This window comes from Parasteatoda tepidariorum, chromosome 3, assembly GCF_982258835.1.
Source record: "Parasteatoda tepidariorum strain Cologne lab strain chromosome 3, Ptep-v5.0, whole genome shotgun sequence".
NCBI lineage: Eukaryota > Metazoa > Arthropoda > Arachnida > Araneae > Theridiidae > Parasteatoda > Parasteatoda tepidariorum.
This window is the reverse complement of record NC_141757.1, coordinates 33,928,970-34,194,272: the sequence shown is the minus strand read 5'-3', so window position 1 is coordinate 34,194,272 and position 265,303 is coordinate 33,928,970. Positions and strand designations below refer to the sequence as shown.

Genomic DNA, 265,303 nt, shown 5'->3' with positions numbered 1-265,303 from the left:
TCAGCCTGGGTCTACCTCTTTTCCTGTTCGTTAGGGGTTTGTGTAATAGGATTTTCTTTAAATTTGAGTCATCATTCCTTCTGAAAATGTGAGCTGCCCAGTTCATTCGATTTATTTTAATGAATTTCACAATATCTGGCTCTCTGTAGATTTTATACAGTTCAGTATTATATCGTCTTCTCCAGGAATTATTTATTTTTATCCCACCAAGGATGGCCCTCAAAACTTTTCTCTCAAAAATGGCAATTTTATTTTCACCAGCTAGAGTTAGGTTCCAGGTCTCAGAGCCATAGGTAAGTATTGGCCTAATTAATGTTTTATAGAGTAAAAGTTTTGTATTTTTTGATAAAAGAGATGATTTGAAAAAACGTTTTAAACCATAAAAAGCCTTATTTGAACAAATTAGACGACTCCGAATCTCATTGTCTATGTTATTGTCGGCAGTAACAATTGAACCAAGATAAGTAAAATTCTGAACAGTCTGAAACCTGTGGGAACCAATCTCCAGATAGGATTCACTAGAATTTAATTTAGCAAGTACAGGCATGTATTTGGTCTTATCGGTATTGATGATTAGTCCCATATCCCTAGCAGCAAGCTCCAAAGAAAGGAAAGCTTCTTTTAATGCAGGAACAGTTCGTGCAATGATGTCTAAATCATCCGCATACGCCAATATTTGAATAGATTTTGAAAATATGTTGCCTCTGATATTGATTTCAGCATCTCTTATAACTTTTTCTAGAGCAACATTAAAAAGAAGACAGGATAAGGAGTCTCCCTGTCTGACTCCATTGTTTACTTTAATTTCTTCAGATAAAGATCCCAAAAGTTTGACTCTGCATACGGTGTTTGACATGCTTGCTTCTACAAGTCTAATTAGTTTTGGTGGTACTTGAAATTCAACCAGGGCTTCATACAAGCGATTTCTATTAATACTGTCAAAGGCTTCTTTGAAATCAATAAAGAGATGATGTGTGGTAATACCAAATTCCCTGGTCTTCTCTAAAATTTGTCTAAGTGCAAATATTTGATCTTTAGTAGATTTTCCCTTGCGAAAACCACATTGGTAGTTTCCAATTTGAGGGTCTATATATTGTATAAGTCTCTCAAATAAAATGTTTGACAAGATTTTGTAGGTAGTAGAAAGCAAACTTATACCTCTGTAGTTAGAACAAACCATGGTATCACCTTTTTTATATATTGGGCACATAATGGCAGTGTTCCAGTCAGAAGGTAAAATTTCAGCATTCCAAATATCAGTAATAAGATTATAAATTAGTTTTAAAAATACTGGACCATGACATTTTAACAGCTCAGCTGCTATCCTGTCGTGCCCAGTTGCTTTGTTGTTTTTTAACTTTTTAATAGCAATATCAATCTCGCCCAGTTCAGGTGGAGGTATATCTTCATTATTCTGATTTTCAAAAACGCTCCCAGAGCAATAGGATTGATCATGTTTACTGAACATTTCTTGGAAATGTTCACTCCATCTGCTGAGTACAGCCTGTTTGTCTGTCAGAATCAAACCATCTTTACTTTTGCAGAGGTTAGATGTTTGTTTAAAGTCCATTTGACTTCTATTAATTCGTCTGTAGAAAGCTCGGCTTTCATTTATTGTCTTCAGGGACTCAATACCTCTTAGGTTTTCCTCTTCAAAAGCTTTTTTCTTGCTCTTATGGATTCGCTTTTCCTCTCTCCTTAATCGTCTATATTCATCAGCATTAAATCTTGTATTCTTTTGAATCATTTTCTTATAAGCAATGTTTTTAGTATTGGATGCTGCAGCACACTCATCATCAAACCAATCTTTATTTGAATTCTTTTCCTTCTTACCAATAATGTTGTCAGCAGCATTACAAATTTTTTCCTTCAACTGTAGCCATTTTGACTCAACAGAATCATTCTCCCAGTGCATGTTAGTGAGAGCAGCTTCAACATCATTGATATATTTCGTTTTTATATCATTTACTTTAAGTTTATCACAGTTGAACTCCTTCAGAACTGTACCTTTTTTATTTTTAACCACGGATATTCTTTCTCGCACTTTGCAATTACCAAAAAATGATCTGAATCAACATTGGCACCTCTGTAAGTCCGAACATCTAATAAATTAGAATAATGTCTAGCTTCAATAAGTACATGATCTATCTGATTAGCAAATGATCCATCTGGTGCTCTCCAAGTAGCTTTGTGAATCTTTTTATGGGGAAAGCAAGTACTCCCAATGATCAAATTATGGGAGGCGGCAAAATCAATTAACTTTAAGCCATTATCATTCGTAATATCATGCAGACTGTGTCGACCTATAACTGAATGAAATTCAGATTCCTTTCCCACCTTAGCATTAAGATCTCCAATAATTAGTTTTCTATCATGCCGTGGACAGTCATTAAAAATCTTGTCTAGTTCCTCATAAAAGGTTTCTTTTTCATCATCTGACTTGTCTTCAGTGGGTGCATGAGCACAAATTATACTATAGTGGAAAAACTGTCCTCTGATCCTAATCGCACAGAGTCTAGGAGAAACAGCAATGAAGTTCATAACCAGATGCTTAATACGTTTATTAACAATGAACCCTGTTCCTTCCTTGTGATGATCAGGGTGACAGCTAAAAAAGACCGTGTGGTTTCTCTTATTAATCACTCCATTTCCAGTCCATCTAATCTCTTGAATTGCAGTTAGATCAATCTTGTATTCATCATATATTGTAAAAAGTGAATTCTGAATCATGAAATTAGGTAAATAAATAAAACGATTTTTTCAGGGATTTAATATAGATAATTGCACTTTTCTAAAAGGAATAAAAAACATTTTTTCTTTACTTCATGAAACCAATTTAGGCAACATTTAAACTCACATTAAAGGTGGCAACTTTCCAAACTAGTTATCAATAATAAAAGTATACAATAATAAAAGTATACAATAATACAGATGTATATACAGTTACCGTTTACAAAATTTTAATTACGGCGATTTTAATGTGTACATACAAATTAGTTCTATATGGGTATATAATATTAATAAAATTATGCATGAATTTGCTATTAAATACAAAAAAGTAAAAGTACTCAACAAAAAATTATAAACACAGGAATTTTATACTTTGTTGTAACATAAAAAATTCATAATTATAACTCGGTATCAATGTTCGAGTTTTTGGTTATATACTAGCTAATATACATCTCTTAGCCCTGATGGCTTCCGTAGCATCCTTTTTTTCTTTCTTTTTTTTTGAACAACTAAAAATATTTGCTCAGAGCATTTCAGAATTTAGTTCATGTTCCTTTGGCATTCCATGAGAAAAAAGATAATGTTTCAAAATAGCTTGTTGATAAAGGAAAAGACTAGATTTCTTAATTTTTATTTCTTGTTTCTAGTTTTTATCAAATAAAATTTTTTTTAATTATTTTAGAATAGTTTAAGGAATTCATAAAAAAAATTCATGGATTAGTTGTAAACAATATTTTATAACTATAAAAACTTATACTATAAAACGATACGATAAAAACTTATTTTAAACAGATTATTAAGAAAAATCTCAAAAACCATAATTTTTATTACTCAACTGTAAGACAGTAATACTGACTATGAAATCGTAACAATTACAGATGAATCATATTAGTTGATACCTCTATGAACAACTAATATAAATTTGTATGATTTTATATGAAGTTTGTTGTTACCATCAATATCATCCAGATCAGTACAACCCAAATACCGAAGAGCATCCCTGTAGTATTGAGCATGCTGGCCATTAATTTGATGATAATTACTACTCAGCTGATAAAATCTGCCATGCACTGATGTTATTCCATCCATCTCATCAATCATTACTTGTGTCTCTTCAATTATTTTCTGAAATATAACATTTGTTTTATTTATAATTTATTTAAAACTTAACAGTTGTCATTACAAATATGTTTTATTATAACTCACTTTAACTCCATCTAAATCTCCCTTTTCTAATTTTAGCAAACCCAAAATAATATTGCACAAGATGACAGCTTCATTATTACCTTTAACCTTTAAAAAAAACATACAGATTAATACCCATTTCTATAGTTTAGAAGGAAAGAAAATTTGAGCCAGCTATTAAATTTTAGCTAACTATTTAGCTACATTACCTTTTCCTTGGTCTTTGTCATGAATTCAATCTTCTTATCATAATCTACAAAATAAAAAATTATAAAATAATTTTAATACCACCATAAATATTAACACTGACAGGGTTTCTGCTAATGAATTATAGTGCATCAAATATGCCAGAAATCATTGATGGGATGCAAAAAAAAGTTACAATGTGTCCTCTGGGACATAAACACAGAAAAAAATACAGACGGCAGATTTAAGTAGGCAAAAATAAACTTCAAAAAGAAAAATATAGAAAATTAAAAATTTTTGCTTTTAGAAGAAGAAAAAATCTCATGAAGAAATAAATACTAATGACAGAAACAGAAGATATGGGGATAAATTTAAATCAATCCAAGTGATTTAAATTCAAACTAACGTCACTGAAAAATATAAATGTGAGATTTATATTATTTTAAAAAATACATGCTTTTAGTAATAAAAAAAAACTCAAAAATTTAAATGTCATATGACTTAAGGACCCATAGTTTTCAAAGTCTAGCAGAAACACTGAACTATTTGTGGAGTAGAGTATATCCTGAATCTTACCATCTATCTGCTTTATCACAAACTTCAAAATCTCAACAAGAGACAATGGATTTATTCTGTAAGAAAAGGAAAAAAAAATTTAAATTATCTTATGACATCATAGCATGTACAATTTAATGGAACAGTGTAATGTTTAAATTAAATCAATTGGCTTAGCATTGTAATATGTAGAGTTTCTTACACAGTCAAAATAAATATTTCACAAACATTTATCCGTTTCTGAATGTGAAAATATGTTACCTTTTTCTTGGTATATTTTATCAACAAGTAATAATTATTATTAATATTGGCATATTTTATCAACCTGTTATCAACATGTAATTTATTGCTATGTTTTATCAACACGTAATGTAAAACCAGTGTTTAATTTGAATGTTAAAATTTTAAAAAAAAAAATTCTATTTTTCAACATTTTTTCTAGTACAGTACAGAACCCGTTATCCGGAAATCAGAAAACCGGAAAACCAAAAACCGGAACAAAATTCGATAAGTTTTCCCGCCATTTTCAAAAAAAAAAAAATTTTTCTCATAAGATTTTAGGATTTTTCTGTCTTTTTTTAAAGATATTTACCTTACCATCATTTTGGAAATAATTATTAGTGTATTACTTAATCGTTTTTTCTTCTTTTTAAGATTATTTCCAATTTTTTTTTTTTTTAGTTGGGTTTAACAATAAAAAAAACGGCTTTTTGTAGCGATTCAGAAAACCGGAAAAATCAGTTATCAGGAATACCGATGGTCCCGATCGTTCCGGATAATCGGTTCCCTACTGTACTTCCAATGAAGTATATAATTTTTTAATTAGGTTGCCCACACAGAAGGTATTTTATCATAAGATTCAAGATTATTACAACATTTTTATCAACACACTTTTTATTTGTATTGTCATTATCTGGAAATCGAATTTCAACCACTCTTAGCTAGCTAGAACATTCTAACTCCTACACCAGAACTTTGTCTAATAATTATACAAGTTCCAATCATGTCCTACAGGGTTCGTTGATTTAAACTAACTTGGTTTAAATCAAATTATTTTAAAAAATCTAATTATTCAATTTGAATTTATGAAGCATTTTAATTTGGAATTATTTATATTTTTTATTGATTTTCATCATTTTAAAATTACTACAAATAAATTGTGTTAATTGCAATTAAGAAAATTACATTAGCACTTGGTGTGTAATAAATTACAGTACTTTTAAAATGATATTTTTAAAATTTTATAATTTTTTGGGATTTTTCAGAATGCAAATACATAAAAAAAAATAAAGCAGTTATTTTATACATACGTGCTTTTGTCAGTAAAAAGTGGTAACCGAACACGAAATTTATTTAAAAAAAACATGATGGCAATAAAATCCTTCCTAATTTTAAACTGCCACAGGAAAAATACCCCAAAAAAGTTGCTTAAGTAGCATAAAATTTTTAAAAAAGTAGCAAAAAAAGTAGCCTGTAAGCAAAAAAAAAGTCGCAAAGAAGTAGTATAATAAAAATTTACATTAGGTAATAATACAATAGGTAGGCATGAATAAGTAACAAGCCTGAAAAAGATAGATATGAATAAACAAAAATCAAATAAACAAATTATCTACACTATTTATTAAATACAAATACAATTTTTAAAAAATAATATACAATTTATGCTTTTGGCTTTTTATTGAAGAAAGATTCTATTAAATTAGATTTTCTCTTGTTGACAACCCTATTTAGCCTATTTTCTTCTTGCTCACACTCTCTCTCTTTTTCTTTCAATTTGAGACTACCTTCTATCATACCCGGTGCTATCCAAATGCTCTCAATATTTTTATCATCAATTGCCAGTTTCAACCTCTTATTTGCCTCTTTAAAAAGTTCATCAGCTGATTTTCCAATTTCCTTTCGTTCTCGGTTGACTATCTTTGCTTTCTCTTCCAATTTTTTGACTGACCCTTTTAAATTTAACAAATTTTCTTCCTGCTTTTTCTTTTCTTTAAGATTTTCTTCATTTTCTCTTTCTACTCTCAGCTCTTCTTCTTTCTTCTTTTTCTGATCATCAAGATAAAGTTGATACGATTTACGAGCACCATAAGCGAAGTTTAAAAGTTCTTTAGTTATTGGAATTTCTGAAACCTTAGAATGAAGTTTAATGGAATCTCTGATAAGTAATCGGTCATTCAGAACTCGCTCTGACATTGAAGATTTATCTTCAGATAAAATTCTACGGGACACTGAAAATCCTCTCTCTACCTCACTGTTTCCATGAGATAGCGATAAACAAACTTTAATAAGTTTACTTAAAGATGGATATTTTAAGTGCCCCAAATCTGTTTTTTTATATATGATATTCTGCCAAAAATGATCAATTCTTATATTACAACTGAGAGAACTAAAGTCACTTTCTGTTTGTAAGATCCTCCACTCATCTTTCACATCAACTTCCTTTACATCAATAAATGCAAAGCTTCTTGCGATTTTGCCTATAGCAGAGACACTTTTTTCAAGAGCTATGCGCCCAATAGACAAACAACGTAAATCTGTCAGCAAACTGTCTCTTTTAGAAATATTATTCCATATATAGTTATAAGAACACATATAATGCCTTTGAATCTTTCGATATACATCTAATTTGTCATTTTCACGCAACTTATTGATTTCTTTTCTTGTCAATTCATCACAATCCAAGGAAGTTTCCTTTCTTAAATTCTCAATAGCAATAGTTCCATTTATTTCTACATTAGGTTTACAAATACGACCGGAAATCTTCTTTAACAAAATTTTAATTTCAGTATCCAATACATGTATTAACGGTTCAGACTTCTGAAAATTTTCCAAAAAAGAACCATATAATTTTGAACTTTCTACGATTAAATTTAACTCAGCTTTTATGTCCGCAATTCTTATTGCTTTCATTATTCTTTTGTATTTTTCAGTTTGAGTGATTCTCTTCTCCTTCTCGGGTAGATATACAGAAAAATATTCAACTACTGCCAACCACTGTTCAAGAAATCTCTCAGTTGCTGGTCCAAGAGTCAACCAACGGTTCGAAACATGCTTTAGAAATTTTAAGCGTGAAACATCTTTTTTTACTTGAATTTTTTCATAGTCCTCCCATCTAGATGGGAATTTTTTGAAGAAATTATATATGTCGGTCAATAACTCACTGGCACAATCTCCATATTCCTCTAATCCTTTTAAAAAGGCATTATGTATTAGATGTATGCTACAAGTACCAATGTCAACCAATCCATGCTTTCTTTCATCGATTAGTTTGTCATTTAATAGTCGCCAAACTTTTTTATTTACACGAGGTCCATCAGAACCCAACATCAATAATCTATTAAGCGGCAAATTTGCATTGTTGAGGACATTCTCCAATTCCCTCACAATGTCATCAGCTGCAGCATGGCCTATAAAAACTGTTTGCAAATGTCGGCACACAACTTCTTTACATTGTTCAGACCAATACATAATTTGAAACTGAAGTTCCTTCTTTCCTGCATTATTCGTAGTTTCATCAAACAACAGGGTGAAGAAAGATTTGTCGATATCAATGCTAAGTTGTTTTTTAAAATATGGACCTAGCGCTTCTGTTATCAAATAACTCAGCTTTGTTCTTCCCAATTGGAAAGTCTCAGCAATCGAACCAGGAAACATTGCACTGAATATGTCTTTCAAATCATCAGATGTACCTGCAGCCATATTGCACTGAATAGACTTCATAGCCCATATGAGCTTTGCTTTTGTTATTGCTTCCCGATCAGAAACTAGTTCAAGATTAGGCTGTTCATTGCTCAAAATACTTTCGCTTATTTTTTCAGAGTTCACTTTAAATTTACATTGAGTAGGATCAAGTTTCGTTGAAGCATTAACTTTGTGGACCTCTCTCTTCACATGCTGTGTAATTGCTGCAAATCCTTTTCCCTCACAACCGATTTTTTTCTCACAAACGTTGCAAAATGCTTCTCTATCGTTTAATTTCTTACACCAAGCAGATATTACATATCCTAAATCATCTGTTTTTTGGAACCATGCTGAAAGCACTTTGTATTTTTTTGGCATTGCTAGAATGAACAAAAAATAAAGTTTGTAAGATTCTTGGAATTACATACCTATACTAATAATACAATACTTAGAATAACCTATACTAACAATAAAATAAAGAACTTTACTGCGCTATATTATTTTTTTCTTAATTACAGCTAGAAAACATGGTTTGAAGGTTGGCACAGAAGGAAAAAAAATGATAGAATTATGAAGAGGAAACTAATAAATAATCACACGCAGTAAAACACTTCTTTTAAAACGCGGAACAGTTGTTGAGTTATGAATTATAAACGATGTTTCTCAAAGGCATTACATTTGTTCATGTCACAATTTTATTTTTATTTATATTTTAATTGTTCTTCTGGGACCTTCAGCTGAAAATGATGCACATTCACTTTAATCGAGATTGATACAGAGTTTATATTGGAAATACAGGAATTGATTCTGATAATCTATTTGAAGTTTTCCTATCTTTCTTTTTTTTACAGTATTCATTCTTTAAAATTAGTAAAAAAAAATTAAGCCGATATATATATATATATATATATATTTTTCCTTTTTACAAAAATGAGGTCCATCAATGAAGAATTTAAAGTAACTATTCTGAAAACAAATTCATTGAGACAATAACAGCGAGTACGGGAGATGTTTCTCCCGTACTCGCTGTTAGACCCCCCCCTCCGTGCACCTTCTCCTTCCATTATATACAAAGAAAGCGTATTTCGTTTGGTGAAGAATGACTGTATTTTTCTATAGCAAAATGTAAATACTGCTAAAAAACATAATAAAATTTAATATCATGATCAGGACTGAACGAGGTAAGAAATTTTAGATCGTAATACATCGTCTGTAAGACATCGCGATTTAACATATGTTCAAAAATTATCTATCATAAATCTGTAAATGCATCAAAAATAAATAAAAGGAATCAATCTATTACAATGGAAAATGTTAATTCTAGAAAAATGATTCTATAACATCAATAGCATTGCTTAATTTTTAAAATTGAAATAATAAAGATGTCTTAAAGTAAAAACAAACCCAAGCTTTATATATATTTTTTTTTAAATTACAAATGATTTAAGATTTATTGGTTTAAAAATAATAATAAAACTGTAACAAAATATTCTTCATACATGCATTAAAAATTAAAAGGAAGAAAACCGAAAGTAAAAAACATACCAAAGAAATGTTCCCTTTAGTAAAACATTTTTTAATTCATTTGAAGAAAAAAATTGTGCTTTTGAAACATTGTTACACCTTCTATAATTTAAAATTATAAAGTTATATTAACTAATGGTCAAATTCTATACTTAATAAATGTAAAAATAAATTTAAGTTTTTTTATTCATTTATTATTATTTTCTTTTTTTGAAAATAAAATCGTCTAGAGATCTATTTGTTTAAAAATGACACTGACTATCTAACAAATTATGAAACAAACAAGTATTGAAAGAATTTTTAAGAAAAATAAAAATACTCTAAGTACCATTGTTAAATTATTAAACAGAGTCAAAACGTTTCGTAACTTTCCATTTAATCCAAAAAAAATATATTTATTTTAACTAGAAACCAAATTTTATTTTTTTAAAAAAATAAAGCAAAATTTGTTTAAATTTTATTTAAAAAAAAATAAAGCAAAATTTTTAAATTTTTTTTAAAAAAAAAAGCAAATGAAATAAATGTAGACCTTGTTTTAATTTTTTTATAATTAGAAACGACTAAAGATTTATTGGTTTATTAATCACATTAATATACTTACGCGCATTAAATAAATTAGAAAAAAAAAACAAATTTTTTATAATACAAAATACCCCGATTGAATTACATCGTTTAAAAATGAAAAAACATAATTAAAAAAATTTTTTATTCATATTTTCCTTTCATAAGTAGATTGAGTTCAGAACGAAAATTTAAGACAACAGCGATTGCGCAAGGATCGCAGCAGGTTTTGTAATTGAAAGAAATCGTTGAATCCCGACAGACCAAAAAAATAAATAAATGAAGTTAACGAAATAATGCACAACGAAACGATAGCTAAATAGCAAAAATGCACAACGATCGCAAAATAACTAAGTCCCGCTGAAAATAATCTTCAAGAAACGTACAATCCCAAAGACAAAAATGGAGCATAAAATTCAATTTGTCATTCAACATCAACATAACGAAACTAACATCGCCTTTGTAGCTTGACGCTATCAACATCTCCGCAGTTAGACGAAATCAAAATTGTCTTCGTCAGCGCGGTGACAGTGTTAGCGTAGGCAAGAATCCTCGTTAAACTGCGAACGTTGTCTTATACCGCCGCCTTAAATCAGATTTCTGATGCATCGCCGAAAACGAAAGTCACTATCTGTTGCTTAAATCAAATTTCTGATGCATCGCCTAAAACTAAAGTCATTATAACGGCCTGCCGATTTATGTGCTAAATCGATATTTCGCGATACATCAATTTATTGCCCAGTCCTAATCATGATTACATTAGGTTGCAAAAAAAATATATATATATATATCATGGAAATTATTAAAACAAAAACTAAACCGCCTTTCTCCAAGGACTGTGGATGGAGCACCAATGAAATATTTTACTCGCAAGATCGTTTTCACCTAGATGCAAACGCTAAAAATTTTATCTTAAATTCGGGGATATTTCTTCAAAAATAATTTAAATTTGTTTAAGCGAAAAATAAAAAGTTAATTAAGTCATTTAAAAATTGTACGATTTCTTTTAGAAAAAGCGCTTTAAAGATGCCGCAGCAAAAATTTTAAACTGTAGGAAATTGTTAAAACTCAAATTTAGATATGTCAAATAAATTAAACTTTTGTTGATTTATGAAACAAATGAAACACATAAAAGTAGTTTGATTAGGATTTAGCTGCATATTACATTTCAGTTTAATATAATGGAAATTATTTAAAAAAATATCGATAAATCGTTAAAACATAAAATTTAATTAATAAGTAACACTGATAATAATTAATGAAAAATTATTTTAAAACATAATTTTTAAAGTAGATTATGTTTACTGCAAAATGTTTCAATTAGAATACACACACCCCCTAAACACATCGATCGTATTCCCTTTTTAACCGAACCAATTTTTGAATAATTTGAACGGCATCATTGAAAATAATTAATTAAACATAAAAATAATAATAAATTAAAATGTACTTACCAAATAAAATGAATTAGCTTCCTCTGCAAAAATATTTTCCAGATGACCATACGTTAGCTAGCCTGACAATGATAAAGAATCTAGGAAAAGATGGCACACTGGCACGTGCGAAATTCGATATGCATCTAGTAAAAGCTGTAAAACTTCTAAGCAATCTCCAGTTACAAGGGTCAGGTCACTCACAAATTACTTCGAATAGGGGTGTGGTATTTTCCGTCTTTCTGTCTAAAGCAGGATGAGTTGATGGATGATGTTGTATATTGAATGAATGCAGTAAAGAAAGAGGGGAGGGGGATTCGCGGAACGGAGAGAGAAAATGTGAAGCATGGAGGGATCATGAAAACACCTGTTGCAATTGGCGAGATCGCTAGAAATATTGGGGGGGAAAAGAAATTATCCATTTTGGAAAAAAAAAGCAACCGCAAGAAGAAAAAGTCTCCAAAAAAGTATCAGTTGTCAAAAAAAGTCGCTTATTAGCCTCTTTTTAGTTAAAAAAGTCGCTAAAGTCGCCTATTGTCAAAAAAAGTAGCAAAAAGTCGCCTTTAAGTCTCCTTGTGGCAGCCCTGCCCTGTTACATTATAAAGAACCACATTTTATTTTAAAATTACAAATATATTTCTAAATTTTAAAGTATAATTACTACGTTAAAACAAACTCATCAAAATTTGGCATGAAAAAAACTATTTAAAAGATATATACAAATTACCTTTTCTTATAATATGATATCTTTAATGATACATTTTCAATATTATTTATTTAAAATATACCATTTCTATAACATTTTTAATAAATTTGAATCGTACATTGTATATAGCTATAAAAAAATTAATAAAGCAATATAGTTTGGAATACAATATCATGATTTGTTGAAATGTTTCAATAATAATTATGTTTATAAAATTTAACTATAAACTAAATTTCTTTGAATATCTTTAGAAACATTTAAAAAAAATTAATTGAAGTTTAATTTATCAAATTTAAAAAATCACTGAACCTGTTTACAAACTGATACAATAAAAATTTATTGATCAGTATCCCCAAATTAACTATAATAAACTTTTAAACGAAAGATTTGTTTTAAAACAAATCAATTAAGAGTCACTTATCAAGATGATTTAAGTGATCATATCCCTTAAATCACTAATCTCAAAAGTAAAAGCAGAATTCACAGAGGAACTAAAACAATACATAAATGAAACAAAACCAAATTGAATGATAGATAAAAACACTTATTTTAGCATTTAAAATATATAAATATAAAACAATTTACTTACTTATTTTCAAAATCAGCAATGAAATTTTCATATAACTGTAAAATGAAAAATATGCTTTCAATTCAATTTGCTTAAAAAATAATATTAATTGCACATATATAAAACTCATTCAAATTTCAGCAAAGAGTTTTCTTACACTCTAATTTTTACCAGGGCATCTGATTTCTCTCCAATTACCTCTATGCCAAATCACATTTAACCACCTCTTTTCTGTTCACTTTAGGAGAAATAATCCAAAGAACGCCAATCTCATTTTGAAAAATTTAGTCATCACACTACATTGTTAATCCTTTTTCTTGTTTTATTTCCCAAGCCACTGGCTTTCATTTACACATAATAATCAGCTTTTCATTTATTACTTTATCAAACCACTCAATATTAAACATTTTTTAGAGACACATACTTATATCACACCGTTGAAATTCAATATTTATGTCAAAACTTTGTGTTATATGTAATCAAGTGATCACTTCGAGAAAATAAAATTCAAATAATTAAAAGCTCATTAATTAATTTCGATTTAATAGTATTAATATATTTTCTAAAATGAAATATTTATACTTTAACAGTCATTATTATATCTTATTACTTAAAATATTTAAAAGAAAAATCAGTGCAGATGTTAATGTATTATTGCACTTTCACTTAAAATAGTGACTTAATGTTGAATTTCATACTAAAATATCAAAGTTAAAATAAATTAAACTAGTTTAATGGCAAATACTTCAAAATATTTACAGTTGCATTAATCATTTAAATCTAGCATACCTCCACTAAAGCAGTCCCTTCTAGTAATTCTGGATATTTTACAAGATCTAAGAGTTTCAATGTTATTTGATGCCATAACCTAGGAAAGAAAAATAGCAGTATAATTTAAAAGTTCTATATACAAGAAACAAAGTGCTTTGGAAATAAAAATTGATATTTGATAAGAATTATAAATTAAGATACACTAAATATATATTAAGTGTATATTTATATATATATTAATTTTTTCATATAGGACACTAATTGGGAAGATTTTTGTATCGTGCTTTGCGGCAAAATAATGGCCAAGTCTTGGCAACTTCCAGACAGCAGCCCACGAGAAACTAAAAAAAAAATTATCACAGAAAAGGACAAACATTCGTAGTCACCACCAAGCAAACCTCTACATGTTTTCTTTTTTAATTAAAAATTTAATATCCATTTGGCACCTAGGCGATTATAATTGGCACAATAGATTCCGGTACAGAAATATCTGACATTAATTTGTTCTTGAAATTAAATAGGCATACCAGGATGGAATTTCATAGCTACTTTTTGGTTAGCACGGTTTTTTACACTTTTAATTTCTATGTTTTTAAAACAATATAAAATAGATGTTCTTAAAAAAAATGAATTAGAACCATTTTTCCTATGAATATATCTTTCATGGTTTTTTTTATGACGGTAGTAGCAGAGTCTTCAGTTTTCTCATTAATAGACTGATCATAAAGACTTTGTCACAACTTGTAATTTTAATGCAACATTGTCATAATTTGGGAAATTTTCTGTATCAGACTCTGCTTTGAAATAATGTTCACATTTTGGCAAAAACTGATCAGTGGCATACAACATAAAAACTTATCAGTGGCGTACAACAAACTAAATTTTATATATATATATCACAGAATAGGACAAACGCAATAACTAAAATATTCAACAAGCCGCTAAAAATTGTATTATTAAATACTCCAAGCACAACAGTCAGAACTTTTCTTTTGATGTTTGGGTGAATTCAATTGGTGGGAGGCATTGCCTTATTAGTATCTGATCATGCCAACTTAAAACATCATATAATATTATCTTTTCTTACTTGGAAAATATATGCATGCTGGCTATAATGAAAAATACATATATTAAAAATATAAATATTGATAACTATTTACATGATACCGGTGGCGTAGTTTTAGGAAGGGTTTGGGGGACAAAACCCATTCCCAAATTAAAGATTACTTGATTCATGAACTATTGTGTGGTATACTGTAAGTAAGATGTAAAAAAGTTTTTTTCATTTGTAATTTAAACGTTTAGAATATATATATTAGAATGAGATAACAGATAACTCCCTCGAACGTACATTAAAACTGCGCCACTGCATAATAGGATGAAAGCATGTTTATACATCATGGCTATTAATAACTTATCAAGGCTGCCCATTGTGCAATTTTATTTATTATTATTAGAGTAATTTCCAATTTCTATTAGCGGTTTTCATTCTTACTGGGATAGATACCAGAACAGAAATCTTCCAAGTTGGCATGAAGTTACTAACAAGGAAATATCACCATTTATTCTTTAATATAACTCCAGCTCCGTTATTAATAAATAATTCAATCCCATTACAAGTCATAAATTTAATATTACTCTTGACAAAAATCATAGTTCTCCATTATTACAAAGAAAATGCATATCCTTAATTTAAAACTGAATTACTCCTATAAAAAGCATAGATTCAGCATTATTAAAACAGGTAATCCACTGCTGTAAATTTAAACCAACCTTTAAAGAAAAAGAAACAACAGGTGATTTAAAATTATTTCGAATCACGATGGTACATTTTTTTAAACAAAAAACTATTAAGATAACAAGATGGCATTAAAACAAAAGTAATTTCTTTAACAATTAAAAAATATATCTGTCTACTTTTTGTTGTAATATTCTTCCATCAGTGCCCATTCTTCAGCTCTTTCTGGAGTGCTCTTAGTTTGTTGAGCTGTTAAATATGCATTGACATCCCTCATGTTGGTAATTTGTTATAGCTGTTTAATGATTTTGAAGTTCACTTGTGTTTGCAAATAAATCCAATGACTCAAAAGTTTTCGCTTAGAGTTTTTTACTGTTGCCACAAATCCCCAAATAATATATTTTTAAGTAAAAGTTGTAGTAATTTCTTGAGGGCGTTGCTTAGAAGCCGCTGCTTATTAAACTAGATAAAAATCTATTGGGTAAAATTATCATCGTTAACATCGTTATTGCTTAATCATTCCTCATGTCCACTAAATTTGCAGATGCTCCATTTACAGAGAAAAAAGGTTTTTACATTTTAGCGGCATGGAGGGTTCGAATTCCTTTCAACTCTTTGTAAAAAGGAATATAAATTTTCAATGAATGTATAAACGAAATGAATAAAATAAATGAATAAAATTTGTATAAATACTTTCAGTGAATGTATAAAAGAAACAAACAGAAAATGAATAAATAATACTAATGATGCAACGAAAATTATTAAATATGTAGCTTGCACGTATGGTAAATTTAATTTTGAGATTCAAGAGTATGATGTGCTCCAAAAATTGTTAAATTTTTGTTGTATTTAATATTACTATTTCTTAAAAAATTCTTTACTCAATTGTTAAATATTTGTTTGGTTGGTAGTGAAATGCTATTAGCTGTTGACTCTATTTAAATACTAATAAAAAGTTTCATTTCTTTATGCAGAGCATGATCAGTCTGTATAACTTTTTTTTCCTCGTTTTTGTAAATCTTAAGCGGATATATTTAAATTTTGATCTTTTTTTGTTTCTTTGCTTAAATATAAATTTGCTATATTTAATGAGTTTACTTTTTTACTTCTTTTTTTCATCATTTTTAATAGAAATTCAAAAAATATTAGATTCAAATTAAGGAGCTTCCAAATTTCCCGTTACGATCGAAATATAGTTTACAACCAGTCCACCCTAACTTCATTAAGCAACCAAACTAATTTTGAAATTTTTATTTCCTCTTTCTTCCCTAGTGACTAGACAAATTTCGAACACTTTATTGTTATTTCGCTTGAATATTAATTTACGACATAAATTGGGTTTACTTTTTTACTTTAATTTTAAAAAATTTCTAAAAAAGTATATTAGACGTAGTTTAAGGGGCTCCCAGAATTTCTCGTTACGACAGAAGTATATTTTTTTATGGTTTACGCAAACTGTACAAGGATTCTTAATATAATATTAATTTATAAATTCCAAAAACAAATTTATTTAGCTTTATCATTAAGTTATTAACAAATTAATGACTTTAATTAGTTAATTAAAATTTATGCATAAAATTCAATGTATGATTTGTCAGTTTCTTGGGATATAAAATTTGTTGAACAATTTTTTATCAAAATATATGTTATTAGTGCGAGCGTGTATGTGAGACATCGATGCGCAATTTTTTTCTTACAACGTTTTTGCGTTATAGGAAAATACTTTTTTTATAAATATATTTTTTAAAATTTATTTTTTCAATTGTTAGGAAATACAAATACGATTGATTGAAATTATTTGAATTTTAAAAATTGTATTAAAGTGAAATTCTTTATCATTTTTGTTAATATTTTTAACTCTTCGACAGTCTTTCTCACTACCAAATTCCCCCATTAATCACAGAATAAATAATGATAAAGAGTGTAATGGAGAAAATAAAATTTCATCTTCAGAGCATGAAAGATAATATTCAATTTGTCAACTATATAAAATTTTGTTTGAAAATTTTGAAAAAGCTTTATTTTTATAAAGAATTCCAATTTAATACATTTCAAACAAGTTAAAGGAGCGCTTTCAAATCATCTCTATTCGTATCAAGGTGACAGATCAAAGATTTGATCTGTCAGGATTCATCAGGGATGGAATAGATTAAAGTTCAAATTGGAATGAAATAGATAGTTCAAATTGAAATGAAAGTATAACATAATGATTGTTTGACTGCTTTACTACATAATTCTAAAAAGCAAAAAAAGAAGAGAAAAAAAAATCATATTTTGAGTAATGCAAATTTCCATGAGAAAATATAAATAAATATTAGAGCTATCATTATTCGAGTCCACCTTAAATATGCGAATAGTATGGTTCTACATGGTAGTTGAACAAAACAAAAAATTTAATAACTCAACATATGGTTAATGTAAATGAAAATTATAGCCTTACGAACAGAAAAGAAAAATAATTAATTTAGTAGAAAAAACAATCATCAAGAGTTTTTGTGTCCATACAACTAGAACAAGAAAAAAGTTATTTATAGAAATAAGGGATTCACAAAATATACTTATAGTCAATATATGTAAAGAACTCCCCTCGCCATTTGTCTATAGCAGTGGTGGTACCTATGGTTAAGAGTTATATCTATTTTAAGTTATATTATTTAAGAGTTATATCTATTTGTAGTCAGATTAAAATTTATGACATATTTTCACTCGGGTTGACGAGAGAAACAGAATTGGGAGAGAGAGAAGCCCCCTCCCTCTTTGAAATGTGCTTTTTTTTACACAGCAGTAGTACAAGTGTACTACTATAGTAGTGTACTACTAGTACAAGTGTAGGATAATGTGGGGCGTGGAGTAATCGACAATGTCAACCTTCATCTATGTAATGGTACCCCACCATAGAATAGAGTTAACATGTCTTATATACTAGTGAATTGGAATTATATTTTTGTAGTGGTAGATACACTGCAGTATTCTCCCACCAGAATTATATCTGTGATAGAATTCGCTGAATTGACCACTAGTTGATTCATTGCTGTTTTGTGAGAAGTCGGGAGAGCTGTATTAAGATTACAGTACTTTTGCTGATCGTGAGAGCTGTGTTAAGTTCATGGTAATGGTTGCTCCTGTGTTGCCATTAGCATTCGAGTGTATACAGGCTGACGTTGTGTGTGATTGAGACGAGACTGAGTAATAACAGTGCGAGGAGGTGGATAATGTCGCAGTCACAAGCAGCAAGTTAACTGTTCAATGTGGACCATCCATCGAAGTAGGCATATTCACATCATGTCCGGGTCACCAATATGGGGCGTGGAGTAATCGGCAATGTAAACCTTCATCTATGAAAAGGTACCCCACCATAGAATCGAGTTAACATGTCTATTACATATTTTGTAGCGGAAGATACACTACACAAGTTCTTTCTATAGACAAACTATACTTTGTTCACCGCAACCCATTACGTAGAACACGTCTTTTCATTCAAATCCCGTGTAAAATTCAGCTGCCACCCGCCGGATAAATCTTGGCGTAAAAAAAGCTTTTGCGCTCTCCAATTCCAGATGCCTTCGCAGATTTGTAGGGTTAACGTGATAGAACAGCAGTGGCTCTCAAGATATTTCCATTTCGTCATGCTTTTAAATTAAATCATCATTTTAGGATTTATCAATTCTTGAAATGGCAACATAACTTGTTTTAGACCACCCTTCCTGTTGCCGACAATGGTCTGTCAATGTTTATAAATTACATTTTAAGTAGAAATTAAAGCTTATTATTTATTCATTTATAAATTGTAAACAAATATGGATAGCCAAGGTCGACAAGTGATCATATGTGATAATGGAACTGGGGTGAGTAACATTCTTTTTTCGATTTCAATTTGACCAGCTATCTGTCAGACGATCCACTTTAAATCCATTTAAATTTAGATAATTTTTCATTAAATGTTGTCGCAAGAATTTCACTTAGTATGCTTGATTATATCACATATCGCTATTTAATTAAGTCGTAATTGTAGTGATGAAAGAAAATCCTTGCTATAAATTATTACTTCTGTATGTTAGTAACTTTTCAAAACTGGTCCTAAAGTTGATAGTTCTTATTTAGTTCGTCAAGTGTGGTTATGCCGGTTCTAATTTCCCTGCTTTCACATTTCCATCTCTTGTTGGCCGGCCGATTATTCGAGCTGCTCACAAAATTGGAGACATAGAAGTAAAAGTAAGTTATATTATAAATTATTTTTTTAGTTTCTGAAACTATTGTTTTTATAAACATGTTAACTCATAATAATAATGAAATGTATATGGTAAAAAATTATCTATTGTCTTACCTTGCATGCTGTGTTGGATAAAAGTAACAAAAATCTTTATTATTCTGTTTTTTAACTTTTATTTGAAATAAATAAATAAAATAACTGTTTCCTATATTTCATGAAAAGGTAAAGGTTTCTGCATTGGGTTTTAGTCCAAAATGAACATCAAATTGTGGTTATTTCCGGACAGTCGAACGCAAGAGAAACTAGTTCAAAAAATATTTCAAAATGGTTCTAACTTGAAGGGTACAATTCATAGCTTGAAGCTTACTTGTATGAGCATAATTCGTAATACTTTACCCAATCCGAAATAACCTGAATGAGTTCTTTCATAATTGTATAATAAAAATAACAAATAAGTTTTAAAAAAACTTTGTCGATAAATAGTTTTCTAAATAATACATCCGAATATTTGGCAAAAGGACCGAATAATCGGTACATCACTAGTATTAAGCTTAATTTCCATGATTCGAATAAAAATTACTGCAATATGAAGTGTGAATAATCTTTTAATTATTTTGTAAAATTTTTAATTATTAAAACAAATATTTGTGTAGTCATATGCCTTTTACATTATACTCATTTGCAACATAAGCAAAAAAAAAAAAAAAAATACTATTTACTGTCACAGTATTTGTATTAACTACCTATCATGGCTTATAAATACTTTTCCCCTATAGTATTATTACTACATATTTTTCTTGTGATCAGTACTGTTTTAAAATTCAGTAAACTCCTTATTGTTTTCTGTTGAATAGCCGTTTCTTTTATTTAAGATTTTAAAATAATAGGCTTATAAACATATTTTAAAATAATACATCAGTAATAAAGATGTATGTATAACTACATAAATATTCAAATGTATTTATTAGCCTATTATTACTGACATCATAATAAAATGAATAATAAAAATTTATTAAATAAATGTAAGAAAATTAAAATTTAACTTGTTAAATGAGAAAACAAAATCTGTCCCCTTCGTCAGGCAAATGCAAGCCAATACATACCATCTCCCTTCCCACATACAGCGAACCACTTTTAAATATAATTCCTTGTGAATAAAACCTGAAACAAAGACAGTAGGTTGAATTTTTTTTCTAAAAAAAATAATCTTGTTTTTTCCACTTACTTATTTCATATATATATTTATTCGTGTACATACTATTTCAAGTTAAAAATCCCTTTAGCACCTTGTCAATTTTAGTTCGTGCGGATAAATTCTGATAAAGAAATATCCTTATAAGAAGATACAGAGGGACTATTTCCATATTGGTGCTTGTTTATATATATATAAAAAAAAAAAATCGAAGTGGTCTGCTCTGAAATTTCTACAGCTTGTACCTTTGAAGTCAGTCTCCTTCTCTGAGTTTTTTTTAGTTTTTTTCATATGTATGCCACTACCTTGTTATTGTTGGCTTATGGTAACTTTTTTATATGTCATTACTAATACAGAAGTCGTTCTAACACAACTGAATTTTTACTTGTATTCAATCATGCGAAGAAAGTATTTAACTGTTTTATGATATGCTTTTTTACTTTTAATGCGGCTTGAAGGATGCTCCAACTGATGCTCGTGTGAGTTATATTTAATGCTTATTTTTGAAAGCTCAATTTTTAAAATTGTGTTGTTATTATGCATGTGAATTTTAAAATTGCACTTAAAAGTATGTTATTTCAAATAAAAATAAAAAAATATGAAAGAATCTTACAAATTCAACCTTAAAATCTAAGGGAATTAAATTTTATTTGAAAAGTAAGTGTTAAGTATGACAGATTGTGATTTTAGATTATCTACATTTTATAATTAAATCAACTAGATTTCTAATCTTACATTACATATATTGACTAATGTCAAAATGAGTTTTCTGATCAATATGAGCCTCATCTTATGGTTGTACAGTACAAAACCCGTTATCCGGAAATCAGAAAACCGGAAAACCAAAAAACCGGAACGAAATTCGATAAATTTTCCCGCCATTTTTTAAAAAAAAATCTTTTTCCTCATAAGATTTTAGGATTTTTCGTTCTTTTTTGAAAGATGTTTACCTTACCATTATTTTGGAAATAATCATTAGTGTATTACTCTATCGTTTTTTCTTCTTTTTAAGATTATTTCCAAAAAAAATTTTTTTTTTTAGTTGGGTTTAACAATAAAAAAACGGCTTTTTGTAGCGATTTTGGAAAACGGAAAAAATCAGTTATCCGGAATAGCGATGGTCCTGACTGTTCTGGATAATCGGTTCCCTACTGTAATATTATACTTGCAACATTTTTATCTTAGCAATAGGGTAAAAACTATTATCACTGTTTTAAGTTGAACAAGATTTTTTTAGAATAAAGTAGCTGCAAAATGAATTAAGTCTTGGAATTTTATAATCTAGATATGTAAGGAAACTTAACTGAAATATCCATTAAGTGAGAAAATGAATAAATTTATATTAGAAGTATCTAAAAAAAATTTTTTAAAAATTTTCAATATGTTCTTGTAATAATTTTTTAAAATGCTTATTCTTAAATCTATTAACTAGTGTGTTTTGTTACATATTGTATGTCCCTGTGGCAGAATTTTTTCGAGCTATCTGCGTCAAAACTCTCTAGCACTGATATCTTTCCGCAAGATACTTTTAATAATAGCAAACATATATGCTACGAATTTAAAATACAAAAAGCGCTGTGTTTACGAGATAAAAAAATTATTTTTTTAAAAATTGAACAAGTAATAATTTTTTTATTCTAATATTATAGGTGATATTCTCGCATTTTGTTGGCGGGGGAGAGCACACTAGTTATTTATTTCCTTGCATTTTGTAAACAATCATCATAATAAAAAAATAATTAAAAATCATGAAACCCGCGTAGCCGAAAAAAAGATTGAAAACGAAATCACTCGAGGCGGACTCCTCAAAAAAGGGTTACTCAAATACGTGTTTCGTTTCGAGATTAGGTTGTTGTAATAAATAATATTGTATAAAAAATATCGGATTTAAAAACTATGGAGAAATCAATAGCAATACCTGTCAAAAATTAGATAGAATCATTGCCTTAAAAGTAAATACCCAAATACACGATTCGAATTTTCCATATTCTTTGAAACATATCAGGATATTTAAAAACCTCATAAAAGTCAATATTAATAACTGTCAAAAGTTCAATTGAAACATTACATCGATTTACGATACTATCAACGTAAATTGAGCGCGTAAAAAAGTGATTTATCTAAATGCATGATTCAAATTTTACGTGTATTTCTGTAGAAAAGAAAACTAAAATTTTTTACTTTTCAAAAGAAAAATCTTTCTGCAGGAGCCCTGTAACGTTCTGCGATAACGGCGCTGTGTCATTGCAATTCTGCCACGGAGCTGTATGTATGTTTAAGAGTAAGGCATAAAAGAAAAATTAATTCTAAAATTTATGCCACCAGTTACAATAATTAGGGAAAAAAAAATTCTGAGCATTTGCAGCTACCTTGTAAAACTAATATAATAAAATAAAAACTAAAAAGAAGAAACTTCTTTTTTTCATTTGAAAAAATATTTTTATGAAAGGAAATTATAATGTAATATAAATATAAAAGAAACCATACAAAGAGAAGATCATAGGGAAATCATGTATCATTTATATGTACCCAATTTGAACAATCACCATTAAGCTGGCTCTTCTTGATATAGGATCAGATGTTGAATTAATAAACCTACATCTTCTTAATCTTTGGGAAAAAAGCAAAAGTTAACAGTTAGAAACGATAAATAATGAATGCGAAACATGAAAAATAATTACTAATCCTGTGTTTGAAAAAGCTAAATTTACCCAACAATAATTTTACTTTATTTTAATGTATCTATATTATTTTTTTTCTTCTTCAAAAAAAGGATTTAATGGTTGGTGATGAAGCTAGTAAATTACGATCAATGTTGGAAGTTGCCTACCCTATGGAGAATGGTATAGTTAGGAATTGGGAAGACATGTGCCATGTTTGGGATTACACATTTGGTCCCAACCAAATGAACATAGATCCTAAAAACTGCAAAGTCTTATTAACTGAACCACCTATGAATCCACTCAAGAACAGAGAGAAAATGATTGAGGTAACATTTTCTTTATCTTATCTATGTTTTTTTCTCTCTCTTTAAATTCTAATTATTTATATTTTAAAAAAACAACAGAATTCAGAAACAACACAATGCCTAATGATTTATGTCTCATATTTATTCTCAAGTAAGATAGAAAATCTAGAAGTAAAATCTATAAACATGTTAATTTATTATAATTAGATAAAGAAGATTTATTTTTATTTATTAAACGATAAAGTAGATGTTAAAGTAGGGACTTTTCTGTATTTAAAAAGGAGTAATATGAAAATTATGACTTTTTCAATTATACTTATATTTTTGTATAATAATATTCAGATAACTGAGTTCCTACTCTTTGTAAATGATAATAATTATAGATATTAAAAATAGTGAACTAAAATACTCTTTTTTAAACAATAAAATATACAATGCTTGATTTATTTAAATTTTTTGACAGTTCTCACAACAATAAAGACATTTCACTGAATTTCCTTTTAAATGTCCCGCAAAACATGCACATCTTCTTTACATGATATTGTTTACACATATTTAATTCTTTCTTTGAGAGTGTTTATATATCTGTTTGCAGTTAGCTCTGCTGGTTTAATTGTTTTAGGTACATTATTTATAAATTTTTTTGTGACACGCCTGCAACATGGAGCTTTTTGCATAATAGCAAAGTGTAATTGCTAGATCTAGATTTCTTCTTTGTCGTCAACTCTTGATTTAAAGGTAACACATTTATTTCAGATATATCTGAAATTTTAATTGAACAGTATGAAAGTGTGTTACTGTGATTCCTAAAAGTGAGGAATTTCTGCATAATATTGCAAAATAGCGTTGGGGTCGCTGTGTCTCCTGCTGTTATTCTAGGTATAAGTTTCAATTATTGCATTCTTGTAAGGCTGAATTTTAAATGATTAAATAAGAATCGAAATAGAATCATTGTATGAAAATTTCACTGTTTTAAGTTAAGTAATTTTGAAATTATTGTTATAAATTCTATTTTATAGTACTGGCAGAATGCATTGGTATAACATTTGATTATCTGAATTAATACACATTTTTACTTCATTTATTAGTTTCTCTTTGTTTTATAAAAAAAAGTTTCCCTGCACTAATTGACTGGCATATTTGTCTGACATAGCTTTAAGCAAATGTTTATTAATTTATGCTACCAAATGACCTACATTCCAAACTTTTTAAATGCCTTATACAATTAGCACAATTGTAAATTTAATCAATATATATAACTTTTATTTCTATAGTTATGAAACCAAAACTCACAATAGAAAAAAAAAAGTTTTTTTTATTAGATGTCTTATTCTTATTTCTTAATGAGTTGGATTGTTTAACTTTTAAGTTTTGATTACATAAATTAGCATTGAGAATCCCCCCCCCCCAAAAAAAAAATAAATAAATTTAAAAACCATTTTTCATTGAGCAAAGGAAAAGACTTAAATTTTGGATTCAAGAATACAAGTGGCAGTACTTAAGTTTTTAGAAAGTAATATATGAAATAATTTCTTAATGAAAGTATATGTTTTATTGCTTCTCAGAATATTCTCCTGTGGCATAGATACATTTTTTCATTCAAATAAATCGATTTTTAAAACATTTATGCCACTCTGAACGTGGCACAGCAGAAACATGGCATTTGTAAGCTTCAACTGCCTCTTCCAGGTTGTTAAAATGTTGACCACGCATTTATTTTTTATAAACGGAAATAAAAAGAAGTAATTTGGTACCAAGTCTGGTGAGTGCGGACAATGAATCATCAATTTGATTTTTTGTGTGCTTCAAATAATCCATAGTTAGACAAGCTTTGTGTGAGCTTGCGTTGTCTTGGTGCAAAATGATGCGGTGTTTTGAATTGTTTTTTCTTACCTCTGTAACTACTTCTGGTAAGCAAATTGTAGTATACCAAAGAGCATTGATTGCTCTACTATCCTCCAAAGGAAGGGTTGCAATATGACCTGATTTACCGAAGAAAGAAGCAATAATTTTTTTGGTAGCTGTCCTAGAACGAACAACTTTTCTTGGCTTAGGGTCACCTGGAAACACCGAAGCACTGGTTTGCTGTTTTGTTTCTGGTTCACCGGAATAAATCTAGCTTTTGTCACAGGGTTTGATATTGTACACACATTTTGAGGCACTTGGGTTGAATTTTTTTTAGATTTTCGTGGTACCATTTCACACGAGCTGCCTTTTGAGCTTGAGATAAATTGTGGTGATCCATCGCGAGTGCATCTTTTTCACCTTTAAGTGATTATGTAAAATTGAATGTACACAGGTTCTTAAAATTTCTAAAGATGTTTCTATTTCATTATATGTTATATACGACTCTTTTGAACTGAGATACTTACGATCGCAGGAGAATTCTTTAAATCAGTTGTAAATTGTTGCCTTAGATGGTGCTTCACTACCAAATGTAAATTTCTTTCTACCTCTACACTGTTTCTGTGTCAAACCCTGTTGAAAGTCATAAAGAATCATGGCTCTGAAATCCTTTTAACATAACTCCATAATTACTTAACACTTATGTTTTTTGAAAAATCTCAGTAAATAGAATTTTACAGCTTTTGATGTTCTATAAATATAGACGATCACATAAATGAATTTTGATAAAAATCTAAGCTGAAAGTAGCTGTATTTTTGTTGCCAGATTTTAAAAACTTAAGTGCTTGCCCTTGTAAGAAAATAAAAATTTAGTAAATTACGTAAAATAGCTATGCTTGATACTGTTTATATCATTTTATAAATTGACCCCATGTTTTTAATTAAGAAATAACACATTTTTGGTATGCCGGGTGTATAAGCCAAAACAAAAAACCAAATATAAAAATTAAAATATTAAGTCTATACAATTTTCACATTCGCGCGCAGGTCGTCGGGCTACCGAAGCGGGGGTGCCATCCCCTCCGCAGAGGATCAAAATTGTGATGGCATGTCTTCGGATCATCCTCCGGGATGTTTCCCAGACCGTCGCCAATAGCCCATTGTGCAGCTCTAGTGCGACGTAAATTAACAACAACAACAATTTTCACAAATTAAAAATATTTCACATTATTTTCTCTTGACATTTGCTTTCAAATAAAGATGTATTTGAAAATGCTGTGAGGGGAACAGTTTATCAGGATAAATTTGTAACTGTGTTTAAAAAGTTTTCACTGAGTTATATTTTTTGAAACACTAGAAATTGTCTTTTGTTCCTGTTTCTTTTCTGAACATTATTTAGAGTATTGTTTCTAAAAAAACTTCATTTGTTAAGAAAGTATGATTGGAAAAAAATGCAAAATTAATTCAAAGTTACTTATCTTTGCTTAGTAAATTTTAAACAACATTAAAAAAACTTGTCTACCCAATATTCCTTTGTAGACTGAGTGTACCATAAAAGAATTTTTTATGTCTAAAAATTTGGGGCATGAAAACTATTATTGTAGGCAGATGTCCTAAACTTATATTTTATATAGTCTTTTAAATTATATCTGTGTTTGTAAAATAATGGTTTAAGTATACAAAGAATATTTTAATTATGTTTCCTGGTTATAGTATATAAGAAATTTATATTTACACAAACTATGAAAAATGTTTAAAAAAAAACTTTGATTCTAATGTATTTATTTCATTTAAAAATTCTCTTGACTGTTAACTTGTTTTTGCCCCAAATTAAATTGCATAAATTTCTTCATAACTTTAATTTTGAAATTCGTCATTGGATTAATTATTTCCATTTAATTACAGGTCATGTTTGAAAAATATGAGTTTGCAGGAACTTATATTGCAATACAAGCTGTTTTGGCTCTATATGCTCAGGGTATGCATTTTATGATATTTTAATTATTAAGGTTGCAAGTTTGTCATGTTGTAAATTTCCATAAATAATCAGCTTAGTTTCTAAAACTTGTGTAATTTTTGAATTATTAGATGCCAAAATTGTTTCAAATTTGATAGAGTGGCTCTATATTTGAAGTTGAATAAGTTCAGTGCTTACAAAGCAACTTTTTAAATCTAAGACAAGATGATTTCCCAAATTTCAAAGTAGCTGTTCAATCTTTTTCAGTACCAAAAAATAGCATGGACCAGGGTTCCCACGGTCCTTGAGAGTCCTTGAAAGTCCTTGAATTTTTTATTGCTAAATTTAGGTCCTTGAAAGTGCTTGAAAAACGTCTTAGGTCCTTGAAAAACTTGATAGGTCCTTGAATTTGTCCAATACTGCCGGCGGCCCTTTTTATAAAACACCCGCGGATCTTTCTCGTTCTTTCTGTTTTGTTCCCGAGCTTTCTCATGTGGTTTTTAACGCCACCGTTTCTAACCGGGCCTAGCGTCTTGGTGTCTGCCAAGCGCGCTGAGCACAGCAGACAATCAATGCGTTCGGGGCGAGACTCCACTTCATCTTCTGTTGCATATGCTTAGATCTTTTTTCTTATCGAAACTGGAATACTCTCGAATTTCGTAACAACATGTACCTTGTAGTTTTCAATAAATTTGCCGTTTTACCATCTGCACTTGTCCTTACGTTTGCGTCATTTCAAAACTTTATTGTAAAGCGTATTGGCAAAGGCACGGCTTCGTATTTGTGTTATGTAGTTTAGACTAGTTATGCTTGGGAAGTGCTATTTTAATCCTCAATGGATGGATAATCAAGCTTATAAAGAATGGATTTTATCGATGCCCGAAGAGAAGTTCAGAGCCAAGTGCCGATTATGCATGAAGGAGATCGATATCGCGAAAATGGAAGAATCTGCTCTGAAATCACACATCAAAGAAAGGTAAACGTAAAAGCAGTCTCATGCCCTGAGTTCTCTTTTTCCAAAGACATCAACATCTAATTCATCTGGTGTAAATACTCCTTCAACATCGTGCGCCCCATGTGAAACAGAAACTTTAGTGGCCGAGGTAACATTGTCTTACTTATCTGGTCAAAAGGAATGTGCTTGATGCTGAAATTCTCTGGAGTCTGAAGTGCATCACTAGTAATTATTCATGCAACTCCCGTGAAGGGATTAGTAAATTGTTCTCCAAAATGTTTGCTGATAGCTGTATAGCGAGACAATTTTTTTGTAGTGCCACAAAGTGAGCCTATTTGGGCTCCTTTGGATTGGCACTATACTTCAAAGGGATTCTTATAAATGAGCTGAAGAATGTTGATTGCTACACTGTACTCTTTGATGAGACGTTAAGTCAATCTCTACAATCTAAGCAGATGGGCATTATGGTAAGGAATTGATAATAAAGTTTGCACTAAGTATCTTACCTCCCAATTTATGGGTCATGGAACTGCAGAAAATATTTTGTCCTCTTTTTACAAATGCATGGATGATGGTTAAAAGCTCTCTAAAATACTTCAATTATCCATGGATGGACCCTATGTCAATTGGAAATTCTATTAGAAGCTTCAGTGTGAATTAAAAGAGAAATATTCCCACCAGGTCATATTCATTGGCAGTTGTGGATTACACATAACGAATAATGCTTTTAAACATGGTGAAAATGGGATATGTTCCTTCTAATTTTTATTTTCAGAAAGAATTGTTGCTGCATAACATTTAGAGAAGGTTGTGTAAATTATGGATGAATAATTTCAGAAACGATGTTTAATAGAGGAGAGGAGGTGGTTATGGAATAGTCATGGAATATGGAATACTTAAGATTTAGCTCTGTCTTTCATGCAGCCTTCACATGGAAATACACAGGATTAAAGGATTTCACCATTAACACCTCATTACCATTAGTTATAGATTGTGCTGAAAATGATTTTGTGAATTAATATGTATAACCAGTAGGGTTGTTTTTAAAAAAATATAAATTTTAGTCCATAATACATATACTCTCTTCTATCTATATAGGCAAAGCATTTAGGTATTATATTTGAAATTAATTATTGCCACAACAAGCATTGTTGCTTCTAGTAAAATAAAAGAGAATAATTTTTAAAATTGGTCTTAGATTAAGGTCCTTGAAAATTTTGTTGAGGTCCTTGAAAAGTCCTGGAAAGTCCTTGAATTTCAATCTCATCATAGAGTGGGAACCCTGATGGACTGATTGTTTTTGAAGTAAAAAAATATGTTACTCATGAACAAAAAAAAACATAAATGACAATAATTTAACAATGTGCACTATACTAATTTAAAATTCTTCAATTGCACAAAAAATTTATAGTTAAAAAAGTTTTTTAGCTCTTATACAGTAGGAAGACCGGAATGTTGTGGACCTGGCTATCCCGAGCGACCGATATTCCCAGGTTTTTTGAATCAATAAAAAATAATTCAATGTGGTTTAACTGTATTAGTAATTTGATATTGAATTTTTAAAAATAGCTATATTTTAGCCGGTTAGGTATTCTAATTAAAAATCTATAATTTCATTTCACTCTTTTTACTTTATTAGGTCTATATAGTAAAGCATAGTAATGCATTTTTCTTATAATTTCCCTGCTGATATTTCCTCCTCTTAAATTGGAAGAAAAGAAGCTGTTCATTTCATCTGATTTTCAAAACTAGAGTAAAATGAAATATTCCATTCTACTCTGCATTCTGGCATAGATAGATTGAAGGCAAATTTCTTTGCTTTGCACAACGGCATTTTCCCCACAATTGCATCATTCCACATTCCATTTGACTTTCAGCTATTGAGAATTGGATGGACAGGAGTTTTCTACTGGGCAAAGAGTGTTGTTTTACAACCATTCAGTTGGCAAACTCGCTTTTTCATACATTGTTGATTTCAGGTGACGTCTCACAGAATTTTAAGCATCAACATGTCTTGTTAAATTGTGGTTTAGTTCGATCACCTCTATTCCGGTAATCTTATTATTTTTTTTTAACAAAAAATAAATTAAATACTTACCTAATAAAATTTAAACTCTAATAATAAATTCAGCAATATTTGTACAAACTTCCTCAGAATTAAGTGACAATGCGTGATTGAGAGGGTTGAAGCTAGTTACAAGACTTAACAATATGCATGGGGAAAGTTTTTTTTAAATTGTATTCACTTCATTTTATCTAAGTTTGCCACTTCTTTGCATTTGATGATGGGAAGTAAAATAATCTCCCAACCTTTCTATCTATTTAACTTCAAGGATGATCAGTGAACTGAAGGTAGTAGAGCAATAAAAATAAATAAAGTGCTATACATTACAATGTCAGTCATTTTAGTTCAATATCGCAAGAAAGGCAAGCGAAACTTTATTCCGGTTTTTTGAAAACCAGATAAAAGGTTTTATGCTGAACAGCAAACTTAATTCTTCTTTATTGTTGAATAAAACATAGCCGTTTTCGTATTATAATAAAAAATTTGCATTTCCACTTCATATTTTTCTTTTTATTATCTTTACATTGTAATGTATAGCACTTTATTTATTTTTATTGCTCTACTACCTTCAGTTCACTGACAAGCAGGTGTAATCCATTTCCTCCTTGTAAATCAAAGAGGAAACGAAATTTGCATGCTGCTCCTTTAAGTTCGATTGATGGCGGCTTATTGAAAACCACTGATTTTTTCTCATGCACAGGGAAACGAAGAATTTTTCTCTTTCCCATCCATACTGGATCTGAATATCTTCAAGGTTAAAGAAGAAAAAAGTTTTTCTCCAAAACCCGGGAAGAAAAAGTCCATCCACATTTCCCTTGACTTAACTTCAAGAATGACTGTAATTTCTTCTCTTTGCCTTAATCCTCTAATTTAAAATGCTGGAAAAAAAAGCTCAAAATATTTCCTGGTTTTTTGAATATCAGATAAAAGGTTCTGTACTGTATATGCTTTTATTTTATTATTTCTGTCATATCTATGTTTTGCTTTACAGTGCATATGTTGTATACTCATTTGTGAATTTTTCTTTCCACAAAAATTTCAAAACTTTTTGCAACTCTTTCCTGAATTTCGATCCTTTTTTTCCCACCTTAAACTTGCAACTCTATTTATTGATAATCAATAACTTGGTGGGAATTTTTAACTGCTCTTGTGTGAAAATATTTAATTTTTAATTGAAATGTTTGTATTAAGGTCTTTTCACTGGAGTTGTGGTAGATTCAGGTGATGGTGTGACTCACATTTGCCCAGTTTATGAGGGTTTTGCACTCTCCCACTTGACTCGGAGGTTAGACATTGCTGGCAGAGACATCACCCGATATCTCATCAAGGTATACTTCTTTTTATACTTTATTGAGAACCCCCGTGGCAGAAACACGGCGACACAGCGACATTGTCGCAGAAAGCGACTGAGTTCTTGCAGAAAGATTTTTTTTATTTGGGAAATAAAAATTTTGGTTTGCCTCAAGCAAAAGTTCTCAAAATAAATTCTGCAGAAACAGAAGCTGTTTTACCAACAAAAAAAAACATTTTCTTCAGAAACAAAAAATTTCTGCAGAAGCAATAATGGTTCTGCAGAATTTTTTTCTTACAGAATTCTTTTAAATATTTTTTTTCTAGCGTACCTCGGAAGGGGAAAGCGCTCGTAATTCTCCGTTAATCTCCAACACAAACAGTTACTGGATAAAAAGGGGATAATTTTTTTCCCCTTTATTAAGCTATTTTTGGAAATTTGCCAACTTCGGCCTCTATCGCTGGCGCAGTAATTTGCTTTGTGTTTTTTTATGAGAACAGAGCATTTTATATTTTTTGCACTTATGTGGAAAATTTCATGGGTAAAAAGATTCTTTTTTTAAAAAAATCATGTCTAGCGAAAAGATTATTTGTTGCAATTGTGAAGCCACAATAGTTAAAACAAATTTGAAAACTGATGTATCAAGGCGGCATTCCGAAAAAGAAATAAGATGGAAGTCGACAACATCTAAAAATGCCTATATGCTTTGAATTAAATCGTCGATAAAAAAAAAAAACACGCAATCTAACGATAAATGAAATAAAGCCTGAAAGATATCTCACTATCTACGATTTTTTAGCATGCGAATGAAAACCAGATTGGTGAAAAATATTTACCGGTCAGTTTCAAACAGGTTTCCATACGCATGCGAAAAAAATTGCACCCAATGAATATGGCTCTAATACCGATGTTTCAGTACTGATAAAGACTATTTCGTTTCGAGATGTTGAATAGACTTGAGCATATTGAGTTGGAAACTGCCTCTGCATACTTCGTGTGGAATCAGTGCTATATATTTACACAATACAATCCGAAATCACAAGCGCTGTGTGTTTTTTTCGTTCTGAACTTAATCTGATCACGAAAAAAGTTTTATTTACCTCCTTTTTCTTAAAAAAAAATCTTTCAATAAGTCAGTACAATATTAATCGAATCTAATTAATTAGATAAAATTAATTAGATGTAGAAAAAATTGAAACAAACATTGCTTTAATTTTTTTGCTTTTAGAATTCAGTTATAGTCAATACTATTTTATTATTTTGATTACTCAACTTCAATATTAATTTTTTCACCTGATTTGTTTCTGTACCTGATATAACTACTATAGTGAAACATTAAATCATACTGTTTTAAACTGATACTTCAATTTCAGTTATCTTGTTTTATAAATTTAATCTTTTTGTCCATTCTTAGCTATTTCTATAAGTTCTATCTTATTACAGGTTCTGGGTAATCTTTATTTATGCTCTAGTAAGCATTTTTGTCTGCAGATCTATACATTTATAACTTTTCGTTATTATCGAAGATTATGCTAATTTATACTTAAACAATTTAAACTTATTAAGAAATGTAAACTTATATTATGAAATTAAGAAAAAAAATCTACAGTTTTATTCTATGCATGTAGACTTATGTTATAAACACGAATTTCATCTATTATTATAAATTCATTACACATACATTTATAACGATAAAAATATCTTGCAGAAAGATATTGGTTCTAATTAGGTTTGTCGCAGAAAGTCAGAAAAAATTCTGCCACAGGGTTGAGAACAACATATGTTCATAGATTTCTCATCTCTTCTTAAATCTCTCTTAACAGCTGCTGTTACTCCGAGGCTACGCTTTCAACCACTCTGCTGACTTTGAGACTGTTAGAATGATCAAAGAGAAGCTCTGTTACATAGGTTATAACATAGAGCAAGAACAAAAGTTGGCTTTAGAAACTACATTCTTAGTGGAGCCCTATACAGTAAGATTCCCTTTATTAAAAATAGTTACAGAAAAGTTTATAATTAAATGCATTTTCTATCTTTTTAAAAATGTATTTATGTTTGACTTCATTAATAGAATGTAAATGAATGTTAAAATAAGGAAAATATACTGCTCACAATGTAGCACCTGTATACATCAATTAATGATAAATCAGACATGTCACTTTTCCTAGCATTCGCAAAATTCCTTTTTTTCTTCCATCTGATTTCCATCATGAACTTAAAAATTCTGAATTTGCAAAATATGTTATGCTGGCATAAGGACCTTTCCAATTGAAATATCTATTCTATTTGATATGTTATTTTTGAATTTTATATGACACTTGAATATTATTGTATAAAAATAAAAGAAATGAATTTTTGTAAGGGTTAACTGAGCGTCATATATTTATTTACTAACTTTAGAAGATGAAATCAGATCTTATATGATGGAGATAAATTGTTTACAAAATTTGTGTTTTTCTCTTTATACAGTTTATTTAAAGTAATTTTTATCCGATTAACAGTTCAATTTACACATAAATTTTTAAAAATGGATAACTGAAGGACCATTCACAAATTGATTTTTTTTTATAAAACAGGTTTAGTTGTATTCAAAACTCGTGAAGCACTTAAACAAAAAATACAATTTTTAAAAGAATATTAAATCTTCAGATTGACTGTATTAAATTATTTCAATTGCCATATTATTATACCAATTATATGTTTATACCAATTATTGTATCTACCGGTCATGAAAGTCACGAATTTGCTAAAGAATTTTGAAAGTTCAAAAAAATCAAAATTTATATTAATAGCATTTAAATTTATAAATAAAAATTTAAGATGGAAGCGTTTAAAGTTAATGCATGAAATTCTAAATTTGCACATTGTAATAACATTGTATTAAAAACATGAACATTTGATAAGCTATGTGGAAATGTATGAAAAAGCGATAACTACTGAAAATGGCGTGAATGCTCAATGGAATCTGCAAACAAAGCTTCTCAAGTAGTGATAACTCTTATTTGAAATTTGTGTGCCACATTAAAAATATTGGAATTTAAGAAAATCATGTGGAAAGGAAAGCTTAAAAAAATTTATTACGAGGAATAAAACAATCAACAAATATAGATTTATGGGAATCAAGCATCATAGCAAATCAAGCGTGTCAAAAAGAAATGTACTAAATGCAAATTTTGTATGTTGAAATAACGTCAAAATTTTAAAAAGCGTGTGGAAATGGTCAAAATGCAATTGAAAATGACATGTATTTACAACCGAACTTTGTACATCAATGACTACTTATTGCTACTACACTGGTTATCATAAATTAAGGAAAAATTACAAAAATAGCAATAACTCATTAAAAAATAAGCCATCATTGCGAACTCTGTATGCCGAAAACTGTAAAATCAAATTTGAAATTTGTGTGTTGTACTAAAAGCATCGGAAATTCAAAAATACACAGATAGCTTCCGAAAACGATCGGAATTGGTCGATTACATTAACCAGGGCTGATTGTGCTCCAGGAAAATTCCGGATTTTTCGCTAACCGTGATCCGGAAGTTTCCGGAGATCGAAGGTTTAAACGTTTAAAAAAATCATTGATCACAAAAGTTTCCGGAAATCAAATTTTCTAAGTTGGAACTTGAAAACACAGTTTATTTTATTTGTTTTTAAGGGAGAGCCTGATACTTTATAAGCTTATATTCAAGATTAATATTCATTTTTTATCAGTAAATAGTTATTATAAAAAACTCATGATAGAAAGACATATTTGTAAATTTCAATTACTTCTCCAGGTCATCATAAGTATGTGTAAATGGTATAGGTATGTGTAAAATTTTAAATATATTTTAAGCAAACTAAGAAATATTGAGAAAAAGGAAAAAACCTTGTTTAAATTTTTTTCTAATTTTTCGATTTAAACTTTTTTTTTTTTACTCAAGAAATTTTCCGGAATTTTGACTTGGGCTCACAATCATCCCTGATTAACAGGCACTCAAAAAATAAGCGATTCTTGCAAGTTTTATTTAATAAATAATAATTTTTTTTCTCCAAGTTCTGTAATATAAAGTTTTTTCTTTTTCTTTAGCTGCCTGATGGAAGAGTCATCAAATTAGGGGGTGAAAGATTTGAAGCCCCCGAAGCATTGTTTCAACCACATCTCATCAATGTGGAAGGACAGGGCATTGCCGAACTAGTCTTTAACACAATACAGGCAGGAGATATTGACATAAGGCCCGAGTTATACAAGCACATAGTCTTGTCAGGTGGATCGACCATGTATCCAGGTTTACCCAGTCGATTGGAAAGAGAAATTAAACAGCTCTACCTGGAGAGGGTTTTAAAAGGAGAAACGGAGAAACTTGCCGTAAGTATTTTTCAAAAAGCTAATTTAAAAATTGCCCCTTGCAACCTCTGTCCCTGGAAAAATGTACGACTTAACTCTTTGTAAGAGGAATGGGCTCAAGGTTATGCCATTTTCAGTCTCCACACTTTTCCTCTCTCTGTTATGATTTTGATGAATCTTGCTGTTTCCCAAGAGCATTACATTTAGATAAGAAGTTGTAGTTTAATGGCATGGGAAAAGAGGAAGAATCACCAAAACCATGGTGACGAAGATGTGGAGTAAGTAATTTTTTATTTAATTGGCATCCCTCATAATTCAAACGAATTTGTCCCAATTAAAAAAACCTGCCTTTTAGTAATAATCTAAATATCAAGAAATTTTTTTTAGCTATTCCCTTATATAATCAAAAATTTAAAAAAAAAAAGAATTCTAATCTTAAGTTGGCCATCCTTCAGGAAAAAAAAAGAGGCTTCAACAAAGAAAGAAAAGCAGTACAGCTTCCATTCAATATCATTGTGAAAAGTAAATTTTTACACTTCACTAGTTGCATTGTAATCCATCTTTTTTAAGAGTTTTTACTTAAAAAAATTTTTTTCCAAAAGGTTATTTTTCTACAATAGGCTCTAAAGAACTTTTCGTCAGGGAACCTTTTATTCTAGACACTGCTCTAAGTGCTTGTTAAAGAAAATGGATACATCGAAAAGTGCCTTTTCGTTATGCTAAAATGTGCAGGTTCATCTTAAAATGTAACAACTGAGCAAGGAGCTTTGAACTTATTTTCTTTTAAATTGAAGACATAAATAATCAATACAGGGCAAGGTTCCGAACTTGGGGGTTGTATATTACAGGCGTAACCTTTCTTCATATTCGGAACTTCAAATGATGAATGGTTGTAAAAAGAACTGTCAACTTCAAATATCTTTTCAAACAAGACTAATTTTAATATAAATGTTGTAAGTTATTTGGTCAAATGCAAACTTATTTGGATTTGTTTATACTTAAAATGAACAATTTTCATAAGGGAAGTTTAAAAAATGAAATCAAATGCTATGTCTATTTTCTTAAATAGCTATGTAAATGTTGATTTTCTTAAAGATGTGTCCATTTTTTTAAACTTGCATTTTGAGTTAAGCCCAGACTTAAAAAGCTCACCAATATTTTGCTCTTTGTATTCATTTTAATCTTATGATCTCATTTAATCATTTGTGAATCCCTCTCTTTGCAGAAATTTAAAATACGTATTGAAGATCCTCCCAGAAGAAAAGACATGGTTTTTATTGGTGGCTCAGTTCTTGCTGATGTAATGAAAGACAAAGATACTTTCTGGCTATCCAGAGAAGAATATCTAGAAAAAGGACTGAAAGTTCTTGAAAAATTAGGAGCCAAGACAACTTAAAACTTTATCATTGTGTTAATTTTTTTACAATCAAAAAAACATCATTATTTGCATTAATTTTTGGGACCATTGAATTTTATTTCCAAGTTAAAAAGCTGCTGCTTTTTGCTCAATTGGAACTTCTTTTTTTTACATTTGAGTTACTACCCTCTTGAGATTTATGTGCTTATCGGAAATGTGTAGAAAGTTAACTTGTTGATTACCCTATGTTGATTTTTTATTAATATGATGTATGATTTAAAAATTATTTATACTGTACATTTCTGATACTTAATCATTTTCTCAGAAAATAATTATATATAGTTAAATAAAATAGAAATTTACTTATACTTCCCTCTTATTATTTCACATTTTACACTGTAGAAAAAGTTTAGATTTAAGTCAAATCTCATTACGGTGATCTGTCTGCGGACCCAGAAATAAGTTCACTATAAACAATAGTCATATTCATTTTAAAAAAAAAAAAAAATGAATGACAATAGTATTGTTGGAAATAGTGTTTACAATATTGCATTATTTTTTTACAAATTAATTAAATTAATAAACGCTAAAAAGAAATAATTACCTTGTACATTCTATGGTAGAAATTGATTTTGAGATTGATTCGATTTTGAGTGGAGTTCACAATTTTTTATATCAATAAGAAGGGGGAGGGGGAATTCAATTTCATGAAGAATACAGTATTTTTTAGTCCTCATTTTTTGCAGGAAAAAAAATTTAAGATCAATTTTTCTTAAATAAGTTACTGAAACTTCTTGTTCTTCTTCAACAAGGACAAATATGTTACTAAACAACTTGTTCTCCTTAGTTCAAAAAACTTAGTGCAAGAATAGTATTTAGCACTGTGGAAAGAAGAAATACCTACTGCAATTTTAAAATTTGAGTAATAAACAGAAAAGAAACTGAAATTAGAGTCTACTCCAAGTTATTATTCTCTACAAATAAAATGTTTGTTAAATGGGAGTACAGAGGAGACCACTAAAAAAGTTCACTGTAACAAAGTGTCCCAGGTTCATTATAAATTGCAAGTTCAACGGTATTAAGAAAATGCTTTTTAATTTAACTAATTCATTTGCTTTTGATAAATATATCCATTAGCTCCATCTCTTCTTTCTGTCCTCATACTGACTGGTTATAAGCTATTAAAAAAGTTTTTTCTCTAGTTCTTTTTTACAAATCTTTTTCTAAATACATAAGGAAGAAAAGCTAATCCATTCATTGCTCCTGCAGGAATGTTGCACCATTTAATAATTAAAACTATTTCAGTAAAAATATACCTTGAGTTATTTAAAGTATTCAAGCTACTTTTAAATCATTGTAGGCATTAAACCATTGACATTGTAGCAGATTTAAAAATTACTAATTTATTCCTAATTAGAAGTCAAAAATCTTTTTAAAAAATTGAGGAGGATGTTGAAGGGGGGAAAGAAAAAAAAAAGCTCTGAGTTAAATTCTTATATATATATTTTTTGAAGCATTGATATTTACACAAAGCAATAACAAAGGCAATTTTAATAAATAGAAATATTTATTTTTTGAAAAAAGTAAATACAAAATTTCTCATAAAACTGTAATTCAAAACTATGTACATTTTATAATATTTATAAACTAATTTTTCCTTTTAAGTTGAGTCTTTTTACGCCTATTGAGGGCTTCAGCTTTTTTCTTTTTTATTTCCTCTGGTGTACACTTTGGTTGTGATAGCATACCTGAAAAGAACATGTATAATTATGCATGGAATACATACATATACAACATGTTTGGACATGATTGCTTTAATGCTCTAGAGTGCATTTAGTGTTTAAATCCCCATACAATTCATGTACTGGGCAAAATTTGACGAATGTGCTCCGCAAAGTATGTGGTTTTAATATATATATTTGTCAACTGTAACAAATACAAAACAACTTATTTTTAATAAGAAGCAGCATTTATTCACAAATGTAATGAATAAGATAGCCATTCTAATGTTCTAAAAATTGTATACAGCAATGCTAACTTGTTGTACATACAAGCTTTGCTATTTAATTCACTACCAATTTATTCAAACTTTTGCAGAAAGCAGAGCAGTTTACATCCCTGTGTATATTAATTCCAAATGCCAAATTTTTCTCTATAACACATTCTAAATAGTTCTGCACACTATTTTTCTCATTCTGTCAAGTATAACACATGTTATAAGGATCTAAATATCTACGGTATTTTGTGTGAATCATTTAAATTGCTTGCAAGAAGAATTATAATATTGATTGCCAATAATTAAAGTATTGAAGTGGAAACAAGAGAAATATTTTAAAACCCTGGCTAAGTAAAAGCAAAAGAAAGATTAACTTTTTCAAAAATATGACATAGAGGAAGACAACCCACAAAATATATTTGAAAAAGGTCTGAAACAAGTAGGAGTGTTCCCTAAAATGGTAAAGTGGAGATATCTACCTGTAATAGGCTGTAGTGCTCCAAAAGAAGAATAGGTATATATTAACTGAAATATGCATTCGGTTTCCATTCTATTTGAGAAATAAAATTACTCGACTTTTTTAGGTTTTTAGAAAGCCAAAAAAAACAACAAAATTGTAGATTACATTTTTGTTCTACAAAGCAGTGCTCCATCAGAAAAATACCATTCAGACCTGCAAACTCTTAGGCTATTCTGGCCAATCTCTAGCTCTCATTTTCACAGCCTTTTTTTCCCTAATAAGTGCATCACTGATTCAAAATATTAGAATAATTTAACAAAATCTACATTAAAAAAGTCTTTATTTGTTTGTTCTTTTACTTACTTACAGAAAAGAAGTCTTTTTAAATTAATTTTCTGCCATAAATTTTAAATTATAATAGACTACTCGTAGAATTATATATATAAAAAATATTATTGGGTGTCTACTGGTCATGAAAATCGTAACAGTCATAGATGTATATATAAGCTTTTGAGAGATGTATATACTAAAGTGTAAGCTTATGAACTAATACCAGAGTACCAAATTGAGATCATGTCTGCGTTATCATTGGCTAATGGAGTCTGAAAGACTGATCTCATATATGATATTGTAGGCCGTGAAGGGAGAATTACATGATCACATACATGTGATCATGATTTTGAACAGGTTAGTTGAGTCACACGAGTAAAAAAAGTCATCTTTATATCATCTTAATTCTGATCAAATTAATTTATAACTTAATTTTTAAAATACACTAGTACCAGTCTTGTGAATAGTATTTTTTAACTGCAAGCAAGTTATATTTAAGAATTTTAAAACAAATTACTAAAAACAGAGTAATTCTGTTAATATATTAAAGAACTAATTGTTAGAATTATAACACTGGTTATCATAAATTAAGGAAAAATAGCAATAACTCATTCAAAAATAAGCCTATCACAATGGAATTTGAATATGTTGTCAAATAAGAGTCGCTGTGTAAAACTAATAAGTAAATTAGTCGTGCTACAGAGGAATGCAATGTCTGTTGCAATGGGCATAAAATTGTATGTTTAATTGCAGGCCTGCAAATTTTGCTATGTTTCTGGAATTAGAAATATGAGATAGCCAATTTGTAACAATGACCTCCAGGCATCATTCTAACGAAAAACTGCGATGGAGATCTATTGGAAGACTTAGAGGCAGGGCAAAGCCATAAAGAAGTGGTCAAATGGCTAAATGTGAGACTTTCTGCAGTTCGTAAACTTTAGTAACAATTTCTAACAAGTCCGCCATTCAGAAACTTCAAACAAGGAAGGTCATATGTTACGAAGAGCGCTGATGACCGGTGCCTGAAGGAAAAACAACTCTGAGTCAGCACATATCATCTTTTAGTGCATAGAAGGCTTTATAAACGTGATCTGTTCACTAAGCAATTAGCCATTGGCGTGCCACTCTCATCATGCCTTAGAAGGGAACATTTGAAGTGAGTGCAGCAATGTGTCCTCAGGACAGCTGGCCATTGGACGACTATTCTCTTCACATAAGAGTCCAGGTTTAGCCCCCAAAGAGATAGTAGGCATTGTTTGATTTGAAAAGAATATAAAAGCCAATATCATCCATCAAATGTACATAAAACAGATGCATGCCAGGGGGTAGTGTCTGTATGTAGGGTGGGGTTATTTTGGTGGAAGCACAGACCTCCATGCTTTTCAACATCGAACCGCATATGCTCATGAGTATAAAGATGGCATCCTTGATATTTATATCTGTCCTTATGCTGCTCCAATAGGGGATTATTTTGTGTTATAGGTCAATAATGCTCACATCATAGATAATTATCTTCAGCACATGGAATAACCAGCTCAATCACCTGACTTGAATTCTATTGAGTATGTTTGGGATGCTTTAGGAAGATGTGTGGCTGCTCTTAATCTCCTCCTCAGACCCTTGCCATGCTTGCAACTGCTTTGCAAGAACAATGGCTTGTACTTTCAACGGAACTGGCTCCAACAGACCACATACTTGAAAGCATCACACATCACTGTATGTGTTGTATTGCTGCTTGAGGTGAACTTATTCCATACTGGAGGTACTTTTTCTATTCAAAACCGACACATCTGATTTATTAATTTCATACATATGCTAATTCCTGTGACACCATAAATGTCTAGTTAATACTTTTTATGTTATTTTATACATTATTATGTGCACTGTAATGTGTGCCAGTTTCATTAAATTCTATGTATAACTTTTTGAATCATGGCGATTTTTGTTTCTTCCCTTAATTTATGATAACCAGTGAATAAATTTTAAGATCGGATCCTTTTTAAGCTGGAAGCAGAATTTTCCAGACATCAGATACAGTAATTCCTAACTTTTTTTTTTGGCAAAACATTAAATTCTAAGACAAATTCAGGTTTCCATGATACTGTGGGACACCTGTCATTTAATTCATTTAGCAGATATACCACAGGAGTCTTAAAAAAAAAAAAAAGCTGAACTGAAGTAATATAGAACTTTAAAAACAAGATTCCTAAATTACAAAGTAAATTATAATAAAATCTGTAATTTTACAGAATTATTATATAAAATAAGGTATAAATTAAAATAAAAATATTTTTTAATAAATTATATTCAGTAGTTTCACTTCAAATTATATGACTCTTCAGCTGTATCAAAATGTCAACTTTTTAACCTCTCAATTGAAATTCTTTCTCACAAAGAGAATCTCAATATTCAATGAAGATTCAATATATATATGTTTATAAATTTGATTAACATTTTTTAATTGGAATTTAATCTTATTAATTACAATATTTCACCAATTTTAATAAGGTGTACAAAGAAATCATTTCAAATCTTCATGACAATTAATCTTCATCATACAAGATTTGTTTTCATCTTCTAAAAACCATAATTAAGTATATGATCACCAATTCTTACTCATAAAATTTATAAGAAGAAATTTGTTTCGTTAAATTTTCTTTAAAATGTAATTTATAAGTCTGAAACAAATTATTTGTTAAAATAGACGAGATATTTTAATCCTTTTTGTGAATAGTTCCCCACTCCAACATATTAAACTTTTGCAATTTTAGTATTGTTAATTAAGTCTTTTGATGAAAACTGAATAAAAAAAAAGCAGAATTCTGCGGAATAAGGTCATATCTTTTTAAGAATTCAAAAAGAAATCCACTAAGGATGCTTCATTCACTTAATTAGATCCAGCGTAAAAGGGATATAGTTTTAGAAACATTTGAATCTTATCACTTAAGGTACAAATTTTTTAAGAATGCAAATTAATCGTTAAAAGCAAATAAACTATGAAATAAACAACATTGAACTTACTTTCTACTTCGTCTAATCTAGATAAAACCTCAGGTTGGCAAAGTAGGGATTCTTCCTCAAAATTATTATCTTCAAAACTATTATATAATTCGTTATTTGGACAATTTGCAGCAAATTCAATTTCTTCCAAAAATGAATTTCTTTCAGTCTTAGTTTTTACAACACGGATGTTTCTGATTTCATCTGATGCTGCGACTTTCGTATTTACCACTGAATGTCCATTACCATTGATATTGTGGTTAAATTCTACCTCTTTGGTGTTGGTCTCTCCGCTCAAGACATTATCTGGCACTAAACTTAGATCATCATCTTCTAGAAGAAATCCATTGTCCCATTCATTGTCACCGTCCCAATCGATATTGCTCAGATGTAAGAGGATGTCAGCATGCTCTTCACAAGAATGTTTCCTCAATTCTATTTCTGAAGTTTGAGAATTATTTTTTGAAATGGATGGATTAGGTACGGTTTCAGGAATGGTAGATAGTACATCCCCTGTTCGAGTTGTAGTGGGAATAGCATTGACTTTATCAAGTTCTTGAGTGGCTTTAACTATAAAACTATTGTCAGCATCGCCCCACAACTCTTCAGATGAATCGTCAGATTTACCACCCTCAAGAAAGGAATTCTTAAAACTTGTATTTTGCTCCAGCAAAGAAACATCACCATTTTTGTTTTTTTCTAGAGGAGACCTAAAAATAAGGTTAATAATAATATCATTATGAATTTTTTCGAAAAAATTAATTATTATAAAACCTTAATTACAACAATAACTGTAATAACTCATTGAATAAAACTGAATTTGTAACACAAGATTAATAAAAATATTTTCAAACAAAAATCTTACTTTAAATGTGATGGTGAATTGTCGCTCTTCAAATCTAAATGGGAAGAAGAAAAAAAGGAAATGAATTAAAAGTCCATTTAGAAGAAATAATATTAATTCAGATAGATAGAAAGAAAGTTTTGTGATAATATTTAAACTTACACCAATTTTTAATCAAAAAATATTGACTCAATGCTCATTAAATAATGTTCTTAAAATGAATTCATTTGATAAAAATTTTCAGGAAATGAATGAATAAAAAAAAGTAGCTAAAAAAATTGATTGTTTTTTACTAATGTTAAAAGTTTAAAACAATTTAATGGTTTTTATTAATTAATGGTATTACTTTTAAGAATTTTTTTTTATTTTTGAATTCAGAGTGCACACAGCTCATTTAAATTACTTGACAACAATTGCTTCAGGAAAAATTATAGTTACTTAAAAAAATTTACTTTGTATAGATTCTATAAATTTCTTAAACTTTTCAACTCCACGTTTAGAACGCTTTTTTACATCATTCTTTTGGTTTCTAAAAATAAAAAGAAACTCAGGTTAGTGCTCAATAAACAAACAACAATATAATTAGTGAATTATACTCTTTAAGATAAGTAATAATAAAATTTAATAAATATATAAATGAAATAAATAAAAGTTCTTATATATGTTTTATTTACAATTAATGTCTTTTCAAATTGCCACCCAGAATTTCAACAGTTCTAGATTTCTTTTCACAAAATGTGGGTAACTATTTAAAATATCAATCCATCTATTAATATTTATATTAATCATATTTTATCTTTTGCTAAACAAAACAAAGAATTTAAAAACAAGAAGAGTTATTACAACTCTTCTTGTTTTTAATCTACTAGCATGCTATTTTTTTCTGCGCTGCTGAATAATGCATCCTCTGTACAATATTTGGTATATTTGATGCATTAGCGTATGAGCAAAATCACCGTCTATAAAGGCTGTTTTTCAAAGGCTCTGTCGTCGTATGAAATGATGCTTTTTATGCAAAGAATATGCTGTTTTCATAACTGCTGTGAGTTTGCAACAGTTACTCATGACTTTTAAGTTAATTTTAGAATAACTAAAGCCAGCACTGTCTATGCTTATTCTGAAAATGGCACAAAACATCCCTGTAAAGAAAAGCCACAGTTTTGCAAAAACGAAAAGCATAGACTTTGAAATAAAAGTGTGATATAATTTTCTCGTATTTAAAAACTTATTCCAATGCTACATTATCAGGGCTGAAAGAAATTCTCAAAAATTGTGAATAAGGCAGTGATTTTAATTTTCATCTAGGTAAAAAATAGTGCATAATTGGCAATTTCTAAAAAAGTATAATAACTTTTAAAATATTTAAGTTATTTGTATACTCTAAAGCTCAGATAATTCTTAATGGCAAGATGATATATACAGTATAAAATCATTGCTTTGATTTTAGAGTATTTAAACAGTGGCTTTTTTATTTTCCTAGGTGACAGACCTTCGATAAACCATGTTAATTAAATATTAAAACGTGTACCAAATTAAGATGAAAGCAATCTGCAAAAGTTAAATATAGTGGAAAAAACTGATTGAGTAATAGGCATAAGTTTCATTGACATATGATCCTTGATTATTTGAAAATTTATATTCTGAAAACATTTGTTAACAAAAGTCTATTACAAATTATTTTTTTTTCTCTTACTTTTATTTGTGTATAATATAATACAGAAACAAAATATACATTCCTAAACTTCATCATGACCATTACATGTTTTCAGTAATGCTTTGTCTCTATAAAATAACCGTTATTAATTTCCCATTCCCAATCTTACAAATTTTTTGACCGAAATTAAAACAAGATATCAAAAGTCAAGTAAGAAAGCAATTAAATACTGGTTATCCTTCACAAACACAGAACTTATTGAAAAAAACATTTCTCTGTATGCTAATAATATTTGAGCAAGCTCAAAGACCCTATTTAATTATGTTAAATAGATAATTGCAACCTCCTCTAATTGTTGCTTTAATTATAACTTTTACTGAAGGTAATCCAATATATGGATTAAATTCAAATAAAAAGTGTGACTTTGCATAAAACAAAACTTACGTTTTATTTAACTTTATAAACTTATATTTCTGTAGGAATCATTCATATGTTTTCCTTTTGTGTTTAAAACTGTTGACATCTGGAATCTTCGTATTTTGTATCTGTAATCTTCGTTTCGTATATATCAATTTCTGTATTTTGCTTTTTAAGAAAATTTTAAGAATAAGGGGATTTTATTGTCTTACATTGAAATCCCCTGCATTGTTTATACCAATTTTCTCTCCCTGTCAAATCTCTTTCTCCCATTAAGTATTCACGTAATATATGAACAGCCTTTAACAAAAATTGTTTTTATTTTACGTTGTAATTTTCAAAAAAATTTAACTTTATGCTAAAACCTTTTTAAACTTTATTAGTTGCAAAGAATTATTTTGCAAAAATTTTACACACAGTGCTATGGGAAAAATTATAACAATGATGTTATATGCACAAACGAAAGGCGTAGAGAAAAAATGGTAGAGAAACACTGAACTAGATGACAATTTAGTTTCCTACATTCAATGCAAAACATTAAAACTGTAATAGATTATTTATATTTTTATAGTACAAATCTTTGGTAAAATAAAAAATACAGCTCATCACCACTTAACTAAAAAAAAAATATTTTTGAGTACTTTATTTCTTTTATAGCCTGTTCTGCAGGTTGTTTAGACATCCAATTTTCAAGAAGTTTGGCGTAACTGCTTGATTTTGAATCACACTCAACAGCCTAGAATAAGAAGGAATAAGATGTGACAATAAATTTTTATAATATTTTATAATTAGGAACAAAATTGTGAAATTTATGTAGTGACCACTAAATATAATAAAATTAGGGAGCATTCTTAAAAAAAATACTTCATTTTAAACAATTTTTAATTGTCAGAAAAATGACACCAAATCGAATAGATTGTAAATAGTATACACTATATACACAACAAAATAATAAGGATCAAAAACTAATTTCAGTTATTGGAGAAATTAACTTTTTACTATAAAATTTTATTATTATTAAATGCTTTAGACAGGGTTCTTGCTCAATTATTTAAAAAAAAAAATTAGGACTTTTTTAGCACTTTTTAGGACTAAGAAAAAAAAAATAGCACTTGATGCAAAGTAAAAATAACATACTTAATCTATACATGATATTAAAAATATACAAATAAAGTGTTTCATGATTCATGAAGTAAAAATTACATAATTAATCTATACATGATGCAAATTGCAGCTTAATTTTGTCACAATCTTTTTCCTCAATTTTCTTTTTTTTGACTTAAGTAATTTAATATGTTTCTCATTTTTAGAACACACTTGCTTTTGTTTTCTGACATTAATTTTGGATTGATGCAAGCAACATTTCTTACAACAGAATAGTTTATTGGACATTACTTTAGTAATGTTTCTAACATTTTGGTGATAAACTTTCTGCAATCTTTCTTTATATTCATAGGATCCCTGTCAGAAATAACTTTTGAGGCCAATAGCTGCTTTAAAATTTGGTCACCTTTAAAATCTACACTGATTTTTGTCAGAAAGACGTAATTCTTTTCATCACAAAAATTAAAATGGCACAGTTTTTTCAGAGAATTTAAGTTTTCTATAGATTCTGGCTTCAGAATGTTATATAATTGCACACTATGTAATACCAAATCCTGGATATCAGCAACAAAAAATGGTAAAAGTGGCCAATCTGCTTGATAAAGTTTCAAAAATGGTGAAACTAGCTCCGACGCATTTAAGAAAAAGTTCAGCTTAACAAGAATTAATTTGTCTTTTATTGCTTCTTGTAAAGTTAAAAAGGATTTACATTTCACTTTTCTAAACTTGCCAACATTTTTCACATAAGATTTCAGATCATCCCAAAGCAATATTGCTCCTTCAGCTGCAGGTGCATTTTCCAGCCAACGGTGGTTACAAAATTTTAGTGGTAATTTGTTCTCAGTTGATTGATTAATAAAATCTTCTTTTCTTGTGGGTGAATCTTTGAAAAGATAGAAGATTGAGCTCAGGATGGAACCAATGAGCCATTCTGTTTCAGATTCACCTTTGTAGAATGCATTATTTAAAATATGAAGCCCACAACTTCCTATTGCATTGCATTGCATTGAACACCATGTTCTTTTAACAAATCTTCTTGAATATTATTATAAAACTTCCATTTGACAGCAGGACCGTCCATAGAAATCTGCAATAATTTCTTCAGGTCTACATTTTTGACTGATGCATAAAAGCAGGCTAAAAGGTCATCTGCTGTAGAATGGCCCAGAAAAGCTGATGTTAAGTATCGCGTCTCTACAATGTTCTTATCTGGGTTCCAAAAGTGGATATGTATATCCAACTGCTTCTGCTGTGTCACTTTGTTCAAAGACTCATCAAAAAGTTATGTATAAAACTTGGCATTATCAATGCACTTCAGAAGTAGCATGCTAAAATGAGGTGCAAGTCCAAAATGACAGAAATATGCACACTTAGATTCACTGCAGGTGAAATGACGTGCTAATGAACTGTCTGGAAACATTGTACTAAATAATTTTCCAGTGTCTTTGGAAGAATTGTAGGAGTAGTAGCTTTCTACAACTTTTAAAGCCCATAAAATCTCAGAAGAAAGAACTTCTTTCCCCAAAGCCCAAGAATCTTCTTAAAAGATGGAGGCAGCAGGACAGCTGAAGGCAACAGAATTTAAGGATTTAGGGAAACCGATTTAAGGAATCAGATCACTCAAAAAAAATTTCAAAATGCCAAAATAAAAAACATTTAGCACTTTTTTAGCAGTCAGAAGAAATTTTAGCACTTTTTAGGCCCTAAAAAAGCTGGGGAAAAATTTTAGCACTTTTTTAGGACATTTTAGGACAGCAAGAACCCTGTTAGAGTTTCCCCTACAAACTCCCTTTGATAATAGTTGCTTTAGCAGCCTTACATATAAAAAATAGTAGCCTAAATAGTCAACTAAGAGAAATAATTAAGATGCTATTTTAATCCATGTAGTTGCATTTTTAATAATAATTAATATAATAAAAAAAATCTTATACACTTGTACAATACCTTAAAACTTAGCAAGATCAGCTAGATTAGGCCATTTACTAATTCAACTGCTATTTCAAAAACAAAACAATATTTTTTGCTTTGCTTAAAAATATCACAAATAAAAATAAAAAGGAAATTACATATAGAATCATTTCGAAAATAAGCTTAATCAATTCGTTTTGTTTCCGAAAACCAGAAAGCCACTATAAATTAAATATTTTATTAAAAATAAATAGTAGTTATTTCTTAAAGAAGTTTAATAGCTATCACTAAACAAATATATTGGTTACTTTTAGTCTTTTCCTCACCCACTTCGAGAAGAAATCTCAATCTTGATTAAAACATAGGAAATCTTAGTAGTAAAAAATTGTATATAGGGGGCATATTTTTTGAATGCTTCTTGCATTCAAATAATTATAAAGTCTTATTTTCACAAATAAAGAATCAACATAAATCTTTATTGACTTATTTTATGAAAGTTGGATGCTTATATATCAAAGCTTTTGAATAAAACTCAATAATGTAAACCAAATTATTTTTAGAAATAAAAACAAATATTTTAACAATATTGCTAATATAGCTCTAGATTCTTCACAAATTTGGATTATCTTTGTGTAAAAAAAATAAAAATAAATAGGAAATTTTTTTTTTCGTTGTCAGAATGAACACCAAATGTATGTAAAAAATATATTTTGAATTATAAGTAGATCAGATATAAAATTTATTCTTTTTGCTGATTAATGCTTTGAAATTGAATGAGTATGCGTAAAATTCATGTAATTATTTCTTAAACGTGTGATCACAAACCATAACGTTTGATTTTAAAATTGAGTGAATAAGAGTCGCAATATTGAATTCTTAAAACATATAAATATGAGTTGGAATAAATCAAGTGAAAACTAATCACAATGCTTGTTTTTGAAACCGTATGAAAATTAATTCCGACATTTGATTCTTGAGTCATGTGAAACAATTAAACTCGATGGTACATTTTAAAATGGTATGAATGTGAATTGCAATGCATGATGTTTATTTCACAAGCAAACAAATCACAATGCGTTATTTGTAGAAAAAATTTGGTCGATGTAATACTCAATCAACCAGATGCAATTCAAAGCGTGTTAAGATATGCAAATGATAATTCACAGGGAATAAAAGCAAATTTGAAGCATTAAATTTTACCCATAAACTATAAAAATAAATCCCTCTATTAATAAAACAATGTATAGTTAAGTATTGAGGATAATAAAGCTAACATAACAAATTCAAAGATTGATGGCACATTGTAGTACAGTACAGAGCCCGTTATCCGGAAATCAGAAAACCGGAAAACCAAAAAACCGGAACGATATTCGATAAATTTTCCTGCCATTTTCAAAAAAAAATTTTTTTTCCTCATAAGATTTTAGGATTTTTTTTTATATTTTGAAAGATGGTTAGCTTACCATCGTTTAGGAAGGAATCATTAGTGTATTACTTCATCGTTTTTTCTTCTTTTTCAGATTATTTCCAATTTTTTTTTTTTTTTTTTAATTGGGTTTAACAATAAAAAAACGGCTTTTTGTAGCGATTCAGAAAACCGGAAAAATCAGTTATCCGGAATAGCGATGGTCCCGATCGTTCCGGATAATCGGTTCCCTACTGTACATAGTGTAAAAATGAAACCATTGTACAAAAACAACAATTATTATTCCTAAGAGAAGAACAATCATATTGCGGCAACTCTGAGAGAAATATACTTTTTCCCCCTCATACTTCAATACGAACAAGGCTGAGCCTATTAACTGTTTTGGTTTAATGTTTATGTTTGCTTCATTAGTAAGGTAATCTACAAAGCAAGGAAAGAAGTTCAACCAGTGCTATTACGTATTATGCAACAAACTATGCTTTGTGTATTTATGAGGAAGGGAAAACCTCTTCCCGTGATTTGGAACCAATTTTCGTTTACGTTCAGAATAAAGAAGTGGCTTTTATAAGGAAAGTTTTTAAGTTTTGGCTTTAAGTATGGTTAACAGTTAACTTAGCTACATCACAAAGGGAAAATATTTCACTAATTGCTTCTTTGAAAGTTGACATTACTCATGCGGTTTCCTGAATAAAAGCATAAAAAATGGAAATGCTAGATCTTTTTTTCACAATATTTTATACACATATTTTTTATATATTAGTTATTTTTTCAATTCTTAAAATAACTCTTGAATTGTTTAGAATTAAAATCACAAACTTACAAACAAAAATGCTAAAATTAAGGTTTATCTATTTCAAGTCTTTTTATTTTAAATCAAAATTTATAAAAAAAATTTCGTTATTTTTGCAAAACATTTCTAAAAATCTAGTTAATAAAAGTTTAAAAAAAATTTAGTTCTAAAACAATTTTCATGCAAAATTTTTTTTGATCAAAAAAATAAGTTAAGAGATGTTTTAGATTAATTAGACTGATTTTTTAAAATATTTTTTTTTCAGCAATACCAGCTACATTTTTATTGAAAGTTGATTATATTAATAATTACACATTACTCCACATTATGCAAGCATTGCTAAAAGAAATTAAATGCCATATGATGCTTAAAATCAATGCATGCTTAAGCAATGGTATAATAAAACACACATCTTAAAAACTAAACAAACCTCTTACCTGAGTTTGATTTAAATTCTCTAATAATTCCTGCACAGTAATTTTTAAATCTCTCCTCCTAGATCCTGTAAAATATTGATTTCAGATCAAAATCTAAAGAAACTTGAATAATTTAAAATAATAATAAATAAAACCATTAATTCAAAAAAAGGAAGAATTTTTTAGCAGTTTGAAAATATGCACTGAATTGGACAAAATAACATCATTATACAATGGTCTGCAAAGAGACAGCACTTTGTAGACAAGTCTTCATTTTGATTAGACAAAAATATCATAAATTAACAAAAGATTCTTTAAAAAAAAAAAGAGAAAGAAAAAAAAAAAGAATTTTTCTTATTTTTGTACAATAATAACTTTAACAAAAAAATGCAATTATTATTGTTAAGTGTTCCCTTTTTCCTATTCAGATTTTTATTTTCTAATGATTTTTAGGCCATTTTGATATTTTAAATACACATTAAAAAAATTACATTTAAATACAAATGTATAGGAAGAAAGATACTTTGATTATGTGAACCATGTGCACTACTTTTCCAAGTTGTCACCAACACAAATATTAAAAAAAAATAAATAAATAAATAAAAAAAAAAAAAACTCATTGCAAATTTTTTTTAATAATTTTATGCAATAAATTACACTTATGACTAAAGACAAAAATAAATAAATAATAAATTTTGACTTTTAAAATTTCAAATTATATTTTGAGTTATTAAATTTTAAAATTTTGATGTTTCTAATATAATTCTGAAAGAGTACCAAAATATTTGTATTTTTTCTGATTTTTTGACAGCTACAAAATCTTGTATTCTGCTTTCATTAAAAAAGATGGATGATTATTTTAAAGAAGAGTGGGGACAGATGTTATAATGCATATCAACTAATATTGGGAATTCTTCCCATGGGTTCTTCGACATTCTGTCTGCTTTCTTCTTCCTATTAATACTCTCTCTCCTTGCATAAGTGAAGTTTATGTGACATCAGACAATACTTTTCTAAACTATAATATTTTTAATCATTTTGAAAGAATTATTTTTTAATTAAAATCTTTGCGATTTGAATGTTTCAACTTATTCAAAAATTTCTTTCGTGTTGAATTTGATAATTTAAACATATTTACTACCATGGAAAAAGTTAATTTAAATTTTTAAAATTTTAAATTTGAACTATTAATTTTTATTCTAAACTTATGTAGTTTTTTATTTTATTCCGTAACTTTTACCAATGAACAATACATCTGACTTATCTTAAATTCTAAATTACTTTGAAACTCTTAAATTGTAGAGTTATTATTTTTTTTACTAACAACTATCAAACTTCTAAAATATCTTGATATTTTGCTGATTAATCGGTATTCTGCCCTAGATTGTGAATCGATCTGAAATTAAATGAATAAGCAGTGTGAATCCAGGATTGGCAAGCAATAGCGAGCAGGAGTGTAGTTTAAAATATAATTAATATTAAGAAAATATATATATAAGTATAAAAGCTAGGGTACTAAAAAAATATAAGAGATAAGGTGAGTAAAAAAAGCTAGGATAGTAGCAGCAAAGTCCAAGACAACAAAAGCAAACAAAACCAGAGTAAGCAGTTTTGGGAGTTTGCGAGCAAGGAGTAGTCCTCCCATATTTCTTATAAAAACAGAGTTCTTGGCTTACTCATGAACGTTTTCCTTCTGCATTGCATTTTATAGTTCATTACTAATTTATCCTGATTCTACCTAATTTAGATGTAGTAAAAAATAGAGTTTCAGTTTAGCTAGTTTATAACTCTTAAAATAGAGTGCAAAATACAGTTTCCAGGCACATAATTAAAGCCTCCTGTTCTTTGGGAGACCTCAACAATTTACCCTCCAGCAGGAGGCCCCTTTTCAGTACCTACTCAGCCGAGGGCAACCAGAAAAAGCCAGGCCTGCCACAATCCGAAGCATCAGATTGTTTGCAACTGTAATTTCAAGGTTGATTGATGAGAGTAAAAAAACTTGATAATAAATATTAATTAAAAAGGATAATTTAGAACATTTATTGCGAATACTGCATTGCTGAAAAGAAGCACATAGCGTTGATTTTGTAAATAAATGCATTTTTCTTCTCGTGACATTTTTTTGCCTTTGTGCCCACTTTTGTATGCTTAACCACCTTTCCAAAGTTGTCCCCTGATTGTAGGACAACCCTATAAGATGAGTTTCTCCTTTTAAAGGTTGAAGGAAAATCAAACCTGGAAATCTATTACAAAAGATTTAGGGTCTCTTTTTCCAGACAAGGCAGCCACAACATACCTTTAGTTAGTTTAGGGGAAGTGAAGTCCCAGACAACATCAGGGTGACCATCTTGCGAACAGGGAATCGATGAAGAAGGTGAATTCAACAATCTTGGAGAATCTTGCCGAAGACGTTGAAGTCGAGGAGAGCGATGGGGATTAGGGGTTGAAGTTGCTACTGTATGCACATCTAGAATGTAAAAATTTTTTATAAATTTATAAATAAAATATAGATATTTAGTCATTTTCAATTTTTTTTACTAAAGCAATATACATGAAACAATATTAAGCATTTATAGGTCAAGGAACATTACAAATGACGACAACCCAAGTTTGGAAGAATGTTGTGGAAGTTAAAAATGTTGTTCTTAATAAAAAGGGAGAGCTTAGACAGTAAAACATTTATAAAAATAACACAAAGAATAGCATAAATAAAACATATAACATGATGGTATGAAAAGTTTGTTTTAAAATTTCAATTGCTTTTCTGTCTTTTTCTAATATATACTAAGGAATAGTCTCTCACATTTTCTATCAGATATCATGATCTTTGACACTAACCACTCTTAAATTTATTGTTCCTCAGATGGTACTATAGACTTTGAGGCACAACCAATAACAGAACTGATGACACTGATCAGCATGTTCGTGCCCCTAAGACTAAAAGTGCAAAGGTACCAGAACAATCAAAGTTCCAACAGAAAAATATATGTTTGGACAAAACTATTTTCAATTACGTTATATGTGTCCATAAGCAAATATGTCTGGATTATGTAATACAGTCAGAAAAATTTTAAGTTCAAGTTGTAAAGAAATTAGTATATTCTCAGTGATTCACTTCGAAAACTTGAAGTTCTTAGGAACCAGAACTTCAAGGTCTTTTTTTACTAAAAGCAGTCCCTATTTAAAATATAAATTCTTTACCTTTTTATTAACTCACAATTATTCTATTTATTGATAGACAAAACAAAAAAATTCAAAACAAGAATGAATAATCAAGGCTTTAAATGGGAATGATCAAGCACCTGCATCAGGAAAATGGAACGATGTAATATGATACGCAGATTATTCTACATAACTCCTTCAACCACTAATCTATATTATATAAAACGCTAATACGTACGTATGTATGTATCAATAAAACCGATGATATTTCTTTTCTCGCGCTGGCAACAGTTTTAATTTTTAATTGATTGGATTCGGCGCGCAAGAGCACGTAGTGAGCAACCAGATAGCAATAACCAGAGTGAGCATTATCAGGTTGTTCAATTCAGATTCATGCACTAAAAACATGACAATATTTAATGTAACTCAATTAGGAATTAATTAATTAATTAATTGAAGTGAGAATGCTTTAAAAGGCCGCTGTTGAATTGATATTTTTCTACTGGGAGCTACCTAAACGTCTAAAAAACGTTTCAGTGTTTGTATTGAATGCATTGAATTTTTTTATATTTCGCGTTTATTTATACATTGAATTTTCACGCTTTAAAATGCAGAATATTAGTGAAGCAATATTTGATAATTTATTTTGCTAATATGTTTCTTATTTAGCTAATGTTTTGATTTTTTCACCATGTACAATCTAAATAGCTAATATACTTTTTTAAAAGCCAATAAGAACATTGGTAGAATTCTTCTACATAAGTACAATACTATGTCTTTGATGATAAAATACTATGTCTTTGATGATAATATATTATGTCTTTGTGCTAGAACATTGTGTTCATTGGCGAGCGAGCGCAGCGAGCTATGGTTCACGGCGTGAACCACATAGGACTGCGTAGCAATTCTCGGGGGTTGGCGAGCGTTAGCGAGAAGGGGGCGGAGCCTCCTAGTAAATAATAAAAAGAATTTGTTTATACATAGATATTTAAAATTTGGTTATAGTTTTGGTTACATATTTGCACAGAAGAATTATGAATAGTAATTTTTTTGTGTCCCTTTTTAAATTTTAAGCATATTTGACATGCTATAGCTCATAAAGCAAAAACCGTGTATGCTAAAAATTATTTTTATTTCATTATGTTAGCATTTATTAATAATTTGAGGGGAGATTTCCTTATTGTTATCTGTGGCAGAATTATCGACAAATCTTGGCAACTTCCGGGCAGTGGCCCGGAAGTTGCCAAGATACTACGGAGATACATCACAGAAAGGATCCAATTCGAAAGGCATAAAACATAGTCACCCCCGGGCGAGCATTTACATGTTTTTTCTTTTTTTAAATTTAGCAAGTTTAAAAATCTGTTTGGCACTTTGAGGATTGTAGTTGGCGCATTAAATCACTATCCTTAGTGTGCAAAGTAAGAATTATTTTTATATCCATCATATAAAATAATGCTATTGATTTAACTAATGAGAGCTATTTGTTTACTTTTTAAAATGCTTGCAGTAATTATGAAAAGTCTAATTGCAGAACACTTACAATTAACAAAAATCTGGTTACTTGCCTGTTTAGGTATAATTTTGCTCCTAGTACTGTGCCCTGAGCAGTAATGGTCCTTTAAAAAATATATATAGCAGGTTTTAAAATTTATATTAAAGACGGCTATATATTTCCATACCTGGTATCGAGATTTCCGCACTGCGATCTATGGCAGAATAATCACCAAGTCTTAGCAACTGCTGGCCAGCTGCCAGAGAGAGAGAGAGAGAGAGAGAGAGTAAAAAAAATCACAAAAAGGGACGAGCTTGAACTCATAGCCACCCCCGAGGAAACATCTATTTGCTTTTTCTAAAAAATTTTATAGTTTTAAATCGATTTAGCATCTTAGCAATTGTATTTGGTGTGGCAGATCACGATACGAAAATATTCCATACATTTTACTGGCAGTTCATAATATGCCAAAAAAAAAAAAAAAACATCCTTTCTGTATTTCACAGACTTAACATTTGCAATGCAAAAAATGGTTCTCAACAAATTATGTAATTCAAAACGTAGTATTCTGTTTTGGTATGTGACTGTATCAGAACACAAAAATTGATTCCAAAATATCCAAATCTCTCACCAAAAAATAAGCATCTTTTAAGTACTTGTTAAGAACTCAAAAAATATTTTTAAGTACTATATACATTAACAAAATATAAAATAATTTTTAAAGAATTTACGTGATTATGATAAAATAACTAGTTTCTGACAAAAAAACTCTTGTCTTGATTGAAAATGAAGCCAGAAATTGAGAATATCTCGGAAAAATGCAGCAGAGCTGCCAGGTCAGTAGACGCACATATGCAGACTCCCAAGTATTTCATCAAACATGTAAAATGATTAGTATTTTCATAAGCTATGGACCGACGGTAAACCGAAATAAATAGTAGTTGAATGAATTGTAAAAAGCACGCTTTTGCATAATACGTGGCGATAATCGACATGGTAAAGAAAAAAATGGCATTTTCGAAAAGGAAAATTAAGCACTGTCTAAAGACACTCAATGAAAAAAGCACCTTTAAGGGCTTTGAAAATCGAAAATAAGCACCTTTAAGCACTTTTTAAAAACGCTACGCACCATGATAAGACATTGGAAAGCATTTTATTAGTTTACCATAATAAATACAAACATTTTGAATTTAAATATGCAATAGGACTCAAAGCAAATTTATGAAGGGAATATTTCTGTATCGGCATCTATTTACGCCTACTACCTTTCGCAATGTGAAAAAATTTTTAAATAGCAGTTTCTTCTCATAAAGTAAAATTAAAAACCTTAAGATAGAAGAAAACTATAAATTATTTAAGCAACTTGAATCTTCTCACCCAATCCTTGATCTCTCCTGGAGGTTTTCCGTCTAGTTCTCAAAGGTGTACTGGTGTGTTTAACTTTAGTTCCCACAGGACTGATATTAGCATTATCTAAAGCTTCGCATGTATTGGACATTGTCTAAGTCTTCACAAAATAAAAAATATGATAATAAATTAAAAAATAAATTATCTAGGTTTAAAAGTTAATTTGTAGAGATCAATAAAGAACATTTGCGTACATGAAAGGAAGAATTTACATAAGTTTTTAATTGAATATTATTTATTATGAATTATACATTTGTTAGTAAACATAAAGCATTTAAATTTGCAAGACAGCTGACGATTATTACGCGCGGTCACAGACTAGACTTATAGATAAACTTATTTAATAAAATATATTTTTTGTGTCATGAAATAATTATAAGACTAGTTTCAAATATGTTCAGAAACATATACTGACGAAATGCATCGAAAAAGTATTTTTATTTAAAAATGTATTTCTAAAAGGATGAAACTTTAAATCATAGGCAGCTGTAATCATTGGCTTAATATGTATAATATTTTAAATGTGACTCGAGTTTACGTTCGATAAGTAAGAAAATAAAGTAATTTCTTCATATCAAAATCTGTTCAGTTTCAACAGAATAAACAGAATGACGGGATAAAATTGTGTAATATGATGATCAAAATCGTCTGTTTGTTTTTATTATGATCTTAAAATCATCTTAAAATTAAAACAACACTTAATGTCACATGTCATTTTGTGCAAAATCACTATTCCATCAGTGTAGTTTTTTTTTTTTTAAATCTTCAGCTAAATATTAATATCACTAAATTTTGCAGTAAAAGTTCAAGGACTGAAATTGTGACATTGCCTGTTTAAATCAGAGCAAAAATAATTATAACTGCCATTTAATTACTTTTATGTAACGTTTTTAGTTATGAATTCAATTTATTTTGAAAAACAATGTTATAGTCATTTATAAAATTTATGGCACTGATTGTCAGTAATCTGTATGTTTATCAGGAAACATCTGATTTTAATCGGTAATTATCCATCGATTTCTAATATTGCATTAAAATATTTTTAAACAAAATTTAGGTTTTGTACTGAATGAAATTTTTTTACATCTATGCTGTAAAGATGAAAATAAATTCATTAATAACTTTATAATAGCATTTAAATCAGTTAATATAATTGTTTTGTATTTAACTAATAGCAATATTTTTAAGTGGCTTTTGGTTACTATTTATTACAAAAAAAAACTGAGATTATTCTAGAAAATGATTTTGCATGATTGCTTTTTTTTTTCTTAACAATTTACCTTTGTTTATGAATTACAATATTTTCATACTCACATAAAAGAAAATTCTTTTACAACAGAAAATGGATTCCATCTAAAGTTTTTGTGAATTGCAATGGTGTTATTGAAGTTTTGTCTCAAAATGAAAGAAAGAGAGATTTTAACTTGTCAAGTGATTGGGATGTTCAAGCACCAAATGACACTGTCTGGAATAAAGTGCCCACTCTACCATTTCAAAGATCTGTTCGAGAGACATTTTTTATTTGCAAAAAGAAAGGAAAAGAAGCCCCAATATGGTTTCTCGCTAATTCAGAGCACGATAGGTAAATAATCTTTTATATCTGTTGTAAATATTGCTTAAGATAGGTCATGGCATGTACTTTTCTGCTATCACAGATCTTAGCAAAATTTATCAGTTGATTGTTCGTATTTCTTTATTAGCTCACTTTTCATTGATATTAAGAACCATAGTGGTTCATCATCATCACTTGGACCAAGTTATTTCCTTTATTCTGTTTAGTATATATTATTCTACAAAACCATTAAATTAAGAATCAAAAATAGTTACTTGTAATGATGGCAATTTTTTGTTTGTTTTGTTTTGTTATTTAATGATAGCTATATTGAATACAACCCAATTGGGGGGTAATGGATATACCCCAATTGGGTTGTCCATTGGTTTACTCTCCAATTGATGTGAATTATGGGTAACGGGTGATAACGAGAATCTGGTGGTGGTCTTACATGTTGGAAAACTTGACTTTGTGTTTTCTATAGCCGATAAGCACCAAAAAATATGAATTTAAGAAGCCTGATTTTTTTAAATCATTGATTTGAGTTAAATATTGGATTTGAAAAGTCAAAATAATGACCTGATCAGAATAGACAAATAAATAAATCTGAAATTTTAAATCTCACATTTGATATGATTTTTGGACATGCATGTGTCATAAATCTATGTGGTTTTTCGGTGGTGATTTTTATAGATTTCCACATGATTTAAAAATCCAAATATTTTGAATTAAAGCTAAAGTATATTCCCTCAATTTTTTTTGTTTTAATCTAAATCATTTTAAATCCTATACATTTTCTTTAATTAATGTATTAAATTTGCATTTATATTACTCAATAAAATATTTTTTTTTCGTTTTATAAGCATTAAAGTTTTTTTTAATTTTTACTAATAGAATTTATTTTAAAATTATCTTTTGTATTATATATGAGATTATAAGAAATTATTATTTGTCGATCCTGTGTTTTTAAATCCAAAAAAGCATATATCTTGTATATAAATCGAACCCAAAACTCACAGTTGTTAAAAGCAAATGTCTAACTAACTGCGTATAAAATTCATGTTCGTTTCATATAAATTAAATACAAAAAATAATTTTTTGATAATATTTAAAACAATTATTGAAATGTTTTTTTCAGCTCAAAATATATTTTTTTGAAACATAAGTTAAGCAAAATAATATGAAATGCTAAGAACATGAGTAAATACTTGTTTTTTCACACTTAATGAGTTTTGTTTGGTTCTTTGATTCTAAATCATTTTTTATATTCCATCTGCTTAAAGCATTAACACTACTCTGTAAATAATTTTGTTATTTTACTTATATTTGTTGTTTTTGTTACCAATGTATCATTCGACTTTTTAAATTTCACAGTTCAAACTTAGCACAATATCAATGGAAGGATACACCAGCCTTAATTGTTCATCATTTACTTTACAAATATGAGTATTTAATAAATAAAAACAATTTTGAATGACATTGATTTGTTTTAATATTATTTAAAAGTTGTTTATTATGAAAATGGGCAAGAATGTGAATTAAATTGTATGTGTAATTTGTATTGAAAATTATTTTTTAATTATAGAAATCACTGGTTTACGACTCTAGCTCCATTTGTAAGTATCTTTTTTCTTTCTTTTTTATTTTTATATGTATTTGCAATGGAATGAATTATTTTTCAAAATGTTTGATATTTTTATTCTTGATAAGAGTTAGACAAATTTGTCAAGTTTTATGTTTTCCGTAGTAAATGAAAGCAAAAAAAAATTATCAAAACCTTATACCCACTCTGATATTTAAAAATAATTTCTTAAGATATTGTCATAATTAAAAATTTAACAAAAAAGAGCAAATAAAAATGGATTTACACCAATAAACAATATTTTAGCAAAAGTTATGGTTGTCATTTGTTCTTGTGCAATAAAATCCAATTTACCATATGACTGCTAGCTAAAATAGTTCATCATACAATAAATTGGCATACAGTTTATTTAAAAAAACATGCATTTTTGTAATTAATTATTTAGCTTATATGTAATTAATTTGTAGATAAATGATTGTTAAGGTACTCAACATTCTTGATAATGATTTTTAGGAGGGGGGAAAGTGTTATAATATTTTTGTATTTTTTATTTCCAATGCAGCAGAAGGATGAACACTGGTCTTTCATCACTAGAGAGAAAATACACAAATGGAACTAACATAAAAAAGCAAAGTATAAACAAATAAAAGTGATTAACTAAAGAGAAATAGAAGGGAGAAATTTAAGTTGTGAAATTAGTTAAAAGTATCCTAATAATGAGAGTAGATAAATGGCGTTCAGAACCGGGCCGAAAAGGAGGTGGTCTACACTCATTTTCTAGTCACCCCAACATAGGCCAGAAAAACTGTGGACGATCTTAGTCAATAAAGGTGAGTGTGGGGGAAATCGTACATGGCCATCATAAGAAAAGCACTGGCTGCTCAGTATCTGGTATGGTCCAAAAGATTAAGGATAGTTTACGGTCTAAGTTAAGGATAGTTTAAGGTCTGCACTCATTTTCTAGTCACCCCAACATAGGCCAGAAAAACTGTTGACGATCTTAAGTCAATAAAGGTGAGTGTGGGGGAAATTGTACATGGCCATCATTAGAAAAGCAGTGGCTGCTCAGTATCTGGTATAGTCCAAAAGATTAAGGATAGTTTTACGCCAAAATTTTCCTTCAATATTTGCTTCATCTTAAATGTATGCAAATGTCTTGAAATGGGTAAAATGATTCTTGAAGCCACAGATCCATAGCTAAATGGAAGAAAAGCAAGCAGATCAAAAAGAAAATGTAAAAAATAATAATTACAATAAAAGTTACAAACACACAACAGTCATAAAGAAAGCATATTATTTGCAATATGTATGATAAATTACGAATAATGGTATATTTGTGATAATTAAATTTGCTTATGCATTTCTTTATTAGGATAATAAATTTTCCAAGTAGTAAATAAGTAAGTAGTAGTAGTAAGATAATAAATTTTCCAATTTTTTTTATTTTTTTGTTCATTAGTAAGTTAAATTTTTATTTCTTCCTTCATCAGGTAGTGAATTAAATTTTGTTCATGCCTTTCTTCATCAGGTATTAAATTAAATTTGGATTCTAACTACGTAATTAAGTAAAGCATAAATTTTCTGAAGGACATAGTTTTTATTCTGCAATAAGGAGTCTTTAGAAGTGTTAATAAATGTTTCTGCAATTTTATTTTTTGCGGGAAATTTACTTCATGTGTCATTTTATTTTTTAGACTCAAAAGCGACCTTTGCCCTACGGAGATTATGACAATTGGACCTATCCTGATCAATATGAATCTGAGTCGAATCGCTTGACATCATTTCAAAGAAAATCACTGACTCCCCAGCATCGGTCAGGGTCTTACACTGTACAGGAGACTGTAAGGAAGAGTCCCAAACTACAAGATGTAGCCTTATCTCCTCCATGCAGGTCAGGGTTTTATTCTGTTCAAGAGTCCCAGAAAAAGAGTTCTAAGCAGCATGATGTAGATTCTGTCTCACACGTGCTTCAATCTGAATCTGTGCCCATAAAATCTGATCAAAATGACAGCATATGCTGCCACTGGTGTGGTGGTGCTTTATCATGCTTTTTCAGTATCTTTGGTGTATGCTTACAGCAATGCTGCTTAAGTGTATCATCTGTGGTTAATTGAATATTCAGTTCCGAATGTTGTGATTGTGTTAATGTGAAGGACCGAAATCAAGAGAATGTTGACTTTCACCGGTGAATGTCAACAATCACATTGTCGCTTTGGTGAATGTCTAAATATATTTGTTATATCTGATTTTATATTAATTTATTCGTTGATATTATTATATTCATTCGATATTTCAATATTTACTGAGGATAGATTGGAAGAAAATCAGTGTTACACCAGTTAAACGCATGCTACCAATTAAATGCTAAACATCGGTTAAATGCATGTTGGGCTGTGACCTTAAAAAATATTGATATAGGACATACCGGGCAAATGTATACCAGGCAGTGGCACTGAACTGGACCTAGTATGTATTTAGGACATTTATCAAAGCGAGTATGTGATTGTCAACATTCACCGATGGAAGTCAGCAACCACCAATTTTGGTCATTCATAGTAACAATTGCATAACGTAAAGTTATGTGTCTTTTTATATCTACAAGATAGGGTTATTAATTTACAATCTAATGACTCCTTAAAATGTTGTGTATATTACCTTCCCTTTTTATGTGTTTCAAAATAACCTCAACCTGCCATAATTCATTTGATATCCGTACTTTGGTCTGAAAGTTCTAGAAACAACTCTTAAATCCTTAATCAGAATGCTTTTAATTCTGACCCTGGTAGCAGAAACTCTGCAGCAAATTTTAATGGAAAAGTAAGTTTAAACAGAACAAAAGAAACATGAATGCAATACAGGACTTCATCAGGGGACACTCTGCATACATTTATGAGGGTACTTTTCTGCGAATTACTATTACTGTTTAACAAAACCAAATTGCTATTTGTGCCCTGAAACCCCATTGGGGGAAAAAATCTGAAATATAGAAAATATAAAATCAGATTAACATGAAATGTTATACAATTTATAAACTGAAAATAAATAAAGTATTCAGAAAAAAAATCGTTAAAAACTCGCCAAGGAACAAAATATTATTCTCAAGCCTTTTTTTTTTGTTTGATGTCTCAAATACATGTGTGTGTTTGACTTGTGTCTGTTTTTGTCTTTGGAGATGAATTATCAAATTTGCATTTATATAAATATCATTGCCAGCAGAGAACGGAATAATAAAGAAATCTGAACTGCCAGATTAAAAACATTTTAGAACCAACCAAAATGTAGTCACTCTGTGTTGCTATCTACTAAACAGATTTAATTTGGAAAACATAAGAAAATATATTAGGAGATAAAAACCATTCTTCACCATGAAGTTTCTTTGTTCTGTTTCAGTTTACTCTTCTATTACAATTTAAATATAATTTGCTGATATTTTTATTAAGTTATTTGAAGACTAATTTTTATTTTATGCTGCTTTAGTGCTTTCCCACTTCTGACTTTATTTTACAGTTTTTTTTCTGGTGCATCTGCAAATCGATTTTTTATTTAGGAATATGTTTAAAAGATATTAAGAACTTATGACCTAAAAGCAGTATCAATTGAGGACTTAATTTGCGTGATAAACTTGTGCATTCAAAGTACAGGAATGCATTAAGGCAGGTTACTTTGAAATTTATTAAATAGGTTTGTAATTTACATATTTTAAGGAGTTATTTTATTCATCCTGAAACACAACATGCATCCTAGTTAATGTTCCTAATATTTTTATACATAATTCATATTTTTGTTAATGAATTTTTTTCTTAGCCAAAGAAGATATGTATACTGTAAAAAAATTAAAATATTAAGATGTAACATATACAACTAAAGCTTTTATATTATACATTTGAATTTCTTTCTTTTTTTAATCAGATGGTTTTTTAAAACAATCATCAAATATTGTGAATAGTTATTAGATTCATAACTAAATATCAAGATAAAAAAATATTTTTTCTAACAATATTTAAATTTGTTTAAAATGCAGAATCATATATTTGTATGGTAAAGAAATTAAAATCTGTTGAAAGTTAAATGTTTAAATAAATTTAGCTTGCATTGCCATTGATATACATTCAACATTACATAACTTTAATACTGCCACTACGTGCCTATAGCCAAAGTGCCTAATGTTTCTAAATTATATAAAGTTTGAAGGAAATGTCATTCTAAATTATTTTTCATCCTTCTATAAATAATGTCACTTGAAAAACTTATTTTTACGATAAGAAATATATTTTTACGTGTTAATTTTATACAAATGAAACCTTTATACTAAATTTTTAGATTATGAAGTTTTTATTAAGATTTTTTTTTTATAAGACTATGATACTTAAAAGATTTTTTAATAAGATTCTACAACAGTTACTACTGATGAGAAAGTTTTAATGTATATTTAAATAGTTATCTAATTGATAAAAATTAGAGAAACAAAATGAAGCCTATGTATGATGAACACTTGCAGTCCATGATTCTAAAAATCAATTCATTCAGGGTTGAGTCAGTGTGGGTGTTTATCAAATTTTATACCACTTATACTGTTGTAATTCATTAAAATGTACATAGTTTATAATTTAACTTATCAACTTACAACTTAATTAAACAAGTAACTACTAAGCTAGTATCCTATATATCATAAGAAATTAGTTTAATTTTCAAAACAGTATTTTAATATCAAACTTATAAAATGAAGGGGAAAAAAAACAGAAACAAATATGCATATTTTATTACTATTGTATGTCTGTTATTTATATTAGGCCTTTGGAAATAAAAAAAAATCTGTTATTTATTATAATTAAGTTTTTTTTTCTTCAATATGCAATTAGAAAACTTAACATTTAAGTTAAACGCATTAACTTAAACATTTTAAGTTTAATTTTCTTACTTTCTAAGCTTATTTCTTTTTAAGTTAATTCTTTAGTTCTAAGTTAATTATTCTTAAGTTAATTCATTTTTTCTAGTTTACTGTTTCTTTTTAGTGATATGTAATGTTTATATATTTTTTATCCATTGAGCATTTGATATGAAGTTATTTTTTATGCTATATTTTATTTCAAACTATAAACTAAATCTTTCTAACCAGTGTTGCAGTGCTAAAAAAAAATTTTTTTTTTAACCAAAATACTGTGTGATGGAATGTTAAATTATCAAAGATAAATTTCGATCAACCATTATCAAATTATCTAAAGTGATTGAAGTTTTTCCTTATTTCATTTTATTATAGCCTCTCAAATCTTCCTCATCACTAAAATCAAAATTTTCCAATCAAAAATCCCCCAATTAAAATAATTCTAATTCCTTTTACAAAAGATTTGTAACTTTTAATCATTTAAACTCATACAGATGTATTAATGATATGCCTTTAAATTAAGCCCCTTAGGAGTTTGCTTTCTTATGAAATATACGGGTTACATAGCCTCATTATCTAAAACTTTTTGTTTAATGCTTGGTGTATTTATGGCCCTACCCTGTGAATTTATGGCCCCTGAATAATGTCTTGATGGTAGATTGCCATTCTACCATCTAATTCTCTTGAATGTTAATAGCAAAAAAAATTTATAAATATGTAAAAAAAAAAATTGTAACTAATGATAATAGCATGTTATATTTACGCTGTTTTGCAATTTTGATAGTCACATTAGATTTTAGTGCTTTCAATTTAGTATTTTTATGTGATTTTAATAACAATGTGTGATATTACCAAAAATTTATTTATTGTATCTGCTTTTTAAGGAATGTTTACTTAATTTTAGTATTTATTAAAAGTTCGTTCTGTCTACTTCTTTTCATGTTATATGTTGCTATATTGTAATTTCTTTATTATTATTTTTTGATCTCTATATACAATTATAACAATATAATAGTACAGTAACCTTTTTGAGAAACTTTTAATCTGAATTGTCTTTCAATGATCTCATCTGCTAAAAGGCTAATTTATAAACAATGGGATAAAATATAGATTAATCTCTCCCTTTAATTCTGACAAAAAATTTGCATTTTTGTAGGGGTAGGGGTTAAACAGTACTGATTATTAAACAAAAAAATCAACGTGTTTGTCAAAAATGTTAATAATCGTAATTACAGGAAATAAATATAAACAATGTATAAAACCATATAATTTAATTAAATAGATTTTAGAAATGTAATTACAAAATATTCTGAATTATATTTTACTTCAGTTAGCTTTTAATTACGACATTTGTTATCAATTTGTTTATATGAAAAATGTCAGCATGATATCACAACCCCTGTAATCAGTGAACAATAAACAAATGAAATAAAGAAAACCGAAATATGAAGTTAAACGTATTTAATGCAAATTCACAAAAGATTTAATCCCAATCTTCAAGACCATCAAAAGAAAAAATAGAACTGTCATAGAAAATAATGTCTAAACTCACATTATTAAGAGCGTCAATACTAATTGGAAGCTATCTTTGCTTCCCGAAAAATGAAAGCAAACTACGCAACCTCACGCTATACCAGCGTTATCTCATCCTCTTGAATAATTTGAATAACGGAAAACCTTTTTCTTCTATTTATTCACCTGCCCTCTTTCTACCTGTTTTGTATGTGTAGGGACCGATGGTGTACGGTGTTGGTTCTCGTTAAACTGTTCTACCGTAAAGTGCTCGACTTCGCGTGCTGATCGATGGACGGGGATGGGGGGTGCCATCCCCTCTGCAGAGGAGCAAAATTGTGATGGCATGTCTTTGGATCACCCTCAGGGTTGTTTCCCAGACCATCGCCACTAGCCCACTGGTGCAGCTTTAAAGTGCAACATAAATGAACCACCACAACAAAATCTACCTGTTTTGTCTTTGTTTTCCTAAAGAGGCAATTTCGCTATGACACAATTCTGATAAAAATGATCTATTTAATTTATCATAGTGCAGTTGCTACCAACTGATTCAATTCTTTCAGTCATAGTTAGCCTTGATTTGTAAGTCTACTTCTAGTTTGCATTAAAATGGCAAATTCCTTTATTGACTTAAATTTATATTTTAAGTACATAATGCTCTATACTTTTACATAAATTGTTGTGGAATTTTGTAATGTGTATCTCAATACTGTGCACGTCATTTATTACATGTACGCATATTGAACAATGTATTGTATATCTTACATTTATTTCTTCTTAATAGATTGTTTTCGAGCTTTGAATGTAGTATTTTTATGCTTTTAGGATGAGATTTTCTTAGTATTTATTATTTACAATTTTAGTTTGTCTTTTTTTTATATTTTCTTTTTGCGCTAGTCATTGTTTCCTATTTTTCAAAAGAAGAAAAAATTTGTGTCTGTTTTTACTGTTTACATTTGCTAGTGTGGCTTAACCATCACACAGGGTGCTCAGCGAGTGCAACCCAACTTTTATGATTCGGTCCTTTATTATTTTTTTTTGTTGATAATTTGTAATAATTTTAAAATTATGGCAGAAATACTGGCTTAAACATTAATGTTTTTGTTATTATTATTATCATTATTGTGTACATTAACTTTATTTATTTATTTTTTTGTTGATAATTTGTAGTAATTTTAAAATTATGGCAGAATTACTGGCTTAAACATTAATGTTTTTATTATTATTATTATCATTATTATGTGACGTTAAGCCAATTTTTTTATTGGTTCGAAGAGAGTTTTGTTCATCAATCATCAAAACTCATGTGTAAAAATCTCTGTTTTTATTTAATTACAACCTTAAAAACTTTTATTTACCAAATGGCACCCAACCAAACATATAGGGGTGTAAAAAAAAACTAGCAACTTTGTAAGAGAAACAATCTAAAATTTACTTAATATTGTTTTTTAACAGCCTTAATTATAATAGTAAAAGCATGGATTTATTTTGCCATACTCTTGTTGGATGTTGCAATGAAAAATTCTGATGATAAGAGTACTAACAGATTCTTTTTCTTCATTGCTATTTTTTTTAAAAATACAAACGTTTAAAAAAAAGTTTTTTTTAATTTTTTTCGTATTTTTAATATTTATACTCCTTTTATGGAACATTATTGATCTTAGAAATGAGTATTAAGGATTCTGCTTAAATAATTATCTAAAGTTGTTTAAATAAATCTTTTCTGATTCTATAACTTAGATTTTGTAAAATCTTGTAAAGAATCGTAAGAGGCCCTAGTTTTGTATTCTTTCTATAAAGAGCCCCTAAATTTAAGGAAACGATTGCCTTCGTTATTATTTCATCTGTAAGATAAAATCGAAAACAAAAGTTTCGAAAATCAATATTAAAAGTAACTTTTTTTTGTTGAAAAATTGTCGTTTTTATAATTACAGTAAAGTCCCAATTATCCGAGTTAATGGAGACCACAACAAACTCGGTTAACTGAAAAACTCGGTTAAAGCGAAGAGTATAAAAACGGAAAGAAAAAGAGAAGGTATAAATGTAATATATTTAAGAAATACAAAATGTATACGAGTATACCACATGCAATTCATATTATAATTAAAAAGCTTACTTAAAAACATTTAAAAAGCATACTTTACGAGAATTAAATAAATTTTACTTAAAAAAAGTCCTTAATCGCGTTTCGTTCTACGTAACTTTGGCACTTTTCTGTAGTAATGTTTCGCCTTTTTTAGGGATAACAGTAAGGCTGGTGTCGCCTCTTTTTGTTGTTCTATATATTCAATAGTACATTCGATAGCTTTTAGTCCATCTGTATGAGAGATTTTTATATGTTGATTTTAATAATCACGCTCTTCATCATCTTCGCTAGATTCATTATCATTATTGACGATATTTCATCAGACCAAGTTGTTGGATTTTGTTTTTCTGAGTGTTTGGAAGATAAAATTCAGATTTATTTTTCAGCAGTTTTTTTAAAAATAAATAGAACAAAAAAAATTATTGAAATATTTGATAGCTCGGTTAAAGCGGAAACTCGGATAACCGGGTCTCGGATAATTGGGACTCTACTGTATTTAAAAAAGTATTTTTTTCAAATGTCATTGCCGTGAATCTTTAATCTTATTACGGGTCTTATAAAGGAAGTCAGTTTCAAGCCTTGACTGATGATCCTGTACACATGTGGGGTGAAATTTGGCAATAATGGTGGTATTTGTCTTTTCTTTTTTTAACTTATGCCATAAAGGGTATAATTTCATACATGAAGAATTTATTTTATTTTATTCATTTTGTAATCTTGTGTTTCTTAATGCCCATTTATAATATCTGATCTCTTTACCAAGCTTGTTACTTATATGCATTTATTTTTTTTTGTTTTATTTCATTGCATGAATAATGTATTACTCAAATTTTATCTTGTGGTAACTATAAATAAACTTAAGAGGCCTCTCGTCCTCATTTAACTGTCGAAAAGGTGGAGACAAATTCTAAATATGCTTTTAATCATCTTTATTTCATATTCACTAATAAACTGATTTAAAATATTTACTCTGTTCTGCAATATATTTCAATCCGAAAAATACAAGGGGGTCCCCCAATCAGAACCTGAGATATAAAGATATAAATACAAAATATCTAATAATATAAATAAAGAATAAAAAGATATAAAACCTTTTATGTTCTTTATTCATTTATTCGAACAAAATTGTACCAATACAGATCTGTAATCATCAGTTTTTGAATGGTCGTTAAATACTATACATTTGACTTTTTACTAGATTCTTGATAATCTTTGTTTTTTTGCAATCGGCGTTAAATGTGTTTTTTTTTTCAGCATAATCCAAATCGTTTTCGTTTAAACTGTAATAAAATTAAATTTTGAAAAAAGAAAAAGAAAAAAAAAGGAGTGTTGTTTTAAATGGCTTTACATCGCATCATTTTATTGCTTTAAAGTTTTGAGATGTCCTAAATAGAATCACGCGCTTTTTCCTAATCTAATAAAGCGGCTCCTTTCTTTTCTAACTTTTATTTAAAGATATTGAGGTATCAATATATCATCAAAAGTTTGATAAGCTCAAAACAAATATAAAGAAAGCGCGAAGCAATAATTTAACCTAAAATCAAAGATTGCAAGGATAGAAGCCTCTTAAGTACAGTAATCCCTTCGATCTTTTTAAAGTCTTCTGAAAAAAGAGAAGAAAAAAAAACGAAAAAAGATCACTAAATATTCTTCACAATTCAAGAAAAACATTAGTTTTTTTAAAAAAACTAATTTTGTACAGCTTTTTTAAATATTTTTACTTAATTTATAAAAATTTCAGAAACCAAAGAAAATTATCATAACATCTGTGCACCCATGATAATTTATGTCGAAAAATTATTCTGAACCGAATTAAGTTGTGTGTTTTTTTTCCTCATTATTAATAAATAATCTATGTATTTATGTCTAATAAAGTTTTTTTTTAAATTTTCCTGAATTGTTTTTTTCTTTTCTTACTAAGTCATGTTTTGGGAATACATCGTAAAATATCCTTCTGAGACAAAAATGTATTGGGCAACATTTGGTACAATTTTATTGCTTAACAAATAAGATTTTATGATTTTTTTTCTATCTGTATGCCTTTACAAAACGATTGTCTGTGTAAAAAATTCTCGGGATTTGTTCTAATTGGTAGAAGGTTTTAATTAAAATGAAAAAATATTAGAAAGGTAAGAAATTTGATCCAACAGTTTTATGGCATATAAATAAACTTACTACTTGAGTGTCTAGTGGAGTGTTTCATGACAGGATAAGAAAAAAAAAATACTTCCTGAAATATGCAAAATTTGCTTAAAACAAAAATTTATCATTTTTATGTAATTATTAAAAATAACTATAAGTTTTACAGAAAAAAATATCAAATTTTTTCTAAGCTATGGTATTTATTCTATTTAAAAATCGCATTTTCTTTTATTATCCGAATTTTGTGTCTCAGGAGGATGCAAGAACACAAAGCCTATTCGCCCTATCAATCGAAATTAAATTTCAGATATCCTCATTTTTAGGTTGGTGAGCTCTTGAAGTGATGTCTTAAAATTAAGTTTTCATGGTTGCAATAAACAAATTTTAAAAAAAATATTCTTGTAGCAACACCACCTCTTTTTTCTACGAAAAGTGATCCTTACATTAAGAAACTAGAATTACAATGATATTTTTAACGTAAAAAACGGAGGTACTAAGCTACAAAGAGGATTTTACGGACTTTCAATGTGTGGGCAGCTCAGCTCTACTTAACGCTCTGATAAGAACGAGAAGAGTAAGGAAATTAGTTATTTTTATGTGCTGCACCTTCATTTTCTTCATCTCTGTTTAGCGACGTTCATTCCTGGTGCTCAAATTTCTTTCTAACTCTATTTTATTTTATTTTATAATGATAATTATATTTCTAAAATATAAGTTTCTAATCATTTGTGGATTTTAAAATTAATTTATCGTAACCGTAACTGTGAGCTCTTAATTATTTTAAATTATCACACTTTTCAAATAAGCTAAAATTGAGCCGGGAGCTCAGAGGATAGAGCGTTCGCCTTCCAACGAGGTGAACTGGGTTCAAATCCCAGCGATGACTGGTCAATACGAATTTCGCATCCGACTCGCATCAATCACAGTGCTGATGTAAAATATTCTCAGCGGTAGACGGATCATTTGTTGGAGTCCCCTTGCCGTCAGGCTAACCGTGGGAGGTTTTCGTGGTTTTCCTCTCTATGTGACGCAAATGCGCGTTAGTTCCATCAAAAAGTCCTCCACGAAGGCAAATTTCTCGCAATACTTGCTCCATCAGTTCCCTTGTCTTCTGGATGGGGTTCAAAATTACAAGGCAACGGAGTTAAACGTTGGTAGTCGTAAACCGATAATTGGGTCGGTTGTTCAACGACGGTTATAAAATAAATAAGTAAAAAAACTTGCGTCAATTTAGTTAAATAAGTATAGTCAAGCATATAGACTTCTATTCCATATCTAGGGGAAGTTCTTTTAAGAATACCCTGTAAATATAGGTTGTTAATGATATTTTTATTGTTTTAGATGGAAGAGAAACACTCGTCATTCTATCTCTTGAATTGGAACTTGAATTAAATTTCCGTTGATCAATCTATTTTCATTAATCTCAATTTTATGAAGAAAATTTTTTTTCAAATTAGCCGTGTCAGTGTTTAACTGTAACTTTCCAATTAAGTTTTGAATGAAAATTCATTTATTTGCCCAAAAATTAGTGGGTCGAAGAAAAATGCTATTTTTAGAAATCAAAAAATCATGAAATTTTCACCGTAGCATATTAAACAACTGTTACAATAGTCCAGACAATAAAGTATTTTAGCTGGGAAAATTAGTGGGAGATTTTTATTTATTTATTATTTTTTTCTTTATATGCTAAGTTTTTGGGAGTGCTGAACACGAATCCGTATTTTGCTTCCAAAGTTTTTCCCCCAAAAAAACATTTTTCTGGAAAAATCCAGTTTTTTATTCAATTTTTTTTCGCTGTTTAAGACAGCAAATTTCTGAATGCATTTTTAAAAACTCGAGAAAATTTCCTACCAATGCTGTGCCAACAATGTGTTCGTAGGTAAAATTATCATTAAATTCTGTGTATGGGAATGATGACTACTCCCGCAAAGGCACTAGAGGAGAATAATTTATGGAGGTTTGAAATTAATAAGAAATTCAGGTGTGTGATCTAATATTAAATAAAAAATTGTACCCCACAAGTGGTAGAACTCCCTATACCTCCAATAACCATAAACCTTCCCCAAAATCATAATTTTTGGTGAATCTCCCTTTACTTATTTTATTTATTTATTTACCCATCTTTCCAAACTTTTTATCTCATTTCAACTTCTAACAACACTCATGTGAGCTTTACCACTCCCTCAACAATTTACTCTGAGCTCCTGAGAAAAGGGTTGGCCCTTTTACACCCTTCCAGCTTCCGAATAACCACAGTGTTCCTAAAACCATAATTTTTTAAGTATCTCTTTTTCAATTTGTACATAAATCATGCATAGAATGTGAGTTTTTTTCTCAATTGTATACTTGTTGTAAGCAACAAAAATGGCCTTTCCCGAGTCTCATCCCTTAAAATCAAACATTCTAATAAGGGCATCTCTCATTTAATATTTAATGATCCTTTTAGTTTTTAAGCAAGCGAAATTTAGAATATAAATCTTTACATTTTGATGTGAATGGAAAGTTTATGTGAAGAAAAAAAGTGGAAACAAAATAAAAAACAGTTTAGTTAAGCATATTTAGTTCAAAGTCGACCCTTTTCCAATAATTATATTTAAAGCTTCCTTTATGGTGTGGACACATTCAGAAGTTTCAAAAGTTTTATTTTTTTTTAAAAAATAGCATAATTCACGGATTCTAACGGAAAATAAAAATTATACTCTTTGAATCACTATATTAAAGTTAAACGTTAAGTTAAAGTTTTAACGTTGCTAATCAATGGAACTGTAAACCGTTTGATTTCGTGAATTGTATGACAAGTTTATAATTTTAAGTAGTTTTTTATTTTTACTATTTGCCTTTCTTACTCCTTTCCATACTATTATAAGCAAAAAAAAAATAAATGAATAAAAAAAAAGACCTTAACGAAAAGAAGAGAGAGACAGAAGAATTATTTCATTTGACCATTGATTTCACAGGCCGGGATAGCCTAGTTGGCAGGGCACTTGACTCATGTTTGAGAGAATGGGAGTTCGAATCCATCCGGCCGAAGACTCCCCCACGTAGTAAATGGTGACTGGTGCACATTAAATCTGTCGGATTACAAAGTCCTCCATGTTCCCTTAACAAATCAATACCTTTGGAGGTACTGAGTTGGAGATGGATCGTTCTCTGGGTCAGGTCAAAATTACGATCTGTAGTTGAATGTATGAATGGGTCAGCTCTATAAACGGGTGTGACAGAAGTCGAATTCTTGGCCATAGATGGCGCCACTGAAAAAAAAGAACAAGCGCACCCTCTCTGCCTTAATGGCCGACTACAACAACAACATTGATTTCACATGCAATGAAATGAATGTTGCTTTACGAAATGACTATCTCATGGCTCATTGACTCAAGAAACATGTGTTTACCTTTTTGCATTTATCTGCTTTAGCTTGAATGTCCTTAACAGCAGAGGACAACCAGCCTAGGATACCTTGCAAATTATTATTATCATCAGAAAAAGGTAAATTGTTTTGCTAAACTTGGTAAATTAAATAAAAAATTGTTTCCATTTTTTTTTTTACTTCGTTAGATTGTTATTATTATTATATTTTTTCATGTAAACTTCATTTGCATCGAAATGTTAAGAGTCTTAAACTAATTTTGTTTGCTTAAAAATTATATAAAAAAAGATCTTTAATTATTAAACGAGAAATGGCCTTAAGAATTTTGATTTTATAGGATGAGTTATTTGGAGAGGGGATTATTTTCGTTACTTAAAACAAACATAAAATGGAAGGAAAAAATTCTCATTCCAAACTTTGTTTGCATGCAAATTACATTGAACATTTAATTACATTTTAATTACTTTCCCAAATTACGTTGAAAATTATATTCAATTTGCAAGCACTTTTTACATCGTATAAGCAATATCAAAAATCCGTGGAAATTTTTTTTTGTGGAAATAGTCATTGCAATAGCATTTAATTTACTTTATGAATTATTAACTAACCAAATAAAATTCTTTACAACGAAATTTTCTTACAGTGAATTTCTTCCTATGATCAGAATTTTAATCGAAACGTTAAATAGCATTTAAAGATTCTCCATTTAACAAAGTAATTTTCTCCCAATAACAAATTTTTTTAGATATTTATTTTTTCAGTTTTCGTTTATTTTCCAATTTTTTGTAAAAAAATAAATAAATAAATAAATAAAATTTAAAAAAATTCTTTTTAACGTAAGTTACAATTTAAACTTGGAATTTTTTAGCAAACAATTCGCTCTCCCGTGAGCATGTTTTATGAACTATTTGCATTATTCAATCCACCGAAATAACTTATTTTAACTACTCCTTTGTGTGTATTAATTAATTGAGTGTGTATTAATCAATTCTGAATTATAAGTAACAATTATTTACCTTTTAACTTTTCACATAGACTAAAAAATTTTGTAACATTTATTTAAATACTCACAAAACAATATGACTGCTCTATAAATGTATTACCACTTTCTCGGTTAGTCGCTATAAGTGTATAAAATAACATTAGTTAAATAGCATGTCACCCGGGACCTCTAAAAAGCATTCACTGTATCCGGGTTCATTATAAAGAGGTGATAATTTATTTTGTTTAATGGGGTGTTTTATTTACCTACTAAAAAAGAGTTAAAACACAATTTAATCATTCCAGGCATTCGTGCTTCATTACGTACGCGGTCTTCGCGTATTTCTTTCTTTTTTTTTTTTTACTTCTCTAACAACGATCATATTAATTCGATTGTGGATACGACATTCTAACAAACGAGACAGTTATAGAAATTTAATGTATTGCAAAGAGGAAAAGGAAAACAACTGTCTCTCGACAGACGTAGAGATAGTGTTATTGAAAACCTTTAGTTAAAAACATTGAATTCGGACCAATTATGTTCCCGCCGCGATCTGTGTTTTGTAAAAAGGAGATTCTTTTTTTTTGTTCGGCACACAGAATCCCCGTCGCCGTCGGTGCAGCCTGTTGTTTCATGGTGCGTGCAGTGTGTTGTATCGGGTAACCATGGGAACCAAGCACAGTTTGGTGGCGGGACACAATTGTCCCTTACCAAAAATCAACACTCCGTCCGAAGAAAATTTCACCTCCAATATGGCCGACGATGAAGCCTTTTCCTGGGTTTTCGAATCCTTGGTGGGTTTCTTAAAAGGACCCGTCTGGGAAGCTGCTGTCTTAACCTTCATCGAAAAGAAATCTGTTGGTAAGATTTGTTTTGAAACTTTACCCATAAAGTTACGTCATGTTTTAATTTTTCATCTTCCTGAAAAATATTTAAAGAATCGGAAACAATATCGTATTTCCTCAATGTTTAATTTCAATGACATTTAGAGACGAGGTGATGGGCTTTACCCCTGTATCTGTTACAGTGGCTTAAATAACACCCTCGAAACCCCCGCGCAGCTGAGGCGGGGGCGCACGATCCAGAAAGGCTACACTACATGCTATGTAGTGTATTAGGGGTGCACAACCTGCCGTTCGTGGTAGCATCTGAAACTAAAGCAAAAACATAACAAAAAAAAAAATTATTAAAAAAAATCAGAAATTTTGAATTACGCATTTAAGTTTTTGAACGCTCCAAATGTAAACAAATCATTACGGAATAACTCCTACTCCCCTTTATAATTTGTTTGCATTTTGACATTTTAAATTCTTTTTTCTACAAAATTTGAAACTGAATGTAAGATTGTTACCTGATCTAACTTTTGTCCAAAATTTCAAGTGCCGATGAGGGTAAGCTGGGCTTATTCCGACCCGCCCCATATATGGGCCATCCGGAGTATACTAGTGACTTACGTCACGGAATCCCCAAATCAGCACGGTGGACCCGGTGGTGCATGGACCCGATGAGGGTAAAAAGGACTAACCACGATGAATTTTCTTCGCGGTTATAGCATCTTCTAAATGATTCTCTCAATAGCAGAAATCTCAGTATTGATCTGTAATACTAAAAGGAAAAATTTATCTATAAAATCGTGTTTTTACTAATTTTCGTCTGCAGGCAAAAATGAATCTGCCAACATGCTGCAATCATTCTACTACCGGAATTACTCATGATTTCTAGGCTAAGACAACTACAACTGCTGTTAGATTGACAGCGTGGAATATGTAAGAAAATTAAATCATTTGAAAAAATAGCAGACCAACTGCAAACTTACTATAATCAAACACGTCTTAGTCTACAACAGTTTAAAACGGTTTAAGGAATTTTTTTTTCTTTTAATCTCATAGAGTTTTGTTCTGAAATTTTTAAATACACATTCAATGATATAACATAGGGACAGGACATTTATAATTAACTTCCCCTCATTAGCCTTTTTTATTTATAGCAAAAATTATTTTCAAACTTTTGTGTTTTATCTTTCAATGTATTTTTTTTTTTTAATTTCAGCATCGATTCATAAAACTGTTATAAAGTTATCGAAAACTACGCGACAATCCACACATTTTTTATTTATTTATAAAGAATTAATTCTGTAAAAAAATACTCTGCTTCATAGGTGTACTCCATATGATGTATCAGAATATTATCTATTTGATTAGGAAAAGCAATAGTTATTAGCTAGTTATTTTCTATTTTATTTCTTTTTATTTCCGCAAATTAGCTGTAAAAAGAAAAGATGTTTGAAACTAAAAAAAGTATGGAAGGCCTGAAAAGGGATGTTTATTTTACATACCAAGTGTTATATAATCATCGCCCTTAAAATCCTGACGAAGAACAACTGAAGGAGCGGGATTAAAACAATAAAATACATTTAACCACCCGTTTGTAGTTCATTTACGTCGCACTACAGCTGCAAAATGGGTTATTGGCGACGATCTGGGAAACATCCTTGAGGATGATCCGAAGACATGCCATCACAATTTTGATCCTCTGCAAAGGGGACGGCACCCCCGTTTCGGTAGCTCGACGACTTGCACGCGAAGTCGAACACTTTACGGTAGAACATTTTAACGAGGACCAATACCGCACACCCTCGGTTCCTACGCAGACTAATCCAAGTGGTCACCCACCCGCACACTGACCGCAGCCAGTGATGCTTGACTTCGGTGATCAGCTGGGAACCATGTCTTAACGATCAGTCCACTGACGGACTTGTCTTCACAGTGATGATAACTGCTATCGTTATTGATCAACACATAACCAAAAGAGATATGCATGTATGCATGCTTAATGCAAATATCCAATAATTTTCAAATTAGCGCACAAAGTAATAATAATAAAATTAACTCCAAGCATTAAAAAAAATCAGGTCAGCATTGTTTAAGGCAAAAGGCAATAGTTTTCAAGTTAACGAACAATGTAATAATAATAAAACTAACTCGACGTAAAAATGCATCTAGTTAGAAAAATGCAATAATTTTCAGCTTCATGAAATTTTGATAAAATATGACTTTTTTACTCTATTCACGCTTTAGATTTTTGGTAGTTAACTGTCTAATTTTCTAACAATTTTTTTCGTATAGTGAATATTAAATAATATTTGTAAATATTTTGTTAGTTAATAATTTGATTTACTTTAGTGTTTGACCCAGTCGAAGGAAATGATGAGGAATACAAAAAAATACACGAAGAATACAAAAATTTAGTAAGTAGAATTACTCTGTACATTTGTAGCTAGATTGTTAGTAATTTTAACATGTTATAGGGAAGCCTAAGAATTTGACCACTCTTGTAAGCTTACCACCTGTCTAAGTTAAGCTCGATTTTCAAAAACTGAATTTATCGTTATTAACATCATAAGATCCAGCCTCCCTTATATTGGCCAACATTTGCTGCAATATCATAGTTTAAAAATAATATTTTAAGATTTTTTCTGTTTGCATGCCTAAAGCTATGTAAAAATTTGAGTTAATCCTCGTTGCTCAAATTTTTTCCTTACAATGAAAAATCTTATGAAATTTAAGGAATTCGGTTTAAAGTAAACTTTTAGAAGTTTTTTTGATACAGAAATATCTAATTATATAGATGCAGTGGATTTAGTTTCATGACCAAATTGTGAAGAAATCACTACAAAGATGTCCTACATTATGCAAAACAAAAATGCTCGTCTTTTTTTTTTTCATGAGATAATTAAAAGTAACTAAAAAGTGTTAACTAAGTTTAATTAACTAAAGGAGTGAATATACAGACCAAAAAAGGAGATTTAATTAATTTAAAACTATTTTATGTGAAAAATTTAATATTTTCATCGTAATATCAAAAAATAATTTTTTAAACGGATATGTGTCAGACATTTAAATCCTTTTTTCTTGAATATGGTTATTTTATTTGGAATTGAAAACCCCGATGAGAAATACTGAGGAACTTTTTTATAAATGCATATCATTTTTATGATTACATTCATTATGGTATTGTAGGAAAAATAATAGTTTTTTTAAAAAAAAATTTCTCTATATTTTATTTATTGTTATTTTACTTAAATAATTACACCTAAATCCCCGAAATATTAAATGAAGTCTGGATAAATAATCGTGTATAAATATAGTTATAAGTCTTAGTCCACATGAAAAATATGATTTTTTTTTAAATTTATTATTTTCTTCCACTTTAATATGATGTTTGTTGGATTATTTATGCCAGGAAGTTGTCAAAATCATGATTCGTATTAAATCGCATTAAATACTACTTAGATAGATTGAAATTATACTGTCAACCGGCACAGAGGTCCAATTGAAATTTGAGGACTCTAGCTAGTCGAAATTTCAAATGGTGATAAAAAAGGCATTAAATTCTGATAGCCCTGATCAAAAATGATTGAAACTTGTAATATTGCTTTTTATATACACATTGTTTATGATAAACTTAGTAAATATAAATGAATAAAATCAGTCTTTTTATAAAAAATAGGAAAAGTACAAAACTTCAAAGTTTTAAAACTTTATTAAACCTATTAATCTTTATTGAAAATTTTTACGTTCAATGAAAAAATTCCTAATAAGAAAAAGCTGTAAAATATACAGCACAATACAGTAAAATATAAAAGTGAAGCAGAATTTCTTCAATTTTAATCAATATTATAATAAGCAAAATGTTTGTACCAAAAAGTGTTTTTTATTTAGACATGATATTTACCTCATGAAGTTAAGTCATTTATTTATTATGGTTAGTATATTTACAACTGCTAATGAACTTTTGTTATTATATCGGAGTTCTGCATAAAGAAGCTCTATCATTTAGTGTTCCTTAGCCAAAAAGAAATTGGAAACTCTAAAGAATAAATTCTAATGAACTACTGTCAACAAAAATGAATATTTTATCTTTATTATAAATGTTTACATGTTTTTGAAAATTCAGGTGGATACAATGTTAAGCAGCCACATGGAAGATTTGGGAATAACTGCTGATGAGTTTCAAAAGGCATGTAGCGAAACAGAAAAAAATATTCACTCCCAGTTCAGAAAGGTAACAAGCAATTATTCAGTATCTATAGTAACGAACGTTACATTTAAATACGCATTGTAATATTTAATTCATAATTTAATTAATATAATTTAAAATTTCTTAGACCACCACATTTATGTAAGGAAAAATGAGTAGTAGTTGCGCAGATTAGCCGCTTCCTCTTCTTTCTCTCACTCAATATAGGGTAAACTAACCAGCGAAGGAACACTTAAGCTTCGCTTGCCTTTTAAAAAATCATATTAATTTCAAAATTAGTAATTTTAGTTAAATGACAGTGTCAACATATTTGCTACTAATTGCAAATTATGTAAATTATGAATTTATATACCATACAAATACCTAAAAACAAGCCTATTCTTGAAATTATAACATACAAATACTTGGAAAATGTTAACTTTTTTTTGTAATCATGAATTGAAAATTAAAGTGTCAACACATTAACACATACTGTTCATTCACAGGGAAATCTATGTCCAGTAAAGGAACATGCCTGTTCCTTCACTGGTTAGAAGTTGTTTTTTGTATTTTTAACATACTTTTGATGCAAAACATCACTAAAGGTACAAGAAAATTAAAGTTTTTCTTTCATTTTCATTAACTTAGAAAAAAACCAGTAAAGGAACATTTGTTCTTTCACTAGTTTTTCATAGTTTGGCGATCCAGTGAATAAACACCCTCTTATCTCAGTACTTGATTATGCTATGATGCTTAAAAAAAATAAAACGTAACTTCAATAACTATATTTTGAATTCTTATTTTCACAGTGAGAAAAATAAAACTATTGCATGCAATTAATTCCACTTCAAACATATAAACACAAACACTCACCTTATAATTTTTTCAAAGAAACAAGGTGTTGCAGAGATAATAACTAATTTAAAAAATTTTTCCAGAGAAGTCTACGTGACCAGGTAATCCAAAACATTGCTAGATGACTTCCTATTGCTTGGCAGTAAGCTATTGTTACCAAACAATCTAAAGAAAAAGTTTCAAATTCTTATTTTTAATCAATATATATGAAATGTTCCTTCACTGGGTAGTGTTTCTTCACTGGTTGGTTTACCCTACATTATAGTTTTAACTCAATGTAAAAAGAATTTTGACTTGTTTTGATCTATTACTCGCTTTTTCGTGAACTTAAGATGCGTTAAATATTTGGTAGTATATAAATGTTAAGAATAAATGGTTGTTTTGTGTTGGTTGCGAATGCGACTTAAGTCTTTAAAAATATTGATTGCAATTATTTGATTTTTTTATCCAAATTAAAAACATGATTTTGCTAATACACCAGGTATGCTTTGTTTTCTCCTGGTAAAAACTAAGAACGAAATATGTATGTATCCGTTCTCATCTTCTTCTTTTTTTTTTTTTCTTTTTTTTTTGAAAAAAAAAAACTGTTCTATACCAGATACTGGCACTATCGAGTAAACAAGATAGACATTTTTACCATCCTCTTTTACCTATAACGTTTTTAAACTTGTACATTTCGTTTTGACAAGAAATAGACAAAAAATTGTCATTTAAAAAATAGCAGTAGCTTTTAAACTATAACTACTAACTATATTCGGGTGTGGGGATTTCTGATTTTAAATATTCTCATCAGGTTAGATCAAGTAAGCATTAGTAAGAATTAGGCATGATCAAAGTAGATGTATAAATGTAACAAAAATTTGTTTCCCAGGGTAATTTATTAAATGATTTGGGTTGAATGAAAATGATTTATTGGATTAAATGATTCATAGGCATCAGTGATCTGCCTATACATTCTTAAGACAAGATAATTTTTGTCAACCTGCTTTGTTGCCGGTGAAAAAGAAAGAAAGAAGAACTTTCCCAGACCCGCACACTCCAAAGAGTATACGTATGTATGGTACCGGAAGATTTTTTCCGATAAGCCCTATTTAAAAATTTATAAGAAATCCTTACTGCAACTTTAAATGCGTTGAAACTCGAAATTTATTATCATCGTAAGCATCTAAATATACTGTAAAAATTAAACTAAATGAACTAAAAACCAAAACTAAACATAATACTCCTAAAAAACGATTGAAAAACTGGCCCAAAACATGCAAAATCCTATATAGAAAGTGAAAAGTCGACATTCACATAAACCAATAAACATTCCATCCTTTTCCCGCTCCGTTGAAATATAAACAAGAACCTAGAGAGTTTAAGTGCCCTATCCTCTCGACAGAGCGGAACAAGTGCAATTGTTTATACGTTTTAACACTCTAAATAAATAATTAAATAAATTAATTAAAACCTCGGAACTATTAAGGGTCAACGTATCTTTGACATTTTTTTCAAATTATAACTGACTTCAATCACCATAAAGTGTCGTTTAAAAATTGTAATAAGGTGTAGCAAATTAAAATCGCGTCTGTGTGCCGCTGTAGTCGGAACACCGTTCATCTCATGTACGAAAAGAGAGAATCGAGTCATCACGTAGATGTGATCACAGTCCCTAAAGAGTTAAAACTGTAATGTAAAGTATTAAATAATGCCTGAATAAATAGCAGAAATATTCTTTGAAAATTGATCTTTTTTTTCTTCTTAAACTGACAGAGCTTGTTCGAGCAGTTGTGGGCAGCGGATGATTATGAAATCTTCAAGAGGATGATGATGCAGAAGAATCTGGAGCTTCAGCTTCAGGCGCTGGATCTGTTGGCCCACCAGTACGGACTCTTACCGGAATCTTTCCTACCTGGAGATGATTATGCACCGTCTGAGGAAGAGAAACAGATCATGGAGACTGTCGTCAAGTAATACTAGTCCACTTTTCGTCATTAAAATTAATGCCCATAATTGTTTATTCATAGAAAACTTTGTTGTGTTATAATACCTGAAAACTTCTGTCTTTTTTTAGAAAAATGGGGGTGATTTGAGGGGGAGAATTGAATTTCTTCCACAAGTGAAGCACATATCCCGATGTATTTTTAAATGTTAAATTAAATTAGACCTATCTCGGGACGATCGGACTCATAGTTTATGTCATAATTATAGTCATATGCGGTTTATGTACTAAGAGAGCAATTTTTTACTTGCACTCATTTACGCGTCTTACATTGCTATACAGAATTTTTTCTCATTTGATAAAATGACACCAAATATGAACTCAGTGACAAAAGGATCAAAAATATTGAAAAATAGTGTGGCATCATTTATGGACAAAAAAGACAGGATTTAAATTAAAATAAAAAGCATAAACTTATTTGGTAAAGATAAGAATTAATTCATCTAAAGTAATTTTTAAAGGTTTTGAAAAATGAAAGATACGTATGATATAATTCAAATAAAGTAAATTTTAGGTATTTTTTCTTCTCTTTTTTTAAAAATATTTGTATTTTTTATAGTACATTCCTATTTTTGTATTTTTTATAGTACTTGTAGTTTTTATAGTTTTGTAATTTTTATAGTATTTGTATTTTTTATAGTACATTTTTCCTCTAAAGTTCACTAGGGTTAGACGACACTTCTCTTTATACTTCGATGAAATGAGATGTTCTTTTTCATTTCATTAACTCTCATTAAAGCAGACCAAATATCATAAGAAACAGTGTATGAAACAAAAAGCTTAAAAATTCGCAACCCACTTTCACTTAGTGTTTCCGAAAAGAGCATGCAATTTGTTATTTTCATCAAAAACACGATTCCGTCACGACAGATTCCCCAATTACTTTCCATAACAAATTTTATTTTTTTCTGATCATATCTCTTGTATCCACATCAAATATTTATAAATGCAAGCAAAAAGAAACAAAACGTACACGATTATCTTTTCTAATTGCTCCAATTTTTTGCAACAACCGTTTCAATGGCAATTAATGTGATCATTTGGTGGTTAATAAATAATTATTGAGAGATCGAACGAAAATGTTGGATTCATTTACGAGTTGTCAAGACTGTAAAGACTATTTGCGGAAAAAAACACAAGAAGTTCTCTTTCCCCCAAAAATATTGACATAACAGTAGTCACCATGGCAACCATTCAAAAACATGATGTACGGCCACTGAGTTAGAAATAAAAGATAAAAAAAATATTCTCTTTATTATAGATTACTGATAGAGAAAAGTTAAATAAGGGAAAAAAATTGTCTCACATGAATGACTCTTATCACAACGAAAATTTTCTCTGGATAAATGTATCAAAGTCTAAAAAGATGATTTCTGCATGAAAAAATACTTTAATTTTCCAATAACTCATCAATATCTGCCGACAAAATATTGTTTAAATGTGAAAAACAACTAAAGAAAAAGAAAAAAAGGGTCACTAAAAAATTGGATATTTCCTTTTGCCATTTTTCAGAACTTAGTTTTTAAGAAATCGACGCTGGGAATTGATTTTGTATCCAAATTAGAATAAAATTAATATTATTAAAACATTATGGTAGACAAAACTATCTTGTTTTTGCAAAATAAATCTACTTATGTTAACGCTTTTTTTTTCTTTAAAAAATAGCACTATGCTTTTAAACCTCTGCACTCGAGTATATCTGTCTCAGGCATCTTAAATTACCTTCCACTTTGAATGTTAAAATTCTTACCCTTTAATGTTGAGTAACCACTTCATTTAATAGTTTTTACGTGTTATTTGGTAACTGAGCAAACTGTGGGTTTTGTTATGTAAATTCTCAGCGGTTGCATAATTTTTTATTTTAATTCCTGCAAGTGACGTCATTGTAAGTAAATCATGGAATTTGTCGATTAAGAAGCCAATCAGGTTCGACACACACGCATGACGTCACTTGCACAGCATATATTTAAATCTAATTTAAATCACATGGTTAGGCATACTCACTTCACTTGTTGTAAGTACCCAATTGTTGATAGAACCTTAAGTGCAAAAAGTTAAAAAGAAGGGTATATATTAATGTTTCAAAAAATAGTTATGGGCTAACGTTTCAATAAATTTTTTATTTGAATCTACTCTTGAATCTTACTAATTTGAATCTACTTTAATTTTAACGTAAGACATTACTATAATATAGGTTTGAAAAAGCCTTAAAACAGGGTAGTAATATTTCTAAAAGGATATTCTAAAATTCACTGCGTTACTTTTCCAATTAAAAAGAAATTTAATATCTGTTAGAAATTTTTTGAATATTCTTTTAGAAAATTTTAATATTTTGTTTCATTAATTTTCCCAAGACGTTGACCTTGATCTTTTAAATGCTACAAGATATCCTTTATAAGGCTGACGCATTCCAAAAGTTAATAACATTAATACGTTTAAGATTTAAAGAAAGAAAAAAATTCTTGCATCAAATTCATTAGATAGGTCATAAATACTTTTTTCCAGAATTCTTGGTTGTAGTTTGAAAATTCATCGATCGATGGTGCAATAGATAGTTATGGTGTAAATCAAAGTAATATTCGAGACGGGAGCTGAAATATTGCACAGCTCATTTACAGAAACACAAAAGTAAACTAAGACACGAACTCTAACTTACCCTGATGTTTAGCATTGATTCGCTTCCCGAATGTGGTGATAAATATATTCGTCTCTTCATTGTTTATTTTTATTTTGTAAGGATAATGAATAATATTGTAAAATGAACCATACAATCAACGCCTTGAGTCAAGAATGGTGACGCAATAGAACAGATATATGTAATTTCTGGATACACGCCTGTCACAGTACTGGCGCAAATCTGTTATAAACCCGCTTTCACACTCTGGGAAACCAGACGAGTTCTATCTGGATTTTTCCATTATTGCAAATGAGGGTTAATTTCACAGAACAAATCTCCCATTAAGATGAATCTGGTATAGTGCCTGACCCATTAAGTTTTCTTTTCTTATCGGTGTTAAATTGCTGATCCATATTGGATTTGCCGGAAACAAATAAATACAAAAAGACAGAGATACAACTGCACCTACTGTGGATTTATGAATGATTTACTAGCGAAAGTTAGAAGTTTCGTCAAAAACGTCGATAAACGAGTATCACTGATTAATTGAAATCACTGAGGCTGTTTATAAAAAGGCTCTGCCAATCACATAAAATAGCACTAATTTTGCGAATAATATGCTACAGTTGAAACTTCCAGGAAGGACCACCTCTGTGTAGCGATCTCTATTTGCGACCACTTTTGGGAGACATGGAATATTTTCCATAGACTTTGTATTGAAGTAAATCTTCAGGAGAGACCATCAAAACCTCTACCAGTGATTGGACAAACCTCTGTCCCGAATGCGGGATAAGTCAAATAAGGTTGCACGAAAAATTATCAAAACAAAAAAATTTTAACAAAACAAATAAATAGATTGAAATGTATTCAAAATATTTGTGAGTGGCTCTTATTTAGAGATCTCTTTTTGACGATCTCTGAGTGAGATCTATAACTAAAGACAATGCTATAAAAGATTTATTTTTAGAGTTGAAAGTTAAATTAGAAAAAAAAAGTTATTTTAGAAAAAACTAAGCATTTCAAACAAACATCTTCTCATTTTTTAAAGCTTAACTAATTTTTACGATATAAAATTAAATGCAAACATAAACAAAAAAAACATAATTGTTTATACAAAAAAAACAAAATAGTTAGTTCCATCATTCATAATTGATCTCTTTGTTTTTACACATAATTATATCAGTAGGGGTCATTTTTATTGATACTAAATTTTATTCATCTATCCGGTTTTCAACACGAGTAACATTTCCGCACCAAGAAAATGACAGGAACTAAAATTAAAATCGTTTTCGACAAATCATGTACCTTCGTTTATATTTCGAATTCAATGGATGTAGCTCAACTCCTAAGAACGCCCATGTAACCTCCATTAACAACCATTTCACTGTGGAACAGAGAGTGGTCCCTCCCGAGAGGTTTTACGGTGAGCTTGCAGCAGTTAATCATGACTGTTAAGCTTATTAATTCAAGTCTGGTCAAGTTAAGCCAATTTTTATCCAACATTCCATGCTAATTCTGAAATGGCGCATAGTATCAATATTAAGAATAGCCATTTGTGAAAATGAAAAGCATATGTGATTACACTTCTTAAAAAGTTACTGTAACGCTGCATTGTCTAGTTTCATAAAAATTTTCAAAAATTGAAAATTAGTCATTGATTTTGATAATTTCCTTGTGGGTATAATAGTTTCACACATTTGCGAATTTTAAAAATGTTTGGTAACTTTTAAAGAGCAGATAATATGGTATGTATAGTTTAAAATTACAGATTTGCCTGAATTATGAGGGACTTATTAAGTTTATTTTTCTTGGTGAAAGAAATTTGAAAAATATTGTTAAGACAATTTCCGATTGCAGTTTTCGAATACAAAATTCACTGCATTGTAAACCTCATCGTCAAGATTTGAACCTATAGCAAACTATCGGGAAGCTTTATCTTATTTACCAAAGATTATCTTTGTCGTGCAGATTGTCGCCTGTGTTAAGTTTAAAACTACATTGCCAATAAAAGCTACATGAAATTGATGTGATGAAGTTTAAAGACTAATAATAATATTAATTGTTGTTGTTGTGCAGGCGTTACGTAGAAGAGGCATCGGAAGAGGAACCCAAACTGGAAGAGGAACAATCAGAGCAGAAGGAAGTGATACAGGCAACAAAAGCTCGTCTCGAGGAAGAGAGGAAAAGAGAAATCAAACTGATGGAAAAGGTTTTTATCACACTAAACAATTTTTAATCTGGATTAGCGATTCCCAATTATTTTCTTTGCGGATTTAAGTGAACAACCTTTTTTCGGTGAAACCCCAAATTTGTAAAAAAAAGTACATAAAGGTAATTGTGAAGGTATTAATCAATAAAAGGCTGCTAACTTTGAAAATTTTAATAAAAGGTAGGATTGTGCCGTGATGGCTCAGGGGATAAAAAGCTTACTTTCCAATGTGGTGACCCGAGTTCGAATCCCAGTGATGTCTGGTCGATAAGAAATCCGCAACCAGATCGCACCGACCACAGTGCCTACTTAAAATAACCTTAGTGGTCTACTGATCAAAAAAGTCCTCCATGAAAGCAAATTTCTCCCAATACTTGATCCAGGAGAACCCTTGCCTTATGGATTGATTTCAACATTACTAGGCTACGAAGTTGAACATTGGTAGTCGTAAACTCAAAATTGGGTCTGCTGTTCAACGACGGTGATAAAAAATAAAAAACATAAGAGCCGTGGTGGCTTAGTGGATAGAGCGTTCGCCTCCCAATGAGATCATTCAGGTTTGAATCCCAGAGGTAGCTGATTAAAATGAATTTTGCTCATGGCTCACATCAACCACAGTGCTGACGTAAAATAGCATCAGATGGTAGACGGATCATGGGTAAAAATTTGGTATAACTTTGGGAGGTTTTAATTATTTTCCTTCCCATGTAATGCAAATGTGGGTTAGCTCTATCAAAAAAGTCCTCCACGAAAGTTAGTTTGTCTCAATGCTTGATCCATGAGTTCTTTTATCTTCTGGATTGGATTAAAAATTACAAGGCTACGGACATTGTTAATCGTAAATTCAGTATTGGATCGACTTTTCAACCCCGTTTATAAAATAAAAGGCATGAAAATTTTTCACTGTCTTAGCATTATTAATCTTAAATTAGGTTTCATGACAGACAGTTCTAGAACTGAATATAGTCTAGCTATGTTAAATTTTTTTTTCGTGTATATACATAACCTTAAAATGAATAATAAGCCGAATTGTAGGTTTCATTGAAATAAACATTAAAAAGAACTCATCTAAACGTTGAAAATGGTTATTGAGGAAACTTATTTACTTATTACTGAATTAGTAATTAGTATCTTTTTATTTTGATTCGAAAAGCGGAATGGGAAATACTAATGCAGTTTTTGTAAATGTATATAGTTTTCATCATTTATTCACTACAATGCTGTTAGAAAAATTATTTAATTTTTAAAAAAAATGTCTTTTCTTTCTCATTGGCATTTTGGAGTTCACGAAGGTCACCGAAATATATTTACGGGTTTAAAAAATATTCCTAAATCTCGGTACCTTTTTTAATTCCTCCACAGAGTCCTTGGGTTCCGAGGAAGAGTTATAAATGAAACCAAAGACAAACATAATTTGGAAACCCCTGATCTAGTTTGATTTTTTACGGATTAAACCTTAACAATTTGATCGATATACTTTAAATTAGCTAATTAATTAGTACTACTTATGAATTACAATAAAATGGGTCATCAGATGCAGGCAAAATTGATGGTCAACCAGCTGTTGCCAATGATCAAAAAGGGCAACTAAATGTAACAAATGGGGATTAAAACTTGTCTGCCGGTCACCATCAGATCGCCACTTTTTTTAATCGAAAATGCTCTCAGATGCATTTTATTTTTTTTTATTAAATATGGAATATAATTATGAACACTTTATAACATTCAGAAAATTATTATATTTCACGTTTGAATTTTCTAATAATTTCGATACTTCTAGAAATACTTTAAAAGAAATTCATTAAATTTCAACTATCCAACTTTTTTTAATCAATTAAATTTTAAATTTTTTAAAAAGTAGTCATTGTTAAAAGTGCTATGAAATTTCCGCAAAATTTCCGAATTTCGCTTCATATTATCAGACAAAAAAAAATTACGTTGTTTCTTATTTCTTTTTAAAGAATTTGAAATTATTTTCTCAAAAATTAGGGACTTAGCCTTTATTTGAAAGATATAACCGCAATAATTTGAAAGATATCACAGCTATTAATGGGAAATTTTAACCAGGTATTGTACTTTTTACTTATAGTGTGTTTCGTCATATCTCTCTCTCAAAAAAAAGGACACACTTAAAAACAGTTTTGCTATCTTTTATGAAATTAACTTATCTGACGTAAATTTCATAAGAAAACAACGTTAATCTTTCGTTATTATTTATTCCCTAATTGTAGGATCATAAGAATTTTTGTATTGAAAGGTTTAAAATTTTTTTAATCTTATACAAAGTAAATTTTTAAGGACAAAATATGAAACATGGAAGAATGTATCCAATTGAATCGAAAGGAAACAATTATTTAATTCTGTATTTGATTAAAATCTGAAATGAATATAAATTTTTTTTAAATTTTTTTATAGGCAATGGAAACGTCTTTACACGAAGATCCTAAAATTGCCGTTCAAGAACCGTTAGAAATTACAAAACAAACAGAGGTATGCCGTTTTATTTCATATCGATCATACTTATTCCTTCATAACAGTATATATATAAAGTGAATTTCCCACCAACTTAATTTGTACACGGAAAAAAACTATTTTTTTCTTTGAAAATGATTCATTTCGTCTCTTTTCCGATACTAAAAAAGAGCATACGTTTTTAAAAGAGGGTGGTTTAAAAATAAATATCAGTTTACAAATTATTGTATTCTCTTTAAAGATATATATTGGTTGATTTTTTTTAAATACTGCTGCTCTATACGCAGGTAATCGTAGTTTTTTCACATAACGCGTGTAAAAAAAGGAGACGTGCTTTCACAAGATTTCGAAATCACGAAGGGAACTATTTATACTTAAGAAAACGAAAGATATTTGTATTCATTGTACTAAAAAAGGGATTTTTATGATATATTAGAATTTTTAAAATCTGTAAGATATATTAGAAGAGAATTATTAAGATATATTAGGGATTCTTGAGATATATTAGAATGTAAGCAGTTTTTCTCGCAAAAAATATGTATTTCGATTGAATTTGTTCTATTTGAATTTTTTGGCGGTGCAAGTAGTTGGCGTTTCTCCTCATGACAAGTTTCGAAAGGAGAAACATTTTTACAGGGTTTTTCCAAACCCGAGACAAACATACTGAACATACTTCCTTGATACTGAAAAAAGAACGTATATATCAAAAAAAAAGATTTCTAAATAAATATCAGTTTGCAAATTTTTCTACTCCCTTTAAATATATATAAAGGTAGATTTCGCTTAATTCCGTTTCCATCGACAAAGGTGATCGTCGTTTTTTCTCACGAAGAATTTATAATTGGAGACACGCTTTACAGGGTTTCAAATTTGGGACGGTAACTAATTCTGTTTAAGATAACTGAAGGATTTTGTATTAATTATATAAAAAAAGGGATTCTAAGATAGAATGCAAGCAACTTTTCTCTCTAAAAATATGTATCTCGATTATATTTGTTAAATTTAAATTTTTTTGGCGGTGCAAGTAGTTGGCGTTTCTCCTCATGACAAGTGTCGTAAAGGAGAAACATTTTTACAGGGTTTTCTAAACCCGAAACAAACATCTCTTCTTCATTGATACTTAAAAAAAGAACATGTATTTTACATCAGAAAAAGGTTTCTAAATGCAAGTAAATACCATTTTATGAATTTTTCTACTGTCTCGTTGAATTCCGCTTCCATCAACACAGTTGATCGTCGCTTTTTCTCATGAAGAATTTATAATAGGAGACACGCCTTACAGGGTCTCAAAGTTGGGACGGAGACTATCTCTACTGAAGATAACTAAAGAATTTTGTATTAATTGTACCTCAAAAAAAGAAGAAGAAAAAGAGATTCTTAAGATAGATTAGAATGCGAACAATTTTTCCCTCTAAAAATATGTATTTCGATTGCATATGTTCTATTAGAATTTTTTTGACGGCGCAAGTAATTGGCGTTTCTCCTCATGACAAGTATCGTAAAGGAGAAACATTTTTACAGGGTTTTCTAAACCAGAGACAAAAATTTCCTCTTCCTTGATATTGAAAAAAGAGCATATATATTACACCAAAAAAAGATTTCTAAATAAATATCAGTTTACGAATTATTCTACACTTGGAAAATAAGTATTACAGTTGGTTTTGTTGAATTCCGCTGCGATCGACACAGAAAATCGAAGTTGAGAAAGAAACTATTTCTGCTTAGGATAACTGAAATTTTTTACATTAATTTAATAAAAAAGGGGTTTTTGTATGATACACAAGGATGGAAATAATTTTTCTCTCAAAAAATTTGTATTTCTATTGCATTTGTTCAATTTATTTGATTGTCACCCCTTTTAATAGATGTTTTGCCTTGTGGTGAATTCCGTAAAAGTAAATAGTTCATATCAACAAGCAAAAGATTCGTTTGTATTCCTAAGGCGTTGAAGGGCTTAAAAAGTACGCCAACTTTCGAGCTCAATGCAGTACTTGCAATTGAGGAAGTGTGGGTACATCGATCCTGATTGGTTTTTAAAACGTGGCATTACGTTGGCAACTGTTCTTTCCATTCTATTTTTATAATATTTTATCTAATAATATATCTGGTATTTTATAAAATTTTTAATAACTTATTATTTACCGAAAATTTCAATTTTTTAAAGAGGAACAAGTTTTAAAGATTTCAATAATATATTCAAATTCTTAAGATTTTACAGTAGAATATATTTAAGATGGGTTTTAGCTTAGAAGCGAGCCTGGTTTGTAGCAAACCATTTAAGATTGCAATAAATCTTCCGGGGATTGTAAGCAAACAGGAATGGGGCCCACTTGTTAAAAAAAAATAATAACGAATTCTGCCGTTAGGTGTCGCCAGAGGAAGCGAAGCGTCGTCAAGAATACCTAAGGCAACAGAGAGACAAGCTTTTAGCTCTAAAGAAGCAAGAAAGGGAGAAACTACTTCAGAAATATGAATCGGATTCTGCTGGTGGGAGACCGAGATCTGCCCGTGCTGCACAGAGAGCTGTACAGGAAGAGAAAGCTGCTGATCCATCCCTCGATCCCAATGTCCTAGCATTTCGAAAGTCATTAGCTGCCCGGCTCAAAGCCGAAGTCATCGGTAATATACTTTTTCTGATTTTTAAATTCAGCCCAATAAAATCACATTTTGTAACATAATACACAAGATTTTTTCCCCCCATCGAAAGCTTTGCCATGTTGTTGTAAATGGCATCTGAAGACTCTCCTGCTCTACAATTTTCGCTTTCTCCTTTTTTGAGGGAAGGGTTGATTTGAGGGGGAGAATTGATTTTCTTATAGGCAGGTAAGTGAGGTATGTTTTCTGATGTATTTTTTCACAATAAATTGCATGAGTTCAATACCGAGACAATCGGACAGAGTAGTTGAAAATTTATACACGTTTAATGTACAAAAATTACAATTTTGTACTTGTTTCTACTTATAGTTTATCTAAAATAAGAACTCCTCCAGACATCCGTCTGGACCTGTGGCGGTGACTATGGTAACGAGGTATGACTATTTCAAGTAGGGGTGAGGGGTCACTGTTTTGGATTGGTTTCGGCTCTCGTAGCGAGAGATAGGGAATCTCTTTCTTCTTTCTATTGTGTTAGTCCTTAAGCTACCCTCCTTAAAATTAGCCATTCTTGTTTCCATAGTACCAGACAGCCTCAGACTTTGTGACGGGAGGAGTTCTCAAATTAGACAAACAATACGTATCTGATATTGATATCTAAACAACTGAAACCTCGTTTCCTATGAATTCATTTACGTTAAATCGAATGAGACTATGCACGACTCAAACGAACAAACAATGAAAAAACTGCAAGGGTTTTCATGTTTTAAGATTACTACTTCTGACTCGTACTTAAATATGCACTTTACATTGTGATCCAGAAACTATCTGAGCGTTTAAGGTATGTTTTCCGATGCAATTTTTCATGCAAAATTGAATGAAATGAACTGCGAAATGATCAGATTAATGGTATAGAAGTTATAAGGGTCTTATGAATAGAAAGAACAATTTTGTACCTGCCCTCATTTACACAGCTTATATTCATATACAGACATGATGAATGAATAATTTGCGTGATGAGTAGTTTCCTCTGTATTTTTTCTATTTTAATCAGGTGAGACAAAATAAATCAAAAGTGCTAATATTTAAAAAAGTTATTATTATTAAAATTATTATTCATTATTATTAAAGTTATTATTCATATATTTTGTATAATAAATATATTATTTTGTACAAAAAGTGCAATTTTTAAATTGCACTTTATGAAGGAAACTGTTATAACTTCAAAACTACTAGTCCTCTATCAATTTGAATTTTGTCTCATTCAACTCAGTATGAAAAGTTTCATCGGAAAATGTACCTAATGAGTTCTGATAGCCCTTAGATAACAAAGTGAAAAGCGTATCAAATCATCTCAATACTGATACTTTTTATCCGTAAAAACACTTGCTACTATTGGTTTAATTGACTCGGGCATAGTCTCATTCAAATCAACGTAAAAATACATAGGAAACAATGTCTCACATGTACAAGTATAAACGTGTACTTTCTGTACATAAAGCCTTTATAACTTCTAAACTATTAGACCAATCGTTTCAGGATTGGTTTCATTCAATTTAGCGCGAAAAATACATCGGATACAATGCCTCAGTCACCTGTCTAAAAAAAATCGATTATTCCCTCAAATCCCCCTCACTTCCCTCAGAAAAGGGCAAAGCGTACTGAGGAGAGATGGGGAATTTTCAAGTATCATTTATAACAACATAACAAAGCTTTTAGTCAAAAAAAATTCCTGGGTAATAATTTTCCGGAGAAATATCCTTCTTGCTGTAACTAGGACTGGGCTATAAATCGATATATCGCGACATATCGATTTAACGCCTATATCGGCAAACCGATACAGCAACTTTCATTCCAAGCGATACATCAGAAATGTGATTTAAGCCGTCGAGTGAAGAAGACGATATAACGATATAGCGATATAGCGATATAGCGATACACGCAAGGACTTTCTCTTACGTTCCGATGCCAACTCGCGCTGTGGAAGACGATATTGTTTCGTTATGTTGAGACGGCCTTGACTGATGAGCGGTAGAATCAGAATCACTTTTGAGACCTTATATCGTTATATCACATGTTCGTTTTCGCACCTTCGCGATTTGAAATCGTTTCTTGTAGATTATTTTCAATGGGATTAACTTCGTGATCGCCGTCGTAACCTTGTTCTGAACGCAATCTATTATTGAAAAGAATTTATAAAGAAAAGTTTCTTCATTAATTAGGTAAGTTTTTTATTTATTTTCTGACAAAACTTTTTTTATATTTTTAAATGTGAAAATTATCGGAAATCTAATTTAAGGCACCCATAAGGAATTAAATTACAAAGTAAATAAATTTGTTAGGTTATTTTTTTACTTTTTTTAAATTTATTAAAAACTTTTCGGATAAAACTTCTAATTATTTAATGGGCTTCTATTACTGATTTTAAATTTATAAATCTTGCGTTGTTTTTATTTTTAGAAATAAAGTTAAAACAAAACTTATTTTTTGGACATAAGTCAATAAACTTTATTTGTTCAAAAGAATTTGAAAAGTTTGCGAATTTTATTCATTTCTTTTTTTTTTTTTTTTCAATTACTACTTCGTTTTATTAGAGAGTAAAATCATTATTTTTTTTTAATTTTCGTTTTATATTATTAGTTAATTAGCTAAATATATTACCGAATATCACAATTCTTTTGTTTTTATTTTTAAGAATTTAATTAAGAAACTTTGCCTTACTTTGTTTTTCGTTTATAATTCGGTCATTATTTAATTTAATTTAATTATTTATATGAAATAATAATAAAAATAGTGTTTAAGAAGCATTTTTTTTCTAAAATTTATTTAGCTCTTTGTTTTAAGCATACAAATAATTTTTTAACGAACTTATTTTTTAAATTTTGTTCCTATGCTGTTAGGTAAATATATTGATAAATTTCACTTTTATTTATTTTTTTATTTTTAAACTAAGAAATCTTTTGTTATTTGCGTGATCATCTTTAGAAAATATAACAAAACTTGTGTTTACTTCTTCATTAAGAATTTGAACATTACGATCGAACTTAATAATTCTGTAATTATTTACGCATAATAGTACAAGCAAATATTGATTTGTTAAAAAAAGTTTCTTTTTTTTTTAAAAAAAAATATATATATATTTTTAACACTTTGTTTTAAGTGTATAATGAATTTCTTAACAAACTTTTTTTTAAATTTTTTAAATTTTCTTTCAATAATTTCAGCTAGATATCTTTATAAAATTCCCTTTTTACTTTTAAACTGAGAAATCTTTCAGAGAACGAAAATTTTAAGAAATTATTACAAATCTTATGTTTACTTTTTAGTTTAAAATTCGAACATTTTTAATTTTAAACTTCGGCTTTTAGTCAATCTAACTTTTATTTTAATTAGAATATATTTTGAAATCAGCTTTTGTTTAATAACAATTTTTTTTTCTTCATTAAGGGTGTTTTAGGGGTGAACTTAAATTAAGACTGCTTATACCTTATAAACGATAAAGAAGTGCAAATATTTCATTCTGTATCTACACACATTTTTTCAATAAATATTTTAAGTAAGATTTGTACATCTTAGTCAATTTATTTAATATCTTTCTTTAGCAAAACATATATATTTTCAAATTTATAAATTGATTTAAATCAATATGCGTATGAAGTCTTGATAGAAATCTGACTTTCTGTGCCTTAAAGTAAATGAAATTCAAAAATACTATATCGCGATACATCGCTATATCGCGATGCAAAACTGACGATATATCACGATATATAATTTCTAATATCGCCCAGTCCTAGCTGTAACACATAACTGGACACTAATTCGTATGAGTATCTCAAAGTTCGGTTTTGAGTATTTATTTTCAAGAAAACATTTCCGTCAGATTCTTCCCAAAATTTTAGGACAATGCTTTTTACAATTTAAAAGTGACGATAAAGTTGCCCCGTGATGTAATTTTATATATTTATAATATTATAATTTTATATAAAGTTATTCCATGATGTAATTTTACATGTTTATAATATTATAATTTTATATAATGTATTTTTTATTATAATTTTATATAATAAATATTTTTCATTTTATTATATTAGAGAAATCTTATATATTTGTGACTACCACAACTAATAAAAACTCAAAGGACAATGAAAAAGAAATCTATCTGATCTGTGTGTTTTATGAGAAAATTGATAGCTAATATGAGAATTTCAAAGAATGAGGGAGAATGAGTGAGAGAATGAGAATTTCAAAATAATGCTCCCCCGTTTTAATTCAAAAACACAATGAGATAAAGGGAGATCGGGGAAAAATAAAAAAAAGTAGTAGCAAAAATATGCGTAAGACTTACGACTTGTAATGATTTTTCCTTTCTAATTTTAATATACAGGGTGTTTATAAAGTCCCGGACCCATTTTGATGTTTAATAACTCATAAAATAATAAAGATAGATTAAAATTAATGACATAAATGGTTAGATAGATTCAAAAAGTTTCAGGACCCTTGTCAATGAACTTCCACGTGTGCCCCCTTCGTCGCACGGAGAATATCAAGTCGATAGTCAATTTCACGCCAGGTAGCGGCAAGCATGACGGCATCCACAGATGCTATTGCGGTTGTAATTCTGGCCTTAATATCCGCTCGAATAAAACATCACGTAGAAAAGTACTACATTGAACAAACACATCAAAAGTAAACATAACATTGCAATAGTTGCCAAAAACAAAAGAGAGAAAAATGCAATTAATAAGCAGACGATATTTAGACTGGAAAATGAAATTATCTGAAATTAACCACACGCGCAGACGATATATTCAAACCTGAAAAGGAAGATATATGAGTTATTCCATCAATAAATGCCATAAGTTTGTTTATATTTTCATTATTTTATGAGTTATTAAACATCAAAATGGGTCCGGGAATTTATAAACACCCTGTATGTTACACTAGAAGAATACCCATTCTACGTACTGGATAGAGAAAAAAAATACTCTAGCACCGAAAATTTGTAAAGAATAGAAAGCATCGAGAAAACGAAAATCAGAAGCTAAAACTAAAATAGTAGTATGAACAAGTAGTAAAACTTTTCTTTCTTTGAATTTGGCTACCACTTTTTGATTTATTGCAATGTATTTACTTTCTCAAAGTTCAAGTTACTTTGTAATTTTTTGATATTTCTATCTTGCAGATAAGAAGTAATTACTTCTTCACCAACGGAAAAACCAAAACAAAAATCGCCAACTTAGCCCGAACAAATATTTCAACTGCGGAAACGACTGCTTTTGATTCTTTATGATGCGAAATACGTAAAACAAATGAAGCTGTTGTAGTTGTATCATTTTCAGCTATCTATTTGTTGTTTAGTAATATATTAATAGAATAACATGTCAAAATATTTTTGCCACTACGAAATTAATAAAGAAATGCATTTTTCTATTTGTATTAAGATATACATGTATGTGTTCCTACTGTTGACAATGTTATTTAATAGTTCGTTTTTTTATATATTTGCTATTGTTGCTTGTTAAAAACTAATGTACTTTGTGATGATCAGTATTTAAAATAAAAACCATTTGCACAACTGAAAATATGTATCTGTTAGTTTTTAAATAATGCATAGAAAACAAAAAATTCCTGGCACCAATCATTATGTGAGAAATCGAGATTCCGTAAAAAATAATATGTGCAAACTTGAAAATAAGTTTAGTGGACAGATTTAGTTTTTTATTTCAGGTGTGTCCTCAATTTTTAAGCGAGATCTAACCTAATTCATATATTTTTCAAAACAATCATTTTACGCCTTCGTTTTGTCCAAAGTAGATTACATTTTCCCCCCTGGTTCATCAAAACATCGAAAAAGTTTTTTCTCACTGTCATGCTAATAACTATTATGGATTGGTATATTAAAAGACTTTTTAATCCTAATTTCTTTATAACTTAACATAAAATCCTTTTAAACTTGTTTATTTTACTTTAAAAAATAATAATCAATAACCATATTCACTAATTTAATAACAGAACAGAGCGGGTATTCTTGGAGGACAAGTTATTTCGTTCGAAGCGATGACAGAGTTAGATATAAGTAATATTTTCTAAAATAGAATGTACTTGCTGTACTAAATAGAATGTACTAAAATGAATCTACAAAAGAACATTCAATCTTGCAGATTCAAATTCTCATTACTTATGCTACTACGTAAATTATTCTCAATAATATATTAATCTATTTTGTTGTAACTGCAATGTTCTAATTTTGTTCAAGTTTTTGGTACTTAAATTCAGGTTTTACCTTAAATTAAAAATCTAGATGATTGTCAATTTTTTCTAAAAGAAAAAGTTATAGAACTATTGCCAGTTAGCTGAGAATTAAACCTTGTTAAACATTTTGCTACTAAAAATTACTCAGAACAAAACTTCTGACTGATCACAAAAATTAAACCCACCCATTTTTCGGAAAACGAACAAACAATTTATTTATTCTTCAATGGGTACTTGTTCTCCAATAAGAAGAAATCCAATACTCACGTATGTGAACCATGACGTCAGCACCAGCTAATCTTTATCAGCAATATGGAGTATTAAAGTTGAACTAAGTTTTTCTACATAACTTAAAATGCTAATTAACGTTACGTTAACTGAATACAGTACCGTATAGCACATCGAATTTGTTGAAATATACTTCTTTCTAGTCTATTTCGTTTACTTGACTTAGATTTATTATTTGTTTATGTATTTTGTTGTAACCGTGATATATTTTTGTTTTGTGTACCCGGTAACTTCAATGCATAATAAGTTTATGTTCTACATGGCTTTGTGCCTTTCTTTGTGTTAAGTTAGAAATATATAGTGAAAAAATTTAAATCTTTGAGAAAGAATATAGAATGTGTCACTTAAGAGAATTGATACATGACGAGCTTGGCTTACTCGAAATAGAATGAAAAGAACAGTTGCTAACGTAAACAAATGCCACATTTCAACAACTAATCAGGATCGAGATACCTACACTACGTCACTTGCAGGTATTACATTGTTTCTTATTTGTTGGAGTTGTGAAAAATAAATACATATTAGTGCTACTCAAAAACTATTACAGTTAGCTTTGTTACTCAAACATTTTTAAATGAACAAATTTGAACTACAATTCTATTTTGACGTTCAAACTTATATCACCGCTAAGTTTAAGAAAGCTTCTATTTAAAAAAAAAAGATTCTGTTGAAAAAATATACGGAAAAAAGCAAATACTTTTTCAACTTCATCCCAATACATTATTATAGGTAGTATAATTAGCTATCAGGAAAATGCCATAATATGCCTTATTTCGTGGAACAGCAAATACTTAAAATAGAAAATTGTAAAGCCGTAACAATATTGAAATCATCATCTCAAAAAAATTTTATTTCTAAATTTAGGTTTCTATTTCTACTGAAATAGGATTTATTAAGACATTTCTGGATCACAAAGTAATAAAATTTACGCTATCCGCTATTTTCGCGGACTAGCCCCTGAATCCCACACTAAATTCGTACGAGAGACTGGATTAGTCCATTCTTTTTGCAGATGATGAAGGTGTGCACTACGCAAGCATCGGCACGGAATTTTGTTTTAATCTTTTTTATCAAGTTGTGTAAAATGGTTTAAAAATATAATGTCTATGAAAGAAATTCTTTTTATAACTACTATTAAGACACCTTGTTCAGGGTTTACACAAAATTTTCAAAAAAATCAGGGTGCGTAGCCAAACCTTTCAACAAAAAATAAGCCCATTTCAAGCACTATATACATTAACAAAATAATTTTCAAAGACTTGACATGATCATGATAAAATAACTAGTTTCTGACAAAGAACTCTTTTCTTGATCCCATTAGCCACCATAAAAAGATCGAGAGATTTTTCGGTTCGAAAAATGAAGCCTGGAATTGAGAATATCTAGCAAAATGCAGCAGTGTTACACATGAGAGTGCTAGAATCTCACTGAACTCTGCTCAGTAGAAATACATGCGGACTTGCAAGTACTTCATAATTGCCGCTTTCATACGCTATGGACTATCGATAGGCCGAAATGGTTGAATGAATTGTTAAAACGTTGAACAGAACAACGTGAAAACCACGCTTTTGCATATCAGGTGCCGAAAATGGGCATGGTAAAGAAAAAAAAACTTTTATTCGAAAAAGGAGCATCAACCACTTTTTAAAAACACCCAATGAAAAAAGTATCTTCAAGTCCTTTTAAAAAACGTTTCGCACGATGAAAATATATATATACGTATATAAAACAGATAATAATAATTTAAGGATTTTTCAAGGATCTACTCAGTATGTTACAATACGCGTCAATCAGATTTCATTACATTGGAGCGTATATTAAGTTTATCAATTTTACAAATGGTTGTAACATTTTTTTAATGAGTAGTCCACAGTGGCCAATGTAAATGGTTTGATAGTTACATTGTGGTTTAAATCAGTTTGAAGATTATCAAACAATTTGCATTTGCGTACTTGCCAACTTCTAAAGATTGGCACCAGTAAAATGTTTTTATGAAAAATTTGATGAAGCACATTAGAATTAATTGAAAAATAATATTCAGCCTAATTCAATTTTAAAAAACACAATATCTTTTTACTACCACAGAATATCCATAATGTATTTCGAACATAAAATCTTTTGTAGTACAATTTACAGATAAGAAACTAAGATTTATAAAACTTTATTTTCTTTCAAGGTGATCATTAGTCGCAAAATCGTTATTTTCTAAATACGATTCATTACGCGTAATTTTTAAATCGCGATATGTTATACGTAAATCAAAATGACAAAAAAAAGGGAAGCAAGCCTTGAAGATCGCGAAAATTACGTATCACAATGTATGACTTGCGAATTGAAATGCGATGTATGTTTTGAAAAGCAGCACAATATGAATAGCAAATGAAAAATTGCGCAAAGACAAAAGTCGTAAATCAATACATAAACCACTTTGATTATTTTAATACAAATAACAATGAGTGATTTGATAATTATTTTTATGAAAAAACCGATGCGTAATTTGGTAATCATTGCAATGCAAAATGTTTCTTAATTCAATAAGAAACTTAAATTTTTATCAGTATGCGTGGTGCAGAAATCATTCTGATGAGAATCGCGAATGGTAATTCTTAAATCTTTCTAACACGAATGCGTGATTCGTAAATCACCTGAATGAGAATTACAGTGAACGATTTAGAAAACACCTAAATGCATATCACTTTGAATGATTCAGAAATCATTTTAATGCAAAACCCGATGAATGATTTACAAACTACTTTAATGAGATCTTCAATACAAGATTCGCAAATCACTTTCATGCGAATCAAGATCTTTGACTTATAATTCACAGAATCTGAAGAACTAAATTCTACCTATTAGCGTTAAAAATCAGTTAATAGTTAGGTATTAAAGATATTAATAATATTTATCCGTCATAATAATGAAGCAAACTAAAGATTCCAACTTTCTAAGCAATAAGGTAAACGATAATCTGGCGAGAAAAATTCTAGTTCCTAAAAAATTACGAATTGGAAAAATTAATCACAGGAGCTTTTGAAAAATTGGGAGTTCAAATTTCTTCAAAATTTCATACTTGATAACATTATAACAGAAATTACCAGATTTTTGGTATTAGAAAAAATATCAGAATTTCAGCAAGTCCTTCCATTCTCATCGAAATGAAACTTTAATTTTCACACATTACCAAATAAAATAAAATTTTTTAAAAACCGTGCATGCTACATGTTGTAAAAAATGGCTAATACTGGGTATTGTTTTGTTTTATACAAGGTATCTGCTACATTTTAGATTTTCAAATTCATGACTTTCCATGACTAATTCCAAGAACTTTTCATGACTTAACAAAGTTACTATTTTCTCCAGACAAAAACAGAATAATAAATTTAAAAAGCATTATAATAGCATTAATTGAAATGATAGGTATAACCAAAACAGTTATACTCTGCATCTTCATGTTTATAGATTTTTAATTTAAAAAAACAGAAGGAAAAAAAAAAAGAGTTGAAAAAATAAAATAGCTGAAAAAAAATACAAAAGCAAATAAATTTTTTTCTGCAGAATTATAATCTAAAGATACTTTTCTTATTCATCAGAAAGAAAAGAAATACTCCTGATTTTTCTATTCGCATTTTGGAATTTTAAAAAAATTGCTTCAGCTAGAATTTTAAATTGATAAAATAAAAAAAAATAAAAATCTGAAATCACAGAAGTTTAAAAAATAATTCACTCTAGAAATAATGTTTTTTCTTTCATTCTTTGAAAGAACACCATAATTTTTTTAAAGAATATGATAAAAACATTTTACATTTTAATAAAACATTACTGTGAGTGGGGATTTTGTTACAAATTCAGATATTTGGAACGCCATGAAATTAGGAGTTGGAGTAAAATCAATTTTGAAAATTCGGTGACTTATTTCCATGATTTTTCAGTGACCTAAATCCATGAGTTTCCATGATTTTTTTAAAAAAAATAGTTAATATCATGACAAATTTTGTTCATTATAGAAATTCCTGACTTTCCAGGTGCGCGGATATCCTGTTTATATTTCCGTTTCCCCACACCCTACTTGTATTTTGTAATCCAAACACAGGAGAGGGGTAAAAAAGGTTAAGGGACCTTTAATGAATTTCGATCAGACCCCCACTTAGCTGACCTTGAACTATGTTTCAGTAAATACTAAAGTTCGTTTTAAGCTGACTGTGATTTACCTATCTTCATAGTACATTTTTAATTCATTTAGTATTTCAACAATTTCATCTTTTTTTTGGGTGGATAAAAATGTCTTATTTCCTCACTTCAAGTTTGAGCATCATGTTAAGTTTTCACTTTCGGTTCTTTTTCAAAATGTGAGTATCTGCATCATCGATATTCTCCACGTCATTATTGGCGACCATTTCGTCCATATTTAAATTTTAATCATTCTTTAGACGTTCAATATCCTCGGCAATGTTTAAAAAATCATGAACATTAATAACAATTTTAGCCCAGCGAAACAATTTTCATCTGCAAGAAGGCTGCTATCCGGTGTTAATCTTTTTGAAGTCAGCCTTGAACTTGTAGGACAAACGCCTTGGAAAAAAGCATTGCCTCCTGTAATGCATAAAAAAAAAAGTACAATAACGTGGAAATACCTATTGTAAGGCACTAGGCTCCATGGATTTGTATTCACAATCGATAATCAGTCGAGTCTGAATAAATGCTTCATGAGCAGTACCATTTTTTCTCATTTCTTTGCGAAGCAATTCTTAAGTAGTGAAATAGCTTAACAATATTTTAACCATGGATAAGGCAAAAAATGTACATGCATTAAAAAATAGTGGAAATAGGACACATTAATTTAAATTGAAACAAATCCCCCCTTCAAATTAAGACAAATTGGTGTCTGGTTTGAAGAGATCGGGAATCCAGAGCGTCCGCTTTGCGGAAGGGTACGTAATGGTTTATTTTTAAAAAATTCACGCAATGTGAGGTTTCACTGTATATATTAAAAGCCTTGATGGGTCAAATAGAACTGTTTTTTCGATCAATAGAATATTGTTTATGAATGTGTATATTAGTAGATTAAGGGTACTATACATCACACATGTAAAGAATTATTCTTTTCTAACTAAAGAATGTAAAATAATTCACGAAGTATTACAAATTTTTTTTAACTGATAAATAGTGTTCATAATTAATAAAATCAAATTTAAAATTAGTTAAAAATTCCAAAAAATTATAGCTATTCGTTACAATAACTAAGCTTTTATAACATGCAATACCTGCAGATATAATTTAAATGTTTTTTTAATGAAAACCGAAAAAAAAAATCAACAAAAAAATTAAACATTTTTTTGGTTGATTACTTCTGTAGGTTGTTATTGACCCACTAGAACAGCAATTCCTCAAAGCTATGGGCTCCAAGAATTAGAACTTATTTTGACAATTTAGGATTTTCGAAATTTGTATTTAATTAAAAATCCTCCATTTTCTACATTTAGGTGATTTTAATAATTATACATTGAATAACTTATGTAAAAGTTACCCATTTAAAAAAAAAAAAAACTGAATTAAATACATCATCAAATTTTGTAATTCAAATAAAATAAATTCACCAGGAAAAAAAAAATTTGTTCATGTGAACCATTTACAACAAAAATCATAATTCAGGTAGGTAGTTTGATTCCTTTTCAGTTCATGCATTCACGAAAAAAACTAATTCAGAACTAGACTAGATGGCCGCTCTAGCTTTGCAAATTCAATTGTCAGACATAAAATCCAATTTTAAAACTATTATTGATGAACCATAAAAAAATTTAATTTCTTCAAATAATTAGGTGTCCATTTGATTAATATACTTAAAATTGCAAATGAACTTCATGAATTTAAGGTTCAGTTAATAGACTCCATAACTGAAAAAAAAAAAAAAAAACTATAAAAAATTGGGAGTCACAGCTCTAGAATGGCCTAATGATCTCACACCCCTGCAGAAGTTTTCAACTAGGTCAATTTCTGACTTGAAAGAGGTGAAATAAAGAGGTTATGATGCGAAAAAATCTTGCTCAATTGGCAATTTCAAAAAAAGTATTTTAAAATATTTGGAGCAATTAACAGTTCTAAAGCCCAGATAAAAATGGTAAGTTTGTATAGATAACTTAAAATTATAACTGTGCTGTTACTTTAAGGCAGTCAAAATGACACATTTCTTTTTTCCTTGGATTTCATGTTCTGAATTTTTAATGGCCTTTTTAATTTTCATCCACAGTTATCTTTTTTTTCATACATTCCCATAGCCTGTTGGTAATCTATATCTAGCGTGGTGTCAGAAAAAGACAAGTTCACAGAAATTAAAAGCTGTGTTTAAAGAAAAATTATTCATTTTTCGCACTTACGTGAAAAAAATTGGATAACAATTAATAAAAAACAATTGGAAATATAATAACCTCCACTTATATTCACTGAATTATAAAAGCAGTCGCATTATAAAATCAAATCATTAACAACAGAATCACTACAATATCAGAACAGGCTAAAACCACCCCATAATAAAAGCAAATTTTTGAAGCATATATGTTTTAAAAATGAAGAGTCCTACTTTTTCTTATTGGAAAATATTTTTAGTTAATTAATTTTGAAAAATACGTAGAATAAGAATAAAAATTTTTATTCTACCCCTAAAAAACATTTCTTAACATTTCATTTAGGTTACATTTCTTAGAGAAATTGAAAGTGGAAAGTTAAAAAATTATGAAACAGAATAGGAAGAAATTCAAATGATAATAGTTAATGAGCTAAGTTCTTTTACTCAATGAATCCATTCAAAACCATTAAACACTTGATATTTTAAAATTAAGTTTGCAGTAAATAAATTATATTAAAAATTTAAAAAAAACTTTTATAAATAATTTCATACCATAGTGAATCATTAATTTTTCTCATCAAATAAATATGGTAATTTTTTAAAACCTTTCGAAAATTAAAGAATGCAATTCATGTTTAATTAAAATGGGAAAGGTAGATGCAGTAGAAATAAAATATAGAGAATAGAATTTAGAAGAATAAGAAATAGATGTTGTTATCAGCAAGTGTGGCTATTCCGGCTTACAGAATAAGCAGTTTTATATAAAATCAAATGTTTTCAGAAAAGGGATTTTAATAGAATTCTATAAATTTTGAATTGAATATTATCCATTCATTTTTGCTATTTATGCACACATTTGTAAAAAACTTACTAATATACAAAATACAACCATAATTTATAATGAAAATTAATATTTTTTTAACAAGCTTTACTTGTTTTTTTGAAATAAAATATATATAATTACTGATCAAATTGGAAAAAAAATTTTTAATTTAGTTTTATGAGTACAGTATATTTTGTAGTTTACTTTCAAGCTTAATCATTCAGATGTTGGCATTTATTACGTGTATGTGTATAAAGAAACAAAATTGCTTGAATAAATTTTAATGTCCATTAAAAAAGTTTGATTTGATTATACATATTTGTACATAATATATGTGGATGCTTAATTTTTACAAACCAAAGCATTTGATTGAATCATCAAACACTTTTTATTAGTTGGAACGCATGTAAATATACATTATTCTTGACGTTAAAATTCTGATAGGTAATAATAAATTTTTTTTACGTAATTTACAATTTATTTTTTAAAAAAATATAATCAAATATACACTTATTTGAATCTATTCATTGATTTTTATTTATTGCAAAAGTATTAAAAATTTTATTTCTTAGACAAATAAATAATAAATATATATTAAAATATTTTTAATGCAAAAAGATTTTTAAAATTATTACTGAAAGAAAATTATTTTATCATAGAACATTTTTTTTTATTATAACCCCCAATCAGAATAAAAATGATTGTCTTTTTGTATTTATTACTCAACACCCATATGCATGGGAATTAATAAATTAAATTTGATTTTTTGAGAAAACAATGAAAGAGACTAATTACATATATATATATAGTTTGTATTTTTTTTAAATTTTTATATACTTATGTAACAAGACATTATGGAAGAACAAACATATACAACATGCACATAATAATGCATGACAACCTGTGATCACACAAACTTCTAATGACCATGTTCTTTAATAAAAACTCCATACATAACCTATGTACACGATTTACCCATGTAATGAGTTTTGATGAGAAGCTAATTCCATGAATGATGAAAAACAGTTTGAATTTACAAATGAGAGTATGTGTTCGACTGCAAAGAAAAAACACTGTACAAATATTGAACAAAAAGGGGAAAAATTTTGGATTACAAAAAACGATTGTAAAATCGATAAATCCATTTTCTTTGCTATCACATAATATAAAAACCCTTCGAATATTTTTTGCAACAGGAGGGTTAGGGGGGCATAGAAAAATAACTTGCCAGTGGTAAACCTTTAAACAAAACTTTTTTCTTTTACAATGAGCTCACAGGAGGTAGCTTCAGTTGCAAGTTAAAATTAAAAAAGTGATATTTAAAAACAGGCAACTATTGTTTGAAGACATCAATTTTAAGCAACTTCCCATCATTGCGCTGTCAAGTCAATAACTAAGTCCTCAATTTTGCAGAATGCTTTCAGGAAATTTTAACAGGAAACTTAATAACAAAAATACAATTTTTGAATTATCATTTCTAATACAATTCAATTTTTTTTAATAACTAAATTATTTCATGTACTATAATAACATAGCTACTTCAATCATAAACTTCCACTGTTTTATTTTTTTTCAACACATAACTTGAGTCCACTGGATTGTTATTGAATTTATTCTGATTAAAAAGAGTTTCCTCGTGTCTGGCATCAGTGGACCGACAGGCACAGATGGCAGTTGACGTGATGAAGAGGGCAGCAGAATAGCTTCGAGAAATTTCATGATGAATCAAAATTGCTTCGATTTTAAAAACTGGGAAACGATTCTGTACAACTTTTTGTGTGATTTCGGCAAGTGCGAATTATTAAAAAATATGCTATGAAGATACTCTTGGGCGCTTTGTTGGAGGTGTACTTGAAGGATCATCATCGTCTTCTTCCTCTTCAGAATCTTCATCTGGATAATCGACTAATCCTCCCTGGAAAATAAATTCACCATTCAATCTCTAGGGTATAAAAAAACTATATATACATACATCCCTATATAACATAAAATCATAATGGTCTAACACTGTTGGAACACTTGGCTGGAAAATCACGTGGTTCATACTAATGCTTTCAAGTTATCAATTTTTGATGGACTGTTATTTGAAATGATTTTGTTAATCCACCTAGACTTGTGTAAAGCTTTATTGAGGATTATTAATATACAAATTTCTTGGTTTTTAAAATCCTAATATTTTTAGTATATTTTGTATCACATCAAATAATTAGATTCAAGGCAATTACATCAGAAGTCAGAACAATCACTTTTTTAAGAGTTATTACCATTCATTTTACACATGGTTTTTAGAATTTCAATATTTTAAATATGTTATGTAACTTTAATTACTTTTTAATATTGTTTCAACAATTCCAAGTTGAGGTTAAATTCATGTAGGCTTAGTTTAGAAATTTTGCTTTATTTATTGGAAAACCAATTTCCAAGAGATTCAAAAAAATTTTGATACTTTAAATATATTATTTAGTGTGAATCTCAGACATTGACTTTTAATAAGCACTTTTTGACACACTGAATCTCATTGTTAATTCGTGTGTTTTTCTCCTCTTTTATAGTTCCCTAAGAGTCAAGTTGACGATAGCTCAGTATGAATACTATAAGATATGCATGAAATAAAAATTTACCTTTTTTGTTAGCTGAGGAGATTTCACTTCAACAGTTGGACTTAGAGGAGGTGTTATACTGGATGGGCTATTGCTTCTTCTATTATTTAACACTGGTGAAAATGACCTTAAAGGAACAGCTTTATTTTCTTTTCCATCTTCCTTTCGGGCTGCAAGTACAAATTTATGAAAAATTAAAAATCAATAAAAACTAACGAAACAGAAACAACCACAAAAATCTTTTTGTTTTCATAAAGTAATTATTTAAATCCTTTTTAAGATGCATTATTTTTATTTTTGCTTTGCACCAGGGTGCTTAACCATATCACTCAACAAAAAATAAGCATCTTTAAAGTACTTTTGAAGGACACAAAAAATTTTTTTAAGCACTATATACACTAACAAAATGCAAAATAATATTCAAAGACATTACATGATCATGATAAAATAACTAGTCTCTGACAAAGAACTCCTTTCTTGATTACATTATAAAATAATATAAAAACAATTATAAAATAATCAAGAGATTTTTTAGTTCGATATCAGAGGGTGGAAAATAAGGCCTAATATTGAGAATATCTTGCAAAACGTAGCAGAATTGCACATGAGAGTGCAAGAATCTCACAGAACCCAGATCAGTAGACGCACACGCAGACTCCCAAGTATTTCATCAAACATGTAACACGATGGGTTCGATCATATGTTACGGACCGACAGTATGCCGAAACGGATAGTGGTTGAATGAATTATGAAAATGCTGAATAGAACAATATGAAAACCGCGCTTTTGCACAATACTCAGCAAAAATCCACACGGTAAAATTTTTTTTTATCATTTTTGAAAAGGGAAAATTAAGCACCTTTTAAAAACATCCCATGAAAAAAAGCACCTTTAAGGGCATTTAAATACGAAAATAAGCTCTTTTTAAAAATGCTACGCACCATGTCCCACTAAGTACAGATAATATTAGGACAACATTATCTTAAATTGTTGATTAAATATGCCAATGTCTTATTAAAAATGTCCCACTATGAAAATTAACTACAGTTAGGTAATTAAAATTCCAAGTAAATCAGGTGATAAATGAATAATTTATTACATCAACTGTTGGCTAATGTCATTTAATAAATAAACCAAGTACCCATACCCCAAAATTTTTCTTATTTATTTCTTTTTAATAGTAAAAAATAAATAAATAAATAAATACTTACGATTTTATTTATATCATTATAGAATAAATTTACAAGGAACTAATTATTGTAAAATATTTGTTTTGTAGAAATTTGCCCTTCTTATATTGCTTTGCAAAAAGGCTACAATTCGCTCATTTTATTTAATTCTTAAAATATCAGTTATTGAAAACTCATAACTTTACAAAAATAAATAACTGATCTCCATACCTAAAAACTTCAGAAAGAAAAAATCCAAAAATATGTAAAAACATTTGAAGAGTACAATATTCAGAAATTTCAACAAAAAAGGGAGTGATTAATCAGTTTTAAGATGCAATGAAATTTTTTTTTGGCTGCAGATAAATTACACTTCAATCATTTAGAAATTTTATCATTCAGAAATATTTATGTGTTACTCAAACATTGCCGCCTTTGCGGAATGACTCAACAGCAATTTTTTTTTCTCAGCTGTAAATTTATACTTGAATGTCAAATTCTACATACAAATATGGCACACTTGTCAAATCTGAACGCTCTATTATGAAAAATTTTCATCCAAGGGGGTGAAATTACATTTGAAAGCCATAAATCAAATAAGAGGGAAGAAAAAAAAAAAAAAAGATGAAGAAAAGAGAGAACAATCGATCTAGGTATCAATCAAAAGTATCAGACGTTCAAGAAATACTTATTAAAAAAGGAAAGAGAAATTATCTGCAACCAAAGATTAAGATTTTCATCCAAACAAGATGCTAAAGAATACCTCTTTTTTCGAGAATTTTATTTAGTCCTATTTCAAATTCATCATCTAAATCTTTATTGTTTTCATTCACTGGCTCATCTTCTATCTCCTCTTCATCATTAAACCACATTTCCTCTTCGTCTTGCATTCGCTGAATATCTCGTCGAAGTAAGTTGATATTGTTTACAACACTGTAAAAAATAATGAGAGGTTCAGGTGATGCATTTAAAGTGAATGAGACAATGAATGAAGAAGAAAAATACTTACTCATTGCATACATAACCAGTACGGTCTTTTCTATCTAAATGTTGTTCATAGCGAACCCTAAGAGACTTGAATGTTTGAACATAATCTACTTTATCTAATATCTTTCCATACCTCTCCACTACATGGCCACATAATGTTTTAACATCTTCCTAAAAGAAAAAAAAACATTCACCTAATGAAAAAATTGCTTGTATTGTGAAATCCACATAAACATCTAAAAATAAACTGAAGAGAGATAAGAAATCTGCATATATATTATTAACTATTTGTTTTGTGTTATATATTTATTTACACTATAAATTTGCTTTAAATTGTTGGGTAATTTTTAGCATAAAAATATCCAACAAGCAATTAAAGTAAGTGGCAGTTTATTTAACAAAATCTATTTAATCATATTAAAAATTAGAAAAAAAAATACTATTTGTACTAACTATTTGTAAAAATAAGAACTTTTTCTTGAGTTTTAAAATAAACCTTTTAACTAGGTTTTTTTTTATAATGATCAACAAAAATCTATACTTACAACTTTAATAAATTCAAACATTTCAACTATAGCAGAATCCAAAAGATTGTATCTGCCATTGTTCCTCTTGAAAGCTTCTACAACAGGTTGAAATAAATTACCACTAATAATATATCGATTGTAGAATTCATCTTTCATGCCTATAACTTTGCGCATAAATCTAAGAGCACCTGCAAGTGAAATTTTTTTTTTAAATATATATATATATATATAAAGACATCAATACAGATTCAAATATAGCAAAATCCAAGAAAAGATAAGTAAAAGTGATGATTGTAAAATGTTCTTTATTAAAAAAACTTCCTCATAAAATATCCTCTTCTGGGATTACAGATGTAAAACTGAAGTGAGATCCATCTCTCTTTTCAAAAAGAAAAAAAAAAAAGATTGCTGTCTAAATAACAGTAAGGTATGATAAATTATAAATCATGTCTAATGTTGTCAAAATAACAGAAGGTTTCATAAAAACGCCAGACAACATTGATCTTGTCATATAATTTATCAGAGTTTCTAATAAAAATAATTCTTATTTCAATGCACCAAAATATAATGATGCCTTTGTTCAGTTAAAAAGTTTCTTCAATATACAAAATATTCATTCACAATGAAAGGAAAAAAAGAGATAAAAATTTTTTTTACTCACATAAAATTAGGAATGTATGTTTGGACTTCATTAACACTAGTATTCTTCCCAATAAGTCTTTTTGCATTACATAGTTTTTTACATGATAGGTATGATGCTCAACACAGAAAGATAACAATTCCAATATTAGACCCATTAACTGTGCAGTTTGACTGTCTTCTGAAAGATGGCAATATTAATCACTCGCAACACTAAAAATTTTGTAAACTTGAAAATAAATTTTAAAAAACACAAATATTTTGAAACTATTTGTTTTCAACAACAATGACCTTCATGCTAAAGTTACAAATTTATACACCAGATACAGTGAAACTTTGAAACAGTATCAGAAACCATAACATCCACCCATTTAAGACTAGAACATTCGACTACTACATATTTTCACAAATGATTGCCTAGAATTTCCACAAACTAGGCAAGGGGATCCCTTTGGATCCATCAACTTCTCAAAATATTAATAAAACAAAATTACTTTTCTGTTTGGTCAAAGCATTAGCGATTGATACAAAAGATATAAATATGTAAAATATCAGTTGAAAACAAATGACAATAACATAAAAAATTAAGAAAAATCTTCCCTAAAAAACTATTCCCCCCCCCCCTACTCGTAGTCTTAACTATATTTTCTTATATATAGTCTTATATACATTTTTACAATCCACAAAATTTTTTATTTTGTAATATTTTTTACAAATAAATAAAATTCAACTAAATGACGTGATTTACCGGGTATCTGCAACATTTTAGATTTTCAAATTCGTGACTAATTCCAAGAATTTTTCACGACTTAACGAAGTGTTACTACTTTCTCCCACAATAACATAACAATAAATTTAAAAAAGCATTATAATAACATTAATTGAAATGATAGATATAACCAAAACTGTTATTCTCTGCATTTTCATATTTATAGATTTTAAATTTAAAAAACAGAGTAAAGAAAGAGTTGAAACAATACAGCTGAAAAAATACAAAAGCAAAAAATTTTTTTCCTGCAGAATTATATTCTAAATATACTTTTCTTGTTCATCAGAAAAAAATGAAATACTCCTGATTTTTCTGTTCTCATTTCGGAATCAAAAAAATTTGCCCATGACTGGTTTGCTTCAACTAAAATTTAAAATTGATAAAATAAAATTTTTTTTAAATCACAGAAGTTTAAAAGATAATTCGCTCTAGAAATAATGTTTTTTCTTTCATTTTTTGAAAGAACACCATAATTTTTAAAGAACATGATAAAATCATTTTATATTCTAATAAAATATGACTGAGTGATGATTTGGTTAGGAATTCAGATATTTGGAACAGGATGAAATTGGGGGGAGGAGGATTCCATTTTAAAAATGAGATATTTTGGAGACCTAAATCCATGACATTTTATAAATAGTAAAATTCATGATATTTCATGACAAATTTTATTCAATACTGAAATTCATGACTTTCCAGGTGCGCGGTTACCTTGGATTTAATGTTAGGCCTCGTAAGATAAAGCTTATTCATATCATATAAGCCATCTCATCAAACTTAAGAGCCATAAAACAAATATTTTACATAAAGCTTTTTCCCTCTATTAGTCTTTTACTGAAAAATTAAGTTATAAAAGTTTTGATACAGAAATATTCTAGGGTGTTCTAGATGCCAGGAAGAAAAAAAAAGTTGACTCCTAAACATATTTTCATACATTTTTTAATTTATAAATGCGCGCAGTTACCTTGGATTTAATGTTAGGCCTCGTAAGATAAAGCTTATTCATATCATATAAGCCATCTCATCAAACTTAAGAGCCATAAAACAAATATTTTACATAAAGCTTTTTCCCTCTATTAGTCTTTTACTGAAAAATTAAGTTATAAAAGTTTTGATACAGAAATATTCTAGGGTGTTCTAGATGCCAGGAAGAAAAAAAAAGTTGACTCCTAAACATATTTTCATACATTTTTTAATTTATAAATGCGCGCAGTTACCTTGGATTTAATGTTAGGCCTCGTAAGATAAAGCTTATTCATATCATATAAGCCATCTCATCAAACTTAAGAGCCATAAAACAAATATTTTACATAAAGCTTTTTCCCTCTATTAGTCTTTTACTGAAAAATTAAGTTATAAAAGTTTTGATACAGAAATATTCTAGGGTGTTCTAGATGCCAGGAAGAAAAAAAAAGTTGACTCCTAAACATATTTTCATACATTTTTTAAACATTTTATTCATTTTTTAAAAAAAAGAATTATTTACAAAAATTATTCACTTAAATGTTATCAAAACTTACATACATATGAACTTTTGATGAACTATCAACCAAATATATTGCTGATTAACAGAGGGACATGTTGACATGTTTTTTTAATTGAAATTATTCATTATTCAATTAGATAAAAAAATAATACTGTGCTATAAAACGTTTAAGTTTGGTATTATTTTGATATGAACCTTTACATGATGATATATTTGTTAATTACACGATATATTTTTAATTATCATCTAACAGTTCAAAACAGTCCAAATCTTTTAATTATCATCCAACAGTTAAAATTATCATTTCTTCTTTAGCTTTTCTCATAATAAAAAGATGTTACAAGATAAAAAAAAATATTAACTCAGATTAGAACATTTTCTTTCAAGAAACAAATTAATCTGTACAATTATATTACTTAATATTGCAAATTTAAGCTTTTATATTTAGTTTTGTTGGAACACTAAACTTTAATTAAAATTAGCCTAAAAATTCTAGTTTCTTCCACAATAAGAGTTATATCCAAAGCTTCCAAATGATTCTTAAGAGCTTTTTCAACTAGCTTTTATTCAGACTTCATTCTAAACAGGATTTGCAAAAAGTGCCTTTTATTAACCATCGACAGGCAAATTTTGATATTTTCAATAATAAGACGGTACGACACACGAAATCTAAATTAGAGTTAACACTTATTGACAAGCTCAATTTAGGAAGATTTAATAGTTTCCAATAGTTAATCGTTTCTTTCGTTCCAATAGTTTATCGTATCGCTTCGTACAGAATTTATTATTTTTTTTTAACGATTCATTTCGTAAATTTACCATTTTTTAATCTTTTATTTATACCTTTCATATTTTGATGCCTTTAATCTGATTTTATAGTTACTCACATATTTCACATTTGACAACAAGTTCATGATCAGCATAAACTTTTTTCGATGATTTACACATTGTTTCCAGAATTTCGATGTTATTACAACTAAAGAATTTAGAATTTGAATTACTGCTATTTGATGCAACAATGCTTCTATTGTAAACCCATGCCATTTGTCTCTTTTTGGGTGGTTATTGTTTTTTTTTTTTTTAAACTGATATTTTGAACAAGTTATTAGAGAACACAATTTCAAATTTAAGTATTCACTTTTTGACACACTTGGTTCACAACAACTCCATTGTAAATCCACAATGTTTTGGACATTCCAACAGTTTTTAAAATTGTAATGTCTTTAATACATTAATATGAAAACTGATTTCGACATGATTGGTTTCAAAGGTTGCCGACGTAAATCTAAGTTGCATTGCCCTATTTTTTCTCTCACAAAATTTGAAATTATTAATATAATGTTTTGTTATTATGACATGTACATTTCCGGTTTGAGTTATTATCACTCCTTGAATTAGAAACGAAAAAATTTCATGACTTTAATCAAGAAAAACGTGATTTTTATGACTTTCATAATTAGCAAACACACTGTTCCTAGTAAGTCTTTTTGCATTACAGTTTTTAACATAATAGCTATGATGGTGCTACCACACATTTTCACATGGGTTTAGAATTTTCGAAAGCTTAAGCGAGGGAAGAGAGTCAGTTTAACTTCTCAAAATGTTACTGAAAAAAAAAAAAAAGCTTTTAAATTTGGCCAAGCATTAGTGATAGATCACTAAATATCACGAAGTGGCATACAAAACATATAAAATAACAGTTGAAAATAAATGATAAAAATCCATCTTGAGAAGGGGAGGGGGCATCTCAACAATTATTTTACATAAAGCCCTTCTATTTTGTAAGACTTCTGGGTCTCTATTGAAAAATTTAGTTTAAAAATTAGAAACAGAAGCAATTACAACTTGAATAATCAAAATACGGCACCTTTACTGGGTTTGTCTTCTGTAGTGTTAGCCAACATGGGTGCTATAAGCACATGCATACAGTGCTTATAGAAATAATTCAGAAAGTCAGATTTCTGTAAAAAATATAATAAGAATATTAATGAATTTGCAGGGAATTTTATTAGAAAATTAAAATAAAACCATGATCTAAGGAAGCAGTTTACATTCTGTGATCTACAAATTAAAAAATACTACTGTAGTCAATTTGTTCTTAGCTTGTAGTGTAAGACATAAATTTTTTAAAAAAAGCAGCAGTGTGTAGCACAATACAATACCAACAAAAAAAAAAACACATTTGAAATAAGCCCAAACATCTACATATATTGTTAGTTTAGTAAAGAAAAATGCTTAAACATATTTTCGAATTTAATTGATACAATATCTTACACAAATCCATCAGAAAAACATATTTAGCTCTGTAACTATCAATGAATAGTACTTATTGCTAGCTTATATAAACAAGAATTTAATGTTTTTTTTTTTAAATAAATATTATTCTAAATCATTTTTATGAATTTTTACTTTAATTTTTAATACTAGTGTTACAGTAACAACATTTAGAAAGTATTTTATAAGCAGCTTATTTTTTAAAAAAATAGTTGCAGTTAACTACAAAAAACTGTTTTTCCTATCACTGCTTCCATTACTCATCTTTATATCAAAAATTAAAATGCAAAACTTAATGTACACAACACTAAGCCCTTCAATAAGTAAACTTACATTTACAGTTGCTAACATGTTTTCAGGATCTAATAAGATTTTTATGATGCCACAGAGATGAACAGCTCTACCCATTTCTAAAATAAAAAGAAAACAAAAAGTGTCAAAAATATCCTTAATTTAATTGTTATTAATTTTAACATTAAAATCTCAAAAATACGAACTGCAACTTATATTTTAAATATTAATAGATAAACATCAATACCATACCATACTTTTAAAATTCAAAAATAAAGTTTAAAAAGAGGGGTGGAAAGATTTCCTACACAATAAGTCTTTTACTTATCTAGCATTGATGTAAATAATAAAGTTATAACAACATAAATAATAAATTACAAAAAATTAAAATGAAAGTGAGCCATTAACTAGAACTTTTACTTTCAGAAAGAAAACAAGATCGCTCAAAGAAAATAAGTTATTTCAAGCAACAACATTTCACATCGAGTATTATTTTTTAGCAAACACATTATTAACACACACAAAAAAAAAGTGCTTAATCAATAACTAACGATAATATTTACCTGGATCTGGATCACAAATCATTTGCTCAATTATGATATTTAACAAAAGTTGGTCCTAAAAATAAAATTTGTAAATATGTCAGAACAGAAACTAGTATAACATGTAAGATAAATATATGGCGTGTAAATACAAATCAAAAAAAGTAAAAGCAAATTAAAAGCTAGCTAGCTGAATACTCATTTTTCATATGGTGGGAAAAAATAAAATATCAATAAATCAATATGAATAAAAATAAAGTACAAAACTGAGAAGCATATGCAAATACAATTAATAAAATTTAAAACAATTCCAATTTTTTTAATTAATATTTGTGGCCTCTCTAAAGGCTTTACACATTTAGATTAAGCAAAACATGTATTAAAAATCTCATCCCATCAAAATAGATTGATTACAATCAATATTATTTTTAGCTCAATATTAGTTGAGGGCAACTCATTTAGTCAAAATTCATTGTGATGAAGAAATTTCTTCCAGTACTTATACCTTTCAAGGAGGGTGTGAAAAACCTTTTACCACAGTACCTAAATTAGTATTATAGGTACCAACAAAAACAACATCCACTACCATAGAACCAGTAGTACTAATTACAAAAATAACTTGAGTATTGTTAGCAGTTTTTAAGTCCCATGAAACTTTTCTCCTTTAATTTTGCTTTTAATACATAACTAGTTTTTAATATTTCATTTATTGTTGATTTGAAATTATTTAATTTTATGGGTACATATTTCAAAAGCATGACTAAAGACAAAATAATGTATGAGGTTTCAACTTTAGAAATACTAATTAATCAATAAAAAATTGACGATTTCTCAACTGTCATGAATAAAAACAAGCTTTTCTGTCTTCTCCTATTTGATGTGAAAAATTAGCCTCAAATATCATAAGTATACAGGGTTTGGACTAAATAATGGAAATCCTTTTATACTAACATATTTTTTGATGTTTCTCAAAAAATACTAAAAGGATAATTTGATGATTATAGAAAGCTTTTAGGATACACGATTTTTCATACTTATTAATGAAGTTTAAAGATTTAGAGGTTTGAGGGACCAAAAATAAATTACAAATGGAAAATAGTGTTTTTGAACATCTTATGCCAAAAATTGTAGCAAAATATTTGTAACTTGTAACAATTTATTTGGTTATTATATGCAATAATTACACACAATCTTGTAAATCTAGTTTTAATATTTACAGAGCCATGGACATTTTTATATATATAAAAAAAAACTTTGTCTTCTTTCAATAACTCTAAAAATATTCAATAAAACTGAACAAAATCTCTGGAATAATTTAAAACCAATTGTAAAATTATTACTTTAAAATTTGTTAAACTGCTTAATATATGAGTAATTAAAGTAGTTCTTTTATACTTTATCTTTGGTTTCAGAACAATGGAAGAAAAAACTATACAACTACAAAACAATTTTATTAAAAAATAAAAATTATTAATTACTGCTAAATTGAGTTTTGAAACACATTAAAAAATAAAATTAAAGATTTCATTTGATATTATCTTTATAAATTAAATTTAAATGTCAATTTAGATTAAATATCCAATTTTAATAGGAACTTTATTCAAAAACTATATTTGTATCATTTAAATATAATCTGTTAATTCATTTATCGAATTAAAATCAATAAAAAATCAAACAGCTTTTGCATTGTCTTTATTTCCAACAAATAATAACTTTGCTTTAAAAAAATAATATTTCAGAGAAATTTTTAAATTTAGTTTTTGACGTACGAAAAAATTTCATATTATGCTTCTATTTTTGGTTTAGAGTTGTTTTGAAATTAACAATACCATACTGCAAATACAAATTTAAGGTTTAAATGTATTTGTTCATGGGAATAACATATCAAATAAGAGAGATTGTTAAAATCGAACTTGCCAAATATTATTTAAAAAAAAAAATATTAAAAAAACATTACACAACACTTTACTACATTCAAAACTTTATTAAACTGAGACTTAATGTGCAGATTTCATAATACACAATCATATGAATTCTAGATAAAAGCAATATTTTGACCTCACTTTAGAGTTATTATTAAAGTGGTTAACTGTAATTTGTTAAAGAATTACCAAAAATACACCACTTCCTTACCTGCATACATTACAGCATAATATTAATAAATAAATATTACATAAATAAATATTAAAAAAAAAACCCACAGGATTATCATTGATAATAATGTCTTATTTACAATTTTATATCTTTTAACACTCCTTTGCACTGTAACTAAATATTATGATCGCATAATTATAGTATTAATTCTGAAATATAACATTAAAATACTTTCATGTACGGTGAATTTAATTCTTAAAATAAACTTACATTCTCTTGTTTGTTCACTTGCTGTAGGGTATATTCTCTAACCATGGGTACTTAACTTTATCAATAACTTTTAATATTAACTAAAAATTTAAGGTACAAATGTATTTGTTCATGGTGATAACAGATTCATTAAATAAGATAGCTCGTCGGAATCTGAAAGAATTATGTACAAAAAGAATTTAGAAATAATTTTTTTTATGACTTTTTAACCTTCTTTAGAAAAATACCAACTATTACATTTTATTAAATTTAACAGTCGAAAACAGCAACATTTCTTAAGAAATATAGAATTTTTTTAAATCAATGGGCAATCATAATTACTTTTTAATAGAAAATATGCCAAATATTATTTTAAAGAAACATTACTAGATACTTTACTATATTTAAAACTTTGCTAAACTAAGGCGTAAAGCGCAGATTTCATTATACACTATCATATAAATCATAGATAAAAGCAATATTTTGCCCTCACATAACTCTTAATACATCTTTGCATTGCAACTAAATATTATGATCACATAATTATAGTATTAATTCCGAAATAACAAATTAAAATGCTCTCACGCACAGTGAATTTAAATCTTATAATAAACTTACATCCTCTTGTTTGTTCACTTGCTGTAGGGCATATTCTCTAACCATGGACGGATTGAAATCAACAATATAAGATAATATATCTGTGGATGCTGATTTTATGGCTGGATCGTCCATGCTCTAAACAAAGAAAATCATTTTCATCAAACATAGCCACAAAATTACTGTAAATAAAAAATAAAATTATAAACATTATCTTACCAATGTTATTTCAAGTGCCTGCAGAACCCCAAGAGAGGACAATGTCTAGAACAATGAAACACCAGTTAAAAAAAATAGATAAATAAAACTTTATATAAAAGCAAAAATATAATAGAGGGCTATTAAATTGGTTTATCATTCGATCTAAGTAAATTTATAACTAGTTTTGTATTTATAAAAATATTACCTTGATTTAATAAATGTCTTTATAACTAGTTTTGTCCAATTTATTTCTACATACTTGATAGACTAACTTCCTTTTGAAAGTTCAGATAACACATTGTTTTATTTAGGTTAAAGAAAGTAAATCCTGCTTTGCTAAACCTCACATTTTAATATAAATTACAACTCTGATGGATCAACTATAATGGTAAACTATGAAAATGTACATTTTAATTTAATGAATAGATTTTAATCTAAATTATCATTGAGTACAAGAATTTCAATAAATATATAAGTATGTCAGATTGAGATTGAAAAAAAAAATTACATTAAGGAAACTTTGACATGAAATATATAAAATGCTTGTCTGTGGTTTGAATAGTAAACAACCAATGTCAATGGTTGGGTAATAAAAACATATTAAAAAGGGGTGCTCAGTAGTATCAAGTGCAGACTAAGTGAATGGGAAATCTCATTTTGCTTACTTACTTTAAAGATTATGAAAATTTAATTCCTAAAATGTTGTCATTGGTGGTTCTTGCATTACACTACACTAAGAGAGGGGTAGGGGGTAATGTTTTAATACTTACTATTGACTGCGGATTTTCTCATTTTAACACTATTGTATATATACATTAATAGTAACCTATAGAAACACATTGTGTACCCCCTAATATGTCTATAAATATTTCCTTTGGTGGGGTACACTAGTACTTGATAATATAACATGTGGTTCAATTTTAATATTATTTATTTATAATAATATTAATATCAAAAGGACGATTTACCTTGAAAAAAGATTCTCTACTTTGGGGCTGTAACGTTTGAGAAAACATACAATATTCCTTTAAAAACAAAATAAGTTCTTTCCTTTTTTGGTCATCAGTGGATTCATCAGTTAACTGAGCAAATAATTCTGTGAGAAATTTTGAGTCTTCCTAAAAAACCAGAAGGGAAAAAATATATTAACACTAATCAATAACCTATGTTATTAAAATTTCTACATGTGCTAGGAATTAAAAACAAAAGTTCAGTGTCTTATCTTTTTGATGTAAAAAAGCTGCACACTGTTACATAAATAATAAAATTACTGAATACCAATCAAAAACAAATTTAAAGTAATTTCAATGCATTTATTATCATTCAGTCGCTTCACATACAAGTTACAATAAAATAAACTACACTGTTATATAATTTATTAAATAAATAAATATCGTGATTTTTGGACTTTTAACTATAATAATTGAATAGCACAATCAAGGCTGCCACTCAAATCTGGAAAAAAAAAATTCCCTGTGTTTTCCTTGTACATATTACGCACAATATATTAAGAGAAAACAATTACCACGTTCTTGTTGGGCTAACTATATTTATTAGTTTTAATTGCTGGAAAAACACCTGAACATACTTAAATAATGCTATAGTAAATGAAATAGTTCAGTATAGCTGAAATATCATGGTTAAACATCTGATAAATAACGCTTTGAGTGGTCACCATTTTATAAAAGACAAAAATAAGAAATAAAATTCCCTGTATTTTCCCATTTTGTAAAGAAAATATCAAAATTCCCTGCATTTTCCCTGTTATTTTAGGTGATTATTAAATTCCCTGGTTTTCCCTGCGGAGTGGCAACCCTGACAATGTATAAATTAAGTTTCGTAGATCATCAATCTCTACAAAAGCGTTAGATATGGAATCGACAGTGATTTTACCATTTTTGGCAACTGACATGGTCATAAAAATACTACCAGAAAATATACACTGGAATTAATTTGTTATGCACCCACACCCGATGCTTGGAGATTTTTTTCTTCTTCTCAATCACTTTGACACATTTTTATTGGCAATCATATATTCATTCTCTATTTATTAAGGTTGCAAGCATTGCAACCCTAATGAATTCAAATTTTATTCGTATCACAGTCATCTTTTAACAAGGTTTTTCAAAGCTTTTTCTTCAAGGAAAATAAAAAAGCCACAGTTTAAGGGTCTTACATTAGCAGCAAAGTGAAAATTTTAAACTGTATATGCCATCTTGCTGCAAAGAATCATTTGGGCCTTAGAATGAGCAAATATCTGAAATATTTAAAAAAGTAATTAAACTTTTTTTAAAAATTGCAAACATCTCCCCTCCCCAGATAAAAATTATCAAAATCAATGTCATATTCCCACTTTTTTTGCAAATTTTTATGATCCCAGATAATACAGTGTTGGAGTAAATTTCTAAATTTTAAAAATTAGATCACAAGCACTTTTAATCACCATGTGACATAATCAATAACTTTTCACTATGTGATATAATCAATAACATTTTTAGTTTCATTTCAATGAATTATTTTTATCGATGTTGCATATTTTTACATAAAATTTTCATTTACTCTAATCAAATCATGTTGTATTTATTTGCTATTTCCCAGATCAGTAACTTTTTAAAACACCATAAACGTTATGGAAAATTATATTATGCAGTACTTACTGTTGTAATAGTGGAAATAACATTTCACTGAAGCTTGTTTTACTGACATTTATTTAATTTAAAAATACTTTTCTTTTTAATTTCAATCTGCTTTTTTTACAAGCCCTTAATTTGCTCAGCTGTTTTAAATTAATAAAGCTCTTTACAATAAGTCTTCACTACTCTAGGCTTATATATAATGGCCTGAAATAAATCAGACTAACTGAACTATGAGTATTCGAAATTAATGTAAAAGTTTAAAGACTCATTGCAATAGATAATAGAATAAGGCTAGAGAATATTAGGCTGAATGAAAAATACTGAAAACTTTTTGAAATAGCCAGGCACATTACAAAGAGCAGGATTTTCCATCTTATCTACAACATACATAACATGAGGGGAAAAAAACTATAATATAATTATAGTAAATTATTATATTAGTTCTTTGAATTACGACTTACCTGTATCATTGTAACTATTTCCACCTTATTAAAGAATATAAAAGAACTAAGTGTAGACAACATATTTTCTTCAAACACAGATGGAGTTGGAAAACACACGTCTTGAATGTATTGGACGCGATATGTCTGATGAATTTTTGTTATAAGGTCTGGATTGGAGATGGGGATGACTTCTTTAAAATGAGACACATTGCGTAAAAAATCCCTATGTTTCTTGGGCGTGGGAGTCGAAGGATCGTACTCCAGAGCACCAACAACGTCAAATATTGTATCGTCCGCAAACATCACTTCGAACAGAGCATTTTTATTAAGCATAAATATATTCCTAAAAATTTCATATAATTGATGAAGTCCTTCTAAATTTTCTAGATCTTCACATATATGAAATATCTTTAAAAGTTTCTTAACATAGTTCTCTGATTCTAAAATCATAGCTAACTTTTCTCGCCTAGCAGGAGAGGGTAGACAACTGCTAATAGTCTCTGCCACTTCCTCCAACCTACTAAGCTCACAAGCCGGGAGTTCAATGGGAGGGGCGGAATCTGTCACATCCTCAAATCGCTCATCTTCAGACTCTTCTACCAGGTCTTGGGTTACATCCACAGATGGATCCTTCCCCTGCACCTAAAACATTACAACATAAAATTACTTATCTTTGTTTCATAACAGCTTAATTTTAAACTGAAAAATTGTTAATTTTGAATAGAGCTTTTCTCCTAAAAACTTTTTTAAAAAAAGGATACTTTTCACAAACATTTCAAAAAGGGAAATCAATAACATAAACTAAAAATAAAATTATGCAAATACAATTTTCATCTATAGTTTAAATTAAAACGTTTAAAAAAAAATCCACCCTTAAAATTTTTTTAAAATCAAAATAAAGAGGTTCGCACATTACTGTAATTAAACTTTTTGTATATATACAGAATACTGGGGTTTTGAGCAGCACATGAATCAGAGCATCAAATATATCGAATAGCATAAAATATATATCTCACTAAATTAGTAGTTGCACATCATCCAAAAACCAGAGGCACGATTAAAATCACTTAGTTTTTTTTTTTTTAAATCATTGATTAACACCAATTGATTTTTTTAAAGTAAATCATCATGTCAAAAATATTTAAATATATTCTGTAGGGAGTGATTCTTTTCAAAATTTGATTTCATTGATAATGAAGGTTTTATCCAAAGAAATGACATGACATACATGTCACAATACTAAAAAAATATATGGAAATCTATAGAAATAACTTTCAAAAAAGTAATGATGAAGTCATCACAATAAGATTACTTAAAAGTTATAAATCAAAGACAAATTTTCGTTCTTTTTTTTAAAAAAGGACATTTGCTACTATTGCTATAAAAACAAGCAAAATAGGGCACGGATTTATGATGGAATTGGAGCAAATAACCGATATTTCATTCTTTTAGATTAGGCCTTAAACATGCCATTTTCTCTGTTATGTTTGCCTCTTAGAGCCTGAAACTCTATTTATATGTGATTATTGTGGTTTAAATTGGATTAATTTTGTCAGATAGCCCATTCAATAACTTACTCTCACATTTTTATTAATATTTAAGATCATCAAAAAGCTATGAGTAATTTGGTAGAAATTTCTTAAGATATAAGAGGAAAAACTTACTTGACAAATCTTTTCCCAAATCTCATCACAACCTGCCTTTTCTTGAAAACTCAAAGCCAAGTCAAAATTATCACCCTCTGACCATACAATAAGTGTTTCCTATTACATTTAGAAAAGTAAAATAATTATTACCTTCAGAAATCTTAACCATCACTATGACGAAGATATCACAAATAACATTGACCACATATTATGTAAGCATAGCTGGTAAAATGTAAAAATTAAAAAAATAAATAAATGTTACATGTTTTCTTGATCTTTTCAATGTCAACAATGAAAACAAATTGTATTAGAAAAAAAAATCTACATTAACATGAATGTTTTATTCTATTTTTCATTATCATTATTCTCAGAATAGGCATAACTATTTCATCAGTTGACATAAAAATGAATTCTGAATCAACTTAGCAACTCGGACAAGCTCAAAGTTTCTCAACTTTAGTAGTTTAATATTGGCTACAAACGCTCTATTTTCACTTGTTTCAGTGGATACATTTTTTTTCTTCCGGCAAATGTATTGAGCTTTAGTGCCAAAGCTTCATTTTGTTGCTGCGTTGATGGCATTGTTAGTACTATCAGTGCAATTTCAGCCAACTATACCTTGATACCTGTTCTTTTCACCAAGTTACAGAATTAACATTTTCAGCAGACATAAGAACGCATTGTTTTTCAAAATAAAGAAAAACAATCTCTTTGTCCTAAGATTCACATAGTTCCAATAAAACTTCCACTACTGACTTCTACAAATGCTACAAATTGGTGAATGGATTCTGATATAATTACTTATTCTTCGATTAAAAAATTAATACCATTAAATTTAGGATTCAAACTATTAACTGCATAGTGAATAGGTTTTAATGAAACTTTCACACTATGCAAAATAACTTTTTCTTCATTCTGCAAAATGGAGCCGATGAATATTTAGTTTGCTGGACTCTACTGATTACTCTGAGTTTAACAGTTTTTTAAGGAACGATTTTAGTTACAGAATTGTTCTTCCAAGTTTTTAATCTATGTAATTTAATTTACTATAAAAATTGTCTAAAATAAAGAGTAAATATGATTATTGTAACTCAAAAAGATGGAAAAACCTTCATAGATACTAATCTAACATTATCAATTCAAATATATTTTTTATCAAAATTCATTAAAAAATAACTTTCAAAATTATAAGTTTTTTTTTATAATGTGAAAAATTAGCTTTTAAAATAATGTATGCCTGAAAACAATGCAATTAAGATCAATTTTGTTCAATTAAAATCTTAAGACTAATTAAGATTTTTATTTAGCCTAATTTAGTTACTATGCCTTTCTTAGTTTTATTTATTATATAATTTTAAATAAACTATCTAAGGTTTGCCTTCAATGTAAATAACTTCGAAGATAATGTTCTCACAAAAGAACATTGCATCTGTAACATGTACATTGAAAGTCCAACTAACTCTTATGCTTTAAAACATACATCATGATTAAAGAGAATAAAATAATAAAGAAAATTCAAAATAATGCAGAAATATTAAGGATAAAAATACAGTCAACATAAAATTTTCTCTTATTATTTTCCCACTGGAAAAATTTCCTTTAAATCAGAAATTAGAAAAGGCTCCATCAAAAAAATCTCATGCTTTATTAACTAAGAGCACAGTAAACATACATTATTGTGATGATCTATAAAGATATGTATAATTATAATTTTTGCTTTTACATACATTTACTTTAACATTATATTGTACTTACTTAACTTATTAAGGATAATAAAAAACCTAATTATAAGCAAAAAACTAAATTATATTATCATATAGCTATGCATACAAGAAAAAGTTGATATTTAAAGATACCAAAGCAATAAGCTAAGTTTTGTTGTTTGTCCTAGAATCAATGCCTTTTTTCATTGCTACTTTTGCTTGGTATGTTTCACATTTTTTTCTTAATATAAATAATGTTATTAGATTTTGATGAAGAGCAGTTTGAATCAATCGAATGCTATCATTCACTGACTGATAGGAACTATTAGACATGTCACAAAAGACAGGAGGTAACATAAATGAGGACAAATTAAGAAACATATTTAAAAATAACCATTTAAAAACTAAGAGTTTTACCTGCTGCTTTTGATAAGCTGTATCTGGTAAAATTTTAGACTCCAAAAGAACAGAACCTAAAATATATAATATGAGAACATAATAAAAATGAAAACCTTCTAGCATTAAATGTACATTACACAAATTGTTTTAGCAAAACATAGAAGGTGAGTTTTAAACCACTTTATTGCACAGATTAAACTCAGATTCTCCACTTAATTTTAGGTTTCTAGGTTTTTTAAGAAAGTTACAATAAAATTTTTTACTACCCAAAGCAATATTCCACCAGAAATATTTTCTTGATTTAATAAGCAACAAGGTTTGCATTTTATTAGAAAATATGTCAAAGATTTAATTTTGTATAAAACAAAATTTGTCGAAGGTTTGGCATGTTGACATGACTCATAGCATTCAAATACATAAATTATAGATAAGTAAAAGCAATATTTTGTCCAAAAACTGGAACAACTTAAAGTTTCATTGAAATGTAGTTTTAAGAGTCGCAAATACTTCCTATATTAAGATTAAAAAGATTATAGTGAGATAGCTAATAAAATTAAAAACTATAATTTCTACTCAAAGCTCAATTTGAAAAACTCTTAATTAACTGCAAATGCAGTCACAATTAAGAAAAAATATGAAACAAATATTTTTGAATCAAAAAGTATTTTTTTAAATTATTCTAATTTTTACAATAATTCAGAAGAAAAAAATTTACAGGTGTTGCGGATGAATTTTTACAAGAAATAATAAAAAGGCATATTAAATAATTTTTTTAGGACAATATTAGCTACTTATTGTTAATTTCAAAATTTTTTATTTTCCATGTTGCAAGATTTTTCCAGGTTGAAGACAAAATTTAAAGTATTTCCACTTTTTTTATAAAACAAAATTAAATTCAAAGACCAGGCTTTTCTGTGAAAATAAAGGACCTGTGAAAACTAAAAGTACTCAATCAAAAGGTATTTACTGTATTCTTTTACATGGCTCATTATAAGCCTTAAAAAAATAAAATGAAAAATAATGATGTTTAATTACAAAAGAGAGAAAATTGCTATCACTGGTCACTAATTGGCCTTTTTTTCTTTCAAGATAGACTTTCTTAGAAGCCACAATATTTCAAGTCATGGGTTGGAAATACTGCATCAACTAATATTTTTACTTTTGTAATTGTAGGATTGTTTTCAATTCCAGCCAATAATAATTAAAACTTAACAAAACTCTTTCTTCTACAGTATTCATATTTTATGACAGTAATTATGAATAGTTTAATAAAAAGAAAATTAAATTAATATAATGTAAAAACATTAAAAAATGTAGTGACAAAATTATCATAAGCTTTACTTTTATTTTATCTCATGCTGCTTTGTTTACAAATGCTAGCTTGATTTTTGACAACTCTGTATTTGTGATAAAATGGCGAATGTGATTAAATGATGTTTAAATGTAGAAGAGAGAAAAATGAATATGGTTAAGATTTTAATATTTTTGTATTTGTGGGGGTATGAAACTGGAGAAAATTTTCTTAGGAATGAGAGATCAAGAAAAAACATGGTTGATTGATGTAATTTTTATAGAGAAGGTTGCATTGATATATAAAAATATGACAAATGAGTGAAATGACTGGAGATCCTGGAATGATTGCAGAAACTGATGAAAGTTTGGTAAAGGAAAATATAATCATGGTAGAAAGAAGAGTGAGTGATATATATATATTTGATGTTGTAGCAGATATGAAATTAACTTGGCTTGAAGTTATTATCCAGAAAATATCACCAGAGACCCGATTTTCTGAAAATCTATCAGTCAATCATTCCTTGAATTTTATTGATCCTGAGACTGGTGGAGATATTAATACAACCGAGGTCATGTAGAGACAGATAGAACGAGAGTTTTGCAAGGAAAATGTTTGCCAGTCACCCAATGAAATGTTTGATACTTATTTGCATTGATGTGGACACCATGATCACACAAAAGGTAAATTAGGTAAAAGGTAAATTGTATGCAATACGTAAAATATTAGTATGTGCCACAATGGGCTAAGGATGTTGAAATGGAATTCTAATGATGTTTATAAATAAGAACTATCTTTGAAATGAAACGATTCTGAAAACAAAATCGCAATTTCATATAAATGTTAATTTAACATGTTAAATATGATTCAGTTGTTAATAAATTTGTAAAATAACAAACATTTCACTTTACGATACTGACCTTGGAGTCAGAAAATATGTAATTATTAGGTGCCTCCACCTATAGTAATCTTTTACCTTGTATAAATCGTATTTTAATTGTGAATTTGACTTTGGAAATCAAATATATTTCTTCTAATCTCCAAAATAAGTAAGCACGCACTTTGTATGACCAATAAAAAAAAAGAAAAAGAGGTTTATATCATTATTAAAATGGATGGAAAACCATACACACGTAGCCAAATTATTCAACAAAAAGTAAGGACTTTAAAATAAATATCACAATTAGGCAGAGTTGGAAAGTTTTTGATAATTGACGGTTTTATCTTGTTTTAACCGTCACGTCAAAAAAAATAATTAAAAAAACCTTATGGCATTGTTTTTGACAATCGTCAAATATCATGAAATTTTGAATCATGTAAAACAAATGGCGTTTTCATACGCTACGGACTGACAATAACCCGAAATGGATTGTGATTGATTTAATTGCGAAAACGTTGAATAGAAAAACTTCAACAGTGCCTTTTTGCATAATTCGTAGCGAAAAACAACATGGGAAAGGAAAAATCTCATTTAGAAAAAGGGAAAATTAAGCACTTTTTAAAAACATCCATGAAAAAAGCACCTTTAAGGGCTTTAAAAAAATGAAAATAAGCACCTTTAAAAAACGCTAAGCATCCTGATACAAAACTAAATTCTGGCTATGCTAGGGGTTAAATTTTGATATGAACTATGACATCTATGATAAGGTATTAATACTCCATTTTAGACATGACATGCATAACATACACAAACCTGACGGCGCTAAATTTATCATGGAAAGAAGTTTGCTTATACTCTTTAAAAAATTACTACCACTTTCCAGCATTGGATTTGTTATTAACAACTAATCAAATAATTTATTTGATAATATATATAATAAATTATCACATATAACAAGCTCAAATAACCATTTATAATCAATTTTTTCATAATAAAATACAATTTTTCCAAATGCTGAAATATGTTTTTTAACCTTTTAAATATTATTTCACATGAAAAGGTATATTACTCATTAACAGTCATGTTAACTTTAACAATCCACTCTATTTTTTAATAATTTAATAAATAAAATAAATATATAAAAACAATTAAATATAAAAGTTCAAATTCTTCAGATGATAAAAAGATAATTTTTCATAAGGAAACTTGCTTCTTAACTCTATTAATTTTGTTTCATGTAAAATAAATTTTTATCAATAATTACTGTCATGCTCATACATTTAAAATTATCATAATAGATTTATAAAAGGTTTAATAGCCAAGTCCCATTCTTCTTTTTTTCTCTTCTTTTAGTGGATACCTCAAACTAGGATGACAGAAGATTTAATTTATCCTTGCAGAAAAGAAAAAAAAAGTTTTCTAATATCTTATTGTAAAAAACCAGCATAGTTTTCCAATAAAATATGTTGCATATATAAAGCAACAAAAACTAGTAAGCACATCATGACGTATAGTTAACATACATGATTGAAATTACCAGAAGAATTACTTTTAAGTAAAATCTTGATTTTTAAACTTGTGATCAAAAATAGACAAAAAATTTTTGCAACCATACCAGAATTTTAACACAAATTCCAATTAAAATAAACATACTATTCTTAGCTTTGAACCTCCTCGTAATACTGTAAGGAAGTTTACAACAAACAAGTCAATTAAAGTTTTTTCAGGCATTAACAGTTGTTGTACTTTCCCATATAACATCATATCATCCTACATATTTGTAAAATCAGCATCATAAAATAATAAAATTGAATATTCTAATTTAATAAGTTGCGATATTTACTAACCATCTGATTCAGCACGAACTAGCAATGACATGCCTTTCAGCCTGTCTATATAAGATGATGACACATGTCCAGTGCCTCTGTCATCCCACTGACGATCAGCATTTAGTGCATACAATTTCACACGGCGTCTGGTATCTGCCATGCCGTTTTATCTAGAGACAGGTACAGGTAACCTGCATTTCTTGTTCACTTCCACATTATTAATACAGAGGTCTCTAAAAAGAAATATATTTGTCTAAGAAACACAACACTTAAAGGAATAAAGATCAAATGCACTTATCGATTCAGATTCAATTCACTTGAAACACTTATCTTTTCTTTGAACAAGTCAAAATTATTAATACATTATCTTTGTTTCACACACAAAGACTGTAGATGAAGATATATACCAATTAACTTTGAACCAGTTTAATATTTTTATGACGATTGAGAACAACGTGATATCAATAACACAACTAAATAGTGGTCCATTTAATATTTGGTTTCACGGATGAAGACAGTCTCATAAAATGTAAACAAAATTATAATACTCCGTCGAAATACTCACCAGATACTAGTAATAAAAAAAGAATTATTTCACAGCGTCCGATTAACATAGGAAATACGCAAACGTTGCATTACAATGAAATTCAATGCTTTTCCTTATCGCGGAACATAAAGCATTATTCGGTCAGAATGACGGTCAACAGTTGCCTCACGCTGATCACTCAAGATTCCAAAACACCGCAATGAGATTGAAAAGTAACATTTCCTAAGAGTAACAACAACCAAACGGAACTGTATTAGATGATCCTGTGTTAATTGTAGTTTTTAACTCTGTTAAGTTTAAGACTATTGAAGTAATATAAACAATGTAGGTTGCAACCTCATGCATACACACTGTAAACACTCACCGATAAGACGCCATATTGCAAACAACTCGAACAATCTACGGGGTTAACTAAGTACAATCATGGCATAGCGCCATTTTTCGAATTAATTGGTTCAATAATGCTCATAAAGGTGAGGTTTTCGACCCTTAACTTTCCAATTCAGTGTTTTTAAATGTTTAATGTTTTCTAATAATTCTAGTGGCTTGTAAATGATTTCAAGATATTTACTAAATGCACATTGTATCGACCTCAGTAGCCCGAGAACGAGTCCAGAATCTACAGTAAAAACAGAACAAAAAATGTTCATATGATACCACCAGAAAAGTTCAGATATACTTGCGTTTAATTTATAAATATAAATAATATTGTTTAGGAAGAAAAAAATAATTGCATCATTTGAGGTCATCGTTCGTGAATGCATTGTTGAGGGTCAGCTTTTGAAATCACTGCTGCCTTTCAGGTGCCATTCTGACTGCATCAGATTTTCGCTTATACCGAATCTAGAGGTACTCACATTTCACGCCTTCACTTTACAACTTTAGGAGCATTTTCAGTGTCTGCGATACTAGCATGAGATAAGAACCTGTATAACGGGAGGAAATAATCCCCCTGAAAAGACTCGCCAACCTCAGGTAATGAGAATGCTCCTTGGGAACACTTTAATCGCTTTTGAGGGGGGGGGGGAAAGAACTTGAAATGTTTTTTTTTTTTTTTGCGGGAAAATACATTACACCAATCGGATACTCATATTTCCTTGACTGTGATCAGAGGTGTGTGGATCGCCTACAGTGAGAATTGGCGATCGAAATAAGTTGCAGGTGGCGTACAGCAGAACTCTCTTCCTATGGCAATACTTCACATACTTTCACCAGTAGCGTGTGGAAAGTCATAGAGGAGGGAAGTGCGTTAGTTTCTGTCTTAATTTCCATATAGATTAAAATCTTTTAAGTTGTAAAACTATATGGAACTGAAAACTACATTAAACATAGCTCTAAGGAAAAGTATTACGGAAATTTTAAAAAATAATTTTATTAAGTAAAAGGGAAAAATATTGGCGATCGAAATGGGCTGCAGGTGGCGTAGAGCAGAACTCTTTTCCTATGGCAACACTTCACATGCTTTCCCCAATAGCGTGTGGAAAGTCATAGAGGAAGGAAGCACGTTAGTTTCTCTCTTGATTTTCACATAGATTAAAATCCTTTAACTTAAAAAACTGTATGAAACTGAAAACTACATTAAACATAGTTCTAGAGAAAAGTATCATAGAAATTTTAAAAAATATTTTCATTAAATAAAAAGGAAAAATATTAAGAAAAGGGAAATTATCGTAGTACATTCCTATACAACTGAAAAGAGGAGGCGAGGGAAGGGAGAAGGGCTAAAGGCATGAAACCTGTCTCTCCCCAGATGGCGTATTCGAGTGTTGCGATCGCGAATTAAGAAAAGGGAAAATAGCGTAGTACATTCCACTGAAAAGAGGAGGAGAGGAAAGGTAGAAGGGCTGAAAGCATGAAACTGGTCTCTCCCCAGATGGCGTATTCGAGTGTTGCGATCGCCAATGGTATGATCACATGCAAAAAATTCGGAAATTCGAATAAATATGTTTCACCAATCACGTTCTTTTTCGCAGGAGTGTGAATGGCTTGCGAAACAATGGCTCAGTAGGTAGAATACAACGTACCCAAAAATTAGCAAAATTACACCAGTGGGAAATCACAGCCTTATTAATCCAGTGAAACAAGTGTTTGAGCGTCACGCATTATTCGCACAATAACGTCACACGATCGAGATGAGCTACAGATGGCGTAGAGTAGAACTCTCTACCTATGGCAACACTTTACATACTTTCACCATTAGCGTGTGGAGAGTGATTGCAGAAGGAAGCATGTTAGTTTCTGTCTTGATTTTCAAATAGATTAAAAGCTTTTAAGTAAGGAAACTATATGGAACGGAAAACTGCATTGAACATAGATCTAAAAGAAAACGTCTTGAAAATTTGGAAACACATTTTGACAAGTAAATGCGAAAAATATTAAGAAAGGTGGAAATACCGCAGTACATTCCTAAACAACTGCGAAGAGGGAAAGGGAAGGGTCAAGACATGGAACCGATCTTCTTCCTAGATACTGTATTCGATCGTTGCGATCGGGAATCATGCAGTTCGTACTTATCCAGTTAGATATGGTCGCATTCCAATAATCACTCCAGTTACGCATGACACATTTATTCTTAGTTCGTATCGTAATTTAGGAACGATCGGTTCAATTAGCTCGAGTTTTATTTGACATTAGCAACCGAAATCAGAAGCTCTCCCCTTTTAGAATCTTTGCGAAAAATATACTATTACATTTATTATTTTTTTGTGTAATTTTGAGTTTGCTACTTTTGCATTACTTATTAAAATGTATATATTTCCAGACTTCTAAATACCATTTTATAAAATAAAACAGAAAATTACGCTCATGCTTTATGATTTTTTTTTATATAGTTTTTAAATTTAGCTGATTAAAAGTAAAACTTTTGTCGTATTTAAGTAATAAAACAAAAAATAAAATATAGAAAATATTAGTAGATTTATTATCTAATAAGTCTATAGTTTCTTTCCTTTTATTCTTTTTTTTTACGTTGTTTCTAGCCTTCAACTGTTAGTAAAGCTAAATCAAGTCCATGGCACAAGTAACTCTGAGCATATGAAGAGCGCAGAGTGGATCCACAAAGAGATCTCCTCTAGAAAGATCTAGGCAGTCGAGGATATGGTTGGATGTAGTCTGGCAGGCAGTACATGTAGGGAAAACTTTTTACTTGTATATCATAGATTTTAGATGATTACCGTGAAAATGAGAAATCACAGCCTGCTTTTGTTTGCTGACCTGGAAGAACAAAGAACCTATAGGGTGATTACTTTGATATCGGTGGTGAGCAGGAGGGACAATGGGACAGCATAGATTGATAAAGCCGGAATACGCTTCTGAAAAAGTCAGCGATGCCTGAGAAAACAAGAGCAGCGACGCGCCACTTTAAGCAAGGGAGTCTGCAAACTCATTGCCAGAAATGTCGAGATATGGAAAGGACCAACTTTCATTTATTTTAAAAAGTTTAAGTAATCAAACAATAAATCATTATCTTTTTGTTCTTAAGCATGACTGAACAACCGAGTTTTACGCAAAATCGCCAGAGAAAAAGGGGGGAAAATAAGCAAAAAAAATGAATTAATTATTTTTTCTTCATTTAGTATCAGTAATAGTTTTTGTATTTTTCTCCAAATTGAGAATTACATGATCATCTAAAATGTCCCCCAATCACAATCAGTTTTATATTTAAATATTTAACAAAATAATAAATAAATGAGAAAATTAAAAATTTACTCACTACAATTCATATTGTTTTGCTTCCAAATATCCTGGTTTTATAATTTTATTTATATTTTTTTACGAAATAAATCATTATACGTACTTCTAACTATGCAATAATATTAAAGCAGTTTATATTGATTGAAACACCAATGCTTATAAGAAAAGATTACAGTTTTAACTAAATATCCTTTGAGTTCTTTTAGTTATTAGTTTATATATTTCCAACATTTACATCAATCTAACAGAAAATTACATTAAATATATATTTATACATATCAAAATGGACACACTTAAACATACTATTTGTAGGAAGTAACCAATGTTGAAGGAGCAATCTTAAGTATTTGTTGTCACATTTAACTTATTTTAAGCTTAATTATATAGCTATTTTAAGCTTAATTTCTCATATGCAAATGTCGTTTGCTTCCTTTTAATAATGCATCACGGTATTTTAATGTCAAATTTAGGAGGACGCTTATTTTTTTACAATGCTGTTTTCCAACTATATCAAGTCCACGTGGCCTAATGGATAAGGCGTCTGACTTCGAATCAGAAGTTTGCAGGTTCGAGTCCTGTCGCGGACGATGAGTGTAACTTTTTTCCATAGACGTGAAAAAAATACCGTTTTCTTCACTTTAATAATGCATGAGTGTATTTTAATGTCAAATTTGGGAGGACGCTTATTTTTATACAAATCTGCTTTCCTACTATAACAAGTCCGCGTGGCCTAATGGATAAGGCGTCTGACTTCGAATCAGAAGATTGCAGGTTCGAGTCCTGTCGCGGACGAAAAGTGTAACATTTTTCTATAAACGTAAAAAAATGCCGTTTGCTTCCTTTTTATAATGCATCTCTGTATTTTAATGTGAAATTTGGGAGGACGCTTATTTTTTTACAATGCTGTTTTCCAAGTGTAATAAGTACGCGTTTCCTAATGGATAAGGCGTCTGACTTCGAATCAGAAGATTGCAGGTTCGAGTCCTGTCGCGGACGATGAGTGTAACTTTTTTCCATAGACGTGAAAAAAATACCGTTTTCTTCACTTTAATAATGCATGAGTGTATTTTAAAGTCAAATTTGGGAGGACGCTTATTTTTATACAAATCTGCCTTCCAACTATAACAAGTCCGCGTGGCCTAATGGATAAGGCGTCTGACTTCGAATCGGAAGATTGCAGGTTCGAGTCCTGTCGCGGACGAAAAGTGTAACATTTTCCCATAAACGTGAAAAAAATGCCGTTTGCTTCCTTTTTATAATGCATCTCTGTATTTTAATGCAGAAATTTGGGAGGACGCTTATTTTTTTACAATGCTGTTTTCCAAGTGTAATAAGTCCGCGTGGCCTAATGGATTAGGCGTCTGACTTCGAATCAGAAGATTGCAGTTTCGAGTCCTGTCGCGGACGCTGAGTGTAACTTTTTTCCATAGACGTGAAAAAAAATACCGTTTTCTTCACTTTAATAATGCATGAGTGTATTTTAAAGTCAAATTTGGGAGGACGCTTTTTTTTATACAAATCTGCTTTCCAACTATAACAAGTCCGCGTGGCCTAATGGATAAGCCGCCTGACTTCGAATCAGAAGATTGCAGGTTCGAGTCCTGTCGCGGACGATGAGTGTAACTTTTTACCATAGACGTGAAAAATTACCGTTTTCTTCACTTTAATAATGCATGAGTGTATTTTAATGTCAAATTTGGGAGGACGCTTATTTTTATACACATCTGCGTTCCAACTATAACAAGTCCGCGTGGCCTAATGGATAAGGCGTCTGACTTCGAATCAGAAGATTGCAGGTTCGAGTCCTGTCGCGGACGAAAAGTGTAACGTTTTTCCATAAACGTAAAAAAATGACGTTTGCTTCCTTTTTATAATGCATCTCTGTATTTTAAGGTGAAATTTGGGAGGACGCTTATTTTTTTACAATGCTGTTTTCCAAGTGTAATAAGTCCGCGTGGCCTAATGGATAAGGCGTCTGACTTCGATTCAGAAGTTTGCAGGTTCGAGTCCTGTCACGGACGAGGAGTGTAACTTCTTTCCATAGACGTGAAAAAAATACCGTTTTCTTCACTTTAATAATGCATGAGTGTATTTTAATGTCAAATTTGGGAGGACGCTTATTTTTATACAAATCTTCTTTCCAACTATAACAAGTCCGCGTGGCCTAATGGATAAGGCGTCTGACTTCGAATCAGAAGATTGCAGGTTCGAGTCCTGTCGCGGACGAAAAGTGTAACATTTTTCCATAAACGTGAAAAAAATGCCGTTTGCTTCCTTTTTATAATGCATCTCTGTATTTTAATGTGAAATTTGGGAGGACGCTTATTTTTTTACAATGCTGTTTTCCAAGTGTAATAAGTCCGCGTTTCCTAATGGATAAGGCGTCTGACTTCGAATCAGAAGATTGCAGGTTCGAGTCCTGTCGCGGACGATGAGTGTAACTTTTTTCCATAGACGTGAAAAAAATACCGTTTTCTTCACTTTAATAATGCATGAGTGTATTTTAATGTCAAATTTGGGAGGACGCTTATTTTTATTCAAATCTGCTTTCCAACTATAACAAGTCTGCGTGGCCTAATGGATAAGGCGTCTGACTTCGAATCAGAAGATTGCAGGTTCGAGTCCTGTCGCGGACGAAAAGTGTAACATTTTTCCATAAACGTGGAAAAAATGCCGTTTGCTTTCTTTTTATAATGCATCTCTGTATTTTAATGTGAAATTTGGGAGGAAGCTTTTTTTTTTACAATGCTGTTTTCCAAGTGTAATAAGTCCGCGTGGCCTAATGGATAAGGCGTCTGACTTCGAATCAGAAGATTGCAGTTTCGAGTCCTGTCGCGGACGCTGAGTGTAACTTTTTTCCATAGACGTGAAAAAAAATACCGTTTTCTTCACTTTAATAATGCATGAGTGTATTTTAAAGTCAAATTTGGGAGGACGCTTATTTTTATACAAATCTGCTTTCCAACTATAACAAGTCCGCGTGGCCTAATGGATAAGCCGCCTGACTTCGAATCAGAAGATTGCAGGTTCGAGTCCTGTCGCGGACGATGAGTGTAACTTTTTACCATAGACGTGAAAAAATACCGTTTTCTTCACTTTAATAATGCATGAGTGTATTTTAATGTCAAATTTGGGAGGACGCTTATTTTTATACACATCTGCGTTCCAACTATAACAAGTCCGCGTGGCCTAATGGATAAGGCGTCTGACTTCGAATCAGAAGATTGCAGGTTCGAGTCCTGTCGCGGACGAAAAGTGTAACGTTTTTCCATAAACGTAAAAAAATGACGTTTGCTTCCTTTTTATAATGCATCTCTGTATTTTAAGGTGAAATTTGGGAGGACGCTTATTTTTTTACAATGCTGTTTTCCAAGTGTAATAAGTCCGCGTGGCCTAATGGATAAGGCGTCTGACTTCGATTCAGAAGTTTGCAGGTTCGAGTCCTGTCACGGACGAGGAGTGTAACTTTTTTCCATAGACGTGAAAAAAATACCGTTTTCTTCACTTTAATAATGCATGAGTGTATTTTAATGTCAAATTTGGGAGGACGCTTATTTTTATACAAATCTTCTTTCCAACTATAACAAGTCCGCGTGGCCTAATGGATAAGGCGTCTGACTTCGAATCAGAAGATTGCAGGTTCGAGTCCTGTCGCGGACGAAAAGTGTAACATTTTTCCATAAACGTGAAAAAAATGCCGTTTGCTTCCTTTTTATAATGCATCTCTGTATTTTAATGTGAAATTTGGGAGGACGCTTATTTTTTTACAATGCTGTTTTCCAAGTGTAATAAGTCCGCGTGGCCTAATGGATAAGGCGTCTGACTTCGATTCAGAAGATTGCAGGTTCGAGTCCTGTCGCGGCGATGAGTGTAACTTTTTTCCATAGACGTGAAAAAAATACCGTTTTCTTCACTTTAATATTGCATGAGTGTATTTTAATGTCAAATTTGGGAGGACGCTTATTTTTATACAAATCTGCTTTCTAACTATAACAAATCCGCGTGGCCTAATGGATAAGGCGTCTGACTTCGAATCAGAAGATTGCAGGTTCGAGTCCTGTCGCGGACGAAAAGTGTAACATTTTTCCATAAACGTGAAAAAAATGCCGTTTGCTTCCTTTTTATAATGCATCTCTGTATTTTAAAATGAAATTTGGGAGGACGCTTATTTTTTTACAATGCTGTTTTCCAAGTGTAATAAGTCCGCGTGGCCTAATGGATAAGGCGTCTGACTTCGATTCAGAAGTTTGCAGGTTCGAGTCCTGTCGCGGACGAGGAGTGTAACTTTTTTCCATAGACGTGAAAAAAATACCGTTTTCTTCACTTTAATAATGCATGAGTGTATTTTAATGTCAAATTTGGGAGGACGCTTATTTTTATACAAATCTGCTTTCCAACTATAACAAGTCCGCGTGGCCTAATGGATAAGGCGTCTGACTTCGAATCAGAAGATTGCAGGTTCGAGTCCTGTCGCGGACGAAAAGTATAACATTTTTCCATAAACGTGAAAAAAATGCCGTTTGCTTCCTTTTTATAATGCATCTCTGTATTTTAATGTGAAATTTGGGAGGACGCTTATTTTTTTACAATGCTGTTTTCCAAGTGTAATAAGTCCGCGTTTCCTAATGGATAAGGCGTCTGACTTCGAATCAGAAGATTGCAGGTTCGAGTCCTGTCGCGGACGATGAGTGTAACTTTTTTCCATAGACGTGAAAAAAATACCGTTTTCTTCACTTTAATAATGCATGAGTGTATTTTAATGTCAAATTTGGGAGGACGCTTATTTTTATTCAAATCTGCTTTCCAACTATAACAAGTCCGCGTGGCCTAATGGATAAGGCGTCTGACTTCGAATCAGAAGATTGCAGGTTCGAGTCCTGTCGCGGACGAAAAGTGTAACGTTTTTCCATAAACGTAAAAAAATGCCGTTTGCTTCCTTTTTATAATGCATCTCTGTATTTTAATGTGAAAATTGGGAGGACGCTTATTTTTTTACAATGCTGTTTTCCAAGTGTAATAAGTCCGCGTGGCCTAATGGATAAGGCGTCTGACTTCGAATCAGAAGATTGCAGTTTCGAGTCCTGTCGCGGACGATGAGTGTAACTTTTTTCCATAGACGTGAAAAAAATACCGTTTTCTTCACTTTAATAATGCATGAGTGTATTTTAAAGTCAAATTTGGGAGGACGCTTATTTTTATACAAATCTGCTTTCCAACTACAACAAGTCCGCGTGGCCTAATGGATAAGGCGTCTGACTTCGAATCAGAAGATTGCATGTTCGAGTCCTGTCGCGGACGAAAAGTGTAACATTTTTCCATAAACGTGAAAAAAATGCCGTTTGCTTCCTTTTTATAATGCATCTCTGTATTTTAATGTGAAATTTGGGAGGACGCTTTTTTTTTACAATGCTGTTTTCCAAGTGTAATAAGTCCGCGTAGCCTAATGCATAAGGCGTCTGACTTCGAATCAGAAGATTGCAGGTTCGAGTCCTGTCGCGGCGATGAGTGTAACTTTTTTCCATAGACGTGAAAAAAATACCGTTTTCTTCACTTTAATATTGCATGAGTGTATTTTAATGTCAAATTTGGGCGGACGCTTATTTTTATACAAATCTGCTTTCCAACTATAACAAGTCCGCGTGGCCTAATGGATAAGGCGTCTGACTTCGAATCAGAAGATTGCAGGTTCGAGTCCTGTCGCGGACGAAAAGTATAACATTTTTCCATAAACGTGAAAAAAATGCCGTTTGTTTCCTTTTTATAATGCATCTCTGTATTTTAATGTGAAATTTGGGAGGACGCTTATTTTTTTACAATGCTGTTTTCCAAGTGTAATAAGTCCGCGTTTCCTAATGGATAAGGCGTCTGACTTCGAATCAGAAGATTGCAGGTTCGAGTCCTGTCGCGGACGATGAGTGTAACTTTTTTCCATAGACGTTAAAAAAATACCGTTTTCTTCACTTTAATAATGCATGAGTGTATTTTAAAGTCAAATTTGGGAGGACGCTTATTTTTATACAAATCTGCTTTCCAACTACAACAAGTCCGCGTGGCCTAATGGATAAGGCGTCTGACTTCGAATTAGAAGATTGCAGGTTTGAGTCCTGTCGCGGACGAAAAGTGTAACATTTTTCCATAAACGTGAAAAAAATGCCGTTTGCTTCCTTTTTATAATGCATCTCTGTATTTTAATGTGAAATTTGGGAGGACGCTTTTTTTTACAATGCTGTTTTCCAAGTGTAATAAGTCCGCGTAGCCTAATGCATAAGGCGTCTGACTTCGAATCAGAAGATTGCAGGTTCGAGTCCTGTCGCGGCGATGAGTGTAACTTTTTTCCATAGACGTGAAAAAAATACCTTTTTCTTCACTTTAATATTGCATGAGTGTATTTTAATGTCAAATTTGGGAGGACGCTTATTTTTATACAAATCTGCTTTCCTACTATAACAAGTCCGCGTGGCCTAATGGATAAGGCGTCTGACTTCGAATCAGAAGATTGCAGGTTCGAGTCCTGTCGCGGACGAAAAGTGTAACATTTTTCTATAAACGTAAAAAAATGCCGTTTGCTTCCTTTTTATAATGCATCTCTGTATTTTAATGTGAAATTTGGGAGGACGCTTATTTTTTTACAATGCTGTTTTCCAAGTGTAATAAGTACGCGTTTCCTAATGGATAAGGCGTCTGACTTCGAATCAGAAGATTGCAGGTTCGAGTCCTGTCGCGGACGATGAGTGTAACTTTTTTCCATAGACGTGAAAAAAATACCGTTTTCTTCACTTTAATAATGCATGAGTGTATTTTAAAGTCAAATTTGGGAGGACGCTTATTTTTATACAAATCTGCCTTCCAACTATAACAAGTCCGCGTGGCCTAATGGATAAGGCGTCTGACTTCGAATCGGAAGATTGCAGGTTCGAGTCCTGTCGCGGACGAAAAGTGTAACATTTTCCCATAAACGTGAAAAAAATGCCGTTTGCTTCCTTTTTATAATGCATCTCTGTATTTTAATGCAGAAATTTGGGAGGACGCTTATTTTTTTACAATGCTGTTTTCCAAGTGTAATAAGTCCGCGTGGCCTAATGGATTAGGCGTCTGACTTCGAATCAGAAGATTGCAGTTTCGAGTCCTGTCGCGGACGCTGAGTGTAACTTTTTTCCATAGACGTGAAAAAAAATACCGTTTTCTTCACTTTAATAATGCATGAGTGTATTTTAAAGTCAAATTTGGGAGGACGCTTATTTTTATACAAATCTGCTTTCCAACTATAACAAGTCCGCGTGGCCTAATGGATAAGCCGCCTGACTTCGAATCAGAAGATTGCAGGTTCGAGTCCTGTCGCGGACGATGAGTGTAACTTTTTACCATAGACGTGAAAAAATACCGTTTTCTTCACTTTAATAATGCATGAGTGTATTTTAATGTCAAATTTGGGAGGACGCTTATTTTTATACACATCTGCGTTCCAACTATAACAAGTCCGCGTGGCCTAATGGATAAGGCGTCTGACTTCGAATCAGAAGATTGCAGGTTCGAGTCCTGTCGCGGACGAAAAGTGTAACGTTTTTCCATAAACGTAAAAAAATGACGTTTGCTTCCTTTTTATAATGCATCTCTGTATTTTAAGGTGAAATTTGGGAGGACGCTTATTTTTTTACAATGCTGTTTTCCAAGTGTAATAAGTCCGCGTGGCCTAATGGATAAGGCGTCTGACTTCGATTCAGAAGTTTGCAGGTTCGAGTCCTGTCACGGACGAGGAGTGTAACTTCTTTCCATAGACGTGAAAAAAATACCGTTTTCTTCACTTTAATAATGCATGAGTGTATTTTAATGTCAAATTTGGGAGGACGCTTATTTTTATACAAATCTTCTTTCCAACTATAACAAGTCCGCGTGGCCTAATGGATAAGGCGTCTGACTTCGAATCAGAAGATTGCAGGTTCGAGTCCTGTCGCGGACGAAAAGTGTAACATTTTTCCATAAACGTGAAAAAAATGCCGTTTGCTTCCTTTTTATAATGCATCTCTGTATTTTAATGTGAAATTTGGGAGGACGCTTATTTTTTTACAATGCTGTTTTCCAAGTGTAATAAGTCCGCGTTTCCTAATGGATAAGGCGTCTGACTTCGAATCAGAAGATTGCAGGTTCGAGTCCTGTCGCGGACGATGAGTGTAACTTTTTTCCATAGACGTGAAAAAAATACCGTTTTCTTCACTTTAATAATGCATGAGTGTATTTTAATGTCAAATTTGGGAGGACGCTTATTTTTATTCAAATCTGCTTTCCAACTATAACAAGTCTGCGTGGCCTAATGGATAAGGCGTCTGACTTCGAATCAGAAGATTGCAGGTTCGAGTCCTGTCGCGGACGAAAAGTGTAACATTTTTCCATAAACGTGGAAAAAATGCCGTTTGCTTTCTTTTTATAATGCATCTCTGTATTTTAATGTGAAATTTGGGAGGAAGCTTTTTTTTTTACAATGCTGTTTTCCAAGTGTAATAAGTCCGCGTGGCCTAATGGATAAGGCGTCTGACTTCGAATCAGAAGATTGCAGTTTCGAGTCCTGTCGCGGACGCTGAGTGTAACTTTTTTCCATAGACGTGAAAAAAAATACCGTTTTCTTCACTTTAATAATGCATGAGTGTATTTTAAAGTCAAATTTGGGAGGACGCTTATTTTTATACAAATCTGCTTTCCAACTATAACAAGTCCGCGTGGCCTAATGGATAAGCCGCCTGACTTCGAATCAGAAGATTGCAGGTTCGAGTCCTGTCGCGGACGATGAGTGTAACTTTTTACCATAGACGTGAAAAAATACCGTTTTCTTCACTTTAATAATGCATGAGTGTATTTTAATGTCAAATTTGGGAGGACGCTTATTTTTATACACATCTGCGTTCCAACTATAACAAGTCCGCGTGGCCTAATGGATAAGGCGTCTGACTTCGAATCAGAAGATTGCAGGTTCGAGTCCTGTCGCGGACGAAAAGTGTAACGTTTTTCCATAAACGTAAAAAAATGACGTTTGCTTCCTTTTTATAATGCATCTCTGTATTTTAAGGTGAAATTTGGGAGGACGCTTATTTTTTTACAATGCTGTTTTCCAAGTGTAATAAGTCCGCGTGGCCTAATGGATAAGGCGTCTGACTTCGATTCAGAAGTTTGCAGGTTCGAGTCCTGTCACGGACGAGGAGTGTAACTTTTTTCCATAGACGTGAAAAAAATACCGTTTTCTTCACTTTAATAATGCATGAGTGTATTTTAATGTCAAATTTGGGAGGACGCTTATTTTTATACAAATCTTCTTTCCAACTATAACAAGTCCGCGTGGCCTAATGGATAAGGCGTCTGACTTCGAATCAGAAGATTGCAGGTTCGAGTCCTGTCGCGGACGAAAAGTGTAACATTTTTCCATAAACGTGAAAAAAATGCCGTTTGCTTCCTTTTTATAATGCATCTCTGTATTTTAATGTGAAATTTGGGAGGACGCTTATTTTTTTACAATGCTGTTTTCCAAGTGTAATAAGTCCGCGTGGCCTAATGGATAAGGCGTCTGACTTCGATTCAGAAGATTGCAGGTTCGAGTCCTGTCGCGGCGATGAGTGTAACTTTTTTCCATAGACGTGAAAAAAATACCGTTTTCTTCACTTTAATATTGCATGAGTGTATTTTAATGTCAAATTTGGGAGGACGCTTATTTTTATACAAATCTGCTTTCTAACTATAACAAATCCGCGTGGCCTAATGGATAAGGCGTCTGACTTCGAATCAGAAGATTGCAGGTTCGAGTCCTGTCGCGGACGAAAAGTGTAACATTTTTCCATAAACGTGAAAAAAATGCCGTTTGCTTCCTTTTTATAATGCATCTCTGTATTTTAAAATGAAATTTGGGAGGACGCTTATTTTTTTACAATGCTGTTTTCCAAGTGTAATAAGTCCGCGTGGCCTAATGGATAAGGCGTCTGACTTCGATTCAGAAGTTTGCAGGTTCGAGTCCTGTCGCGGACGAGGAGTGTAACTTTTTTCCATAGACGTGAAAAAAATACCGTTTTCTTCACTTTAATAATGCATGAGTGTATTTTAATGTCAAATTTGGGAGGACGCTTATTTTTATACAAATCTGCTTTCCAACTATAACAAGTCCGCGTGGCCTAATGGATAAGGCGTCTGACTTCGAATCAGAAGATTGCAGGTTCGAGTCCTGTCGCGGACGAAAAGTATAACATTTTTCCATAAACGTGAAAAAAATGCCGTTTGCTTCCTTTTTATAATGCATCTCTGTATTTTAATGTGAAATTTGGGAGGACGCTTATTTTTTTACAATGCTGTTTTCCAAGTGTAATAAGTCCGCGTTTCCTAATGGATAAGGCGTCTGACTTCGAATCAGAAGATTGCAGGTTCGAGTCCTGTCGCGGACGATGAGTGTAACTTTTTTCCATAGACGTGAAAAAAATACCGTTTTCTTCACTTTAATAATGCATGAGTGTATTTTAATGTCAAATTTGGGAGGACGCTTATTTTTATTCAAATCTGCTTTCCAACTATAACAAGTCCGCGTGGCCTAATGGATAAGGCGTCTGACTTCGAATCAGAAGATTGCAGGTTCGAGTCCTGTCGCGGACGAAAAGTGTAACGTTTTTCCATAAACGTAAAAAAATGCCGTTTGCTTCCTTTTTATAATGCATCTCTGTATTTTAATGTGAAAATTGGGAGGACGCTTATTTTTTTACAATGCTGTTTTCCAAGTGTAATAAGTCCGCGTGGCCTAATGGATAAGGCGTCTGACTTCGAATCAGAAGATTGCAGTTTCGAGTCCTGTCGCGGACGATGAGTGTAACTTTTTTCCATAGACGTGAAAAAAATACCGTTTTCTTCACTTTAATAATGCATGAGTGTATTTTAAAGTCAAATTTGGGAGGACGCTTATTTTTATACAAATCTGCTTTCCAACTACAACAAGTCCGCGTGGCCTAATGGATAAGGCGTCTGACTTCGAATCAGAAGATTGCATGTTCGAGTCCTGTCGCGGACGAAAAGTGTAACATTTTTCCATAAACGTGAAAAAAATGCCGTTTGCTTCCTTTTTATAATGCATCTCTGTATTTTAATGTGAAATTTGGGAGGACGCTTTTTTTTTACAATGCTGTTTTCCAAGTGTAATAAGTCCGCGTAGCCTAATGCATAAGGCGTCTGACTTCGAATCAGAAGATTGCAGGTTCGAGTCCTGTCGCGGCGATGAGTGTAACTTTTTTCCATAGACGTGAAAAAAATACCGTTTTCTTCACTTTAATATTGCATGAGTGTATTTTAATGTCAAATTTGGGCGGACGCTTATTTTTATACAAATCTGCTTTCCAACTATAACAAGTCCGCGTGGCCTAATGGATAAGGCGTCTGACTTCGAATCAGAAGATTGCAGGTTCGAGTCCTGTCGCGGACGAAAAGTATAACATTTTTCCATAAACGTGAAAAAAATGCCGTTTGTTTCCTTTTTATAATGCATCTCTGTATTTTAATGTGAAATTTGGGAGGACGCTTATTTTTTTACAATGCTGTTTTCCAAGTGTAATAAGTCCGCGTTTCCTAATGGATAAGGCGTCTGACTTCGAATCAGAAGATTGCAGGTTCGAGTCCTGTCGCGGACGATGAGTGTAACTTTTTTCCATAGACGTTAAAAAAATACCGTTTTCTTCACTTTAATAATGCATGAGTGTATTTTAAAGTCAAATTTGGGAGGACGCTTATTTTTATACAAATCTGCTTTCCAACTACAACAAGTCCGCGTGGCCTAATGGATAAGGCGTCTGACTTCGAATTAGAAGATTGCAGGTTTGAGTCCTGTCGCGGACGAAAAGTGTAACATTTTTCCATAAACGTGAAAAAAATGCCGTTTGCTTCCTTTTTATAATGCATCTCTGTATTTTAATGTGAAATTTGGGAGGACGCTTTTTTTTACAATGCTGTTTTCCAAGTGTAATAAGTCCGCGTAGCCTAATGCATAAGGCGTCTGACTTCGAATCAGAAGATTGCAGGTTCGAGTCCTGTCGCGGCGATGAGTGTAACTTTTTTCCATAGACGTGAAAAAAATACCTTTTTCTTCACTTTAATATTGCATGAGTGTATTTTAATGTCAAATTTGGGAGGACGCTTATTTTTATACAAATCTGCTTTCCAACTATAACAAGTCCGCGTGGCCTAATGGATAAGGCGTCTGACTTCGAATCAGAAGATTGCAGGTTCGAGTCCTGTCGCGGACGAAAAGTGTAACATTTTTCCATAAACGTGAAAAAAATGCTGTTTGCTTCCTTTTTATAATGCATCTCTGTATTTTAATGTGAAATTTGGGAGGACGCTTATTTTTTTACAATGCTGTTTTCCAAGTGTAATAAGTCCGCGTGGCCTAATGGATAAGGCGTCTGACTTCGAATCAGAAGATTGCAGGTTCGAGTCCTGTCGCGGACGATGAGTGTAACTTTTTTCCATAGACGTGAAAAAAACACCGTTTTCTTCACTTTAATAATACATGAGTGTATTTTAATGTCAAATTTGGGAGGACGCTTATTTTTATACAAATCTGCTTTCCAACTATAACAAGTCCGCGTGGCCTAATGGAGAAGGCGTCTGACTTCGAATCAGAAGATTGCAGGTTCGAGTCCTGTCGCGGACGAAAAGTGTAACATTTTTCCATAAACGTGGAAAAAATGCCGTTTGCTTCCTTTTTATAATGCATCTCTGTATATTAATGTGAAATTTGGGAGGAAGCTTTTTTTTTACAATGCTGTTTTCCAAGTGTAATAAGTCCGCGTGGCCTAATGGATAAGGAGTCTGACTTCGAATCAGAAGATTGCAGGGTCGAGTCCTGTCGCGGACGATGAGTGTAACTTTTTTCCATAGACGTGAAAAAATACCGTTTTCTTCACTTTAATAATGCATGAGTGTATTTTAATGTCAAATTTGGGAGGACGCTTATTTTTATACACATCTGCGTTCCAACTATAACAAGTCCGCGTGGCCTAATGGATAAGGCGTCTGACTTCGAATCAGAAGATTGCAGGTTCGAGTCCTGTTGCGGACGAAAAGTGTAACATTTTTCCATAAACGTAAAAAAATGACGTTTGCTTCCTTTTTATAATGCATCTCTGTATTTTAAAGTCAAATTTGGGAGGACGCTTATTTTTATACAAATCTGCTTTCCAACTACAACAAGTCCGCGTGGCCTAATGGATAAGGCGTCTGACTTCGAATCAGAAGATTGCAGGTTCGAGTCCTGTCGCGGACGAAAAGTGTAACATTTTTCCATAAACGTGAAAAAAATGCCGTTTGCTTCCTTTTTATAATGCATCTCTGTATTTTAATGTGAAATTTGGGAGGACGCTTTTTTTTTACAATGCTGTTTTCCAAGTGTAATAAGTCCGCGTAGCCTAATGCATAAGGCGTCTGACGTCGAATCAGAAGATTGCAGGTTCGAGTCCTGTCGCGGCGATGAGTGTAACTTTTTTCCATAGACGTGAAAAAAATACCGTTTTCTTCACTTTAATATTGCATGAGTGTATTTTAATGTCAAATTTGGGCGGACGCTTATTTTTATACAAATCTGCTTTCCAACTATAACAAGTCCGCGTGGCCTAATGGATAAGGCGTCTGACTTCGAATCAGAAGATTGCAGGTTCGAGTCCTGTCGCGGACGAAAAGTATAACATTTTTCCATAAACGTGAAAAAAATGCCGTTTGTTTCCTTTTTATAATGCATCTCTGTATTTTAATGTGAAATTTGGGAGGACGCTTATTTTTTTACAATGCTGTTTTCCAAGTGTAATAAGTCCGCGTTTCCTAATGGATAAGGCGTCTGACTTCGAATCAGAAGATTGCAGGTTCGAGTCCTGTCGCGGACGATGAGTGTAACTTTTTTCCATAGACGTTAAAAAAATACCGTTTTCTTCACTTTAATAATGCATGAGTGTATTTTAAAGTCAAATTTGGGAGGACGCTTATTTTTATACAAATCTGCTTTCCAACTACAACAAGTCCGCGTGGCCTAATGGATAAGGCGTCTGACTTCGAATCAGAAGATTGCAGGTTCGAGTCCTGTCGCGGACGAAAAGTGTAACATTTTTCCATAAACGTGAAAAAAATGCCGTTTGCTTCCTTTTTATAATGCATCTCTGTATTTTAATGTGAAATTTGGGAGGACGCTTTTTTTTACAATGCTGTTTTCCAAGTGTAATATGTCCGCGTAGCCTAATGCATAAGGCGTCTGACTTCGAATCAGAAGATTGCAGGTTCGAGTCCTGTCGCGGCGATGAGTGTAACTTTTTTCCATAGACGTGAAAAAAATACCGTTTTCTTCACTTTAATATTGCATGAGTGTATTTTAATGTCAAATTTGGGAGGACGCTTATTTTTATACAAATCTGCTTTCCAACTATAACAAGTCCGCGTGGCCTAATGGATAAGGCGTCTGACTTCGAATCAGAAGATTGCAGGTTCGAGTCCTGTCGCGGACGAAAAGTGTAACATTTTTCCATAAACGTGAAAAAAATGCTGTTTGCTTCCTTTTTATAATGCATCTCTGTATTTTAATGTGAAATTTGGGAGGACGCTTATTTTTTTACAATGCTGTTTTCCAAGTGTAATAAGTCCGCGTGGCCTAATGGATAAGGCGTCTGACTTCGAATCAGAAGATTGCAGGTTCGAGTCCTGTCGCGGACGATGAGTGTAACTTTCTTCCATAGACGTGAAAAAAACACCGTTTTCTTCACTTTAATAATACATGAGTGTATTTTAATGTCAAATTTGGGAGGACGCTTATTTTTATACAAATCTGCTTTCCAACTATAACAAGTCCGCGTGGCCTAATGGAGAAGGCGTCTGACTTCGAATCAGAAGATTGCAGGTTCGAGTCCTGTCGCGGACGAAAAGTGTAACATTTTTCCATAAACGTGGAAAAAATGCCGTTTGCTTCCTTTTTATAATGCATCTCTGTATATTAATGTGAAATTTGGGAGGAAGCTTTTTTTTTACAATGCTGTTTTCCAAGTGTAATAAGTCCGCGTGGCCTAATGGATAAGGAGTCTGACTTCGAATCAGAAGATTGCAGGGTCGAGTCCTGTCGCGGACGATGAGTGTAACTTTTTTCCATAGACGAGAAAAAATACCGTTTTCTTCACTTTAATAATGCATGAGTGTATTTTAATGTCAAATTTGGGAGGACGCTTATTTTTATACACATCTGCGTTCCAACTATAACAAGTCCGCGTGGCCTAATGGATAAGGCGTCTGACTTCGAATCAGAAGATTGCAGGTTCGAGTCCTGTTGCGGACGAAAAGTGTAACATTTTTCCATAAACGTAAAAAAATGCCGTTTGCTTCCTTTTTATAATGCATCTCTGTATTTTAAGGTGAAATTTGGGAGGACGCTTATTTTTTTACAATGCTGTTTTCCAAGTGTAATAAGTCCGCGTGGCCTAATGGATAAGGCGTCTGACTTCGAATCAGAAGTTTGCAGGTTCGAGTCCTGTCGCGGACGAGGAGTGTAACTTTTTTCCATAGACGTGAAAAAAATACCGTTTTCTTCACTTTAATAATGCATGAGTGTATTTTAATGTCAAATTTGGGAGTACGCTTATTTTTATACAAATCTGCTTTCCAACTATAACAAGTCCGCGTGGCCTAATGGATAAGGCGTCTGACTTCGAATCAGAAGATTGCCGGTTCGAGTTCTGTCGCGGACGAAAAGTGTAACATTTTTCCATAAACGTGAAAAAAATGCTGCTTGCTTCCTTTTTATAATGCATCTCTGTATTTTAATGTGAAATTTGGGAGGACGCTTATTTTTTTACAATGCTGTTTTCCAAGTGTAATAAGTCCGCGTGGCCTAATGGATAAGGCGTCTGACTTCGAATCAGAAGATTGCAGGTTCGAGTCCTGTCGCGGACGATGAGTGTAACTTTTTTCCATAGACGTGAAAAAAATACCGTTTTCTTCACTTTAATAATGCATGAGTGTATTTTAAAGTCAAATTTGGGAGGACGCTTATTTTTATACAAATCTGCTTTCCAACTACAACAAGTCCGCGTGGCCTAATGGATAAGACGTCTGACTTCGAATCAGAAGATTGCAGGTTCGAGTCCTGTCGCGGACGAAAAGTGTAAAATTTTTCCATAAACGTGAAAAAAATGCCGTTTGCTTCCTTTTTATAATGCATCTCTGTATTTTAATGTGAAATTTGGGAGGACGCTTTTTTTTACAATGCTGTTTTCCAAGTGTAATAAGTCCGCGTAGCCTAATGCATAAGGCGTCTGACTTCGAATCAGAAGATTGCAGGTTCGAGTCCTGTCTTGGCGATGAGTGTAACTTTTTTCCATAGACGTGAAAAAAATACCGTTTTCTTCACTTTAATATTGCATGAGTGTATTTTAATATCAAATTTGGGAGGACGCTTATTTTTATACATATCTGCTTTCCAACTATAACAAGTCCGCGTGGCCTAATGGATAAGGCGTCTGACTTCGAAACAGAAGATTGCAGGTTCGAGTCCTGTCGCGGACGAAAAGTGTAACATTTTTCCATAAACGTGAAAAAAATGCTGTTTGCTTCCTTTTTATAATGCATCTCTGTATTTTAATGTGAAATTTGGGAGGACGCTTATTTTTTTACAATGCTGTTTTCCAAGTGTAATAAGTCCGCGTGGCCTAGAGGATAAGGCGTCTGACTTCGAATCAGAAGATTGCAGGTTCGAGTCCTGTCGCGGACGAAAAGTGTAACATTTTTCCATCAACGTGAAAAAAATGCCGTTTGCTTCCTTTTTATAATGCATCTCTGTATTTTAATGTGAAATTTGGGAGGACGCTTATTTTTTTACAATGCTGTTTTCCAAGTGTAATAAGTCCGCGTGGCCTAATGGATAAGGCGTCTGACTTCGATTCAGAAGTTTGCAGGTTCGAGTCCTGTCGCCGGCGAGGAGTGTAACTTTTTTCCATAGACGTGAAAAAAATACCGTTTTCTTCACTTTAATAATGCATGAGTGTATTTTAATGTCAAATTTGGGAGTACGCTTATTTTTATACAAATCTGCTTTCCAACTATAACAAGTCCGCGTGGCCTAATGGATAAGGCGTCTGACTTCGAATCAGAAGATTGCCGGTTCGAGTTCTGTCGCGGACGAAAAGTGTAACATTTTTCCATAAACGTGAAAAAAATGCTGCTTGCTTCCTTTTTATAATGCATCTCTGTATTTTAATGTGAAATTTGGGAGGACGCTTATTTTTTTACAATGCTGTTTTCCAAGTGTAATAAGTCCGCGTGGCCTAATGGATAAGGCGTCTGACTTCGAATCAGAAGATTGCAGGTTCGAGTCCTGTCGCGGACGATGAGTGTAACTTTTTTCCATAGACGTGAAAAAAATACCGTTTTCTTCACTTTAATAATGCATGAGTGTATTTTAAAGTCAAATTTGGGAGGACGCTTATTTTTATACAAATCTGCTTTCCAACTACAACAAGTCCGCGTGGCCTAATGGATAAGACGTCTGACTTCGAATCAGAAGATTGCAGGTTCGAGTCCTGTCGCGGACGAAAAGTGTAAAATTTTTCCATAAACGTGAAAAAAATGCCGTTTGCTTCCTTTTTATAATGCATCTCTGTATTTTAATGTGAAATTTGGGAGGACGCTTTTTTTTACAATGCTGTTTTCCAAGTGTAATAAGTCCGCGTAGCCTAATGCATAAGGCGTCTGACTTCGAATCAGAAGATTGCAGGTTCGAGTCCTGTCGCGGCGATGAGTGTAACTTTTTTCCATAGACGTGAAAAAAATACCGTTTTCTTCACTTTAATATTGCATGAGTGTATTTTAATATCAAATTTGGGAGGACGCTTATTTTTATACATATCTGCTTTCCAACTATAACAAGTCCGCGTGGCCTAATGGATAAGGCGTCTGACTTCGAATCAGAAGATTGCAGGTTCGAGTCCTGTCGCGGACGAAAAGTGTAACATTTTTCCATAAACGTGAAAAAAATGCTGTTTGCTTCCTTTTTATAATGCATCTCTGTATTTTAATGTGAAATTTGGGAGGACGCTTATTTTTTTACAATGCTGTTTTCCAAGTGTAATAATTCCGCGTGGCCTAAAGGATAAGGCGTCTGACTTCGAATCAGAAGATTGCAGGTTCGAGTCCTGTCGCGGACGAAAAGTGTAACATTTTTCCATAAACGTGAAAAAAATGCTGTTTGCTTCCTTTTTATAATGCATCTCTGTATTTTAATGTGAAATTTGGGAGGACGCTTATTTTTTTACAATGCTGTTTTCCAAGTGTAATAAGTCCGCGTGGCCTAAAGGATAAGGCGTCTGACTTCGAATCAGAAGATTGCAGGTTCGAGTCCTGTCGCGGACGAAAAGTGTAACATTTTTCCATCAACGTGAAAAAAATGCCGTTTGCTTCCTTTTTATAATGCATCTCTGTATTTTAATGTGAAATTTGGGAGGACGCTTATTTTTTTACAATGCTGTTTTCCAAGTGTAATAAGTCCGCGTGGCCTAATGGATAAGGCGTCTGACTTCGAATCAGAAGATTGCAGGTTCGAGTCCTGTCGCGGACGATGAGTGTAACTTTTTTCCATAGACGTGAAAAAAACACCGTTTTCTTCACTTTAATAATACATGAGTGTATTTTAATGTCAAATTTGGGAGGACGCTTATTTTTATACAAATCTGCTTTCCAACTATAACAAGTCCGCGTGGCCTAATGGAGAAGGCGTCTGACTTCGAATCAGAAGATTGCAGGTTCGAGTCCTGTCGCGGACGAAAAAAGTAACATTTTTCCATAAACGTGGAAAAAATGCCGTTTGCTTCCTTTTTATAATGCATCTCTGTATATTAATGTGAAATTTGGGAGGAAGCTTTTTTTTTACAATGCTGTTTTCCAAGTGTAATAAGTCCGCGTGGCCTAATGGATAAGGAGTCTGACTTCGAATCAGAAGATTGCAGGGTCGAGTCCTGTCGCGGACGATGAGTGTAACTTTTTTCCATAGACGTGAAAAAAATACCGTTTTCTTCACTTTTATAATGCATGAGTGTATTTTAAAGTCAAATTTGGGAGGACGCTTATTTTTATACAAATCTGCTTTCCAACAATAACAAGTCCGCGTGGCCTAATGGATAAGGCGTCTGACTTCGAATCAGAAGATTGCAGGTTCGAGTCCTGTCGCGGACGAAAAGTGTAACATTTTCCCATAAACGTGAAAAAAATGCCGTTTGCTTCCTTTTTATAATGCATCTCTGTATTTTAATGGAGAAATTTGGGAGGACGCTTATTTTTTTACAATGCTGTTTTCCAAGTGTAATAAGTCCGCGTGGCCTAATGGATAAGGCGTCTGACTTCGAATCAGAAGATTGCAGTTTCGAGTCCTGTCGCGGACGCTGAGTGTAACTTTTTTCCATAGACGTGAAAAAAATACCGTTTTCTTCACTTTAATAATGCATGAGTGTATTTTAAAGTCAAATTTGGGAGGACGCTTATTTTTATACAAATCTGCTTTCCAACTATAACAAGTCCGCGTGGCCTAATGGATAAGGCGCCTGACTTCGAATCAGAAGATTGCAGGTTCGAGTCCTGTCGCGGACGATGAGTGTAACTTTTTTCCATAGACGTGAAAAAATACCGTTTTCTTCACTTTAATAATGCATGAGTGTATTTTAATGTCAAATTTGGGAGGACGCTTATTTTTATACACATCTGCGTTCCAACTATAACAAGTCCGCGTGGCCTAATGGATAAGGCGTCTGACTTCGAATCAGAAGATTGCAGGTTCGAGTCCTGTTGCGGACGAAAAGTGTAACATTTTCCCATAAACGTAAAAAAATGACGTTTGCTTCCTTTTTATAATGCATCTCTGTATTTTAAGGTGAAATTTGGGAGGACGCTTATTTTTTTACAATGCTGTTTTCCAAGTGTAATAAGTCCGCGTGGCCTAATGGATAAGGCGTCTGACTTCGAATCAGAAGACTGCAGGTTCGAGTCCTGTCGCGGATGATGAGTGTAACTTTTTTCCATAGACATGAAAAAAATACCGTTTTCTTCACTTTAATAATGCATGAGTGTATTTTAAAGTCAAATTTGGGAGGACGCTTATTTTTATACAATGCTGTTTTCCAAGGGTAATAAGTCCGCGTGGCCTAATGGATAAGGCGTCTGACTTCGAATCAGAAGATTGCAGGTTCGAGTCCTGTCGCGGCGATGAGTGTAACTTTTTTCCATAGACGTGAAAAAAATACCGTTTTCTTCACTTTAATATTGCATGAGTGTATTTTAATGTCAAATTTGGGAGGACGCTTATTTTTATACAAATCTGCTTTCCAACTATAACAAGTCCGCGTGGCCTAATGGATAAGGCGTCTGACTTCGAATCGGAAGATTGCAGGTTCGAGTCCTGTCGCGGACGAAAAGTGTAACATTTTCCCATAAACGTGAAAAAAATGCCGTTTGCTTCCTTTTTATAATGCATCTCTGTATTTTAATGGAGAAATTTGGGAGGACGCTTATTTTTTTACAATGCTGTTTTCCAAGTGTAATAAGTCCGCGTGGCCTAATGGATTAGGCGTCTGACTTCGAATCAGAAGATTGCAGTTTCGAGTCCTGTCGCGGACGCTGAGTGTAACTTTTTACCATAGACGTGAAAAAATACCGTTTTCTTCACTTTAATAATGCATGAGTGTATTTTAATGTCAAATTTGGGAGGACGCTTATTTTTATACACATCTGCGTTCCAACTATAACAAGTCCGCGTGGCCTAATGGATAAGGCGTCTGACTTCGAATCAGAAGATTGCAGGTTCGTGTCCTGTCGCGGACGAAAAGTGTAACGTTTTTCCATAAACGTAAAAAAATGACGTTTGCTTCCTTTTTATAATGCATCTCTGTATTTTAAGGTGAAATTTGGGAGGACGCTTATTTTTTTACAATGCTGTTTTCCAAGTGTAATAAGTCCGCGTGGCCTAATGGATAAGGCGTCTGACTTCGAATCAGAAGACTGCAGTTTCGAGTCCTGTCGCGGATGATGAGTGTAACTTTTTTCCATAGACATGAAAAAAATACCGTTTTCTTCACTTTAATAATGCATGAGTGTATTTTAAAGTCAAATTTGGGAGGACGCTTATTTTTATACAAATCTGCTTTCCAACTATAACAAGTCCGCGTGGCCTAATGGATAAGGCGTCTGACTTCGAATCAGAAGATTGCAGGTTCGAGTCCTGTCGCGGACGATGAGTGTAACTTTTTTCCATAGACGTGAAAAAAATACGGTTTTCTTCACTTTTATAATGCATGAGTGTATTTTAAAGTCAAATATGGGAGGACGCTTATTTTTATACAAATCTGCTTTCCAACTATAACAAGTCCGCGTGGCCTAATGGATAAGGCGTCTGACTTCGAATCAGAAGATTGCAGGTTCGAGTCCTGTCGCGGACGAAAAGTGTAACATTTTCCCATAAACGTGAAAAAAATGACGTTTGCTTCCTTTTTATAATGCATCTCTGTATTTTAAGGTGAAATTTGGGAGGACGCTTATTTTTTTACAATGCTGTTTTCCAAGTGTAATAAGTCCGCGTGGCCTAATGGATAAGGCGTCTGACTTCGAATCAGAAGACTGCAGGTTCGAGTCCTGTCGCGGATGATGAGTGTAACTTTTTTCCATAGACATGAAAAAAATACCGTTTTCTTCACTTTAATAATGCATGAGTGTATTTTAAAGTCAAATTTGGGAGGACGCTTATTTTTATACAATGCTGTTTTCCAAGGGTAATAAGTCCGCGTGGCCTAATGGATAAGGCGTCTGACTTCGAATCAGAAGATTGCAGGTTCGAGTCCTGTCGCGGCGATGAGTGTAACTTTTTTCCATAGACGTGAAAAAAATACCGTTTTCTTCACTTTAATATTGCATGAGTGTATTTTAATGTCAAATTTGGGAGGACGCTTATTTTTATACAAATCTGCTTTCCAACTATAACAAGTCCGCGTGGCCTAATGGATAAGGCGTCTGACTTCGAATCGGAAGATTGCAGGTTCGAGTCCTGTCGCGGACGAAAAGTGTAACATTTTCCCATAAACGTGAAAAAAATGCCGTTTGCTTCCTTTTTATAATGCATCTCTGTATTTTAATGGAGAAATTTGGGAGGACGCTTATTTTTTTACAATGCTGTTTTCCAAGTGTAATAAGTCCGCGTGGCCTAATGGATTAGGCGTCTGACTTCGAATCAGAAGATTGCAGTTTCGAGTCCTGTCGCGGACGCTGAGTGTAACTTTTTTCCATAGACGTGAAAAAAAATACCGTTTTCTTCACTTTAATAATGCATGAGTGTATTTTAAAGTCAAATTTGGGAGGACGCTTATTTTTATACAAATCTGCTTTCCAACTATAACAAGTCCGCGTGGCCTAATGGATAAGGCGTCTGACTTCGAATCAGAAGATTGCAGGTTCGAGTCCTGTCGCGGACGAAAAGTGTAACGTTTTTCCATAAACGTAAAAAAATGACGTTTGCTTCCTTTTTATAATGCATCTCTGTATTTTAAGGTGAAATTTGGGAGGACGCTTATTTTTTTACAATGCTGTTTTCCAAGTGTAATAAGTCCGCGTGGCCTAATGGATAAGGCGTCTGACTTCGAATCAGAAGACTGCAGTTTCGAGTCCTGTCGCGGATGATGAGTGTAACTTTTTTCCATAGACATGAAAAAAATACCGTTTTCTTCACTTTAATAATGCATGAGTGTATTTTAAAGTCAAATTTGGGAGGACGCTTATTTTTATACAATGCTGTTTTCCAAGGGTAATAAGTCCGCGTGAGTAGTATATAGTTGGTCATTTTTGACTCAGTCTGTTCATTTCTGACTCAATATCGATCGATTCGTAATGTTAAACGCCATAGAGAATTGGTGCTCGACCGAAAGTTTGTTTGACCGGTGGCAACGGTCGGTTCGCTCGATATTCAGCTCTGGTGTGAGTATCGATCGGATTTTTCTATGGGAAATATTTTCTGACTCGGTCTGACAGTGTTTCAAGTTGTTCGTTTTTGTTTGATTTTGTCTGCTCTTGTTTTCTTGCGCTCTCACGCGCCCGTTGCCACGCTCGATATGAAATAAATACGAATCAGACTTTTCTATAACAAATATTGTCTGACTCAGTCTGACACTGTTTCAATACATTCTTTTTTTTAAAAGTCGGAAATAAACATTTGATAGAAATGAAAATATAAATAAAAACTTACCGTGCTTGTGCAGTGCAGATTATCCTTAATGGTGCGGGCAGGGTGCGGCGTGCGAAGCGTGACGGGTGCGGGACGTGGCGGTGCCGTTTATCTTTCTTGTGGAGGAGGTGGAGGCGTTGTCTCAAATGGCGAATACCCCGCAGACCTCATGAGATGCATCTCTACATTGCTAAAGTCGCTCCGATCGATTGGGCGATTAGGAAAAAAACTTTGTAAATAATGAAGTAGGTGCAAGTGATGTATTGTTCTTTCAATCTCCATATTATCAATTGTGCGATTAGGTATATAATTATTTATGAAATATAAGATGTGCAAATGCCCAATCGTTCTTTCGATCTGGATAATTTGAGCTGTTGAAATAAATGTCATAAATATTTCACATAGATATGTATATTATTTTACAAGAGAGAGATTAAAGATATAAACTTACGTCTGCAACTCATGATGCTAAGTAATGAAGCACACTCTTTTTTGCAACAGTATTTATATGACTTTTCATCGGTCATTCCCTTTCATCCCCTGCATATTTATTTTGCACAGAATAAAAGGAACAGATGCTTACCCTTTCATCCCTCGCATATTTATTTTGCACAGAATAAAAGGAACAGATGCTTATAACGGATGTGTGAATATTTATATTTTCAAAATTTGTCAACATGTGAGCATTAATTCTGGTCTTGGCACTGAGTTGGCGCAAAAGTCCCCCCCCGAGCGCAATGGAATATAAATGACATTAGGAGGCTTATTATCATTATATCTACATTGGCGTGTTACTGAGATGGATTTCGTGAAAAATGTTCCGCACAAACGAATATCTCTTATTATTTTGCTGAGTTTTGTTTGCATCCTGGAACCGCTGATTTTATCAAAGAGTTGTAATTACGACGGAGAAATAGTAAATTTGAATAATTCAACTTGCACCTTTTCCGCAAATATCGGAAGAAGGTTGTTTTTCCACATCTGCTCTAACGGAACACTTTTTGATATTCGCTATTTCTGGCGAGACGAGCCGGGTTATTTAAAACCGGAAATCATAGGCGTTCAGTTGAATGAAATAGAATTTCGACGTTTGTGTTTGAAATGCTAAAACTGAAATTTCCAAGTTCGTGTATGATAGTAGGACCTAGTCAGGCAGGAAAGACGTGCCTGGTTCGTCAAATGATAAAAAACGATGCATACGAAAAATCACCTAGAAAAATTAAATGGTGTTACTTGTATACCGCTCCGTGGTTCCTAGAGGAACCCGATTTTCAATTTATCAGGGGCTTGCCCGATAGTTACGAAGACGGGGATCTTGTTGTCATAGATGATTTTATTCATCATTTGGACGAAAAAATTGCGGATTTATTTGTCGGAAAATCGCATCATTCTGGATTTTCCGTCATCTTGATTCTACAGAATTTGTTTCCTCGCTCCAAGGTGATGCGCGACATCAGTTTAAATTCGCATTATCTCATACTCTTTAAGAACCCGAGAGACGTGAACCAGGTTAACTGTTTGGGGCGACAGCTGTATCCCAGAAACTCTCGCTTTTTAGTCGACGCGTATATAAAAGCCACCACTAAGCCGCACGGTTATTTAGTTGTGGACTTACATCCTCAGACTTCGGAACAACACAGACTGCGAGATAGCTTGTTTCCAGATAGCAGGGGTATTTACTGGACTTTTCAGCCGCAGTAATGGAGAAATTGAAAAAGCATTCCCATTTTCTCAACTATCTATTAAAATGTACCCCGAAACAAAGAAAAGCGTTATTGAACGAAGCCGATAAATCTCAAATCAACTGTTTATCTGAAATATGTTTGAATGTTCTTTCCGGCAACGTTAGTACCAATGTTAAAAAACTTCGCAAATATAAGACCGCCATTCGACAATTAGCCAAACGTTCGACGTGCATGAAAAAGAAGAAGAAAATTTTGAGCAGTCAAACAGGCGGTTTTTTACCGATTATTCTTCCTGCACTAGTTTCCGCACTCGCCGGAATGGCGGGGCGGGCCATTGGAAAGAGGATTTAAAAAAATAACACTTCCACCAATAAATTCGAGTTTTCCATGACGCAAACATTTTAAAAAGTGACTGCTTTAAACTGTTCTCGTCATAAGTTTGCGCGACGTTGAGTTATGGCACGAAAAATGGCTCTCGTCCCAGAAGAACTGATAACAAATTATAACATTAAAAAACCGGAAATTCGCATGGAAAATGATATCGTCGATTTGCTAGAGAGAGAAAAGATGCCGGACGACATGAAAGTGAAATTGCTGGGACAGCTCATCATGCGTTATCAAAAAATAACTCACGAGCCCGCCGAGCCCACAAGAGTGACTATAGTGGACGATGAAAAGGAAGGCTTACTCGATTCGAATGCGACAAGTGTTGAGAGAGATACAATTAGTAATACCGACGATAAAATTCTACAGGACATATTCGCTTCCACCCCCCGCCTGCATTGGAAATTTATTCCCATGATCGTTCAAAAACTCAACACGAGAATGGTTTCGTGGAATGAATTGGGGGAAATGACTGTCGATGGAACCCCCCTCAAAGATACGCGGATTGCTGATTTTTTTTCCTATCTTTTACGCAATGTTAAAAGTCAGCGCGAACCTTCACGGTTTGATGAATTTTTTCGAGTTCTCCGAGAAATAAATATTCCACATGCTTGGGTTAGAAATAAACTTGTTTTGGATCGTTTGAAGTCAAACGTGTTGAGCAGTCCATTGTATATGGAAGCACCCAAACCTGCCGTCTCTTCTCAATTGACTCCCTCATCATTTACTCCCAGAAGGAAAAAAAAATCTCCCACTCCCAGAAGCAAAAAAATGCTAATGCGTTTCGGTCCGTGGAAGACGTACTAAGTGGTTATGATGGAGAAAACAATTTCGGATAAAAGTAAAAAATTTGAACAAATATATTATGACATTAAAAATCCCGCTTCCTTCGCAAGTGTTTTAAAGCTTGCGAAAGCAGCATCCGAATCTGTTAAGGAAACGAAAAAATGGTTAATGTCACAAGATGTATATACGTTACACAAACCTGTCAGGAATACATACAAACGTCGAAAAGTTTTGTCCTACGGTATTAATGAACTTGTTCAAGCTGATTTAGTTGACTTATCCAAATTTTTTAAAGACAACGGCGGACATAAATTTCTTCTGACCGCCATCGATGTTTTTTCCAAATATGCATACGCAATTCCTTTGAAAAACAAAAAAGCGGAAACTCTCGTCCATGCTTTGGAAAAGTTGATTAAATTGACGGGACCCATTTCTAAATTGCAAACAGATCAGGGTGGAGAATTCTACAATAAGCGAGTTCGGGCATTATTTAAAAAGAAAAATATTCACCACTATTCGTCTTTCAGCGAATTTAAGGCATCGGTGATAGAGAGGTTTAACCGCACCTTGAAATCGAAATTGTATCGTATTTTCACGCATCGTCGATCTCATAAATACGTAGATGTATTACCTTCTGTTTTGAAAAGTTACAACGAAAGCGTGCACAGGAGTACGGGTTATGCGCCCGTTAATGTGACCCCGGAAGACGAGGGAACCATTTTTAAAAAGTTATACGGTTACGAGGGAGACGTCAAGTTCAAGTTTGATTTGGGTGAACAAGTGAGAATCTCCAAAGCTAAAAAAACCTTTCGACGAGGCTACTTACCTAATTGGACGGACGAAGTATTTATCGTATTTAAGCGTTATTCTACATTTCCTCCGACATACATATTGAAAGATTTGAAAGAGAATGTACTCAGTGGTAGATTTTATGAGCAAGAGATTCAAAAGGTCATTAAACGTTCGCAAGATTTTTGGAGGGTTGAAAAAATTTTGAAAACGAGAGGGGTCGGTGCTAAAAAAGAATATTTTGTCAAGTGGTTTGGATTTTCCGACGAGCACAACAGTTGGGTGAAGCAGTCATGGATTCAGAAGTAGTTAATAATTTTTATGTCACTTTACCCAGTAATTCGAGTGCGACTTATTTTCCTCAAAACACCCAATCGTCTTTTCGCACTAAATTATCCTCACCCCTCATGTTGAGCGGTGAATGGGAAGTCGGACTGAGCGAAATTTTCATACCTAGAAATTGGTTCAATGTGAACGATCATAATAATAGCTATGAGATCAGACATAAGGCAGAAGAATGGGTTAAAACGAAATACGATAAACACAAAATAGAATTAAATTATGAAGAACCGCCCACCGTATTTCAATTTTGCGAGACCGTCAACAACGCAATTTCAAAAGTGCTAAAAGATAAAGCGTCTATCATTTTATTGCCCCGGGAATCCACTTCAGAAGTTAATATTGTTATGCACGAAGGATACGAAATCGATATCAAAAAAGAGGGAGGTAACAAATTATTGTACATGCTTCATCAGAAAATTGAGGATAAAATTATAAGCGAGACGCGTCTCTACAAATTTCGTCCCTCCACTCAGTATCCCCTGAAAATTGATTTTTATGTCTTCAACAGAAATCCGAAAAGCGTCAATGAGCATTTAATAGCAAACGTTCCCATTAAAGACGATTCTGCCACTCCATTAAACACCGTCACCGATTTAATAAACGCTTTTAATCTCAATTTAAAGTTATTCGAGCTTCAAAATTTTGTGAATTTTGTATTCGATGCGTCAAAAATGGAATTAACGATCAATGTGTCGGACACCGCAGAAGTGATTTTAACGAAAGAAAACTCACCTGTATTATTAAAAAAACTTTATTCGAGCGAAGATAAAATTGTAATAAAAGGTTCAAAAATCTTTAAAATAGATCCCCGACTCGACATACAGATGGGTGAAGCTTTTATTTTGCGCATTAGTGAATACTACGAAAATCTCGAAACTCTAACACACTATGCTGAATTAAAGTTAGACGTGGGAATGTATAAATCACCCGAAAGCTTGTTCAAAGCGTTTAAATACATTGAATTTCATCACCTCCCCGATTTAAAGGTTAGAATGATAGTTCCGATTTCCTACGAGGTTACGTTTTCAAAAAATTTAGCGGACATGCTTGGTTTCGATAATGTTAATTTCTCAGATGGAGTTTACACGAGCAAGTATCCTCTCGAAATAGACGCAGGAATTACGGAAATTTTTGTCTACTCTGATATAATTGATTCTCACCACGTTGGCGATTCTTTTTCTCCCCTTTTGAGAATTATACCTTGCATGACGGAAACATCTGATCAGATTGTAAAAAATTATCAACGCCCGCTTTATTTTCCGCTTCGAAAACATTTTATCGAAACTATAAATATCGAATTGAAAACAAGCTCTGGGGATAATATAGTATTTAGCGGGGGGAAAACTTTTGTGACTCTTTCATTCAAGCGACGCAAATTATAAAAGCGACACGCACGAGGCGCGAGCAATCATTTCCAAAAATGTATTTGAATCAAAAGGATTGCGAGTCTTACTACTGTAGACAAGCAGGTGGGGGGCCATATTTTCACGGAGTTCCGCATCAAAGGGGTTATGGGTTTTTTGGAGACATATGAAGATACATTACGCCGTTTGCACTACGTGCTGGAAAATATTTGGGGAAAAAACTGATTTCTACCGGTCGCAATGTTGTTAATGATGTCGCCAGCGGTAGTTCGTTCAAACAGGCAGCTCGAACGCGATTGCGTCAAACGGGTAAAGACATTCGAGACGATATTTTCAAAAAATTACAGCAGGGCAAGGGTATAAAAAGAAAACGCGCAAAGCGAACTCGTCAGAACAAATCGAAGCCTAAAGCGAAACGTCGTAAAACTGCGTGCAAAGATATATTTGCATAAAATATGGATACGGACGGAGCAGTGGGTCTCAAAAGCGAATTGGACTTATTTTTATCGACTCCGTTACAACTGGCAATAGATGACTCGTCTTTTTTAGAAGTACATCCGGTAGCTTCCTTAAATGATAATAGTTCAACGATTGAATGGTACGTGGGTGCCTCCGGCGAAAATTATCTAGATTTAAGTCACAGTATTATTCATTTGCAGGTGAGCATTAAAAAGAAAAACGGAAACGATATCGGCCCCACGGATCATGTCGCGCCCATAAATTATTTTTTAAACACTATGTTTTCGGAATGTTCCGTTTTTTTAAACGATAAACAGGTTTCTTCTCAAGTAAACTATGGATATAGATCGATATTGGAGAGCTTGTTGCTTTCCTCTAAATCTTCTCAAGATAGCATGCTGACCTCTGCTTTATTTTATAAAGATGCAGCCGGAAAACATGATGAAGTTACAAAAGATTCAACAAATACGGGATTTAAGTCGAGACAAGCATCAACTAAAACGATGGATCTTATCGGTCCGTTACACTTTGATTTAGCAATGCAACCAAAACTCTTAATTAACGGTGTTAATTTGAGAATAAAAATGGAGCGAAATAAGGACATATTTTCATTGCTGTCGGAAAACGATTCCTTTAAATGTCAAATTCATTCCGCAAAACTCTATATTCGAAAAGTTATTGTTACTCCGTCTATAATGCTGGCTCACGAGAAAGCTTTGGAAAAAGGAAATATTAAAATGCCCATACGCAGAATTGACGTTAAAACTTTTACATTATCTAGAGGACTGGCATCCATAACTATTGCGAACGCTTTCATTGGTCAAATTCCGTCGCGTCTAGTGATGGGTTTCGTTTCCAACGAGGCTTATAACGGTGCAATTGATAAAAACCCTTTCAATTTCAAACATAATAACCTGTCATACTTAACAGTTTTAAATTCGGGAAAAATGTTTCCAGCTAAACCCTACCAACCTTCTTTCGATACAGATAATTATGCTAGGAGTTACCTCGGACTATTTACGAACTTGAACCGCTATCACGAGAACCAAAATATTAACATAAGTTATTCAGAATTTAAAAACGGGTATACATTGTACGCTTTTGATTTAACTCCGGACTTTGCTGCAGGTCATAATCACGCAAGCACCACGAAAAATGGCAATATTGCGATCGATATTAAATTCAGTTCCCAGCTCCAAGACACCCAAAACCTAATCGTGTATGCAGAATATAAAAATTGTGTTGAAATTGATAAATCGCGCACTGTTTTCACTGATTATTAAAATTAATAATGAATACCCTAACCGTCTGTCGTTTCGCATGCGGCGATAATTTTATTAGAAGAGGATTCGGAGGTGTTTTCGCATCTGACACTCTTCCGCAACATAGAAAAAATTTTAATTCTTTTATAATAAATTTAGATCCTCAAAGTTTACCCGGCAGTCATTGGGTTGCCGTATTTTTTAATAAGAGAAATGCTACATACTTTGATAGTTATGGAAGACCCCCACCCAATACTATTTTAAAATTTATTCGCCGAAACTCTGATCGGAATGTCTACAATAAATTTTGTTATCAAGATAATTTGACTCTAACCTGTGGATATTTCTGTCTCTATTTTTTATTCAAGTACAGTAGAAATTTAAATTTACGCGAATTGAGCAAAGTGGATAAGTTTAAAAACGAACAATTCATGTATCGATTTTCTAAAAAGTTGAAACTCGGCAAGTGCTGCCACTCGTTTCATTCAAAAAATCAAAGCTGCACAGCAATGGTGAATATGCGAGAATAGTGTCGCGTCATTCACATCTCGATCATGGAGAGGTATGGTTACATTGTAGTGACTTCGAATGGTGCTCAGTTCATCCATAGTGCACTATTCTCCGATTTTTCTGACTGCATACGATGTGCGGTAGAGGAGGAACCGAATAATTCCGAAAATGTGTGCTACTTCAAAATATTGAAAAATACTGAGATTGTGAAACTTATTCACGACACTAAAACAAAGGACAGACAATTTGGATTTTCCTATTTAAAGAAGAATGGCTGTGACGATCATTACTCTGTGTATAGTGGCAATTCGGAATTAAAAACTGACCTTCTTGCCATTATTCTGGATGCAAAGAATTTTATGCGACATGATGTAACCGGAAGAACTTGCGACCCATTTCTCAAAATTTGTTACTTTAAAATATTAAATGCGGATGAAGTTTTACTAGAGCTTCATTCGCATTAAGTAAAACTGTTTTGTGCTACTACCTGCATGGAGTTTTCCTGGGAGTTTTCTTCATGCTCTTCAAAGACAAATGTCGGGTAGATTAAAAGTCCTCATCTCCCTTTTCTGTCGAGGCAAACATGCTGTAAATAAATGCTTTAAAAATTTAATGTAACAAAATTTTTTTGTAACTCTGTTGTAAAATGTATTTATCGCACAATGTATTATTTTTTAATTCTTAATAAAGAATTAATCACTTTTCATTTCTTTTTATTCGTGTTTTATTTATTGATAGAGACACGCAAACACGTGCCACAGAATAATGAGATTCACCCCTCGAGTATTGGTTTCACTTTCCGAAACCGGTCTGGCGAATCATTGCCTTGAAAAGTGACGCATAATTTTCCCATTAAGTAATTAAATAAAATGTTCTTTCAATACCGTTATAAAGAGTAGACTAGTTTTATCTATCATCATTTAATTCGTGACATCGATAAGCAACAAAGCAAAAATGTCTTCCGAAATCGATTGGATTGCGTTTTCTAAAGATACTAAATTATCGGAGGACGTTATTCGAAGTCTAAAAGAAAAATTAAGTTGGAATATGATTTGCAAATATCAAACCCTATCTGAAAACTTTATGTTAGAATTTAAAAACTTTTTGAATTGGGATTACGTCTGCCAGTATCAAATTATTAGCGAGGCTTTCATGAGATTAAATTCTGAACTCATCAATTGGAACATTATTAGCGAGCATCAAAAGTTGTCACCTCGATTTTTGATCGAGTTCAAAGACAAGGTTGATTGGAAAAAGATATCCCAATACCAAAAGTTGAGCGATGGATTTATTATGGATTACGCAAATACTCTGGATATGGCTCTAGTGTCGAGACATCAAAAATTAAGCGAAACTATTATCGAAGGTTTAAAAGACTCGATTGATTGGAACGAGGTTTTTAAAAACCAACAACTCAGCTCTGAATTCATCACAAAATATATTAATAAAGTGTCATCATGCGAAGCTTTGGAAAACATTGAACTTTCTGATGAAGTTGTTAGTCATATTTTTAAAAGAGTAGTTCTTATTTATTTAGCAAAAATATGTTCTAAAATTTAATTTTTTAAAAAAATAACTATCTGACTAGAGTTTTTTGGAGGTTTCCTTTGGTCTGTAAAAGCAAATGCTAGATAGTATTCTTCCCTCCCTGTAAAAATATATAATTTAAAACAATAATAAATAAAAAGTTTTTTTACTTTTCACCACTGTCGACTTTTCTTCCATCCATTTCAGCACTGCTTTTCTTTTTCACACATTGAAGGCATTCAATTTCCTGTAAGGGTGATATGACAGTATTAGGACAACAACATTCTTAATATTCAAAACATACCATTAAAGGGCCTTGTAAAAGGTAACAAGGCGGGTATGTCTTATTATTGAATATTAACGCTTTATATTAGTGATTGTCCCTCATCTCAATACCACTACTTACTTTTTAATGAAAGAAGATTTCCAAGACGACTTTTCCCTCATTATCCTCATAGCAGATAGATATACTTGATGATTTTAAAGCAGGCCGCATTTCCCTGAGCAAAATGCATTTTATGAATCAAATGCACATGAAATGCAAAATGCCAAGAAATGTGGGGTGGTTTTTTTAACTATGGCCCCATTTATTTTTATTTTTCAATTACAGCAACTATCTAAGATAGAATACAAAAAAACACAAAAACACAAAAGCAATACAATGCAAATACAAATGCAAATCAAAATACACTGTCAACCTGCATGCACACATTAAGTATAAAAAATCTTGCTATTTATCGCAAGTGTAAACACCGCCGCATATTCGGCGAGATATATATATATATATATATATCAAAAAATTCTTGCTGCGAACTGCAAGTTTAAACACCAACATTTAAATGGTGAGGTATATAAATATTAAAAAAAGAAAATGTGTGAATGCAATATATAAGAGCAAAATTGAGAGTTATATTTTTAAAAAAAAATAAACATGTATGTTTTAGATACACAATAAGTTACATTGCAAATTTGTATAAAAATTGATGATAATACATTATTATTTTTTGATTTTATAATGTCCATATGCCAGGCAATGCACGCCGTCATCTAACAAGTATTTTTTATCATAAAATGCAGATAATCCAACCTTATTCTGAGCTACTGTGTATAATGTTTGTTTTTTTGAAATAATGGAATGCAAAAAGACCTTGTTTGATGTTTCATTAAACAAAATATTTTTAAATGTATCTAGAGTATAATTTCTCATGCTGCATTTCTTAATACCTTTTGCGGCCATTTTAATATCCTTATCATCGTATGCAATAGCATACATTTTTGGTTTAAGACCTAAAAATTCTTTGACCGGTTTAGTTGATTCGCATTTTAAAAATCCTAGTCTCCCACAATTTGAAGGATCATGCAAAAAATGATCTTTATCAAAATTACTCAAATCTAAAATTCCGGAAAATTTGTCTTTTAAATCACGGTATGCATTGACCGTTACAATATTGATATATAAAGAATCAGTGTCCATATACAACAACTCAACATTATCTTTATAGTATTTTTTAAAATACTTGTAATACAATTTATACATTCTCAATTTACTTAATTCCAAAATACAAAAACCTGCGTAAATGGGTTTATCCAAGAGGAGATTTGATTTCTTCATTTTAAAAAGTGTCAGAGTCTCATTTATAGGTTCGAAATATTCCAATAAAGGACTTGCGAGTTTTTTCTTGCTATCGAGCTGACTGCAACTGGCCTCGACATTAACCTTTTTGCGCTGATTTAACATTAAACGACCGAAAAATGCATTATTCATAGTCTTGTACATGTTTTTATCGAAGTTGTTTGTGGCTTCTAATCTTTTTCGGTTATTGAAATCAACATAGGGTTTTAACCAATCGTTTTGAGAGAAGCAAAAGATCTTATGAATTTTGTCTAATTTCATGCCCTGTTCAATATAAAACTTTAAATTCAAATAGTGAACTAGATAGTTTTTTTTTGGATAAAAAGTGGGAACTAATTTTTTGGAAGGTAATGTATGTTTCAGGTTCAATTTGTCGCACATTTTTTTAGAATAGTCGGATAGCATTTCATATTTTATTGATAAATGTTCTACAGCTAAAGGTAAATCGTTAAAATAATTGTGGAGCTCGGCAGGACAAGATAGATCTACCTCTAAAATAAAACCAACATCTGATCGTTCGTTATAATCGAAAACGTTAAAATTAGTTATTTCTTCAGATGTTAACCAACTAAAATTTCCTGTAGGTAATTTCTGACTCTGACTGAACCCGTACAAATTTACAGCATCGAGCAAAATTATGTAGTTGTTTGGTTTATTTCTATCATATGTTTCGGGCATGAACGGGTTGTTTGCAGTCATATGTCTCGTTCCTAAATAACTTATTCCGCCCCTGAGACCAGACTCGAGAAATATATAATCATTAACGTTGGACAACAATTCCAGTTCGACCCTAGTGTATTTTAGTCCAGCATTCCACGTAAGTTGTGCACTAGTTAAAAAATGAACCGGATCTAATTGATAATTGTGCATAGTTTTTTTCCGAAAAGAGTTAAAAACTTCCGCAAGCAACAAAGTATCCGTATCTTGATATAATTCCAAATAATCGCGCAAATTTTTACATCGAAAAGTTTTAAAAACATTTTTAGCGTGTGCATATTCATCATCATTTATCTGTTCATTAATCAAAATGTTAAAAAATGATGCTTTAGACGGTAAGCGAGTCTCGCTAAGTTTATCAATATCGTCTAAATATGAATATGGAAAAACACCTTTTCTCAACAACAAACTAATATTTTTTTCGTCTTTGTAAAACTTTCGAAAAATTTTGAAGTCGTGTCCAGATTCGATTAAGTTTTTAACTAAAGTGTCCAAAGAAGTGTTTAGAAACTGGTACGAGTCTATGATTTTGATCGCATCTAAACTGATAGTGGTAAATTTCTCCAAGTTAACAGGTATAATTTTTATTTGTTTAAAAAGATTTGCAGGAAGATTTTTTAAAATTAAGTGCGTATCATAATTTTTCGAATTATGGATGACGACGGGAATAAAGTACGTTGTACGATAATTTAAATTACACGCCTGGTGTGCAAATCCTCTAATGTATCCCTCGTTGTAATGGCAATGGTCCCTCACTCTTATTTCACCCTTTTTAAAGGTTTTGTGACATATGTGACACACATTTGCATCGATATATGCATCAGGATTGTCTCTCATAGGTGCTATACCAGTCATTAATTCCAAAATTTTGTTAGATATTTCTCTAAGCGTTATTAAAAACGTCTCTATTACGTTGGTCCCCACATGAAATTCGTGAAAAATAAGATTTGAATTATTATCTAAAACAATCATAGAATAACTAACCGGCTCGTGTCGTTCTACGTGCATAGTAAAACTCGTACTGGTCGAAGGAGCAACAGAGTGCAATTTTTTGGTTAAACATTCGAAATCGGCGTAAACTACATATGGGTGCCATGACATTTTTGCTACGTTGGAAAATTTAAGCATCTGAGATTTTTTAGGCATAGAAATTTTTTGCGGTTTATTATTCAAACACATTCGCTTATGATATATCATGGTTTCGGGTCTTTTAAAGCTGCTTAAACAGCGTTTGCAATAATAGTGAGTCCCATTTTTTTCACACATGAAACGATTAAAATTTTTTATAAGAAAATAATGATTTCTATAGAGTAACAAGTCGATTTCTATGAATGATTTTCCAAGTTCACTGATTCGTATGGGTAAAACTTGTCCGTCCGTGAAACCGTAAACGTTTATTTTAAGATTGTTTTGCTTTTCAAATTTCGATATTTTATTAAGGGTGATGGGAAACTTTATACCGGCAACATCAAAGTTTTTCAAATATCTAGTATATTTGGATTTTCTTATTGCATTAACTCGACATGGATACAAACAAGCGGCTACGCTGTAAAGAAAGCATTGGTTGTCGTTGCAATCAATATTTATAACGGCCTTTTTATTTCTTAACTTTTTGGGGAGGACGATGTGTCCGCAACCACCTCTTAAACTGGCATAGTTGCCTAAATGAACATCGATGTAAGAAACCTGTTTGATAACCCACCCGCTTCCGTTCCTGACAAAGTTATCTATAGAAGTCAAAATTTTTGTAAATGCGCGATCTATAGCTTCGAAAATTTGGAAACGAGACAAAATTCGTTCTGCAAATGAGCAAAAGTAGAAACTCTGTATAAGTTCGTTATCCTCGTCTTCATCGTTCATTATTTTAGAAAAAATAACGTTCAAGCAAATAATTAAGCGCAACCTTAAAACAGGGCTCTGGTCTATGAGGTTAAAAATTAGAGCTCGGGCTTCGTTATAGAGTACATGAGGATCACCATAATTGGTGAAAGCTCTGTATGTGCGCGTAAATCTCCCGAAGGACGATCTTCGCATTTCGAAATTCATTATTTTTTTAAACAAATACAAATTTTTAAAAGCAAACAGTTAATAATCAAAATACATTAATACAGTCAATAGCACTTTAGATTTAAAAACAAATAGAGTTTTAAAGAATACACATACAATAACAGGTAGATGTTGTCACTTTAGATATTTAAAGTTCATTATAACCAATAAGCAAAAATTATGTCACTTTAGAAGATGTATCATGTTAAAAAAAATGGGTTATAAACATTCTGTATATAATAATTTTTTTAAAAATAAAACTCTCAATCAGGCAATAAATTTATACCGAGGTATATTGAGAAATGTGCTCGTGCATTTTTTCGAATGCCAGTTTAACTTTGGTTATTTGATCAATGGGGAAATTAAGCCGATTTTTTATGTCGCCTGCATCACCAGTTTTCCGCATACCCACGTATTGAATCGAACGGTATTCGGTTAGTTCGATGAAGAGGCCTTTTCCTACGTTTATACTGTAATTCGGAACTTTCGAAGACTCCTCTGGATATTCCAGGTCTAGGTTAAGATCGAAGATGGGAATCTTCCCGTTGACAAGAGCCTGAATACTTGATTTTCTTGGAGCTTTCAGGGGAGTGGTGAAATCTTGTGTTTCCTGGAATAGTGCGTCTATTCGACGCTTGCTAACCTCGTCGTATCGACTGGCTAGGTTAAAAATATAACAATTTAGAAAACTTTTAGTGATGTGAATATCCTGAATTTAAAAATGACACAAATAGATACGATAAATTACTATTTTAGTAGATAGGAATTGAGAATACGAAAACAGATTGAGAGTAGATATTATAACATGCAACTTTTTAACTATAATGACTGCCAAAAAAAAAAAAAAAATGTTTTTGGTAAATCGATAAAAGAAATATTTGTGATAAATTTTTTTTTTTTAAAAAAGTAAAAAATAGTAATTTATCGAGAAATATAATAGAAATAAACTTACCCTTTTTTGGAGCGTTGGGGACGTTCTTAACGCTTTGGGTTGAGCTAGATGCCATTTTTTGATATCCACAGAAATATATTTCGAGCAGGTTGAAAAAGATGTAAACTGATACACACACACACACACGGGATAGATGCACACTAACACGATGATGCACAGAAGCACTATGATCGAATTCACGGTAAAATTGTAGAGCAGCAACACAGTGGCAGAAAAATGAACAGAGGCAATTGAATGATGCTCTGGCGGGAATGCGAATTTATATATGGCACGTTATATCCTCAGAACGTGATTCAACTGCGATCAATAATTTGAATGATACACTCCCCCGCTCTTAATACGTATCCTTTTTTTTTAAAAAATCTGACTTAATTAGAATGAGAGCGGCAACGTATTCTAGTTTGCATTGGAAACAGATGTTTTAAATATTGATAGAAATTATTATGAATTCGTTATGATTACTCATTATTTTCAAAAACAGATGCTTATTGAGATGAGGGAGTATAGCACTCGAATTATTGATCGCAGTAGATCACCGCATTAGTAACGAAAATGAAATAAAACGGTTCTAGATACTATTTATGTATTGGGATCGAAGTAAAAGCAGCTGGAAAATAGCAGATGGAATCGTATGTAATACCTTTCTATGTTTAAAAAGGCACACACCACTTAACATTTGTATCGTGATCAACTCTTTCTTTTCCCGTAAAACAGCTGCTACAGAAATTTGCGTGGGTTGATAAGCATTAAAAAAGTAACGATGCATGCAGTTAGAAAACATTCAAGCACTTATACAATGTAACGGATTTCAAAATAAAAATGCATAAACATCAGTTGCTCGATAAAAGCTTTCGCCTTCATAATAATTTCATAATTATTAACCTTGTATATTATTATAATGCATTTCACCCTTTGCGAGGTTTGCTGTCACCAGCATCCTCGCAAAGACCTCATGCATTACATAGAAAACATGCAAGCAATAATACAATGTGAAAGATTCGAAAATGGATAACCGCCAGCTGCATGATTATAGCATTTGCCAATATCATATATTCATTATTATTATATTTGATTATTATGTATAATGCATTTCAGCCACGCGAGAGCAGCTTTCCAAGCTGCTCTCGCGAGACCTCATGCATTACCACGCGAAAGAGTTTCTTCCGTTAGAAACTATATAGCAATTATTCGGAAATTATTCTTCTTGAATATTAATCGGATTATCTGGGATCGCTATTCAGCTGTTTTCGTAAGAGCAGATACTTATAAAAAACAAAATAACTAGTTTCGAAAAAATGTTTCAAGTTCCGGACTTAGACATATTTTTTTTTTCTTTGGTATAAATAAAGAAAACATCTGTTTATATGCTTTTCGGTTTAAAACACAATTCTTGATTTAAGAAACAGTCAGTTTAAGAAATGGAGGAGTATATTATTCAGCAAATATTATTTGAATGCTGCCGTGCTATGTATAGGCAACTACCGCCTATCGATTATACAAAAATTCGACATTTTTATTTATATTTTCATTTCTATCAAATGTTTATTTCCGACTTTTAAAAAAAAGAATGTATTGAAACAGTGTCAGACTGAGTCAGACAATATTTGTTATAGAAAAGTCTGATTCGTATTTATTTCATATCGAGCGTGGCAACGGGCGCGTGAGAGCGCAAGAAAACAAGAGCAGACAAAATCAAACAAAAACGAACAACTTGAAACACTGTCAGACCGAGTCAGAAAATATTTCCCATAGAAAAATCCGATCGATACTCACACCAGAGCTGAATATCGAGCGAACCGACCGTTGCCACCGGTCAAACAAACTTTCGGTCGAGCACCAATTCTCTATGGCGTTTAACATTACGAATCGATCGATATTGAGTCAGAAATGAACAGACTGAGTCAAAAATGACCAACTATATACTACTCGCGTGGCCTAATGGATAAGCCGCCTGACTTCGAATCAGAAGATTGCAGGTTCGAGTCCTGTCGCGGACGATGAGTGTAACTTTTTACCATAGACGTGAAAAAATACCGTTTTCTTCACTTTAATAATGCATGAGTGTATTTTAATGTCAAATTTGGGAGGACGCTTATTTTTATACACATCTGCGTTCCAACTATAACAAGTCCGCGTGGCCTAATGGATAAGGCGTCTGACTTCGAATCAGAAGATTGCAGGTTCGAGTCCTGTCGCGGACGAAAAGTGTAACGTTTTTCCATAAACGTAAAAAAATGACGTTTGCTTCCTTTTTATAATGCATCTCTGTATTTTAAGGTGAAATTTGGGAGGACGCTTATTTTTTTACAATGCTGTTTTCCAAGTGTAATAAGTCCGCGTGGCCTAATGGATAAGGCGTCTGACTTCGAATCAGAAGACTGCAGTTTCGAGTCCTGTCGCGGATGATGAGTGTAACTTTTTCCATAGACATGAAAAAAATACCGTTTTCTTCACTTTAATAATGCATGAGTGTATTTTAAAGTCAAATTTGGGAGGACGCTTATTTTTATACAAATCTGCTTTCCAACTATAACAAGTCCGCGTGGCCTAATGGATAAGGCGTCTGACTTCGAATCAGAAGATTGCAGGTTCGAGTCCTGTCGCGGACGATGAGTGTAACTTTTTTCCATAGACGTGAAAAAAATACGGTTTTCTTCACTTTTATAATGCATGAGTGTATTTTAAAGTCAAATATGGGAGGGCGCTTATTTTTATACAAATCTGCTTTCCAACTATAACAAGTCCGCGTGGCCTAATGGATAAGGCGTCTGACTTCGAATCAGAAGATTGCAGGTTCGAGTCCTGTCGCGGACGAAAAGTGTAACATTTTCCCATAAACGTGAAAAAAATGCCGTTTGCTTCCTTTTTATAATGCATCTCTGTATTTTAATGGAGAAATTTGGGAGGACGCTTATTTTTTTACAATGCTGTTTTCCAAGTGTAATAAGTCCGCGTGGCCTAATGGATAAGGAGTCTGACTTCGAATCAGAAGATTGCAGGGTCGAGTCCTGTCGCGGACGATGAGTGTAACTTTTTTCCTTAGACGTGAAAAAAATACGGTTTTCTTCACTTTTATAATGCATGAGTGTATTTTAAAGTCAAATATGGGAGGACGCTTATTTTTATACAAATCTGCTTTCCAACTATAACAAGTCCGCGTGGCCTAATGGATAAGGCGTCTGACTTCGAATCAGAAGATTGCAGGTTCGAGTCCTGTCGCGGACGAAAAGTGTAACATTTTTCCATAAACGTAAAAAAATGCCGTTTGCTTCCTTTTTATAATGCATCTCTGTATTTTAAGGTGAAATTTGGGAGGACGCTTATTTTTTTACAATGCTGTTTTCCAAGTGTAATAAGTCCGCGTGGCCTAATGGATAAGGCGTCTGACTTCGATTCAGAAGTTTGCAGGTTCGAGTCCTGTCGCGGACGAGGAGTGTAACTTTTTTCCATAGACGTGAAAAAAATACCGTTTTCTTCACTTTAATAATGCATGAGTGTATTTTAATGTCAAATTTGGGAGGACGCTTATTTTTATACAAATCTGCTTTCCAACTTTAACAAGTCCGCGTGGCCTAATGGATAAGGCGTCTGACTTCGAATCAGAAGATTGCAGGTTCGAGTCCTGTCGCGGACGAAAAGTATAACATTTTTCCATAAACGTGAAAAAAATGCCGTTTGCTTCCTTTTTATAATGCATCCCTGTATTTTAATGTGAAATTTGGGAGGACGCTTATTTTTTTACAATGCTGTTTTCCAAGTGTAATAAGTCCGCGTTTCCTAATGGATAAGGCGTCTGACTTCGAATCAGAAGATTGCAGGTTCGAGTCCTGTCGCGGACGATGAGTGTAACTTTTTTCCATAGACGTGAAAAAAATACCGTTTTCTTCACTTTAATAATGCATGAGTGTATTTTAAAGTCAAATTTGGGAGGACGCTTATTTTTATACAAATCTGCTTTCCAACTACAACATGTCCGCGTGGCCTAATGGATAAGACGTCTGACTTCGAATCAGAAGATTGCAGGTTCGAGTCCTGTCTCGGACGAAAAGTGTAAAATTTTTCCATAAACGTGAAAAAAATGCCGTTTGCTTCCTTTTTATAATGCATCTCTGTATTTTAATGTGAAATTTGGGAGGACGCTTTTTTTTACAATGCTGTTTTCCAAGTGTAATAAGTCCGCGTAGCCTAATGCATAAGGCGTCTGACTTCGAATCAGAAGATTGCAGGTTCGAGTCCTGTCGCGGCGATGAGTGTAACTTTTTTCCATAGACGTGAAAAAAATACCGTTTTCTTCACTTTAATATTGCATGAGTGTATTTTAATGTCTAATTTGGGAGGACGCTTATTTTTATACATATCTGCTTTCCAACTATAACAAGTCCGCGTGGCCTAATGGATAAGGCGTCTGACTTCGAATCAGAAGATTGCAGGTTCGAGTCCTGTCGCGGACGAAAAGTGTAACATTTTTCCATAAACGTGAAAAAAATGCTGTTTGCTTCCTTTTTATAATGCATCTCTGTATTTTAATGTGAAATTTGGGAGGACGCTTATTTTTTTACAATGCTGTTTTCCAAGTGTAATAAGTCCGCGTGGCCTAAAGGATAAGGCGTCTGACTTCGAATCAGAAGATTGCAGGTTCGAGTCCTGTCGCGGACGATGAGTGTAACTTTTTTCCATAGACGTGAAAAAAATACGGTTTTCTTCACTTTTATAATGCATGAGTGTATTTTAAAGTCAAATATGGGAGGACGCTTATTTTTATACAAATCTGCTTTCCAACTATAACAAGTCCGCGTGGCCTAATGTATAAGGCGTGTGACTTCGAATCAGAAGATTGCAGGTTCGAGTCCTGTCGCGGACGAAAAGTGTAACATTTTCCCATAAACGTGAAAAAAATGCCGTTTGCTTCCTTTTTATAATGCATCTCTGTATTTTAATGGAGAAATTTGGGAGGACGCTTATTTTTTTACAATGCTGTTTTCCAAGTGTAATAAGTCCGCGTGGCCTAATGGATAAGGAGTCTGACTTCGAATCAGAAGATTGCAGGGTCGAGTCCTGTCGCGGACGATGAGTGTAACTTTTTTCCTTAGACGTGAAAAAAATACGGTTTTCTTCACTTTTATAATGCATGAGTGTATTTTAAAGTCAAATATGGGAGGACGCTTATTTTTATACAAATCTGCTTTCCAACTATAACAAGTCCGCGTGGCCTAATGGATAAGGCGTCTGACTTCGAATCAGAAGATTGCAGGTTCGAGTCCTGTCGCGGACGAAAAGTGTAACATTTTTCCATAAACGTAAAAAAATGCCGTTTGCTTCCTTTTTATAATGCATCTCTGTATTTTAAGGTGAAATTTGGGAGGACGCTTATTTTTTTACAATGCTGTTTTCCAAGTGTAATAAGTCCGCGTGGCCTAATGGATAAGGCGTCTGACTTCGATTCAGAAGTTTGCAGGTTCGAGTCCTGTCGCGGACGAGGAGTGTAACTTTTTTCCATAGACGTGAAAAAAATACCGTTTTCTTCACTTTAATAATGCATGAGTGTATTTTAATGTCAAATTTGGGAGGACGCTTATTTTTATACAAATCTGCTTTCCAACTTTAACAAGTCCGCGTGGCCTAATGGATAAGGCGTCTGACTTCGAATCAGAAGATTGCAGGTTCGAGTCCTGTCGCGGACGAAAAGTATAACATTTTTCCATAAACGTGAAAAAAATGCCGTTTGCTTCCTTTTTATAATGCATCTCTGTATTTTAATGTGAAATTTGGGAGGACGCTTATTTTTTTACAATGCTGTTTTCCAAGTGTAATAAGTCCGCGTTTCCTAATGGATAAGGCGTCTGACTTCGAATCAGAAGATTGCAGGTTCGAGTCCTGTCGCGGACGATGAGTGTAACTTTTTTCCATAGACGTGAAAAAAATACCGTTTTCTTCACTTTAATAATGCATGAGTGTATTTTAAAGTCAAATTTGGGAGGACGCTTATTTTTATACAAATCTGCTTTCCAACTACAACAAGTCCGCGTGGCCTAATGGATAAGACGTCTGACTTCGAATCAGAAGATTGCAGGTTCGAGTCCTGTCTCGGACGAAAAGTGTAAAATTTTTCCATAAACGTGAAAAAAATGCCGTTTGCTTCCTTTTTATAATGCATCTCTGTATTTTAATGTGAAATTTGGGAGGACGCTTTTTTTTACAATGCTGTTTTCCAAGTGTAATAAGTCCGCGTAGCCTAATGCATAAGGCGTCTGACTTCGAATCAGAAGATTGCAGGTTCGAGTCCTGTCGCGGCGATGAGTGTAACTTTTTTCCATAGACGTGAAAAAAATACCGTTTTCTTCACTTTAATATTGCATGAGTGTATTTTAATGTCTAATTTGGGAGGACGCTTATTTTTATACATATCTGCTTTCCAACTATAACAAGTCCGCGTGGCCTAATGGATAAGGCGTCTGACTTCGAATCAGAAGATTGCAGGTTCGAGTCCTGTCGCGGACGAAAAGTGTAATATTTTTCCATAAACGTGAAAAAAATGCTGTTTGCTTCCTTTTTATAATGCATCTCTGTATTTTAATGTGAAATTTGGGAGGACGCTTATTTTTTTACAATGCTGTTTTCCAAGTGTAATAAGTCCGCGTGGCCTAAAGGATAAGGCGTCTGACTTCGAATCAGAAGATTGCAGGTTCGAGTCCTGTCGCGGACGAAAAGTGTAACATTTTTCCATCAACGTGAAAAAAATGCCGTTTACTTCCTTTTTATAATGCATCTCTGTATTTTAATGTGAAATTTGGGAGGACGCTTATTTTTTTATAATGCTGTATTCCAAGTGTAATAAGTCCGCGTGGCCTAATGGATAAGGCGTCTGACTTCGAATCAGAAGATTGCAGGTTCGAGTCCTGTCGCGGACGATGAGTGTAACTTTTTTCCATAGACGTGAAAAAAACACCGTTTTCTTCACTTTAATAATACATGAGTGTATTTTAATGTCAAATTTGGGAGGACGCTTATTTTTATACAAATCTGCTTTCCAACAATAACAAGTCCGCGTGGCCTAATGGATAAGGCGTCTGACTTCGAATCAGAAGATTGCAGGTTCGAGTCCTGTCGCGGACGAAAAGTGTAACATTTTCCCATAAACGTGAAAAAAATGCCGTTTGCTTCCTTTTTATAATGCATCTCTGTATTTTAATGGAGAAATTTGGGAGGACGCTTATTTTTTTACAATGCTGTTTTCCAAGTGTAATAAGTCCGCGTGGCCTAATGGATAAGGCGTCTGACTTCGAATCAGAAGATTGCAGTTTCGAGTCCTGTCGCGGACGCTGAGTGTAACTTTTTTCCATAGACGTGAAAAAAATACCGTTTTCTTCACTTTAATAGTGCATGAGTGTATTTTAAAGTCAAATTTGGGAGGACGCTTATTTTTATACAAATCTGCTTTCCAACTATAACAAGTCCGCGTGGCCTAATGGATAAGGCGCCTGACTTCGAATCAGAAGATTGCAGGTTCGAGTCCTGTCGCGGACGATGAGTGTAACTTTTTTCCATAGACGTGAAAAAATACCGTTTTCTTCACTTTAATAATGCATGAGTGTATTTTAATGTCAAATTTGGGAGGACGCTTATTTTTATACACATCTGCGTTCCAACTATAACAAGTCCGCGTGGCCTAATGGATAAGGCGTCTGACTTCGAATCAGAAGATTGCAGGTTCGAGTCCTGTTGCGGACGAAAAGTGTAACATTTTCCCATAAACGTAAAAAAATGACGTTTGCTTCCTTTTTATAATGCATCTCTGTATTTTAAGGTGAAATTTGGGAGGACGCTTATTTTTTTACAATGCTGTTTTCCAAGTGTAATAAGTCCGCGTGGCCTAATGGATAAGACGTCTGACTTCGAATCAGAAGACTGCAGTTTCGAGTCCTGTCGCGGATGATGAGCGTAACTTTTTTCCATAGACATGAAAAAAATACCGTTTTCTTCACTTTAATAATGCATGAGTGTATTTTAAAGTCAAATTTGGGAGGACGCTTATTTTTATACAATGCTGTTTTCCAAGTGTAATAAGTCCGCGTGGCCTAATGGATAAGGCGTCTGACTTCGAATCAGAAGATTGCAGGTTCGAGTCCTGTCGCGGACGATGAGTGTACCTTTTTTTCCATAGACGTGAAAAAAATACCGTTTTCTTCACTTTAATAATGCATGAGTGTATTTTAATGTCAAATTTGGGAGGACGCTTATTTTTATACAAATCTGCTTTCCAACTATAACAAGTCCGCGTGGCCTAATGGATAAGGCGTCTGACTTCGAATCAGAAGATTGCAGGTTCGAGTCCTGTCGCGGACGAAAAGTGTAACATTTTTCCATAAACGTGAAAAAAATGCCGTTTGCTTCCTTTTTATAATGCATCTCTGTATTTTAATGTGAAATTTGGGAGGACGCTTATTTTTTTACAATGCTGTTTTCCAAGTGTAATAAGTCCGCGAGGCCTAATGGATAAGGCGTCTGACTTCGAATCAGAAGATTGCAGGTTCGAGTCCTGTCGCGGACGATGAGTGTAACTTTTTTTCCATAGACGTGAAAAAAATACCGTTTTCTTCACTTCAATAATGCATGAGTGTATTTTAATGTCAAATTAGGGAGGACGCTTATTTTTATTCAAATCTGCTTTCCAACTATAACAAGTCTGCGTGGCCTAATGGATAAGGCGTCTGACTTCGAATCAGAAGATTGCAGGTTCGAGTCCTGTCGCGGACGAAAAGTGTAACATTTTTCCATAAACTTGGAAAAAATGCCGTTTGCTTTCTTTTTATAATGCATCTCTGTATTTTATTGTGAAATTTGGGAGGAAGCTTTTTTTTTTACAATGCTGTTTTCCAAGTGTAATAAGTCCGCGTGGCCTAATGGATAAGGAGTCTGACTTCGAATCAGAAGATTGCAGGTTCGAGTCCTGTCGCGGACGATGAGTGTAACTTTTTTTCCATAGACGTGAAAAAATTACCGTTTTCTTCACTTTAATAATGCATGAGTGTATTTTAATGTCAAATTTGGGAGGACGCTTATTTTTATTCAAATCTGCTTTCCAACTATAACAAGTCTGCGTGGCCTAATGGATAAGGCGTCTGACTTCGAATCAGAAGATTGCAGGTTCGAGTCCTGTCGCGGACGAAAAGTGTAACATTTTTCCATAAACGTGGAAAAAATGCCGTTTGCTTTCTTTTTATAATGCATCTCTGTATTTTAATGTGAAATTTGGGAGGAAGCTTTTTTTTTTACAATGCTGTTTTCCAAGTGTAATAAGTCCGCGTGGCCTAATGGATAAGGAGTCTGACTTCGAATCAGAAGATTGCAGGTTCGAGTCCTGTCGCGGACGATGAGTGTAACTTTTTTCCATAGACGTGAAAAAATACCGTTTTCTTCACTTTAATAATGCATGAGTGTATTTTAATGTCAAATTTGGGAGGACGCTTATTTTTATACACATCTGCGTTCCAACTATAACAAGTCCGCGTGGCCTAATGGATAAGGCGTCTGACTTCGAATCAGAAGATTGCAGGTTCGAGTCCTGTTGCGGACGAAAAGTGTAACATTTTCCCATAAACGTAAAAAAATGACGTTTGCTTCCTTTTTATAATGCATCTCTGTATTTTAAGGTGAAATTTGGGAGGACACTTATTTTTTTACAATGCTGTTTTCCAAGTGTAATAAGTCCGCGTGGCCTAATGGATAAGGCGTCTGACTTCGAATCAGAAGACTGCAGTTTCGAGTCCTGTCGCGGATGATGAGCGTAACTTTTTTCCATAGACATGAAAAAAATACCGTTTTCTTCACTTTAATAATGCATGAGTGTATTTTAAAGTCAAATTTGGGAGGACGCTTATTTTTATACAATGCTGTTTTCCAAGTGTAATAAGTCCGCGTGGCCTAATGGATAAGGCGTCTGACTTCGAATCAGAAGATTGCAGGTTCGAGTCCTGTCGCGGACGATGAGTGTACCTTTTTTTCCATAGACGTGAAAAAAATACCGTTTTCTTCACTTTAATAATGCATGAGTGTATTTTAATGTCAAATTTGGGAGGACGCTTATTTTTATACAAATCTGCTTTCCAACTATAACAAGTCCGCGTGGCCTAATGGATAAGGCGTCTGACTTCGAATCAGAAGATTGCAGGTTCGAGTCCTGTCGCGGACGAAAAGTGTAACATTTTTCCATAAACGTGAAAAAAATGCCGTTTGCTTCCTTTTTATAATGCATCTCTGTATTTTAATGTGAAATTTGGGAGGACGCTTATTTTTTTACAATGCTGTTTTCCAAGTGTAATAAGTCCGCGAGGCCTAATGGATAAGGCGTCTGACTTCGAATCAGAAGATTGCAGGTTCGAGTCCTGTCGCGGACGATGAGTGTAACTTTTTTTCCATAGACGTGAAAAAAATACCGTTTTCTTCACTTCAATAATACATGAGTGTATTTTAATGTCAAATTTGGGAGGACGCTTATTTTTATTCAAATCTGCTTTCCAACTATAACAAGTCTGCGTGGCCTAATGGATAAGGCGTCTGACTTCGAATCAGAAGATTGCAGGTTCGAGTCCTGTCGCGGACGAGAAGTGTAACATTTTTCCATAAACTTGGAAAAAATGCCGTTTGCTTTCTTTTTATAATGCATCTCTGTATTTTATTGTGAAATTTGGGAGGAAGCTTTTTTTTTTACAATGCTGTTTTCCAAGTGTAATAAGTCCGCGTGGCCTAATGGATAAGGAGTCTGACTTCGAATCAAAAGATTGCAGGTTCGAGTCCTGTCGCGGACGATGAGTGTAACTTTTTTTTCCATAGACGTGAAAAAATTACCGTTTTCTTCACTTTAATAATGCATGAGTGTATTTTAATGTCAAATTTGGGAGGACGCTTATTTTTATTCAAATCTGCTTTCCAACTATAACAAGTCTGCGTGGCCTAATGGATAAGGCGTCTGACTTCGAATCAGAAGATTGCAGGTTCGAGTCCTGTCGCGGACGAAAAGTGTAACATTTTTCCATAAACGTGGAAAAAATGCCGTTTGCTTTCTTTTTATAATGCATCTCTGTATTTTAATGTGAAATTTGGGAGGAAGCTTTTTTTTTTACAATGCTGTTTTCCAAGTGTAATAAGTCCGCGTGGCCTAATGGATAAGGAGTCTGACTTCGAATCAGAAGATTGCAGGGTCGAGTGCTGTCGCGGACGATGAGTGTAACTTTTTTCCATAGACGTGAAAAAAATACCGTTTTCTTCACTTTTATAATGCATGAGTGTATTTTAAAGTCAAATTTGGGAGGACGCTTATTTTTATACAAATCTGCTTTCCAACTATAACAAGTCCGCGTGGCCTAATGGATAAGGCGTCTGACTTCGAATCAGAAGATTGCAGGTTCGAGTCCTTTCGCGGACGAAAAGTGTAACATTTTTCCATAAACGTAAAAAAATGCCGTTTGCTTCCTTTTTATAATGCATCTCTGTATTTTAAGGTGAAATTTGGGAGGACGCTTATTTTTTTACAATGCTGTTTTCCAAGTATAATAAGTCCGCGTGGCCTAATGGATAAGGCGTCTGACTTCGAATCAGAAGAATGCAGTTTCGAGTCCTGTCGCGGATGATGAGCGTAACTTTTTTCCATAGACATGAAAAAAATACCGTTTTCTTCACTTTAATAATGCATGAGTGTATTTTAAAGTCAAATTTGGGAGGACGCTTATTTTTATACAATGCTGTTTTCCAAGTGTAATAAGTCCGCGTGGCCTAATGGATAAGGCGTCTGACTTCGAATCAGAAGATTGCAGGTTCGAGTCCTGTCGCGGACGATGAGTGTACCTTTTTTTCCATAGACGTGAAAAAAATACCGTTTTCTTCACTTTAATAATGCATGAGTGTATTTTAATGTCAAATTTGGGAGGACGCTTATTTTTATACAAATCTGCTTTCCAACTATAACAAGTCCGCGTGGCCTAATGGATAAGGCGTCTGACTTCGAATCAGAAGATTGCAGGTTCGAGTCCTGTCGCGGACGAAAAGTGTAACATTTTTCCATAAACGTGAAAAAAATGCCGTTTGCTTCCTTTTTATAATGCATCTCTGTATTTTAATGTGAAATTTGGGAGGACGCTTATATTTTTACAATGCTGTTTTCCAAGTGTAATAAGTCCGCGAGGCCTAATGGATAAGGCGTCTGACTTCGAATCAGAAGATTGCAGGTTCGAGTCCTGTCGCGGACGATGAGTGTAACTTTTTTTCCATAGACGTGAAAAAAATACCGTTTTCTTCACTTCAATAATGCATGAGTGTATTTTAATGTCAAATTTGGGAGGACGCTTATTTTTATTCAAATCTGCTTTCCAACTATAACAAGTCTGCGTGGACTAATGGATAAGGCGTCTGACTTCGAATCAGAAGATTGCAGGTTCGAGTCCTGTCGCGGACGAAAAGTGTAACATTTTTCCATAAACTTGGAAAAAATGCCGTTTGCTTTCTTTTTACAATGCATCTCTGTATTTTATTGTGAAATTTGGGAGGAAGCTTTTTTTTTTACAATGCTGTTTTCCAAGTGTAATAAGTCCGCGTGGCCTAATGGATAAGGAGTCTGACTTCGAATCAGAAGATTGCAGGTTCGAGTCCTGTCGCAGACGATGAGTGTAACTTTTTTTCCATAGACGTGAAAAAATTACCGTTTTCTTCACTTTAATAATACATGAGTGTATTTTAATGTCAAATTTGGGAGGACGCTTATTTTTATTCAAATCTGCTTTCCAACTATAACAAGTCTGCGTGGCCTAATGGATAAGGCGTCTGACTTCGAATCAGAAGATTGCAGGTTCGAGTCCTGTCGCGGACGAAAAGTGTAACATTTTTCCATAAACGTGGAAAAAATGCCGTTTGCTTTCTTTTTATAATGCATCTCTGTATTTTAATGTGAAATTTGGGAGGAAGCTTTTTTTTTTACAATGCTGTTTTCCAAGTGTAATAAGTCCGCGTGGCCTAATGGATAAGGAGTCTGACTTCGAATCAGAAGATTGCAGGGTCGAGTGCTGTCGCGGACGATGAGTGTAACTTTTTTCCATAGACGTGAAAAAAATACCGTTTTCTTCACTTTTATAATGCATGAGTGTATTTTAAAGTCAAATTTGGGAGGACGCTTATTTTTATACAAATCTGCTTTCCAGCTATAACAAGTCCGCGTGGCCTAATGGATAAGGCGTCTGACTTCGAATCAGAAGATTGCAGGTTCGAGTCCTTTCGCGGACGAAAAGTGTAACATTTTTCCATAAACGTGAAAAAAATGCCGTTTGCTTACTTTTTATAATGCATCTCTGTATTGTAATGTGAAATTTGGGATGACGCTTTTTTTTTACAATGCTGTTTTCCAAGTGTAATAAGTCCGCGTGGCCTAATGGATAAGGCGTCTGACTTCGAATCAGAAGATTGCAGTTTCGAGTCCTGTCGCGGACGATGAGTGTAACTTTTTTCCATAGACGTGAAAAAAATACCGTTTTCTTCACTTTAATAATGCGTGAGTGTATTTTAATGTCAAATTTGGGAGGACGCTTATTTTTATACACATCTGCTTTCCAACTATAACAAGTCCGCGTGGCCTAATGGATAAGGCGTCTGACTTCGAAACAGAAGATTGCATGTTCGAGTCCTGTCGCGGACGAAAAGTGTAACATTTTTCCATAGACGTGAAAAAATTACCGTTTTCTTCACTTTAATAATGCATGAGTGTATTTTAATGTCAAATTTGGGAGGACGCTTATTTTTATTCAAATCTGCTTTCCAACTATAACAAGTCTGCGTGGCCTAATGGATAAGGCGTCTGACTTCGAATCAGAAGATTGCAGGTTCGAGTCCTGTCGCGGACGAAAAGTGTAACATTTTTCCATAAACGTGGAAAAAATGCCGTTTGCTTTCTTTTTATAATGCATCTCTGTATTTTAATGTGAAATTTGGGAGGAAGCTTTTTTTTTTACAATGCTGTTTTCCAAGTGTAATAAGTCCGCGTGGCCTAATGGATAAGGAGTCTGACTTCGAATCAGAAGATTGCAGGGTCGAGTGCTGTCGCGGACGATGAGTGTAACTTTTTTCCATAGACGTGAAAAAAATACCGTTTTCTTCACTTTTATAATGCATGAGTGTATTTTAAAGTCAAATTTGGGAGGACGCTTATTTTTATACAAATCTGCTTTCCAACTATAACAAGTCCGCGTGGCCTAATGGATAAGGCGTCTGACTTCGAATCAGAAGATTGCAGGTTCGAGTCCTTTCGCGGACGAAAAGTGTAACATTTTTCCATAAACGTAAAAAAATGCCGTTTGCTTCCTTTTTATAATGCATCTCTGTATTTTAAGGTGAAATTTGGGAGGACGCTTATTTTTTTACAATGCTGTTTTCCAAGTATAATAAGTCCGCGTGGCCTAATGGATAAGGCGTCTGACTTCGAATCAGAAGAATGCAGTTTCGAGTCCTGTCGCGGATGATGAGCGTAACTTTTTTCCATAGACATGAAAAAAATACCGTTTTCTTCACTTTAATAATGCATGAGTGTATTTTAAAGTCAAATTTGGGAGGACGCTTATTTTTATACAATGCTGTTTTCCAAGTGTAATAAGTCCGCGTGGCCTAATGGATAAGGCGTCTGACTTCGAATCAGAAGATTGCAGGTTCGAGTCCTGTCGCGGACGATGAGTGTACCTTTTTTTCCATAGACGTGAAAAAAATACCGTTTTCTTCACTTTAATAATGCATGAGTGTATTTTAATGTCAAATTTGGGAGGACGCTTATTTTTATACAAATCTGCTTTCCAACTATAACAAGTCCGCGTGGCCTAATGGATAAGGCGTCTGACTTCGAATCAGAAGATTGCAGGTTCGAGTCCTGTCGCGGACGAAAAGTGTAACATTTTTCCATAAACGTGAAAAAAATGCCGTTTGCTTCCTTTTTATAATGCATCTCTGTATTTTAATGTGAAATTTGGGAGGACGCTTATTTTTTTACAATGCTGTTTTCCAAGTGTAATAAGTCCGCGAGGCCTAATGGATAAGGCGTCTGACTTCGAATCAGAAGATTGCAGGTTCGAGTCCTGTCGCGGACGATGAGTGTAACTTTTTTTCCATAGACGTGAAAAAAATACCGTTTTCTTCACTTCAATAATGCATGAGTGTATTTTAATGTCAAATTTGGGAGGACGCTTATTTTTATTCAAATCTGCTTTCCAACTATAACAAGTCTGCGTGGACTAATGGATAAGGCGTCTGACTTCGAATCAGAAGATTGCAGGTTCGAGTCCTGTCGCGGACGAAAAGTGTAACATTTTTCCATAAACTTGGAAAAAATGCCGTTTGCTTTCTTTTTACAATGCATCTCTGTATTTTATTGTGAAATTTGGGAGGAAGCTTTTTTTTTTACAATGCTGTTTTCCAAGTGTAATAAGTCCGCGTGGCCTAATGGATAAGGAGTCTGACTTCGAATCAGAAGATTGCAGGTTCGAGTCCTGTCGCGGACGATGAGTGTAACTTTTTTTCCATAGACGTGAAAAAATTACCGTTTTCTTCACTTTAATAATGCATGAGTGTATTTTAATGTCAAATTTGGGAGGACGCTTATTTTTATTCAAATCTGCTTTCCAACTATAACAAGTCTGCGTGGCCTAATGGATAAGGCGTCTGACTTCGAATCAGAAGATTGCAGGTTCGAGTCCTGTCGCGGACGAAAAGTGTAACATTTTTCCATAAACGTGGAAAAAATGCCGTTTGCTTTCTTTTTATAATGCATCTCTGTATTTTAATGTGAAATTTAGGAGGAAGCTTTTTTTTTTACAATGCTGTTTTCCAAGTGTAATAAGTCCGCGTGGCCTAATGGATAAGGAGTCTGACTTCGAATCAGAAGATTGCAGGGTCGAGTGCTGTCGCGGACGATGAGTGTAACTTTTTTCCATAGACGTGAAAAAAATACCGTTTTCTTCACTTTTATAATGCATGAGTGTATTTTAAAGTCAAATTTGGGAGGACGCTTATTTTTATACAAATCTGCTTTCCAGCTATAACAAGTCCGCGTGGCCTAATGGATAAGGCGTCTGACTTCGAATCAGAAGATTGCAGGTTCGAGTCCTTTCGCGGACGAAAAGTGTAACATTTTTCCATAAACGTGAAAAAAATGCCGTTTGCTTACTTTTTATAATGCATCTCTGTATTGTAATGTGAAATTTGGGATGACGCTTTTTTTTTACAATGCTGTTTTCCAAGTGTAATAAGTCCGCGTGGCCTAATGGATAAGGCGTCTGACTTCGAATCAGAAGATTGCAGTTTCGAGTCCTGTCGCGGACGATGAGTGTAACTTTTTTCCATAGACGTGAAAAAAATACCGTTTTCTTCACTTTAATAATGCGTGAGTGTATTTTAATGTCAAATTTGGGAGGACGCTTATTTTTATACACATCTGCTTTCCAACTATAACAAGTCCGCGTGGCCTAATGGATAAGGCGTCTGACTTCGAAACAGAAGATTGCATGTTCGAGTCCTGTCGCGGACGAAAAGTGTAACATTTTTCCATAAACGTGAAAAAAATGCCGTTTGCTTCCTTTTTATAATGCATCTCTGTATTTTAATGTGAAATTTGGGAGGACGCTTATTTTTTTACAATGCTGTTTTCCAAGTGTAATAAGTCCGCGTGGCCTAATGAATAAGGCGTCTGACTTCGAATCAGAAGATTGCAGGTTCGAGTCCTGTCGCGGACGATGAGTGTAACTTTTTTTCCATAGACGTGAAAAAAATACCGTTTTCTTCACTTCAATAATGCATGAGTGTATTTTAATGTCAAATTTGGGAGGACGCTTATTTTTATTCAAATCTGCTTTCCAACTATAACAAGTCTGCGTGGCCTAATGGATAAGGCGTCTGACTTCGAATCAGAAGATTGCAGGTTCGAGTCCTGTCGCGGACGAAAAGTGTAACATTTTTCCATAAACGTGGAAAAAATGCCGTTTGCCTTCTTTTTATAATGCATCTCTGTATTTTATTGTGAAATTTGGGAGGAAGCTTTTTTTTTACAATGCTGTTTTCCAAGTGTAATAAGTCCGCGTGGCCTAATGGATGAGGAGTCTGACTTCGAATCAGAAGATTGCAGGTTCGAGTCCTGTCGCGGACGATGAGTGTAACTTTTTTTCCATAGACGTGAAAAAATTACCGTTTTCTTCACTTTAATAATGCATGAGTGTATTTTAATGTCAAATTTGGGAGGACGCTTATTTTTATTCAAATCTGCTTTCCAACTATAACAAGTCTGCGTGGCCTAATGGATAAGGCGTCTGACTTCGAATCAGAAGATTGCAGGTTCGAGTCCTGTCGCGGACGAAAAGTGTAACTTTTTCCATAAACGTGGAAAAAATGCCGTTTGCTTTCTTTTTATAATGCATCTCTGTATTTTAATGTGAAATTTGGGAGGAAGCTTTTTTTTTTTTACAATGCTGTTTTCCAAGTGTAATAAGTCCGCGTGGCCTAATGGATAAGGAGTCTGACTTCGAATCAGAAGATTGCAGGGTCGAGTCCTGTCGCGGACGATGAGTGTAACTTTTTTCCATAGACGTGAAAAAAATACCGTTTTCTTCACTTTTATAATGCATGAGTGTATTTTAAAGTCAAATTTGGGAGGACGCTTATTTTTATACAAATCTGCTTTCCAACTATAACAAGTCCGCGTGGCCTAATGGATAAGGCGTCTGACTTCGAATCAGAAGATTGCAGGTTCGAGTCCTGTCGCGGACGCTGAGTGTAACTTTTTTCCATAGACGTGAAAAAAATACCGTTTTCTTCACTTTAATAATGCATGAGTGTATTTTAAAGTCAAATTTGGGAGGACGCTTATTTTTATACAAATCTGCTTTCCAACTATAACAAGTCCGCGTGGCCTAATGGATAAGGCGTCTGACTTCGAATCAGAAGATTGCAGGTTCGAGTCCTGTCGCGGACAAAAAGTGTAACATTTTTCCATAAACGTGAAAAAAATGCCGTTTGCTTACTTTTTATAATGCATCTCTGTATTGTAATGTGAAATTTGGGAGGAAGCTTTTTTTTTTACAATGCTGTTTTCCAAGTGTAATAAGTCCGCGTGGCCTAATGGATAAGGAGTCTGACTTCGAATCAGAAGATTGCAGGTTCGAGTCCTGTCGCGGACGATGAGTGTAACTTTTTTTCCATAGACGTGAAAAAATTACCGTTTTCTTCACTTTAATAATGCATGAGTGTATTTTAATGTCAAATTTGGGAGGACGCTTATTTTTATTCAAATCTGCTTTCCAACTATAACAAGTCTGCGTGGCCTAATGGATAAGGCGTCTGACTTCGAATCAGAAGATTGCAGGTTCGAGTCCTGTCGCGGACGAAAAGTGTAACATTTTTCCATAAACGTGGAAAAAATGCCGTTTGCTTTCTTTTTATAATGCATCTCTGTATTTTAATGTGAAATTTGGGAGGAAGCTTTTTTTTTTACAATGCTGTTTTCCAAGTGTAATAAGTCCGCGTGGCCTAATGGATAAGGAGTCTGACTTCGAATCAGAAGATTGCAGGGTCGAGTGCTGTCGCGGACGATGAGTGTAACTTTTTTCCATAGACGTGAAAAAAATACCGTTTTCTTCACTTTTATAATGCATGAGTGTATTTTAAAGTCAAATTTGGGAGGACGCTTATTTTTATACAAATCTGCTTTCCAACTATAACAAGTCCGCGTGGCCTAACGGATAAGGCGTCTGACTTCGAATCAGAAGATTGCAGGTTCGAGTCCTTTCGCGGACGAAAAGTGTAACATTTTTCCATAAACGTGAAAAAAATGCCGTTTGCTTCCTTTTTATAATGCATCTCTGTATTTTAATGGAGAAATTTGGGAGGACGCTTATTTTTTTACAATGCTGTTTTCCAAGTGTAATAAGTCCGCGTGGCCTAATGGATAAGGCGTCTGACTTCGAATCAAAAGATTGCAGTTTCGAGTCCTGTCGCGGACGCTGAGTGTAACTTTTTTCCATAGACGTGAAAAAAATACCGTTTTCTTCACTTTAATAATGCATGAGTGTATTTTAAAGTCAAATTTGGGAGGACGCTTATTTTTATACAAATCTGCTTTCCAACTATAACAAGTCCGCGTGGCCTAATGGATAAGGCGTCTGACTTCGAATCAGAAGATTGCAGGTTCGAGTCCTGTCGCGGACAAAAAGTGTAACATTTTTCCATAAACGTGAAAAAAATGCCGTTTGCTTACTTTTTATAATGCATCTCTGTATTGTAATGTGAAATTTGGGATGACGCTTTTATTTTACAATGCTGTTTTCCAAGTGTAATAAGTCCGCGTGGCCTAATGGATAAGGCGTCTGACTTCGAATCAGAAGATTGCAGTTTCGAGTCCTGTCGCGGACGATGAGTGTAACTTTTTTCCATAGACGTGAAAAAAATACCGTTTTCTTCACTTTAATAATGCGTGAGTGTATTTTAATGTCAAATTTGGGAGGATGCTTATTTTTATACACATCTGCTTTCCAACTATAACAAGTCCGCGTGGCCTAATGGATAAGGCGTCCTTCTTCGAATCAGAAGATTGCATGTTCGAGTCCTGTCGCGGACGAAAAGTGTAACATTTTTCCATAAACGTGAAAAAAATGCCGTTTGCTTCCTTTTTATAATGCATCTCTGTATTTTAATGTGAAATTTGGGAGGACGCTTATTTTTATACAATGCTGTTTTCCAAGTGTAATAAGTCCGCGTGGCCTAATGGATAAGGCGTCTGACTTCGAATCAGAAGATTGCAGGTTCGAGTCCTGTCGCGGACGATGAGTGTAACTTTTTTTCCATAGACGTGAAAAAAATACCGTTTTCTTCACTTTAATAATGCATGAGTGTATTTTAATGTCAAATTTGGGAGTACGCTTATTTTTATACAAATCTGCTTTCCAACTGTCACAAGTCCGCGTGGCCTAATGGATAAGGCGTCTGACTTCTAATCAGAAGATTGCAGGTTCGAGTCCTGTCGCGGACGAAAAGTGTAACATTTTTCCATAAACGTGAAAAAAATGCCGTTTGCTTCCTTTTTATAATGCATCTCTGTATTTTAATGTGAAATTTGGGAGGACGCTTATTTTTTTACAATGCTGTTTTCCAAGTGTAATAAGTCCGCGAGGCCTAATGGATAAGGCGTCTGACTTCGAATCAGAAGATTGCAGGTTCGAGTCCTGTCGCGGACGATGAGTGTAACTTTTTTTCCATAGACGTGAAAAAAATACCGTTTTCTTCACTTCAATAATGCATGAGTGTATTTTAATGTCAAATTTGGGAGGACGCTTATTTTTATTCAAATCTGCTTTCCAACTATAACAAGTCTGCGTGGCCTAATGGATAAGGCGTCTGACTTCGAATCAGAAGATTGCAGGTTCGAGTCCTGTCGCGGACGAAAAGTGTAACATTTTTCCATAAACTTGGAAAAAATGCCGTTTGCTTTCTTTTTACAATGCATCTCTGTATTTTATTGTGAAATTTGGGAGGAAGCTTTTTTTTTACAATGCTGTTTTCCAAGTGTAATAAGTCCGCGTGGCCTAATGGATAAGGAGTCTGACTTCGAATCGGAAGATTGCAGGTTCGAGTCCTGTCGCGGACGATGAGTGTAACTTTTTTTCCATAGACGTGAAAAAATTACCGTTTTCTTCACTTTAATAATGCATGAGTGTATTTTAATGTCAAATTTGGGAGGACGCTTATTTTTATTCAAATCTGCTTTCCAACTATAACAAGTCTGCGTGGCCTAATGGATAAGGCGTCTGACTTCGAATCAGAAGATTGCAGGTTCGAGTCCTGTCGCGGACGAAAAGTGTAACATTTTTCCATAAACGTGGAAAAAATGCCGTTTGCTTTCTTTTTATAATGCATCTCTGTATTTTAATGTGAAATTTGGGAGGAAGCTTTTTTTTTTACAATGCTGTTTTCCAAGTGTAATAAGTCCGCGTGGCCTAATGGATAAGGAGTCTGACTTCGAATCAGAAGATTGCAGGGTCGAGTGCTGTCGCGGACGATGAGTGTAACGTTTTTCCATAGACGTGAAAAAAATACCGTTTTCTTCACTTTAATAATGCGTGAGTGTATTTTAATGTCAAATTTGGGAGGATGCTTATTTTTATACACATCTGCTTTCCAACTATAACAAGTCCGCGTGGCCTAATGGATAAGGCGTCCTTCTTCGAATCAGAAGATTGCATGTTCGAGTCCTGTCGCGGACGAAAAGTGTAACATTTTTCCATAAACGTGAAAAAAATGCCGTTTGCTTCCTTTTTATAATGCATCTCTGTATTTTAATGTGAAATTTGGGAGGACGCTTATTTTTATACAATGCTGTTTTCCAAGTGTAATAAGTCCGCGTGGCCTAATGGATAAGGCGTCTGACTTCGAATCAGAAGATTGCAGGTTCGAGTCCTGTCGCGGACGATGAGTGTAACTTTTTTTCCATAGACGTGAAAAAAATACCGTTTTCTTCACTTTAATAATGCATGAGTGTATTTTAATGTCAAATTTGGGAGGACGCTTATTTTTATACAAATCTGCTTTCCAACTGTCACAAGTCCGCGTGGCCTAATGGATAAGGCGTCTGACTTCTAATCAGAAGATTGCAGGTTCGAGTCCTGTCGCGGACGAAAAGTGTAACATTTTTCCATAAACGTGAAAAAAATGCCGTTTGCTTCCTTTTTATAATGCATCTCTGTATTTTAATGTGAAATTTGGGAGGACGCTTATTTTTTTACAATGCTGTTTTCCAAGTGTAATAAGTCCGCGTGGCCTAATGGATAAGGCGTCTGACTTCGAATCAGAAGACTGCAGTTTCGAGTCCTGTCGCGGATGATGAGCGTAACTTTTTTCCATAGACATGAAAAAAATACCGTTTTCTTCACTTTAATAATGCATGAGTGTATTTTAAAGTCAAATTTGGGAGGACGCTTATTTTTATACAATGCTGTTTTCCAAGAGTAATAAGTCCGCGTGGCCTAATGGATAAGGCGTCTGACTTCGAATCAGAAGATTGCAGGTTCGAGTCCTGTCGCGGACGATGAGTGTACCTTTTTTTCCATAGACGTGAAAAAAATACCGTTTTCTTCACTTTAATAATGCATGAGTGTATTTTAATGTCAAATTTGGGAGGACGCTTATTTTTATACAAATCTGCTTTCCAACTATAACAAGTCCGCGTGGCCTAATGGATAAGGCGTCTGACTTCGAATCAGAAGATTGCAGGTTCGAGTCCTGTCGCGGACGAAAAGTGTAACATTTTTCCATAAACGTGAAAAAAATGCCGTTTGCTTCCTTTTTATAATGCATCTCTGTATTTTAATGTGAAATTTGGGAGGACGCTTATTTTTTTACAATGCTGTTTTCCAAGTGTAATAAGTCCGCGAGGCCTAATGGATAAGGCGTCTGACTTCGAATCAGAAGATTGCAGGTTCGAGTCCTGTCGCGGACGATGAGTGTAACTTTTTTTCCATAGACGTGAAAAAAATACCGTTTTCTTCACTTCAATAATGCATGAGTGTATTTTAATGTCAAATTTGGGAGGACGCTTATTTTTATTCAAATCTGCTTTCCAACTATAACAAGTCTGCGTGGCCTAATGGATAAGGCGTCTGACTTCGAATCAGAAGATTGCAGGTTCGAGTCCTGTCGCGGACGAAAAGTGTAACATTTTTCCATAAACTTGGAAAAAATGCCGTTTGCTTTCTTTTTACAATGCATCTCTGTATTTTATTGTGAAATTTGGGAGGAAGCTTTTTTTTTTACAATGCTGTTTTCCAAGTGTAATAAGTCCGCGTGGCCTAATGGATAAGGAGTCTGACTTCGAATCGGAAGATTGCAGGTTCGAGTCCTGTCGCGGACGATGAGTGTAACTTTTTTTCCATAGACGTGAAAAAATTACCGTTTTCTTCACTTTAATAATGCATGAGTGTATTTTAATGTCAAATTTGGGAGGACGCTTATTTTTATTCAAATCTGCTTTCCAACTATAACAAGTCTGCGTGGCCTAATGGATAAGGCGTCTGACTTCGAATCAGAAGATTGCAGGTTCGAGTCCTGTCGCGGACGAAAAGTGTAACATTTTTCCATAAACGTGGAAAAAATGCCGTTTGCTTTCTTTTTATAATGCATCTCTGTATTTTAATGTGAAATTTGGGAGGAAGCTTTTTTTTTTACAATGCTGTTTTCCAAGTGTAATAAGTCCGCGTGGCCTAATGGATAAGGAGTCTGACTTCGAATCAGAAGATTGCAGGGTCGAGTGCTGTCGCGGACGATGAGTGTAACGTTTTTCCATAGACGTGAAAAAAATACCGTTTTCTTCACTTTTATAATGCATGAGTGTATTTTAAAGTCAAATTTGGGAGGACGCTTATTTTTATACAAATCTGCTTTCCAGCTATAACAAGTCCGCGTGGCCTAATGGATAAGGCGTCTGACTTCGAATCAGAAGATTGCAGGTTCGAGTCCTTTCGCGGACGAAAAGTGTAACATTTTTCCATAAACGTGAAAAAAATGCCGTTTGCTTCCTTTTTATAATGCATCTCTGTATTTTAATGGAGAAATTTGGGAGGACGCTTATTTTTTTACAATGCTGTTTTCCAAGTGTAATAAGTCCGCGTGGCCTAATGGATAAGGCGTCTGACTTCGAATCAAAAGATTGCAGTTTCGAGTCCTGTCGCGGACGCTGAGTGTAACTTTTTTCCATAGACGTGAAAAAAATACCGTTTTCTTCACTTTAATAATGCATGAGTGTATCTTAAAGTCAAATTTGGGAGGACGCTTATTTTTATACAAATCTGCTTTCCAACTATAACAAGTCCGCGTGGCCTAATGGATAAAGCGTCTGACTTCGAATCAGAAGATTGCAGGTTCGAGTCCTGTCGCGGACAAAAAGTGTAACATTTTTCCATAAACGTGAAAAAAATGCCGTTTGCTTACTTGTTATAATGCATCTCTGTATTGTAATGTGAAATTTGGGATGACGCTTTTTTTTACAATGCTGTTTTCCAAGTGTAATAAGTCCGCGTGGCCTAATGGATAAGGCGTCTGACTTCGAATCAGAAGATTGCAGTTTCGAGTCCTGTCGCGGACGATGAGTGTAACTTTTTTCCATAGACGTGAAAAAAATACCGTTTTCTTCACTTTAATAATGCGTGAGTGTATTTTAATGTCAAATTTGGGAGGACGCTTATTTTTATACACATCTGCTTTCCAACTATAACAAGTCCGCGTGGCCTAATGGATAAGGCGTCTGACTTCGAATCAGAAGATTGCATGTTCGAGTCCTGTCGCGGACGAAAAGTGTAACATTTTTCCATAAACGTGAAAAAAATGCCGTTTGCTTCCTTTTTATAATGCATCTCTGTATTTTAATGTGAAATTTGGGAGGACGCTTATTTTTATACAATGCTGTTTTCCAAGTGTAATAAGTCCGCGTGGCCTAATGGATAAGGCGTCTGACTTCGAATCAGAAGATTGCAGGTTCGAGTCCTGTCGCGGACGATGAGTGTAACTTTTTTTCCATAGACGTGAAAAAAAGTACCGTTTTCTTCACTTTAATAATGCATGAGTGTATTTTAATGTCAAATTTGGGAGGACGCTTATTTTTATACAAATCTGCTTTCCAACTGTCACAAGTCCGCGTGGCCTAATGGATATGGCGTCTGACTTCTAATCAGAAGATTGCAGGTTCGAGTCCTGTCGCGGACGAAAAGTGTAACATTTTTCCATAAACGTGAAAAAAATGCCGTTTGCTTCCTTTTTATAATGCATCTCTGTATTTTAATGTGAAATTTGGGAGGACGCTTATTTTTTTACAATGCTGTTTTCCAAGTGTAATAAGTCCGCGTGGCCTAATGGATAAGGCGTCTGACTTCGAATCAGAAGATTGCAGGTTCGAGTCCTGTCGCGGACGGTGAGTGTAACTTTTTTTCCATAGACGTGAAAAAAATACCGTTTTCTTCACTTCAATAATGCATGAGTGTATTTTAATGTCAAATTTGGGAGGACGCTTATTTTTATTCAAATCTGCTTTCCAACTATAACAAGTCTGCGTGGCCTAATGGATAAGGCGTCTGACTTCGAATCAGAAGATTGCAGGTTCGAGTCCTGTCGCGGACGAAAAGTGTAACATTTTTCCATAAACGTGGAAAAAATGCCGTTTGCCTTCTTTTTATAATGCATCTCTGTATTTTATTGTGAAATTTGGGAGGAAGCTTTTTTTTTTACAATGCTGTTTTCCAAGTGTAATAAGTCCGCGTGGCCTAATGGATAAGGAGTCTGACTTCGAATCAGAAGATTGCAGGTTCGAGTCCTGTCGCGGACGATGAGTGTAACTTTTTTTCCATAGACGTGAAAAAATTACCGTTTTCTTCACTTTAATAATGCATGAGTGTATTTTAATGTCAAATTTGGGAGGACGCTTATTTTTATTCAAATCTGCTTTCCAACTATAACAAGTCTGCGTGGCCTAATGGATAAGGCGTCTGACTTCGAATCAGAAGATTGCAGGTTCGAGTCCTGTCGCGGACGAAAAGTGTAACTTTTTCCATAAACGTGGAAAAAATGCCGTTTGCTTTCTTTTTATAATGCATCTCTGTATTTTAATGTGAAATTTGGGAGGAAGCTTTTTTTTTTACAATGCTGTTTTCCAAGTGTAATAAGTCCGCGTGGCCTAATGGATAAGGAGTCTGACTTCGAATCAGAAGATTGCAGGGTCGAGTGCTGTCGCGGACGATGAGTGTAACGTTTTTCCATAGACGTGAAAAAAATACCGTTTTCTTCACTTTTATAATGCATGAGTGTATTTTAAAGTCAAATTTGGGAGGACGCTTATTTTTATACAAATCTGCTTTCCAGCTATAACAAGTCCGCGTGGCCTAATGGATAAGGCGTCTGACTTCGAATCAGAAGATTGCAGGTTCGAGTCCTTTCGCGGACGAAAAGTGTAACATTTTTCCATAAACGTGAAAAAAATGCCGTTTGCTTCCTTTTTATAATGCATCTCTGTATTTTAATGGAGAAATTTGGGAGGACGCTTATTTTTTTACAATGCTGTTTTCCAAGTGTAATAAGTCCGCGTGGCCTAATGGATAAGGCGTCTGACTTCGAATCAAAAGATTGCAGTTTCGAGTCCTGTCGCGGACGCTGAGTGTAACTTTTTTCCATAGACGTGAAAAAAATACCGTTTTCTTCACTTTAATAATGCATGAGTGTATCTTAAAGTCAAATTTGGGAGGACGCTTATTTTTATACAAATCTGCTTTCCAACTATAACAAGTCCGCGTGGCCTAATGGATAAGGCGTCTGACTTCGAATCAGAAGATTGCAGGTTCGAGTCCTGTCGCGGACAAAAAGTGTAACATTTTTCCATAAACGTGAAAAAAATGCCGTTTGCTTACTTGTTATAATGCATCTCTGTATTGTAATGTGAAATTTGGGATGACGCTTTTTTTTTACAATGCTGTTTTCCAAGTGTAATAAGTCCGCGTGGCCTAATGGATAAGGCGTCTGACTTCGAATCAGAAGATTGCAGTTTCGAGTCCTGTCGCGGACGATGAGTGTAACTTTTTTCCATAGACGTGAAAAAAATACCGTTTTCTTCACTTTAATAATGCGTGAGTGTATTTTAATGTCAAATTTGGGAGGACGCTTATTTTTATACACATCTGCTTTCCAACTATAACAAGTCCGCGTGGCCTAATGGATAAGGCGTCTGACTTCGAATCAGAAGATTGCATGTTCGAGTCCTGTCGCGGACGAAAAGTGTAACATTTTTCCATAAACGTGAAAAAAATGCCGTTTGCTTCCTTTTTATAATGCATCTCTGTATTTTAATGTGAAATTTGGGAGGACGCTTATTTTTATACAATGCTGTTTTCCAAGTGTAATAAGTCCGCGTGGCCTAATGGATAAGGCGTCTGACTTCGAATCAGAAGATTGCAGGTTCGAGTCCTGTCGCGGACGATGAGTGTAACTTTTTTTCCATAGACGTGAAAAAAAGTACCGTTTTCTTCACTTTAATAATGCATGAGTGTATTTTAATGTCAAATTTGGGAGGACGCTTATTTTTATACAAATCTGCTTTCCAACTGTCACAAGTCCGCGTGGCCTAATGGATATGGCGTCTGACTTCTAATCAGAAGATTGCAGGTTCGAGTCCTGTCGCGGACGAAAAGTGTAACATTTTTCCATAAACGTGAAAAAAATGCCGTTTGCTTCCTTTTTATAATGCATCTCTGTATTTTAATGTGAAATTTGGGAGGACGCTTATTTTTTTACAATGCTGTTTTCCAAGTGTAATAAGTCCGCGTGGCCTAATGGATAAGGCGTCTGACTTCGAATCAGAAGATTGCAGGTTCGAGTCCTGTCGCGGACGATGAGTGTAACTTTTTTTCCATAGACGTGAAAAAAATACCGTTTTCTTCACTTCAATAATGCATGAGTGTATTTTAATGTCAAATTTGGGAGGACGCTTATTTTTATTCAAATCTGCTTTCCAACTATAACAAGTCTGCGTGGCCTAATGGATAAGGCGTCTGACTTCGAATCAGAAGATTGCAGGTTCGAGTCCTGTCGCGGACGAAAAGTGTAACATTTTTCCATAAACGTGGAAAAAATGCCGTTTGCCTTCTTTTTATAATGCATCTCTGTATTTTATTGTGAAATTTGGGAGGAAGCTTTTTTTTTTACAATGCTGTTTTCCAAGTGTAATAAGTCCGCGTGGCCTAATGGATAAGGAGTCTGACTTCGAATCAGAAGATTGCAGGTTCGAGTCCTGTCGCGGACGATGAGTGTAACTTTTTTTCCATAGACGTGAAAAAATTACCGTTTTCTTCACTTTAATAATGCATGAGTGTATTTTAATGTCAAATTTGGGAGGACGCTTATTTTTATTCAAATCTGCTTTCCAACTATAACAAGTCTGCGTGGCCTAATGGATAAGGCGTCTGACTTCGAATCAGAAGATTGCAGGTTCGAGTCCTGTCGCGGACGAAAAGTGTAACTTTTTCCATAAACGTGGAAAAAATGCCGTTTGCTTTCTTTTTATAATGCATCTCTGTATTTTAATGTGAAATTTGGGAGGAAGCTTTTTTTTTTTACAATGCTGTTTTCCAAGTGTAATAAGTCCGCGTGGCCTAATGGATAAGGAGTCTGACTTCGAATCAGAAGATTGCAGGGTCGAGTCCTGTCGCGGACGATGAGTGTAACTTTTTTCCATAGACGTGAAAAAAATACCGTTTTCTTCACTTTTATAATGCATGAGTGTATTTTAAAGTCAAATTTGGGAGGACGCTTATTTTTATACAAATCTGCTTTCCAACTATAACAAGTCCGCGTGGCCTAATGGATAAGGCGTCTGACTTCGAATCAGAAGATTGCAGGTTCGAGTCCTGTCGCGGACGCTGAGTGTAACTTTTTTCCATAGACGTGAAAAAAATACCGTTTTCTTCACTTTAATAATGCATGAGTGTATTTTAAAGTCAAATTTGGGAGGACGCTTATTTTTATACAAATCTGCTTTCCAACTATAACAAGTCCGCGTGGCCTAATGGATAAGGCGTCTGACTTCGAATCAGAAGATTGCAGGTTCGAGTCCTGTCGCGGACAAAAAGTGTAACATTTTTCCATAAACGTGAAAAAATGCCGTTTTGCTTACTTTTTATAATGCATCTCTGTATTGTAATGTGAAATTTGGGAGGAAGCTTTTTTTTTTACAATGCTGTTTTCCAAGTGTAATAAGTCCGCGTGGCCTAATGGATAAGGAGTCTGACTTCGAATCAGAAGATTGCAGGTTCGAGTCCTGTCGCGGGACGATGAGTGTAACTTTTTTTCCATAGACGTGAAAAAATTACCGTTTTCTTCACTTTAATAATGCATGAGTGTATTTTAATGTCAAATTTGGGAGGACGCTTATTTTTATTCAAATCTGCTTTCCAACTATAACAAGTCTGCGTGGCCTAATGGATAAGGCGTCTGACTTCGAATCAGAAGATTGCAGGTTCGAGTCCTGTCGCGGACGAAAAGTGTAACATTTTTCCATAAACGTGGAAAAAATGCCGTTTGCTTTCTTTTTATAATGCCATCTCTGTATTTTAATGTGAAATTTGGGGAGGAAGCTTTTTTTTTTACAATGCTGTTTTCCAAGTGTAATAAGTCCGCGTGGCCTAATGGATAAGGAGTCTGACTTCGAATCAGAAGATTGCAGGGTCGAGTGCTGTCGCGGACGATGAGTGTAACTTTTTTCCATAGACGTGAAAAAATACCGTTTTTCTTCACTTTTATAATGCATGAGTGTATTTTAAAGTCAAATTTGGGAGGACGCTTATTTTTATACAAATCTGCTTTCCAACTATAACAAGTCCGCGTGGCCTAATGGATAAGGCGTCTGACTTCGAATCAGAAGATTGCAGGTTCGAGTCCTTTCGCGGACGAAAAGTGTAACATTTTTCCATAAACGTGAAAAAAATGCCGTTTGCTTCCTTTTTATAATGCATCTCTGTATTTTAATGGAGAAATTTGGGAGGACGCTTATTTTTTTACAATGCTGTTTCCAAGTGTAATAAGTCCGCGTGGCCTAATGGATAAGGCGTCTGACTTCGAATCAAAAGATTGCAGTTTCGAGTCCTGTCGCGGACGCTGAGTGTAACTTTTTTCCATAGACGTGAAAAAAATACCGTTTTCTTCACTTTAATAATGCATGAGTGTATTTTAAAGTCAAATTTGGGAGGACGCTTATTTTTATACAAATCTGCTTTCCAACTATAACAAGTCCGCGTGGCCTAATGGATAAGGCGTCTGACTTCGAATCAGAAGATTGCAGGTTCGAGTCCTGTCGCGGACAAAACGTGTAACATTTTTCCATAAACGTGAAAAAAATGCCGTTTGCTTACTTTTTATAATGCATCTCTGTATTGTAATGTGAAATTTGGGATGACGCTTTTATTTTACAATGCTGTTTTCCAAGTGTAATAAGTCCGCGTGGCCTAATGGATAAGGCGTCTGACTTCGAATCAGAAGATTGCAGTTTCGAGTCCTGTCGCGGACGATGAGTGTAAACTTTTTTCCATAGACGTGAAAAAAAATACCGTTTTTCCTTCACTTTAATAATGCGTGAGTGTATTTTAATGTCAAATTTGGGAGGATGCTTATTTTTATACACATCTGCTTTCCAACTATAACAAGTCCGCGTGGCCTAATGGATAAGGCGTCTGACTTCGAATCAGAAGATTGCATGTTCGTAGTCCTGTCGCGGACGAAAAGTGTAAAATTTTTCCATAAACGTGAAAAAATGCCGTTTGCTTCCTTTTTATAATGCATCTCTGTATTTTAATGTGAAATTTGGGAGGACGCTTATTTTTTTTACAATGCTGTTTTCCAAGTGTAATAAGTCCGCGTGCCTATGGATAAGGCGTCTGACTTCGAATCAGAGATTGCAGGTTCGAGTCCTGTCGCGGACGATGAGTGTAACTTTTTTTCCATAGACGTGAAAAAAATACCGTTTTCTTCACTTCAATAATGCATGAGTGTATTTTAATGTCAAATTTGGGAGGACGCTTATTTTTATTCAAATCTGCTTTCCAACTATAACAAGTCTGCGTGGCCTAATGGATAAGGCGTCTGACTTCGAATCAGAAGATTGCAGGGTTCGAGTCCTGTCGCGGACGAAAAGTGTAACATTTTTTCCATAAACGTGGAAAAAATGCCGTTTGCTTTCTTTTTATAATGCATCTCTGTATTTTATTGTGAAATTTGGGAGGATAGCTTTTTTTTTTACAATGCTGTTTTCCAAGTGTAATAAGTCCGCGTGGCCTAATGGATAAGGAGTCTGACTTCGAATCAGAAGATTGCAGGTTCGAGTCCTGTCGCGGACGATGAGTGTAACTTTTTTTCCATAGACGTGAAAAAATTACCGTTTTCTTCACTTTAATAATGCATGAGTGTATTTTAATGTCAAATTTGGGAGGACGCTTATTTTTATTCAAATCTGCTTTCCAACTATAACAAGTCTGCGTGGCCTAATGGATAAGGCGTCTGACTTCGAATCAGAAGATTGCAGGTTCGAGTCCTGTCGCGGACGAAAAGTGTAACTTTTTTCCATAAACGTGGAAAAAATGCCGTTTGCTTTCTTTTTATAATGCATCTCTGTATTTTAATGTGAAATTTGGGAGGAAGCTTTTTTTTTTTACAATGCTGTTTTCCAAGTGTAATAAGTCCGCGTGGCCTAATGGATAAGGAGTCTGACTTCGAATCAGAAGATTGCAGGGTCGAGTCCTGTCGCGGACGATGAGTGTAACTTTTTTCCATAGACGTGAAAAAAATACCGTTTTCTTCACTTTTATAATGCATGAGTGTATTTTAAAGTCAAATTTGGGAGGACGCTTATTTTTATACAAATCTGCTTTCCAACTATAACAAGTCCGCGTGGCCTAATGGATAAGGCGTCTGACTTCGAATCAGAAGATTGCAGGTTCGAGTCCTGTCGCGGACGAAAAGTGTAACATTTTTCCATAAACGTGAAAAAAATGCCGTTTGCTTCCTTTTTATAATGCATCTCTGTATTTAAATGTGAAATTTGGGAGGACGCTTATTTTTTTACAATGCTGTTTTCCAAGTGTAATAAGTCCGCGAGGCCTAATGGATAAGGCGTCTGACTTCGAATCAGAAGATTGCAGGTTCGAGTCCTGTCGCGGACGATGAGTGTAACTTTTTTTCCATAGACGTGAAAAAAATACCGTTTTCTTCACTTCAATAATGCATGAGTGTATTTTAATGTCAAATTTGGGAGGACGCTTATTTTTATTCAAATCTGCTTTCCAACTATAACAAGTCTGCGTGGCCTAATGGATAAGGCGTCTGACTTCGAATCAGAAGATTGCAGGTTCGAGTCCTGTCGCGGACGAAAAGTGTAACATTTTTCCATAAACTTGGAAAAAATGCCGTTTGCTTTCTTTTTACAATGCATCTCTGTATTTTATTGTGAAATTTGGGAGGAAGCTTTTTTTTTACAATGCTGTTTTCCAAGTGTAATAAGTCCGCGTGGCCTAATGGATAAGGAGTCTGACTTCGAATCAGAAGATTGCAGGTTCGAGTCCTGTCGCGGACGATGAGTGTAACTTTTTTTCCATAGACGTGAAAAAATTACCGTTTTCTTCACTTTAATAATGCATGAGTGTATTTTAATGTCAAATTTGGGAGGACGCTTATTTTTATTCAAATCTGCTTTCCAACTATAACAAGTCTGCGTGGCCTAATGGATAAGGCGTCTGACTTCGAATCAGAAGATTGCAGGTTCGAGTCCTGTCGCGGACGAAAAGTGTAACATTTTTCCATAAACGTGGAAAAAATGCCGTTTGCTTTCTTTTTATAATGCATCTCTGTATTTTAATGTGAAATTTGGGAGGAAGCTTTTTTTTTTACAATGCTGTTTTCCAAGTGTAATAAGTCCGCGTGGCCTAATGGATAAGGAGTCTGACTTCGAATCAGAAGATTGCAGGGTCGAGTGCTGTCGCGGACGATGAGTGTAACTTTTTTCCATAGACGTGAAAAAAATACCGTTTTCTTCACTTTTATAATGCATGAGTGTATTTTAAAGTCAAATTTGGGAGGACGCTTATTTTTATACAAATCTGCTTTCCAACTATAATAAGTCCGCGTGGCCTAATGGATAAGGCGTCTGACTTCGAATCAGAAGATTGCAGGTTCGAGTCCTTTCGCGGACGAAAAGTGTAACATTTTTCCATAAACGTGAAAAAAATGCCGTTTGCTTCCTTTTTATAATGCATCTCTGTATTTTAATGGAGAAATTTGGGAGGACGCTTATTTTTTTACAATGCTGTTTTCCAAGTGTAATAAGTCCGCGTGGCCTAATGGATAAGGCGTCTGACTTCGAATCAGAAGATTGCAGTTTCGAGTCCTGTCGCGGACGATGAGTGTAACTTTTTTCCATAGACGTGAAAAAAATACCGTTTTCTTCACTTTAATAATGCGTGAGTGTATTTTAATGTCAAATTTGGGAGGATGCTTATTTTTATACACATCTGCTTTCCAACTATAACAAGTCCGCGTGGCCTAATGGATAAGGCGTCTGACTTCGAATCAGAAGATTGCATGTTCGAGTCCTGTCGCGGACGAAAAGTGTAACATTTTTCCATAAACGTGAAAAAAATGCCGTTTGCTTCCTTTTTATAATGCATCTCTGTATTTTAATGTGAAATTTGGGAGGACGCTTATTTTTATACAATGCTGTTTTCCAAGTGTAATAAGTCCGCGTGGCCTAATGGATAAGGCGTCTGACTTCGAATCAGAAGATTGCAGGTTCGAGTCCTGTCGCGGACGATGAGTGTAACTTTTTTTCCATAGACGTGAAAAAAATACCGTTTTCTTCACTTCAATAATGCATCAGTGTATTTTAATGTCAAATTTGGGAGGACGCTTATTTTTATTCAAATCTGCTTTCCAACTATAACAAGTCTGCGTGGCCTAATGGATAAGGCGTCTGACTTCGAATCAGAAGATTGCAAGTTCGAGTCCTGTCGCGGACGAAAAGTGTAACATTTTTCCATAAACGTGGAAAAAATGCCGTTTGCTTTCTTTTTATAATGCATCTCTGTATTTTATTGTGAAATTTGGGAGGAAGCTTTTTTTTTTACAATGCTGTTTTCCAAGTGTAATAAGTCCGCGTGGCCTAATGGATAAGGAGTCTGACTTCGAATCAGAAGATTGCAGGTTCGAGTCCTGTCGCGGACGATGAGTGTAACTTTTTTTCCATAGACGTGAAAAAATTACCGTTTTCTTCACTTTAATAATGCATGAGTGTATTTTAATGTCAAATTTGGGAGGACGCTTATTTTTATTCAAATCTGCTTTCCAACTATAACAAGTCTGCGTGGCCTAATGGATAAGGCGTCTGACTTCGAATCAGAAGATTGCAGGTTCGAGTCCTGTCGCGGACGAAAAGTGTAACTTTTTTCCATAAACGTGGAAAAAATGCCGTTTGCTTTCTTTTTATAATGCATCTCTGTATTTTAATGTGAAATTTGGGAGGAAGCTTTTTTTTTTTACAATGCTGTTTTCCAAGTGTAATAAGTCCGCGTGGCCTAATGGATAAGGAGTCTGACTTCGAATCAGAAGATTGCAGGGTCGAGTCCTGTCGCGGACGATGAGTGTAACGTTTTTCCATAGACGTGAAAAAAATACCGTTTTCTTCACTTTTATAATGCATGAGTGTATTTTAAAGTCAAATTTGGGAGGACGCTTATTTTTATACAAATCTGCTTTCCAACTATAACAAGTCCGCGTGGCCTAATGGATAAGGCGTCTGACTTCGAATCAGAAGATTGCAGGTTCGAGTCCTGTCGCGGACGCTGAGTGTAACTTTTTTCCATAGACGTGAAAAAAATACCGTTTTCTTCACTTTAATAATGCATGAGTGTATTTTAAAGTCAAATTTGGGAGGACGCTTATTTTTATACAAATCTGCTTTCCAACTATAACAAGTCCGCGTGGCCTAATGGATAAGGCGTCTGACTTCGAATCAGAAGATTGCAGGTTCGAGTCCTGTCGCGGACAAAAAGTGTAACATTTTTCCATAAACGTGAAAAAAATGCCGTTTGCTTACTTTTTATAATGCATCTCTGTATTGTAATGTGAAATTTGGGATGACGCTTTTTTTTTACAATGCTGTTTTCCAAGTGTAATAAGTCCGCGTGGCCTAATGGATAAGGCGTCTGACTTCGAATCAGAAGATTGCAGTTTCGAGTCCTGTCGCGGACGATGAGTGTAACTTTTTTCCATAGACGTGAAAAAAATGCCGTTTGCTTCCTTTTTATGATGCATCTCTGTATTTTAATGTGAAATTTGGGAGGACGCTTATTTTTATACAATGCTGTTTTCCAAGTGTAATAAGTCCGCGTGGCCTAATGGATAAGGCGTCTGACTTGGAATCAGAAGATTGCAGGTTCGAGTCCTGTCGCGGACGATGAGTGTAACTTTTTTTCCATAGACGTGAAAAAAATACCGTTTTCTTCACTTTAATAATGCATGAGTGTATTTTAATGTCAAATTTGGGAGGACGCTTATTTTTATACAAATCTGCTTTCCAACTATAACAAGTCCGCGTGGCCTAATGGATAAGGCGTCTGACTTCGAATCAGAAGATTGCAGGTTCGAGTCCTGTCGCGGACGAAAAGTGTAACATTTTTCCATAAACGTGAAAAAAATGCCGTTTGCTTCCTTTTTATAATGCATCTCTGTATTTTAATGTGAAATTTGGGAGGACGCTTATTTTTTTACAATGCTGTTTTCCAAGTGTAATAAGTCCGCGTGGCCTAATGGATAAGGAGTCTGACTTCGAATCAGAAGATTGCAGGTTCGAGTCCTGTCGCGGACGATGAGTGTAACTTTTTTTCCATAGACGTGAAAAAATTACCGTTTTCTTCACTTTAATAATGCATGAGTGTATTTTAATGTCAAATTTGGGAGGACGCTTATTTTTATTCAAATCTGCTTTCCAACTATAACAAGTCTGCGTGGCCTAATGGATAAGGCGTCTGACTTCGAATCAGAAGATTGCAGGTTCGAGTCCTGTCGCGGACGAAAAGTGTAACTTTTTTCCATAAACGTGGAAAAAATGCCGTTTGCTTTCTTTTTATAATGCATCTCTGTATTTTAATGTGAAATTTGGGAGGAAGCTTTTTTTTTTTACAATGCTGTTTTCCAAGTGTAATAAGTCCGCGTGGCCTAATGGATAAGGCGTCTGACTTGGAATCAGAAGATTGCAGGTTCGAGTCCTGTCGCGGACGATGAGTGTAACTTTTTTTCCATAGACGTGAAAAAAATACCGTTTTCTTCACTTTAATAATGCATGAGTGTATTTTAATGTCAAATTTGGGAGGACGCTTATTTTTATACAAATCTGCTTTCCAACTATAACAAGTCCGCGTGGCCTAATGGATAAGGCGTCTGACTTCGAATCAGAAGATTGCAGGTTCGAGTCCTGTCGCGGACGAAAAGTGTAACATTTTTCCATAAACGTGAAAAAAATGCCGTTTGCTTCCTTTTTATAATGCATCTCTGTATTTTAATGTGAAATTTGGGAGGACGCTTATTTTTTTACAATGCTGTTTTCCAAGTGTAATAAGTCCGCGTGGCCTAATGGATAAGGAGTCTGACTTCGAATCAGAAGATTGCAGGTTCGAGTCCTGTCGCGGACGATGAGTGTAACTTTTTTTCCATAGACGTGAAAAAATTACCGTTTTCTTCACTTTAATAATGCATGAGTGTATTTTAATGTCAAATTTGGGAGGACGCTTATTTTTATTCAAATCTGCTTTCCAACTATAACAAGTCTGCGTGGCCTAATGGATAAGGCGTCTGACTTCGAATCAGAAGATTGCAGGTTCGAGTCCTGTCGCGGACGAAAAGTGTAACTTTTTTCCATAAACGTGGAAAAAATGCCGTTTGCTTTCTTTTTATAATGCATCTCTGTATTTTAATGTGAAATTTGGGAGGAAGCTTTTTTTTTTTACAATGCTGTTTTCCAAGTGTAATAAGTCCGCGTGGCCTAATGGATAAGGAGTCTGACTTCGAATCAGAAGATTGCAGGGTCGAGTCCTGTCGCGGACGATGAGTGTAACGTTTTTCCATAGACGTGAAAAAAATACCGTTTTCTTCACTTTTATAATGCATGAGTGTATTTTAAAGTCAAATTTGGGAGGACGCTTATTTTTATACAAATCTGCTTTCCAACTATAACAAGTCCGCGTGGCCTAATGGATAAGGCGTCTGACTTCGAATCAGAAGATTGCAGGTTCGAGTCCTGTCGCGGACGCTGAGTGTAACTTTTTTCCATAGACGTGAAAAAAATACCGTTTTCTTCACTTTAATAATGCATGAGTGTATTTTAAAGTCAAATTTGGGAGGACGCTTATTTTTATACAAATCTGCTTTCCAACTATAACAAGTCCGCGTGGCCTAATGGATAAGGCGTCTGACTTCGAATCAGAAGATTGCAGGTTCGAGTCCTGTCGCGGACAAAAAGTGTAACATTTTTCCATAAACGTGAAAAAAATGCCGTTTGCTTACTTTTTATAATGCATCTCTGTATTGTAATGTGAAATTTGGGATGACGCTTTTTTTTTACAATGCTGTTTTCCAAGTGTAATAAGTCCGCGTGGCCTAATGGATAAGGCGTCTGACTTCGAATCAGAAGATTGCAGTTTCGAGTCCTGTCGCGGACGATGAGTGTAACTTTTTTCCATAGACGTGAAAAAAATGCCGTTTGCTTCCTTTTTATGATGCATCTCTGTATTTTAATGTGAAATTTGGGAGGACGCTTATTTTTATACAATGCTGTTTTCCAAGTGTAATAAGTCCGCGTGGCCTAATGGATAAGGCGTCTGACTTGGAATCAGAAGATTGCAGGTTCGAGTCCCTGTCGCGGACGATGAGTGTAACTTTTTTCCATAGACGTGAAAAAAATACCGTTTTCTTCACTTTAATAATGCATGAGTGTATTTTAATGTCAAATTTGGGAGGACGCTTATTTTTATACAAATCTGCTTTCCAACTATAACAAGTCCGCGTGGCCTAATGGATAAGGCGTCTGACTTCGAATCAGAAGATTGCAGGTTCGAGTCTCTGTCGCGGACGAAAAGTGTAACATTTTTCCATAAACGTGAAAAAAATGCCGTTTGCTTCCTTTTTATAATGCATCTCTGTATTTTAATGTGAAATTTGGGAGGACGCTTATTTTTTTACAATGCTGTTTTCCAAGTGTAATAAGTCCGCGTGGTCTAATGGAGAAGGCGTCTGACTTCGAATCAGAAGATTGCAGGTTCGAGTCCTGTCGCGGACGATGAGTGTAACTTTTTTTCCACAGACGTGAAAAAAATACCGTTTTCTTCACTTCAATAATGCATGAGTGTATTTTAATGTCAAATTTGGGAGGACGCTTATTTTTATTCAAATCTGCTTTCCAACTATAACAAGTCTGCGTAGCCTAATGGATAAGGCGTCTGACTTCGAATCAGAAGATTGCAGGTTCGAGTCCTGTCGCGGACGAAAAGTGTAACATTTTTCCATAAACGTGGAAAAAATGCCGTCTGCTTTCTTTTATAATGCATCTCTGTATTTTATATGTGAAATTTGGGAGGAAGCTTTTTTTTTTACAATGCTGTTTTCCAAGTGTAATAAGTCCGCGTGGCCTAATGGATAAGGAGTCTGACTTCGAAATCAGAAGATTGCAGGGTCGAGTCCTGTCGCGGACGATGAGTGTAACTTTTTTCCATAGACGTGAAAAAAATACCGTTTTCTTCACTTTTATAATGCATGAGTGTATTTTAAAGTCAAATTTGGGAGGACGCTTATTTTTATTACAATCTGCTTTCCAACTATAACAAGTCCGCGTGGCCTAATGGATAAGGCGTCTGACTTCGAATCAGAAGATTGCAGGTTCGAGTCCTGTCGCGGACGAAAAGTGTAACATTTTTCCATAAACGTGAAAAAAATGCCGTTTGCTTCCTTTTTATAATGCATCACTGTATTTTAATGTGAAATTTGGGAGGACGCTTATTTTTATACAATGCTGTTTTCCAAGTGTAATAAGTCCGCGTGGCCTAATGGATAAGGCGTCTGACTTCGAATCAGAAGATTGCAGGTTCGAGTCCTGTCGCGGACGATGAGTGTAACTTTTTTTCCATAGACGTGAAAAAAATACCGTTTTCTTCACTTTTATAATGCATGAGTGTATTTTAAAGTCAAATTTGGGAGGACGCTTATTTTTATACAAATCTGCTTTCCAACTATAACAAGTCCGCGTGGCCTAATGGATAAGGCGTCTGACTTCGAATCAGAAGATTGCAGGTTCGAGTCCTGTCGCGGACGCTGAGTGTAACTTTTTTCCATAGACGTGAAAAAAAATACCGTTTTCTTCACTTTAATAATGCATGAGTGTATTTTAAAGTCAAATTTGGGAGGACGCTTATTTTTATACAAATCTGCTTTCCAACTATAACAAGTCCGCGTGGCCTAATGGATAAGGCGTCTGACTTCGAATCAGAAGATTGCAGGTTCGAGTCCTGTCGCGGACAAAAAGTGTAACATTTTTCCATAAACGTGAAAAAAATGCCGTTTGCTTACTTTTTATAATGCATCTCTGTATTGTAATGTGAAATTTGGGATGACGCTTTTTTTTTACAATGCTGTTTTCCAAGTGTAATAAGTCCGCGTGGCCTAATGGATAAGGCGTCTGACTTCGAATCAGAAGATTGCAGTTTCGAGTCCTGTCGCGGACGATGAGTGTAACTTTTTTCCATAGACGTGAAAAAAATGCCGTTTGCTTCCTTTTTATGATGCATCTCTGTATTTTAATGTGAAATTTGGGAGGACGCTTATTTTTATACAATGCTGTTTTCCAAGTGTAATAAGTCCGCGTGGCCTAATGGATAAGGCGTCTGACTTGGAATCAGAAGATTGCAGGTTCGAGTCCTGTCGCGGACGATGAGTGTAACTTTTTTTCCATAGACGTGAAAAAAATACCGTTTTCTTCACTTTAATAATGCATGAGTGTATTTTAATGTCAAATTTGGGAGGACGCTTATTTTTATACAAATCTGCTTTCCAACTATAACAAGTCCGCGTGGCCTAATGGATAAGGCGTCTGACTTCGAATCAGAAGATTGCAGGTTCGAGTCCTGTCGCGGACGAAAAGTGTAACATTTTTCCATAAACGTGAAAAAAATGCCGTTTGCTTCCTTTTTATAATGCATCTCTGTATTTTAATGTGAAATTTGGGAGGACGCTTATTTTTTTACAATGCTGTTTTCCAAGTGTAATAAGTCCGCGTGGCCTAATGGATAAGGAGTCTGACTTCGAATCAGAAGATTGCAGGTTCGAGTCCTGTCGCGGACGATGAGTGTAACTTTTTTTCCATAGACGTGAAAAAATTACCGTTTTCTTCACTTTAATAATGCATGAGTGTATTTTAATGTCAAATTTGGGAGGACGCTTATTTTTATTCAAATCTGCTTTCCAACTATAACAAGTCTGCGTGGCCTAATGGATAAGGCGTCTGACTTCGAATCAGAAGATTGCAGGTTCGAGTCCTGTCGCGGACGAAAAGTGTAACTTTTTTCCATAAACGTGGAAAAAATGCCGTTTGCTTTCTTTTTATAATGCATCTCTGTATTTTAATGTGAAATTTGGGAGGAAGCTTTTTTTTTTTACAATGCTGTTTTCCAAGTGTAATAAGTCCGCGTGGCCTAATGGATAAGGAGTCTGACTTCGAATCAGAAGATTGCAGGGTCGAGTCCTGTCGCGGACGATGAGTGTAACGTTTTTCCATAGACGTGAAAAAAATACCGTTTTCTTCACTTTTATAATGCATGAGTGTATTTTAAAGTCAAATTTGGGAGGACGCTTATTTTTATACAAATCTGCTTTCCAACTATAACAAGTCCGCGTGGCCTAATGGATAAGGCGTCTGACTTCGAATCAGAAGATTGCAGGTTCGAGTCCTGTCGCGGACGCTGAGTGTAACTTTTTTCCATAGACGTGAAAAAAATACCGTTTTCTTCACTTTAATAATGCATGAGTGTATTTTAAAGTCAAATTTGGGAGGACGCTTATTTTTATACAAATCTGCTTTCCAACTATAACAAGTCCGCGTGGCCTAATGGATAAGGCGTCTGACTTCGAATCAGAAGATTGCAGGTTCGAGTCCTGTCGCGGACAAAAAGTGTAACATTTTTCCATAAACGTGAAAAAAATGCCGTTTGCTTACTTTTTATAATGCATCTCTGTATTGTAATGTGAAATTTGGATGACGCTTTTTTTTTACAATGCTGTTTTCCAAGTGTAATAAGTCCGCGTGGCCTAATGGATAAGGCGTCTGACTTCGAATCAGAAGATTGCAGTTTCGAGTCCTGTCGCGGACGATGAGTGTAACTTTTTTCCATAGACGTGAAAAAAATGCCGTTTGCTTCCTTTTTATGATGCATCTCTGTATTTTAATGTGAAATTTGGGAGGACGCTTATTTTTATACAATGCTGTTTTCCAAGTGTAATAAGTCCGCGTGGCCTAATGGATAAGGCGTCTGACTTGGAATCAGAAGATTGCAGGTTCGAGTCCTGTCGCGGACGATGAGTGTAACTTTTTTTCCATAGACGTGAAAAAAATACCGTTTTCTTCACTTTAATAATGCATGAGTGTATTTTAATGTCAAATTTGGGAGGACGCTTATTTTTATACAAATCTGCTTTCCAACTATAACAAGTCCGCGTGGCCTAATGGATAAGGCGTCTGACTTCGAATCAGAAGATTGCAGGTTCGAGTCCTGTCGCGGACGAAAAGTGTAACATTTTTCCATAAACGTGAAAAAAATGCCGTTTGCTTCCTTTTTATAATGCATCTCTGTATTTTAATGTGAAATTTGGGAGGACGCTTATTTTTTTACAATGCTGTTTTCCAAGTGTAATAAGTCCGCGTGGTCTAATGGAGAAGGCGTCTGACTTCGAATCAGAAGATTGCAGGTTCGAGTCCTGTCGCGGACGATGAGTGTAACTTTTTTTCCACAGACGTGAAAAAAATACCGTTTTCTTCACTTCAATAATGCATGAGTGTATTTTAATGTCAAATTTGGGAGGACGCTTATTTTTATTCAAATCTGCTTTCCAACTATAACAAGTCTGCGTAGCCTAATGGATAAGGCGTCTGACTTCGAATCAGAAGATTGCAGGTTCGAGTCCTGTCGCGGACGAAAAGTGTAACATTTTTCCATAAACGTGGAAAAAATGCCGTCTGCTTTCTTTTTATAATGCATCTCTGTATTTTATTGTGAAATTTGGGAGGAAGCTTTTTTTTTTACAATGCTGTTTTCCAAGTGTAATAAGTCCGCGTGGCCTTATGGATAAGGCGTCTGACTTCGAATCAGAAGATTGCAGGTTCGAGTCCTGTCGCGGACGAAAAGTGTAACATTTTTCCATAAACGTGAAAAAAATGCCGTTTGCTTCCTTTTTATAATGCATCACTGTATTTTAATGTGAAATTTGGGAGGACGCTTATTTTTATACAATGCTGTTTTCCAAGTGTAATAAGTCCGCGTGGCCTAATGGATAAGGCGTCTGACTTCGAATCAGAAGATTGCAGGTTCGAGTCCTGTCGCGGACGATGAGTGTAACTTTTTTTCCATAGACGTGAAAAAAATACCGTTTTCTTCACTTTTATAATGCATGAGTGTATTTTAAAGTCAAATTTGGGAGGACGCTTATTTTTATACAAATCTGCTTTCCAACTATAACAAGTCCGCGTGGCCTAATGGATAAGGCGTCTGACTTCGAATCAGAAGATTGCAGGTTCGAGTCCTGTCGCGGACGCTGAGTGTAACTTTTTTCCATAGACGTGAAAAAAATACAGTTTTCTTCACTTTAATAATGCAAGAGTGTATTTTAAAGTCAAATTTGGGAGGACGCTTATTTTTATACAAATCTGCTTTCCAACTATAACAAGTCCGCGTGGCCTAATGGATAAGGCGTCTGACTTCGAATCAGAAGATTGCAGGTTCGAGTCCCTGTCGCGGACAAAAAGTGTAACATTTTTCCATAAACGTGAAAAAAATGCCGTTTGCTTACTTTTTATAATGCATCTCTGTATTGTAATGTGAAATTTGGGATGACGCTTTTTTTTTACAATGCTGTTTTCCAAGTGTAATAAGTCCGCGTGGCCTAATGGATAAGGCGTCTGACTTCGAATCAGAAGATTGCAGTTTCGAGTCCTGTCGCGGACGATGAGTGTAACTTTTTTCCATAGACGTGAAAAAAATGCCGTTTGCTTCCTTTTTATGATGCATCTCTGTATTTTAATGTGAAATTTGGGAGGACGCTTATTTTTATACAATGCTGTTTTCCAAGTGTAATAAGTCCGCGTGGCCTAATGGATAAGGCGTCTGACTTGGAATCAGAAGATTGCAGGTTCGAGTCCTGTCGCGGACGATGAGTGTAACTTTTTTTCCATAGACGTGAAAAAAATACCGTTTTCTTCACTTTAATAATGCATGAGTGTATTTTAATGTCAAATTTGGGAGGACGCTTATTTTTATACAAATCTGCTTTCCAACTATAACAAGTCCGCGTGGCCTAATGGATAAGGCGTCTGACTTCGAATCAGAAGATTGCAGGTTCGAGTCCTGTCGCGGACGAAAAGTGTAACATTTTTCCATAAACGTGAAAAAAATGCCGTTTGCTTCCTTTTTATAATGCATCTCTGTATTTTAATGTGAAATTTGGGAGGACGCTTATTTTTTTACAATGCTGTTTTCCAAGTGTAATAAGTCCGCGTGGTCTAATGGATAAGGCGTCTGACTTCGAATCAGAAGATTGCAGGTTCGAGTCCTGTCGCGGACGATGAGTGTAACTTTTTTTCCACAGACGTGAAAAAAATACCGTTTTCTTCACTTCAATAATGCATGAGTGTATTTTAATGTCAAATTTGGGAGGACGCTTATTTTTATTCAAATCTGCTTTCCAACTATAACAAGTCTGCGTGGCCTAATGGATAAGGCGTCTGACTTCGAATCAGAAGATTGCAGGTTCGAGTCCTGTCGCGGACGAAAAGTGTAACATTTTTCCATAAACGTGGAAAAAATGCCGTCTGCTTTCTTTTTATAATGCATCTCTGTATTTTATTGTGAAATTTGGGAGGAAGCTTTTTTTTTTACAATGCTGTTTTCCAAGTGTAATAAGTCCGCGTGGCCTAATGGATAAGGAGTCTGACTTCGAATCAGAAGATTGCAGGGTCGAGTCCTGTCGCGGACGATGAGTGTAACTTTTTTCCATAGACGTGAAAAAAATACCGTTTTCTTCACTTTTATAATGCATGAGTGTATTTTAAAGTCAAATTTGGGAGGACGCTTATTTTTATACAAATCTGCTTTCCAACTATAACAAGTCCGCGTGGCCTAATGGATAAGGCGTCTGACTTCGAATCAGAAGATTGCAGGTTCGAGTCCTGTCGCGGACGAAAAGTGTAACATTTTTCCATAAACGTGAAAAAAATGCCGTTTGCTTCCTTTTTATAATGCATCACTGTATTTTAATGTGAAATTTGGGAGGACGCTTATTTTTATACAATGCTGTTTTCCAAGTGTAATAAGTCCGCGTGGCCTAATGGATAAGGCGTCTGACTTCGAATCAGAAGATTGCAGGTTCGAGTCCTGTCGCGGACGATGAGTGTAACTTTTTTTCCATAGACGTGAAAAAAATACCGTTTTCTTCACTTTAATAATGCATGAGTGTATTTTAATGTCAAATTTGGGAGGACGCTTATTTTTATACAAATCTGCTTTCCAACTGTCACAAGTCCGCGTGGCCTAATGGATAAGGCGTCTGACTTCTAATCAGAAGATTGCAGGTTCGAGTCCTGTCGCGGACGAAAAGTGTAACATTTTTCCATAAACGTGAAAAAAATGCCGTTTGCTTCCTTTTTATAATGCATCTCTGTATTTTAATGTGAAATTTGGGAGGACGCTTATTTTTTTACAATGCTGTTTTCCAAGTGTAATAAGTCCGCGTGGCCTAATGGATAAGGCGTCTGACTTCGAATCAGAAGATTGCAGGTTCGAGTCCTGTCGCGGACGATGAGTGTAACTTTTTTTCCATAGACGTGAAAAAAATACCGTTTTCTTCACTTCAATAATGCATGAGTGTATTTTAATGTCAAATTTGGGAGGACGCTTATTTTTATTCAAATCTGCTTTCCAACTATAACAAGTCTGCGTGGCCTAATGGATAAGGCGTCTGACTTCGAATCAGAAGATTGCAGGTTCGAGTCCTGTCGCGGACGAAAAGTGTAACATTTTTCCATAAACGTGGAAAAAATGCCGTTTGCTTTCTTTTTATAATGCATCTCTGTATTTTATTGTGAAATTTGGGAGGAAGCTTTTTTTTTTACAATGCTGTTTTCCTAGTGTAATAAGTCCGCGTGGCCTAATGGATAAGGAGTCTGACTTCGAATCAGAAGATTGCAGGTTCGAGTCCTGTCGCGGACGATGAGTGTAACTTTTTTTCCATAGACGTGAAAAAATTACCGTTTTCTTCACTTTAATAATGCATGAGTGTATTTTAATGTCAAATTTGGGAGGACGCTTATTTTTATTCAAATCTGCTTTCCAACTATAACAAGTCTGCGTGGCCTAATGGATAAGGCGTCTGACTTCGAATCAGAAGATTGCAGGTTCGAGTCCTGTCGCGGACGAAAAGTGTAACTTTTTTCCATAAACGTGGAAAAAATGCCGTTTGCTTTCTTTTTATAATGCATCTCTGTATTTTAATGTGAAATTTGGGAGGAAGCTTTTTTTTTTTACAATGCTGTTTTCCAAGTGTAATAAGTCCGTGTGGCCTAATGGATAAGGAGTCTGACTTCGAATCAGAAGATTGCAGGGTCGAGTCCTGTCGCGGACGATGAGTGTAACTTTTTTCCATAGACGTGAAAAAAATACCGTTTTCTTCACTTTTATAATGCATGAGTGTATTTTAAAGTCAAATTTGGGAGGACGCTTATTTTTATACAAATCTGCTTTCCAACTATAACAAGTCCGCGTGGCCTAATGGATAAGGCGTCTGACTTCGAATCAGAAGATTGCAGGTTCGAGTCCTGTCGCGGACGCTGAGTGTAACTTTTTTCCATAGACGTGAAAAAAATACCGTTTTCTTCACTTTAATAATGCATGAGTGTATTTTAAAGTCAAATTTGGGAGGACGCTTATTTTTATACAAATCTGCTTTCCAACTATAACAAGTCCGCGTGGCCTAATGGATAAGGCGTCTGACTTCGAATCAGAAGATTGCAGGTTCGAGTCCTGTCGCGGACAAAAAGTGTAACATTTTTCCATAAACGTGAAAAAAATGCCGTTTGCTTACTTTTTATAATGCATCTCTGTATTGTAATGTGAAATTTGGGATGACGCTTTTTTTTTACAATGCTGTTTTCCAAGTGTAATAAGTCCGCGTGGCCTAATGGATAAGGCGTCTAACTTCGAATCAGAAGATTGCAGTTTCGAGTCCTGTCGCGGACGATGAGTGTAACTTTTTTCCATAGACGTGAAAAAAATACCGTTTTCTTCACTTTAATAATGCGTGAGTGTATTTTAATGTCAAATTTGGGAGGATGCTTATTTTTATACACATCTGCTTTCCAACTATAACAAGTCCGCGTGGCCTAATGGATAAGGCGTCTGACTTCGAATCAGAAGATTGCAGGTTCGAGTCCTGTCGCGGACGACGAGTGTAACTTTTTTTCCATAGACGTGAAAAAAATACCGTTTTCTTCACTTTAATAATGCATGAGTGTATTTTAATGTCAAATTTGGGAGGACGCTTATTTTTATACAAATCTGCTTTCCAACTATAACAAGTCCGCGTGGCCTAATGGATAAGGCGTCTGACTTCGAATCAGAAGATTGCAGGTTCGAGTCCTGTCGCGGACGAAAAGTGTAACATTTTTCCATAAACGTGAAAAAAATGCCGTTTGCTTCCTTTTTATAATGCATCTCTGTATTTTAATGTGAAATTTGGGAGGACGCTTATTTTTTTACAATGCTGTTTTCCAAGTGTAATAAGTCCGCGTGGTCTAATGGATAAGGCGTCTGACTTCGAATCAGAAGATTGCAGGTTCGAGTCCTGTCGCGGACGATGAGTGTAACTTTTTTTCCATAGACGTGAAAAAAATACCGTTTTCTTCACTTCAATAATGCATGAGTGTATTTTAATGTCAAATTTGGGAGGACGCTTATTTTTATTCAAATCTGCTTTCCAACTATAACAAGTCTGCGTGGCCTAATGGATAAGGCGTCTGACTTCGAATCAGAAGATTGCAGGTTCGAGTCCTGTCGCGGACGAAAAGTGTAACATTTTTCCATAAATGTGGAAAAAATGCCGTTTGCTTTCTTTTTATAATGCATCTCTGTATTTTATTGTGAAATTTGGGAGGAAGCTTTTTTTTTTACAATGCTGTTTTCCAAGTGTAATAAGTCAGCGTGGTCTAATGGATAAGGCGTCTGACTTCGAATCAGAAGATTGCAGGTTCGAGTCCTGTCGCGGACGATGAGTGTAACTTTTTTTCCATAGACGTGAAAAAATACCGTTTTCTTCACTTCAATAATGCATGAGTGTATTTTAATGTCAAATTTGGGAGGACGCTTATTTTTATTCAAATCTGCTTTCCAACTATAACAAGTCTGCGTGGCCTAATGGATAAGGCGTCTGACTTCGAATCAGAAGATTGCAGGTTCGAGTCCTGTCGCGGACGAAAAGTGTAACATTTTTCCATAAATGTGGAAAAAATGCCGTTTGCTTTCTTTTTATAATGCATCTCTGTATTTATTGTGAAATTTGGGAGGAAGCTTTTTTTTTTACAATGCTGTTTTCCAAGTGTAATAAGTCCGCGTGGTCTAATGGATAAGGCGTCTGACTTCGAATCAGAAGATTGCAGGTTCGAGTCCTGTCGCGGACGATGAGTGTAACTTTTTTTCCATAGACGTGAAAAAAATACCGTTTTCTTCACTTCAATAATGCATGAGTGTATTTTAATGTCAAATTTGGGAGGACGCTTATTTTTATTCAAATCTGCTTTCCAACTATAACAAGTCTGCGTGGCCTAATGGATAAGGCGTCTGACTTCGAATCAGAAGATTGCAGGTTCGAGTCCTGTCGCGGACGAAAAGTGTAACATTTTTCCATAAATGTGGAAAAAATGCCGTTTGCTTTCTTTTTATAATGCATCTCTGTATTTTATTGTGAAATTTGGGAGGAAGCTTTTTTTTTTACAATGCTGTTTTCCAAGTGTAATAAGTCCGCGTGGTCTAATGGATAAGGCGTCTGACTTCGAATCAGAAGATTGCAGGTTCGAGTCCTGTCGCGGACGATGAGTGTAACTTTTTTTCCATAGACGTGAAAAAAATACCGTTTTCTTCACTTCAATAATGCATGAGTGTATTTTAATGTCAAATTTGGGAGGACGCTTATTTTTATTCAAATCTGCTTTCCAACTATAACAAGTCTGCGTGGCCTAATGGATAAGGCGTCTGACTTCGAATCAGAAGATTGCAGGTTCGAGTCCTGTCGCGGACGAAAAGTGTAACATTTTTCCATAAATGTGGAAAAAATGCCGTTTGCTTTCTTTTTATAATGCATCTCTGTATTTTATTGTGAAATTTGGGAGGAAGCTTTTTTTTTTACAATGCTGTTTTCCAAGTGTAATAAGTCCGCGTGGCCTAATGGATAAGGAGTCTGACTTCGAATCAGAAGATTGCAGGTTCGAGTCCTGTCGCGGACGATGAGTGTAACTTTTTTTCCATAGACGTGAAAAAAATACCGTTTTCTTCACTTCAATAATGCATGAGTGTATTTTAATGTCAAATTTGGGAGGACGCTTATTTTTATTCAAATCTGCTTTCCAACTATAACAAGTCTGCGTGGCCTAATGGATAAGGCGTCTGACTTCGAATCAGAAGATTGCAGGTTCGAGTCCTGTCGCGGACGAAAAGTGTAACATTTTTCCATAAACGTGGAAAAAATGCCGTTTGCTTTCTTTTTATAATGCATCTCTGTATTTTATTGTGAAATTTGGGAGGAAGCTTTTTTTTTTACAATGCTGTTTTCCAAGTGTAATAAGTCCGCGTGGCCTAATGGATAAGGAGTCTAACTTCGAATCAGAAGATTGCAGGGTCGAGTCCTGTCGCGGACGTTGAGTGTAACTTTTTTCCATAGACGTGAAAAAAATACCGTTTTCTTCACTTTTATAATGCATGAGTGTATTTTAAAGTCAAATTTGGTAGGACGCTTATTTTTATACAAATCTGCTTTCCAACTATAACAAGTCCGCGTGGCCTAATGGATAAGGCGTCTGACTTCGAATCAGAAGATTGCAGGTTCGAGTCCTTTCGCGGACGAAGAGTGTAACATTTTTCCATAAACGTGAAAAAAATGCCGTTTGCTTCCTTTTTATAATGCATCTCTGTATTTTAATGGAGAAATTTGGGAGGACGCTTATTTTTTTACAATGCTGTTTTCCAAGTGTAATAAGTCCGCGTGGCCTTATGGATAAGGCGTCTGACTTCGAATCAGAAGATTGCAGTTTCGAGTCCTGTCGCGGACGATGAGTGTAACTTTTTTTCCATAGACGTGAAAAAAATACCGTTTTCTTCACTTCAATAATGCATGAGTGTATTTTAATGTCAAATTTGGGAGGACGCTTATTTTTATTCAAATCTGCTTTCCAACTATAACAAGTCTGCGTGGCCTAATGGATAAGGCGTCTGACTTCGAATCAGAAGATTGCAGGTTCGAGTCCTGTCGCGGACGAAAAGTGTAACATTTTTCCATAAATGTGGAAAAAATGCCGTTTGCTTTCTTTTTATAATGCATCTCTGTATTTTATTGTGAAATTTGGGAGGAAGCTTTTTTTTTTACAATGCTGTTTTCCAAGTGTAATAAGTCCGCGTGGCCTAATGGATAAGGAGTCTGACTTCGAATCAGAAGATTGCAGGTTCGAGTCCTGTCGCGGACGATGAGTGTAACTTTTTTTCCATAGACGTGAAAAAATTACCGTTTTCTTCACTTTAATAATGCATGAGTGTATTTTAATGTCAAATTTGGGAGGACGCTTATTTTTATTCAAATCTGCTTTCCAACTATAACAAGTCTGCGTGGCCTAATGGATAAGGCGTCTGACTTCGAATCAGAAGATTGCAGGTTCGAGTCCTGTCGCGGACGAAAAGTGTAACATTTTTCCATAAACGTGAAAAAAATGCCGTTTGCTTCCTTTTTATAATGCATCTCTGTATTGTAATGTGAAATTTGGGATGACGCTTTTTTTTTACAATGCTGTTTTCCAAGTGTAATAAGTCCGCGTGGCCTAATGGATAAGGCGTCTGACTTCGAATCAGAAGATTGCAGTTTCGAGTCCTGTCGCGGACGATGAGTGTAACTTTTTTCCATAGACGTGAAAAAAATACCGTTTTCTTCACTTTAATAATGCATGAGTGTATTTTAATGTCAAATTTGGGAGGACGCTTATTTTTATACAAATCTGCTTTCCAAGTGTAATAAGTCCGCGTGGCCTAATGGATAAGGCGTCTGACTTCGAATCAGAAGATTGCAGGTTCGAGTCCTGTCGCGGACGATGAGTGTAACTTTTTTCCATAGACGTGAAAAAAATACCGTTTTCTTCACTTTTATAATGCATGAGTGTATTTTAATGTCAAATTTGGGAGGACGCTTATTTTTATTCAAATCTGCTTTCCAACTATAACAAGTCTGCGTGGCCTAATGGATAAGGCGTCTGACTTCGAATCAGAAGATTGCAGGTTCGAGTCCTGTCGCGGACGAAAAGTGTAACATTTTTCCATAAACGTGGAAAAAATGCCGTTTGCTTTCTTTTTATAATGCATCTCTGTATTTTATTGTGAAATTTGGGAGGAAGCTTTTTTTTTTACAATGCTGTTTTCCAAGTGTAATAAGTCCGCGTGGCCTAATGGATAAGGAGTCTGACTTCGAATCAGAAGATTGCAGGGTCGAGTCCTGTCGCGGACGATGAGTGTAACTTTTTTCCATAGACGTGAAAAAAATACCGTTTTCTTCACTTTTATAATGCATGAGTGTATTTTAAAGTCAAATTTGGTAGGACGCTTATTTTTATACAAATCTGCTTTCCAACTATAATCAGTCCGCGTGGCTTAATGGATAAGGCGTCTGACTTCGAATCAGAAGATTGCAGGTTCGAGTCCTGTCGCGGACGAAAAGTGTAACATTTTTCCATAAACGTGGAAAAAATGCCGTTTGCTTTCTTTTTATAATGCATCTCTGTATTTTATTGTGAAATTTGGGAGGAAGCTTTTTTTTTTACAATGCTGTTTTCCAAGTGTAATAAGTCCGCGTGGCCTAATGGATAAGGAGTCTGACTTCGAATCAGAAGATTGCAGGTTCGAGTCCTGTCGCGGACGATGAGTGTAACTTTTTTTCCATAGACGTGAAAAAAATACCGTTTTCTTCACTTCAATAATGCATGAGTGTATTTTAATGTCAAATTTGGGAGGACGCTTATTTTTATTCAAATCTGCTTTCCAACTATAACAAGTCTGCGTGGCCTAATGGATAAGGCGTCTGACTTCGAATCAGAAGATTGCAGGTTCGAGTCCTGTCGCGGACGAAAAGTGTAACATTTTTCCATAAATGTGGAAAAAATGCCGTTTGCTTTCTTTTTATAATGCATCTCTGTATTTTATTGTGAAATTTGGGAGGAAGCTTTTTTTTTTACAATGCTGTTTTCCAAGTGTAATAAGTCCGCGTGGCCTAATGGATAAGGAGTCTGACTTCGAATCAGAAGATTGCAGGTTCGAGTCCTGTCGCGGACGATGAGTGTAACTTTTTTTCCATAGACGTGAAAAAATTACCGTTTTCTTCACTTTAATAATGCATGAGTGTATTTTAATGTCAAATTTGGGAGGACGCTTATTTTTATTCAAATCTGCTTTCCAACTATAACAAGTCTGCGTGGCCTAATGGATAAGGCGTCTGACTTCGAATCAGAAGATTGCAGGTTCGAGTCCTGTCGCGGACGAAAAGTGTAACATTTTTCCATAAACGTGGAAAAAATGCCGTTTGCTTTCTTTTTATAATGCATCTCTGTATTTTAATGTGAAATTTGGGAGGAAGCTTTTTTTTTTTTACAATGCTGTTTTCCAAGTGTAATAAGTCCGCGTGGCCTAATGGATAAGGAGTCTGACTTCGAATCAGAAGATTGCAGGTTCGAGTCCTGTCGCGGACGATGAGTGTAACTTTTTTTCCATAGACGTGAAAAAATTACCGTTTTCTTCACTTTAATAATGCATGAGTGTATTTTAATGTCAAATTTGGGAGGACGCTTATTTTTATTCAAATCTGCTTTCCAACTATAACAAGTCTGCGTGGCCTAATGGATAAGGCGTCTGACTTCGAATCAGAAGATTGCAGGTTCGAGTCCTGTCGCGGACGAAAAGTGTAACATTTTTCCATAAACGTGGAAAAAATGCCGTTTGCTTTCTTTTTATAATGCATCTCTGTATTTTAATGTGAAATTTGGGAGGAAGCTTTTTTTTTTTTACAATGCTGTTTTCCAAGTGTAATAAGTCCGCGTGGCCTAATGGATAAGGAGTCTGACTTCGAATCAGAAGATTGCAGGGTCGAGTCCTGTCGCGGACGATGAGTGTAACTTTTTTCCATAGACGTGAAAAAATTACCGTTTTCTTCACTTTAATAATGCATGAGTGTATTTTAATGTCAAATTTGGGAGGACGCTTATTTTTATTCAAATCTGCTTTCCAACTATAACAAGTCTGCGTGGCCTAATGGATAAGGCGTCTGACTTCGAATCAGAAGATTGCAGGTTCGAGTCCTGTCGCGGACGAAAAGTGTAACATTTTTCCATAAACGTGGAAAAAATGCCGTTTGCTTTCTTTTTATAATGCATCTCTGTATTTTAATGTGAAATTTGGGAGGAAGCTTTTTTTTTTTTACAATGCTGTTTTCCAAGTGTAATAAGTCCGCGTGGCCTAATGGATAAGGAGTCTGACTTCGAATCAGAAGATTGCAGGGTCGAGTCCTGTCGCGGACGATGAGTGTAACTTTTTTCCATAGACGTGAAAAAAATACCGTTTTCTTCACTTTTATAATGCATGAGTGTATTTTAAAGTCAAATTTGGGAGGACGCTTATTTTTATACAAATCTGCTTTCCAACTATAACAAGTCCGCGTGGCCTAATGGATAAGGCGTCTGACTTCGAATCAGAAGATTGCAGGTTCGAATCCTTTCGCGGACGAAAAGTGTAACATTTTTCCATAAACGTGAAAAAAATGCCGTTTGCTTCCTTTTTATAATGCATCTCTGTATTTTAATGGAGAAATTTGGGAGGACGCTTATTTTTTTACAATGCTGTTTTCCAAGTGTAATAAGTCCGCGTGGCCTAATGGATAAGGCGTCTGACTTCGAATCAAAAGATTGCAGTTTCGAGTCCTGTCGCGGACGCTGAGTGTAACTTTTTTCCATAGACGTGAAAAAAATACCGTTTTCTTCACTTTAATAATGCATGAGTGTATTTTAAAGTCAAATTTGTGAGGACGCTTATTTTTATACAAATCTGCTTTCCAACTATAACAAGTCCGCGTGGCCTAATGGATAAGGCGTCTGACTTCGAATCAGAAGATTGCAGGTTCGAGTCCTGTCGCGGACAAAAAGTGTAACATTTTTCCATAAACGTGAAAAAAATGCCGTTTGCTTACTTTTTATAATGCATCTCTGTATTGTAATGTGAAATTTGGGATGACGCTTTTATTTTACAATGCTGTTTTCCAAGTGTAATAAGTCCGCGTGGCCTAATGGATAAGGCGTCTGACTTCGAATCAGAAGATTGCAGTTTCGAGTCCTGTCGCGGACGATGAGTGTAACTTTTTTCCATAGACGTGAAAAAAATACCGTTTTCTTCACTTTAATAATGCGTGAGTGTATTTTAATGTCAAATTTGGGAGGATGCTTATTTTTATACACATCTGCTTTCCAACTATAACAAGTCCGCGTGGCCTAATGGATAAGGCGTCTGACTTCGAATCAGAAGATTGCATGTTCGAGTCCTGTCGCGGACGAAAAGTGTAAAATTTTTCCATAAACGTGAAAAAAATGCCGTTTGCTTCCTTTTTATAATGCATCTCTGTATTTTAATGTGAAATTTGGGAGGACGCTTATTTTTTTACAATGCTGTTTTCCAAGTGTAATAAGTCCGCGTGGCCTAATGGATAAGGCGTCTGACTTCGAATCAGAAGATTGCAGGTTCGAGTCCTGTCGCGGACGATGAGTGTAACTTTTTTTCCATAGACGTGAAAAAAATACCGTTTTCTTCACTTCAATAATGCATGAGTGTATTTTAATGTCAAATTTGGGAGGACGCTTATTTTTATTCAAATCTGCTTTCCAACTATAACAAGTCTGCGTGGCCTAATGGATAAGGCGTCTGACTTCGAATCAGAAGATTGCAGGTTCGAGTCCTGTCGCGGACGAAAAGTGTAACATTTTTCCATAAACGTGGAAAAAATGCCGTTTGCTTTCTTTTTATAATGCATCTCTGTATTTTATTGTGAAATTTGGGAGGAAGCTTTTTTTTTACAATGCTGTTTTCCAAGTGTAATAAGTCCGCGTGGCCTAATGGATAAGGAGTCTGACTTCGAATCAGAAGATTGCAGGTTCGAGTCCTGTCGCGGACGATGAGTGTAACTTTTTTTCCATAGACGTGAAAAAATTACCGTTTTCTTCACTTTAATAATGCATGAGTGTATTTTAATGTCAAATTTGGGAGGACGCTTATTTTTATTCAAATCTGCTTTCCAACTATAACAAGTCTGCGTGGCCTAATGGATAAGGCGTCTGACTTCGAATCAGAAGATTGCAGGTTCGAGTCCTGTCGCGGACGAAAAGTGTAACTTTTTTCCATAAACGTGGAAAAAATGCCGTTTGCTTTCTTTTCATAATGCATCTCTGTATTTTAATGTGAAATTTGGGAGGAAGCTTTTTTTTTTTACAATGCTGTTTTCCAAGTGTAATAAGTCCGCGTGGCCTAATGGATAAGGAGTCTGACTTCGAATCAGAAGATTGCAGGGTCGAGTCCTGTCGCGGACGATGAGTGTAACTTTTTTCCATAGACGTGAAAAAAATACCGTTTTCTTCACTTTTATAATGCATGAGTGTATTTTAAAGTCAAATTTGGGAGGACGCTTATTTTTATACAAATCTGCTTTCCAACTATAACAAGTCCGCGTGGCCTAATGGATAAGGCGTCTGACTTCGAATCAGAAGATTGCAGGTTCGAGTCCTGTCGCGGACGAAAAGTGTAACATTTTTCCATAAACGTGAAAAAAATGCCGTTTGCTTCCTTTTTATAATGCATCTCTGTATTTAAATGTGAAATTTGGGAGGACGCTTATTTTTTTACAATGCTGTTTTCCAAGTGTAATAAGTCCGCGAGGCCTAATGGATAAGGCGTCTGACTTCGAATCAGAAGATTGCAGGTTCGAGTCCTGTCGCGGACGATGAGTGTAACTTTTTTTCCATAGACGTGAAAAAAATACCGTTTTCTTCACTTCAATAATGCATGAGTGTATTTTAATGTCAAATTTGGGAGGACGCTTATTTTTATTCAAATCTGCTTTCCAACTATAACAAGTCTGCGTGGCCTAATGGATAAGGCGTCTGACTTCGAATCAGAAGATTGCAGGTTCGAGTCCTGTCGCGGACGAAAAGTGTAACATTTTTCCATAAACTTGGAAAAAATGCCGTTTGCTTTCTTTTTACAATGCATCTCTGTATTTTATTGTGAAATTTGGGAGGAAGCTTTTTTTTTACAATGCTGTTTTCCAAGTGTAATAAGTCCGCGTGGCCTAATGGATAAGGAGTCTGACTTCGAATCAGAAGATTGCAGGTTCGAGTCCTGTCGCGGACGATGAGTGTAACTTTTTTTCCATAGACGTGAAAAAATTACCGTTTTCTTCACTTTAATAATGCATGAGTGTATTTTAATGTCAAATTTGGGAGGACGCTTATTTTTATTCAAATCTGCTTTCCAACTATAACAAGTCTGCGTGGCCTAATGGATAAGGCGTCTGACTTCGAATCAGAAGATTGCAGGTTCGAGTCCTGTCGCGGACGAAAAGTGTAACATTTTTCCATAAACGTGGAAAAAATGCCGTTTGCTTTCTTTTTATAATGCATCTCTGTATTTTAATGTGAAATTTGGGAGGAAGCTTTTTTTTTTACAATGCTGTTTTCCAAGTGTAATAAGTCCGCGTGGCCTAATGGATAAGGAGTCTGACTTCGAATCAGAAGATTGCAGGGTCGAGTGCTGTCGCGGACGATGAGTGTAACTTTTTTCCATAGACGTGAAAAAAATACCGTTTTCTTCACTTTTATAATGCATGAGTGTATTTTAAAGTCAAATTTGGGAGGACGCTTATTTTTATACAAATCTGCTTTCCAACTATAATAAGTCCGCGTGGCCTAATGGATAAGGCGTCTGACTTCGAATCAGAAGATTGCAGGTTCGAGTCCTTTCGCGGACGAAAAGTGTAACATTTTTCCATAAACGTGAAAAAAATGCCGTTTGCTTCCTTTTTATAATGCATCTCTGTATTTTAATGGAGAAATTTGGGAGGACGCTTATTTTTTTACAATGCTGTTTTCCAAGTGTAATAAGTCCGCGTGGCCTAATGGATAAGGCGTCTGACTTCGAATCAGAAGATTGCAGTTTCGAGTCCTGTCGCGGACGATGAGTGTAACTTTTTTCCATAGACGTGAAAAAAATACCGTTTTCTTCACTTTAATAATGCGTGAGTGTATTTTAATGTCAAATTTGGGAGGATGCTTATTTTTATACACATCTGCTTTCCAACTATAACAAGTCCGCGTGGCCTAATGGATAAGGCGTCTGACTTCGAATCAGAAGATTGCATGTTCGAGTCCTGTCGCGGACGAAAAGTGTAACATTTTTCCATAAACGTGAAAAAAATGCCGTTTGCTTCCTTTTTATAATGCATCTCTGTATTTTAATGTGAAATTTGGGAGGACGCTTATTTTTATACAATGCTGTTTTCCAAGTGTAATAAGTCCGCGTGGCCTAATGGATAAGGCGTCTGACTTCGAATCAGAAGATTGCAGGTTCGAGTCCTGTCGCGGACGATGAGTGTAACTTTTTTTCCATAGACGTGAAAAAAATACCGTTTTCTTCACTTCAATAATGCATCAGTGTATTTTAATGTCAAATTTGGGAGGACGCTTATTTTTATTCAAATCTGCTTTCCAACTATAACAAGTCTGCGTGGCCTAATGGATAAGGCGTCTGACTTCGAATCAGAAGATTGCAAGTTCGAGTCCTGTCGCGGACGAAAAGTGTAACATTTTTCCATAAACGTGGAAAAAATGCCGTTTGCTTTCTTTTTATAATGCATCTCTGTATTTTATTGTGAAATTTGGGAGGAAGCTTTTTTTTTTACAATGCTGTTTTCCAAGTGTAATAAGTCCGCGTGGCCTAATGGATAAGGAGTCTGACTTCGAATCAGAAGATTGCAGGTTCGAGTCCTGTCGCGGACGATGAGTGTAACTTTTTTTCCATAGACGTGAAAAAATTACCGTTTTCTTCACTTTAATAATGCATGAGTGTATTTTAATGTCAAATTTGGGAGGACGCTTATTTTTATTCAAATCTGCTTTCCAACTATAACAAGTCTGCGTGGCCTAATGGATAAGGCGTCTGACTTCGAATCAGAAGATTGCAGGTTCGAGTCCTGTCGCGGACGAAAAGTGTAACTTTTTTCCATAAACGTGGAAAAAATGCCGTTTGCTTTCTTTTTATAATGCATCTCTGTATTTTAATGTGAAATTTGGGAGGAAGCTTTTTTTTTTTACAATGCTGTTTTCCAAGTGTAATAAGTCCGCGTGGCCTAATGGATAAGGAGTCTGACTTCGAATCAGAAGATTGCAGGGTCGAGTCCTGTCGCGGACGATGAGTGTAACGTTTTTCCATAGACGTGAAAAAAATACCGTTTTCTTCACTTTTATAATGCATGAGTGTATTTTAAAGTCAAATTTGGGAGGACGCTTATTTTTATACAAATCTGCTTTCCAACTATAACAAGTCCGCGTGGCCTAATGGATAAGGCGTCTGACTTCGAATCAGAAGATTGCAGGTTCGAGTCCTGTCGCGGACAAAAAGTGTAACATTTTTCCATAAACGTGAAAAAAATGCCGTTTGCTTACTTTTTATAATGCATCTCTGTATTGTAATGTGAAATTTGGGATGACGCTTTTTTTTTACAATGCTGTTTTCCAAGTGTAATAAGTCCGCGTGGCCTAATGGATAAGGCGTCTGACTTCGAATCAGAAGATTGCAGTTTCGAGTCCTGTCGCGGACGATGAGTGTAACTTTTTTCCATAGACGTGAAAAAAATGCCGTTTGCTTCCTTTTTATGATGCATCTCTGTATTTTAATGTGAAATTTGGGAGGACGCTTATTTTTATACAATGCTGTTTTCCAAGTGTAATAAGTCCGCGTGGCCTAATGGATAAGGCGTCTGACTTGGAATCAGAAGATTGCAGGTTCGAGTCCTGTCGCGGACGATGAGTGTAACTTTTTTTCCATAGACGTGAAAAAAATACCGTTTTCTTCACTTTAATAATGCATGAGTGTATTTTAATGTCAAATTTGGGAGGACGCTTATTTTTATACAAATCTGCTTTCCAACTATAACAAGTCCGCGTGGCCTAATGGATAAGGCGTCTGACTTCGAATCAGAAGATTGCAGGTTCGAGTCCTGTCGCGGACGAAAAGTGTAACATTTTTCCATAAACGTGAAAAAAATGCCGTTTGCTTCCTTTTTATAATGCATCTCTGTATTTTAATGTGAAATTTGGGAGGACGCTTATTTTTTTACAATGCTGTTTTCCAAGTGTAATAAGTCCGCGTGGTCTAATGGATAAGGCGTCTGACTTCGAATCAGAAGATTGCAGGTTCGAGTCCTGTCGCGGACGATGAGTGTAACTTTTTTTCCACAGACGTGAAAAAAATACCGTTTTCTTCACTTCAATAATGCATGAGTGTATTTTAATGTCAAATTTGGGAGGACGCTTATTTTTATTCAAATCTGCTTTCCAACTATAACAAGTCTGCGTGGCCTAATGGATAAGGCGTCTGACTTCGAATCAGAAGATTGCAGGTTCGAGTCCTGTCGCGGACGAAAAGTGTAACATTTTTCCATAAACGTGGAAAAAATGCCGTCTGCTTTCTTTTTATAATGCATCTCTGTATTTTATTGTGAAATTTGGGAGGACGCTTATTTTTTTACAATGCTGTTTTCCAAGTGTAATAAGTCCGCGAGGCCTAATGGATAAGGCGTCTGACTTCGAATCAGAAGATTGCAGGTTCGAGTCCTGTCGCGGACGATGAGTGTAACTTTTTTTCCATAGACGTGAAAAAAATACCGTTTTCTTCACTTCAATAATGCATGAGTGTATTTTAATGTCAAATTTGGGAGGACGCTTATTTTTATTCAAATCTGCTTTCCAACTATAACAAGTCTGCGTGGCCTAATGGATAAGGCGTCTGACTTCGAATCAGAAGATTGCAGGTTCGAGTCCTGTCGCGGACGAAAAGTGTAACATTTTTCCATAAACTTGGAAAAAATGCCGTTTGCTTTCTTTTTACAATGCATCTCTGTATTTTATTGTGAAATTTGGGAGGAAGCTTTTTTTTTACAATGCTGTTTTCCAAGTGTAATAAGTCCGCGTGGCCTAATGGATAAGGAGTCTGACTTCGAATCAGAAGATTGCAGGTTCGAGTCCTGTCGCGGACGATGAGTGTAACTTTTTTTCCATAGACGTGAAAAAATTACCGTTTTCTTCACTTTAATAATGCATGAGTGTATTTTAATGTCAAATTTGGGAGGACGCTTATTTTTATTCAAATCTGCTTTCCAACTATAACAAGTCTGCGTGGCCTAATGGATAAGGCGTCTGACTTCGAATCAGAAGATTGCAGGTTCGAGTCCTGTCGCGGACGAAAAGTGTAACATTTTTCCATAAACGTGGAAAAAATGCCGTTTGCTTTCTTTTTATAATGCATCTCTGTATTTTAATGTGAAATTTGGGAGGAAGCTTTTTTTTTTACAATGCTGTTTTCCAAGTGTAATAAGTCCGCGTGGCCTAATGGATAAGGAGTCTGACTTCGAATCAGAAGATTGCAGGGTCGAGTGCTGTCGCGGACGATGAGTGTAACTTTTTTCCATAGACGTGAAAAAAATACCGTTTTCTTCACTTTTATAATGCATGAGTGTATTTTAAAGTCAAATTTGGGAGGACGCTTATTTTTATACAAATCTGCTTTCCAACTATAATAAGTCCGCGTGGCCTAATGGATAAGGCGTCTGACTTCGAATCAGAAGATTGCAGGTTCGAGTCCTTTCGCGGACGAAAAGTGTAACATTTTTCCATAAACGTGAAAAAAATGCCGTTTGCTTCCTTTTTATAATGCATCTCTGTATTTTAATGGAGAAATTTGGGAGGACGCTTATTTTTTTACAATGCTGTTTTCCAAGTGTAATAAGTCCGCGTGGCCTAATGGATAAGGCGTCTGACTTCGAATCAGAAGATTGCAGTTTCGAGTCCTGTCGCGGACGATGAGTGTAACTTTTTTCCATAGACGTGAAAAAAATACCGTTTTCTTCACTTTAATAATGCGTGAGTGTATTTTAATGTCAAATTTGGGAGGATGCTTATTTTTATACACATCTGCTTTCCAACTATAACAAGTCCGCGTGGCCTAATGGATAAGGCGTCTGACTTCGAATCAGAAGATTGCATGTTCGAGTCCTGTCGCGGACGAAAAGTGTAACATTTTTCCATAAACGTGAAAAAAATGCCGTTTGCTTCCTTTTTATAATGCATCTCTGTATTTTAATGTGAAATTTGGGAGGACGCTTATTTTTATACAATGCTGTTTTCCAAGTGTAATAAGTCCGCGTGGCCTAATGGATAAGGCGTCTGACTTCGAATCAGAAGATTGCAGGTTCGAGTCCTGTCGCGGACGATGAGTGTAACTTTTTTTCCATAGACGTGAAAAAAATACCGTTTTCTTCACTTCAATAATGCATCAGTGTATTTTAATGTCAAATTTGGGAGGACGCTTATTTTTATTCAAATCTGCTTTCCAACTATAACAAGTCTGCGTGGCCTAATGGATAAGGCGTCTGACTTCGAATCAGAAGATTGCAAGTTCGAGTCCTGTCGCGGACGAAAAGTGTAACATTTTTCCATAAACGTGGAAAAAATGCCGTTTGCTTTCTTTTTATAATGCATCTCTGTATTTTATTGTGAAATTTGGGAGGAAGCTTTTTTTTTTACAATGCTGTTTTCCAAGTGTAATAAGTCCGCGTGGCCTAATGGATAAGGAGTCTGACTTCGAATCAGAAGATTGCAGGTTCGAGTCCTGTCGCGGACGATGAGTGTAACTTTTTTTCCATAGACGTGAAAAAATTACCGTTTTCTTCACTTTAATAATGCATGAGTGTATTTTAATGTCAAATTTGGGAGGACGCTTATTTTTATTCAAATCTGCTTTCCAACTATAACAAGTCTGCGTGGCCTAATGGATAAGGCGTCTGACTTCGAATCAGAAGATTGCAGGTTCGAGTCCTGTCGCGGACGAAAAGTGTAACTTTTTTCCATAAACGTGGAAAAAATGCCGTTTGCTTTCTTTTTATAATGCATCTCTGTATTTTAATGTGAAATTTGGGAGGAAGCTTTTTTTTTTTACAATGCTGTTTTCCAAGTGTAATAAGTCCGCGTGGCCTAATGGATAAGGAGTCTGACTTCGAATCAGAAGATTGCAGGGTCGAGTCCTGTCGCGGACGATGAGTGTAACGTTTTTCCATAGACGTGAAAAAAATACCGTTTTCTTCACTTTTATAATGCATGAGTGTATTTTAAAGTCAAATTTGGGAGGACGCTTATTTTTATACAAATCTGCTTTCCAACTATAACAAGTCCGCGTGGCCTAATGGATAAGGCGTCTGACTTCGAATCAGAAGATTGCAGGTTCGAGTCCTGTCGCGGACAAAAAGTGTAACATTTTTCCATAAACGTGAAAAAAATGCCGTTTGCTTACTTTTTATAATGCATCTCTGTATTGTAATGTGAAATTTGGGATGACGCTTTTTTTTTACAATGCTGTTTTCCAAGTGTAATAAGTCCGCGTGGCCTAATGGATAAGGCGTCTGACTTCGAATCAGAAGATTGCAGTTTCGAGTCCTGTCGCGGACGATGAGTGTAACTTTTTTCCATAGACGTGAAAAAAATGCCGTTTGCTTCCTTTTTATGATGCATCTCTGTATTTTAATGTGAAATTTGGGAGGACGCTTATTTTTATACAATGCTGTTTTCCAAGTGTAATAAGTCCGCGTGGCCTAATGGATAAGGCGTCTGACTTGGAATCAGAAGATTGCAGGTTCGAGTCCTGTCGCGGACGATGAGTGTAACTTTTTTTCCATAGACGTGAAAAAAATACCGTTTTCTTCACTTTAATAATGCATGAGTGTATTTTAATGTCAAATTTGGGAGGACGCTTATTTTTATACAAATCTGCTTTCCAACTATAACAAGTCCGCGTGGCCTAATGGATAAGGCGTCTGACTTCGAATCAGAAGATTGCAGGTTCGAGTCCTGTCGCGGACGAAAAGTGTAACATTTTTCCATAAACGTGAAAAAAATGCCGTTTGCTTCCTTTTTATAATGCATCTCTGTATTTTAATGTGAAATTTGGGAGGACGCTTATTTTTTTACAATGCTGTTTTCCAAGTGTAATAAGTCCGCGTGGTCTAATGGATAAGGCGTCTGACTTCGAATCAGAAGATTGCAGGTTCGAGTCCTGTCGCGGACGATGAGTGTAACTTTTTTTCCACAGACGTGAAAAAAATACCGTTTTCTTCACTTCAATAATGCATGAGTGTATTTTAATGTCAAATTTGGGAGGACGCTTATTTTTATTCAAATCTGCTTTCCAACTATAACAAGTCTGCGTGGCCTAATGGATAAGGCGTCTGACTTCGAATCAGAAGATTGCAGGTTCGAGTCCTGTCGCGGACGAAAAGTGTAACATTTTTCCATAAACGTGGAAAAAATGCCGTCTGCTTTCTTTTTATAATGCATCTCTGTATTTTATTGTGAAATTTGGGAGGAAGCTTTTTTTTTTACAATGCTGTTTTCCAAGTGTAATAAGTCCGCGTGGCCTAATGGATAAGGAGTCTGACTTCGAATCAGAAGATTGCAGGGTCGAGTCCTGTCGCGGACGATGAGTGTAACTTTTTTCCATAGACGTGAAAAAAATACCGTTTTCTTCACTTTTATAATGCATGAGTGTATTTTAAAGTCAAATTTGGGAGGACGCTTATTTTTATACAAATCTGCTTTCCAACTATAACAAGTCCGCGTGGCCTAATGGATAAGGCGTCTGACTTCGAATCAGAAGATTGCAGGTTCGAGTCCTGTCGCGGACGAAAAGTGTAACATTTTTCCATAAACGTGAAAAAAATGCCGTTTGCTTCCTTTTTATAATGCATCACTGTATTTTAATGTGAAATTTGGGAGGATGCTTATTTTTATACAATGCTGTTTTCCAAGTGTAATAAGTCCGCGTGGCCTAATGGATAAGGCGTCTGACTTCGAATCAGAAGATTGCAGGTTCGAGTCCTGTCGCGGACGATGAGTGTAACTTTTTTTCCATAGACGTGAAAAAAATACCGTTTTCTTCACTTTAATAATGCATGAGTGTATTTTAATGTCAAATTTGGGAGGACGCTTATTTTTATACAAATCTGCTTTCCAACTGTCACAAGTCCGCGTGGCCTAATGGATAAGGCGTCTGACTTCTAATCAGAAGATTGCAGGTTCGAGTCCTGTCGCGGACGAAAAGTGTAACATTTTTCCATAAACGTGAAAAAAATGCCGTTTGCTTCCTTTTTATAATGCATCTCTGTATTTTAATGTGAAATTTGGGAGGACGCTTATTTTTTTACAATGCTGTTTTCCAAGTGTAATAAGTCCGCGTGGCCTAATGGATAAGGCGTCTGACTTCGAATCAGAAGATTGCAGGTTCGAGTCCTGTCGCGGACGATGAGTGTAACTTTTTTTCCATAGACGTGAAAAAAATACCGTTTTCTTCACTTCAATAATGCATGAGTGTATTTTAATGTCAAATTTGGGAGGACGCTTATTTTTATTCAAATCTGCTTTCCAACTATAACAAGTCTGCGTGGCCTAATGGATAAGGCGTCTGACTTCGAATCAGAAGATTGCAGGTTCGAGTCCTGTCGCGGACGAAAAGTGTAACATTTTTCCATAAACGTGGAAAAAATGCCGTTTGCTTTCTTTTTATAATGCATCTCTGTATTTTATTGTGAAATTTGGGAGGAAGCTTTTTTTTTTACAATGCTGTTTTCCTAGTGTAATAAGTCCGCGTGGCCTAATGGATAAGGAGTCTGACTTCGAATCAGAAGATTGCAGGTTCGAGTCCTGTCGCGGACGATGAGTGTAACTTTTTTTCCATAGACGTGAAAAAATTACCGTTTTCTTCACTTTAATAATGCATGAGTGTATTTTAATGTCAAATTTGGGAGGACGCTTATTTTTATTCAAATCTGCTTTCCAACTATAACAAGTCTGCGTGGCCTAATGGATAAGGCGTCTGACTTCGAATCAGAAGATTGCAGGTTCGAGTCCTGTCGCGGACGAAAAGTGTAACTTTTTTCCATAAACGTGGAAAAAATGCCGTTTGCTTTCTTTTTATAATGCATCTCTGTATTTTAATGTGAAATTTGGGAGGAAGCTTTTTTTTTTTACAATGCTGTTTTCCAAGTGTAATAAGTCCGTGTGGCCTAATGGATAAGGAGTCTGACTTCGAATCAGAAGATTGCAGGGTCGAGTCCTGTCGCGGACGATGAGTGTAACTTTTTTCCATAGACGTGAAAAAAATACCGTTTTCTTCACTTTTATAATGCATGAGTGTATTTTAAAGTCAAATTTGGGAGGACGCTTATTTTTATACAAATCTGCTTTCCAACTATAACAAGTCCGCGTGGCCTAATGGATAAGGCGTCTGACTTCGAATCAGAAGATTGCAGGTTCGAGTCCTGTCGCGGACGCTGAGTGTAACTTTTTTCCATAGACGTGAAAAAAATACCGTTTTCTTCACTTTAATAATGCATGAGTGTATTTTAAAGTCAAATTTGGGAGGACGCTTATTTTTATACAAATCTGCTTTCCAACTATAACAAGTCCGCGTGGCCTAATGGATAAGGCGTCTGACTTCGAATCAGAAGATTGCAGGTTCGAGTCCTGTCGCGGACAAAAAGTGTAACATTTTTCCATAAACGTGAAAAAAATGCCGTTTGCTTACTTTTTATAATGCATCTCTGTATTGTAATGTGAAATTTGGGATGACGCTTTTTTTTTACAATGCTGTTTTCCAAGTGTAATAAGTCCGCGTGGCCTAATGGATAAGGCGTCTAACTTCGAATCAGAAGATTGCAGTTTCGAGTCCTGTCGCGGACGATGAGTGTAACTTTTTTCCATAGACGTGAAAAAAATACCGTTTTCTTCACTTTAATAATGCGTGAGTGTATTTTAATGTCAAATTTGGGAGGATGCTTATTTTTATACACATCTGCTTTCCAACTATAACAAGTCCGCGTGGCCTAATGGATAAGGCGTCTGACTTCGAATCAGAAGATTGCAGGTTCGAGTCCTGTCGCGGACGACGAGTGTAACTTTTTTTCCATAGACGTGAAAAAAATACCGTTTTCTTCACTTTAATAATGCATGAGTGTATTTTAATGTCAAATTTGGGAGGACGCTTATTTTTATACAAATCTGCTTTCCAACTATAACAAGTCCGCGTGGCCTAATGGATAAGGCGTCTGACTTCGAATCAGAAGATTGCAGGTTCGAGTCCTGTCGCGGACGAAAAGTGTAACATTTTTCCATAAACGTGAAAAAAATGCCGTTTGCTTCCTTTTTATAATGCATCTCTGTATTTTAATGTGAAATTTGGGAGGACGCTTATTTTTTTACAATGCTGTTTTCCAAGTGTAATAAGTCCGCGTGGTCTAATGGATAAGGCGTCTGACTTCGAATCAGAAGATTGCAGGTTCGAGTCCTGTCGCGGACGATGAGTGTAACTTTTTTTCCATAGACGTGAAAAAAATACCGTTTTCTTCACTTCAATAATGCATGAGTGTATTTTAATGTCAAATTTGGGAGGACGCTTATTTTTATTCAAATCTGCTTTCCAACTATAACAAGTCTGCGTGGCCTAATGGATAAGGCGTCTGACTTCGAATCAGAAGATTGCAGGTTCGAGTCCTGTCGCGGACGAAAAGTGTAACATTTTTCCATAAACGTGAAAAAAATGCCGTTTGCTTCCTTTTTATAATGCATCTCTGTATTTTAATGTGAAATTTGGGAGGACGCTTATTTTTTTACAATGCTGTTTTCCAAGTGTAATAAGTCCGCGTGGTCTAATGGATAAGGCGTCTGACTTCGAATCAGAAGATTGCAGGTTCGAGTCCTGTCGCGGACGATGAGTGTAACTTTTTTTCCATAGACGTGAAAAAAATACCGTTTTCTTCACTTCAATAATGCATGAGTGTATTTTAATGTCAAATTTGGGAGGACGCTTATTTTTATTCAAATCTGCTTTCCAACTATAACAAGTCTGCGTGGCCTAATGGATAAGGCGTCTGACTTCGAATCAGAAGATTGCAGGTTCGAGTCCTGTCGCGGACGAAAAGTGTAACATTTTTCCATAAATGTGGAAAAAATGCCGTTTGCTTTCTTTTTATAATGCATCTCTGTATTTTATTGTGAAATTTGGGAGGAAGCTTTTTTTTTTACAATGCTGTTTTCCAAGTGTAATAAGTCAGCGTGGTCTAATGGATAAGGCGTCTGACTTCGAATCAGAAGATTGCAGGTTCGAGTCCTGTCGCGGACGATGAGTGTAACTTTTTTTCCATAGACGTGAAAAAAATACCGTTTTCTTCACTTCAATAATGCATGAGTGTATTTTAATTTCAAATTTGGGAGGACGCTTATTTTTATTCAAATCTGCTTTCCAACTATAACAAGTCTGCGTGGCCTAATGGATAAGGCGTCTGACTTCGAATCAGAAGATTGCAGGTTCGAGTCCTGTCGCGGACGAAAAGTGTAACATTTTTCCATAAATGTGGAAAAAATGCCGTTTGCTTTCTTTTTATAATGCATCTCTGTATTTTATTGTGAAATTTGGGAGGAAGCTTTTTTTTTTACAATGCTGTTTTCCAAGTGTAATAAGTCCGCGTGGTCTAATGGATAAGGCGTCTGACTTCGAATCAGAAGATTGCAGGTTCGAGTCCTGTCGCGGACGATGAGTGTAACTTTTTTTCCATAGACGTGAAAAAAATACCGTTTTCTTCACTTCAATAATGCATGAGTGTATTTTAATGTCAAATTTGGGAGGACGCTTATTTTTATTCAAATCTGCTTTCCAACTATAACAAGTCTGCGTGGCCTAATGGATAAGGCGTCTGACTTCGAATCAGAAGATTGCAGGTTCGAGTCCTGTCGCGGACGAAAAGTGTAACATTTTTCCATAAATGTGGAAAAAATGCCGTTTGCTTTCTTTTTATAATGCATCTCTGTATTTTATTGTGAAATTTGGGAGGAAGCTTTTTTTTTTACAATGCTGTTTTCCAAGTGTAATAAGTCCGCGTGGTCTAATGGATAAGGCGTCTGACTTCGAATCAGAAGATTGCAGGTTCGAGTCCTGTCGCGGACGATGAGTGTAACTTTTTTTCCATAGACGTGAAAAAAATACCGTTTTCTTCACTTCAATAATGCATGAGTGTATTTTAATGTCAAATTTGGGAGGACGCTTATTTTTATTCAAATCTGCTTTCCAACTATAACAAGTCTGCGTGGCCTAATGGATAAGGCGTCTGACTTCGAATCAGAAGATTGCAGGTTCGAGTCCTGTCGCGGACGAAAAGTGTAACATTTTTCCATAAATGTGGAAAAAATGCCGTTTGCTTTCTTTTTATAATGCATCTCTGTATTTTATTGTGAAATTTGGGAGGAAGCTTTTTTTTTTACAATGCTGTTTTCCAAGTGTAATAAGTCCGCGTGGCCTAATGGATAAGGAGTCTGACTTCGAATCAGAAGATTGCAGGTTCGAGTCCTGTCGCGGACGATGAGTGTAACTTTTTTTCCATAGACGTGAAAAAAATACCGTTTTCTTCACTTCAATAATGCATGAGTGTATTTTAATGTCAAATTTGGGAGGACGCTTATTTTTATTCAAATCTGCTTTCCAACTATAACAAGTCTGCGTGGCCTAATGGATAAGGCGTCTGACTTCGAATCAGAAGATTGCAGGTTCGAGTCCTGTCGCGGACGAAAAGTGTAACATTTTTCCATAAACGTGGAAAAAATGCCGTTTGCTTTCTTTTTATAATGCATCTCTGTATTTTATTGTGAAATTTGGGAGGAAGCTTTTTTTTTTACAATGCTGTTTTCCAAGTGTAATAAGTCCGCGTGGCCTAATGGATAAGGAGTCTAACTTCGAATCAGAAGATTGCAGGGTCGAGTCCTGTCGCGGACGTTGAGTGTAACTTTTTTCCATAGACGTGAAAAAAATACCGTTTTCTTCACTTTTATAATGCATGAGTGTATTTTAAAGTCAAATTTGGTAGGACGCTTATTTTTATACAAATCTGCTTTCCAACTATAACAAGTCCGCGTGGCCTAATGGATAAGGCGTCTGACTTCGAATCAGAAGATTGCAGGTTCGAGTCCTTTCGCGGACGAAAAGTGTAACATTTTTCCATAAACGTGAAAAAAATGCCGTTTGCTTCCTTTTTATAATGCATCTCTGTATTTTAATGGAGAAATTTGGGAGGACGCTTATTTTTTTACAATGCTGTTTTCCAAGTGTAATAAGTCCGCGTGGCCTTATGGATAAGGCGTCTGACTTCGAATCAGAAGATTGCAGTTTCGAGTCCTGTCGCGGACGATGAGTGTAACTTTTTTTCCATAGACGTGAAAAAAATACCGTTTTCTTCACTTCAATAATGCATGAGTGTATTTTAATGTCAAATTTGGGAGGACGCTTATTTTTATTCAAATCTGCTTTCCAACTATAACAAGTCTGCGTGGCCTAATGGATAAGGCGTCTGACTTCGAATCAGAAGATTGCAGGTTCGAGTCCTGTCGCGGACGAAAAGTGTAACATTTTTCCATAAATGTGGAAAAAATGCCGTTTGCTTTCTTTTTATAATGCATCTCTGTATTTTATTGTGAAATTTGGGAGGAAGCTTTTTTTTTTACAATGCTGTTTTCCAAGTGTAATAAGTCCGCGTGGCCTAATGGATAAGGAGTCTGACTTCGAATCAGAAGATTGCAGGTTCGAGTCCTGTCGCGGACGATGAGTGTAACTTTTTTTCCATAGACGTGAAAAAATTACCGTTTTCTTCACTTTAATAATGCATGAGTGTATTTTAATGTCAAATTTGGGAGGACGCTTATTTTTATTCAAATCTGCTTTCCAACTATAACAAGTCTGCGTGGCCTAATGGATAAGGCGTCTGACTTCGAATCAGAAGATTGCAGGTTCGAGTCCTGTCGCGGACGAAAAGTGTAACATTTTTCCATAAACGTGGAAAAAATGCCGTTTGCTTTCTTTTTATAATGCATCTCTGTATTTTAATGTGAAATTTGGGAGGAAGCTTTTTTTTTTTTACAATGCTGTTTTCCAAGTGTAATAAGTCCGCGTGGCCTAATGGATAAGGAGTCTGACTTCGAATCAGAAGATTGCAGGGTCGAGTCCTGTCGCGGACGATGAGTGTAACTTTTTTCCATAGACGTGAAAAAAATACCGTTTTCTTCACTTTTATAATGCATGAGTGTATTTTAAAGTCAAATTTGGGAGGACGCTTATTTTTATACAAATCTGCTTTCCAACTATAACAAGTCCGCGTGGCCTAATGGATAAGGCGTCTGACTTCGAATCAGAAGATTGCAGGTTCGAATCCTTTCGCGGACGAAAAGTGTAACATTTTTCCATAAACGTGAAAAAAATGCCGTTTGCTTCCTTTTTATAATGCATCTCTGTATTGTAATGTGAAATTTGGGATGACGCTTTTTTTTTACAATGCTGTTTTCCAAGTGTAATAAGTCCGCGTGGCCTAATGGATAAGGCGTCTGACTTCGAATCAGAAGATTGCAGTTTCGAGTCCTGTCGCGGACGATGAGTGTAACTTTTTTCCATAGACGTGAAAAAAATACCGTTTTCTTCACTTTAATAATGCATGAGTGTATTTTAATGTCAAATTTGGGAGGACGCTTATTTTTATACAAATCTGCTTTCCAAGTGTAATAAGTCCGCGTGGCCTAATGGATAAGGCGTCTGACTTCGAATCAGAAGATTGCAGGTTCGAGTCCTGTCGCGGACGATGAGTGTAACTTTTTTCCATAGACGTGAAAAAAATACCGTTTTCTTCACTTTTATAATGCATGAGTGTATTTTAATGTCAAATTTGGGAGGACGCTTATTTTTATTCAAATCTGCTTTCCAACTATAACAAGTCTGCGTGGCCTAATGGATAAGGCGTCTGACTTCGAATCAGAAGATTGCAGGTTCGAGTCCTGTCGCGGACGAAAAGTGTAACATTTTTCCATAAACGTGGAAAAAATGCCGTTTGCTTTCTTTTTATAATGCATCTCTGTATTTTATTGTGAAATTTGGGAGGAAGCTTTTTTTTTTACAATGCTGTTTTCCAAGTGTAATAAGTCCGCGTGGCCTAATGGATAAGGAGTCTGACTTCGAATCAGAAGATTGCAGGGTCGAGTCCTGTCGCGGACGATGAGTGTAACTTTTTTCCATAGACGTGAAAAAAATACCGTTTTCTTCACTTTTATAATGCATGAGTGTATTTTAAAGTCAAATTTGGTAGGACGCTTATTTTTATACAAATCTGCTTTCCAACTATAATCAGTCCGCGTGGCTTAATGGATAAGGCGTCTGACTTCGAATCAGAAGATTGCAGGTTCGAGTCCTGTCGCGGACGAAAAGTGTAACATTTTTCCATAAACGTGGAAAAAATGCCGTTTGCTTTCTTTTTATAATGCATCTCTGTATTTTATTGTGAAATTTGGGAGGAAGCTTTTTTTTTTACAATGCTGTTTTCCAAGTGTAATAAGTCCGCGTGGCCTAATGGATAAGGAGTCTGACTTCGAATCAGAAGATTGCAGGTTCGAGTCCTGTCGCGGACGATGAGTGTAACTTTTTTTCCATAGACGTGAAAAAAATACCGTTTTCTTCACTTCAATAATGCATGAGTGTATTTTAATGTCAAATTTGGGAGGACGCTTATTTTTATTCAAATCTGCTTTCCAACTATAACAAGTCTGCGTGGCCTAATGGATAAGGCGTCTGACTTCGAATCAGAAGATTGCAGGTTCGAGTCCTGTCGCGGACGAAAAGTGTAACATTTTTCCATAAATGTGGAAAAAATGCCGTTTGCTTTCTTTTTATAATGCATCTCTGTATTTTATTGTGAAATTTGGGAGGAAGCTTTTTTTTTTACAATGCTGTTTTCCAAGTGTAATAAGTCCGCGTGGCCTAATGGATAAGGAGTCTGACTTCGAATCAGAAGATTGCAGGTTCGAGTCCTGTCGCGGACGATGAGTGTAACTTTTTTTCCATAGACGTGAAAAAATTACCGTTTTCTTCACTTTAATAATGCATGAGTGTATTTTAATGTCAAATTTGGGAGGACGCTTATTTTTATTCAAATCTGCTTTCCAACTATAACAAGTCTGCGTGGCCTAATGGATAAGGCGTCTGACTTCGAATCAGAAGATTGCAGGTTCGAGTCCTGTCGCGGACGAAAAGTGTAACATTTTTCCATAAACGTGGAAAAAATGCCGTTTGCTTTCTTTTTATAATGCATCTCTGTATTTTAATGTGAAATTTGGGAGGAAGCTTTTTTTTTTTTACAATGCTGTTTTCCAAGTGTAATAAGTCCGCGTGGCCTAATGGATAAGGAGTCTGACTTCGAATCAGAAGATTGCAGGTTCGAGTCCTGTCGCGGACGATGAGTGTAACTTTTTTTCCATAGACGTGAAAAAATTACCGTTTTCTTCACTTTAATAATGCATGAGTGTATTTTAATGTCAAATTTGGGAGGACGCTTATTTTTATTCAAATCTGCTTTCCAACTATAACAAGTCTGCGTGGCCTAATGGATAAGGCGTCTGACTTCGAATCAGAAGATTGCAGGTTCGAGTCCTGTCGCGGACGAAAAGTGTAACATTTTTCCATAAACGTGGAAAAAATGCCGTTTGCTTTCTTTTTATAATGCATCTCTGTATTTTAATGTGAAATTTGGGAGGAAGCTTTTTTTTTTTTACAATGCTGTTTTCCAAGTGTAATAAGTCCGCGTGGCCTAATGGATAAGGAGTCTGACTTCGAATCAGAAGATTGCAGGGTCGAGTCCTGTCGCGGACGATGAGTGTAACTTTTTTCCATAGACGTGAAAAAATTACCGTTTTCTTCACTTTAATAATGCATGAGTGTATTTTAATGTCAAATTTGGGAGGACGCTTATTTTTATTCAAATCTGCTTTCCAACTATAACAAGTCTGCGTGGCCTAATGGATAAGGCGTCTGACTTCGAATCAGAAGATTGCAGGTTCGAGTCCTGTCGCGGACGAAAAGTGTAACATTTTTCCATAAACGTGGAAAAAATGCCGTTTGCTTTCTTTTTATAATGCATCTCTGTATTTTAATGTGAAATTTGGGAGGAAGCTTTTTTTTTTTTACAATGCTGTTTTCCAAGTGTAATAAGTCCGCGTGGCCTAATGGATAAGGAGTCTGACTTCGAATCAGAAGATTGCAGGGTCGAGTCCTGTCGCGGACGATGAGTGTAACTTTTTTCCATAGACGTGAAAAAAATACCGTTTTCTTCACTTTTATAATGCATGAGTGTATTTTAAAGTCAAATTTGGGAGGACGCTTATTTTTATACAAATCTGCTTTCCAACTATAACAAGTCCGCGTGGCCTAATGGATAAGGCGTCTGACTTCGAATCAGAAGATTGCAGGTTCGAATCCTTTCGCGGACGAAAAGTGTAACATTTTTCCATAAACGTGAAAAAAATGCCGTTTGCTTCCTTTTTATAATGCATCTCTGTATTTTAATGGAGAAATTTGGGAGGACGCTTATTTTTTTACAATGCTGTTTTCCAAGTGTAATAAGTCCGCGTGGCCTTATGGATAAGGCGTCTGACTTCGAATCAGAAGATTGCAGTTTCGAGTCCTGTCTCGGACGCTGAGTGTAACTTTTTTCCATAGACGTGAAAAAAATACCGTTTTCTTCACTTTAATAATGCATGAGTGTATTTTAAAGTCAAATTTGGGAGGACGCTTATTTTTATACAAATCTGCTTTCCAACTATAACAAGTCCGCGTGGCCTAATGGATAAGGCGTCTGACTTCGAATCAGAAGATTGCAGGTTCGAGTCCTGTCGCGGACAAAAAGTGTAACATTTTCCCATAAACGTGAAAAAAATGCCGTTTGCTTACTTTTTATAATGCATCTCTGTATTGTAATGTGAAATTTGGGATGACGCTTTTTTTTTACAATGCTGTTTTCCAAGTGTAATAAGTCCGCGTGGCCTAATGGATAAGGCGTCTGACTTCGAATCAGAAGATTGCAGTTTCGAGTCCTGTCGCGGACGATGAGTGTAACTTTTTTCCATAGACGTGAAAAAAATACCGTTTTCTTCACTTTAATAATGCGTGAGTGTATTTTAATGTCAAATTTGGGAGGATGCTTATTTTTATACACATCTGCTTTCCAACTATAACAAGTCCGCGTGGCCTAATGGATAAGGCGTCTGACTTCGAATCAGAAGATTGCATGTTCGAGTCCTGTCGCGGACGAAAAGTGTAACATTTTTCCATAAACGTGAAAAAAATGCCGTTTGCTTCCTTTTTATAATGCATCTCTGTATTTTATTGTGAAATTTGGGAGGACGCTTATTTTTTTACAATGCTGTTTTCCAAGTGTAATAAGTCCGCGTGGCCTAATGGATAAGGCGTCTGACTTCGAATCAGAAGATTGCAGGTTCGAGTCCTGTCGCGGACGAAAAGTGTAACATTTTTCCGTAAACGTGAAAAAAATGCCGTTTGCTTCCTTTTTATAATGCATCTCTGTATTTTAATGTGAAATTTGGGAGGACGCTTATTTTTTTACAATGCTGTTTTCCAAGTGTAATAAGTCCGCGTGGCCTAATGGATAAGGCGTCTGACTTCGAATCAGAAGATTGCAGGCTCGAGTCCTGTTGCGGACGATGAGTGTAACTTTTTTCCATAGACGTGAAAAAAATACCGTTTTCTTCACTTTAATAATGCATGAGTGTATTTTAATGTCAAATTTGGGAGGACGCTTATTTTTATACAAATCTGCTTTCCAACTATAAGAAGTCCGCGTGGCCTAATGGATAAGGCGTCTGACTTCGAATCAGAAGATTGCATTTTCGAGTCCTGTTTCGGACGATGAGTGTAACGTTTTTCCATAGACGTGAAAAAAATACCGTTTTCTTCACTTTAATAATGCATGAGTGTATTTTAATGTCAAATTTGGGAGGACGCTTATTTTTATACAAATCTGCTTTCCAAGTGTAATAAGTCCGCGTGGCCTAATGGATAAGGCGTCTGACTTCGAATCAGAAGATTGCAGGTTCGAGTCCTGTCGCGGACGATGAGTGTAACTTTTTTCCATAGACGTGAAAAAAATACCGTTTTCTTCACTTTTATAATGCATGAGTGTATTTTAATGTCAAATTTGGGAGGACGCTTATTTTTATTCAAATCTGCTTTCCAACTATAACAAGTCTGCGTGGCCTAATGGATAAGGCGTCTGACTTCGAATCAGAAGATTGCAGGTTCGAGTCCTGTCGCGGACGAAAAGTGTAACATTTTTCCATAAACGTGGAAAAAATGCCGTTTGCTTTCTTTTTATAATGCATCTCTGTATTTTATTGTGAAATTTGGGAGGAAGCTTTTTTTTTTACAATGCTGTTTTCCAAGTGTAATAAGTCCGCGTGGCCTAATGGATAAGGAGTCTGACTTCGAATCAGAAGATTGCAGGGTCGAGTCCTGTCGCGGACGATGAGTGTAACTTTTTTCCATAGACGTGAAAAAAATACCGTTTTCTTCACTTTTATAATGCATGAGTGTATTTTAAAGTCAAATTTGGTAGGACGCTTATTTTTATACAAATCTGCTTTCCAACTATAACAAGTCCGCGTGGCCTAATGGATAAGGCGTCTGACTTCGAATCAGAAGATTGCAGGTTCGAGTCCTTTCGCGGACGAAAAGTGTAACATTTTTCCATAAACGTGAAAAAAATGCCGTTTGCTTCCTTTTTATAATGCATCTCTGTATTTTAATGGAGAAATTTGGGAGGACGCTTATTTTTTTACAATGCTGTTTTCCAAGTGTAATAAGTCCGCGTGGCCTTATGGATAAGGCGTCTGACTTCGAATCAGAAGATTGCAGTTTCGAGTCCTGTCGCGGACGATGAGTGTAACTTTTTTTCCATAGACGTGAAAAAAATACCGTTTTCTTCACTTCAATAATGCATGAGTGTATTTTAATGTCAAATTTGGGAGGACGCTTATTTTTATTCAAATCTGCTTTCCAACTATAACAAGTCTGCGTGGCCTAATGGATAAGGCGAATGACTTCGAATCAGAAGATTGCAGGTTCGAGTCCTGTCGCGGACGAAAAGTGTAACATTTTTCCATAAATGTGGAAAAAATGCCGTTTGCTTTCTTTTTATAATGCATCTCTGTATTTTATTGTGAAATTTGGGAGGAAGCTTTTTTTTTTACAATGCTGTTTTCCAAGTGTAATAAGTCCGCGTGGCCTAATGGATAAGGAGTCTGACTTCGAATCAGAAGATTGCAGGTTCGAGTCCTGTCGCGGACGATGAGTGTAACTTTTTTTCCATAGACGTGAAAAAATTACCGTTTTCTTCACTTTAATAATGCATGAGTGTATTTTAATGTCAAATTTGGGAGGACGCTTATTTTTATTCAAATCTGCTTTCCAACTATAACAAGTCTGCGTGGCCTAATGGATAAGGCGTCTGACTTCGAATCAGAAGATTGCAGGTTCGAGTCCTGTCGCGGACGAAAAGTGTAACATTTTTCCATAAACGTGAAAAAAATGCCGTTTGCTTCCTTTTTATAATGCATCTCTGTATTTTAATGGAGAAATTTGGGAGGACGCTTATTTTTTTACAATGCTGTTTTCCAAGTGTAATAAGTCCGCGTGGCCTTATGGATAAGGCGTCTGACTTCGAATCAGAAGATTGCAGTTTCGAGTCCTGTCTCGGACGCTGAGTGTAACTTTTTTCCATAGACGTGAAAAAAATACCGTTTTCTTCACTTTAATAATGCATGAGTGTATTTTAAAGTCAAATTTGGGAGGACGCTTATTTTTATACAAATCTGCTTTCCAACTATAACAAGTCCGCGTGGCCTAATGGATAAGGCGTCTGACTTCGAATCAGAAGATTGCAGGTTCGAGTCCTTTCGCGGACGAAAAGTGTAACATTTTTCCATAAACGTGAAAAAAATGCCGTTTGCTTCCTTTTTATAATGCATCTCTGTATTTTAATGGAGAAATTTGGGAGGACGCTTATTTTTTTACAATGCTGTTTTCCAAGTGTAATAAGTCCGCGTGGCCTTATGGATAAGGCGTCTGACTTCGAATCAGAAGATTGCAGTTTCGAGTCCTGTCTCGGACGCTGAGTGTAACTTTTTTCCATAGACGTGAAAAAAATACCGTTTTCTTCACTTTAATAATGCATGAGTGTATTTTAAAGTCAAATTTGGGAGGACGCTTATTTTTATACAAATCTGCTTTCCAACTATAACAAGTCCGCGTGGCCTAATGGATAAGGCGTCTGACTTCGAATCAGAAGATTGCAGGTTCGAGTCCTGTCGCGGACAAAAAGTGTAACATTTTCCCATAAACGTGAAAAAAATTCCGTTTGCTTACTTTTTATAATGCATCTCTGTATTGTAATGTGAAATTTGGGATGACGCTTTTTTTTTACAATGCTGTTTTCCAAGTGTAATAAGTCCGCGTGGCCTAATGGATAAGGCGTCTGACTTCGAATCAGAAGATTGCAGTTTCGAGTCCTGTCGCGGACGATGAGTGTAACTTTTTTCCATAGACGTGAAAAAAATACCGTTTTCTTCACTTTAATAATGCGTGAGTGTATTTTAATGTCAAATTTGGGAGGATGCTTATTTTTATACACATCTGCTTTCCAACTATAACAAGTCCGCGTGGCCTAATGGATAAGGCGTCTGACTTCGAATCAGAAGATTGCATGTTCGAGTCCTGTCGCGGACGAAAAGTGTAACATTTTTCCATAAACGTGAAAAAAATGCCGTTTGCTTCCTTTTTATAATGCATCTCTGTATTTTATTGTGAAATTTGGGAGGACGCTTATTTTTTTACAATGCTGTTTTCCAAGTGTAATAAGTCCGCGTGGCCTAATGGATAAGGCGTCTGACTTCGAATCAGAAGATTGCAGGTTCGAGTCCTGTCGCGGACGAAAAGTGTAACATTTTTCCATAAACGTGAAAAAAATGCCGTTTGCTTCCTTTTTATAATGCATCTCTGTATTTTAATGTGAAATTTGGGAGGACGCTTATTTTTTTACAATGCTGTTTTCCAAGTGTAATAAGTCCGCGTGGCCTAATGGATAAGGCGTCTGACTTCGAATCAGAAGATTGCAGGCTCGAGTCCTGTTGCGGACGATGAGTGTAACTTTTTTCCATAGACGTGAAAAAAATACCGTTTTCTTCACTTTAATAATGCATGAGTGTATTTTAATGTCAAATTTGGGAGGACGCTTATTTTTATACAAATCTGCTTTCCAACTATAAGAAGTCCGCGTGGCCTAATGGATAAGGCGTCTGACTTCGAATCAGAAGATTGCATTTTCGAGTCCTGTTTCGGACGATGAGTGTAACGTTTTTCCATAGACGTGAAAAAAATACCGTTTTCTTCACTTTAATAATGCATGAGTGTATTTTAATGTCAAATTTGGGAGGACGCTTATTTTTATACAAATCTGCTTTCCAAGTGTAATAAGTCCGCGTGGCCTAATGGATAAGGCGTCTGACTTCGAATCAGAAGATTGCAGGTTCGAGTCCTGTCGCGGACGATGAGTGTAACTTTTTTCCATAGACGTGAAAAAAATACCGTTTTCTTCACTTTTATAATGCATGAGTGTATTTTAAAGTCAAATTTGGGAGGACGCTTATTTTTATACAAATCTGCTTTCCAACTATAACAAGTCCGCGTGGCCTAATGGATAAGGCGTCTGACTTCGAATCAGAAGATTGCAGGTTCGAGTCCTGTCGCGGACAAAAAGTGTAACATTTTCCCATAAACGTGAAAAAAATGCCGTTTGCTTACTTTTTATAATGCATCTCTGTATTGTAATGTGAAATTTGGGATGACGCTTTTTTTTTACAATGCTGTTTTCCAAGTGTAATAAGTCCGCGTGGCCTAATGGATAAGGCGTCTGACTTCGAATCAGAAGATTGCAGTTTCGAGTCCTGTCGCGGACGATGAGTGTAACTTTTTTCCATAGACGTGAAAAAAATACCGTTTTCTTCACTTTAATAATGCGTGAGTGTATTTTAATGTCAAATTTGGGAGGATGCTTATTTTTATACACATCTGCTTTCCAACTATAACAAGTCCGCGTGGCCTAATGGATAAGGCGTCTGACTTCGAATCAGAAGATTGCATGTTCGAGTCCTGTCGCGGACGAAAAGTGTAACATTTTTCCATAAACGTGAAAAAAATGCCGTTTGCTTCCTTTTTATAATGCATCTCTGTATTTTATTGTGAAATTTGGGAGGACGCTTATTTTTTTACAATGCTGTTTTCCAAGTGTAATAAGTCCGCGTGGCCTAATGGATAAGGCGTCTGACTTCGAATCAGAAGATTGCAGGTTCGAGTCCTGTCGCGGACGAAAAGTGTAACATTTTTCCATAAACGTGAAAAAAATGCCGTTTGCTTCCTTTTTATAATGCATCTCTGTATTTTAATGTGTAATTTGGGAGGACGCTTATTTTTTTACAATGCTGTTTTCCAAGTGTAATAAGTCCGTGTGGCCTAATGGATAAGGCGTCTGACTTCGAATCAGAAGATTGCAGGCTCGAGTCCTGTTGCGGACGATGAGTGTAACTTTTTTCCATAGACGTGAAAAAAATACCGTTTTCTTCACTTTAATAATGCATGAGTGTATTTTAATGTCAAATTTGGGAGGACGCTTATTTTTATACAAATCTGCTTTCCAACTATAAGAAGTCCGCGTGGCCTAATGGATAAGGCGTCTGACTTCGAATCAGAAGATTGCATTTTCGAGTCCTGTTTCGGACGATGAGTGTAACGTTTTTCCATAGACGTGAAAAAAATACCGTTTTCTTCACTTTAATAATGCATGAGTGTATTTTAATGTCAAATTTGGGAGGACGCTTATTTTTTATACAAATCTGCTTTCCAACTATAACAAGTCCGCGTGGCCTAACGGATAAGGCGTCTGACTTCGAATCAGAAGATTGCAGGTTCGAGTCCTGTCGCGGACGATGAGTGTAACTTTTTCCATAGACGTGAAAATAATACCGTTTTCTTCACTTTAATAATGCATCAGTGTATTTTAATGTCAAATTTGGGAGGACGCTTATTTTTATACAAATCTGCTTTCCAAGTGTAATAAGTCCGCGTGGCCTAATGGATAAGGCGTCTGACTTCGAATCAGAAGATTGCAGGTTCGAGTCCTGTCGCGGACGATGAGTGTAACTTTTTTCCATAGACGTGAAAAAAATACCGTTTTCTTCACTTTAATAATGTATGAGTGCATTTTAATGTCAAATTTGGGAGGACGCTTATTTTTATACAAGTCTGCTTTCCAACTATAAGAAGTCCGCGTGGCCTAATGGATAAGGCGTCTGACTTCGAATCAAAAGATTGCAGGTTCGAGTCCTGTCGCGGATGATGAGTGCAACTTTTTTCCATAGACGTGAAAAAAATACCGTTTTCTTCACTTTAATAATGCATGAGTGTATTTTAATGTCAAATTTGGGAGGACGCTTATTTTTATACAAATCTGCTTTCCAACTATAACAAGTCCGAGTGGCCTAATGGTTGAGGCGTCTTACTTCGAATCAGAAGATTTCTACTATTGTTTAATAAAAAATTATTTTTATTATCACTTTTGTTTCCAACAATAATTTTTGCGCGACCGGAAACTATTACAGCCCACTTAATTATTAACATTGTAAGTTCGTAATGTGGCCAGTACATTTTGGAACTATATACTGGAACATGGAAAAAAATAAAATTTAATTTAAGTAATGGCCGGAGGCCCTAAAATGAAAACACTAACACTACATTCCGGTGGTGAGAATAAGAGTAGAGAAAAGAAGAAACAGTTTGACTTGGAAAAGAGGTTTTTTTTTTTATATCTTTCAGGACAATATATTTAAATATTAACGCATGGAGCTCATCAATTTTCCCAGCTACGCTACTAAAGACACATCATCACATTTTCTAAGATAATTATTAAGTTCTTAGGGAGGACGATTTTAATTGATTGCGCGTTAGATATTGTTTTAACATTACAATATATTCCCTCGATTTAAAAATAAACCCTTTGAGCAAATTAGAATTACACTTAGTACATGAAATCCGATTATCAGAACAAAAGTCATTCAGGATGATATCTTCTTCCGCTTTCTAAATGTAAATGTGTACTTTAATTAGTCAATCATTTAATTATTATCTACTAATTACTAACTCTCATTTAAGATTAATTTATAATTTTAGATAGTGATGAGTAGTTATTTTTATTTACTTTAATTAATCGTAAGCTCTCTAATGAATAATGGATTTCTGTTTTAACTAATGATTTTTTAATAATAATTTAAATTTTCTGCATACAGGGGGCAGCATTAGAGCTTCGCCATCAAAAACATACCTGAAATGAGAGAGATACGAATGATGTCACGAAGCAATAAAAATCAGTCTCCCCCTCCCTTACTCTGGGTTTTCATTTCACTCTTATTATATTTAATTGGACGTTTTGTGCAGCTGTAATAGAGCATTGTTTACCAATTTAACATTCTTTACTAACTTTTTCAACTGGAAGCACATATATTCAAAGAAAAATAAGTTCAGGAGTATTGTTTGAATTCAATTAAGTTAATGCTCTTTACTAACAAAACTCAAATAAGAAAAAGTACCCATTTAATTATTATTACATAATTTCGCTTCTAAAAATAGCTTCCTTAAAAAGAAAAAAAAATGTTCACTTTTCATCTGAGCATTTTAATTTAATTGTATTAAGCACAGACGTTGGAATCGCAAACGAAACCTTGCATAATAAAACAAATATGTACGGTGCTTAACAGAATGTAAAAAGAAGAAGCAAAATTGAGACGAATGCCATTTAAACAATAGTTTAATTTCTCCAAGAGCTTAAACGCTGATGCAAAGCATTGGATTTTGAGATGTTAATTCGATAACTAATTTATTGTTAAAAAGTGCTACGATAAAATTGGCTTCACTTATTTTTAGGTATCATATGACCCTGCGTATGTACACCATAAAAATAGTGGTGTAATGATCCTCCGAATTAGGTGCCGAATAATAAAAAAAACTGATCGAATGTTAACATCGAATCAAGTGTTCAAAATTACCTTAGTGTAGTTGAATCCAAATACGAACAACAGAGAATACTTAACATCAAGCTCACGCTCATTCACACCTTTTGTGAATTATTTTCTCCTCTGAAAACTCCAATTTTTAGCCAGTGTTAGAAAATCGCCAGATCTCAAATTTAAATTATTTCTATTTTTACACTAAATAGTGGATTTTTTTTCCTCGCAATCTTCAAATTCTCTGTAAATGTACAGAAGTTTACAGCTACGTAAGGTATGTATATTTTTAGCTATGTAATAACGATAAATATGTCTTAATTTATACATATCTATAAATAATATTAAGTATTTTTCAATAATTAATTTACACCTGGTTAAGCCTAATTTTAATTCGTCTTAATTTTCTTTCTCTTATATATGTGTTATGACCTAGTTTTATTTTATGAATTTGCCTGTCAATTGTTTTTGCTCTAAATTATATAATAAAAACAACTTTGTTGACTTAGCTTGAATTAGTTCTAACGTTAGTCCAAAAGGATTAGTTTCGTTTTAATTGAGTAAACGTTAATGTTGTTGTTATGTAACATCATTTTATTTATTTTAAAGTATGTGAACTCAATATTTAATTTTAATTAAATTTAATAGACTTAAGATTCATATTAATAGTTAAGCAATAAACATAAGATAACAAGCAATCTTTGATATTTTAATGTGATAAGGGATTCAATTCATAATTTTGGTTTATTTGTGTTAAAGAATAATACTTTAATTCCTTCTTTAAACAAGATGTTTTGAAACAAAGCAGAAAACTGTGTACAGTGTGAAAAATAAAAGTATATTGCCCTGAATAACTTTCATTCTAATGATCGGATTTTCAAGAACTAAGTGCCGATCTAAATGGTTTAACAGGGAGCTTAAATACGCTAATTAAATTATGCTAACTATTATTAAGTCACAGAATCAGGCAAAAAAACATGCTTTGAAAAAACATAGCTTTTTTTACGCATTTTAATTTTTATTAATCAAGTGAGTGATCAAAAGTTTGGGTTCCTTAATTTTACTTTTTACAAGTTTTATTATATCTTTTAAACTTTTTAATTGAATTAAAAAAAATTTGCATAGAATTATAAAATTTGTTTATCAAAAATTGATTTTTAATGTCTATGAGTGATGTGATCTATGAGTTCAATGAATATTTAGAGAAGCAGTTTTTAATTTTTTTTTAACTATGGAACCCTAAATGATGGACCTACTTTTGACGCAACCCCGGAATTATATCTATATATAAAAAGTTCCTTGGCAGTTCTAAATTTACTAAAAAACATAAATACTAGTTGTTTTTAAAATATTTAATGTAATAAAAGGAATATTTGATATTATGAATTTATTCTTTGTCTATACATATGCTGAAACGGAATAAAATAAGAGAATTATAGTTTAAAAAAAAAAACTGCTGCAAGTATTTAGAATAGTTATAATTCTTTCGAATAGTAACGTAATTCTTCATTCTTAAAATTAGTTATTTAATTTTAAAGGTAAAAGCTCGATGATTGCTTATTGAATTTATACTTCTTGGATTTTTTATTTTTTATAAATACGTACCATATTTTTATAAAAGCATAATTTATTCAATGTACCGTTGTTGAAAAGTTTTTTTTTTGTAAATTTTGTTATTTTTTTTCACTGGCATTTTACTTAAATAAGTTAATAATGTAAACAGTCAAAATATTAAAAAAAAAACGGATTCTTGATTGAATTTAAAAATAATTATTACTGGTTAAAAAAGGAAAAAAAAAGGAATTCCTAATTTTTGGAGCCCCTGTAAACCCTTCCACTAAACACAAGGGTTTCTCGGAACACCTTTAGGGAACTGCTGATTTAGAGAGGCTGATTTGAATTGAATTGTTGATTTGAATTGATTAAAGTTTAGTAGGTTATATATGCTATTTTTTAAATAATGTTATTTTTTTATAACCGTCTCTTAACAGCCGACCCAATTTCATGGGTTTACGACTACTAATGTTCAACTCCGTAGCCTTGTAATTTTGAACCCAATCCAGAAGACAAGGGAACTCCTGTATCAAGCATTGCGAGAAATTTGCCTTCGTGCAGGACTTTTTGATGGAGCTAACCCGCATTTGCGTCACGCGGAGAGGAAGTCCACGAGAACCTCTCACGGTTAACCTGACGGCAAGGGGACTCTAACCCATGATCCGTCTAACACTGGATGCTTCACGTCATCACTGTGATCGGTGCAAGCCGGATGCGGAATTCGTATCGACTGGAATTCGAACCCGGTTCGGCGCATTGGAAGGCGAACGTTCTATCCTCTGAGCCATCACAATTCGACAAATATTATTTACAGTTGTCTTATTTACATGAAAGAATTTGCCATAATATCCATGACATTTAGGTTACGTTGCCTTTTCAGCGCCTATCTGATTCAGCCCTGTTACTAATTTGTCTGTTTTTAAATAAATATTCGATCCAACAACGTACTTTCTTTTTATTACAGTGTTTCAATGGTCCTATATGCAATTTATATTTTATTTATTTTTTTTGTCGTCGGCCTTCTGAGCCCAAGTCTGCGGGTTCGATCCCCGGTCCAGACACCGGATTTTCGGGATGCAGAAAATCCTCAGCGGCCATGTCGTATGATTATGCGGCATGTAAAAGATCCCTGGAGTGCCTTATTGGCTCTTGGCATTTCCGGCAAAATTAAATTCCTAGTGCACTTTAGCGTCCAAATAAAGTCTCGGTGCTGCCATCTAGTGTGGCAGAAACTAGACGTCCAAATTAACATGACTAACGGTATCTCACCTATTGTGGTGGTCTCTGAAAGAGTGAATACCACCTCTGGAGAACGCAGTAGGTCTGCTCATCGGCAAGACCGATTGTGCAGCTCATTAGAAATATAAAAAAAAATATATATATGTATATAATTTTTTAAATTTATCAAATTATTTATTTATTATTTCCAGCAGAAATAATAAATAAGAAAATAAGGAATTTCAAATGGTTATTAAATATTTAAAAATCATTAAGTGCGGGAAAGAGGAAATATAGTTTAATTTTTAACTTCTTTTTTTCTCCATTCTATCAATGGCGTAACTGTGTGGGACATCCCCCCCAAACAGATAAAGTCTAAAAATTAACATTAAATGAGTAGAGAAAAAAACCTTTGTCATATTGACGTTAAAATCTTTTCTTAAGATTCAATGAAAACTGTTATTTTTTGTTTTCAATTAATCATGTAATTATGTATCATAATTGTAAATAAATAAATAAAAAAATTAAATAAGGGTTGCTGTGCTAACTATCTCCGCGCGGTGCAATTTGAAAATTCTTTTCAAGTAATTTCCACCTTGAAAAAAAATAAAGACAAGAAAATGTTGGAAAAGAGGTTAGATGTTAGTAGCTAAAAATTAATAAAATGGAAATAAGAATAGTTACAACTACACTGGAATATTTTGTGCACTTGGTACTTTTTTTTTCTTTTTAAATTTCTATATTTAAAAAGATAACAAATTACCAAGAGTTACCAAAAATTACATTATTTAAAAGAGAAAACAGAAATGCCAACGGAAAAAACGTTAACGGCACCGAAATGTCCTGCTTCGAACCACACAGACATTTGAAAATTTAAAATAATTCAGTTCAATTACGAATTTTATCGAAAATATTATCACATCATCGAAAATATTAACACATTTTAAATTAAGTTACAGCAAAATCTATTATAGTATTGAAGTTATGTAAAATTTAGCAGAACAAAAATTATAAATATCTTTCAGAAATCGGGGGGGGGGGTGAGATCAGCACAAATATTATTTTCGAAATATTAAGATTCGAAAACACAGAGAATAAATAAAGCGATTTCCTTATGTTTGTTTTGAATTAGCCTGAATTTTAATTTTTGAATTGAAATAATCGAAAAGATATTTTTTTCTTGTTACTCTAATTATGTGGACAATTCGCTCACGATTTTAGTAGCATAAAAGCGCTACAGTATTTCGACAGTACTAAAATGTGTTAGATGCTCTACTGCAGAACAAAAATTTGCTGGTTTCCGGTAGTAACGCTTCTGTTAACAGCAACAGAGAGTGCAACTTCTAAAACTCTTTTTCACGATGATGTAATGACTTTGCACTTCGTTAACCTAACCGTTTTGTTGATCATATAAAACGTCGCGGCATTTTAAAAGCTGACAGAGAAAGAGATGTTATTGAATCTTTAAATGGAATTAGCAGGTTATATATAAAACATACTAAGCCAAGTTAAATAAAACTTCACCTGGTAACAAAATTTGCTGAATCCATCAGTGAACAATTTGAAGCCGGAAATGACATCAATCGAGGTCTTGACTGCACTATGCAAGGTCTCATCGCAGCGTTTGAAGAGTGTACGGGATCAAGAGATGATAATATCATCGAATCAGTTAAAGAGATGACAGTGGTTATGTATAATAATGAAGTTGAGGAGAAAATATAAGAAATGGAAGAAGAGCAAGCTGTTTTAAAAGAAAAAATTGCCTTAGCAGAAAAAGCGGCTTTAGAAGAAAAAATTGCTTTGGCAGAAAAAGCTGCTTCAGAAAAAAAAATTTCTTTAGAAGAAAAAATTGCGTTGGAAAAGAAGGCTGTTTTAAGAGAAAAAATTGCTTTGGAAGAAAAGGAAAGCTTAGAAAAAGCTACGTCAGTTCCGCAAAGACAAGAAAGTAAATCTGAATCAAGTGAACAATTTAGCACAAATAATGCAATATCTGAAACTACTATAACAGCGGCAACTTCAAACTGCATCAATCTCAAACAAACAATTTCAAGAAATCAATGAAATACAAGTAGCTTCAACTACTCAACAGGCGGTTCAAAAAAAGGATTTTGCATCTTCACAATCGCAACAGCAAGCAGCGTCTCGCGAATACCAAGCTGCAACTTCTGCACAAGTTAAACAACAAACATCCGCATCTAGCCAGTACCAGGAAGCCGGTTCTTCACAATTACAACAAGGAGCAGCTTAGGCTCAACAACAAGCATCAGCTTCTGAACAAGATTTACAAGCAGCAGTTTCTGTACAAGCTCAACAACAAGCAGCAGCTTCTGTACAAGCTCAACAACAAGCAGCATCCAACAAATATCAAGCGGCAATTTCTTCTCAATCGGAACAACAAGCAGTAGCTTCTATTCAATACAAAAAAGCCGCTTCTGCACAATCTCAGGAACAATCAGCAGCTTCTGCAGAAGTTCAACAACAAACAGAGTCTAGCCAATATCTGGATGTCGCTTCTGCACAATCTCAACAACAAGAAGTATCTAGCCAATACCAAGCAGCTTATTTTGTACAATCTCAACAACAAGAAGAGTCCAGTCAATACCAGGCATCTGCTTCTGCACAAGCTCAACAACAAGAAGAATCTTCAAGTCAATACGAGACAGCAGTTTCTGCACAAGCTAAACAGCAAGCATCAGCATCTAGCCAATACAAAATAGCCACTTCTGCACAATATCAACAACAAGAAGCATCTTGTCAATACCAGACAGCTGCTTCTTCTCAATCTCAACATGAAACAGAGTCTAGTCAAAATAGGGCAGTCATTTCTGCACAGGCTCAGCAACAAGCATCAGCATCTAACCTGTATCAGGAAGCCTCTTCTTCACAATCTCAACAACAATCAGATGAATTTAGTCAATACCAAGCAGCCGCTTCTTCCCAATCTCAATCGCAGGTAGCCTCTAGCCAATATCAAGAAGCCACTTCCACACAAGCTGAGCAAACAAGCAGCAACATCTATCCTGTACCAGGACGTTCAAGGGCACACTTCTGTATCAGAGCAGAAAAAGCTTCCGAGCTCTACATCATCAGAGCAGGGTGCCGCATCTTCGCAACAGGCTTCCGAATTCTCATAACAAGATTATGCCTCCCTTCAGCATGATTCTTCATTTTACCAGCAGTTACCAGAGTTCTCACTAGAGGTATCAGAATCCTCACAAAAGGCATCGGAATCCTCGCAACAGGTATCGGAGACCTTGCAACAAGCAACAGAGTTCTCGCAACAGGAACAGAGACATCAATACAGGCAACAGAGTCCCTCCAACAGGTTTCAGAGACTTTAGAGCAGACTACCCAGTCCTCACAACATACATAGGAATTCTCTCAAAAGGTATTCGGAAAGGGAAATAGAGAAGTTCTTACAACAGGCATCGCAGTATTCTAAACACACAACAGAGTCCTCGCAACAGACATCGAAGTTGGAAATACTATTACCAGCACCATTGCCAAAACCTCTTCCAGTGCCTCTCCCATTACAAGCACCAATACCTCTCTCAGAGCCTTTGAGAGAAACTATTCCAGATCCAGTACTGCTTCCTGAGCCTTTTCCAGAAACAATACCAGTGCTATTACCAAATCCAGTAATTCATTTACAACCTTTGCCTAAACCTCTTCCAGTCCCATTGCCTCGCCAATTACCAGTTCCTATACCTTATCTAGCGCCTTTGCCTATCCCACCACCACCCCCTATTCCAAAGCCCGTGGCAAAGTCTCTTCCAGTACCTTTGCCAATACGTATCTCTAGGCCCTTACAGAAACGTCTTCCAGCTCCATTAAAGAAAACCACTTCCAGTGACTTTGCCAAAACCTCTTCCAGCTCCATCGCCTATCCCATTACCAGCACCAATACCTCTCCCAGCACCATTGCCAAAACCTCTTCCTGTGCCAAGACATCCTCCAGCGCCTGTACCCAAACCTCTTCCAGTGTCTGTGACGAAACCTCTTCCAGTGTTTGTGCCAAAACATCTTCAAGCGCCTGTGCCGAAACCTCTTCCAGTGCCTGTACCGAAACCGCTTCCAGCACCATAGTCAAAACCTCTTCCAGCGCCTGCGCCGAAACCTGCCTGTGTCAAAACCTCTTCCAGTGCCATTGCCTATCCCATTACCAGCACCAAAACCTCTTTCACCTCCATTGCCTCTCCCATTAACAACACCACTTCCAGAGCTTGCCAAAACCTATAATTGTGCCTGTACCTGTATTAGATTCATTACCAATACCCATTCCTGTTCTGGTACTTATACCCCATGCAGACCCTCCATCCGTTGTATTGTCTTCCTCTATTCACATGTCTTCAAGCAGTGAAAAACAAACATATTCTCAACAGAAAACAGTAACTAGGCTTTAGCAGGCAGCTGCTTCTGCTGAAACTCAAGAATCTTAAAAAGATACAGCGTCTAGCCAGCACCAAGCAGCTGCTTCTTCACAAGCTCAAGAAACTCAGCAGCAAGTAGTGTCTAGCCAGTACCAGGTAGCCACTTCTGCACAAGCTCAACAAGGTTATAATATATATAATTGGTTATAATATATAACAAAAATTATTTGTTTTTCACTCATTTAAACAGCCCTCCAAAAGCTGTTAAAATTAAAAAACATATTTACATACTGGCTAGAGACTGCTGCTGAAAGTCATTGTATGAAAAAATTGAAAAAAGGTCGCTTCTGTGCCTATTTTCGCAACTTATAACATCGTCTGCACTAAATTCCATTTTCAAAGTGAATACTTAAAATCATTACGATTTCACATCAGTACCTACGTTAAAATTCCTTCATTAGATTATTCAGCTGCTTTGTTTCTTAATTTGGCACAATATAGATAAAGAGGGAAACAAGAAATAGTGTGTATTTTCATGTTACAAGAATTTTTTTTTGGTTCAGACACAACAAATTAAAAGGAAAAGAGTAAATTAGTAAATTTAATTTTATTTCTGAGTAACTAGTAGCATTAAAACCACTAGAACCATATTACATATTCCCATTTTATACAAGTTTTCTGTTATTTATTACAAATATACATATGTTACAAATAATATATATATAATTTATTATCACAATACAATAGACTACGAAGTTAAAGAGTATTAGAGAAAATACAATATAGTGATCAGAATTGGAATTCTTAAAAGAACTTTTTCATATAAAGATAAATATTATGTTTACAATTAAAATTAATGGATCCAACACATGTCGACTGAGTTGAATTCCTGCAATATTAATAAACTGTATTTAAAGAAAAACAATGTTTCTTTTATTATGTTCATGAAATTGTTAACCAAGATGAAAAATTAACTTTTAAAAAAAATGAACTATCAAATTTAGCCTGAATTTATGATACAAAATACATTTGGAACCATAAAGAAATAAAACTACAGTCGTATACTTTCTTTCTGTGTTGAAATGAATGTCACAGTTAAAATTTTTAGAAATATTGTAATATATGAAAGTAAATAAGTTTGAAAGAAAAGTTAACATTTCAGTGCAAGCATTATAGCCTAAGGCACCAGGGATGCACGAGCAGGAATCTACAACTCTATAAATGAAAAGGTTTAATGAAAAGACCAAAAAGAATTTTAGCAGGATAAAAAAATAAATAAATGAAAATACAAATAAGTCGGAATCGGGGGAATAAAAACTTCGCATTAAAAATAAAAATTACCGGCTCTGAGATACTTGTTGAATTTCATTAAAGTATTGAAACACATGATAAGTTAGAATTATTAAAACAATAAAATTATCGCTTTTGATTTCAAATTCAATTCAACTTTTATCATTTCTTTTTCAGCACAGTAAAGGTAATAAAAGTATGCATGGTGAAGAGAAAAAAAAAGAAGGAATAAACTAGCTTTTTGTTTTATAAATTCTTAAGGGCGCTTATCGTCATTCTTATTTCAGTTTAAATACTTACATGCCCGGGCATGCAAGTAAAGGGGGGAAAAATACGCCTGATAAAAACTTTTACATGCCCTAGGCTTGTTGGGCCCTGTTAGATACTCTAACTTATTTATTCATTCTTATTATTTTGCTTTTAAATTATTTTACTAACATCAGCAAAAAAGGAAAATTAAATTTCT

At 33.2% G+C, this 265,303-nt stretch overlaps 8 protein-coding genes and 219 non-coding genes across 232 annotated transcripts in view; 223 read left to right on the top strand and 4 right to left on the bottom strand.

The window, feature by feature from the left end:
- The window catches only part of Rpn9 (regulatory particle non-ATPase 9), a 26,172-nt gene extending 10,076 nt beyond the window's left edge, over positions 1-16,096 (bottom strand). The window contains exons 1-7 of the mRNA XM_043046375.3: positions 15,818-16,096; positions 13,919-13,997; positions 13,151-13,185; positions 4,678-4,733; positions 4,125-4,168; positions 3,937-4,023; positions 3,684-3,855 (exon numbers count right to left, since the gene is read on the bottom strand). Coding sequence (XP_042902309.1) covers positions 3,684-3,855; positions 3,937-4,023; positions 4,125-4,168; positions 4,678-4,733; positions 13,151-13,185; positions 13,919-13,997; positions 15,818-15,915 — 571 coding nt within the window. The 5' untranslated portion in view covers positions 15,916-16,096. The remainder of the gene's footprint in view (positions 1-3,683; positions 3,856-3,936; positions 4,024-4,124; positions 4,169-4,677; positions 4,734-13,150; positions 13,186-13,918; positions 13,998-15,817) is intronic.
- Positions 6,254-12,015, bottom strand: LOC107454250 (uncharacterized). The gene is made up of 2 exons (XM_016071374.5): positions 11,877-12,015; positions 6,254-8,717 (listed from the first exon to the last, which is right to left on the bottom strand). Exon 2 carries the CDS (start codon positions 8,713-8,715, stop codon positions 6,316-6,318), a length of 2,400 nt encoding a protein of 799 aa, XP_015926860.4. The 5' UTR covers positions 8,716-8,717; positions 11,877-12,015; the 3' UTR covers positions 6,254-6,315.
- A 3,005-nt stretch (positions 16,097-19,101) lies between the features above and the next one.
- On the top strand, positions 19,102-38,176 carry Arp2 (Actin-related protein 2). Of its 2 annotated transcripts, XM_016060985.4 has the most exons (9): positions 19,307-19,483; positions 19,740-19,850; positions 21,499-21,519; positions 23,814-24,029; positions 27,759-27,831; positions 32,022-32,158; positions 33,945-34,094; positions 36,194-36,472; positions 37,677-38,176. In XM_016060985.4, the coding sequence occupies exons 1-9, from the start codon at positions 19,436-19,438 to the stop codon at positions 37,845-37,847; spliced, it is 1,206 nt and encodes a 401-aa protein (XP_015916471.1). In that variant the 5' UTR covers positions 19,307-19,435; the 3' UTR covers positions 37,848-38,176. The 2 variants fall into 2 exon arrangements, with proteins under 2 accessions (XP_015916472.1, XP_015916471.1); XM_016060986.4 differs by lacking the exon at positions 21,499-21,519 and having other exon boundaries at positions 19,102-19,483.
- A 1,180-nt stretch (positions 38,177-39,356) lies between these two features.
- LOC107446360 (uncharacterized) lies at positions 39,357-58,552 on the bottom strand. Of its 2 annotated transcripts, XM_071177972.2 has the most exons (9): positions 58,412-58,552; positions 58,188-58,317; positions 54,450-54,620; positions 52,175-52,239; positions 47,151-47,245; positions 44,891-44,967; positions 44,460-44,493; positions 43,616-44,304; positions 39,357-39,556 (listed from the first exon to the last, which is right to left on the bottom strand). In XM_071177972.2, the coding sequence occupies exons 2-9, from the start codon at positions 58,306-58,308 to the stop codon at positions 39,456-39,458; spliced, it is 1,353 nt and encodes a 450-aa protein (XP_071034073.2). In that variant the 5' UTR covers positions 58,309-58,317; positions 58,412-58,552; the 3' UTR covers positions 39,357-39,455. The 2 variants fall into 2 exon arrangements, with proteins under 2 accessions (XP_071034073.2, XP_042902310.2); XM_043046376.3 differs by having other exon boundaries at positions 58,188-58,539.
- Positions 58,553-58,819: 267 nt separating this feature from the next.
- LOC107446361 (uncharacterized) lies at positions 58,820-64,566 on the top strand. Its single transcript, XM_016060984.4, has 4 exons — positions 58,820-59,219; positions 59,557-59,799; positions 61,355-61,385; positions 63,046-64,566. The coding sequence occupies exons 1-4, from the start codon at positions 59,164-59,166 to the stop codon at positions 63,463-63,465; spliced, it is 750 nt and encodes a 249-aa protein (XP_015916470.2). The 5' UTR covers positions 58,820-59,163; the 3' UTR covers positions 63,466-64,566.
- Positions 64,567-76,860: 12,294 nt separating this feature from the next.
- On the top strand, positions 76,861-99,652 carry LOC107446354 (cilia- and flagella-associated protein 36). The gene is made up of 8 exons (XM_043046378.3): positions 76,861-77,183; positions 79,505-79,569; positions 81,279-81,386; positions 83,952-84,148; positions 88,874-89,006; positions 91,422-91,496; positions 93,845-94,097; positions 99,253-99,652. Exons 1-8 carry the CDS (start codon positions 76,988-76,990, stop codon positions 99,261-99,263), a joined length of 1,038 nt encoding a protein of 345 aa, XP_042902312.2. The 5' UTR covers positions 76,861-76,987; the 3' UTR covers positions 99,264-99,652.
- Positions 99,653-108,564: 8,912 nt separating this feature from the next.
- Positions 108,565-134,380, bottom strand: flfl (serine/threonine-protein phosphatase 4 regulatory subunit 3 flfl). 4 transcript variants are annotated; one of them, XM_043046379.3, is made up of 17 exons: positions 133,937-134,380; positions 133,044-133,258; positions 129,044-129,099; positions 126,942-127,040; positions 125,296-125,919; positions 123,167-123,316; positions 122,217-122,261; positions 122,019-122,135; positions 119,079-119,133; positions 118,558-118,634; positions 117,818-117,911; positions 113,718-113,876; positions 113,075-113,244; positions 112,552-112,700; positions 112,306-112,475; positions 110,395-110,543; positions 108,565-109,688 (listed from the first exon to the last, which is right to left on the bottom strand). In XM_043046379.3, exons 2-17 carry the CDS (start codon positions 133,183-133,185, stop codon positions 109,587-109,589), a joined length of 2,358 nt encoding a protein of 785 aa, XP_042902313.1. In that variant the 5' UTR covers positions 133,186-133,258; positions 133,937-134,380; the 3' UTR covers positions 108,565-109,586. The 4 variants fall into 4 exon arrangements, with proteins under 4 accessions (XP_042902313.1, XP_071034049.1, XP_071034045.1 ...); XM_071177948.2 differs by having other exon boundaries at positions 113,718-113,873; XM_071177944.2 differs by having other exon boundaries at positions 133,591-133,964.
- A 3,604-nt stretch (positions 134,381-137,984) lies between these two features.
- Positions 137,985-138,057, top strand: TRNAR-UCG (transfer RNA arginine (anticodon UCG)). The gene has a single exon. It is a non-coding gene; the product is annotated as a tRNA-Arg (tRNA).
- A 952-nt stretch (positions 138,058-139,009) lies between these two features.
- On the top strand, positions 139,010-139,082 carry TRNAR-UCG (transfer RNA arginine (anticodon UCG)). Its single transcript has one exon. It is a non-coding gene; the product is annotated as a tRNA-Arg (tRNA).
- Positions 139,083-139,418: 336 nt separating this feature from the next.
- TRNAR-UCG (transfer RNA arginine (anticodon UCG)) lies at positions 139,419-139,491 on the top strand. Its single transcript has one exon. It is a non-coding gene; the product is annotated as a tRNA-Arg (tRNA).
- A 337-nt stretch (positions 139,492-139,828) lies between these two features.
- Positions 139,829-139,901, top strand: TRNAR-UCG (transfer RNA arginine (anticodon UCG)). Its single transcript has one exon. It is a non-coding gene; the product is annotated as a tRNA-Arg (tRNA).
- Positions 139,902-140,443: 542 nt separating this feature from the next.
- TRNAR-UCG (transfer RNA arginine (anticodon UCG)) lies at positions 140,444-140,516 on the top strand. The gene has a single exon. It is a non-coding gene; the product is annotated as a tRNA-Arg (tRNA).
- A 336-nt stretch (positions 140,517-140,852) lies between these two features.
- On the top strand, positions 140,853-140,925 carry TRNAR-UCG (transfer RNA arginine (anticodon UCG)). Its single transcript has one exon. It is a non-coding gene; the product is annotated as a tRNA-Arg (tRNA).
- Positions 140,926-141,466: 541 nt separating this feature from the next.
- On the top strand, positions 141,467-141,539 carry TRNAR-UCG (transfer RNA arginine (anticodon UCG)). The gene has a single exon. It is a non-coding gene; the product is annotated as a tRNA-Arg (tRNA).
- Positions 141,540-141,671: 132 nt separating this feature from the next.
- On the top strand, positions 141,672-141,744 carry TRNAR-UCG (transfer RNA arginine (anticodon UCG)). The gene has a single exon. It is a non-coding gene; the product is annotated as a tRNA-Arg (tRNA).
- Positions 141,745-142,081: 337 nt separating this feature from the next.
- Positions 142,082-142,154, top strand: TRNAR-UCG (transfer RNA arginine (anticodon UCG)). The gene has a single exon. It is a non-coding gene; the product is annotated as a tRNA-Arg (tRNA).
- Positions 142,155-142,898: 744 nt separating this feature from the next.
- Positions 142,899-142,971, top strand: TRNAR-UCG (transfer RNA arginine (anticodon UCG)). Its single transcript has one exon. It is a non-coding gene; the product is annotated as a tRNA-Arg (tRNA).
- Positions 142,972-143,715: 744 nt separating this feature from the next.
- TRNAR-UCG (transfer RNA arginine (anticodon UCG)) lies at positions 143,716-143,788 on the top strand. Its single transcript has one exon. It is a non-coding gene; the product is annotated as a tRNA-Arg (tRNA).
- A 952-nt stretch (positions 143,789-144,740) lies between these two features.
- Positions 144,741-144,813, top strand: TRNAR-UCG (transfer RNA arginine (anticodon UCG)). Its single transcript has one exon. It is a non-coding gene; the product is annotated as a tRNA-Arg (tRNA).
- Positions 144,814-145,149: 336 nt separating this feature from the next.
- On the top strand, positions 145,150-145,222 carry TRNAR-UCG (transfer RNA arginine (anticodon UCG)). The gene has a single exon. It is a non-coding gene; the product is annotated as a tRNA-Arg (tRNA).
- A 337-nt stretch (positions 145,223-145,559) lies between these two features.
- On the top strand, positions 145,560-145,632 carry TRNAR-UCG (transfer RNA arginine (anticodon UCG)). The gene has a single exon. It is a non-coding gene; the product is annotated as a tRNA-Arg (tRNA).
- Positions 145,633-146,174: 542 nt separating this feature from the next.
- On the top strand, positions 146,175-146,247 carry TRNAR-UCG (transfer RNA arginine (anticodon UCG)). The gene has a single exon. It is a non-coding gene; the product is annotated as a tRNA-Arg (tRNA).
- Positions 146,248-146,583: 336 nt separating this feature from the next.
- Positions 146,584-146,656, top strand: TRNAR-UCG (transfer RNA arginine (anticodon UCG)). Its single transcript has one exon. It is a non-coding gene; the product is annotated as a tRNA-Arg (tRNA).
- Positions 146,657-147,197: 541 nt separating this feature from the next.
- Positions 147,198-147,270, top strand: TRNAR-UCG (transfer RNA arginine (anticodon UCG)). Its single transcript has one exon. It is a non-coding gene; the product is annotated as a tRNA-Arg (tRNA).
- A 132-nt stretch (positions 147,271-147,402) lies between these two features.
- TRNAR-UCG (transfer RNA arginine (anticodon UCG)) lies at positions 147,403-147,475 on the top strand. The gene has a single exon. It is a non-coding gene; the product is annotated as a tRNA-Arg (tRNA).
- Positions 147,476-147,812: 337 nt separating this feature from the next.
- On the top strand, positions 147,813-147,885 carry TRNAR-UCG (transfer RNA arginine (anticodon UCG)). Its single transcript has one exon. It is a non-coding gene; the product is annotated as a tRNA-Arg (tRNA).
- A 744-nt stretch (positions 147,886-148,629) lies between these two features.
- On the top strand, positions 148,630-148,702 carry TRNAR-UCG (transfer RNA arginine (anticodon UCG)). The gene has a single exon. It is a non-coding gene; the product is annotated as a tRNA-Arg (tRNA).
- A 744-nt stretch (positions 148,703-149,446) lies between these two features.
- TRNAR-UCG (transfer RNA arginine (anticodon UCG)) lies at positions 149,447-149,519 on the top strand. Its single transcript has one exon. It is a non-coding gene; the product is annotated as a tRNA-Arg (tRNA).
- Positions 149,520-149,651: 132 nt separating this feature from the next.
- On the top strand, positions 149,652-149,724 carry TRNAR-UCG (transfer RNA arginine (anticodon UCG)). The gene has a single exon. It is a non-coding gene; the product is annotated as a tRNA-Arg (tRNA).
- A 132-nt stretch (positions 149,725-149,856) lies between these two features.
- Positions 149,857-149,929, top strand: TRNAR-UCG (transfer RNA arginine (anticodon UCG)). The gene has a single exon. It is a non-coding gene; the product is annotated as a tRNA-Arg (tRNA).
- Positions 149,930-150,264: 335 nt separating this feature from the next.
- TRNAR-UCG (transfer RNA arginine (anticodon UCG)) lies at positions 150,265-150,337 on the top strand. Its single transcript has one exon. It is a non-coding gene; the product is annotated as a tRNA-Arg (tRNA).
- A 131-nt stretch (positions 150,338-150,468) lies between these two features.
- Positions 150,469-150,541, top strand: TRNAR-UCG (transfer RNA arginine (anticodon UCG)). The gene has a single exon. It is a non-coding gene; the product is annotated as a tRNA-Arg (tRNA).
- Positions 150,542-150,876: 335 nt separating this feature from the next.
- TRNAR-UCG (transfer RNA arginine (anticodon UCG)) lies at positions 150,877-150,949 on the top strand. The gene has a single exon. It is a non-coding gene; the product is annotated as a tRNA-Arg (tRNA).
- Positions 150,950-151,286: 337 nt separating this feature from the next.
- Positions 151,287-151,359, top strand: TRNAR-UCG (transfer RNA arginine (anticodon UCG)). The gene has a single exon. It is a non-coding gene; the product is annotated as a tRNA-Arg (tRNA).
- Positions 151,360-151,693: 334 nt separating this feature from the next.
- TRNAR-UCG (transfer RNA arginine (anticodon UCG)) lies at positions 151,694-151,766 on the top strand. The gene has a single exon. It is a non-coding gene; the product is annotated as a tRNA-Arg (tRNA).
- A 132-nt stretch (positions 151,767-151,898) lies between these two features.
- On the top strand, positions 151,899-151,971 carry TRNAR-UCG (transfer RNA arginine (anticodon UCG)). Its single transcript has one exon. It is a non-coding gene; the product is annotated as a tRNA-Arg (tRNA).
- A 132-nt stretch (positions 151,972-152,103) lies between these two features.
- On the top strand, positions 152,104-152,176 carry TRNAR-UCG (transfer RNA arginine (anticodon UCG)). Its single transcript has one exon. It is a non-coding gene; the product is annotated as a tRNA-Arg (tRNA).
- Positions 152,177-152,511: 335 nt separating this feature from the next.
- TRNAR-UCG (transfer RNA arginine (anticodon UCG)) lies at positions 152,512-152,584 on the top strand. Its single transcript has one exon. It is a non-coding gene; the product is annotated as a tRNA-Arg (tRNA).
- Positions 152,585-152,715: 131 nt separating this feature from the next.
- TRNAR-UCG (transfer RNA arginine (anticodon UCG)) lies at positions 152,716-152,788 on the top strand. Its single transcript has one exon. It is a non-coding gene; the product is annotated as a tRNA-Arg (tRNA).
- Positions 152,789-153,125: 337 nt separating this feature from the next.
- On the top strand, positions 153,126-153,198 carry TRNAR-UCG (transfer RNA arginine (anticodon UCG)). Its single transcript has one exon. It is a non-coding gene; the product is annotated as a tRNA-Arg (tRNA).
- Positions 153,199-153,942: 744 nt separating this feature from the next.
- On the top strand, positions 153,943-154,015 carry TRNAR-UCG (transfer RNA arginine (anticodon UCG)). The gene has a single exon. It is a non-coding gene; the product is annotated as a tRNA-Arg (tRNA).
- Positions 154,016-154,557: 542 nt separating this feature from the next.
- TRNAR-UCG (transfer RNA arginine (anticodon UCG)) lies at positions 154,558-154,630 on the top strand. Its single transcript has one exon. It is a non-coding gene; the product is annotated as a tRNA-Arg (tRNA).
- A 539-nt stretch (positions 154,631-155,169) lies between these two features.
- TRNAR-UCG (transfer RNA arginine (anticodon UCG)) lies at positions 155,170-155,242 on the top strand. Its single transcript has one exon. It is a non-coding gene; the product is annotated as a tRNA-Arg (tRNA).
- A 542-nt stretch (positions 155,243-155,784) lies between these two features.
- Positions 155,785-155,857, top strand: TRNAR-UCG (transfer RNA arginine (anticodon UCG)). The gene has a single exon. It is a non-coding gene; the product is annotated as a tRNA-Arg (tRNA).
- A 132-nt stretch (positions 155,858-155,989) lies between these two features.
- Positions 155,990-156,062, top strand: TRNAR-UCG (transfer RNA arginine (anticodon UCG)). Its single transcript has one exon. It is a non-coding gene; the product is annotated as a tRNA-Arg (tRNA).
- Positions 156,063-156,398: 336 nt separating this feature from the next.
- Positions 156,399-156,471, top strand: TRNAR-UCG (transfer RNA arginine (anticodon UCG)). Its single transcript has one exon. It is a non-coding gene; the product is annotated as a tRNA-Arg (tRNA).
- A 542-nt stretch (positions 156,472-157,013) lies between these two features.
- TRNAR-UCG (transfer RNA arginine (anticodon UCG)) lies at positions 157,014-157,086 on the top strand. The gene has a single exon. It is a non-coding gene; the product is annotated as a tRNA-Arg (tRNA).
- Positions 157,087-157,217: 131 nt separating this feature from the next.
- On the top strand, positions 157,218-157,290 carry TRNAR-UCG (transfer RNA arginine (anticodon UCG)). The gene has a single exon. It is a non-coding gene; the product is annotated as a tRNA-Arg (tRNA).
- A 1,155-nt stretch (positions 157,291-158,445) lies between these two features.
- TRNAR-UCG (transfer RNA arginine (anticodon UCG)) lies at positions 158,446-158,518 on the top strand. Its single transcript has one exon. It is a non-coding gene; the product is annotated as a tRNA-Arg (tRNA).
- Positions 158,519-158,650: 132 nt separating this feature from the next.
- Positions 158,651-158,723, top strand: TRNAR-UCG (transfer RNA arginine (anticodon UCG)). Its single transcript has one exon. It is a non-coding gene; the product is annotated as a tRNA-Arg (tRNA).
- A 132-nt stretch (positions 158,724-158,855) lies between these two features.
- Positions 158,856-158,928, top strand: TRNAR-UCG (transfer RNA arginine (anticodon UCG)). Its single transcript has one exon. It is a non-coding gene; the product is annotated as a tRNA-Arg (tRNA).
- Positions 158,929-159,264: 336 nt separating this feature from the next.
- Positions 159,265-159,337, top strand: TRNAR-UCG (transfer RNA arginine (anticodon UCG)). The gene has a single exon. It is a non-coding gene; the product is annotated as a tRNA-Arg (tRNA).
- A 339-nt stretch (positions 159,338-159,676) lies between these two features.
- TRNAR-UCG (transfer RNA arginine (anticodon UCG)) lies at positions 159,677-159,749 on the top strand. Its single transcript has one exon. It is a non-coding gene; the product is annotated as a tRNA-Arg (tRNA).
- A 6,551-nt stretch (positions 159,750-166,300) lies between these two features.
- LOC147813686 (uncharacterized protein F54H12.2-like) lies at positions 166,301-167,587 on the top strand. The gene has a single exon (XM_087160062.1). It carries the CDS (start codon positions 166,301-166,303, stop codon positions 167,585-167,587), a length of 1,287 nt encoding a protein of 428 aa, XP_087016188.1.
- Positions 167,588-177,079: 9,492 nt separating this feature from the next.
- TRNAR-UCG (transfer RNA arginine (anticodon UCG)) lies at positions 177,080-177,152 on the top strand. Its single transcript has one exon. It is a non-coding gene; the product is annotated as a tRNA-Arg (tRNA).
- Positions 177,153-177,487: 335 nt separating this feature from the next.
- Positions 177,488-177,560, top strand: TRNAR-UCG (transfer RNA arginine (anticodon UCG)). The gene has a single exon. It is a non-coding gene; the product is annotated as a tRNA-Arg (tRNA).
- A 132-nt stretch (positions 177,561-177,692) lies between these two features.
- Positions 177,693-177,765, top strand: TRNAR-UCG (transfer RNA arginine (anticodon UCG)). The gene has a single exon. It is a non-coding gene; the product is annotated as a tRNA-Arg (tRNA).
- A 338-nt stretch (positions 177,766-178,103) lies between these two features.
- TRNAR-UCG (transfer RNA arginine (anticodon UCG)) lies at positions 178,104-178,176 on the top strand. Its single transcript has one exon. It is a non-coding gene; the product is annotated as a tRNA-Arg (tRNA).
- Positions 178,177-178,307: 131 nt separating this feature from the next.
- Positions 178,308-178,380, top strand: TRNAR-UCG (transfer RNA arginine (anticodon UCG)). Its single transcript has one exon. It is a non-coding gene; the product is annotated as a tRNA-Arg (tRNA).
- A 132-nt stretch (positions 178,381-178,512) lies between these two features.
- On the top strand, positions 178,513-178,585 carry TRNAR-UCG (transfer RNA arginine (anticodon UCG)). Its single transcript has one exon. It is a non-coding gene; the product is annotated as a tRNA-Arg (tRNA).
- Positions 178,586-179,329: 744 nt separating this feature from the next.
- TRNAR-UCG (transfer RNA arginine (anticodon UCG)) lies at positions 179,330-179,402 on the top strand. The gene has a single exon. It is a non-coding gene; the product is annotated as a tRNA-Arg (tRNA).
- A 748-nt stretch (positions 179,403-180,150) lies between these two features.
- Positions 180,151-180,223, top strand: TRNAR-UCG (transfer RNA arginine (anticodon UCG)). The gene has a single exon. It is a non-coding gene; the product is annotated as a tRNA-Arg (tRNA).
- A 131-nt stretch (positions 180,224-180,354) lies between these two features.
- TRNAR-UCG (transfer RNA arginine (anticodon UCG)) lies at positions 180,355-180,427 on the top strand. Its single transcript has one exon. It is a non-coding gene; the product is annotated as a tRNA-Arg (tRNA).
- A 132-nt stretch (positions 180,428-180,559) lies between these two features.
- On the top strand, positions 180,560-180,632 carry TRNAR-UCG (transfer RNA arginine (anticodon UCG)). Its single transcript has one exon. It is a non-coding gene; the product is annotated as a tRNA-Arg (tRNA).
- A 744-nt stretch (positions 180,633-181,376) lies between these two features.
- Positions 181,377-181,449, top strand: TRNAR-UCG (transfer RNA arginine (anticodon UCG)). The gene has a single exon. It is a non-coding gene; the product is annotated as a tRNA-Arg (tRNA).
- Positions 181,450-181,786: 337 nt separating this feature from the next.
- On the top strand, positions 181,787-181,859 carry TRNAR-UCG (transfer RNA arginine (anticodon UCG)). The gene has a single exon. It is a non-coding gene; the product is annotated as a tRNA-Arg (tRNA).
- A 132-nt stretch (positions 181,860-181,991) lies between these two features.
- TRNAR-UCG (transfer RNA arginine (anticodon UCG)) lies at positions 181,992-182,064 on the top strand. The gene has a single exon. It is a non-coding gene; the product is annotated as a tRNA-Arg (tRNA).
- A 542-nt stretch (positions 182,065-182,606) lies between these two features.
- Positions 182,607-182,679, top strand: TRNAR-UCG (transfer RNA arginine (anticodon UCG)). The gene has a single exon. It is a non-coding gene; the product is annotated as a tRNA-Arg (tRNA).
- A 336-nt stretch (positions 182,680-183,015) lies between these two features.
- TRNAR-UCG (transfer RNA arginine (anticodon UCG)) lies at positions 183,016-183,088 on the top strand. Its single transcript has one exon. It is a non-coding gene; the product is annotated as a tRNA-Arg (tRNA).
- A 133-nt stretch (positions 183,089-183,221) lies between these two features.
- On the top strand, positions 183,222-183,294 carry TRNAR-UCG (transfer RNA arginine (anticodon UCG)). Its single transcript has one exon. It is a non-coding gene; the product is annotated as a tRNA-Arg (tRNA).
- Positions 183,295-183,632: 338 nt separating this feature from the next.
- On the top strand, positions 183,633-183,705 carry TRNAR-UCG (transfer RNA arginine (anticodon UCG)). Its single transcript has one exon. It is a non-coding gene; the product is annotated as a tRNA-Arg (tRNA).
- Positions 183,706-184,043: 338 nt separating this feature from the next.
- Positions 184,044-184,116, top strand: TRNAR-UCG (transfer RNA arginine (anticodon UCG)). The gene has a single exon. It is a non-coding gene; the product is annotated as a tRNA-Arg (tRNA).
- A 336-nt stretch (positions 184,117-184,452) lies between these two features.
- TRNAR-UCG (transfer RNA arginine (anticodon UCG)) lies at positions 184,453-184,525 on the top strand. The gene has a single exon. It is a non-coding gene; the product is annotated as a tRNA-Arg (tRNA).
- Positions 184,526-184,861: 336 nt separating this feature from the next.
- TRNAR-UCG (transfer RNA arginine (anticodon UCG)) lies at positions 184,862-184,934 on the top strand. Its single transcript has one exon. It is a non-coding gene; the product is annotated as a tRNA-Arg (tRNA).
- Positions 184,935-185,067: 133 nt separating this feature from the next.
- TRNAR-UCG (transfer RNA arginine (anticodon UCG)) lies at positions 185,068-185,140 on the top strand. Its single transcript has one exon. It is a non-coding gene; the product is annotated as a tRNA-Arg (tRNA).
- Positions 185,141-185,478: 338 nt separating this feature from the next.
- TRNAR-UCG (transfer RNA arginine (anticodon UCG)) lies at positions 185,479-185,551 on the top strand. The gene has a single exon. It is a non-coding gene; the product is annotated as a tRNA-Arg (tRNA).
- A 339-nt stretch (positions 185,552-185,890) lies between these two features.
- Positions 185,891-185,963, top strand: TRNAR-UCG (transfer RNA arginine (anticodon UCG)). The gene has a single exon. It is a non-coding gene; the product is annotated as a tRNA-Arg (tRNA).
- A 746-nt stretch (positions 185,964-186,709) lies between these two features.
- TRNAR-UCG (transfer RNA arginine (anticodon UCG)) lies at positions 186,710-186,782 on the top strand. Its single transcript has one exon. It is a non-coding gene; the product is annotated as a tRNA-Arg (tRNA).
- A 133-nt stretch (positions 186,783-186,915) lies between these two features.
- Positions 186,916-186,988, top strand: TRNAR-UCG (transfer RNA arginine (anticodon UCG)). Its single transcript has one exon. It is a non-coding gene; the product is annotated as a tRNA-Arg (tRNA).
- Positions 186,989-187,737: 749 nt separating this feature from the next.
- TRNAR-UCG (transfer RNA arginine (anticodon UCG)) lies at positions 187,738-187,810 on the top strand. Its single transcript has one exon. It is a non-coding gene; the product is annotated as a tRNA-Arg (tRNA).
- A 951-nt stretch (positions 187,811-188,761) lies between these two features.
- Positions 188,762-188,834, top strand: TRNAR-UCG (transfer RNA arginine (anticodon UCG)). Its single transcript has one exon. It is a non-coding gene; the product is annotated as a tRNA-Arg (tRNA).
- Positions 188,835-189,580: 746 nt separating this feature from the next.
- On the top strand, positions 189,581-189,653 carry TRNAR-UCG (transfer RNA arginine (anticodon UCG)). Its single transcript has one exon. It is a non-coding gene; the product is annotated as a tRNA-Arg (tRNA).
- A 133-nt stretch (positions 189,654-189,786) lies between these two features.
- TRNAR-UCG (transfer RNA arginine (anticodon UCG)) lies at positions 189,787-189,859 on the top strand. The gene has a single exon. It is a non-coding gene; the product is annotated as a tRNA-Arg (tRNA).
- A 749-nt stretch (positions 189,860-190,608) lies between these two features.
- On the top strand, positions 190,609-190,681 carry TRNAR-UCG (transfer RNA arginine (anticodon UCG)). Its single transcript has one exon. It is a non-coding gene; the product is annotated as a tRNA-Arg (tRNA).
- A 1,157-nt stretch (positions 190,682-191,838) lies between these two features.
- TRNAR-UCG (transfer RNA arginine (anticodon UCG)) lies at positions 191,839-191,911 on the top strand. The gene has a single exon. It is a non-coding gene; the product is annotated as a tRNA-Arg (tRNA).
- A 337-nt stretch (positions 191,912-192,248) lies between these two features.
- On the top strand, positions 192,249-192,321 carry TRNAR-UCG (transfer RNA arginine (anticodon UCG)). Its single transcript has one exon. It is a non-coding gene; the product is annotated as a tRNA-Arg (tRNA).
- Positions 192,322-192,659: 338 nt separating this feature from the next.
- Positions 192,660-192,732, top strand: TRNAR-UCG (transfer RNA arginine (anticodon UCG)). The gene has a single exon. It is a non-coding gene; the product is annotated as a tRNA-Arg (tRNA).
- A 132-nt stretch (positions 192,733-192,864) lies between these two features.
- On the top strand, positions 192,865-192,937 carry TRNAR-UCG (transfer RNA arginine (anticodon UCG)). Its single transcript has one exon. It is a non-coding gene; the product is annotated as a tRNA-Arg (tRNA).
- A 338-nt stretch (positions 192,938-193,275) lies between these two features.
- TRNAR-UCG (transfer RNA arginine (anticodon UCG)) lies at positions 193,276-193,348 on the top strand. The gene has a single exon. It is a non-coding gene; the product is annotated as a tRNA-Arg (tRNA).
- A 748-nt stretch (positions 193,349-194,096) lies between these two features.
- TRNAR-UCG (transfer RNA arginine (anticodon UCG)) lies at positions 194,097-194,169 on the top strand. The gene has a single exon. It is a non-coding gene; the product is annotated as a tRNA-Arg (tRNA).
- A 541-nt stretch (positions 194,170-194,710) lies between these two features.
- Positions 194,711-194,783, top strand: TRNAR-UCG (transfer RNA arginine (anticodon UCG)). The gene has a single exon. It is a non-coding gene; the product is annotated as a tRNA-Arg (tRNA).
- Positions 194,784-195,327: 544 nt separating this feature from the next.
- TRNAR-UCG (transfer RNA arginine (anticodon UCG)) lies at positions 195,328-195,400 on the top strand. The gene has a single exon. It is a non-coding gene; the product is annotated as a tRNA-Arg (tRNA).
- Positions 195,401-195,737: 337 nt separating this feature from the next.
- Positions 195,738-195,810, top strand: TRNAR-UCG (transfer RNA arginine (anticodon UCG)). Its single transcript has one exon. It is a non-coding gene; the product is annotated as a tRNA-Arg (tRNA).
- A 542-nt stretch (positions 195,811-196,352) lies between these two features.
- Positions 196,353-196,425, top strand: TRNAR-UCG (transfer RNA arginine (anticodon UCG)). The gene has a single exon. It is a non-coding gene; the product is annotated as a tRNA-Arg (tRNA).
- A 543-nt stretch (positions 196,426-196,968) lies between these two features.
- On the top strand, positions 196,969-197,041 carry TRNAR-UCG (transfer RNA arginine (anticodon UCG)). Its single transcript has one exon. It is a non-coding gene; the product is annotated as a tRNA-Arg (tRNA).
- Positions 197,042-197,174: 133 nt separating this feature from the next.
- Positions 197,175-197,247, top strand: TRNAR-UCG (transfer RNA arginine (anticodon UCG)). The gene has a single exon. It is a non-coding gene; the product is annotated as a tRNA-Arg (tRNA).
- A 338-nt stretch (positions 197,248-197,585) lies between these two features.
- TRNAR-UCG (transfer RNA arginine (anticodon UCG)) lies at positions 197,586-197,658 on the top strand. The gene has a single exon. It is a non-coding gene; the product is annotated as a tRNA-Arg (tRNA).
- Positions 197,659-197,996: 338 nt separating this feature from the next.
- On the top strand, positions 197,997-198,069 carry TRNAR-UCG (transfer RNA arginine (anticodon UCG)). Its single transcript has one exon. It is a non-coding gene; the product is annotated as a tRNA-Arg (tRNA).
- Positions 198,070-199,430: 1,361 nt separating this feature from the next.
- TRNAR-UCG (transfer RNA arginine (anticodon UCG)) lies at positions 199,431-199,503 on the top strand. The gene has a single exon. It is a non-coding gene; the product is annotated as a tRNA-Arg (tRNA).
- A 339-nt stretch (positions 199,504-199,842) lies between these two features.
- TRNAR-UCG (transfer RNA arginine (anticodon UCG)) lies at positions 199,843-199,915 on the top strand. Its single transcript has one exon. It is a non-coding gene; the product is annotated as a tRNA-Arg (tRNA).
- A 133-nt stretch (positions 199,916-200,048) lies between these two features.
- Positions 200,049-200,121, top strand: TRNAR-UCG (transfer RNA arginine (anticodon UCG)). The gene has a single exon. It is a non-coding gene; the product is annotated as a tRNA-Arg (tRNA).
- A 338-nt stretch (positions 200,122-200,459) lies between these two features.
- Positions 200,460-200,532, top strand: TRNAR-UCG (transfer RNA arginine (anticodon UCG)). Its single transcript has one exon. It is a non-coding gene; the product is annotated as a tRNA-Arg (tRNA).
- A 747-nt stretch (positions 200,533-201,279) lies between these two features.
- TRNAR-UCG (transfer RNA arginine (anticodon UCG)) lies at positions 201,280-201,352 on the top strand. Its single transcript has one exon. It is a non-coding gene; the product is annotated as a tRNA-Arg (tRNA).
- A 541-nt stretch (positions 201,353-201,893) lies between these two features.
- TRNAR-UCG (transfer RNA arginine (anticodon UCG)) lies at positions 201,894-201,966 on the top strand. The gene has a single exon. It is a non-coding gene; the product is annotated as a tRNA-Arg (tRNA).
- A 339-nt stretch (positions 201,967-202,305) lies between these two features.
- Positions 202,306-202,378, top strand: TRNAR-UCG (transfer RNA arginine (anticodon UCG)). The gene has a single exon. It is a non-coding gene; the product is annotated as a tRNA-Arg (tRNA).
- A 133-nt stretch (positions 202,379-202,511) lies between these two features.
- Positions 202,512-202,584, top strand: TRNAR-UCG (transfer RNA arginine (anticodon UCG)). The gene has a single exon. It is a non-coding gene; the product is annotated as a tRNA-Arg (tRNA).
- Positions 202,585-202,922: 338 nt separating this feature from the next.
- TRNAR-UCG (transfer RNA arginine (anticodon UCG)) lies at positions 202,923-202,995 on the top strand. The gene has a single exon. It is a non-coding gene; the product is annotated as a tRNA-Arg (tRNA).
- A 337-nt stretch (positions 202,996-203,332) lies between these two features.
- TRNAR-UCG (transfer RNA arginine (anticodon UCG)) lies at positions 203,333-203,405 on the top strand. The gene has a single exon. It is a non-coding gene; the product is annotated as a tRNA-Arg (tRNA).
- A 132-nt stretch (positions 203,406-203,537) lies between these two features.
- On the top strand, positions 203,538-203,610 carry TRNAR-UCG (transfer RNA arginine (anticodon UCG)). The gene has a single exon. It is a non-coding gene; the product is annotated as a tRNA-Arg (tRNA).
- Positions 203,611-203,949: 339 nt separating this feature from the next.
- On the top strand, positions 203,950-204,022 carry TRNAR-UCG (transfer RNA arginine (anticodon UCG)). The gene has a single exon. It is a non-coding gene; the product is annotated as a tRNA-Arg (tRNA).
- Positions 204,023-204,771: 749 nt separating this feature from the next.
- TRNAR-UCG (transfer RNA arginine (anticodon UCG)) lies at positions 204,772-204,844 on the top strand. Its single transcript has one exon. It is a non-coding gene; the product is annotated as a tRNA-Arg (tRNA).
- Positions 204,845-206,007: 1,163 nt separating this feature from the next.
- TRNAR-UCG (transfer RNA arginine (anticodon UCG)) lies at positions 206,008-206,080 on the top strand. Its single transcript has one exon. It is a non-coding gene; the product is annotated as a tRNA-Arg (tRNA).
- A 338-nt stretch (positions 206,081-206,418) lies between these two features.
- Positions 206,419-206,491, top strand: TRNAR-UCG (transfer RNA arginine (anticodon UCG)). Its single transcript has one exon. It is a non-coding gene; the product is annotated as a tRNA-Arg (tRNA).
- Positions 206,492-206,829: 338 nt separating this feature from the next.
- Positions 206,830-206,902, top strand: TRNAR-UCG (transfer RNA arginine (anticodon UCG)). Its single transcript has one exon. It is a non-coding gene; the product is annotated as a tRNA-Arg (tRNA).
- A 337-nt stretch (positions 206,903-207,239) lies between these two features.
- TRNAR-UCG (transfer RNA arginine (anticodon UCG)) lies at positions 207,240-207,312 on the top strand. Its single transcript has one exon. It is a non-coding gene; the product is annotated as a tRNA-Arg (tRNA).
- A 953-nt stretch (positions 207,313-208,265) lies between these two features.
- TRNAR-UCG (transfer RNA arginine (anticodon UCG)) lies at positions 208,266-208,338 on the top strand. The gene has a single exon. It is a non-coding gene; the product is annotated as a tRNA-Arg (tRNA).
- A 544-nt stretch (positions 208,339-208,882) lies between these two features.
- On the top strand, positions 208,883-208,955 carry TRNAR-UCG (transfer RNA arginine (anticodon UCG)). Its single transcript has one exon. It is a non-coding gene; the product is annotated as a tRNA-Arg (tRNA).
- Positions 208,956-209,293: 338 nt separating this feature from the next.
- Positions 209,294-209,366, top strand: TRNAR-UCG (transfer RNA arginine (anticodon UCG)). Its single transcript has one exon. It is a non-coding gene; the product is annotated as a tRNA-Arg (tRNA).
- A 132-nt stretch (positions 209,367-209,498) lies between these two features.
- Positions 209,499-209,571, top strand: TRNAR-UCG (transfer RNA arginine (anticodon UCG)). The gene has a single exon. It is a non-coding gene; the product is annotated as a tRNA-Arg (tRNA).
- A 336-nt stretch (positions 209,572-209,907) lies between these two features.
- TRNAP-UGG (transfer RNA proline (anticodon UGG)) lies at positions 209,908-209,980 on the top strand. The gene has a single exon. It is a non-coding gene; the product is annotated as a tRNA-Pro (tRNA).
- A 133-nt stretch (positions 209,981-210,113) lies between these two features.
- On the top strand, positions 210,114-210,186 carry TRNAR-UCG (transfer RNA arginine (anticodon UCG)). The gene has a single exon. It is a non-coding gene; the product is annotated as a tRNA-Arg (tRNA).
- Positions 210,187-210,524: 338 nt separating this feature from the next.
- On the top strand, positions 210,525-210,597 carry TRNAR-UCG (transfer RNA arginine (anticodon UCG)). Its single transcript has one exon. It is a non-coding gene; the product is annotated as a tRNA-Arg (tRNA).
- A 133-nt stretch (positions 210,598-210,730) lies between these two features.
- TRNAP-UGG (transfer RNA proline (anticodon UGG)) lies at positions 210,731-210,803 on the top strand. Its single transcript has one exon. It is a non-coding gene; the product is annotated as a tRNA-Pro (tRNA).
- A 133-nt stretch (positions 210,804-210,936) lies between these two features.
- Positions 210,937-211,009, top strand: TRNAR-UCG (transfer RNA arginine (anticodon UCG)). Its single transcript has one exon. It is a non-coding gene; the product is annotated as a tRNA-Arg (tRNA).
- Positions 211,010-211,347: 338 nt separating this feature from the next.
- Positions 211,348-211,420, top strand: TRNAR-UCG (transfer RNA arginine (anticodon UCG)). The gene has a single exon. It is a non-coding gene; the product is annotated as a tRNA-Arg (tRNA).
- Positions 211,421-211,758: 338 nt separating this feature from the next.
- On the top strand, positions 211,759-211,831 carry TRNAR-UCG (transfer RNA arginine (anticodon UCG)). Its single transcript has one exon. It is a non-coding gene; the product is annotated as a tRNA-Arg (tRNA).
- A 132-nt stretch (positions 211,832-211,963) lies between these two features.
- TRNAR-UCG (transfer RNA arginine (anticodon UCG)) lies at positions 211,964-212,036 on the top strand. The gene has a single exon. It is a non-coding gene; the product is annotated as a tRNA-Arg (tRNA).
- A 336-nt stretch (positions 212,037-212,372) lies between these two features.
- On the top strand, positions 212,373-212,446 carry TRNAP-UGG (transfer RNA proline (anticodon UGG)). Its single transcript has one exon. It is a non-coding gene; the product is annotated as a tRNA-Pro (tRNA).
- Positions 212,447-212,990: 544 nt separating this feature from the next.
- On the top strand, positions 212,991-213,063 carry TRNAR-UCG (transfer RNA arginine (anticodon UCG)). The gene has a single exon. It is a non-coding gene; the product is annotated as a tRNA-Arg (tRNA).
- A 338-nt stretch (positions 213,064-213,401) lies between these two features.
- On the top strand, positions 213,402-213,474 carry TRNAR-UCG (transfer RNA arginine (anticodon UCG)). The gene has a single exon. It is a non-coding gene; the product is annotated as a tRNA-Arg (tRNA).
- Positions 213,475-213,606: 132 nt separating this feature from the next.
- Positions 213,607-213,679, top strand: TRNAR-UCG (transfer RNA arginine (anticodon UCG)). Its single transcript has one exon. It is a non-coding gene; the product is annotated as a tRNA-Arg (tRNA).
- Positions 213,680-213,812: 133 nt separating this feature from the next.
- Positions 213,813-213,885, top strand: TRNAR-UCG (transfer RNA arginine (anticodon UCG)). The gene has a single exon. It is a non-coding gene; the product is annotated as a tRNA-Arg (tRNA).
- A 133-nt stretch (positions 213,886-214,018) lies between these two features.
- TRNAR-UCG (transfer RNA arginine (anticodon UCG)) lies at positions 214,019-214,091 on the top strand. Its single transcript has one exon. It is a non-coding gene; the product is annotated as a tRNA-Arg (tRNA).
- A 336-nt stretch (positions 214,092-214,427) lies between these two features.
- Positions 214,428-214,500, top strand: TRNAP-UGG (transfer RNA proline (anticodon UGG)). The gene has a single exon. It is a non-coding gene; the product is annotated as a tRNA-Pro (tRNA).
- Positions 214,501-214,633: 133 nt separating this feature from the next.
- On the top strand, positions 214,634-214,706 carry TRNAR-UCG (transfer RNA arginine (anticodon UCG)). The gene has a single exon. It is a non-coding gene; the product is annotated as a tRNA-Arg (tRNA).
- Positions 214,707-215,044: 338 nt separating this feature from the next.
- On the top strand, positions 215,045-215,117 carry TRNAR-UCG (transfer RNA arginine (anticodon UCG)). Its single transcript has one exon. It is a non-coding gene; the product is annotated as a tRNA-Arg (tRNA).
- Positions 215,118-215,455: 338 nt separating this feature from the next.
- On the top strand, positions 215,456-215,528 carry TRNAR-UCG (transfer RNA arginine (anticodon UCG)). The gene has a single exon. It is a non-coding gene; the product is annotated as a tRNA-Arg (tRNA).
- Positions 215,529-215,660: 132 nt separating this feature from the next.
- TRNAR-UCG (transfer RNA arginine (anticodon UCG)) lies at positions 215,661-215,733 on the top strand. Its single transcript has one exon. It is a non-coding gene; the product is annotated as a tRNA-Arg (tRNA).
- Positions 215,734-216,068: 335 nt separating this feature from the next.
- TRNAP-UGG (transfer RNA proline (anticodon UGG)) lies at positions 216,069-216,141 on the top strand. The gene has a single exon. It is a non-coding gene; the product is annotated as a tRNA-Pro (tRNA).
- A 133-nt stretch (positions 216,142-216,274) lies between these two features.
- On the top strand, positions 216,275-216,347 carry TRNAR-UCG (transfer RNA arginine (anticodon UCG)). Its single transcript has one exon. It is a non-coding gene; the product is annotated as a tRNA-Arg (tRNA).
- A 338-nt stretch (positions 216,348-216,685) lies between these two features.
- On the top strand, positions 216,686-216,758 carry TRNAR-UCG (transfer RNA arginine (anticodon UCG)). The gene has a single exon. It is a non-coding gene; the product is annotated as a tRNA-Arg (tRNA).
- A 337-nt stretch (positions 216,759-217,095) lies between these two features.
- Positions 217,096-217,168, top strand: TRNAR-UCG (transfer RNA arginine (anticodon UCG)). Its single transcript has one exon. It is a non-coding gene; the product is annotated as a tRNA-Arg (tRNA).
- Positions 217,169-217,301: 133 nt separating this feature from the next.
- On the top strand, positions 217,302-217,374 carry TRNAR-UCG (transfer RNA arginine (anticodon UCG)). The gene has a single exon. It is a non-coding gene; the product is annotated as a tRNA-Arg (tRNA).
- Positions 217,375-217,506: 132 nt separating this feature from the next.
- Positions 217,507-217,580, top strand: TRNAR-UCG (transfer RNA arginine (anticodon UCG)). The gene has a single exon. It is a non-coding gene; the product is annotated as a tRNA-Arg (tRNA).
- A 336-nt stretch (positions 217,581-217,916) lies between these two features.
- On the top strand, positions 217,917-217,989 carry TRNAP-UGG (transfer RNA proline (anticodon UGG)). Its single transcript has one exon. It is a non-coding gene; the product is annotated as a tRNA-Pro (tRNA).
- Positions 217,990-218,122: 133 nt separating this feature from the next.
- TRNAR-UCG (transfer RNA arginine (anticodon UCG)) lies at positions 218,123-218,195 on the top strand. Its single transcript has one exon. It is a non-coding gene; the product is annotated as a tRNA-Arg (tRNA).
- A 338-nt stretch (positions 218,196-218,533) lies between these two features.
- On the top strand, positions 218,534-218,606 carry TRNAR-UCG (transfer RNA arginine (anticodon UCG)). Its single transcript has one exon. It is a non-coding gene; the product is annotated as a tRNA-Arg (tRNA).
- A 337-nt stretch (positions 218,607-218,943) lies between these two features.
- Positions 218,944-219,016, top strand: TRNAR-UCG (transfer RNA arginine (anticodon UCG)). The gene has a single exon. It is a non-coding gene; the product is annotated as a tRNA-Arg (tRNA).
- Positions 219,017-219,148: 132 nt separating this feature from the next.
- TRNAR-UCG (transfer RNA arginine (anticodon UCG)) lies at positions 219,149-219,221 on the top strand. Its single transcript has one exon. It is a non-coding gene; the product is annotated as a tRNA-Arg (tRNA).
- A 338-nt stretch (positions 219,222-219,559) lies between these two features.
- Positions 219,560-219,632, top strand: TRNAR-UCG (transfer RNA arginine (anticodon UCG)). Its single transcript has one exon. It is a non-coding gene; the product is annotated as a tRNA-Arg (tRNA).
- A 133-nt stretch (positions 219,633-219,765) lies between these two features.
- On the top strand, positions 219,766-219,838 carry TRNAR-UCG (transfer RNA arginine (anticodon UCG)). The gene has a single exon. It is a non-coding gene; the product is annotated as a tRNA-Arg (tRNA).
- A 338-nt stretch (positions 219,839-220,176) lies between these two features.
- TRNAR-UCG (transfer RNA arginine (anticodon UCG)) lies at positions 220,177-220,249 on the top strand. Its single transcript has one exon. It is a non-coding gene; the product is annotated as a tRNA-Arg (tRNA).
- A 338-nt stretch (positions 220,250-220,587) lies between these two features.
- TRNAR-UCG (transfer RNA arginine (anticodon UCG)) lies at positions 220,588-220,660 on the top strand. The gene has a single exon. It is a non-coding gene; the product is annotated as a tRNA-Arg (tRNA).
- Positions 220,661-220,792: 132 nt separating this feature from the next.
- Positions 220,793-220,865, top strand: TRNAR-UCG (transfer RNA arginine (anticodon UCG)). Its single transcript has one exon. It is a non-coding gene; the product is annotated as a tRNA-Arg (tRNA).
- A 336-nt stretch (positions 220,866-221,201) lies between these two features.
- TRNAR-UCG (transfer RNA arginine (anticodon UCG)) lies at positions 221,202-221,274 on the top strand. Its single transcript has one exon. It is a non-coding gene; the product is annotated as a tRNA-Arg (tRNA).
- Positions 221,275-221,407: 133 nt separating this feature from the next.
- On the top strand, positions 221,408-221,480 carry TRNAR-UCG (transfer RNA arginine (anticodon UCG)). Its single transcript has one exon. It is a non-coding gene; the product is annotated as a tRNA-Arg (tRNA).
- Positions 221,481-221,818: 338 nt separating this feature from the next.
- TRNAR-UCG (transfer RNA arginine (anticodon UCG)) lies at positions 221,819-221,891 on the top strand. The gene has a single exon. It is a non-coding gene; the product is annotated as a tRNA-Arg (tRNA).
- Positions 221,892-222,228: 337 nt separating this feature from the next.
- Positions 222,229-222,301, top strand: TRNAR-UCG (transfer RNA arginine (anticodon UCG)). Its single transcript has one exon. It is a non-coding gene; the product is annotated as a tRNA-Arg (tRNA).
- Positions 222,302-222,638: 337 nt separating this feature from the next.
- TRNAR-UCG (transfer RNA arginine (anticodon UCG)) lies at positions 222,639-222,711 on the top strand. Its single transcript has one exon. It is a non-coding gene; the product is annotated as a tRNA-Arg (tRNA).
- Positions 222,712-223,049: 338 nt separating this feature from the next.
- TRNAR-UCG (transfer RNA arginine (anticodon UCG)) lies at positions 223,050-223,122 on the top strand. The gene has a single exon. It is a non-coding gene; the product is annotated as a tRNA-Arg (tRNA).
- Positions 223,123-223,460: 338 nt separating this feature from the next.
- Positions 223,461-223,533, top strand: TRNAR-UCG (transfer RNA arginine (anticodon UCG)). The gene has a single exon. It is a non-coding gene; the product is annotated as a tRNA-Arg (tRNA).
- Positions 223,534-224,282: 749 nt separating this feature from the next.
- On the top strand, positions 224,283-224,355 carry TRNAR-UCG (transfer RNA arginine (anticodon UCG)). Its single transcript has one exon. It is a non-coding gene; the product is annotated as a tRNA-Arg (tRNA).
- A 338-nt stretch (positions 224,356-224,693) lies between these two features.
- TRNAR-UCG (transfer RNA arginine (anticodon UCG)) lies at positions 224,694-224,766 on the top strand. The gene has a single exon. It is a non-coding gene; the product is annotated as a tRNA-Arg (tRNA).
- Positions 224,767-225,102: 336 nt separating this feature from the next.
- TRNAR-UCG (transfer RNA arginine (anticodon UCG)) lies at positions 225,103-225,175 on the top strand. The gene has a single exon. It is a non-coding gene; the product is annotated as a tRNA-Arg (tRNA).
- Positions 225,176-225,307: 132 nt separating this feature from the next.
- Positions 225,308-225,380, top strand: TRNAR-UCG (transfer RNA arginine (anticodon UCG)). The gene has a single exon. It is a non-coding gene; the product is annotated as a tRNA-Arg (tRNA).
- A 337-nt stretch (positions 225,381-225,717) lies between these two features.
- TRNAR-UCG (transfer RNA arginine (anticodon UCG)) lies at positions 225,718-225,790 on the top strand. Its single transcript has one exon. It is a non-coding gene; the product is annotated as a tRNA-Arg (tRNA).
- A 338-nt stretch (positions 225,791-226,128) lies between these two features.
- Positions 226,129-226,201, top strand: TRNAR-UCG (transfer RNA arginine (anticodon UCG)). Its single transcript has one exon. It is a non-coding gene; the product is annotated as a tRNA-Arg (tRNA).
- Positions 226,202-226,539: 338 nt separating this feature from the next.
- TRNAR-UCG (transfer RNA arginine (anticodon UCG)) lies at positions 226,540-226,612 on the top strand. The gene has a single exon. It is a non-coding gene; the product is annotated as a tRNA-Arg (tRNA).
- A 340-nt stretch (positions 226,613-226,952) lies between these two features.
- TRNAR-UCG (transfer RNA arginine (anticodon UCG)) lies at positions 226,953-227,025 on the top strand. The gene has a single exon. It is a non-coding gene; the product is annotated as a tRNA-Arg (tRNA).
- Positions 227,026-227,364: 339 nt separating this feature from the next.
- Positions 227,365-227,437, top strand: TRNAR-UCG (transfer RNA arginine (anticodon UCG)). The gene has a single exon. It is a non-coding gene; the product is annotated as a tRNA-Arg (tRNA).
- Positions 227,438-228,187: 750 nt separating this feature from the next.
- On the top strand, positions 228,188-228,260 carry TRNAR-UCG (transfer RNA arginine (anticodon UCG)). Its single transcript has one exon. It is a non-coding gene; the product is annotated as a tRNA-Arg (tRNA).
- A 541-nt stretch (positions 228,261-228,801) lies between these two features.
- Positions 228,802-228,874, top strand: TRNAR-UCG (transfer RNA arginine (anticodon UCG)). Its single transcript has one exon. It is a non-coding gene; the product is annotated as a tRNA-Arg (tRNA).
- Positions 228,875-229,007: 133 nt separating this feature from the next.
- Positions 229,008-229,080, top strand: TRNAR-UCG (transfer RNA arginine (anticodon UCG)). Its single transcript has one exon. It is a non-coding gene; the product is annotated as a tRNA-Arg (tRNA).
- A 337-nt stretch (positions 229,081-229,417) lies between these two features.
- Positions 229,418-229,490, top strand: TRNAR-UCG (transfer RNA arginine (anticodon UCG)). The gene has a single exon. It is a non-coding gene; the product is annotated as a tRNA-Arg (tRNA).
- A 338-nt stretch (positions 229,491-229,828) lies between these two features.
- Positions 229,829-229,901, top strand: TRNAR-UCG (transfer RNA arginine (anticodon UCG)). The gene has a single exon. It is a non-coding gene; the product is annotated as a tRNA-Arg (tRNA).
- A 338-nt stretch (positions 229,902-230,239) lies between these two features.
- Positions 230,240-230,312, top strand: TRNAR-UCG (transfer RNA arginine (anticodon UCG)). The gene has a single exon. It is a non-coding gene; the product is annotated as a tRNA-Arg (tRNA).
- Positions 230,313-230,649: 337 nt separating this feature from the next.
- TRNAR-UCG (transfer RNA arginine (anticodon UCG)) lies at positions 230,650-230,722 on the top strand. Its single transcript has one exon. It is a non-coding gene; the product is annotated as a tRNA-Arg (tRNA).
- Positions 230,723-231,675: 953 nt separating this feature from the next.
- TRNAR-UCG (transfer RNA arginine (anticodon UCG)) lies at positions 231,676-231,748 on the top strand. Its single transcript has one exon. It is a non-coding gene; the product is annotated as a tRNA-Arg (tRNA).
- A 544-nt stretch (positions 231,749-232,292) lies between these two features.
- TRNAR-UCG (transfer RNA arginine (anticodon UCG)) lies at positions 232,293-232,365 on the top strand. The gene has a single exon. It is a non-coding gene; the product is annotated as a tRNA-Arg (tRNA).
- Positions 232,366-232,703: 338 nt separating this feature from the next.
- On the top strand, positions 232,704-232,776 carry TRNAR-UCG (transfer RNA arginine (anticodon UCG)). The gene has a single exon. It is a non-coding gene; the product is annotated as a tRNA-Arg (tRNA).
- Positions 232,777-233,112: 336 nt separating this feature from the next.
- TRNAP-UGG (transfer RNA proline (anticodon UGG)) lies at positions 233,113-233,185 on the top strand. Its single transcript has one exon. It is a non-coding gene; the product is annotated as a tRNA-Pro (tRNA).
- Positions 233,186-233,318: 133 nt separating this feature from the next.
- On the top strand, positions 233,319-233,391 carry TRNAR-UCG (transfer RNA arginine (anticodon UCG)). Its single transcript has one exon. It is a non-coding gene; the product is annotated as a tRNA-Arg (tRNA).
- Positions 233,392-233,729: 338 nt separating this feature from the next.
- Positions 233,730-233,802, top strand: TRNAR-UCG (transfer RNA arginine (anticodon UCG)). The gene has a single exon. It is a non-coding gene; the product is annotated as a tRNA-Arg (tRNA).
- Positions 233,803-234,140: 338 nt separating this feature from the next.
- On the top strand, positions 234,141-234,213 carry TRNAR-UCG (transfer RNA arginine (anticodon UCG)). Its single transcript has one exon. It is a non-coding gene; the product is annotated as a tRNA-Arg (tRNA).
- A 337-nt stretch (positions 234,214-234,550) lies between these two features.
- Positions 234,551-234,623, top strand: TRNAR-UCG (transfer RNA arginine (anticodon UCG)). The gene has a single exon. It is a non-coding gene; the product is annotated as a tRNA-Arg (tRNA).
- Positions 234,624-235,576: 953 nt separating this feature from the next.
- On the top strand, positions 235,577-235,649 carry TRNAR-UCG (transfer RNA arginine (anticodon UCG)). Its single transcript has one exon. It is a non-coding gene; the product is annotated as a tRNA-Arg (tRNA).
- A 544-nt stretch (positions 235,650-236,193) lies between these two features.
- On the top strand, positions 236,194-236,266 carry TRNAR-UCG (transfer RNA arginine (anticodon UCG)). Its single transcript has one exon. It is a non-coding gene; the product is annotated as a tRNA-Arg (tRNA).
- Positions 236,267-236,604: 338 nt separating this feature from the next.
- TRNAR-UCG (transfer RNA arginine (anticodon UCG)) lies at positions 236,605-236,677 on the top strand. The gene has a single exon. It is a non-coding gene; the product is annotated as a tRNA-Arg (tRNA).
- A 336-nt stretch (positions 236,678-237,013) lies between these two features.
- On the top strand, positions 237,014-237,086 carry TRNAP-UGG (transfer RNA proline (anticodon UGG)). Its single transcript has one exon. It is a non-coding gene; the product is annotated as a tRNA-Pro (tRNA).
- Positions 237,087-237,219: 133 nt separating this feature from the next.
- TRNAR-UCG (transfer RNA arginine (anticodon UCG)) lies at positions 237,220-237,292 on the top strand. The gene has a single exon. It is a non-coding gene; the product is annotated as a tRNA-Arg (tRNA).
- A 338-nt stretch (positions 237,293-237,630) lies between these two features.
- TRNAR-UCG (transfer RNA arginine (anticodon UCG)) lies at positions 237,631-237,703 on the top strand. Its single transcript has one exon. It is a non-coding gene; the product is annotated as a tRNA-Arg (tRNA).
- A 337-nt stretch (positions 237,704-238,040) lies between these two features.
- Positions 238,041-238,113, top strand: TRNAR-UCG (transfer RNA arginine (anticodon UCG)). Its single transcript has one exon. It is a non-coding gene; the product is annotated as a tRNA-Arg (tRNA).
- A 132-nt stretch (positions 238,114-238,245) lies between these two features.
- TRNAR-UCG (transfer RNA arginine (anticodon UCG)) lies at positions 238,246-238,318 on the top strand. The gene has a single exon. It is a non-coding gene; the product is annotated as a tRNA-Arg (tRNA).
- A 338-nt stretch (positions 238,319-238,656) lies between these two features.
- Positions 238,657-238,729, top strand: TRNAR-UCG (transfer RNA arginine (anticodon UCG)). Its single transcript has one exon. It is a non-coding gene; the product is annotated as a tRNA-Arg (tRNA).
- Positions 238,730-238,862: 133 nt separating this feature from the next.
- Positions 238,863-238,935, top strand: TRNAR-UCG (transfer RNA arginine (anticodon UCG)). Its single transcript has one exon. It is a non-coding gene; the product is annotated as a tRNA-Arg (tRNA).
- A 338-nt stretch (positions 238,936-239,273) lies between these two features.
- On the top strand, positions 239,274-239,346 carry TRNAR-UCG (transfer RNA arginine (anticodon UCG)). Its single transcript has one exon. It is a non-coding gene; the product is annotated as a tRNA-Arg (tRNA).
- Positions 239,347-239,684: 338 nt separating this feature from the next.
- TRNAR-UCG (transfer RNA arginine (anticodon UCG)) lies at positions 239,685-239,757 on the top strand. The gene has a single exon. It is a non-coding gene; the product is annotated as a tRNA-Arg (tRNA).
- A 132-nt stretch (positions 239,758-239,889) lies between these two features.
- TRNAR-UCG (transfer RNA arginine (anticodon UCG)) lies at positions 239,890-239,962 on the top strand. The gene has a single exon. It is a non-coding gene; the product is annotated as a tRNA-Arg (tRNA).
- A 336-nt stretch (positions 239,963-240,298) lies between these two features.
- Positions 240,299-240,371, top strand: TRNAR-UCG (transfer RNA arginine (anticodon UCG)). Its single transcript has one exon. It is a non-coding gene; the product is annotated as a tRNA-Arg (tRNA).
- Positions 240,372-240,504: 133 nt separating this feature from the next.
- Positions 240,505-240,577, top strand: TRNAR-UCG (transfer RNA arginine (anticodon UCG)). Its single transcript has one exon. It is a non-coding gene; the product is annotated as a tRNA-Arg (tRNA).
- Positions 240,578-240,915: 338 nt separating this feature from the next.
- TRNAR-UCG (transfer RNA arginine (anticodon UCG)) lies at positions 240,916-240,988 on the top strand. The gene has a single exon. It is a non-coding gene; the product is annotated as a tRNA-Arg (tRNA).
- Positions 240,989-241,326: 338 nt separating this feature from the next.
- Positions 241,327-241,399, top strand: TRNAR-UCG (transfer RNA arginine (anticodon UCG)). The gene has a single exon. It is a non-coding gene; the product is annotated as a tRNA-Arg (tRNA).
- Positions 241,400-241,737: 338 nt separating this feature from the next.
- On the top strand, positions 241,738-241,810 carry TRNAR-UCG (transfer RNA arginine (anticodon UCG)). The gene has a single exon. It is a non-coding gene; the product is annotated as a tRNA-Arg (tRNA).
- Positions 241,811-242,148: 338 nt separating this feature from the next.
- TRNAR-UCG (transfer RNA arginine (anticodon UCG)) lies at positions 242,149-242,221 on the top strand. Its single transcript has one exon. It is a non-coding gene; the product is annotated as a tRNA-Arg (tRNA).
- A 338-nt stretch (positions 242,222-242,559) lies between these two features.
- TRNAR-UCG (transfer RNA arginine (anticodon UCG)) lies at positions 242,560-242,632 on the top strand. The gene has a single exon. It is a non-coding gene; the product is annotated as a tRNA-Arg (tRNA).
- A 338-nt stretch (positions 242,633-242,970) lies between these two features.
- Positions 242,971-243,043, top strand: TRNAR-UCG (transfer RNA arginine (anticodon UCG)). Its single transcript has one exon. It is a non-coding gene; the product is annotated as a tRNA-Arg (tRNA).
- Positions 243,044-243,792: 749 nt separating this feature from the next.
- On the top strand, positions 243,793-243,865 carry TRNAR-UCG (transfer RNA arginine (anticodon UCG)). Its single transcript has one exon. It is a non-coding gene; the product is annotated as a tRNA-Arg (tRNA).
- Positions 243,866-244,203: 338 nt separating this feature from the next.
- On the top strand, positions 244,204-244,276 carry TRNAR-UCG (transfer RNA arginine (anticodon UCG)). Its single transcript has one exon. It is a non-coding gene; the product is annotated as a tRNA-Arg (tRNA).
- A 748-nt stretch (positions 244,277-245,024) lies between these two features.
- TRNAR-UCG (transfer RNA arginine (anticodon UCG)) lies at positions 245,025-245,097 on the top strand. The gene has a single exon. It is a non-coding gene; the product is annotated as a tRNA-Arg (tRNA).
- Positions 245,098-245,229: 132 nt separating this feature from the next.
- Positions 245,230-245,302, top strand: TRNAR-UCG (transfer RNA arginine (anticodon UCG)). Its single transcript has one exon. It is a non-coding gene; the product is annotated as a tRNA-Arg (tRNA).
- A 337-nt stretch (positions 245,303-245,639) lies between these two features.
- On the top strand, positions 245,640-245,712 carry TRNAR-UCG (transfer RNA arginine (anticodon UCG)). Its single transcript has one exon. It is a non-coding gene; the product is annotated as a tRNA-Arg (tRNA).
- A 338-nt stretch (positions 245,713-246,050) lies between these two features.
- TRNAR-UCG (transfer RNA arginine (anticodon UCG)) lies at positions 246,051-246,123 on the top strand. The gene has a single exon. It is a non-coding gene; the product is annotated as a tRNA-Arg (tRNA).
- Positions 246,124-246,461: 338 nt separating this feature from the next.
- Positions 246,462-246,534, top strand: TRNAR-UCG (transfer RNA arginine (anticodon UCG)). Its single transcript has one exon. It is a non-coding gene; the product is annotated as a tRNA-Arg (tRNA).
- A 340-nt stretch (positions 246,535-246,874) lies between these two features.
- TRNAR-UCG (transfer RNA arginine (anticodon UCG)) lies at positions 246,875-246,947 on the top strand. Its single transcript has one exon. It is a non-coding gene; the product is annotated as a tRNA-Arg (tRNA).
- Positions 246,948-247,286: 339 nt separating this feature from the next.
- On the top strand, positions 247,287-247,359 carry TRNAR-UCG (transfer RNA arginine (anticodon UCG)). The gene has a single exon. It is a non-coding gene; the product is annotated as a tRNA-Arg (tRNA).
- Positions 247,360-248,109: 750 nt separating this feature from the next.
- On the top strand, positions 248,110-248,182 carry TRNAR-UCG (transfer RNA arginine (anticodon UCG)). The gene has a single exon. It is a non-coding gene; the product is annotated as a tRNA-Arg (tRNA).
- A 541-nt stretch (positions 248,183-248,723) lies between these two features.
- Positions 248,724-248,796, top strand: TRNAR-UCG (transfer RNA arginine (anticodon UCG)). Its single transcript has one exon. It is a non-coding gene; the product is annotated as a tRNA-Arg (tRNA).
- Positions 248,797-249,338: 542 nt separating this feature from the next.
- TRNAR-UCG (transfer RNA arginine (anticodon UCG)) lies at positions 249,339-249,411 on the top strand. The gene has a single exon. It is a non-coding gene; the product is annotated as a tRNA-Arg (tRNA).
- Positions 249,412-249,543: 132 nt separating this feature from the next.
- Positions 249,544-249,616, top strand: TRNAR-UCG (transfer RNA arginine (anticodon UCG)). Its single transcript has one exon. It is a non-coding gene; the product is annotated as a tRNA-Arg (tRNA).
- A 1,160-nt stretch (positions 249,617-250,776) lies between these two features.
- Positions 250,777-250,849, top strand: TRNAR-UCG (transfer RNA arginine (anticodon UCG)). The gene has a single exon. It is a non-coding gene; the product is annotated as a tRNA-Arg (tRNA).
- Positions 250,850-251,598: 749 nt separating this feature from the next.
- Positions 251,599-251,671, top strand: TRNAR-UCG (transfer RNA arginine (anticodon UCG)). Its single transcript has one exon. It is a non-coding gene; the product is annotated as a tRNA-Arg (tRNA).
- A 541-nt stretch (positions 251,672-252,212) lies between these two features.
- Positions 252,213-252,285, top strand: TRNAR-UCG (transfer RNA arginine (anticodon UCG)). The gene has a single exon. It is a non-coding gene; the product is annotated as a tRNA-Arg (tRNA).
- A 542-nt stretch (positions 252,286-252,827) lies between these two features.
- On the top strand, positions 252,828-252,900 carry TRNAR-UCG (transfer RNA arginine (anticodon UCG)). Its single transcript has one exon. It is a non-coding gene; the product is annotated as a tRNA-Arg (tRNA).
- Positions 252,901-253,032: 132 nt separating this feature from the next.
- On the top strand, positions 253,033-253,105 carry TRNAR-UCG (transfer RNA arginine (anticodon UCG)). The gene has a single exon. It is a non-coding gene; the product is annotated as a tRNA-Arg (tRNA).
- A 541-nt stretch (positions 253,106-253,646) lies between these two features.
- Positions 253,647-253,719, top strand: TRNAR-UCG (transfer RNA arginine (anticodon UCG)). The gene has a single exon. It is a non-coding gene; the product is annotated as a tRNA-Arg (tRNA).
- A 543-nt stretch (positions 253,720-254,262) lies between these two features.
- TRNAR-UCG (transfer RNA arginine (anticodon UCG)) lies at positions 254,263-254,335 on the top strand. The gene has a single exon. It is a non-coding gene; the product is annotated as a tRNA-Arg (tRNA).
- A 131-nt stretch (positions 254,336-254,466) lies between these two features.
- Positions 254,467-254,539, top strand: TRNAR-UCG (transfer RNA arginine (anticodon UCG)). Its single transcript has one exon. It is a non-coding gene; the product is annotated as a tRNA-Arg (tRNA).
- The last annotated feature ends 10,764 nt before the right edge of the window (positions 254,540-265,303 follow it).

What these genes read in the sequence shown, in the direction of transcription:
- LOC107454250 (XM_016071374.5), bottom strand. Translation starts at nt 8,715, where the DNA reads ATGCCAAAAAAATACAAAGTGCTTTCAGCATGGTTCCAAAAAACAGAT.
- Arp2 (XM_016060985.4), top strand. Translation starts at nt 19,436, where the DNA reads ATGGATAGCCAAGGTCGACAAGTGATCATATGTGATAATGGAACTGGG. An exon ending in TTGGAGACATAGAAGTAAAA is followed by an intron (nt 19,851 to 21,498) that starts GTAAGTTATATT and finishes TGCGGCTTGAAG; the next exon opens with GATGCTCCAACTGATGCTCG. An exon ending in ATGCTCCAACTGATGCTCGT is followed by an intron (nt 21,520 to 23,813) that starts GTGAGTTATATT and finishes CTTCAAAAAAAG; the next exon opens with GATTTAATGGTTGGTGATGA.
- LOC107446360 (XM_071177972.2), bottom strand. Translation starts at nt 58,308, where the DNA reads ATGTCCAATACATGCGAAGCTTTAGATAATGCTAATATCAGTCCTGTG. An exon ending in CAGGAGAGATCAAGGATTGG is followed by an intron (nt 54,621 to 58,187) that starts GTGAGAAGATTC and finishes TTTACATTCTAG; the next exon opens with ATGTGCATACAGTAGCAACT. An exon ending in AGAATTTAAATCAAACTCAG is followed by an intron (nt 47,246 to 52,174) that starts GTAAGAGGTTTG and finishes TTCTTATTCTAG; the next exon opens with GCTGTTGAGTGTGATTCAAA.
- LOC107446361 (XM_016060984.4), top strand. Translation starts at nt 59,164, where the DNA reads ATGGCACTGATTGTCAGTAATCTGTATGTTTATCAGGAAACATCTGAT. An exon ending in GCTAATTCAGAGCACGATAG is followed by an intron (nt 59,800 to 61,354) that starts GTAAATAATCTT and finishes TTTTAATTATAG; the next exon opens with AAATCACTGGTTTACGACTC. An exon ending in TTACGACTCTAGCTCCATTT is followed by an intron (nt 61,386 to 63,045) that starts GTAAGTATCTTT and finishes TTTATTTTTTAG; the next exon opens with ACTCAAAAGCGACCTTTGCC.
- LOC107446354 (XM_043046378.3), top strand. Translation starts at nt 76,988, where the DNA reads ATGGGAACCAAGCACAGTTTGGTGGCGGGACACAATTGTCCCTTACCA. An exon ending in CATCGAAAAGAAATCTGTTG is followed by an intron (nt 77,184 to 79,504) that starts GTAAGATTTGTT and finishes GATTTACTTTAG; the next exon opens with TGTTTGACCCAGTCGAAGGA. An exon ending in ACGAAGAATACAAAAATTTA is followed by an intron (nt 79,570 to 81,278) that starts GTAAGTAGAATT and finishes TTGAAAATTCAG; the next exon opens with GTGGATACAATGTTAAGCAG.
- flfl (XM_043046379.3), bottom strand. Translation starts at nt 133,185, where the DNA reads ATGGCAGATACCAGACGCCGTGTGAAATTGTATGCACTAAATGCTGAT. An exon ending in AGTTCGTGCTGAATCAGATG is followed by an intron (nt 129,100 to 133,043) that starts GTTAGTAAATAT and finishes TATATATTTTAG; the next exon opens with GTTCTGTTCTTTTGGAGTCT. An exon ending in TAAAATTCTCGAAAAAAGAG is followed by an intron (nt 110,544 to 112,305) that starts GTATTCTTTAGC and finishes TTGTACTTGCAG; the next exon opens with CCCGAAAGGAAGATGGAAAA.
- LOC147813686 (XM_087160062.1), top strand. Translation starts at nt 166,301, where the DNA reads ATGGATACGGACGGAGCAGTGGGTCTCAAAAGCGAATTGGACTTATTT.